General features: G+C 46.6%; 3 protein-coding genes across 3 annotated transcripts; 2 read left to right on the top strand and 1 right to left on the bottom strand.

Moving 5' to 3' along the window:
* The first annotated feature begins 10367 nt into the window (after positions 1-10367).
* On the top strand, positions 10368-12920 carry LOC119164629 (uncharacterized). The gene has a single exon (XM_075874540.1). It carries the CDS (start codon positions 10368-10370, stop codon positions 11853-11855), a length of 1488 nt encoding a protein of 495 aa, XP_075730655.1. The 3' UTR covers positions 11856-12920.
* Positions 12244-19062, bottom strand: LOC142772142 (uncharacterized). The gene is made up of 3 exons (XM_075874275.1): positions 17623-19062; positions 16026-16719; positions 12244-14842 (listed from the first exon to the last, which is right to left on the bottom strand). Exons 1-3 carry the CDS (start codon positions 17826-17828, stop codon positions 14162-14164), a joined length of 1581 nt encoding a protein of 526 aa, XP_075730390.1. The 5' UTR covers positions 17829-19062; the 3' UTR covers positions 12244-14161.
* A 26063-nt stretch (positions 19063-45125) lies between these two features.
* On the top strand, positions 45126-287147 carry LOC119163045 (glucose dehydrogenase [FAD, quinone]). The gene is made up of 11 exons (XM_037414980.2): positions 45126-45397; positions 60681-60883; positions 85724-85916; positions 147772-147906; positions 162214-162335; positions 174645-174812; positions 209073-209229; positions 210932-211089; positions 218391-218568; positions 251827-252049; positions 286810-287147. Exons 1-11 carry the CDS (start codon positions 45274-45276, stop codon positions 286997-286999), a joined length of 1851 nt encoding a protein of 616 aa, XP_037270877.2. The 5' UTR covers positions 45126-45273; the 3' UTR covers positions 287000-287147.
* The last annotated feature ends 1211 nt before the right edge of the window (positions 287148-288358 follow it).

The following is a 288358-nucleotide window of genomic DNA, read 5'->3' as shown; positions in this document are numbered from 1 at the left end:
GTCAATGCAGTATTATGCTGCAGGGACATTGTATTTAATCTCGTCAAAATTAACGCAATGTTGGAAAGCAGCCGCAAAAATATCAGGCGCGTAGCTTTGCCGCGGCTTCCATCGCGGGAAAAGCCCACGGATGGAAGGATGGATGTATCTGGCTGTGCTCTTTAGATCAGGTGGTGGCTCACGCCACGTAGCCATAAAGTTAAGTACTATCACTGTGTGTTTAAGGATTGAATTTCGCTCACGCCTCGATTGTAGCCACCAATCAATTAGCCTCCTCTTGGTTATTTCTACCCGTTTAATGTCTATTTTGCCTTTACTGTCTCTAAACCCCAATGCTTTGAAAATTTCGGTGCCATTATCTTCGACTATAGGGTGGAGCCTTTTACAGAAAATTATCAAATGTTCAGCCGTTTCTTCCTCCTCTTCACACGCACTACATACCGTGTCTGTGCCTTCGTATTTTGCTCGCTACGTCTTGGTCCGCAGTACTCCAGTTCTAGCCTCGAAGAGCAGAGAACTACCTTGAGAATCATCGTAGATCTTTTCTTTTGCAGTTTTGTGCTTGAAAGTTCGGTCCGTCTTGAGTGATGACTTCGTAACCATCACAATCTTCCACATGTCTCTCTCTGTTTCCTTCGCCTCCTTCTTAACCAATGTTTCCTTTTGGCTTGGTATTCTGCTGTTGTCTAAATACTCGCTTGACAGTTTTTGAGTTCGCTTCCTCCATTCAGTATCAACATTCTTCATGTACAGGTAGTTAAAAACTTTCCTAGCCCACTGCTCCTCTCCCATTTTTTTCAATGGCTCCTCAAATTCTATCTTGCCGCTAGCTTCCCTGCACTCAAACGATGTCAATCCCATGTGACCCTGTACCCCCTGATTTGGGGTATTCCCGTGTGCTCCCAAAGCAAGTCGACCTATGCCACCTTGTTTAATTTCCAATCTTGCTTGAACTTCTGATTTCATGCACAATATCACATCGCCGAACGTCAAACCTGGGACCATGACACCTTTCCAAATCCTTCTCACAACGGCATACCTATTGTAGCTCCACAGTGCCCCATTTTTCATTACAGCTGCAGTCCTGGTGCCATTAGTCATTTCGTATCTTTCGCGCTCCCTTAGATACTCAGCTCCGTGATTTATCCATACGCCCAAGTATTTGCATTTATCCATTATTTCTAGCGTGACTTTCTGTATCTTAGGCTCACCACTTTTGTTATCATTAAAAATCATGGTTGCCGATTTTTCCCTGCAGAACTTCAAATTTAGCCTATCTCCCTCATTACCACAGATGTCTATCAATCCCTGCAGATCTTTCTTGTTGTCGGCTATTAACACTATATCATCTGCATACATCAATGCAGGTAATGGCTGTTTAATGTGTTTTCCTTGCTTGGCAAAAGAGAGGCTGAAGCCGAGTCGACTCCCTTCTAATTTGACTTCTAGTCCCTGCAGATACAGCATAGATAACAAAGGTGACAAAGGACATCCCTGTCGAAGCCCGCGTTGTATCTCTATAGGTTCAGATATCTGCTCTACCAATTTTATAACTACCTTGTTACTTTTATAGATATTCTTTAGAAGATTAGTTACTCCATCTTCCACATCTTGTGTGTCCAGTATTTGCCACAAGTCTTCCTAAATCACGCTATTGTAAGCTCCCTTGATATCTAGAAATGCCAGCCACTGGGGCCTGTGTTCTTTTTCCGCTATTTTATTACACTCCATCAATGAAAACAGATTGTCCTCCAACCTCCTCTGTTTATGAAACCCATCATTCTCCACCCATGTCTGTAGTCCTTCCTTTACTATCTGCAACGCCAGTCTGTAAACTACTGATGTCACTGTTATAGGACGGTAGTTGTTGATATCGGCTTTGTCCCCCTTTCCTTTATAGACCATTCTCATCCTGCTTAGTTTCCACCCATTGGGAGCTTCACCATCCATTATTGCTTCGCTCGCTGCCTCTCTTAATGTTTGCTTAGAGTTCGGTCCTAGTTTCTTTATTAGCATGATTGGGATATCATCAGGGCCTGTTGATGTGCTATCAGGAACCCTTTTATCTGCCCTTTCCCACTCTCTTTGTCCCAGTGGAGCCACTGAGCTAATTGGTCCATCCTCATCTGGTATGGGGCATGCAGCATTTTCTTGGTGTTTAAATTTTTCTGTCATAATTTTTTTATATATTCCATTGCCTCATCCCCTTCTAGTCTGACCCCTTGAACTGTAGTTATAAACCTCTGTTTAATGCTTGCCTTATTACTCAGAGAATTGAGATGGTTCCAAAACTTTGCAACTGCCTTTCTATCCTTTTTTTGTTTACTTTCGCCATCGAATGAGTCCCCTTTCTCCTAATCTTGTCACTGATCAAATCGGACGATTCCCTTCTGCAGCTCAAAAAGTTATCCCATTTTCTCTTCGCATCATCTTCTGGTTCACCCGTCTGTTTAGCATACCAGTGTTCCCTGGAGACTTCCAGACGTCTTAATATGGCTCTCTTAACTTCCTCATCTCACCAGCCCTTAGGTTTGTGTCTGCTTTTCCCGGTTGATTTGACTCGTACCTTAGCAAGCTCCAACTCAATCGAGTTAGATTTGTGTACGTCCACTCTGCTTCAGTATCCTCGGTGATTATTTTCTCAATCTCTTTAGTTGCTATTTCTATTTGCCTTTCTGAATAAATATTACCGTGTAGTTGCTCGTCATGCCACCTTTTCAATTTCATCTCTCTTCCAAAACTCAGCTTGATACGTTTGTGATCACTACCTAAGCTTCTGGACCCATATTCATCTATGTTCATCACCCTTAGCCGGTCATACATCCTATGTGACATTAATGCGTAAGCGATCATCGACTGCAGCCTTCCCACCTCCCATGTTGTCTGTCCTTAGCATTTCTCGGTGCTGTTGCAAATGATTAAATCATCCCTTTCACACATATCCATTAGCATTCTGCCTGTTGGGTCAGTATATACATCCACATCTTCTATGTGCGCATTCATATCTCCTAATATAATTACCTCGCACCTTTCTCCTAGTTCCTCAATGTCAATATCTATGTATTGCACCGTTTGTTGATTTTCCTCTCTGGCTTTTGCCCCTGTCCATAAGTATACAGACCTGGAGCATCATTTGCCTTGCCACTTTCCCTTTTAGCCATAAATGTTCCTTGCATTCCTGCTTGATCCTTTCCCAGTCTGTACTTTTATGAATGAATGTCCCATTACCAACCCCCTTTCTGCTGCCTTCTGTTCTATTACAGTATTCCCATGCGTAGTCCGGATTGTTAGGTGGTTGTTCCATGTCCCTATGATGTGTTTCTAGAAAACCATATACCATCGGCCTTTCCTCCCTTAGCTGTTCTTCTATCTCTTCCCACTTCAGTCTATTTCTGCCGCCCTGCATGTTAATATACCCTACGTATGAATCGGCTCTGCCCTCGTGACTACGTAGATATCTCTCCGGACTCTACGTGTCTTAGATATTGGTGCCACTTTGGAATCGTATCTGTCTATACCTCCTGTCAAAGAGTCCCCCTAGTTGTTTTTTCTTGTTACTAGCTATCCTGGAGCCCGAAGAGCCGGCATGCCCCCCCCCCCCAAAAAAAAGCTACTGCGCATCCTGCAAGTCGCCAACCCACCTCATGTCCTAGCCTCCCATTGAAGTGGATTCGGTCTCGTTGAACCCCCCCCCCCCCCCCCCACCTATGCACCTCTGTTTATTTTCACCACCTAGTACTAGCACTACTTTTTTATTTTTTTCCTTTTTTATCTTTTTATGATTGTCAACGTCAGACAGGGAGCATCCAGGCGGTAGCAAGGTAAAAGGCAGCCAAAAGGAAACAAAAAATATATTTACAGCATATCTACACAACGTAGACAAGGAAGCCTCCGGCGCTATATGCGCCAGCCTCTTACAAGCACCGAGACGCTGAAGGAGGAGGGCGTAGCACCGCCATTGAGACGCGTCCAGCGTCCCGGTGGGACGCTGCCTGTGCCTGTGATTGACACGCTCGGTGTCTGCAAAGGGCGGCAGCACGCTCATATCACTGTGAAGCATCGGCTTCGGCTGCGTAGCGTTGGCTTCCCTGCCGTGCATTTGAACCACCTATAACCAGGTGATGGCGTGCGACCAATAGCATTGCTGGAATCATCAAAAGCCGGGTGAGCGACACCCAAAAAACAGCGGCGCAACTCTGCTACCTAAAGGTAGCATATACAGTGACTCTAGCGTTCGGCTTTCACCGGAACGATTCGGATTTAGTTACTGGGCGCACGAATCTCGCTGCAATCGATGCGCAGTCTCCGTTTGCGAAAAGAGCGCGCTTTTCAGACAGAGCGAAGTATAACAACTGAGACGCTTATTCGTGTTCATCTGTACGTGAGAGAGCGTTCCAGCGTGAGAAACAAAAGGCACGTTTCGATATGCTGGCCATTCCGGCCGTGACCTTTCAATTAGTTGTCATCGCGTCCATCGCTTCACCTTCGTGACAAAGCTGTGACTTGTTACTCGTGCCAGGATAATGCCACTTGCGTTGTGAGAGAAAATTAGACCATCTTCCGTTAATGCAAGGGGACCTAGAGGTGATGCGAAGCAGCACGGTGGTATCACTATAGGCACCGCACACTGACCAGAGGGAGCTGCGTTGCTCACACTGCTTGGATATGTGTGAAAGGCTTGATTTGATCATTTGCAACACTACCGAGAAGTGTGAAGGGCAAATAACATGGGAGGTAGGAAGGCTGCAGTCGACGATAGATTATGCACTGCTGCCACATAGGATGTATGATAAGCTCAGGGGAATGCACATAGATGAAGGTGGCTCCAGAAGTCTGGGTAGTGATCACAAACGTATCAAGGTAAGTTTTGGAAGAGCAGTGAAAGTGGGAAGGAGACAAGATGAGCAACTACGGGAAAATTTTTATCCAGAAAGGCAAATTGAAATAGCCACTAAACAAAATGAGAAAGTAATCACGGAGGATAATAAAACAGTGTGGACATACACAAATCTAATTAGACTGTTTGAGCTAGAGCTTGCTAAGACGCGTGACAAGTCACCCAGGAAAAGAAGACACAAACCCAAAAGTTGGTGGGATGAGGAAGTTAAGAGAGCCATAGCAAAACATCAGGAAACCTCTGGGGAACACAGACATGCTAAGCAGCGGGGTGAACCGACAGATGATGTTGAAAGAAAATGGGAAACCTTTCTAAGCTGCAGAAGGGATGCATCCCGTCTGACCAAAGAAAATATTTTAAGAAAGGGAGTTCAGTGGCTGGCAGAAGTACATAAAAATGATAGAAAGACAGCTGCGAAATTTTCGAACCATCTAAACTCCCTAAGAAAGGAGATGAGTCTAGAGCAGAGGTTTATAACTACAGCCCAATGTGCTAGGCTAGAAGGGGACGAAGCTATAGAATACATAAGAACAAGGGTGACAGAAAAATTTCAACAAAGAAGTGCTTTATGCACCACAATAGACAAGGATGAATTAAGTGGTGCAATGGCTCAATTTTCACAACGAGAGTGGGAAAGGGCTGAGAAAAGGGTTCCTAGTAGTACATCAACAGGCCCAGATGGCATTCCAATTATGCTCATAAAGACATTAGGTCCGAAGTCTTAGCAGGCTTTGAGAGAGGCAGTGAGCAAACTAATAATCGATGGTGAAGTTCCCGATGGATAGAACTTAGCAGGATGAGCATGATCTATAAAGGAAAGGGGGACAAAGCAACATAAACAACTACCGTCCTATAACAGTGACATCAGTGGTCTGCAGGCTGGCAATGCAGATTATAAAGGAAAGACTGCAGGCATGGATAGATGAGGGGGTGCTGGGGGAACTGCAGAATGGGTTTCGGAAAAACAGGAGGTTGGAAGACAATCTGTTCTCGCTGACGCAGTGCATCGAAATAGCAGAAAAGGAACACAGGCCCCTGTGGCTAGCATTTCTGGATATCAAGGAAGCGTACGATAGCCTGGTTCAAGAGGAGTTGTGGGGAATACTGGACACACTAGGCGTGGAACATGTAGTGACTAATCTTTTAAAGGATATCTATAAAGGTAACAAGGTAGTTATAAAGTGGGAAAAACAGGTATCCAAGCCTGCAGAGGTAAAACGGGGGCTTAGGCAGGGGTGTCCCCTGTCACCCTTATAATTCATGATGTACCTACAAGGATTAGAGGCCAAATTAGAGGGAAGTGGACTGGGCTTCAACCTGTCTTTAGTCAAACAAGGAAAACTCATTGATCAGGCTCTACGAGCTATAATGTATGCAGATGATAAAGTGCTAATGGCCGACAACAAGGAAGATTTGCAGAGATTGATGGACATCTGCGGTAATGAGGGAGATAGGTTAGATTTTAGATTCAGTAAGGAAAAATCAGCAGTCATGATTTTCAATGACAATGAAGGTAGTGAGCTTAGGTCACGCTAGAGATAACAGATAAATACAAATATCTGGGCGTATGGATAAGCAATGGGGCCGAGTACCTAAGGGAACACGAAACATACGTGACGACTAAAGGTAACAGAAATGCAGCGGTAATGAAAAACAGGGCACTGTGGAATTACAATAGGTGTGATGTTGTGAGAGGAATATGAAAAGGGGTCGTGGTTCCTGGTCTGACGTTCGCCAATGCGGTCTTGTGCATGAGATCAGAAGTTCAAGCAAGATTAGAAATTAAGCAACTTGGAATAGGTAGGCTTGCCTTAGGAGCTCACGGGAATACACCAAATCAGGGAGTACAAGGTGATATGGGATGGACATCATTTGAGGGTAGGGAAGCTAGCAGCAAGATAAAATTTGAGAAGCGATTGAGAGAAATGGGGGAGGAGCGTTCGGCTAGGAAGGTTTTCAGCTACTTGTACATGAAGAATGTCGATACAAAATGGAGGAAGCGAACCAGGAAATTGACTGGTAAATACTTAGAAAACAGCAGGTGGCCAAACCAAAAAGAGCTATCGGTTAAGAAGAAAGTGAAGGAAACGGAGACTGACATGTGGAGAATCGGCATGATTAAGAAGTCCGCACTAGAGACCTATCGAACTTTTAAGCAGGAAATTGCCAAGGAAAGGATCTATGATGATACTCGGGGTAGTTCTCTACTGTTTGAGGCCAGGACGGAAGTGTTGCGAAGCAAGACATATCGTGCCAAATACGAAGGGGTAGACACAGTATGCAGTGCGTGTGGAGAGGAAGAAGAAACTGCTGAACACTTGATAATGTTCTGTAAAGGCTTCACCCTATAGTTCAGAATGATGGTGCAGAGTTTTTCAAAGCACTGGGGTTTAGGGACAGGGAGGGCAAAATAGGCTTTAAGCGGGTAGACTTAACTAGAGGGAGGTTATCTGATTGGTGGCTAAAGTCAAGGCACGAGTGAAAATTAAACCCTTCACTGAAAAATACGAATCCTCAACCTCACTATTTAAAGGAAAAAAAATAAATATAATGATTAGTTCACTAAGTATTACGGCTTGGTGGCGTCAGCCGCCGCCCGATCTAAAGGGTACAGCCTCATCTATCCATCCGTCCATCCATCCATCCATCCATCCATCCATCCATCCGTCCGTCCATCCATGCCCCGTCTCAGTCTGTGACATTCGCCGTTAGAAGCACGCAGAAAATAGGCGCGTTTCACGCGTTTCACGCACTCCCCGTGTATCCCAGACACAATCCGCCGACAGATTCGGGGCGAGAGGCCCGCGGGTCGCGTTTCCTTTTCACTAACGCCATCTCAAGGTTGTTTTTAGGGGCGAAGCTCCTTATACCGGCACCCGTTTGTCCGTCGTAGTAGTAGTCGTAGTGTGTAACCAGTCTTACGTTTTGACCCCCAAGGTGGTGCCAGTGAGAGATTGCTTCTGTGCGTTGTTGAACAATATAAAATTCACAGCGGGCACGTTAACTAAAAGCCAAATTCTCCTGTCTCTCATTCTCCCTTAGCAGCCATTGGCATGTACATTTAGCACTATCTGACAAGAAAGGGTTGCTGCGTTATATTCGCTGGGCGTAACCTCCTTGGTTTTAGAAAGGTTTAACGAGCGTTGGGTCGCAGTGTCATAAATACAGTGAACTAGTATATACCATGAACTCAAGGTGGTTAAAGGTGGGAAGTAGACACGAAGCGCAAGCCGTAAGAAAGTGTGCATGCGCCACCTCTCATTTAGTCCTTGGAATATCCGCTGAATGTCGGTGCATATGCGGAATATGTGATGAAAAGATGCGAGATGGTGGTACTTGGAGTGTTGAATAGATGGACGAACGGACACACAGACATATGCATGGGCGGACGCACGGATGGCTGCACGGACGGATGGACGCACGCAGGAGCGGTTGCATGGACGAACGCAGGGACGGACACACAGATGGACGTGCGGACGCACGAACAGACACACGCACGGACGGGCGAATGGTCGCACGGACGGTCACACAGACGGACGCATGAACGGACGGAAGCAAGAACGAATGGACGGACGGATGCTTTGCCCCACTCTCCATCATTCACTTCGTGGATATGCTGCCATTTTTTTTTTATCCGCTAGGCCATGTATTCTGGTGCTGCAGACTGAACGGTGCCTATATAGGTGTTTCCGTTAATGTTTCCGTTAATGCTACGTACTCAGTGTTATCGCCTTATTTAGTGTTATTTAGTGACGTTGGCACTAGCGAAGCCCGGTCATTGAATAGGCAATATGCGAAATTAACAGCGCCATCTAGTGAACGCAGCAGGTACCCTATCCCCCATTTTGATGCTGGCGAGGCTCAACCACTACGCACGGGCGACCCGCATGCGAGCGTACCACGGAACGTACGCGCTTCGACGCTTCGACTGTTGCAGTCAGATTTTTTTGCTGGCGAAATGCCAGTACACTGCTGTGTACCGCTGTGCAATCAGCGCGGAGTCACAGACAGCGATGGGAGCAAGGTATGTGGCATGAATTACGTTTTTGCAGCAATCATTTAAACGCAAAACAGGGTATGGCGTGCAGAAGCTTTATGGGCACATTCTAGGTTGCATGAATCTCCGCGGTGCACGGGCTGCACGAGAGCAATGCAGGACTAACCATTTTTCTGTGTTACTCAGACAGGCCGTGTTTTTATAGGTTTGTCAGCTTTGCGGCTAGGTGTTTTCACTACGTCGGCCCTCTCCACGACAGTGGTGCTCTTCGATTTACCGTCTCGGACTCGCCGAGAAGCTGTCCGGCATTCGAATTTCCCTATGGCTTCGGGGAATCCTCGGACTACCCGCGGCGAGTCCGAGATGGTAAATCGAAGAGCCCCGGTGATTCTCTGCAGTCGAGTGGAGAGTGCGCCGCTGCTGTTGGGGTAACTAGTGTGATAGAACTGAATGATTAGGACGGGCTGTTTTGTGATGAGATTACACCATGTAGGTAGACGACGTATAAATGTTATTTTTGAAGGTGATTGCGCACAGAGACGTGTAGAGCTTCCGCTACTCCGAGTAACATGCCGTACACGCATCCTAGAAAGGCAACTCGGTTGCTTGTCCGCGTTCAGGCTCCGTTGTGTCCCCAAGTACGGTCACCGCGCAGCAATAAAACTGTCATTCGGAAGATGAGGGCTATGCCCACTTTCGAACAGAAAAGTATCTGCTCAGGCGCTTAACTTCAGTTCCCCCAACGTGCGCGGACGCAAGTTTTCCATTCGGTCCTCTCTCACCGATATTCCTTTACCAACGAAATAAAATCGAAAAGATAGCGGGGCGCGCTGCCGTAGGTTTGGAAAACTGGCACCATGAGTATCGCCAGGGCTTGACTGAATGACGTTCTGCATGAGTTCAGAGCGCGGCAGTTCCATTTATTCGTGAGACGGGATTCATTCTCTGCATATTAGTCTCTTCGGCTCAGTTGTGTTGCAGCTGTTTGGTTGTGTTGCAACTCACCTCACCTGAAAAATGTTTCATGTTGCATTATCAAACATACAGCTGTGGAGGCAGCCATAACTTAGTTGTACGGGATTCTGCCTTTTGGCTGCCTTACACTCGCAGATCATAGAAACCTTTGAAGCTACCTGGAGATAAAAAATAACTGATTTAAATTCCCCGCAGTGTCCACAAGTGACTAATGCCTCTTAAGGCTTGCTGTGAAGGGCCATATCTAGGAAAGGCTGCTAGAAAAGGGGAGTGTGCGCAGAAAAAACTGAGGGGGGTGGGTCACATTACAAGTGCATCATCAGTCCTGCAATGCACGTATTAGTGTGACCTCTATTCTTTGTGAGATGAATTTGTGATAGTGCCTGTGTTTGTAAACAACAATCAAACAGCTAAGAGAAACCTAGCTCATGACGTCGCACTGAATGTTTGTTTGCTTATATCTTGTAGGTATCCTTCCACCGCTTTCCGAAAGATGCAATGATATACAAGAAGTGGATTGTTGCGATCAAGAGGGATGAAGGCCCGGAATTTCAAGTCGGCAAGTCAACGAAGGTCTGCTCGAAGCATTTTAGGTCATCGGACTTTATACCTAGCGTTGGGAATGGCCGCAGCCTCTTTCGAGACTCGGCAGTTCCGTCAGTTTTTGCTTTTTCCAAGGAAAAGAAAGAACGGAAGCCCACAAAGCCACGTGCTTCACCACAAGTAAGAAGCCAAAACCCGGTTCTAGGCCCAGGAGTGCTAGGCGATGAGCTTATGCATAGCCCAGATGAAGTGAAGGCAGCACCGGTAGGTCTAGAGGAACCCACTAGGCTCAACAGCTCACTTGAAGGTGAAAATGCACGTTTGGCCAAAACGATAAAACAGAAAAACAACGAAATCGCGCGGCTCCGAGACAAGCTTTGCCAAATCAAGGAGCAGCTTGTTGCTGCAAAAGGAATCATCGGGCAACTGGGCTTCGAAAAGGCGTCCTTGAGTTGCCAACTTGCTGCTGAAAGAGAACGAACGGCTCCCTTCACAGTGGAACGGTTCAAGGACTGCGACGAAGACATGCTATTTTACACTGGGCTGCCAAGCTACAACCATTTCAAGAAACTTCTGGTCTACTTGAACCCCGGTGATGATGGGTGCAACGTTCTACGTTCAGAACGTGCAGAAAGCAGTGAACCCAGATCATCGCGAGGGCGGAAGAGAAAACTAAGCACGGAAAGTGAGCTGTTTTTGGTGCTAGTCCGACTGCGCCTCGGCCTGTTTGAAGATGATTTGGCTCACAGGTTCTGCATTGCCCAGTCAACTGTGTCCCGAATATGCACATCGTGGATTAACTTCCTGTATGCCAAACTAGGCCTGTTACCTCTGTGGGCTCCTAGAAGAATTGTAGATGCTACAATGCCACCCGAGTTTAAGGAAAAGTATTCATCGACTCGAGTAATCCTGGATGCCACGGAAATACAGTGCGAGGTGCCATCATCCTTGTCCCTACAGTCTACAACGTACTCCCCATACAAGTCGAGCAACACATTCAAGGGACTCATCGGCGTCCTGCCTAATGGCCTTGTCGCCTTTGTGTCAGAGCTTTTCACAGGATCCAGCTCAGACAGGGAGTGTGTGATCAGGAGTGTTTTTTTAGACTTGAAGTTTGACGACGAAGATGCTGTTATGGCAGATAAGGGCTTTCGCATCGAAGATCTCTTGGAAAAGAATGGAGTGAAATTGAACCTGCCGCCGTTCCTGAAGGGTGGCACATTCTCACCTGAGGAAGTGAAATCTACAAAGGAGATTGCTGCTTTGCGGATACACGTGGAGCGGCGGATACAGCGGATAAAGGCATTCCACATTTTTGATAGACCCATACCGTTAACCTTGGCTCCACTGATTAACCAAATTTGGACTGTGACGGCAATCCTGAGCAACTTCCAGTCTTCTCTCATTCAACAGTCAAGTGGCAAACCGCAACAAGAGCCTTAGATGTGGCAAGCTAAAAAATTACGCCCTTTCCGACGAGGGGATTCCTGCGAAAAATGCGGAGCGTAACGGGGCTCCATCTGAACAGCACTTTGCGACTTACCACAAAGTATATATTTTTGCAATGCACCAATGAAGTGCAAGAGTTTTTTTTTTTTTTCAGCGCACGCACTTGCTTTCACGAGACGAGCTCGCTTCCACTTTAAAAGCTCTGAAGCGACAGTGTTGCTGGTGTCCTCCTGGGCTGGCACGAGCCCCGACCATGAGATGGCTCCTGGAGCGACAGTGTTGCCGGCGTCTTCCTGGCCGCATGCGCAGGTGGCGTGCAGACGACGGACTATGGAGGGACAGAGCCCAAGCCTAAGATGCATTCGCAGTTACGCTCCACATCTAAAAGAACACACAGCACTTGGCACGTTTTAATGCACCGACGACTGATGATTGACTGGTTGTGAGGTGTAACGTGCCGACGCTACACAGGCGATGAAGCGCGCCGTAGTGGAGGGCTCCGGAGTAATTCTGATCACCTGGGGGTCTTTAACGTGCACTGAAATCTCAAACACGCAGGCAATTTCACTTTCCGCCTCAGTCCGAAAAGCGGCTGCTCCGGCCAGGAAACGAGCCCACAAATGGAGGATGACTGCAGGATCAAAAGGGAGATGACAGCACGGACCGTGAAACTGGTAATCTGCAGCTGTGTGACTTGAGCACTCAGGGGCGCCACGTGCGCGAACAAAAAGCCTTGAGCAAGAAGGCAATGTTGTGCGCTGTTAAGTTGTTGCTCACTGTGTGATTCGTACAAAGACGTAACCACCAAACTTGTACTCACCGTGTAAATACTTGTGCGTTTTTTTTTCCTGGTCATCTCCGGACACCATTCACGCTACCAAAAGGCTCCCGAACCTGGATTCACAGCAGTACTTTGTCAAGCTCTATTATTATTTCTTCGCTCATTTGTAATCCTTCCTTATTGTTCATATACTGTGTTGTGTTTGTTAACCTACCTCAAGTTGACTCTCATTGTAACAAATCTTGCAAAGATTGACTATAAACTGGTTTTGTTTTGTCCATGTGCAGCTCAATGGCAGAAGATGTGGTTGTGTCCAGTCATGACATGCTTTTGGTTACCACAGACTAAATTTTAAGTAATCTAGTCCAAAAAAATGCTCACAAAGGGGTTGAGTGGTGCTAGCATGTACATTATAACTTATTTGGATGAGATAAGAATTTAATTCGCAGCATTGCAATGTGGCCCACAATCATAGCTTTTCTCCCCCCCCCCCCTTTAGGCATGTTTCGTTGCCTTTTTTGCTTTTTTTGAGGCCGTAGCACTTCTGTGTATCACTGTGTATCACATGTTAAAACATGTGGAGCTGTCCACCTTGAATGGCTTGAAAGGCGCACTCGCTGCGTGCGGAGTATTTCTCTATTTCAAAAAAAAAAAAGTGCAGGAACACAAAAGTACATGTCCCTTGTGACTCTGTAGCATGTGGTTAAGAAAACTGCTACGTTGTGTTTGCGTCTCTTCCTGCAATATCACTTAAACTGATGCGTTACAAAGCATCACTATGCCTGAAAAATGGTGTTTTTCTGAACTTTCATCGGCGAGATTTTAAATTATTCAAGAATAAATCGAGCGAGTGTGAGCTCACGTACAATATCTATATTCTCTTAGACGTATCCAAAACTTTTAAGGGCTCACTAAGTTCTGTATGAATACAAGCAACTGGATGCTGCAAGTATGTACTAAGATTCATTAAACACTGCTTAAAAAACCTTGGATGGGAGTCTAATAATAATAGGTATAGCATGCAATCTTTTATCTTTACCCAAAATATGATGCACGAGATTTTTCATTTCCTTATTGTGGTCTCCACAACTTGTGCTGTGGCAATGCGAAGTCTAGTGAAAAAAGTGAATCTGAAAAAATTCTTGCACGAAATCAGCCTGTGTATGTTTGGTTCACAATAAAGCAGCCAATGTTTTTATTTCCACATGTCGGCAAAAGGAAAATTTTTTGTCTCAAGGTATTATGTTGTGTTGCCTTCTCTGCGTTGAGATTTTGGTGCACGTTAAGATGCCCAGGCAGCCAAGACAATTTGCAACCATCCATTACAGGGCACAGTATTGCCCAGATGCACAAATGGCAAGTAAAGCTCGGAGCGTTATTTTTTTAGTATTGAAAAATCCTCTAGCACGAAGGTAGCACCGAGTTACCTCTTGGCTAGGGTGTGCAGGTATTGTGCACGCCTCATAGGTTAGGTGTAGCTTTGGCGCACTAATCAGCCGAAATCTGGAAGCTTCACTGATTACCGCCTGGCAAGATGGGGCAGCATTTGCTCAAAGAAGAAGGCATCAAGCTTTTTGCGCATATCCTCCCACTCGTTCCTGTCGAACCAAATGCGCTCAATGCCAATCCACTTTTCCGAACACACGACAAAATCGCCCCACAAGCAGCCAGTGAGGGCCATCTGCCCAAGCACCTGAGCATAATACTCATGGTCTCTGTCCAGCTGCAGTTCACCATTTTCCCCGAACACCAAGGAAAACTTTCTTTTCTTCGCTTCCTCTGGCTCAGAGTCTTTCAGAGAATGGGGGCACTTGACCTCTAACACACCATATGAAAGTTCTTCCGAGTCGTACACGAGTCCGTCTGGTGTTGCACCCAACCAAGGGCACACAGGGTCTACCACAAGGCCGCAATGCTGCACTGACACATTGTGCCCGTAGCTGTTCATGACAGCTGTATACCTATTTTTGGCCATGTTCTCATTCCTTATGCCATATTGCACCGGACGGACGTGCGTGAGGTCCTTCGGCTCAATGAGGTTACGGAGGCCCTTCTCCGTCCATGCCTGCCGCCTGACGACGTGGCCAAAAGTTGACGCTGTCAGTCGATTGGCCCGTGCCTGTCGCCAGCGTTCACCGAGCCGCTGCTGCCTTGAGTTCAGCTCGAGTTCCCGAGCTGCTTCTTGTGACAGCTGGATCTCCTGCACAATGTGGAAGTAAATATAGCATGAGAAAGCGCTAGAAACTTTTAACGGCTCAGAGCTTGCATACACTGTACTTTGACTACTAGCAAGACCCAATCAGCTTTCCTGCAGCCTAGCTGGTATGCCAATGTTTGTTTTCGGTACCGTGCTGCACTAAGATTAATAGCCAGTCATCAAAAGACAGATTTAGGAGCCACTTTTAGGAGAGTCAATGGCATGAATGGCAGAACAGCAGCAGCAATGAAATTGTGCTTTTTAAATAAGAACAGGCAAGAGAGGAGCACAGTTCCCGGTTTTTTAAGCAAAGCTTGGATAGCTATATATTTTTCCATATATTTTTTGCATTTGGATATAGAAGCTCATGAGGCTGCAAATGTTTTCAAAGCGCAATACAATAAAAAGAAGTCCACACGTGTGTCCCCTCATGTTTAAAATGGCATATGCAGTGGATGGTGACCGCGCACATAAAAAAAAAAAAACAAAAAACAACGGGGTGTTTGTCGTCCTCGCAAAAGTAGCTAGAGATTTGGGCTTGAGAGTGGCACACACCCCAACCGAGGCATCGGTGTTTGCACCACAGAATGAATGCGCACCTGAGTCGGGCTCCACCACCTGCCGCCGCAGCGTTAGCGCCCGGTCATCCCTATTCTAAAACTCTATTGTTATAATGCAGGTTTGACAAAATCAGAGGACATGCAATCGACAGTGGCCCCAAGTTCGATTAAGTGTAAGTCTTGGTTTACACTACACTGATGCATTGAAATGAATCAAAATACGGATATTGGGTGGTAAAGCTAGCAAATAGCAAATGTTAGCCTGTAGAAGCACATATGAGTGAGACTGTTTAATAACCACACAGCTTAACATCCTTCAAAGCGTAGAACATAAAGCAATGATCTGCACTGATAAAATAAAGCACAGCATTAGTGCTGGGTTTGCCTGTAGTTTAAAATTGCTTAACCACTATCATCACTGGGGCCATTGTCTTGGCATTTGTAACATTTGGTGGAAGCAAATAGGCCATTCATAATTTTCTCGCTCTCTCTTTTTACAGAGGACTGCATAAGAATATTTCTAGGCTGCATGTGCTCTACATCTAGGTCCACCTAATCAGTTAAAAGCATGAATGGTACACACTCCACCAGTGCAGAGAGAAGTATCTTTTCTATACTGCACTTACAGTCAACACCCTCCATTCTTCAGCCGTGAATCTGCCGGGCAAGGGTGGCTGTGAGGCTCCGTCACTAAACAGAGTCAAAGCTGGCACTGGTGTCACGGTGGCTGCCCCTTGCGAAATGCTGGGTGACATCCACGTAGTGAAGCCTGCAGGGAGTTTTGCCTGCTGGTACGACAGTGCAGACCCCGCAGGCGCAGGCCCAAGCTTTGTGTCCACTGACGGCCCCCCAGCAGCAAGGAGAATGGCAGCAAAGTCGAAGGTCCCGAGGCTCTGGAGGTCCTCTCCCAGGCTATGGATCGCTTCAAGGTGTTGCTGCTCCTTTTGCTCCTCAGCCCGCGCATCAAAAAGTCGCACGGGCATTGGCAGGCCCATGCCACCCTCACGTGGACTCCGCCAGTCCACGTTCTGCACGGCCATAGGCCTGATGCCTTGTCGTCGGGGGCGCCTCCATTGCTGCGGCAACTCGGTGCATGAAAGCTCTGGTGGTGCCTCTTTGAAGCCCTTCTGCTTCAGCAGAACAAGGAGGCGCAGAGCCGCAAGAATGTGGCTGCAGGAACCACCAGCCCCAGCGGGGCACTCACAAGTAGAATCTTCCACTGCTCCACTGTCGCTTTTCAAAGCCAAGCTGACTTTGTACGGCCGGCCACTCTTCTTCTGGCTTCGGTAGCACGTGGCACGTGCATAGACAATCCCGAGACTGTAAGAGCAACAACAACAACAACAAAAAAAACCTTGTAAGCTGCACACAGTCAAGTTTGTCATCTTTTTACCGAGTGCCGTATCACAAGTACGAATAAAGCTGTCATGGCACTTGCCATGACAGCTTTATGCAAAGCAACAAGGTTATGCAACCTACTCTCCACAAAGTAATGACTATGTCATTCGGGAAAACCCCTGCGCAGCTGACGTTACAGTGCAATAATACAAAACCTGCATGAAGTGCTTCGATGTGAACAACCTCTAGTGTAACATAAAAAAACACTGCTTTTTATTGACGAGTTGGAAAACCACATGCCAATGCTGCTGAAAAATCTCCAAACCAACATGCACCGAATGAATCAGGTTTTTAAGGAGTCCCACTGTTAACTTACGTTGACACTTGCGGTGGATCAGTTCCGTTCTTTCTAGCTGTCCTTGTAGACCCGTTTAGTCTAAATGTTTAGTGAACAAACTAGCGTACGTCGTGTTTTATACAAAGCAGCATGCGCGCTCGTAAAGGCAGCACATTAATATTAGACCAGTAATGCATACGTGCGGACGCGAAATTTGTTTGCGCAAAAAACTGTTTTCATAGTACGAGCGCTGTCCTTCAAGGCATGCACACTGCACCACCGGAACAGCTGCGAAGTTCCTGCGCGACCACGCCTGCTGATCGGACGTGCTAAAAATAAACGCCAAACCATAGCCTCCTCTTGCCAAGCCATAATGACAAGTTATCCAAGCACGTGAGCACGCGTAGTGAAAGAAACACGCAGTGACATGACCGACCTCGCCGAGAACGCCCGCACGACGTTAACATCGGCGGCACTATTTGTACGTTGCTCCAAAAGGAAAAGCACTGCATGCTTTCAGAAGGTTACACAAAACGTCGCTTACCTACCTTGTGTCACAGGCGTTGGTCACAACCGACGACGGCAAGGTGTACGCTTCCACGGCGAAGGCATAAGATTTGGTTTGCTGCTTGGATGACGTCGGCGCCTGGTTTATTAGGTCCGCTACAGTGTCGTTCGATATATGCGGCAAGTTTTCTAAACAGTTTGTCCACATCACATGTTCGGGCACTGGGAAACGTCTTGCTGTGGCCATCGCAGTAGCTCAGCGCAGTGAAGCGGGTGTTCACAAGTCGTACGGCCGTACTAGCGAACGCGTTTCCGTCGACCGCTCGCCCACATTAAAATGGCGGCGGGGTCGAAGTGCACAGTGTTGCCAGAGCACAAAGCAATTTCGCATATGATCTATTGAAAGAGCCGTTCTTTACGGACATCGGGTTCGCGTCGTGCATCCGCTCCCGATGCGTGGGCTCGACGCTGACGCGTGGCTTCGACGACGGCGTTGTGTACGGTAGGGTTTGCTTGCCGACGTTGTCATTGCGTTTCGGAATAACGAGCTGACGTTTCATTCGTAGCAGCTTTCCGCTGACGTTGCTGTTTGTGCTGGGCTTCCCTAAACCGGACCTCGGGGTCCGCTTGCCGACGTTTACGTTGCGCTTCAGCGCGTCGAGCATTCCGCTGCTCCACCCGCTGATTCATGATGTCGCCAGGCATCTAATTGCTTAGAGAGTGCAAGGAATGGAAGCCACAACTTTTTAGATAGACACTTACGCTGGTCCGAGCAATCTAGCGCGTTCCGGCCCGTTCTGACTAGGGCCCAACACGTTGGTTCATGGTGCGTCTGCAGAATCTCGTTCTCCGACGCCACCACATGTTTGCTGAGAGACTCCAAGACGACGATGCCACATCGCCTCACCCAGCTCCTTACACCGACCAGAACGCGCTAGCGCATGAGCACCTATTGAACCGTATAGTGGACCTATTGAACCCTAGCGCGAGCACCTGTAGCATGAGCACCTTGTTGAACCCCGCTCTAAAATGCTTCGCATCTATTATGCCTCAGTGCTTTGTGACTAGCTACATCAATAGACACGAGTCAGTGCAATGTTTCTACGAGAAGCGTCATTTTTTCAGTCCGCCGAAGACTCTTACATGTCTTCGCGAATGGAGGAGCGCCATTCCGGGGCTCGGCAAAGAACTTACCAGCTTTTGTGTCTCGTGTGACCTGCACTTCCAGTCAGAAGACCTCGTTAAAGGTTTCGTCGACAACGTCAATGGTGACATGATAAGCGGATGCTAAAAGAAGGCGCTGTACGATATCTATTTTCCAATAGCCCGAAGTAATAATAATAATAATAATAATAATAATAATAATATAGGTGGTTTATTTCAGACACAGAGTGAATCTTGGATGGCAAAGCAAAAGGCACAACATTGTCTGCCTGACTGAGGCCTTGCCACCCATACACTGCTGAGCCTGCTCCAACAGTGCGCCAGCATGCGGTGGCATAGAACACAAAAAGATACGCAAAGTTTGTGCAATAGAGAAACAAACATAAATTTGGTACATATAAATGACAGAAAAAACTAACACATTTCAAGAAACGAATATTTTGTGTACGCTAACACGATTTTTATTAACAAGAAAAAAACGAATACAAGCACAGAGTGGCACTGATATTCACCAAAGCCATCAAAGAAGCGCGAGCTTCCCGTGCGGCCAGCTCTTGACCTTAAGCGCCGCAAGAAACAAAACGGAGGTGAAAATGAAAACGTGGTGCCGAAATATTGTGACTATGGTGAACGAGTGTGTAACACAGATGACGCGGTTGCCATCAAAATTTCTGCATCCGCTCTCCTACGAGCTTTCGACGGCGCCAGAGCGAGTGAAAGAGAGCAAGAGAGAAAGAAAGTGTTCGGAGACATATTCTTGAAGGTTTTAAATGATCTATAGAGGAGTGCTTGATCCCTTATCTTGGCTGCGCAGTTCATGTGTTCGAATTTACACGCAAAGTGTCGATTTTTTTCCATTCTAACGCACACGCCTTTTTTCGCGAGAGATACGAATAGACCTCTACCGGGGTACGTCACAGGTGATGTCACAGTTGCATGTGCAAAGCGGCACTTGGCAAAACACCCCCGCCGGTGGCTGAGGGGGTGCAGTCGCTCGGTGCTTCGGGCAAGGTTTTTTAAATGCGGAGCATTTCTTAGCGAACTTCAGTGACTTTGAGCGTATCTATCTATCTATCTATCTATCTATCTATCTATCTATCTATCTATCTATCTATCTATCTATCTATCTATCTATCTATCTATCTATCTATCTATCTATCTATCTATCTATCTAGCCGCCTACGACTTTTAGCTCTCCTGGCCGTTTCAATAATGGTATCGATACCAAACTTGGTATGACATAACATGACTGTATGAAGAAGATATTTGACTAGTCATGACAATAAAATCATGACATGTGTGCCATGATTGTCATGATTTACATCTCAAGGTCCTGCAGATCTTGCAATGGTTTCGTTCACGTGGCATGTTGCAAAAGTGGTATCGTATGAGATGATTGCATGGCGAACACAAAGGGCAGACCCTAACATGAAAATCATGACATGCGTGTCATGTGACAACACGACGACAGGCCACGCTTATGATGCGCTCGCGGCCGTCTCGCTAGCGTCACATATACCAAATTTGGTATTACAGTACGTGAATGGATGACGAAGGTATGTGACTGGTGCAAGCACGATAATCATGAGATGCGTGTCATGTAACAACATGACTACATGCCACGTTCATGATGCATTGGCAGCCGTTTAGCTAGCTTCACTTATACCAAATATGGCATTATACGGGACGTGAATGGATGACGAAGGTATGATACTGACGCAAACATGATAATCATGAGATGCGTCTCATGTAACAGCGTGACTACATGCTACGCTCATGATGCGCTCGTGGCAGTTTCGCTAGCTTCACATATGCCAAATTTGGTATCACGTGACGTGAATAGAAGACGAAGGTAAACGACACATCTAAACACGATAATCATGACACGGAAGTCATGTACGGCATAATTTACCTCCAGCTCGTAACGTTGTGCTGATTTTAAAGTGACATATCAACATTTCACATTCGTGCTTCGCATATCATCGATTCCTACTGTACTTGGGATCTGGCATTTTTTTTATAGCGATAGCAAATATATGTACACTCTCGGCTGGCTTTCACCGCCGGCGTCGACGTAGACGTTGGCGTCGATGTCATGCACCATATATTTATACGTATCTATATATACGAAAACGCAAGAAAGAAAAAAAATTCAGAAAGAAGACTACGGTGTGCGGAATCGAACGTGGGTCCTCTGCGTCGTGAATGCGAGGCGTTAACTACCAAAGAGAAAGTACTGAGCCACCAAGGGAACCCTTCTTCAACGTTTTATGGGCAACATATTAGTTTTTACCACTTACCGCTGTTGGCGGACCTCTCAGGGGGACAGGGGGACTACCGTGTTTTCAGCATTATCAGCAAGATGGCGCAGTGAACGCGCGGCGCCTTTCGTATCTCACGCGTACTCAATCCGCGTAGAGAACAAGGGGGTGTACGCTCGATCGCGCGCCCTTATCTTGCAGTGCGGAAAATCGTACGTCTTGGCTCGTCTTTTAGTTTCGTCGGAACGACTCTTTTGTAGTTACCGGGGGAGCAAAGGTCACTGCAATCGTTGCACAGCCTCCGTTTGCGAAAAGGGCGCGCTCTTCAGACACAGCGAAGTAACAACTGATACGCTTATTTGCATTATTCTGTACCTGTCAGTACGTTGCGTGCGTCTTTTGTGCGTGAGAAACGCGGGGCACGTTTCGATCTGCTTGTCATTCTGAGCGTGACCTTCCAATTTGTTGCTATCAGGTTCATTGCTTTGCCTTTGCGGCAAAGCTGTGACTTTTTTTTTCTGTTTGAAAGCTTAACTTTCATCTCGCAGTGGTAAGATTAGCTGTGGTATGTGTCAGAGAACATCTATGTGTGGTAAAGTGCGTGATTAAATATTAACCCCGCTGGCTGGGTGTTTATTTAAGAGAAGTGAACACACGTGGTGGCCTCTCCGAGGAACAGCGGTATCGTCTTCAAAAAAGTGCAGTGTTGACTCTGGCGTGTAGTGTGCGTTGAAAGGCATCGACAATATTGGTTCACTTTTACGGATGGTGACACTGGAAATATTGTGTGTGGTGTGTGCAATGTGAAGAACACGATGCGTCCTGTTTTCGAACACACTAGCAGTCGTTGTGGGCCGCTTGCAGTAACCAGTTGTCAATGAAACTTTACGTTATGACATTTTAGTCAAGGTAAAAATGCATTTGACGTGATCACATGTGAGTGGGTACATTTTAGCTTAGGCGCGGAATGCAGAAAAAAAAAATTCCGCCATATCCACGAAGTGAATGATGATGAGTGGGCGAAGCTCCGGAGGTAAACCTGGTAAACCATGAATCCTCTGTACATTTTGCCCACTCGATTTTATTACATCGCTCCCCCTAGCGTACGTCGCCGCACTAAATCGAACGATTGCCTTCAACCAATGACACGCGCCATATGTGACATCGTTCCTATTTTATAAGATCTCGCGTCTTTCATCAACTACAAGTACCGCTTTCTAGTTTATAACATCTTGCATCTTTTCATCATCAGCTACAAGTACCACCATCTAGTAAACACTGCAAGAACTAAACGAGAGGTGGCTACATACAGGAGACGGTACCGCCATCTAGTGAACACTGCAAAAACTAAACTAGAGGTGGCTACATACAGGCTATAGGGGACGCACAGCCCACGCCCTAAGGAGCTTCGCCCCTAAAATAAAAGTGCATGATCTGCGGGTGATACAACCCGATTATAGCTCACGCGTAGTCGTGTATGATTACGCATGAGCTATAAGCAGGTTGTAGCATCTCTAAATGTGCATATACGCTTCATCACGGCTATTACTCGTATTGTCGGATACCTGATACGCATTCATGGAAACAGCGGAGGAGCTTAGTTTCTTATCCACTTTGCACTTTTACGGCTCGATCTTTATGAAGTGACAATGTACATTATAAGTTAGTGTATCAGGCCTAAAGGAGCAATACAGGTGTGAAAACACGTTGTAGGTGTCCAATGCAGCAAAGCAACTTTGTCAGATAATATTATATATTAATAAGTTGTCGGGTTACATCAAATAAAGTTTCATTGGGTTATTGAGAAACGCAGTGGCAGAATTTCACTCTAATTTTCACGAGAACATGTTAACCTCAGTCTAACGCACGGCAAGAAGTGTTTTTTTTTTCATTCATCTCTGATCAGGCTTTTGCACAATACATGAGAATCTTACCCGTGACGTCGCGCACAGCAGCTCAACACCATACTGCCGCCAATGATGTACCTTGTTTATAGCTGCATTGCACATGCCATGATGGAAATTGAATAAGTTTACATCCGTGCCATGCAAATATTTCTCAACGTGTTGGTCACCGTGTACATTAAAAACGTTCGCTTTAGAAAAAGATTAGATTTTTTTAAGGCTGCAATCTACGTGGCTGAAGCCCACTGCGTGCTAGTCGTGTCTCTCCGTACTCTAAATAAACTTTCTCCATCCATCCATCTACGACAAGCGAATTTGCACACTATAAGCAGTGACCATTCCGTGACCCCCTTCTTTGAAAAGCTTTGACTTTAGTACATAGCAATGTAGAAATTTCTGCCGAAGGAATGCAGACACGCAGCTCTGCTCTGCAGAAAGATGTCACCGGTGGAACTTTCTTGCCAACCAGCATCTGCTACAAGAGAGAGTATGGTTGGCGGAGTGCCCACAGTGACGTCACACTGTTTACAAACAGGAAGGGGTCTATTGTCTACTAGAAAATAGTCACAAGGTAGCCGTATCAAACAATTAAGACAGGGTGTCATTTATGAATATTGCCAAACGCGCCTTTTTATGCTTGTGTAGCCAGCCCGTTATACACGTACATAAAAGATTATACATCGCAGTAAAAGTCTCAGCGTCCTATTACTTCACTCATTAGCTGATTTTTGAATAGTGTACAAAGTTTAAAGCGTATTCTTTGAAAACTTGGTGCTAAGGAGAGCAGCGCAAAGAGAATAAGGTGAAGAGAAGTGGCATTCGGTTGCCGGCGCGTTCCTGCCTTGCGAGGCTCCCGTAAAGCTTGTTTCAGATGCGAGCGATTTTGCCCCAAAAGTTGAGCGGCAGGGGTACAAAACAGTGTCCTCGAGCGGTGAGTGGACGCTGCTGTGAATATCGCCAGCGTCGAAAAAATTCGCCCGCGCGTGACGTGGTCGATGGCACGTGACGCCAGTCGAAGAGCGGGCCCTGGGAGAAACTAGCTTCGACTCCTTCGCAGACGACATCCGTGCGCTCCCCGGCTTAGATACGTCTCGCGCTGCCTCCAACGAGCTGCCCCTGGCAGACGCAGTGAAACGTCTTCTTTTAGGGGCTAAGCTCCTTAAAGCGGCACCCGTTCATACCTCGCAGTAGTAGAAAAAGTGTATAGGAGTTCTGTAGTGCCGTTGTCAGATAGGAAGGAGACGCGGCGCTTTGATCCAGAGTCACACTTAACTCATCAACCCATCATCATCCTACGTCTGTCCCGGCACTGCCTCCCCCCCAGGGTCGTGTGGGGGGGACGTTTTGTTTCGGGCTGACGGCCATGCCCTGGCAAGGGGGCCACCGTTTGGCGCCAGGCGCCAAACAGACGCGGCCTTCCTCCCGGCGTACAAGCCATGGAGGCCCGACAAAGGGACTACCCTTCGGCGAAGCAACTTCGGTCGCAACGCGCAAAGTAAACGTAGTAGTGCTTAGAAAAAGTGGGTAACGATTTAGAGTACTAGTTACTCTACTATGGGAGAGCTTGAAAACGTCCCGTGGGTATACAGTACTTCTTGTTGAGTGTTTAGAAAAAAATTATTTACAGCATGTATAGAACACAAAGGCTTCATACCATTCCAGTAACAGGGCACATACACTTCGGCACATCTATATTTCACGCTAACATCACTACGTTACAGTGAAGACATTTGCTCTAATATACATGACAACGTTCGCATATATGTACACAAGAACTCAATGCGATATCATGATACAATGGTATAACGATACAATAGATGCAATGAAACACAATATGTAACAAATGAAATCATATAAAACAACTCAACGGGCGCTGCTTAGCACCAAGTCGGTCGAAAAATTAGTTGTATCCTTTCGTGTTCCACCTTGACGAAAGGGCATGACCAATGCCGCAGAAACTCTTGCTCCCCGAGGAAGAAAAGCTCCACGGAGAGGAACGCGAGGATCTCTCGTCTCATTCTCCCCAGTATCGGCCATAAAGCACGCCGGCGGCAATTGGCAGCTACGGCCCCACATCGGTTTCTCCAAAGGCCCCGCAACTATTAACAGAGCGGAGAAGCGGCTACGCGGAAATCGGCCGTTGGACACGAAAGTTCGCACACCCTGTCCCCGAAAACCAGCATTAACCGCACGTCAGAAAAGGCGGGAAACCACACATTCAAACGTCGCATGTCGATTGGTCTCTACCATGATGCAGTTGGGGCAAGTGGAAGTGCGAACCACCCGCCATCGCTGCAACCAATCTCGCGTGGGGAGCAAGCCCCAGCCCAAACTCCAGACAAAGTCTCTGAGATGCCCTGGCAACACTGTGGCAGTTATTGGTTTCCAAGCGCGGTTCATTACAGATTGACGATGCTGGGGCACCAAAGGCCGTAGAAGGGTGGTCATTGTGTCCACCACTTTAGAATCGACCACCTCTATCTCTGGGCACGTAGCTTCCAAACGTCGGTGAAATGCCAGAAGGGCTCGATACAAAGATGGTAATTCAGTTGATTGGGGACTTTGGTATATTTGGCTATCCGGCAAAAAGACACGTAGTGATGGTTCCAGATGGTAGCGAGCCAGTGTCCGAGCGGGCATGCCATCATTGCTTAGTATTCGCAATAGAGTGCGGAGGCACAATGTAGAAGCCGTGACGGAAACGTCGGGGAATGCAAAACCGCCTTGATCTCGCGGTTGAGCTAACGCTGGACGCGATGACAATTCTGTGCCACCAGACCAAAAAAATGAACTGATGCAGCTTTGCACTTTCCTGCAGACGTGGAGCGGTGGTTTAACAGAACGGCAAAGGTACCAAAATTTTCCTAGGTACACCGTTTGAGTTAAGTATCGGTGTTCCAAGAGGGGGAATTCAAAGTACCTGGCTGCTTTGACATCACTTAGAAGAGTTTGTACAACGGAGGACCAGATGCTATCTTGTATACCAAATGCAGTGAAAGTAACTCCGAGTATTTAAATCTCAGGAGACCACTGTAAAGGCGACGTGATGTTGATACGACCGCTGGGGTTAACCCCAGCGGTCGTATTTCATTGCCAATGAAAAAATACTGGCTTTTAAAAAGTTTAACCTTGCACTGGAGACAATAGCGAAATCATGGAATGTATCAACAGCATGCTGCAGCGACTGTTCATTATGTACATATAGAGTAATATCATCTGCATATGCAGTGACCTTTACTTGAGTGTTACCGGATAGAGGTAAGCCACGAATCTGCGGGTGATGTTCAACGGCCCTTAAGAAGGGTTCTAACGCAAGGATAAATAACACTGGGGAGAGGGGACGCCCTTCATGGACGCCACGCGTGACTTTAAATGCGTGACTCTCCCGGTAATCTAAGTAAAGGGTACTTTCTGAATTAGTGTACATCGCGTGGATGAGGTCAATCAACTCATCCGGGAATCCGTATGCATGTAAAACATTTAGTACGTAGCCATGTTCTATGAAATCAAAAGCTTTCTCTTGATTTAATGAAAACAGCAGTCCTTGCGCACATCGGCTAGTGGTGTATTGAATGATGTCACGCGTTAACCACGTATGGGTGTGCATTTCTCGGCCCTGAACAGAACAGACCTGGCGGGGAGCGATTAATGTTGCAAGAAATCGGCTGATTCGGCGCACCAAAATGTGGGCCAAGAGCTTGTAATCTACATTGAGCAGGGTAATAGGGCTCCAATCTTCTGGTCGCGTGGACATTGGGTCTTTCTTGGGAACTAGTGTTATACGGCCTTTGTGAAAAGAGGTTGGAAGTGTGATATCTTGGAAACACTTGCGAATGACGCGTGACATAGTTGGACCAATGATAGGCCAGAACTGTACATTAAACTCTGCAGGGAGTCCGTCAGGCCCTGGGGCCGATCCCTTTTTCATTGCGTGTAATGCGCCCTTGATTTCGTCATCGAATGGCGGTGATAGCAGGACGTCATTTGACATGTTGGAATCATGAGGTAAATCTTTTAGCAGAGGATGCGAAGAAACGGATCCTGGGTAACAGACATTAGCACCAGATTGAGCTATTGACTGAAAGTGTTGAGTGAATTCCTGAAAGTCGCGCGTACTCGCAGCAACTGGAGTGGGAGAGTTCAGCGAGTGGGCAGGCGAGCCTGGTGGACAAAGCAGAGCTTTGCGTGCACACCTTAGCACCTCAGGGTGTGCACACGGTGCACGTCTACAGCACCAAGCTGCAGCCGAGAGCGCAGAAGCGCGCATAATACATTGGTACGTTTCAACGAGCTCCTCTTGCCATGCCCGCATGGGATCTTGATTGGTAATGCGTATCTTCTGGATTAACAATGACGCATCTTTCGACATACGGGTGCAAAGTCCTCTGCCCGACGCACTGAAAAAATGGCGCCATTGTTCTTTGAGGTGATCCCAATCAGCTACATCCGCCCCAATGAGCAATGCGCGTAACGCTTGGGATAATTTCTCCGTATCCTGAGAGTCCTGGAGGACGCGGCAATCGAGACGCCATGGTCTGTGAATCGTTGGCGTCCCCGCTGGCAGGTGGAGTGTGAACATAATCGGCCGATGGTCGCTAATGTACACTGGTGTCGGTAGAAATGATATTACCCCGGTGTCGTGAACGTAGGTAATGAGACGGGGGGATGCATACACGCGATCAATTCGGCTGCTCGACGTTGCTCGACGCCAAGTATAGGCATATTTACTGCCATGCACACTTTGATGAATGTCACTCAATGCCAATTGCCGCACTAGACGTTCGAGTTCTCTGGCATTCCAGTTTGACCGGCCGCGACCCGGACCTCGAACGTCTGCGTGTGTGTGTAAGACACAATTAAAATTCCCTAAAAGTACCACATGTTGGGAATTTAAAAGGAACGCATCAAGAGATTGGAAGAACGCGTTTGAGTTCACGCGTGCCGCTGGGGCATACACGGCAACAAATCTTATTCTTAACGAAAAAAAGGTGCAGTTGAACGCCAGCACGCGTCCGAAGGCATCGAAGGAAACATGATGGTCACGTAAAAGACCTCGGTTAAAAATAATGACTCCGACGCCAGTCAAACGCATGCTGGCGTACGAAAAGAAACTATCAATACTGAATGCGCGCTTGAAAGCGAGTACATCAGAAAACTTGAAAAAATTTGTTTCTTGCACGAACAGCAAATCACACTGCACTGAACACGCAAAAGCCAATACCTTAGCCTGTTTTTGTGGATTGCGGAAACCTTGAACGTTAAAAGTAATAACTTTTAGGCCCGTATTCAGAAACGCTCCTTCACTCAAGGGCTCCCCTCGACTTGACGAAGTCAAGGCGGAGCGTGCTCCTCCACTCAAGGAGCCGCTGGATTTCATGAAAGCTCCTCCACACTTCCTTCACCAAGGGAGGCCTCGGAAATGCTCCCTCCACTTTGGTGAACTGCATGGGCCGAGAAAAGCGCCCGATAACGAGAGTATTCGCAATAGTGGTTAAGAAATGCCTATCTCTGTATAATAGGTGAACGCTTTTCTTACTCATTCTTTTTTTATAACATTACAGCAAAATACATGCATTTAGAGTGGTAGCACCAACGTTACTAGAAAAGTATCTAGTAACGTTGGGTAGCACGGTTTCCCTAAGCCTTGAGCCAGTAGAGTTAGCGAAATCCCCGCTTTATGTCTGGCAACAGTTGCGGCCAGGCAGCTGAACGAACAGCTGATGGCGTTTCGTCTGCTGCTGAACGTTTCTACATGCTTAGTTTATTTACTCTCGTGTGCGTCTATTATTTGCAGTTTATATTTACGGTAGTGTCTGAGTGTGTGTTTGAGACCCTACTTTCGCCAGGGTGACTAATGAACTACGTGAGTGATGGCAGGAAGCAGAACATATGGTTTCTTGCTTTGTTTACTTTCGCTTTTCTGAGAGCTTTCTGATCACTAGTGTAGCCACTGAACGTGTAACGCGGTGGAGTGAGTAATTTCTACTTTATATCACATTACATTGGTGTGCTTTTAGAATTCACCTCCGACAAAGATTACTTGTACGTGAATTCGTTTTCGCTGCAGGAGTACGTGAACAGTTCCTGATTTCAGGGGATTGTGCTATGTTCATTTTTCAACGTGGCACTTTCGTAGTTTTTCCTCTGCATGTAATAGAAATTTTCGAAGACAATGCTAACAACTTCTATTCAAGGTTATACCAGGGTAGCGTTGATTTGGTTTATATGTGGGATTGAGCGTCCCATAACCCCCTTTGATTAAGAGAGACGCAGGGTAGCGTTAAAAGTATGCCTGGTACACTCGTGGCTGAGCGTTTGAATGAGATTGCTATGCAAATTAAGAAAAGCGATCGTGTGCCTTTCTTCAACTAATGGCAAAAGTAAGAGTAAGAGTAAGAGTAAGTAAGAGTAAGAGCGGCAAAGAGTAAGAGCCACGGGGAAAATGAAAACATAGTATAGGATCGCGCAAATGCAGCGGTACCTTTATCAGGTGCGAAGCCGGTGTGCCGCAAGTGGCTGAGTCATTTATTCCGGACAGGCGATCCACTGGAGGCTCGGGGCTTCCGGGATTGCGTCGAAGTCCGCAGGGGACTTCTGTCTCTGGTGAAGGCTTCTAAGTCACGAGTAGTTATCCGGTGGCGTTTGGAGTCCGGGTTCTTGAGCGAGGATGGTACAAAGGCGTCTCCACTGTCCTGGCTTATGTCACTGGGGCTGGTGTCTTCGTCAATTTGTAGGGGCGCCTCACTCGCGGTGCTGTTGGAGTCCTCGTAGATGCAGGCGTCGTCGTCTTGAGATGTAGACTCCTCGATGACACCTGAACTTGTTGTCGACAGAGCAGCAACGCGAGGAGCGTCAGATGCAATATATCCATTCGAGACGCCGTCCTCACGAGGCGCTTCGTCTGACGAGGGCTTGGCCTGCGATTCCTCAGAAATGGCCACGGGACGCGGGGAACTTAAGTTTTCAGTACCTGGACGGATTACCAGGTCCGGAATTGTTGGGGACGCAGTGGGCGTCTGGTGCAGCGTCGTGATTGGCGCACCTTGGTCGTGGTCGGTTACCGCGGCTCGCGTTGACGAATCGTCGCACTTGTTCTTAGATGGCGTTCCTGGTTGAAGTGGAGGAAAAACCTTGGATGCCACCTCGGAATACGATGGCCTGATCGTGCAGGCCACGGTGGCATGCGGGTCCCCACAACGGCGACACGGCAGTGAGCAACCTTTCCCGTCGTGGCCATAAACACCGCACCTTCCACAAAACGGAGCTGTGCAGTTTATGCGGAAGTGCCCACTGTCTCCACATCTACGGCACACTCGCTGGATGCCTTTATAGTCACAGGTTACTCGATGGCCAGCGACCTTGAGGTAGTTGGGCACCGGTGACGAAGCCTTCATTTCCATGCGGACGTATCGCGTCCCAGTGGTCATGGTTGGGCGCGATCCCATGAGTAGTTGGCACTTTCTATTTGTAGTAGTATACGTATCACAGAATACCTATACACTACCCACTACCCTTTGGTCGCAGTGTGTAACCAGTTTTACATTTTGACCTCCATGGCGGTGCCGGTGGGAGATTTCTTCTGTGCGTTGTTGAACAATCAAAAATTCGCAGCGTGCACGATATTTAAAAGCCGAATTCTCCTGTCTCTCATTGCCCCTTAGCAGCCATTGGCATGTACATTGAGCACTATCTGACAAGAAAGGGTTGCTACGTTATACTCGCTGGGTGTCACCTCCTTGGTTTTAGAAAGGTTTAGCGAGCGTTGAGCGGCAGTGCCATGAATACAATAATTTAGTTTATACCACGAACTCGAGGTGGTTGAAGGTGGGAAGTAGACACGAAACGCAAGCCGTAAGAAAGTGTGGGTATGCCTCCTCTCGTTCAGTCCTCGAAATGTCCGCTGAATGGCAGTGTTGTTCTATATGAGGAATATATGATGAAAAGATGCGAGATGGTGGTACTTGGAGTGTTGAACAGGTGGAAAAACAGACACACAGACAGATGCATGGACGGACGCACAGATGGCTGCACTGACGGATGGACGCACGCAGGAGCGGATGCATGGACGGACGCAGGGACGGACGCACAGATGGACGTGTGAACGCAGGAACAGACGCACGCACGGACGGGCGGATGGACGCACGGGCGGCCACACAGATGCACGCATGGACGGACGGAAGCAAGAACGAATGGGCGGGCGGATGCTTCACCCCACTCTCCATCATTCACTCCGTGGATATGCTGCCATTTTTTTAAAGGTCAAGATGAAGGATTTCTGCAACAAGCTTAGGAGCATTTTTTTGGGAAAAAATTGCCGAGCTCCTTAAAGAAGTCGCGTACTTCCGTAAAGTAAAGACGTTGTCGCTTGAACTGGCCATGTTCACCGGTGAAATCAAAGTGCTCTTTTCCTTTCATTGCTCTCGACGAAGCTTCCACCAGAGTGACAATCGTGTGTACGTGCCTTTATTTATTTATTTATTTATTTATTTATTTATTTATTTATTTATTTATTTATTTATTGTATTTATTGCATTTTCATCCAATGGTAACTCCCACGTAGCGGACCCTCATGGGATGCCGTACTTCTCGATTGCAGCTAATGTTGCTGGTTTAATAAAAACATGAAATTTGGTGACACGGTGCATGGCTGACAGGGTTCAGACGAACGAGAGAGCAAGGCCGGGCGGTATACGGAAGTCGAGTTGAGAAGTATTATTCCACGAAGGTCACTGAAAAGGAATTTCGTGACCTGACTCATCAAGGAGGGGGCGCGAAGCGGGCTCTCATGGTTCGGGGAAATGAAACATTCACCAGGGGTCTTTGTTTTTGCTCTACCCTTCAACAAGCGCTTCTACTTATGCCACAATCATGCTTGCCAAAGACCATCCGGTCAGGACATATAGAGTTGTGGATTGCCTCAGAGCGCACATTCTACATGCTAGCCGTGTCCCCGACCACCACTTGGCCCTTCTACCCTCCGGAAGACCACGTGCTACGTTTTCAGACGTCATAGCCAAGCACCTAAACAGTATTCCTTCAGGATATACGCCAGCTGGGAGAATGGCATGTCCTTTGTGGTGCCTCGACCAGCCGCAAGCACGTCTAGAAATTCCGAGAATCAAAAAGAAAAGCAATCACTCCAGAATAGCATTGAAGCAAGCAACACTGCTATTATTACATGAGTTGTACTTAGACCTAACGCAGATATACACTGATGGGTCCGTCTCGTCCAGCAGCTCATCAGGTGCCGCTGTAATCACATATGACTACATCTACGGCATCAGAGCTTGCTGCTATAAGGGCTGCTTTACAATATCTCGTTCAAGAACGTCCAGGAAAATGGGTCATATTCTGTGATTCAAAGGCAGCGCTTCAGAGTTTGCAGTCTGCCATGCGTAGGAGGAGTCATGACCAATTGGTACAAGAAATAAGACATTGCCATCATGAAGCTCTAGCACGAGGGCATGATATTATATATCAATGGCTGCCTGGACATATCGTTATTACCGGAAATCAATTAGCTGATGATGCAGCCCGCTCAGCCCATGAAGGAACCCGTGTAGTCCCGATGCCTCTATCGAGGAATGATGCAGGAAGACAACTTTACCTGCTGGCTCGAGATCTCACACGCACGTTCTGGTCCTCTACCAGCTTCCAAAGGTGTCAATTTTATGAACTGGATCCTTCGCTCAAGCTAAAGCTACCATCACAACTTTCCCGCTCCGATGCGACACTGTTATGCCGCCTTTGGTTGGGTGTTGCATTTACAAAGGTGTACTCCTTTCGCATTGGTATGGCAGACACTCCTACATGCGACTACTGCGGAGCTGAAGAGACCATCGAACACGTCCTGTGCAGCTGCGCTTGCTACGACACACAGCGATGCCAGCTCCGGATGGTTTTGAATCAACTTGACCCCGGAACATTTTGTGTGCAGAAGATACTAGGACCTTGGGCATCTGCCTCAGTTGCGCAGAAAGCAACTAAAGCACTGCTACTTTACCTAAAGTCAACAAACCTGAGCGACCGCTTGTAGACTGTGTGTGCTCCCCGAGTGTGCTCGTGATTGTGTGTACCTTCTCATCTCTCTGCAACCTCTTTTCTCCCTTTTATCCCTTCCCCAGCGCAGGGTAGCAAACCGGATGTGCGTCTTGTTAACCTCCCTGTCTTTCCTTGCATCTTTATCTCTCTCTCTCTCTCTACCCTTCAACAACACCTCAATCGTTCACTAACACCCAGGCTCACTCGCCTGTGTCTCCTGCTACACAGCGCTCAAATTTGCAGGCTGTTGACAGGACCTGCCTCTCCGTGGCACTCAGTACCGAAGAGAGAGAGAGAGAGAGAAATAAACTTTATTGGGCAATCCTGCGTGGGTAGGGTGGAAGCACCGCGCAGGGTTTCGCACCCTCCTGTCTCTCTAGACCTCAACGACGGCAGGCCCAGCGCGAGCTACTAGGAGTTTGCTCCGTTCGCTTTTGCCGAGCCAGGGCCGCGTCAAGGCGCTGGATGGCTTTGAGCTGCGCCTCGTGATCGGGCCAGCCTATGTGGTTCACAATGTCCAGTGGTAGTGCGTTGGTGATCGCGCCCCCCGCACACGCGTCACACCCCCACAGCACATGTGTCAGCGTTGGCAGTTCTCGCGCACAGATACTGCACTTCGCACTTTCGTAGAGTCCGGGGCACACGTGTCGGGCCAGGGCGGGCGTGAGCACCGTGCCGATCTGTAGCTACCTCAGGAGGACCCCCTCATGCCGACCCAGCCTCGGGTGAGGCCCGGGAAGCGCTCGGCGGCCCTCTCGGTACCATTGAAGGATGCTGCCGTAGTCGAGTGGCGGGTCCGAGTCCGGGGGTTCAGCTTCTTACGCGACCGAGGGGCCGGGAGTGGGGGTGCCGCACGGTGCGCGTGCTGGCGTGAGACGGCGTCCGCCCTTTTGTTGTGGTTGGCCGCTCCGCCCGGGATGGCTCACACGTGGGCCGGGAACCACCGTAGATGAGTAGTTGTCGACTTGCTTCTCGGCAGCAGGCTTGCTGCCAGGGTCCCGATGCTCCCGCGGGCGAGATTGGTGATGGCCGTGCGGGAGTCGCTCAACATGGTGGTGACTTCGGGAGTGCCATTCAGTGCCAGGGCGATGGTGACATCCTCCGCTTGCTCCACAGCCGTTGCTCTGACGCTGCAGGCGTTAAGCATTTTGCCGTTCGAGGCTCGGACAACTACCGCTACGCAGGTGTGCGGTCTGTATTGATGCTTGGCGGCGTCTACGGACACCACCGTCGCGTCACTGGCGTGAGTCTCTGCCAGTGCTCTCGCTCTTGCGACACGTCGCTCTTTGTTGCGTTCCGGGTCGATGTTGCGTGGTAGCGGCAGGACCACGAGGTGTCTCGCGATTTCTCTTCCGATCTCCGTGTGCTCCGTGGCCTCGTCTCGATAGGACTCAGCTCTGGGCGAGCGCAGGCCAACTCTTCGGAGGATTTTTCTGCCGGCAGTGGTTGTTGCGTGGTGGGCGAGCTGTGACGTGCGCTGGGCCTCGCTCACCTCTTCTAGGGTGTTGTGGACCCCCAGTCTGGCAAGCGAGTCGTTGCTCGTGCTTGCTAGGAGACCCAGGGCGGACTTGTGGGCCTTCCTGATGGCTGCGTTTATCTTGTCCCGCTCATGCTGCAGCCATCCGTGAAACGCGCCGATGTACGCTACCTGGCTCGTCACAAACGACTGCAGCAGTCGCAGGAGGTTCGCTTCTCTCATGCCGTTGCGTTTGGTGGAGATTTGCTTGACGAGGCGGGTCAACACCCCCATCTTCGTCAGGAGCCTGTTGAGGGCCGTATGGTTTCCGTTGCGGGTGTCGATGTGCATGCCGAGCACTTTGATTCCTCGGACGTCTGGGATGGTGGTGCCGTCTTTGGCCCGGAGCGCAATCTTGGCTGCCTCCGCTTCTACCGACTTGCGCCAGTGTCCGGGTGGTAGAAGTATTAGTAGTTCCGATTTCTGTGGGTAGCATTTGAGCCCCGTTCCGCGCAGACAGTCTTCGATCTGCTCGATCGCCTCTTGAAGCGATTCCTCTGTGCGTCCAGTCATGCCTCCGGTCGTCCACAGGGTGATGTCGTGGCGTAGATCGTGTGCCGTACGTGCGCTAGTCGAGCGAGGCGTTCGGCCACGGGTATCATGACTGTGTTGAACAGGAAAGGGGAAATGACGGCCCCTTGCGGTGTGGCGACGCTGCCCAACTTTCGCTCCTTTGTTTGCAAATGTCCGATGCAGAGGCACGTCGCTCAGTCCGAGAGGATAGCTCGGATGTAGTTGTACGTGTGCTCGCCCAGTCCGAGTCTCGCGATCTGGACCAAAATCGCCGAGTGTCTCACGTTATCAAAGGCGCTCTTTAAGTAGCGGCCCAGGATCGTCCTGCAGTCGGTCTTGCTGGGGGACTCAAGCAGGTCTCGTTGAATGAGCAGCATCGCGTCCTGCGTGCTCAGCCGGACCCGAAAGGGCAGCATCGTCGCCGGATACGCGTTGTTGTCTTCCATATACCGTTGCCAGCAGTTGTTGAGTACGTGCTCGAGCGCCTTGCCTGCGCACGATGTGAGGGAGATCGAGCGGGGGTTCTCGATGCCGGGCGACTTGTTCGGCTGGGGGATCAGTATCGAGCGGGCCGTGCGCCACTGCTTTGGCAGGGTGCCTGAACGCCAGCACCTGTTATAGTATCCGGTAAGGGCCGTGATAGCCGCGTCGTTGAGGTTGTGCAGGGCCTTGTTGTGTATCAGGTCCGGTCCCGCCGCAGGCTTGCAGTTGAGCGCCTGCACTGCGTAGCGGACCTCCCACTCTTCTATGTCCGCGTCGAGTGTGGGATTTTCCGGTCCCGCATAGTCCGGCTGTCGGGTCTGCACGCTGGTTGAGAGGTATTGGTCGTTGAGGCGTCGGCCCACGTCGTCTTCTCCGTGCTCCTTGATCGCTGCGTGCATGATCTGCGCCAGCCGATGTTGCTGGTACGATTTACTCTGCGTCTCGTCGCGCAGGTGTCGTAGCAGTTTCAACGTGCAGCTGGTGTGGAGTTGGCCTTCCGCCTCGTTGCAGATGGCATGCCACTGCTGCGCGCAGAGCTGTTTTCTGTACTTTTCGATTTTCCTGCCTAGGAGGGCGATGAGTTTTCCCAGCGCCCTGCTGTGACGCATTCGCTTCCACCGGAGTTGAAGGGATTGGCACGCTTCGACCAGGTGTACCAACTTGGGATCCGTGGGTGAGGTCGTGTCGTCCGTCTCTATTTCTTTGCTCGCATGTTCTGCGGCATCCACCAGAGGCTTCGCGTTCACTCTTCGAGGTCTTCGATGATGGGCGCACTCTCTTGCTGGCGGAACGCGTTCCAGTCCGTGAGCTTGTGTTTCCGAGTCGGGGGCAGTTTGCTCCGAATCTTCAGCGGGATTTTCCCTTCTGTGATATTGATATTTGCAAGATGTTTCAGCGCGCGAACAAAGGAAAAATGACAGGGTAGACAGAAAGAGCGCTGACTTCCAACTTGCAGCGCTCTTTCTGACTCTTTCTGAAAGAGCGCTGACTTCCAACTGGCAGTTGGAAGTCAGTGCTCTTTCTGTCTAGCCTGTCCTTTTCCCTTTGTTCGCGCGCTAAAACATCTTGCAAATATGACTACGCACCAACTAGCCCAAGCTTCCACTCTTGTGTGATATTGACACGTGTAATGAACTATCGCTCCGGCCCAGCTGAAATGGCACTCAAAAGGAGGAAGACTACAATGTGGTTGTAGGTTGAACTCTCGAGATTCCCCCGTTGGCCTCTCGAATAGCAGAGAACATAGCAGGTGTGAGAACCTTTTTTCAGGCGATATTGAAGTGTAGAACTCATAACAGATACTTGGGCACCAGTGTCAATTAGAGCAGTAATGGCGTGGCCATCAACGAACACTCGAAGTGAATTGCGTCTTGAATTTGTAGCCGGTTGAGGGTTTTCGTTCCGAGTCGTCGACGCAGCGCCACCTCCAGGAGCTGCACTCGTCAGTTTTCCGGTGGATGACCAGAATAAGCCGGTGACGGAGAGCAGCGGCGTTGAGGGGAGCGTGACGGCTGACCCTGAGGTGACGGCGAGCGCCTAGACCAGTTTCTTTGGGTGACGACGTCAACGTAGGACGGTTCGGAGCGTGGAAATGAACGGCGAGGTGAAGGGTCCTGAGGTCATCCGAAAAAGCGAGTTGCGAATAGTGTCCACGGTCCTCACGGCGGTCGGCACTAGGAAAGCTTGGTCGGAAATACCATCTGTTGTGGCAATGGTGGGAAATTTGCCCAACTTGAGAGCAAGAAAAGCAGATGGGTCATTCATCGTGCGTGCACCACTCAGATGGATTTCGGTAGCGTGGTGGAAACCAAGGAGTCGAAGCTGCCGCAGCGACAAGTGGAGCAGAGTGGTAGTCAGCGTTGTGGACAGGAGTGCTCATGGACTGCGGCATGAGCCTGGCGGGCTGGGGAACCTGGACGCCCAGGTTAGCAAACTCCTGACGTACCACGGCCTGAATAAGCGAGACTGTTGCCCAGGTTCTTGCACAGGGGGCTGAGAGGAAGTGGGTACCATGGCCTCCAGCTCCTGGCGAACAAACGTTGCGATATTGGCAGGAGGCGCAAGTGAACGGGGCGCTGCAGAATCTTCGCAAGACGAAGTCTCTGCGGTGTGTGGTAGCCTCGTGAAGTGGTGGGTTGTTCTCCGGCTTTTAGCTTATTCAAATCGTCGGAATTCAGATATGATGAAGTCGACCGTGGTACAGTTCTTACACATTAGTATGTTGAAAGCATAATCAGCAATGCCTTTCAACACGTTGCTGATCTTGTCCGCCTCGGACATGTTTTTATCAGATTTCCGGCGTAGTGCCAGTACGTCTTTGGTGCACGTGACGTACGACTCCGTCAATGATTGAACACGCGACGCGAGTTCCTGCCTGGCTGCCATCTGACGAGCAACTGACTGACCGAAGAAGTCGCGAAGCTTTTGCTTGCATGTGTCCCAGCTGGGTATTTCTTCTACATGCGTCCCATACCGGGCGCGTGCCGGTATGAGACTGACTTTCTGAACGTCACCGAGAAGCAGCGTCGAGATCCATCGCAGCTCATCATCATTGACCGCCTTCAATGGCATCATACTGACCCTTCTCTTAGCAAATTCCTGCTTCAAGACAACGTTTTCTACCGCCGCAACTTACACCCCGACGGCGCGGAACATTTACTCGTCGTGCCACATGACCTGCGAAAGGATGTTTTGTGACAATTCCATGACGCTCCAACTTCTGGACATCTAGGAGTCTCCAGAACTTACAACCGCGTTCGACGACGAGTATTCTGGAAGGGTCTCTACCGCTCCGTTCGCTGTTACGTCGCATCTTGCGATCTCTGCCAGCGCCGAAAAAAGCCTACGACTCCCCCTGCCGGTCTTCTTCAACCTATTGAAGTTCCAGTCGAGCCGTTTTATCGAGTGGGGTTGGACTTGCTAGGTCCCTTTCCTAGTTCTACAACTGGAAATAAATGAATTGCAGAGGTCACAGATTATGCGACTCGGTATGCAATCCCTCGAGCGCTACCAACCAGCTACGCAACTGACGTTGCCGACTTCCTGCTCTACGACATTATTCTCCAGCATGGCGCTCCGCCTCACCTGCTCACAGATCGTGGTCGCTACTTTCTATCTCGTGTAGTTGATGATCTACTCCGATCTTGTGCTACCCGTCACAACTTCACCACATCTTACCACCCTCAGACTAACGGCCTTACGCAGCGCCTAAACCGCACATTGACAGACATGCTTTTCATGAACGTATCTACCGACCACACTAATTGGGACATAGCTCTGCTGTTCATCACCTTCGCCTATAACTGGTCGCGTCATGAAACAGTGGGCTACTCCCCATTTTATCTACTCTTTGGACGTCATCCCTTACTGCCCTTCGACACGCTGCTTTCACAAGACCACCCATCCTCCATTTAGTACGCCCAGGATGCCATCACCCGTGCCTTCACGGCACGCGCGGTAGCCCGCGCTCGGTTATCGTCCTCGCAAATAGCACAGAAATCTCTTTACGACCATCGACATATAGATGCCGTTTTTTTCTGCGGGATCTCTTGTTCTCCTGTGGCTTCCATCTCGACGGGTTGGCCTCTGCGAGAAACTACTATCGCGATACGCTGGGTTCTACCGAGTCCATCTTCAGGTCACACCTGTGAACTACGAGATTGCCACAACCACAAACTCATCGACTGCTCCACCCAGAACGGAAGTAGTCCACGTTTCTCGTCTCAAGCCCTACAACGTGGACTCGCTGATCTAAGACGCACCGAGACAGTGAGTTACCGGCCGGGTTGATGATAAGTGTAAGGAACTATCGCTCCGGAACAGCTCAAATTGCACCCAAAACGAGGAAGACAACAACGTGGTTGTGGGTTGAACTCTCGAGAATCCCCCGTTGGCCTGCAAGACTGTGCGCTCTTTAGGCCGTTAGCAAGACCCGTTTTCGGTGAATAACTCGTCCCCGTAACAATATAATGGTCGCTGCCCAGGTTGTGTCCCGTGTTGCTCCAGCTCACCGGTCTGTCGTCGGGAAGGTGTGCGAAGACGAGCTCTAGGGTGGTGTCCCTAGTGATCGAGGTGCCGATCTTTGACGGCTGTTGCGGGCCCGAGAGGAGCGTGAACTCCACCTCTTCGAGCATACTTTGTCCTTTGGCAGTCGTGCGAGGGTAGCCCAGTTCCTTGTGTGTCGAGTTGAAATTTCCCGCCACGAGCACCGGTGCGTCGACAGCTTTCCGCTTGGCTTTGTGAAACAGCGTCTTGAAGCCCTGGCTGTGATGTTGCTAGTTCCTGTAGGCGTTCACCAGGAAAACGGATTCCTGCTTCTTCCTTCCGATCACGACTTCGACTGCACACAGCTCTAGGGCTGTGTCGCAGTCGAGGAAGCGGTTGAGCTTGATGAGGGTGAGACCCTTGCGGACGAAGGCGCACACCCCCGGCGCCGCACCGACGTTGCTGGTGCAAGCGCTGGAAGGCGAGAACGTGATACCCCGGGAGTTTCGGGAGCTCTTTTATGTACGTTTCTTGGACCATAACCACGTCCGCGGGCGCGTCCATGGGTTGTATGTGCTGTTGCAGTATTCTTTCAACACCGGAGGACGTTGGCGTTTCTGTGCCACACTTTGAGTTTGGCTTGATTAGTTGCTCTGACCATGGTTGGGTGAGGATCCGGGTGTGTTGCGATTACCAAGGCCGAGGGAGCTCAGCTCTTCTTTGAGTAGTTGGACCATGAAGAGTTTAATCTCTTTGAAGCCCGTGAATATGCGGGCTTCTACCCTTGCTTCGAACTTGGTCATTGCCGATGCCACGTTGTCGACCTTCTGGGAGATCTCGTTAATGCGACGGTCTTGCCTGTTTAGTCGGTTGTAGATTTTCTTGAATCTTGCTCCACAGTTAAGTCCTTCCTGGCCCTCTATGGCCCTAGAGTGCAGCGTTGAGATCGACGAGACAGATGCGGTTTCGTCTGCGTCGTTGTCCATGTTCAGGTCCTATTCTTCGTCCGACTCATTCACCGAGCTGCGACGGGCTTTCTTTCGCCTGGGGGTCTTGTCTGTCCTTTGCGGTGGCAGTGGTGGCGGCGGCATAGCCGTAGTGTCCGATAGGGTGAGCGTCGCGGTTGGTGGAGCGCTTACGTTCCACTGCGTGTCCGACCGGGGCTGTTGCGAGGTGAGTCTCGTGATCACTTCGGCTTGTTGTCTTATGATCTCTTGCTGCTGCCTCATGAATTCTTGCATCAGATTGATAGTGCTCTCGAGCTGCAACATCTTGGCTGTTAGCGGGTCGTTCTGCGGTTTCCTCGCCGGTGTGCGCGAGCATTGGCGCATTTTCGCGTTCGTTTCGCTCTTGGCTCTGCCTTTGACGATGTCAGTCCACGCGTGATCGCGTAAGAGTCTGCGCTGCCTATTGCAGTTCGCCGAGCGCTCGTGGCTGCGCGCTCTCACCCTACTCTCGCTGCGCTGCAGCTGTTACTTCTCTACCTCTGTGCGCTCTTGGGGAGCGCGGGAGGGTCGTCCTTTCTGGAAAATCTGACCTTGCTCTGGCCAGATTTGCCCGCCGTTTCGGTCACTGTCTTGCGTTCGCGCTCGCGTTTGCGCAGTAGGAAGGAATGGCGTCTTGAACTTGTTCGCACATTTTCCCGTGCCTGTGGGGTGCGATCCGCCACAAAGTTTGCAGCGGGGCTTTAACTCCTTCTCGTGGTCGTCACTGAGGTTCCTCTTCCCGCACTCGAAGCATATCTTCACGTTTGGCCGTGGGCAGACGTCTCTGCGGTACCTGAGTTGGCTGCACGTTTTACACACTTCCTTGTGTTGCCTGCAGATCCTGTACCGGATTAAGGCTCCGCAGTACTTCATGTAGGCTGGGACCTTGTTACCGTTGAATAGCACGATCCCCACGTGCGAGGTTCCAGTGCGGTGTGCTTCGAGCGCCGTGTCGTTGTAGTCGTTGACGACATTTGCTCGGATCATTTCGGGCGTCTCGCTGAGGGGGATGCTTCCAATAACGCCCTTTACCGTGTTTTCCGGTGCTGCCGCATAAGCGAACACCTCATACGCCCGCCCGCCAATTCCCAAGGGCTCGGACGCTCGCATATTGGCTGACCCGTGCCTGTTCCGGCGTGCTCACTACGATAATGTTCTGGGCCACGTTCGGACAGACCGTGTCCTTATGGATGTCCTCGCTGTTCACCTTTGCCGCGCTCGCTATGGCTCGCACGAGTTCCGGCATCATTACTTTGCCGAGTAGTCCCCCGCGGGGCCTGACCACGATCTTGTACTCGCCTCTCGGCACGAAAGGCATGCGTGCCGTCTTCGCGAAGTTCACATTGACTCTCTTGATAATCAGGGCCCGGGTTGGCTGGGCTGCCCTCTTACCGGATGTCGGCGCCGAAACTTGAAGTGGTGTTTCTGCGCTGCCCGAGGTCTTCTTGCCGCGCTGGGTGGTCACCACCCAGCTGAGGTAGACAAGGTAACAAGGTAATTATAAAGTGGGAAAAACAGGTATCCATGCCTGCAGAGGTAAAACGGAGGCTTAGGCAGGGGTGTCTCCTGTCACTCTTATTATTCAGGATGTACCTACAAGGATTAGAGGCCAAATTAGAGGGAAGTGGACTGGGCTTCAACCTCTCTTTCGTGAAACAAGGAAAACTCATTGAACAGGCACTACCAGCATTGATGTACGCAGATAATATAGTGCTAATGGCCGACAACAAGGAAGATTTCAAAGACTGGTGGACATCTGTGGTAATGAGGGAGATAGGTTAGATTTCAGATTCAGTAGGAAAAAATCAGCAGCCATGATTTTTAATGACAATGAAGGTAGTGAGCTTAGAATACAGGAGGTCACGCTAAAGATAACAGATAAATACAAATATCTGGGCGTATGAATAAGCAATGGGGCCGAGTACCTAAGGGAACACGAAACATACGCGACGACTAAAGGCAACAGGAATGCAGCGGTAATGAAAAACAGGGCATTGTGGAATTACAATAGGTATGATGTTGTGAGAGGAAATTGGAAAGGGGTCATGGTTCCTGGTCTCACGTTCGGCAATGCGGTCTTGTGCATGAAATCAGAAGTTCAAGCAAGATTAGAAATTAAGCAACGTTAAATAGGTAGGCTTGCCTTAGGAGCTCACGGGAATACACCAAATCATAGAGTACAAGGTGATATGGGATGGACATCATTTGAGGGCAGGGAAGCTAGCAGCAAGATAAAATTTGAGAAGCGATGGAGAGAAATGGGGGAGGAGCGTTGGGCTAGGAAGGTATTCAGCTACTTGTACATGAAGAATGTCGACACAAAATGGAGGAAGCGAATCAGAAAATTGACTGGTAAATACTTGGAAAGCAGCAGTGGGCCAAACCAAAAAGAATTATTGGTTTAGAAGAAGGTGAAGGAAGCTGAGACTGATATGTCGAGAATTGGCATCTTTAAAAAGTCCGCACTAGAGATCTATCGAACTTTTAAGCAGGAAATTGCCAAGGAAAGGATCTATGATAATACTCGGGGTAGTTCTCTACTGTATGAGGCCAGAACGGGAGTATTGTGAACCAAGACATATCGGGCCAAATACGAAGGGGTAGACACAGTATGCAGTGCGTGTGGAGAGGAAGACGAAACTGCCGAACACTTGATAATGTTCTGTAAAGGGCTTCACCCTATAGTTCAGAATGATGGCACAGACTTATTCAAAGCACTGAGGTTTAGGGACAGTGAGGGCAAAATAGACTTTAAGCGGGTAGACTTAACTAGAAGGAGGTTATCTGATTGGTGGCTAAAGTCTAGGCACGAGTGAAAATTAAACCCTTCACTGCTAAGTACGAATCCTCAAGCTCACTATTTAAGGAAAAAATAAATCTAGTTTTTGGTTCATTAAGTATTACGGCTTGGTGGCGCTATCCACCGCCCGATCTAAATGGTACAACCATATCCATTCATTCATCCATCCATCCATTCATCCAACGTCACCGAAAAAATCAAGCAGGGCCTCGAAGGCCTGCATGACCTTTGAGCGGTGGGCCTGGGAAAACTGGAGGTTGTCGAGGCTCACATGTGGCAGTCCCAGACGTCCGTAGGCGTTGAAGAGCCGCTGGCGTTGTTGTGTGTTTCAACGCGTACGTCACGCGCGCGTCATGTTTATTGCGCGTGAACCGATGAGTCGGTGCTGTATCAAGCGGCCGTGGCGGCAGGTGTTGAGGGAGAACGGAAGAGGCAGCAGCTGCGGGTGCCATGGCGAGCGCGTGGCAGGCGAGGGTCAGAGTGACGTCAGCGCACACTGTAAGTGGAGAATGACGTCAACACGCAGCAGCAGCGTGACCTACTTGGAACCGCGCAAACATCTGCGGTGCGCGGCGCATTCGTACAGAGGAACAGCGTACACAGGCTAGTGAAAGAGCTGCTTCGCATCTAAAAATATCTTATTTGACGCCCTCTGCACACATCACTATACTTAGTGCAGCTCTTGCGCTGCATGGAAAAACGCACTCATAAAATTCTTCTGTGATGACTCACCACCTCACGTGCTTAAGTGTTCTGCACTAGCTTGTGTCCTCTGATCATTTGAGTGGGGAAAATTTCAGTAGTGGTAAGCGCGAAGGTGTGAGGTGCGTTTTTTTTGTTGGTGATCATCTTGAGTACAACCGTGATATAATTTCAACTGGCAGCGGGATGATGCAGATAACATTTGACGCCGAGTGCTTACCTCGGTGCATGTGGAAACGATGTACTGTTCACGGATGCATCTTCAACACATGCACGCCTAGCTTCCCATGTCTTCTAGATAAGAAACCGGAGCAACGGTTCGAAGTGCTATGCTCGCTATACTTTCATGCAGCAATATTCCTGAGGTTTCTTTTTTGACTACACAGTGCCTATTCTATCATTCGTGTTATCGGTGAGCATATTGCTATGCTGTTATCGCACTATTACTCGAACGCATGCATTCGAATACGTAACTTTAATTTGTGGAAGCATAATACAAAAAGCGCATTTAGTGTTGGCATACTTTTTGTGCTTATTACCATATCTGGTGTTCATTGTGAGCAGTGTAATAAAGTATAGTTATTGTGGTCATTGACTGAAATAGAAATGTCATAATTTAGGCATGGCAAGGCGTCATTTTTTTCGGTAGATCTGAAGAACACAAGGCAATGTGCAGGCTGAACAAGCTGCGTATGTGGGAAGCAAATAAGCCACGCCGGAAATATGAAAGGTACGCTGCTGCTTGCTTTAATCCACCTGTTGAAGACGCAATGAACACTGAATAACAGTCTCAAGAATAAATTTCCCTGTGAAACTGAGGCGAATGGAAGCTAGTACACTTAAACATCACTACCTAAAGGTAGGTTGATGTTAGTTTAGCTGGCGTTAACTTGAGGCGCACTCGTGGAAATCTATCTTGCCGGCAATTGCCATAGCGCCAGTCATTAGCGATCAGGAGCGGATAGGAAAAATAGTGTGGGATCATATTTCGCGCTTGTGCAGACAAACTGACATAACTGATTTACGAGCTCTTGCGTCACATGCACTCTATTTTTGTTCCACCGCGAAGTGTTCCCTCCTCACACAGAGGGCGCTGCGTCCTATGAGAAGCCGATGAGCCGCTATTTTCTGAGTGTTTGGCTTTCTATGGAAGCTTTTCTACCTGTTATATTTGCCTTGAGGGGGTAATGCTGAGCTGTCTTTAGCAGCGTTGGTTTCGCGCTGACCGAGTCACGTGACGTTAATAGTGGGAGTTGTCGCGTGAGTGCCCAGGCAGCGCACATTTCACGTTCTTCTTTCGGGGACACTACGAGTTGAGGCCACTACACGGAGCATTCGATGGCTTCTTGGTTTCCTAAAGTTGGCACGTTGCTGCCTCTCGCAGCACTCATGTTCTACCGGCTGGGACGATACGAGAACATACACACCTTAGAACTTCAAAAGGTGTACGACTACATCATCGGTGAGTCGGTGTTCTCGCAGTGTTCCCGGCTTGGCATAGAGCACGGCAGAGATATCGTGCGTGCAGCTCATTTCAGTGTAGTTGCCCTGTGCGCTTTGGTTGGATAATGTGATTAGGTGCTAAGCAGGAGTAAGGCAGTGCCGAGGTTGAGACTTAAATATCAACAATAGCCACAGTTTTTGGAATTGACTGACGCTAACCTAATATAAGACTTGAGATGTTCGTAATGGGAAGCTCGAAATATTAGGACTTCAGCTATTGTTGTATTGGCACCTACAATGTTGCGCAGTTCATCGAAAGGTCAGGGGTCGATTGCATGCAACAGCGGTTGCAATTTTCTAGCTGCAACATGTCAGAGCATCGTTTGTCTTAGATGCAGATGCTCGTCAAAGAGCCTCTGGGAATTATAAAAAAGGAAAGCGAGTTGGCCTATAGGAACTGTAGTCACTATAACGACTTAGCAGAGAAAAAAAGAATTCAAAACGTGAAAACACAGGACGTGGCGCTAAACTTCATCTGAGCATTTAGTCACAGAAAAGACGCATGTCACGTGATGCTCAACAAAAATAAAGGCCACTCAAAAACGCCCACCAAAAGGTACAAATCTTGTCAACTGTTCTCATGCCAACCTACTCGGCCAGCCTGTAACTGTAATGTTCAATGTGGAGATTTCCTTCAGATAATATGTATTTTTATTAGTGAATATTTTAGTGAATTTATTTTATTTATTATTTTATTTATTAGGATATTTTATTTTTTTATTAATTTTATTTTTATTAGTGAATATTAGTGAATATTGTACTTTTATTAGTGAGTATTTTTATTATTTTTATTAGAAATATGTACTTTATTAGCGACAAAGCATTGACACACCCATCAGCGGCCTGTCCTACGCAAAATACCTAATTTCTTAGTCAAAATTCTTGGTAAACGTTTTTTTTTGCGAGTGAATGTTCAAAGTTCACCATGTCACTAAGTCAATCTTCACCATGTCTGTTAATTTTCTTTTTGCGTTAAGTAGTAACATTTGCAATCATGTGGGTAAGATATTTTCTCTGTCTGCCACTAGGATATGCCGCATTATCGCCCCGCCACGGTGGTCTAGTGGCTAAAGTACTCGGCACTGACCCGCAGGTCACGGGATCAAATCTCTGCTGTGGCGGCTGCATTTCCGATGGAGGCGGAAATGTTGTAGGCTCGTGTACTCAGATTGGGGTGCACGCTAAAGAACCTCAGGTGTTCGAAATTTCCGTACCCCTCCACTATGGAGTCTCTCGTAATCATATGGTGGTTTTGGAATGTTAAACCCCACAAATCGATGTGCCCCATTATCATGCCTAGTTTCGTCCCGTATACTTTAAAATTTAGCGTTGCTTTTAGCAGTCCTTGTTTGATCGGCAAGACACATCACGAGCCCCGGCAGGCGTCTATCTTGAACTGTTATGGCTCGCAGAAGTGGAGAAATATAGCTCTGGCATGTGTATAAAAAATAAAAAAACTTGGAAAGGCCTTTTGTAGCGTCCGTGTACAGAACCCCGAGGAACCATATTTCAGAGTTTGAGTCTTTTCCGAGTAATTAAAAAAAAAGACTAGCAGGCATGAAGTCTTCATAGCAGGATGCTTCAAAGCCGCATACATGAATTGACACCAAACTACCACAAATAATATTTGTTGAGGTTTGACGTCCCGAAACCATCAAATGATTATGGGAGACACCGTAGTGGAGGGCTCTTGAAATTTCGACCACCTGGGGTTCTTCAACGTGCACCGAAATCTAAGCTCATGGACCTGAAGCATTTTCGCCTCCATCAAAAATTCAGCCGAGATGTGATCTAGCCACCTTCAGGCCAGCGGCCGAGTGCCTTAGCCATTTGTACACCGTAGGGGGTAGACCAGAAAAGCAGCTCGAGCAAACGACACTGCTCAACAATAAATCCCAAACCAGGATGGTCATAGCACAAACCCAGATTTCATGTTCACGTTGACCATGCTCTCGACGACTGGAGCTGACTTTTAAAAGCCCTCGGTAGCGACCTTCACGTCCTCTATCCAACCGTGTCGGTCCCTCGCAAGTCAAGTAGAGCTCGAGTGACCCTTCTAATGGAGTGACATTTCTTCAGAGGCGAGCTGAACCTGAACCACTACTGAAAACATTGGCGGAGGCCTGAAGACACTCTTATAGAAGCGACACAACGTCATAGCAAAAAGTACAATGTATGGCGGCGCGCCAGGCTTTTACACGCACCTCATCGGCCTGTGCGGATCCGTAGTAACACTCGTCAAAAAAGAGAGGCTAAACAAACCATAAGGGAAATGACATTGTGTGACAGCGAGAAACCGTGATAAGAAAGACCACTTCGTCGCCCTTTTCAACAAGACCCAGAACGACGCTTGAGTCACCACGTCTTCCAGAAAATTTAGTGCAAACATACGGCGTGCACATTCCCGCATACACAGCCTGGCCCCAAACACGTACAGCGTTCGCACGTATGAATCGATGTATTTAAAGAATGTAAGAATGGACGTGTTGACGGTGAAACATCATGAAAACTTGTGGCGCACAAAAAAGACACGGTATAAGAAAGACGATGGGACGACACGCGCACAGGCCCACATATACGACACGCGGCACATTCGCACATTATCAGCGTGGTAAAATTATAAAGAACACCGGTTTTTTTTCTTCTTAGTCTAGACTTGCTGAATAGAAGTACACCAGCAAACAAAGATAGCGAACGTGCGCCTACACAACGGCACGTCGGTTGGATAAAAATTAGATCACCTGCTACTAAAGCGATGGTGTCTTGCGAAGAAGAGGGTGCTAAGGGTTACACTGGCAGCGACGTGCGCACTGCCGTTCATCGTGACGTTGCGCAGCAGAGGAACATGTGTAGGCGCAGAGCACGCAGGAATGGACCTTTCATTCTTACTGGAACATGCCCATCGCTGCTAATGGGCAATAAGAAAGAGACTAATTCAATTGGACACAAATACCTGCTGTCCACATTTAGTTAACACACACGCTGCGAATTTTTATTGTTGAACGGTGCACAGGAGAAACCTTCCGCCGGCACTACCTTGGTGGGCAAGATCCAGTGCCTATATGTACAGTGTCATTTTTTATGAAAGGGAACACGGGAGCGCATGGCCTGGCGCACTCCGGCGGCTGCAGGGCGTTCAAGCGGAAGCGAGAGCAACCACAGAGGGGCTTCAAACCACAGCCTCTTTTCGCGTCATCTCGCGGCGAGCGAAATTACTATTTATTGCTGATATGAAAGCAGGAGCAAGATTGCAGCCCCTTTCTTCTTCAAGGTGATCACACAAGAGGCGATAATTCCCGTGTTCCCTTTCATAAAAATTTACCCTGTACAAAGTGGCCAGTGAACTGTTCAACAACGTGAGCAATCGGATTTTTTTTCCGATCAAGAAACTGGCTAGCGGACGATGCATGCATGGGGGATGTGAAGCGAGAGGGAGAGGATAAGAAGAGAGAGAGGAGGGAACGCGCATGCGCAATGAGGATGTAAACGCTGCGGGGAGGAATGCTTAGAGGAGAGATGGGGCAGCGAGCATGACTTAGCAGACGCTCACTGCATCGGCGCTGCGAGGCGAGAGAAGGGGAGCGGACGCACATGCGCTGTAAAGGCGCACTTACACTTGAAAATTGAAGAGAGGAAACGATCTTGATGAGACAAGCGCAAAAATGCACACACTCAGAGAGGACACAGACAAGCGCTTACTAGCAACTGAAAATTTTATTTCGAAGCGAACACTAATAAATACATCACACGCATGTGCGTCATTCCCGACTTCCCCTGTCATCATCAACAACGTGATATAACAAAATATGCACGCGCCCACAACCGGAAACAAACACGTGCCAAGAACTAAGAAAAGAAAACGTAAAAAAAACAAAACAAAAAACAAGAAAAAAAAACAAAAACAAAGAAACAAAAAAAAAACAAAACGTAACACAGAGAAAAACACTGGGTTATGTGACGTCCAAGAAATCGAATTCCGCATCTGTTAGCAGAACTGACGCTTGGCTGACGCAACTGTCCCCTCCTTTCCTTATTCTATACGCCACCATTATTTCTCTCATCGTCCGCTTGTTGTGCCTGTCAATTATTCGTGTGTCGGAAAATTTCGGTTGGCAGGTGCACTCCTTGCAATGAATCGCAAAGTGTGAGTAAGGGGCCCCCTTTAGTGAACTCTCATGTTCACGAAGGCGCACATTTATGCACTGACCCGTCTGACCAACGTATTCCTTTCCACAAGTGAAAGGAGTTCCGTATACATCTTTTTTGCACTTAACGTACCTCCTGCTGTGCTTTATGCTACATCTGTTCGATTCTCTAGTTTCTTTCTTGTTGACTAGACATTCTACTGCTGGACAAATCTTTGATAATTTGTTTTCAGCTTAAAAAACAACCCGAACGCCATACCTTAATGCAACTTTTTTCAACCTATGTGAAATATTGTGCACATACGGGATCACCACTGTCCGCTCTCTTTCACCCTCAACTTGTCTCCTCTCTTCGCTTGTGCCAATGATTGCATATTTTACTTCCCGACGATTCTTCTCGCAGGCCAAAAGGATGCAATCATCTTGGTAACCAGCTCCCCTCAAGCGCTTGATCTGCGCGGAAACACTCTTTCATTGAGTGTACGCACGATTTCATGAGAGCAGCTTTGATGCAAGAAGTTGCAATCCCATTCTTTACTATATTCGAATGTGCCGAATGATAGCTCAGCAATGGTTTTTCCGATCTAGGGTGATACATTCAACACATGTGAAAAGGAGGAAAAATAATTTTTAGGTCTAGAAACTGAATGCGTTGTTCCTTTTGCGCTTCAAAGGTAAACTGTAAGCCACACCCGTTTTTCCTAAAAGATTTTAAAACAGTCACTAACGTGCTCATACCCGGATCGTTTTTTACCAAAACAAGGTAGTCATCTACAAATCTGAACAGCTCCTTACCTACTGCTGTGTCAAGTTTGCTAAAAAAATTGCATAAGATCGGGGCGACACTAGACCCAATGCAAATCCCATCCTTCGGGACGTACAATTCTTCATTTCACCCCACTAGCGTAAAACTCAGATACATGGCCAAAATCTCCATAAAACCTTCTACAGACACACCACAGGCGTTACAAAAAGCCACTTCATCATTTTTTCCCGTGATGCACTCTTATACGCTTTGTAGTAACCGACCACGTGGAACAGAATAATACAGATCGACGACACCAATACTGAAGGCATCAGAGACCCTTACATCATCTCCCTTTAAGAGGTCCACTACTTCCATAAAATTGGAAACCAAAAACGGGACACGAAACCGGAGCGTTTTCAAATGTTTTTGCGAAAATTCGGACATGAGACATAGCCAGGTACCCCTTTCTGAGACAATAGTTCGGAACGGTTCTCCTTGCGTGTTTTTACCATAAAGAACGCTTCCAACGACAAGCCTTTTTTGCCTTTTACCGCTGAAGAACAGCCTGCTCAGGTTCAAACCAGCTAGCTTCCTTACCGCCCGACGTTTTACAAGGCTGACCTTCTCATCAACTTTGCGGAAATTCTTTTCTATAGCAGCCTGGGCCTTCTCCAAATATAGCTTTTCTGGCAAAATCACAAAGTAACCCTCCTTATGTGAAACCGCTGTACGATTACCACTAGCAGACAGGAACTTAATCACAGGTCCCATTTTCTTTGCCATGTGCGGTGTTACATTGCTAGACGAAAACACATTCGCGCAATCAGTACTGCACCTCAGTTTTTCCTCGTCCTTCACCCGGCTTGCCACGGACCGGGCCACTTCCACCTTCTCGGCACGGGAGAGAACTGGTTCCACACAGAACTTGGGTCCGCGTTAAAGAAGTCTTTTATGATGGTCGGGCAAGCCACATCTTCTAGGATCATGACCTTTCCTACCGTACTTGTGCGTCTTTCCTTCTTGGGTAAACTTCTTCGTGCCTGGTTCCACAAACAGATGCGGAATTCGATTTTATGGACGTCACATAACCCAGTGTTTTACTGTGTTAAGTTTTTTTGTTTCCTTGGTTTTTTGTTAATTTTGTTTTTTGTTTCTTTGTTTTACGTTTTTTGTTTTACGTTTTCTTTTCTTAGTTCTTGGCACGTGTTTGTTTCCGGTTGTGGGCGCGTGCATATTTTGTTATATCACGTTGTTGATAATGACAGGGGAAGTCGGGAATAACGTACATGCGTGTGATGTATATATTAGCGTTCGCTTCGAAATAAAATTTTGAGTTGCTAGTAAGCGCTTGTCTGTGTCCTCTCTGAGTGTGTGTATTTTTGAGCTTGTCTCATCGTGAACCTTTACCAACACGCCCAACTGGCAGTCATACTAAAAGAAAAAAAAAACGAAAATGCCGCAACCGCGTGCTTCGAAGATGTTCACATTCGTTCGGCCCCATCCCGCCACCGCCGCTACCTTGACAATTATTTGATTTCGCCTTCTTTACGAGAGCTAAAGTTCGTACCGAATTCTAGTTTCATCAGCAGGGACAATGGGTCTAGTTGATGCACTTCCATCCTAAACGAATATTCGCGCGACAAAAACAAGGACGAGAAAAAAAAGACGAACTACAGCGCTGTAGTTTGTCTTTTCTTTCCCGTCCTTGTTTTCGTAGCGCTAATATTTGTTTAAGATCGAATTTTAGTTATTCACGCAAAGTACTGAAACGAAACAGCTCGCATCCTTTCAAACCGTTTTTTCGGTAGATCAACACCTCCTCTATTTTATCAATGCCAGCCAGATGCGCCCAATCCAGCTGTTCACCAGGTACTCCTCTAGCATTTTTGCACTCTCTCCCACCGCTTAGCCGTCGGGTGTGCTTTGCGGTCATGGGGGAGAGTAGCCCCTCATGCAATGCCTCATGGCGCAAATCATAAGAAGTAATTTATTGTTCAGTTGTGTACAGATGTGGCAGATGGCAGTTGTGGCAGATGGCAGTTGTGGCAGCGTCTGACATTGCTCGTGTTCACAATATTTGCAGTCACGCTGGCTCTGTGAAATATGCGGTGTTTTGAGATAGCGTGTCTCTGTTGGCGGCGATATGCGGACAACCAATGGGGAAGCGTCACTGCAACGCATCTATGCAGCGCGACCCCATATATAGCGCCGCATCACGACCACTACCTTAAGTCAGGCCGACGGTTCCCATTGAGAAGCGCGCGTTTGCATTGACACCGAAATAAAGAAGGCGTTGGGTAGATACGCTTGCAAAAACGACACTAGTGAATGCACCAAAAGCGGTGGCGGCGGCTTTAACAGTGTACTACACAAAAGCAAGACACGTTAGTACATGCTGAATCGCTGCTGCTACACCATCTACTTCCAGTGTTCTCAGTGATCGTAATCCAAACCAGGCTCTCGATGAACGAGTCCTCTTTGAGGCTGTCGAGCTTCGTTGTACTGCACGGCTAGTGTGCTATGTGAGCCGAAGGAAGCCAACGCCGATGCTTCCACGGCCATGTTGAATCTGCGGCCTGCTGGTTAGAATGCTTGGTTTGAGCCTAGTGCAGCCAAAGACAACCTTTATAGAACCTGTTAAACTTGGCGGTGTTGCACTGCGCCGCCGCAAGTGGTGACTGTAAGTGGCGCTGCTGTTGCAGCAGGCTTCAGCCAGTCCAGCGAAGTGTGCGAAATCGAGTGTGTGTATGGCTGCGGTTACGCTGTGTCCGCATGTTGCAGTACGCGCACTGAAGAGATTTTGCGTGCCGTTCTGTTGCATGTAGCATGAATGTTTGCTCGTCTGCAATGCTGACGTGTGCTTTCATATGCACAAGCGGCTACCGCACTAACAAGCGCCTGAGACACTTTTAGCTCTACACGATCTGGCTCTCCTTTGTGTGCGGGGTCATGCTATTACCATGTTAACAAAAGGCTGTTGGATAAATCGTGGGTTCGCGATGCGCATTTTCATGTTGAGTAAGTTTTGAAAACGAGAAGTCACGTTGTCGACTGGAAAAATGTTGCAATCGTTCGCTGTGAAGAGGAGTGTTGTGCAGGAAAGTGTGCCTAACCTCCCGTGATATCTTCGGAGCTGTAAAAGAGGTTCCAAATGAAGGGAGAATAGAAATGTTTCAAGTGGTAAATCACCACGCCAGCCTGAAAATTGTACCGATCCGGCAAGCGGAGCACCAACTTCGAGTGATATTGATAGTTCTCGTTCCCCGTCTGCGAGTTGGTGTAGCATTGACGGTTCTTTCAAGGACGGTCATTTTGTGGCCTTTTGTGAAATGAAAGTAGAAGAGCGCATACTAGTTCTTAAAGAATGCATCATCGTCGCTGAAGTTATGTCAATTCGTGCTAGTGCGCATGGATGTGTTGCAAAGAGATATAAATGTCACCGTGCTTTCACACCTGACAGAATTGCTTGCGTGCATTGACACCCTGAATGTGTGCCAGACTTCGAAAGAGTATGCGCAGAGCTGCTACCATGCCAAGGAAATAGGAGCTATTTTGAAGTATTATTGCGGAGTTTGCCTGCATACTTTTTTTTTCGCATTTTAACCTCCCGACCGCCCCGCCGTGGTGGTCTAGTGGCTAAGGTACTCGGCTGCTGACCCGCAGGACGCGGGTTCGAATCCCGGCTGCGGCGGCTGCATTTCCGATGGAGGCGGAAATGTTGTAGGCCCGTGTGCTCAGATTTGGGTGCACGTTAAAGAACGCCAGGTGGTCTAAATTTCCGGAGCCCTCCACTACGGCGTCTCTCATAATCATATGATGGTTTTGGGATGTTAAACCCCACAAATCAATCAATCAATCAATCAATCAATCAATCAATCAATTAACCTCCCGACCTCAAGGAGCTCCTTCCGCAACTCTCGCAGGTGGGCAAGCGAGAAAATTTGGTAGCGGCTTGATCACTAGCGAAGTGAGCACATGCTTGACTTAGTAGGCACATTTAGCCGACGGATTTTGTGCTCAGTTTCCCGTTCCGCTGAAACTCTCAACGTTACCTGAGTGCAAAGTGCGTTTTTGGTTTTAGCCAAGCGTTGTTCGGTCAACGCAATAGCGGCGCCACCGGATCATGAGTTGTGGTAAACGTAAATAAAAACTGTTTTTATCTTGCAGCAAGATACTCTGTTTTAAAAGGGTGTGAATTTATTTACTGTTTAACGCATGAGCGTTTAAAAAATTTTTTGCCACTATTTTTTGGAGCTGGCCTGCAATCGAAGCCTTCAAGGCAGCTCAAACGCGTTTCAAAAGCCCTTCCCTGAGGCAGCGCGTTCACCGCGTTGCCCTGTGGCAAACAAAACAAGAACTTTTCTGAATAGCTGACTGAGTGGCTGCTGTTAAAAACTAGATTGTTACTATCGTTTGCTTACTATCGAAAATTTGCGAAGTCGCTTTCACGGACGTACAGAAGCATCTCGAGACGCTTCTTTATGGTCGGAAGTGTCAGCCCTAGATCATTTCGTGGAGCCTTACCCTACAGCGCAAATTCCCCAAAAGATTGGCGGTGACGACTTCTCGGTGGAGGCACAGATCCTTGTGTGTCCTGAAGTGTCATCAGTGCGTGCGTGTTTGTCGAACAATCAGTGCGTTGCCCGAGCAGCGCAGACCAGCGGCACAAGAGGTTGCCATTTTAACGCGATAGCGTTAAACAGTTCGTGTCACAGAAAACGCCACCGCCGGCGTCGGCCCTGTTGGTTGTGAGCGAAAAATCGTCTGTGTGTCTGTGACCGAAAAATTAAATTACCGAGATAGCCGCGGCAGACCGCTACTTGTCCACGCACGTGCGCGATCACACTGAGAAAGCCGCGTATTTGAAGAAAAAAAAGGGAGGCTCAAGGTCACGAGGCGCGGTAGTTTCTTTGCCCTGGCACGCCTCCCTACTTAGCTTCCAGCGCTTTCGTCGGGACGAGAAAGAATGCAATTGCTGCATGCGACGTAACTCCACTCGCACTGGACGGATTCTTAAAATTTTTGCGGCATTGAATTCGTGAGGCAGTAAGCTCTTGTAATGCATTCATTCCATGGTTACTTGAAAAAGTGTTTCAGGGCTCCTTTAACGCAGTCTGTTCGACAGGTGTCTCGACGGAAACGAGCCCATTCGGTTATAATAGCGCGCACTGGTCCAATCTATTGTGTGCGTTTTCAGGTGCGTGCGTGCGTATGCAACAAAACATATGAATAAGTATGCACTTAGCGGTTTAAGGGTGCACTAGGGGGCGGATTTTGCTATCGCGTTCAACTCTTAAAGACGAAGCTTAAGGGTTTTTCAATGTTCGATCGTTTTTCCTCTCGTCACGTGATCCTTCGCTCGCTTCAACGGTCCGCTCACACGTTCATCGCTTGACCATCTAACGCATGCGCAGTGGTGCAGCAACCGACCTGCTGAGTGGAGCAGGAGGTAAAGTACGGTCAGCTAAAAGTACCTAGTAATGTGCATGCTTGCTAGGGTTGATTTCTGTGGACGTGCTGCGCCGAATAGCCAATCTGCATAACAACGTTAGCGATGTTATTATCTTGGCATTTTTGGGCACATAACACAAACTATAATATCTAGGGTTTCACCACGGTGATGGACTACTGAAATGTCAACCATCTGGTGTTTAACGTGCGCGGGCATTTCGCAGTACACGGGCCTCTCGTATTTTTTTTTTTTTTGCCTCCATCGAAATGCGACCCCCGTGACTGGTATTGAACTTCGATACCAAACTGGCATGTTGTATAAACACCTAGATCTGACACTACCGCCATAGTTTCACACCTAACAGAACTGCTCGCCCGTGTTGAGCCACTGAATGTGTGACTGCGAAAGAAGCAGCTGCTGTGAAGTAATAACCCGAAGTATACTTTGCAGGCTTTGTTCGAAGGTGAATATCTCAAGCCCAATTGGCTCCTTTCCGAAACTTGCGCAGATGACCCAGCGAAAAAATTCTGTTCCGACTGGGCTTGCCCGCTACCGAAGTGTGTCGCGACACGTGCATAACTCAGTTATGTGCTTGCGAGGGTCGGTTTCCGCGAACGTGCTGTGACACGTACTCAATCTGCTTGGCTATATGTTAATCGACGTTTTCTCGACTTTCTTTTCAGCATTTAACTCAAACGAGAATAAGTAACGTGAACAATGTGAGCAGATCCCACTGCACGATTCGCACGGATACAGCAAAATCCTGCCGTTACGTATTTTCACAGAACCTACAAAAACCATTGGAGTGCTCCCTGTTAGCCATAAAAAATGTTGTCACAGCTGGTCGCTTAGACAATGAACAACAATAATTACGTTACGCTCAACTTGATGAGAGCCGCACCATCCGCTGATCTCCGGGTGGCTGCTATGGTTCGCGCAACATAAAACACAACATAACGCTCTTTCAGGCACGTCTGCTAATATAATAAACCTTGACAATTGGGCATGGAGAAAAAACTAGTCGTTCTTGTCTTTGCATTTTAGAGTACTTCAACATCTGCGTGGACGACAGCTTCACGTTCCACTTTCACTCGCGCTTCGCTATCTGCTACGAGGAGCCTGTTGCGAGGAGTCTTCCAAATACGCGGTTTTGTCTGCAACGGGTTCTCATGCGCTCAATGCCAGAGGACCTGGTGATCTAGTATCGAAGGCGCATGAAAACAGACAGATGCCGCGGAATCTGTAGTCCAGTCGAGAGACGAGAAAAAGAAGGCAGTCCTGAAGTTCCTTCAAATTGAAGTCGAAAGCACAGAGGAGAGTAACGAATCACGCGAGAAACCTGCGTCGGCAAGCCTGTCACCGAACCGTAATAATACTGAGAACACCATCACGCCACCTTATCTGCCATCCGCATTAGCACTGAGAGCACGGTCATCATTGGCAGGTTCGAATTAAAGGCCTAAACAGACTGTATATCCCCTCTTTGGCATCTCGGTACACATGACGCGTTATTTTCGGGTCAAGCTATCAGCAGAAAAAAAGCGTCAACGTCTTTCCAGCAACAGCAGCTGCTTCAGGCGCGGAAAGCAAGAACATTGCTCGCAGTTGCCGTGCCGCACCCTGGATTAAGTGCGTCCTGTGCTCCAGATGCCATATTTCTGCTCTGTGTGAGATCTGGGGCCAACGAGGAACTGACAGTCCACAGTTCACTCCAACTGAGCCCCTAGAGGTGACATAAAAACGAGAAAAGCGTGTAACAACGGCTTCTGCAAGCAGCACGCGCTCGTCGTCTGTGTGGCTCTAAACAGCCACAATTTGGGCATTCAGAACCGGTGGGCGCGTATCAGTGCGACTGCTGCTTGACACCGGCAGCCAAGGAAGGTTCATCCGTCAGGACATATCGCAGCAGCTTCACATATATCTTGCACAAGAACCGAAGCGCTCGTGGTGTGGCGATTTGTGAGCACCACAAGGTACTTTCTCTTCGCCGATACATTTCGAAAATGGTTTCAAAGCTGTGTTCGGACCCACTTTTTTTTTCGACATAGAAAATGCTGTCGTGGGTCGACAGTCATCACAATGGCCCTTGTAGATTCCCAACCATTTTTATGACCTTGGTCCAGGAAGTAAAATTTGTGAAGCATACAGACGTATATTATATACTGCTCAAGAATGGGCACCCAGGACAAGAGCTTCCTGCGCTGTCCACAGGAACTGAATGTGCATCTGAATTGTCAGCTGCTGAAACAGATGAAAAGTTTTCAGACGTATATACTGGTAGCGAAGAGAAACGGGTGTAATATTGTTGAAAGAAGCTTGGATAAGGAATTAGGCCAGAAACTACAAAGAGCGTGCCTACATTGCCAGAAATTGGTCCGTCATCTACATCATGACTTTGGCCTCGTTTTCAGTGATTACGTCAACTTGACGTGAAACTTCAGAAAGAAGTTTTTGCAAGAACAAAGCAGAGGAAAACAAGCTTCAGTGCCTTACATTGGCCCCGCAGTCTTATCTCGTGAGAAAACCATGCAGTTCTCTTGGCGCATCCGCATGTTCGCGAAGCCTTGAAGATAAAGGCTTGCAATGGAATTCTGAGTACACGAGATAAAAAACAAGACCGCTCAATCAGCGAAAAAGTAAAATCATCAATGAGGGACTTCTATCAGGATGATTCGTTGTCGTATTTTTTACCAGGAAAAAAGGGCACGTTGTAAGGCAAACAGTAGCGCCTAATTTCGATGAATCTCACATAGATGCATGCCACAGGGCAAAAGGACCTTCAATTCAAAGTGTGCATCCTCCACATTCGTCTTTCTGCGTTCTGGTCACTGTGTCCTGGCTGGTCGGAGTGGCACGCGCACAGTGTGCGTGTCCACGATCCCCCCCAAAAAAAACTTTAAGTTAATGCTTTTTATGCCAGGCTCCTCAAACGAACAAGTGAAAAGCTCTTGGTTACGTTGGTATGCAGGCTTACTGATGAAGACTGCGTGTTTAGTTAACGCGCATCCAGCCTTGGCACAACTTATGATGTGAATATGCTTCAGCAAAGCCTCACCCGTATTTTTGTGCGCAGAGAAAGCATACGTGTCCAGCACTGGGTAGGCGGAGTTCACTGCTCGAGTCTTCTCACATACGACGAATTTTATGAAAGGTATGCAGACATGCGCAACCAGCTGGACACATCATTTTGTTATCAAGAATCAGTCCAGGTACTTTAGAGAAAGTAGGTCAAGATTAAGTGCTCATGAGGCGTCTGTGGTGATGTATTTCGTAGAAAATCACTTTTATACTTCAGGACGTGCCTCAGTTGTACCACTGGATGAATAAACAGGTCACAGTGCACCCTTTAGTTTTCCACCTGATTGACCAGGAGCGCACCCGTGGAGGTGTTTCTGTGTGATGTTTTGCCGTAATTTGATTGTCCAGAGCATGACACAGTCGCAGTACACGCATTTTAGTCCGAAGTACTGGAGTTAGTGAAACGAGGTCTACCAAAAGAGAAAAAGAACCATTATTTTTCTGAAGAAGCTTTCTCTCAATATAAAAACAAAAAGAACTCTCTGAAGTTTTGATACCACGAGCAGGACCACAACATTCCGACAGAGTGCCACTTTTTTGCCACTTTACATAGAAAACGTGCATGCGATGATGTCGGCGCCAGAATAAAACATCTGGCAGCAAAAGAAAGGCTACAGAGGTCATACGGTGGTCATATTAGGACACCACACGATTTATTTTTGTAAGATAAAAACAGTGTAAAGGGATTTACAGCAATTTGGGTGCCTTCAATCAAGCTCATTTCGAGATTCGCCATGGTGCTAGCTGTAAAAGAGACCCAACAACTTCACTATTTCAGACCATCTATTCTTTTGGCCCTTCACGTTGGCCTTACATCATTCTCCAAAACTCATGATATACAACTGAAGAAGCCGGCCTAATTGGCAAGGTAGCCTATTTTAACGCAAAGAAGAAAAAAAAACGTGAATGACAGAACACTGACGTTACAAAAGCCGTGTATAAAATGTCAACGATGCTTTGTAAAACCTTGCGCGTGCGTCAAAAAACTGCTTGTACTAGCATTGATTTGTGAACCGAACGGCACTCCGAAGCAATAAGTACCGAGCCTGCTTGATGGATTCGCTGAAGTAAAAGACCATCTGGTGAAAGCACCATCGCTGCTGCATGGTATGGAATGTTTACTATCGTGATGGTTAACACATATTACGCTGTCATTACTTTCGGAGATGTGAAGGAACACGGAGGTGCATTTTCAAGGAAACAGACACTGAACATCCAATTTAGTAGTGCTTGTATCACAGCCGTGCTGGGACTCTAGCCGTGCGCAGTTAACTGTACTCGGACGTTGCAAGTTCGAATAGAATACAATCGCAATATTTCCGCCACGTTGAACAACTATTCCTTTCGAAAGGTACCACTGAAGAGCCGAGAAGGGTGAATTGTGGCAGTGACTGCGCGTTTAGTTGTTAGACCATTTCGCTTAGCTGTCCGAAGCCGAGCGTGGTGGCTGCACGAGACTCTCAATAATGTACTCAATAATGGCGCTAAATGCAATGCACAAGAAAAAAACTGCGCTTTTATATTTGTTTTGCTGAATGATAATATACAATAAATACAAAAGTGACTTAGGTGTGGAAGAAAACGCTCCTGAATTCCGCTTGGTAGCGTTACAGTATTACGTTGCGACAGCTGAACGGGATCTCGTAGACGACATATGTTTTCTATGCCACATACATGGTTCTGTGAGCAATCCCACAACCATATTTTTTTCGGAAGTTTTCATTGTTAATTACCGATAAGAAATGGGACAATTTTATAGGTCTCTTACAAGATTTCAATATTCGCACTCACATTTTACATGTTTTCGTCCGAAACGCAGTGGGTGCGGGATCTGCTGGCTGTGTGCTCGCCAATAGGCTCAGCGCCAATCCCTTCGTGACCGTGCTTCTACTGGAGGCTGGTGGCTGGGAAGGCGAGCTTGCCGACATTCCCCTGATAGCGGCGACGGTGCAAGGAACTGCTCTCGACTGGAAGTACACGACACGCCCACAGGAGGCCGCTTGCTTCGGTCTTCACGAAAGAGTGAGAATTATTCCGTCTTCATCAACGCTACCTCACGCTGAAAGTTTATTTCATGAAACCGTGTCACTTGCGTGAACGCTTACTAAAAAATAACGGGAAGAAAGATAAAATAAAAGGAAACAACCAGAAAAACTACCATAGTTCTCTGCAGTGCAAACCCCTGCATACTAGGAAGCAGATCTGTCTGCCAGGGCAGCAGACTGGTTTTTTACGCACCCGCTGCTTCCAAAGGCTAGCGGTGGCCCTGCGTGTATATTTTTTGTAGTCTCCTTTTGTTCTTTTCTTTTTTTGTTATGCAAACTGCGTAAAAAAATTGGCCCCGTATCTGCATGTTTCACTGCAAATGTCTTGTGTCTGGAGTGAGAGAACAAAATGTTTATTTGAGGTTCTGTGCGAGAAAATTGGTGACTGCTTTTCTGGAGGTGCTGCGTTAAGCGTGCAGCTAAAGCCCCTAGACGTGCAGCGGAGGCGAAGGAGCGCATCGAGGCACGTCACACATGAGACATGAGCGCTATCAAGCACTTATCTTGGAAAACGAAGTGCGCGGCATCCGCACTCGTCTCGGAGGTGATGAGGTGTATAACGCAAGGCGACGGTAGAACGCAAGGCGACGGGTAGGTCCACCACCGTGTCGACTTAGCTAAAGCGTCTTACCGAAAAGTTGGAAACACCTGTCGTTGCGTGCAAGTGTTGCATTGTCACCGCAACGTAATAAACGCTACGGTCTTTAGAATTACTTATGTATGCCTTTTGCACGTAAGATGTACGTGCAGAATATTGACGGGTTGTTATTGTGCCTCATGTATGTGCAATTATTGCTTTTAAGTCGACAATCGCACAAGTATAAAACATGAAACTTGAGAATTATTGGTGGGCGCTGCGGGTGGGTTTAGATTTTGGCCTTTTAAGGTATCGTTTGAGCAAACAGACAAGACCAACGACAAACAGACGAAAATATTTGCGTCGAAGGTCCCATAAAGAGACCATCGTCTTTAAGAAAACTTTATTCTTAAGGTTCTTCATCTTAACAACAATAAACAAACCTTAAGATCTGTAATTTGAAACTAGGCGGTGGAAATGTGCTCCTCGACGTTTCGTAGAATTGGATAACGTCTGCTGAACCTAAACAGTCTGTCCCTCTCCCACCACCTTTCCCCTCCCGACTGCGAGTCCCTGATAACATATCTACATTTTGGGAAAATACTATAGCCACCTTGTCGGCAATTTTTGAGTTATTAGGCATGCCACACTAACTAGCTCAGTCATCTATTTTGTCGACGCGTTTCCACCTCACTGAGCTGTGCCACTCTTCTAGCCAAATTCATGTTTACACTTGCGCACTTTAAGAACCAAGGGTCGTTAGGAGAGCAATGGCTGTTTCGTACACAGGGCCGTCATGACCTTACACAATTCAAAAAATCATTTTCATCGGTTTCAATCGAAGTTCTGTCCGCTCCTCCTGTGTTCTGATTTTCACAGAATGCACATTGTACAGGGACTCTGCCAGTAAGGATCTTGCCGTTTTCTCACGGGAACGTTAGGTCGAAACGCGTACGCACTGCCCCAGGTGAAATGACTGTTGCGACAAAAAAAGTTACTTAACTGGAATTATTCATTTGAGGGAACTCTTTCATACTTATAAGAAGTTGGACTGCATAAAAACTTGGGACATACCTTTTTTTAATCAAGAAACTTCAATTATTTACAGATTCGTTGTCCAAATAAAAGGACGTCACCCAAATTGACGGCTTCTGGAAAGCACGCAATGCTACAACTGTTAGGTCGAACCAAAACTACCCGCTACAAACAAGTGACGAAATTTGAATGGCTGTGCGTCGTGGTCATAATATCAAGCGAAAAGCGGGAGGTTGTCTCTTGCCCCACTAGGTTGCCTTACTTTGGCTTGTGGTAATTGGTGCTGATGTAACCAGGGGTTTGCTCAGAGGACCAGAGCCAGCCAGAGTCTTGAGGAGCTGTCGAGGAGAGGAGTTCGGTGCTATTAGCAGCAACTTTTATTTACAATATTTACAGGTAGCGTCTTGCTACATGATAGGGTAAGCATCATGGAAGCCCTCGAGCATCTGTGAGCTTCTCGCTGCTTGTGAGAGCTTGTCGGGAGCGCCTCGGGGCTCGTATTTTATGTCCTGGGCTTCCCAGGTTTCCCTGCGGGAAAAAAAAATGAAGGCTAGGACCTTCTAATGAATTTCGCCATCGCCTGCACCCCCGAAAGGAGAAAATGAAATGCCGCCTCCTTCCCAGCCCACGAAATGGGGAAGAGGCACGACCAGTTCAGCCCGTGGCGAGAGAGAAAACACTGCACACCGCACACTACACAACACAGCACGAAGACGTTGAGTCCTACGTGGAAATCAACTCTGTAGCCTGTTGCAGTGATGAGTTGGCGGTTCCAAGCGGGCCGTGGTTTGTGGAGACGGTGGCATGGTGGCACCTCGGCGAACGTGGGAAGGAACTCGAATACGGATCTCAGTCACTTGATTTATCGTCCGCGGCACTCCGACGAACAGAGACGTACCGAGATAACCACCCTCTTAAAGTCGTTTCGAGTGTAAACAGCCCTTCTTAGGTCGCCAGTCTGTAGGGTAAGTTCTACGAGGGGAGACGGCTGCGCAGCGGAATTATAAGTACGGCTTGCGTGTCGTTGTCGCTTGTGGTTCACCTCTGGGAGCGCTATCTCGCAACTGTCTCACGTCCAAGCGGTGCCATATCAGGGAGGCAGATCATAGCAGCCCGTCCACCGTCACCGTATTGCTTAAGGGGTTGCAGAACTAAAGAACTCCACAGAGACCGTAGATATGCGTCCCTGTAGACGTTGACGCAGGCTGCACCAATCTGTGGACCTGAGCCATGGCCAGCAAACGCCAGAAACGAGCCATGCAAGACCCGATGCACAACAGAGAACTCAACTGACCTCGAGAAATGCCAGGTTACATTTTGTGGCCCCACCGCGGTGGTCTAGTGGCTAAGGTACTCGGCTGCTGACCCGTAGGGCACGGGTTCGAATCCAGGCTGCGGCGGCTGCATTTCCGATGGAGGCGGAAATAGTGTAGGCCCGTGTGCTGAGATTTGGGCGCACGTTAAATAACCCCAGGTGGTCAAAATTTCTGTTGCCCTCTACTACGGCATCTCTCATAATCATATGATGGTTTTGGGACGTTAAACTTCACATATCATCATCCTAATTATCATCATAATCATCATCAGGTTACATTTTCTGATAGACTCCCTCAAATTTACAATTGGTGCGCTCGCTGATGAAAATCGCCGATCAGCTAATAAAGCCAAGAAACTAAGACCTACTACGAGCGAATTAAATCAACAGCTCAACGTTTTGTATCATTTCGCAGAGATTCACAGCGTTTAAGGCACGCAGGTTCTACGGGCGACACAAAAGTGAACTGAGGTAGTAAATCAATTACACATATCACTGCATAAGTGAAACTCAAAATGCAACTCGCGCGTATAACGTAAAAGAAACATAAACAAAAGCCTACAATACAATAATGCACATCCAATAACAAGTAAACTGCGAATTACGCAAGGTTTACATACGGAGGCCATTTTTTCAGTCTACTGCTGAAATCATCTTATGCATAAAACGCACAGAGAAGCAAAACCTACACTACACTGCAATAACGTAAGGTTTAAACAGAGGCTTTCTACCTTCAGCCGACTTCTCCGTTTATATCAACTTGCGCGTAATACACGAAACAAATAGAGAAACAAAAGCTTACTCTACACTAATGCGCATACGAGCTAGTGTACTGCACAAAACCGAAGGTTTATACCGAGGCTTCTAGTCAGCCTTCCCTGTTAACTCAACTTGCACATAAAACAGAGATACAAAAAACTTTTCTACACTGAGGCGCGTACCAACAAGTATACTGTAAATTACAGGAGGTTTATGCGGAAGCCTTCAGTCAGCCTACACCAATGCTAAAATAAACTTGCGTAAAACCCTCTACTCGGGTGTTAGGTTTTGCCAAACGTTAGTAAACAAGCAGTTTACTAAATATCTCAATGTCTGCACTTAGGATAAGGAGGAAAAATAAACCTTTCAAAATGAACACTTATTGCTTATCGCCGAGAAGCAAACATTAGAAAGTAAAACAATCAAAAACTGGATACAAGTCTTACGTCCGTATTTGTAAACCAGTCTTAACTCATGGTGGTAAGGCTACTTATGAAAGCACGCGAAAAGTATAATAAAAGTACAAGGTGCGTTTCGGAAACCTCCCTTATTCTGCCATGAGGGCACCTTATGAAATGAGCCCTTTGTTTGTCAAGTATAGCCTTAGGGTGTGAGGGTAGGTAAATTTTCGCTACAAAATTATTACCTCGAGCAGCAATAAATTAGCTTTACTGCAAGAAACGAATAACAGTTTGCACAGAAGCAACCAAACACAAACCGTAGCAGTGTTTGTTTAGGCACCGGCAGCTTTTGGTAAAATACATGTTTTTCGTTTGGCCACATTTATGCAACTCCCGTCGACGCATGTCACTTTTTCTTATGTCGACAGTTTGCATGTTTTTTGCTGTGTTTGGTGATGTTGTCGTGCTCACTCCAACGTTCGCTGTTTTCTTCTACTCTTTTTGAATTTTTATTAGATTTATTTGATAGTTTCAGCCGTTTAGCAGGTTTTTTGACAAAGTTGCATTTATTGTGGAACGGTGCACTGAAGAGAACTTCAACGACGAAGTGGCTACGTCCTGATAGATTTTGTGAACAACTACCGAAACAGACGCCGTGTGCCTTCATAGAAAATGAAAAACGTGGAGGCAGCTCACGAAATAATTCAACAGCCGACCCACTGTGCATCCGTGAACGGCTGACCAAACAACTAGGTAAGTGTTTACGCCCCTTCGAGAAGTTTTACCGGTACGGAAGAAAGTGTTTTGCAAGCATAGCGAGTATCCGTTCGACTGTATATTCGTGACACAGTCGACTGCAAGACACTGACAAGGCGATCGCTCCCAAGTTAAAACGTGCCAACTCCATAAAAGTGCGATGCGATTAACAGCTGCATGAGACGGGGCATAACGTACCCACGACCATGGATGGATGTTTTCCTGCAGAAACAGCCCAACGAGCAGATTCTTCACGGCACTTATTGTGAACCGGGGTTGGCACAGAAATTCCTGCTTCTCGTAGGTCTCAACCAGGTTCCGTCGATCGTTCAGGACTCACCGCGGTGGTGATGTGCACGCGTACGCTGTGCCGTTTAATATTTCTTCTTTGCGGTCCACATAATAAACAGCATACGCAAAGTCGCCGTCCCCTGCCATGTTAAGGAAGCCTTAAGGTAGGTCATAGGCTTCTTTAACCAAGCCTTACTTAAGTACGAGGAAAGTTCCACGACAACTACAAGGTAGGTTCTTGAAACACGTTAAGGACGGGCTCATGGCTTAGGTTCACTTAAATCATAAGAATGAAGGTAGGTTCATGAATACGGGGGTCACTCTGTCCGAAACAATAAGCGTCACCCCTTGAGACGATTATACCACAGATATCGACGGCGGCACAAAGAGCCAACCTGTCTGAAGCTGCTGAAGCACTCCATGGTGGTGACCTTTGTTTCACAACCCCCAAACTCCTACAAAGAGGCACGCGGACGCTTAAGCTTCCTCGATGTGGGCCTCCCAGAACAGCGGTCACCCTTTCGCGAAGGTGGGGGACAGCTTTTGTCGTTAGAGTCGCGTACGCGCCACCTCTTTGCTCCTCCGTCTACCCGCACTGAAAGCGAGGAGATCAGGTGGCCCCTTTGGCGTCTCAATTTCTTGGCTTTCACGACACCATTCCTGCCAAATCGTTCTTTCTGCTGGACTCTCAACGTTTGACTTCCAGCTCGCTTTCTCGGGATTTCCGTCCTCCGCTCGAGGCAACTTTGACCCTTCGCGTTCCCTCACTTTCAAAGCAGGCTAACGGCAAACACACACATTGCAACATCCTTGACGTGCACACGTGCGTTCCCCTGTGGTAATCTCATTTTCCCAAGAGTAGGGATCTATATACAGAATCAAACGTTGTGGCGTTATCCACAACTGATTCCCGAATGTATGGTTTCAATTCTTCCAAATTATTTTTGCGGCTGTCCACAAAAAAGAGAACATTCCTAGGCTTACGGCAGCCGATCGCAACGTGGCCTGTCTCTTTGCAACGGTGACATACGACCGGCTTTCTAGCCTTAAACAACTTTCGAGCTGCTCGTTGCGTGTGTGGTTTCGCCAGGACAATCTTTACTTTTCTTATCGGAGGGTGCTCTATCGTTATTCGGGTTGCTTTTGGCCAGATGAATTCCTAAAGTCAATCGTCTTTGCTCATTTATCCTGTCTTCCTCAGCCCATCTTCACTTTCTTTTGGCATCCTTTTTCCCACTTCTTGGCAACTTTTCTCAATTTCGTCCTCCTCCGCACCGCACTCCTGAGTTGCTCCAATCAGCTTCGACTGTCTCTCATCTCTCACCACCTTAATTTATCAGCCCTTCACACAGTAATAATAGGTCTGGTCTCTCTAGCTTCTTTACCAACTCCACGGTCCTCACAAGTGAGGACTTTCTTACCCGCCCTGACGGTAGGAAGCCAATGACCGAAGCTTATACGCGTGGTAAAATTACTGGCAGTTCAGAATATGAAAGCTAAAATTGGGTGAATAGCTGTGACGTATGGTAGTGAAACAACGAATTCTATACGCACACAATATTACACACAGTATTATAAACCTTCAAAAGCTAAAACATTGCAAACCCAAAGAAGGTCAAGCACTTACCATATCGTAGGCCCGAGTCAAGCATGAGTCACCTCGTCCCTTCCAACCAGTTGATGTGTTCAGATTGTCAGCTGAATCCCACCGCTGCCATCCAGTTGATGTAACCAGGGGTTTGCCCAGAGGACCAGAGCCAGCCAGTCTCGGGGAGATGTCAAGGAGAGGAGCCCGGAGCTGTTTACAGTAGCATTTATTTACAATATTTACAGGTATAGTGTTGCTACTAGATGGGATTAGCATCGTGGAAGCCCTCGAGCATTTGTGAACTTGTCGCTGCTTGCGAGAGCTTGTCGGAAGCGCCTCGGCGCTCACATTTCATGTCCTGGACAACCCAGGATTACCTGCAGGAAAAACAATGAAGGCTAGGCCTGCCCAATGAATTTCCCCATGTTCACCTCCACCACCGAAAGGGGAAGGTAAAGGCAGTTTCCTTCCCAACCCAGGAATGGGAGAAGAGGCACGCCCAGTTCAGCCCATCGCGAGGGAGAAAACACAGCACACCGCACTTGACCCAGCACGGCACGAAGACGTTGAGTCCAACGTAGAAATCAACTGTGTAGCCGGTTGCAGTGATGAGTATGCGGTTCCAAGCAAGCCATGGTTTGTGGAAATGGTATCATGGTGGCACCTCGGCGAACGTGAGAAGGTACTCGAATACGGATCTAAGTCACTTGGTTTATGGTCCGTGGCACTCCGACGATCAAGGACGTACCGAGATAAGCAACCCTTTAAGTCGTCTTGACTGTAAACAGCCCTTTTTAGGTCACCAGTCGGTCGGGTAAGTTCAAAGGGTTCTACGAGGGGAGACGACTGTGCCGCGAAATTCCAAGCATGGCTTGCGTGTCTTTGTCTGTTGTGGTTCACCTCTGGGAGCGCTGTCCAGCAACAGTCTCACGTCGAAGCGGTTCCATGTCAGGGAGGCCTATTGTAACAGTGCATACATGTTTGGCTCGAGCTGAAGTAAGAAAAAAAGACAGTGCACTTTGTTTCCCTGCAAAGCATAAATATGGGGGCACCCACCATGGTTGTCGTTGGTTTGATTTTGAAAAGGAGCCAGACTTCAAGCTAAATGTAGTCAAAATAACCACGCCGTCTAGCTTAATCGTGAAGTTTGTCGCAAACTCCAATAAAAGCGATATTGTTACTACAATATAATTAGGGCGCGGTAATATCATTACTGATAAAAATAAGACAGAACCAGCATAAGTTTTTCCTTCTAGCTCGGTTTTCAAGAGAAAGCTGAGTTACAAAAAATGGAGTTGTTGATTTTTCTGCTTCCAAGTTTCATTTTGCAGCTCGAGGCCAAGATCATCGCTAAGAACAGTGGATGAAACACAAACAAAAAACATAACACACTCAGTGAAGAGCTATGAATAGACCACCAACAAACTACTTGTTGCTATGGTAGTTACTGCTTCAAAAGTCTTTATTTCCCACACCTATTTGTTCAGCAGCGAAGGCGATTTCACTACTTTGATTACTGTGAACGTTATAAAAGCTTCAATTTTACAAACTAGAACCTTGAAATCATGACTAAAGTGGTGTGGCATAGAGTGCGGTGATAAAACAAATACGTTGTGAAGGATGCTGCGGTGGTATATCATTCGAAAAAACGCGAAGCGATGAAATTGTTGATGCTCCGTTAGAGATAGAGAGTGAAGGCTGAAATTCACGGCCATTATGCTAGTGTGCTCCTAGTTCAAAATAGTATTACTTTTTATTTTAAATAACATGACATTTGAGCTTATGATTATTATTCATTAAGTGACAAGTTTAAATGCAACACGGTTTAAGAACTAAATAAGGAACTGTTAGTCTATCCGCACACATGAATACCTTATAATTTTTAACATCGGGTCTCGAGATATATTTTGCACCACGTGGCATAAAAAATATACCGAATTGGTTAGTGTTCACTCAGTGCGCTTAACGTATAAATGTGCAGCAAGGACTTCTTGCCACAGACAGATTAATTTGCAACACTCCTGCCAACAAGTCGGCGAGGACGTCACACGTTGAATGAGTGTTTACGTGGAGCCGCACAAGAAAATTTATTACAAGATGTCCCACAAATCTATGCTAGATTACTTTTGATGTATATATCAATGTATTGTTGAAGTTTCTACGAAAATGTGCACTGTTTACCAGCGTTAGAAACTGACGTCAAAATACATAGCGGGCAGCGTGCTAGCCACGTGTTTGCGCGCAACTTCACCACTCCGGGCTACGCTGTGTGGGCGCCTCGATGCGCGCTAGCCTTCTTCTGGGGCCAAGGAAGACGCGCGGGCCCATTGGCTTACACCTGACAGAATACGTTGAAAACAATGGATGGTCTGTAAGCTAGCTTCTTCTTTCTCTTGCCAATATGAAATTTGGCAACTAAATGGCCAGAACAGAAATTTGATGTAGCCAAGAAGTAGCCATGGCGCGAACCTGAACTATTATCGCAGCGCGTAAAAACTGACACAGGACAAGGGAAGGGACAAAGAGGAGCCACTCTTTTTGTCCCTTCCCTTGTCCTGACATGTGTCTTAGTTTTTACGCGCTACATCATTAGGCGTGGAAGCTTGGGAAAGTTGTAGGACACAATTGAATATAGGAACAGCCCAACTGAGAAGTAGTTGGCGCTCTTTTCTATGCTAGTTCTTCTGCTTCCATAGTTACACTGTAACTACTTCTAAGTTGCGCTGTTCGTATATTGAGGTACATTATTAGATCTGAATTATCAACACGCCCAACTTCATACTCTTGCCAGCCTGAAATTCTTATATCTAGGCATGGTCACAAAGTAGCCGCCAACAGCAACCCCGGTAGCCACTGCTGCGCATCTTGTTGAAGATGCGCGGAACTAGTTTTCATGCATGTTTGTGGTTCAAAAGAGATAGGCATAACACAAGGCCCGAAAAAAATAAGTGCTTAAGTTATGCATTTAAAATGCTTGCCAATTATCAAGGCTATATTCTGTTTCAGCGCGCACTGATTGTACTTCATCACTTCCTTGTCAGATGTAGTAGCGGTTTTAAGAGAGAAGTCACGCTTTCTGTACACTGGGAAAGGTAGAGAGAGGGAGAGAGCGTGTATAGCGCAGCCCTGCCATAGGCATCGGAATAACCGTAAAAGTAAAACACACCTTAACAGTAGCTGCGCGATTATGGTGTAGTGCCTCACAAGGGTGAGGGAATCAATGCTACAGCAACCAATTGCAATGCCACGCGAAGAACGGCAAGCAGCTCCGAACATGTAACTTTCCACTGAGTCAGGAAGGACGCACGGAAAGAACATACACAGGATGAGCGTGAACTAAACTTTTACAGCTTATCACTTAAAGCGCGCTACTAATAAATGCCATAACATGGCAAGGGTAGTTCGAAAAGATAACTGACTGGCCATTAAAAGACCCGGTCATGGAGCCATAATGGACGTTTCATTAACTTTGCATATACCAAAATTGACATGGCATGATAAACTTATGTGGGCGAAAGAGGAACTCGCTCAGACTCACTCAAAAAATAAATTGGGCTTTGGGATCATTGTGACTCAAACTCGTCGAAATTTTCCTAAGGCGAACTCGCTCAAACTCACGGCTCGATCTCCCCGCAGGGGCGCCTGTGAAAGCAGGCGTTTGGTGTGTAGCGACACCATGGACTCGAGCTAACGGGGGGGGGGGGGGAGCTTCGGCTCCTTCCCACGCCTTGGCGTGCGTGGCTTTGCCATGTCCGGGGAAAAGGGGATCCTGGGGGTTGAGCTGACGCTGGGTGATCGGTCCTTTAAGGCCCCCCGGCAGAGGCAACACACCTTTTTGTGCTCGGCTTCACGTAGACGGCACCCCTGGGCTGACCCACCCAGGAGAAATTGGCAGTAGCCTTCTCCTATCTCTCTCCCCTACGACTTCGTCTTTATCTTTCCCTTTTAGTCTGTCCTGTCTACTTATCTCTTCTGTTTACTTACAGTTTTCCTGGCAGCAAGGGTTAACCCTGTGCTAATAGCCTTCCTTGGTCTAGGCGGATTGGGTTATAGTTGCGTTGTACGGCTGGCGTGCGCAGGTTTTAACATCCGCAAACTTGTAGCGTCCCCTCGTTGGGCTCCGTGGTAGGTGGCCGCCAACGCTTCTGAAGAAAATGAAACACTCATGCATAGAGCTTTTCCTCCGTTGAATGATCGTACCGCCTTAAAGCGCGTACGCACCGAAGACGAGTTTTTTCAACCGTTCAAAAGAAAACTTCCCCCATTTTCACATCATACATAGTGAGAAAAGTGGCAAGCAAGTCAGAACCGTATCCCCCTTTGTAGCAGCCAGGTGTCTGACAGAAACACTTGGGGCCGGGTGCAAAGTTACTAAAATGGCCAGCGGAGACCTGCTCCTCAAAATTCGAGAAAAAGAACAGTTTGAGAAACTACACAATCTTTCAAATTTGGTGACACCCCAATGACTTTAACACCGCACAGATCTATGAACACAAGCCGTAAAGTGGTATCTGATGCTGATTTGCTTGACTTGACTGAAGAGGAACTTCTGGAGGGGTGGAAGAGTCAGAATGTGACCAATGTACAAAGGATCATCATCAGAAGAGACAACAAGGTAACACCAACAAAACACCTAATACTCACGTTCGCTTCCAGTAATCTGCCAGAAAGTATTCAAACAGGGTACACGAAGACCTATCTCAGACCGTACATACCGAACCCTCGTCGTTGCTTCAAATGCCAGAGGCATGGCCATGACTCTAAAACCTGTCGTGGTCGCCAGACTTGTGCACAATGTGGAGTCCTAGGCCGCGTGTCTGAGAACTACAAACAACCGCCACACTCTGTAAACTGTGAAGGAAACCATGCCGCATATTAACGTTCCTGCACATACTGGAAAAAAGAAAGAGATAATTACATTGAAGGTGAAGGAGAACATTTCATTTAAGGAAGCACGGCGAAGAGTCTCACCCTTCTATAAACGTACATATGCTGATGCGGCACGTCAGGGGGCACCGCCGCACCAGCCCTCGCCACTCCTTCGGCCCGCGCATACCGAGCCGGTGGTTGTGGCACCTGCCCCCAATGCAGCTGTAGTACAGACTACACCACCTACTCCCGAACAGAAAGTGGAGACTCGAGTCCTCAGGTCTCAAGGCCTCACCTCACCAGGCGAGGCCCAAAATGCGAACAGCTCGCACGTGCGGGCATCCAGTGCCTCCGAGGAGGCAATGGATACGTCGGTGCCCTTGGTGCCGAAAGAGCAGCGTGGCTCCTTGGAGAGCGCCAAGAAAAAAAAAAGCGGATAACAGGGCCTGGTGATGGCCCTGTTACGTGAACTCAAACTCCCTGCCTAAACAGCCAGTCGCTTTTCATACACACAGCACCCTTTTACATTCACCATGAACACTCAAATTATACAATGGAACGTCAGGAGCCTTCTGAGAAACCTTGACGACATCCAAGAGCTTCTACACGAACACTCACCAAAAGTGCTGTGTGTACAAGAAACACTCCTTAATTCAAAACACACCAACTTCCTTCGTAAATACGTTATTTTCCGAAAGGACTTTGATGATGCCATGACATCATCTGGACGTGTTGCTATTATATAGTGAATCATGGGATTGCATGCACACCTTTTCAACACCGAATATCTCTTGAAGTAGTGGCTGTTCGAGCTGTGCTTATCGACAAACTCGTAACAATTTGCACTCTTTACGTACATCCAAGCTATCACCTGCAAAAACAAGAATTCCAGTCCTTAATCGATGAACTCCTGGAACCTTTTGTTCTCCTTGGAGGCTTGAATGCGTATAGCAGGCTATAGGGTGACTCTCGTTGCGACGCGCGAGGTCGAATGATTGAACAGTTCCTTTTCTCGTCGAGCGCATGTCTCCTAAATAGAAAAGAACCAACCTATTACAATCTCACTAATAATACCTACTCCTCCATTAACCTAAGCATAGTACCTCCATCTCTTGTGCCTCTACTTCAGTGGAAAGTCGTCAGTAATCTGTAAAGAAGTGACCACTTCCCCGTAGCTTTGAGCACAACTACAGTAACTGAGTGTCCACCACGTGTTCCCAAATGGCTCATACAGAGCCGACTGGGAACAGTTTTATACCATCGCTCGTTTAGGTTGGAGTGACATATGTACTTTGGGCATAGATGTTGCTGTCAACTACTTCAGTGTTTTTGATTGATGCTGCAACAAAATGCATCCCACAAACAAATGGACACCCTGGAAAACGGCGTGTGCCATGGTGGAACTCTAAATGGGGAAACGCGCGCAAACAGCAAAACAGAGCATGGAGGTTGCTTCGGAACTCGCCGACAGCCGAAAATCTTGACACCTTCAAGAAAATAGTCTCAAGGCAGGAGAACGCGTTGGAAGGCCGGAAGAGAAAGCTGGCAGAAGTTTTTGTCAGGGATCAATTCATACACACAGGAGGCTAAAGTCTGGAACATGGTTGGTAGGATAGCAGGAAAACAAGTACACACACTTCCACTCGTAAACACTCAGGGTGATACCTTGGAAGATCAAACTTCCTCGGTGCACATTTCGAATGGGTGTCCAGCTTGTCACACTATACTGACACTTTTCTAAAATACAGAACAAGAATAGAAAAGCAGAAACTCGAACACAAATGCACTAGATACGAGGCATATAACCAAGCTTTCAGTTTATCTGAGCTCCAAACGTCTCTAAACTCCAGCAGTACTTCTGCCCCAGGTTCTGACCGTGTGGTGTATGAAATGTTAAAAAAACCTACCAATTGAAACACAAAAAACCTTACTTTGTTTGTACAATGCTATCTGGCTTTCTCGCGCTACCCCTACCTCCTGGAGAGAGGCTAATATTATTCCTTTTTTGAAAGAGGGCAAAGACCCTTCTTCAGCTTCTAGTTATAGGGCTAATGCACTTACAAGCTGCTTGTGCAAAGTCTTGAAAAAATGATAAACTGCCGACTTGTTCATTTCCTTGAAACAATTTGGCCGACCCATTTCAGTGCGGGTTTCGAGAGAGTAGATCCACCGCAGACCACCTTGTTCGTATCAAGGCACAGATCAGAGACGCTTTCGTCCATAAACAATATTTTCTCTGTGTTCCTCGATATCGAAAAGGCTTACGATACAACATGGCGCTTTAAAATACTAAGAGACCTGTCCCACCTTGGCGTGCGCGAAAGAATGTTTCACATAATCGGAAGTTACCTGTCAAACCAGACGCTCTGTGTCCGAGTGGGCAGCGTTCTTTCACAAACATTTGTCCAGGAAACAGGCGTGCCGCAAGGTGGTGTACATGGATGCACACTTTTTCTCATCAAAATGAATTCCTTGCTCTTGTTCATTCCTCGCAATATGTTTTATTGTACATATGTCGATGACGTCCATCTTGGCTTTAGATCTTGCAATCTAGCAATGTGTGAGCGGCAGGTTCAGTTTGGTTTAAACAAGGTCTCCAAATGGGCACAGGAAAACGAATTCCGACTGAACCCCCCCAAAAACACGTGTCTTGTTCTCCCGAGAAAGAGGCATGCACTCAGAACCTGACGTTGAACTGAACGGTCAACGTCTGTCTGTTAATGCGGGACATAAATTCTCAGGCTTAATCTTGGACAAGTTGACATTCGTACCGCACATCAAGTATTTAAAAAGAAAATGTTTAAAAGCCATGAATGTTTTAAAAGTGTTGTCACGTAGCACGTGGGGTAGTGACAGGCAATGCCTCATGAATCTGTGTAGCAGCCTCATTCGCACCCGCTTGATTATGGGGCTGTTTATCAGTCTGCGACTCAAAGTGCTTTGAAGATGCTGGATCCCGTGCACCATTTGGGCATCCTCCTTTCTACGGGTGCTTTTTGCACCAGCCCCGTAGAAAGCCTTTACGTTGAGTCAAATGAGTGGTCGCTTCATCTGCAGAGAACTTGCATGTCCTTTGTATATTTTCTTGAGGTGAAAGCAAACAAGAAGCACCCCTCATACTCTACTATTAGTGATTTGTCGAGCTCCATTCTGTTTCAAAACGCCTTCGATGAGGCAGCCCTTCTGATTTCGCCTGAAGGGTCTAGCTGAGGAAACTGGAGTGTCACTTGGACAGTTTAATGGCTCGTGTAGCATACCTGCCACCGTGTCAGTGGCAGACTATAGACTGCGATGTCTTTCCTAGAAGTTACGAAACATGCACCTACTGCCCATATCCGAAACCACTTCCTGGAACTTCAACACAAATACACACGTCCTGAGTTCTTTACAGATGCCTCCCAGTCTAACGCCTGTGTCCTGCGCTGCTGTCGGCTCATCCTTTTCGGATGCTGGCCCTCTACATCCAGGCACAAGTATCTCCATAGCGAGAGCTTACGCGATACTTGTGGCCGCTAAACACATCAAACAATTACAAATACAAAAAGCAGTAAGCATACGGACTCTCTCAGTGTGGTAACGGCTCGGCAAACCCTTAAAAACAAAAAAATCTCTCTTCGTCTCCCTTTACTCCATTTTATGCACTCTTCACACTCAAAAATGTTGTAGTGTGCTAGGTGCCAGGGCACCGTGAGATCCAAGGCAACGTGATGGCGGATCAGCTTGCTGCATCCGTCCACGAAAGCGCTGCCACTACACCCATATCAATCCCGGCCCTTGATCTGATAAAGTCTCTCAAATGAATGCTCAGGGACTATTGGCAGAGCAAGTGGGATAGACACACACAAAACAAACTACACATTATTAAGCCAAACCTTGGCCATTGGCCGCCAGTATCAAAATCGCGTCATAGAGAGGTAATACGAGGCTCAGGATAGGACACACATACACGACACACACATATCTTTTGTCCGGTGGCGATCCACCATTGTTTGACAGATGTAGTGAAGCATTAACAGTTCTTCACATTTTAATCCAGTACAAACAGTTAGAAACTCTGAGAAAACAATTTCCATTACCCTACCGACAACATTTAAAAGAAATTCGTAGTTTTTAAAAGAAATTCGTAGTTTTCATATCATATACCCGGGCATTCCGTAGCACGACCTCTCCAGAGAGGTTTTCGCTGCGGTGGCTACACTCAACAAAGCACTTGCCTCACGGCCCGATAGACGCAAGGGTATGAGCAAGTGAGGCACTTGTGGTAATTCCATACACGTCCACCATCGTTTTTTATTTTCACCAACTTTTGTCATCTATTCACACCACACACCTTTCACGGCATGGTCATGATTTTATTACTTGTATGTTTTTACCCGCCTTACTGCGAGGAATTTTATGGCCCTTATTCAGCCGCTTACCACAATCATTGTCCATATCTTTAGTAAGATGAACTGGCACTCTTTTGCCGTGAAATGGCCCTTGTGCCACAAAACATCAAACATCATCATTATCACGGTTCGATCCGAGTCTGAGTCGGAGCAAGTCGACTCATTAGTGCGTTCGGCAACCTTTGGTAATAACAGCGTATGATAAACCTAAATGACTGGTCATCACACGAAAATCCTGTCATGCATGGCCATAGGTTATGGCATACATTAACTGGTCATGATGCTGTAGGTGTGGTTTTATTTACTTGATTTACAAAAACGGATACAACATCAAGTCGTATGATGAATATATATGACTGTTTATGACACGAAAAATCTTCACGTATGTCATGTAGGTCACGAAATTACATACATGACCCGGTCATGGAGCTTGTCTTGCTAACTTGATGCACACCAAATTTGACATGGCATGATTATAACGTGTGACGAACATAGCTGATTTGTCATTTCATGAAAATGTTGTGCTTGTCTTGTACGCCATGGTGTACGTGACCAATGATCATAAATGACGTACTTGATCAACTTGGCTTGGTGCCGAAGAGTTTTGGCAAAACATTTTGCTGGGACTTAGTCACTTCATTAGCCTCGCGATAAATTCCCGAGTGCCGACTAGTTTTGACGGAGATGGTAAGTAGTACTTCACATGGGTTTGAGTTATTAGTTGCCCAGCCGCAGTGGTCTAGAGGCTAAGGTACTCGGCTGGTGACCCGCAGGTCGCGAGATCGAATCGTGGCTGTGGCTGCTGCATTTTCGATGAAGGTGAAAATGATGTAGGCCCATGCGCTCAGATTTGGGTGTACGTTAAAAAACCCCAGGTGGACGAATTTTCCGGAGCCCACCACTACGGCGTCTCTCATAGTCATATGGTGGCTTTGGGACGTTAAACCCTACATCAATCAATCAAACAATCAATCAGTTATGCGTGTGTAGTGTAAATCCTGATTAACGTAATTCAGGCTCACTGAAACTGGCTTACTCTAGCCACCCTCAGTCATAAAACAGGCTAGGCAATCAGAACGTTCTGAATATTGACTTCATTATTAGCTTATCCTAATGAGCTATTTCGGCTTCGCATTGTCTAAGTGCGGCCATAATCATGCAACTGTGTAGCCAATCTCAACGTACACGAAGTTCAGGTTAATTTGGGATAGCCTAATCCGGTTCAATACACATTTTCCCAACACTGGCCTACTCAGGCATGTAGCCGGCTAGGCAATCTGAAGTTACTCAAAATCGATTAGCTTAGTCCATTTTATTCTGTAATAACCTCACGTGCCAACTAACGCGACAATCTTAACGTGCTCTGTTCACTTGTATGGAATTAGCTTAGTTGCGAATAGCTTAATCTGACTTAATCCGCATAGCTTTATTGTGGCAGTACACAGTAACCTAACTGGCAAGACAATCTCAACTGTCTCGAAAAAGACTTTTCCAAAATTACCTAAATCAAGCTTGGTCCGGAATGGCTTAATCTAGCCATGCTCGGCTATCCAATTGCCCACGCACTCTCAAGTTATTGAAATGTGACATGCTCAGGAATATCCGAATCCAGCTCAATCCAGATTATAATGCAGCCACGCTCAGGCATTCGACTAGCTAGGCTATTCGGTTTTCTCAGTATTGAGTACTCCGGTTTCAGCTTGAACCAGGCTAATTCAAATTTGCTTATAGTGACCGTACGCATTTACCCGGTTCGCCTGTCGTTCTCAATTTTCTCAGCACTGACTTGTTAAGCACCAGCGTAGTCTGGCTGAATCTGAATGAACATAACCCAGTCGGCTGTATTCTACCTCATCGCTATGCCATCTCATCTTGGTCTGCATTACTGTGACTGGCAAATCCGGCCTGATGCCGCCTAATTTATATCAGCAAGCGTACGTTGGATTGCCTCTTAATTATATCTAGATGTACAGGCTTGAAGAGGTCATGGCATGGTCACACAAAAATTGACTGTTTTCAGCCGAAAACGCAAGTAGAGGGTCAAATATGCTTGCACGCGTGTGAAAACTGAACTGTAAGAGATTATTTCAGTCCAAAATAAGCCGTAGAAGTAATCGGCTGTTTACTCCGCCCACCGCCGGCAACCGCCATTTTGTCATGGCATACGTGACATCACAAGCCGAAGGAGCAGTGCTGGCCCCGCCACGGTGGTCTAGTGGCTAAGGTACTCGGCTGCTGACCCGCAAGTCGCGGGATCCCGGCTGTGGCGGTTGCATTTCCGATGGAGGCGGAAATGTTGTAGGCCCGTGTACTCAGATTTGGGTGCACGTTAAAGAACCCCAGCTGGTCGAAATTTCCGGAGCCCTCCACTACGGCGTCTCTAGTGGTTTTTGGGACGTTAAATCCCACAATTCAATCAATCATCGAAGGAGTAGTGCTGTCGTCTGCTACAAAACAGCCCTTTCCGCATGTGGTATTGTTGCCAGTGTGCTTGCCGCTTGGTCCGCACGTGTCAGTGGGTTGCAAGTGTTGCGGTGTGTTACCGGTACCATCACTATGTGGCGTTTGCGTTGTGTATACGTTGCGCATTTTGACTTTAACTCAATCGCACCCTGCTCAAGCGACGAAGAAAGCGTCGAAAATGGTGTGAAGCAAGATGCCAATGACCTCGCCTTTGTGGCAGACGGCTTTCCGCAGTAATAAGTAGCTTCATTTCAAGCGTGTCAGCTTGAAAGGCAAGCGTGGGATAGGGGGGTCCCTGGATGCTGCATTGGTGAGCAGGTGTTATTCAGCGCCCTGGAATCGGCAAAGCGTGCCGATTTTTCTTGGCTAGCACACGTGCATGCACGACTTTCGGTGCTGAATATATTTAATAAATGGCCGTAGCAACGCTTCGCGTTGGGACCGTTGTTTTTCCATCTGTTGTTGCGTGCGGCCTATGTACACAGAAGCTGAAGGGAACGGCATGTAGTGCGGTTCTCGGTTACTCACTGTATACATGCGGTTACTCACGATATACACTTTGGCCAAATTTTTGCTTCAACTGTGTAGATTGCATTCAGTTGCGGTGACAAAATGGCAAGTGTGACCCTGAACCGTGGCAGGGCCTGTAAGGAGTTTCAATAAATATTTATTCGTAGTGGCAAACGGCGTATGCATGGAACATTCACAGGCCACTTTTTTACCTCCGAGATTGCTTGCTACAAGTACTAGCGCTATATGGGTGACGCGGTGACATTGTTTCAACCTCTGGAAGTCATTTATTTTCACTAACAAGTTGAACAACGCTGAGAAAGTTCGATTGCAAGCGCAGCTGACCACGGAACACGATCATCCTCCGGAATACAAACCGTGTAGCAGCTGCCCAGCTAGTGATTCGCGACGTCACTTCTAGCGATAACGCCAGTGTTGCCCGACTCTCCGGCCCCTTGCTCGTTTATAAAAATAATCAATTATAATATAATGGCTCGATCGAATTCGCTCAAATCTCACTGGCTTGTCTGTGAACGTACAAGAATCAGCCAACACAACAGATTATGATTGAAAATTGGGTGTCATGACTCCTTTAACTAGGCTTTTTCAAAGCTTGCCGTGGTTCAATCTAGGGGCCTTTGAAATTGGTATAGATTGGAGTTAATCACTATCAAATAAATTTGTATTGATTATTTTATTTGGTTTGATTATAATTCACTTAAGCTATGACTAATGCTAGTGTTAGACAGGGATTTTTTATATAGATCGGGATCGAGACTATCGCGATCTGGCTGAAAGATCGCAATTTCGCTGTCGTCCGCATTCCCTTGTCGAGCTTGCTGAAAGCACAGTAAAGAAAATCGGGCATCGTTGAATAAAAACGCAATATATATGACACCTGGATGTTTATAAGACAACAAATTTTAACTGTTTAAATTGGAACAATATCTAAAGTACCGCATATTTTAAGATTCGTATCGACCACATGTCTAGTTATGGGAGAAGCAGACGATAAGCAGACGACTGTCGTCTTCCGCGCTAAGTGGAACTCTCGCACCGTCGGTACACCTCAAGGCAAACTGATAATGGCTGTACCCAGTCTTTCGACTTCATTGCAAGGTATTGCACTTCGTGGTTGGAAGAAGCGAACATCACAATCATTGACCGATGGCAGGAGTGACAGGAACACTCGAGGCGCCAGAAGTGACACTTTGGCACGTGGAATGAGATTCACACTTCGCCGCGACGAGCCGGGTTCATGAGAAATAAAAGCGAAAAATAATACTAGTGTGACACGGGCACTTCGTATTGCAATCAGGGTGATCCGGATCGTTTTTTTTTTCATCACGGTGAACTTCATGGCCGCTGCTACAGGGCCCAAGCTAATCCGGTTCGAGCTTGGGTCAAATTAAATGCACCAGATGGCACTTGCGTGCTGCCGTAAAGCATGTGATTGACAAAACTCAAAGTACGATATTTCAATAGAGCTATTTATCAGCAATATGTTATTCGTGCAAGAACCGCTTGAATGTCAAAAACTTTGCTGCCACGACAAAAGTAATTTCATAAATTCTTCATGCATGTGCCACAGTTTTTTGGAGTTACCTATACTTCTGTGAGAGTATATTAATCTTAATTTTTCTCTCGAATGGCAACTGCTCGAAGCGGTCCAGCAACAGCGAAACGGAAATCTAATTGTGCGCGTCAGAGTTTCACTACTGGCGCCTCAAGACTCCCAGTTGCTCCTGCCAGGTCAATTACTGTAAAGGTCTCTTCGTTGAACGTTGAAGTGCGCGTACACAGCGATGTACTCGAAATTATGATAACACTTATGATTAATTTGCTTCGAGGTACTCTAACTGCTCTGACGGTGCGAGAGTTGAATTTGTCATCTGCTTATCGTCTGCTTGTCCCATAAATACATGTGGACTGTAGGAATCTTAAAATATGCAATATTACAGATATTTTCAATTGAAACAGTTCAAAATTATTTTTATGAACATCTAGCTTTTTAATATTTTTGCGAAAGTATGCTTGATTTTCTTGTTTCTTTTGCTTTCAACAAGCTCGGTCAGGGGGTGAAGATGACATGAAATCGCGCTACTCTTCATCCTGATCACGCCTGATTGTGATTAAAAGTGACCGTGTAGCAGCACCTAATCCACATCTGGCTGATCCGGATCGGCACTTATCGCGATTTCAAATGCTCGGGTGACACCAGCATAAGGGTTGGGCAAAGCAATTTAATAAATTGTTTTTGTAGAGGCAGAGTTTTTGATGTTCGAACAGTTCTTGAACGATTAACATTGCTGATAAAGGGCTTTTTTGAATTATTGTACCCCAACTTTTGTCAATGACATGTTTTACGCCTGCAGTCGCCACCCGGTGGATTTCGTCCGGCCCAATCTTGAACCGGATTAGCTTGGGTCTTGAAGCAGCGGTCATGAAGTTTATCGCGATCAAGAAAACCAATCCAGATTACCCTGATCGCGAAGAAAAGTGCCCGTGTGACACCGGTATAACTTGCTTTAGGAAGGCTTATCTAAGCTTAAGTTTTTAAAGTTTTTAGTTTAGGCAGACATAGGCAGGCTGTCCCGAGTATCTATTCACTTTGCACGGTCTAAGAACTTAACAGCCCCTCTGAAATAGAAGCTTCACAAGAATGTGGTATGCGGTTATGGTGAATATGCATGTATACTGCAGCAAGTATTTAATTCGTGCAAGAGTTTGTTCAACAGCATGCCAGTGATAAAAATGCACGATTAAACAGTCCGGCAAGTCAGCAACTATTCTCGCATATCTCGGTTCTTTGTCAGATGGTATAGGGGTCACGTTTCACTTGTACCTCTCTTCTTTTATTTTGCTCGCTGTTATAACGGAAGCGAAATGCCCGGGGGGCTTTCGCATGTGAACTGGTACACCGTGGCACACAGCAGTCTGTCATAGGGATCAAAGAGCTGAGCTCAATAACTTCAGTAACAACGTGTTAGCGTCACCCTTTTCGCGCTGGCCACTGCTTTTTGCCTAACACTTTTAAACTGAAATAGCTGCGCGCGAAGAAACGTGACGCGGAGAGGGCCAAAAGGTGTCTCCAACCCGGATCAAAGCATCCTACGTGAGCCATGTGCTCACGTGTTCCCTCAAACAGTGAAGATGGCACGATGCCTTCATGAACGCATGCGTCAACAGTCCGGCCTTAAGGGGTAACCATCAGTGCTGAAATTATCATTGCACTATTTGCCACCGTTCAGCCCAGTTTGAGAATGTAGTAATAGACTGACAATAGTCCAAGCTGGGTTTTGTCCTTATTTTTTTCGCTGCCCGTAAAATAGCACTTTTGGCAAAGGTACGCGAGAAAACTGAAAGGAAATAATCAGGGCTTATTTTACCGGTCAATAAATGAAAACAAATGCGTAAGCCTTCCTTTGATTTCCCGTTCCGAGAAATTGCGTTCATCGGTGACCGAGTATAACGTTCTGCATATTTATGTGCCAATGGCTTCTTCTGCGTACCTTTTTTTTTTGGGGTTTTTGATGTATAAGAATTCATTTAAGGTTTTTCAGCATCTGTTAAGAAATTATTGTTGGCGTTTTTTTCCCTAGATACCCGTGTGTAGCGATTTTCGAATTGAACGCCACTATCGGCTTGTTTTTCGTATGCTGCTCTTTATTTTCGCTTTGCTTCCGTTTTGTTCAGTTTTGTTTTCTCGCCTAAAAGAACTTCGCTCATACCCACAAGGTGGATTGGCCCTGTGTACTTTCTAAACAAAATATGAATGCTTTGCCACAAAAACCATTGGAGAAGGACGAAACGAAATGTACATGAAAAATTGGAAAGGGCAAGCAAATTCGAGATTCCCGCAGGGATTAAAGATCGACAAAAAGAAGAAAAAAAAACAAATTCTATTTATCTGGCACTAACACTAGCAGTGTATTCTTCCGGTTGCCTCAAAGAATTTTTTTGGTGCAGACAAAACAACACCGTGGTGCGTACCCAACTGACTGGCTCCAAACGATAACAGATTAGATGTGTTAAATGCTAACCCCAAAATGCTGATCGGCTTTTTTAGATACATTAGGCGCAGCGGAGCGAAAACACCGGCATGAGAGAAGGAAGTGGTCTAGTGTGTTTGGTTTAATTAAAACTCTGCATAGGTTAATAATGAGAAGCTAGATTTGTGAATATCATAATTCAACCGCGAAACGTTGCAGCGAAAGCTTGTGAGACTCATTTTGAATCGACGGGCAAGGTATTTTGCGGTGTTCAATGAGAACTGCAAGAGCCAAAAGTTGCATTCAGCGTTGCTTCATTGTTCTTTTTAGGAATAACAGGCGTCTGTCTGCAGTAATAAAAGGAAAATGTAGAGCTGCTAGTAATACCGAGCCATTTGAAGAAGTCATAGCGAGCCAGTCGGCCATTTCATTCATAAAGATCCCAGGATGCCCGGGGACCAGAAAAACTAAACTTCTGATAGCCTACGTGGTACAGGACTCCGAAATGTCCTGATAAAAGGTGATTGCTTGGCGGACGTTAAATGTGTACAAACAGACGAGGCGTTTGAAAGGATGACTTTTGATTGCTGATACTTCAGTTTTCCAACAGCCAGGGCAATCGCGAGAAATTTAGCGAGAAAACTGGAAGTAATGGCTGGCTGTCAGAGCGTTAAGAACCAATTAAACTCGAGAAAAAAAAAGCCCACTTCTACGTGAATATTTTGCGTTCCGTCTGTAGAAATTACCAAGTGAGTAGGATGATGATCGAAATAATCTTGAGGAAGCCCTCCACAATACACTTTAAAAATAACTCAGCTTTTGGGGGGTAATGTCATCGGAAACTAAATTAGGTTGAAACAAACACAGGTTTTCAGGATTTGAATTCAGAAGAGAAACGTGAAGGTTCGTTAAGTCTTAACAAAAACTACTTGGAGCCTTCAGTAACGACGCCCCGCCGCGGTGGTCTAGTGGCTAAGGTACTCGGCTGCTGACCCGCAGGGTGCGGGTTCAAATCCCGGCTGCGGCGGCTGCATTTCCGATGGAGGCGGAAATGTTGTAGGCCCGTGTGCTCAGATTTGGGTGCACGTTAAAGAACCCCAGGTGGTCTAAATTTCCGGAGCCCGCCACTACGGCGTCTCTCATAATCATATAGTGGTTTTGGGACGTTAAACCCCAGATATCAAGCCTTCAGTAACGAAGGCATGGTATTTCACAAGAATGAGGAGGTGTGAATAAAACAAACTGGGGCAGAGGTGCATATTAGATCTTTAATATGTCTGCATAGTAAGCTGTCAAAATCTTGCATAAAGTGATTCATGTAGGAGGCGTTCTTGCTTATTTTTTCATTACTGTTTTCCTTTGTCCATGGTCAAAGCATTTTTTTGGGGTCATCTTAGGTGCAACAAGAAAGACAAATAATTCCTTGGGCTGTGTAGGTTGCGCACATTGCGATAGTCTAGGAAATAGTTGGCTGCGTTTCATGTTATTCTGACGCATGTTTTTTTGGTCCCACGGTGGGTACTTTGCAATGAAGGTATTGAAACATTTTGTGCGCGTAGTGCTAGCGCTTAATTGTAATGTGCATGTATATGTATTGACTTCTTTGTCATAAAATGAGCAATTGGTAGACCACGTTATACGCTCCCTTTTTTATGCTTGGGTATCATGCTTGGTTATCATGCTCGGATCCGGTGCACCGACATACGCCACTGGCGGACGACTACGCGATGAAAAATGCCTGGTCTTCGGAGCTCATAGCAACTTTGGCTGAGAAACAAAAAGCGGCAAGATAATATTTAGACAATTTGTTAAGATTTTAAGGCGTGGGCAACATGTGTCTAATTTTGTGCAATGCAATATATTTGGTATGCAGCGCAGCAAGTGGCCAAGAGGGAAAGTGCTGGGTGGTTCGAGTGTCCTCAACTACATGCTCTACGTGCGAGGCAGTCCACTTGACTATGATTACTGGCGCACCCATCATGGCTGTGATGGTTGGGGTTGGCAAGATGTGCGGCCCTACTTCTTGCGCTCGGAGCGCAACCAAGACCCAGACATCGCCTCTAACGGTGGGTGCAACCATCAATCAGCGAGGTACGCTGCGTTTCAATGCGCTCTATAGGATCACAAGTTCGGTTAGTTGGTTCATGAGAATCGTGACGAAACAGTGCAGACGACGGTCCACTACGTTTTTCCTCCTGTCGTCTGCGCTGTTTGGACACAATTTTGTCTCCTCAGCTCTGTCGTAGCCGCTGAACGGAAGCAAAAAGGTAGTATTACTTGCTAACTTTGGGCTAGTAATAGTTTGTCACATGTGTTGCAACCCTGCTAGTAAGTGCAGTTAATAAGAACGGCTATTTGGGCCAGTTGGAAGTTAGTATCAGGGAGCGTGGGAACAGTTACTACGATTGCCGCTACTACCAGCACTTAGTGACTGTTGCTATCCGAGCAGTTACCAACCATAGGTAGTAACTTTAGAAAGTGTGAAGAAAAACAGTAGTAAGCGATATTACGGTGCTCATTCTGTTATATTTCTCAATTATTAATACTCATCACTGTACAACTTCGGGCAATCTTGCGTGGTGTGTAATGAACGTGAAGAATACAAAGATCCAACAAGTTCACAACGCTACAGTGCGACTACAGTATATATATGACCGCTATTTTGTAAATGCATGCTTGGCACAAGTGAGCATTTGTGTTTCAGGATAAATTATAAAAATGTGAGCCTACAACTCTGTATATACTGACTGCTCGCGTGCGTTTGGAGACGTAGCACAAGACTTTCATACAGCCGTACTTATAAAAATGCCCCATTAATTTATTGTCAAAGTGCCACAATAAAGCATTATTTACAGCGCCCGAAACAAGGTACTGAACCCAATAGTTTGGTCTCATTTGGATGTTAAATATATTGGGGGTGAAAGGTAACAACTTTTCAGGGGGTTTTATGTTCAAAAACTACGATACTATGGTGAAACAGCCCTAGATAGGGACTCGAGAATAAGTTCGACGATTTTATTATTCTTGATCTGCCTGTCCCTTTAGCTTGTTGTAATTCACTAAATTTGCTGTAATTGTCTCTTGCAGCACGTGCAGCACTTTCTTATTTTTCATTAACTTGTACTTCTCCACTTTGACCAGAGCAGAATAGCTCTTACATATCTTGATTGCGTATTTTTAAAATAAACGTTTTTTTTTCTTGATCCATGAACATGTTCTGCTTTATTTTTTTCGTTTTATCCGTTTAAAGACGATACATCCAGACGGCTATGTTTATAAACTAATACAATTGGTATCACCTACTATGTTAGATTAGATAGTCAACGTACAGGTAGCGAGAATCTGGTAACGAGCCAAGAAAGGTAGGAACAGCTTCAGTTACTACCTGTTTCATTACAGTTACTAACAGTGTACTAACGTAGGTAGTAAAGAGGTAACAAAAAGTTGGAAATGGTTCCAGCTAGTAACTGTTTACTAACTTAGGTAGTAAACGGGAAGCAAAAAGTTATAAACGGTCCAGGAAAAGTGGTAAGTGCTGCAGTTACTACCTATTTGCTTGCAGTTGCAACCATTTTATCAATATATTTTTAAGAGTGTTAGTACTAGAGTTCACATTCAGACCAGTTGGTACATATTCAAGGAATCGGGAAACGACGCCAACCACCGGACAGAGATGACCATGATTTGCAAACAAAGCTGTATTCTGTGCGAAAAAAAAACAGCCACAATAATCATGAAAGAATGTGTGGGAGAGAACAAGATAAACAATTCTGCCAGACCATGTGAATGAAGGAAAAAAAATCCGTTACCCACAAGAAACACACGCAAGTTTCTTGGTGAAAAGTGCTGTTGACAGCAAACTCACCCGCGTCCGCCCCCCCCCCCTTTTTTTTTTCCTGTGCACCTTGGTCAGCTATTCTGCACTGATAAAACAAAGCATGACAGACACGTACAGCGCTGTGCGGCTAGGTGGCTGTCAATAGTATTCTTCCTTGGATTGACGTGATCCCTGATGTGGTAATTTACTTGTCCGGCAGTTTGAATGATGGAGAAACGACCGCATGAGAATGGATTTCGTTAATCAGCTTATGGCAACATCAAACAAAATTATTTGCGTGTTCTTTATTTCACGCATCAGGATGTGTCTTCGCTGTTCAGCTTTTGCACATACCACATAACTATGCTAAAATGACAGCCCTGATGTCTGCTTTTTGTGCTACATTCCGAAAAACATAGGCGCAACATGGCCGAATAACATGGTGAGACATGCCACAGCTTTGCCGCCAAGGCGACACAATGGCCGTGATAACAAAAAGTGTAAGGTCATTCGAGAAGTGGCAAGCATATCGAGACGTGCCTCACGTTTCTAACGCACAGAAGACGCACAATACGTACTCCCAGTCTCACGAGAACGCGAAGAAGAGCCCCAGTTGTTACTTAGCTGCGTATGAAAAGGGCGCCCTTTTCGCAAACTGAGACTGTGCAGCGAGTGCAGTAAACTTCGTGTGCCCGATGAGTACCACAGAATTGTTTCGGTGAATGCCCAAGGCATCCGACTCTCCCACCGTGAGATAAGCGCGCGCATGCGTGAGCGTCACCCCCCCCCCCTCTCCGCGGGGCAAAGTACGGGTCGGAGATGGAAGCGCGCGAAACCCCGTCGTGTTGACCTGGCGACGCACGTTGATTGAGCAATCTTTCTGGTGATGTTGAACCCATAATAGAACCTGTGATAGTCATCGCCAGTGGTAAGTGGTAGATATAAATAGCTTGCCGCTTCAACGTTGAAGGAGGTGCTCCTTCGAGGCTCAATGGTTAATGCCTCGCACTCACGAAAGCAAGAGGTCAGACGTTCAATTCCGTGCGCTATTCTTTTTCTGTATTTTAGGGGCGACGCTCCTTATGGCGTGGCTTGTGCGTCCCATTGTCGTAGTACGTAACCTGTGGCTCATACCCGCCCTCAAGCACATATGCGCACGTCCAAGGTTACGAAGAACATAGCACGGTGTCATTGTCACGCTCTCGGTGTTAACAAAGCACTGAGAGCGAAAATGTGGTATATCCTCTTGTTCAGTCCTTCGATTGTCCGCTAGATGGCGGTACTTGTGCATGAATATATGATGAAGAGCGAGACGGCGGTACTTAAATTGCTCACTAGATAGACGCTCGGACAAGAAAAGCAGACGGACAGACACATGGACGGACGCACGGACGGACGCACGAATGGCTACGCTCCTGTTCCTCGCTTCGGTTCCAATTTGCTCTTGATGCGTGTTATCCGGGCGTACTTCAAGGAATCCAAGGTATCGACTACATTTTTTTTTTACATTCTCATCTTCCACGAATAATGAGAGATCGGCCGCATTTTGCCGTGAATTTCGTTATCGAGGGTTTATTTTGATTTCCGGACGGTAGCTTGTAACGATTGGGTCGCTTGCTACAATGCGAAATCGTCATGCGGAGTGTGTCGTAGCCTTAGTAGTGTACGCTTCTGGGCACCCTGTCGGAGTGAAACCAAATATTGCGAGAAAAGGTCATGAAACGCTTTCTTGGCTTCGTTATTTCACACAACACAGCAGTAAATTTTACATGTCGTTACGAGCTACTTTTTAAAACTTTCGCAATTTATGGGTTAGCACGCAATAGTTTTAATCTAGCAGCAGTGACACTTTGTCGCCGACATGCGGTTGCAGCGGTCGCAACGCAACGGCGCGACGGGTCAAATTTGTTGCTAGCGCTTGTCGCTGTCGCTAGGAAATCGCGTGCATGCGGTTAGGGCTTTAAACAGAATCGGTAAAGTCAAAGCGACGTGGTTTTCATGAGTTCAGCACTTCTTCGGGGCTTTTTGCGCAGTCAATTCTGATTGCATCACAAATGATGCTCGTGTTCATTGGAGAGCACCCGTCGGCGACGAGGAATACCCGTCGAAGGACGTCGATAAGGCTGCGATTCGACAATCTTGGTGGTTAAGTGTTCCGAACCTCACTACATCGTCTGCATTCATACAGATTTTGCAAAAAACTGCATTGGTTACCACAGTATTTTGCTTGCCGGAGCCTTCCTTGCCTTTTGCATCTAAACTTATGAACACGCATGGCAAAGATAGGCGTAAAACGAAGCTAGGACATGAACTGGTGAGTTATTCCACAAACTAGAATGACTCTGCTTACCATCATTTATCAGGATGGTGCATATCTTTCTAATAAAAGCCAATTTGTAGAAGTCAGAAGTTCCTCAACCTTTGCGAATCCTGTTGCCTCTTGAGTACGGCAAGGCAGTGCTCTATGCTCAATGCTGTTTCTTTTGTTTATGTAAATCTATTGGTTAAAGTGGGTCCCGGTACAGCAGGGACCCTCTCAAGGAGGAAGTTTAGGGGTGACTGGGCTGTTTCCGCCGGGAACGCACTCCCTTACCGCCGCCGGTAACGCACTCCCTCACCAGAGAAGGATTGGCCACCCTGGTGCAGTATCTGCCCACTACCTCCCACATGCATACGTCAAATAACTCACGGCCCTCAGTCCCCAGCAGATGCGAAGCAACTATCTGCAACGCAGCAGAGGGTACTAAGAATCTCTGGATCCGGACAGGCCGCCATTGGAACCTGAACTTGGCCTTATCTAGTGAGAACCTTATCTAGTGACGGAAGTCTAGCTGTACTATTCGAGGAGCTAGAGGGCATTAAATTGGATATAATAGGGCTCAGTGAGGTTAGGAGGACAGATGAGACCTATACGGTGCTACAGAATGGGAACATCCTTTGCTATCGGGGCTAGGCTGACATAGGAGAACTGGCAGTGGGGTTCCTAATTCACAGAAACATAGCTGGCAACATAGAGGAATACTATAGCTATAATGAAAGGGTGGTAGGTATCGTAATTAAACTGAATAAGAGATACAAGATGAAGGTGGTACAGGCTTAGGCGCCTACATCCAGCCATAATGACGCTTCAGTGGAAAGCTTCTATGAAGACGTGGAATCAGCAATGGGTAAGTTAGAAACACAATATACAATACTGATGGGTGATTTTAATGCAAAGGTAAAGAAGAAGCAGACTGGAGACCAGGCCGTAGGCATTATGGCATCGGTACTAGAAACGCCAGAGGAGAGCTACTGGTAGAATTCGCAGAACGCAATAATTTGCGGATTTTGAATAACTTTTACCGAAAACGAGGACACCGCAAGTGGACATAGAGGAGCACTAATGGCGAAAATAAGAACGAAATAGACTTTATAATAAGTGCACACCCAGGCATCGTGCAGGATGTGGAAGCGGTTGGCAAGTTACGATGCAGTGACCATAGAATGGTACGGTCTCGAATTCGCCTAGACTTGAAAAAGGAACGACAGAAACTGATACGCAAGAAGCCAATCAATGAGCTAGAACTGAGACTGAAAGTACAGGTATTCCGAGTCTCACTTCAGAACAGGTACTCGGCTCTTAGTGAGGAAACCAATCTTAACATAGATACAATGAATGATAATCTGACGAGTATAATTACGGAGTGTGCAGTGGAAGTTGGAGGCAGGGTAGTTAGACAGGACACTGGCAAGCTTATCCAGGAAACGAAGGATCTCATTAAGAAGCGTCAAATCATGAGTCTCAAGTACAACAGACAAAAAAGAACTGGCAGAGCTTTCGAAGTTGAATAATAGGCGTAAGGTATCCGATGTAAGAAGGTATAACATGGAGAGAATTGAACACGCTCTGAAAAACAGACGAAGCGTCAAAGCAGTGAAGAAGAAACTTGGGATAGACAAAAATCGGATGTATGCACTAAGGGACAAAGAAGGCAAAATAACTACCAATATGGATAGGATAGTTAAAATAGCGGAGGAGTTTTACAGAGATCTGTACAGTAGCCGGGACAACCATGACTTTAATACTACAAGAACTATTAGTAACCCAGATGACACCCCACCAGTAATGATAGAAGTCAGAAAAGCTTTGGAGAGCATGCAAAGAGGCAAAGCTGCTGGTGAGGATCAGGTAACATCAGACCTGCTGAAAGATGGACAGATTGTGTTAGAAAAACTAGCCACCCTGTTTACGAGGTGTCTCTTGACGGGAAAAGTACCAGAGTCTTGGAAGAACGCTAACATCATCTTAATACATAAGAAAGGAGATGACAAGGACTTGAAGAATTAAAGGCCGATTAGCTTGCTCTCTGTAGTATACAAGCTATTTACAAAGGTAATTGCTAACAGAGGAAAGAAAACATTAGAATTCAATCAACCAAAGGAACAAGCAGGATTTCGAACAGCCTACTTAACAATCGACCACATTCTTACTATCAATCAGGTAATGGAGATATGCTCAGAATATAACCAACCACTATACATAGCCTTCATAGATTACGAGAAGGCGTTTGATTCAGTAGAAATATTAGCCGTTATGCAGACACTGCGTAATCAGGGCGTCGAAGAAGTATATATAAACTTCCTGGAAGGAATCTACAGGGGATCAACTGCTACCATAGTGCTTCACAAAGAAAGCAACAGAATAACAATCAAGAAGGGTGTAAGGCAGGGGGACACAATCTCCCCAATGCTATTTACCACGTGGTTACAGGAGGTTTTCAGAAGCCTAGATTGGGAACAGTTAGGTATAAGAGTTAATGGAGGGTACCTTACGATGAGATTGCATTGCTGAGTAACTCAGAGGACGAATTGAAACTCATGATTACAGAGTTAGACAAGGAGAGCAGAGAGGTGGGTCTTAAAATGAATCTGCAGAAAACGAAAGTAATGCACAACAACCTCGAAATAGAGCAGCGCTTCGAGATAGGTAATAGTGCACTTCAAGTTGTAAAAGACTGTCTACTTAAGGCAGGTAATAACAGCGGAGCCGAAGCACGAGATTGAAGTAACTAGAAGAATAAGAATGGGGTGGAGCACATTTGGCAAGCAATCTCAAATTATGACAGGTAGATTGCCACTATCCCTCAAGAGAAAGGTATATAATAGCTGTATCTTGTCGGTACTTAGCTACGGAGCAGAAACCTGGAGACTTACAAAGAGGGTTCAGTTTAAATTGAGGACGGCGCAGCAAGCAATGGAAAGAAAATGGTAGGTGTAAGCTTAAGAGACAAGAAGAGAGCAGAGTGGACTAGGGAACAAACGGGGGTTAAGTATACCATAGCTGAAATCAAGAAGAAATGGACATGGGCCAGGCATGTAGCGCGTAGAGAGGATAACCGCTGGTCGTTAAGGGTAACTAACTGGATTTCCAAAGAAGGCAAGCGGGTTAGAGGGAGACAAAAGGTTAGGTGGGCCGATGAAATTAAGAAGTTTGCGGGTATAAATTCGCAGTAGCAAGCACAGGACCAGGTTAACTGGCAGAACATGGGAGAGGCTTTGTCTTGCAGTGGACGTGGTCAGGCTGATGATGATGATGATGGACTGTGTCGCTTGTTTTCGTGCATTTCTTATATTTTGTGTGCCTCGCTGCACTTCCTGTTGAATACTGAACTTCTGAGCATTGGACATGCTCCAAGCGAGGGGTGCGGCGTCCCGGGCACCGCACTTACCGAAGCCTCCTGAGCTTCAGCCCCGTACCACGCGAAACGAAGCAACGCACATGTAAGCGGCGGCAACCAGCATCGAAACAACCTCTGGCACTTGAAGGCAGCTTACAACTGCTACAGGTCCAAGCTAAACCTTCTATTCTATGAGTATCTTGTTTGGCCAAGGCATTCTCATATATACTATCTCCTGCCGCGACATCAATGTGCCTGAATATCAGAATGATGACTTTCCTGATGTGTTAGTCCTCTGATATTCTTACATAAACGTATACTACCGCGCTTCCTTGCAATGGCTAGGCAAATACGTTGATGTACCACCCACTGAACGCTGCCACCAATCGAAGATTTCTCTCATCCAGCCTAACTTTGTGTGAGCATAAGACACACTTAATCCGAACTTAATAATCATATTCAAACAAAAAAACCCTGAGCAAGTTGTCACACGCTTCAACCCACTAGCATTTATGGAAGCCTTTAAGAAGTAGTTCCGAATAGAGCACTGCAAGTGTGGCCAAATGAACGCTTGAACTTCTGGCTGTATTTACTCCTAGTGGAGACTTTTCTGAACGTCTACTAAAAATCTGCAGCCTACGAGCCACGACCGAGCAACTGCGGAGTAGGTGTAATCAAAGCAGTTTTTGTAGACCTTGATCACGCGGACATTCTTGCTTACCTCCTTTTTCGAAGAGCTCACGTCAGACCTTAGTTGGAAAAACGTCCGCAGTGTCGATGTTTATTGCGCGGTAGAAAACATGGACGAGAAACAGAGCAGACAAAAACAAATGAGTATATATATATTTATTTATTTAATTAAAATACCTTACAGGCCCTTGTTGCAGCGCATTGTGATCTTGATAGTAAGAAGATAGTTACTGTCGTAGGGTATATATATATATATATATATATATATATATATATATATATTTATTGTGGCCATTTAGTTTACCAATCCTCTCCATCTGTACATTATCATCATTATGATGTGTTGCTCATGCATCCTCATTGTTACGTATAATCATCATCTTGGTTCGTTCATCTCAGCTGTCGGCTGCCGGTTCCTCGGGCCTAATAAAGGTCTTCTAAACCAAGACTTCATAATATATATGTTGTGTATATGTGTACGTGTATATTGTGACGACGTGGGATCGACGAGCCCACGAAAAGCGTCTTAAACAAATACGCTTTATCAATCGCACGAAAAAGACTGCAGCGACTTCTTCGTCTTTTGCACTTGGTCAAGGACACTCGCGCTGCTTCGTTCTCGCCACCACTGGCACATACGCGCGGCATTATTCTCTCCTTTAAAAAAACATGGCCCTGATGTTATACGTTCGAGAAGCAAGGCAAAACCGAAACTGCACAGTTAGTCACTGAAAATATGGTTTCATCCGAAGCACGTGGACCATTTCTGGTGAATGTCTGCGGCGCTTCGTACACTGCACACCGTCTTGAACAACCTCGTAGTTGACGTCACTGATGCGTCGCAGAACCTTGTAGCGTCCGATGTATCTTCGCAACAGCTTTTTGGATAGCCCACGTTGACAAATCGGTGTCCAGACCCATACTTTGTTGTCCACATTGTATATGATGGGTCTGTGCTGGAGGTTGTCATGTTTGGCATCGTAATCTTGTCGTTTGGTGATTCGCAACCTGGCAAGTTGCCTGGCTTCTTCTGCTAGCTGGGTTAACTCTTCGGCGTCCGTCTCATTGCCGTCATTTTCATGAGGGAGCGTTGCGTCTAACGTTGTTGTAACCTCGTGTCCGTAAAGGATAGTAAAGGGTGTCTTCCGAGAGGTCTCCTGAAGAGCCGTGTTGTACGCGAACCTGACGTAAGGCAAAATGACGTCCCAGTTCTTGTTCTCTACATCTACGTACATGCTTATCATGTCAGCCAGGGTCTTGAGGCGTTCGGTGAGCCCATTGTTCTGGGGATGACACGCCGTTGTCTTCCTGTGAGCTGCACAACATAGTCGTAAAATGGTGTCCAAAAGCTTGGCCATGAACGCAGTACCTCTTTCGGTGATGACTATTGCGGGAGCACCACGTCTTAAGACGATGGCTTCGATGAAAAATTGCACCGCTTCAGCTGACGTTGCCCGTGACAGAGCGCCTGTCTCCGCGTATCGGGTCAGGTAATCCGTGGCGACGATTATCCACCTGTTTCCAGTGGCAGACTTTGAGAAGGAACCCAGAAAATCCATGCCCATTTCTGCGAACGGTGTCGCCGGCACTCGAACAGGCTGCAGCAGGCCAGCTGGTTTGATGGATGTTGGCTTGCAACGCTGGCAATCCAGACATGCCTGCACGTAAGTTTTCACAAATTCGGCAAGTCTTGGCCAGTATTCTGCCTTATCCTCGCCAATGTTCTTGCGTAACCCAAGTGACCAGCGGTAGGTTCGTCGTGGCAGGCTTGCAGTACTTCACGGCGAAGCGAAGAAAGAACGACGAGCATGTAGCTGCTACCAGCGGGTGAAAAGTTTCTCTTATATAGAACGTCATTTCGCAAACAGTACGACAGCATCCCTCTCCCAAATATCTTCGGCACGCTATTCGTTCGCCCTTGCAGGTAATTTGAGTGGTAGCAGTTCACTATCGTCACGCTGCTGTTGAGAAAAGGCAGCAGTATCCACAATTCCCAGAAAGACCGAGTCTTCATTGTCGTTGTCCGGGGATGCCGTCTCAACAGGAGACCGAGAAAGACAGTCGGCATCGTGTCGTTTTCCCGACTTGTAGGCAACAGTGAAGGCAAATTTTTTGAGTCGACGATTCCATCGTGGAAGATGGCCAGACGGATCTTTCAAGTTGACTAACCAACAGAGAGAGTGGTGATCTCAGATAACGGTGAATGGGTGGCCGTACAAATAAGGACGAAACTTCAGGACTGTCCATACCATTGCAAGACATTCCTTCTCCGTCGTAGTGTAGTTAGCTTTCGCTCGGGACAGCGTCCTGCTGGCGTAGGCAATCGCCTTTTCGTTGTTGTCCTTCGACTGTACGAGTACTGCTCCAAGACCCATGTTACTATCGTCGGTATGAAGTATTGTTGGCGTGTCGTCATCGAAGTGGCCCACCACAGGGGTGTTAGCATGCGCTGACGAAGCTCGTGAAAGGCCTGCTGTTGGTCTTCGGCCCATCTGAAGGGCGTATCTTCCCGAGTAAGCTGTCAATGGCCATGCGATGTGCGAAAAACCACTGGTAATAGGCACAGAGTCCCAAAAAACGCCGCACTGATTTTTTGTCTGATGGCGTCGGGAAGTTCGCCACGGCGGCAATTTTATCCGGTCGGGTCGGATTTCTTGGCTGCTCATGACGTGACCAAGGAATTGAAGTTCGTGGAAGCCGAAGTGGCACTTTTCAGGTTTTAGAGTAAGACCGGCCAAACGTATTGCTTCAAAAACTGCTTCGAGCCTTCCTAAGTGTTCCTCAAAAGTCGCCGAAAAGACAATCACGTCGTCGAGGTACACCAAGCAAGTTTGCCACTTTCCCGACAAAACGTTTCCATGAGACGCTGGAATGTTGCTGGTGCCGAACACAATCCGAAAGGAAGTACCTGAAATTCTTAGTCCATCGGGCTTAACAAATTCTGTCTTCTCACCATCTATCTCATTTACTTCAATTTGCCAGTAGCCGCTTTTCAAGTCCATGGATGAAAAGTAGCCTGCGTTTCGTAGTCTATCCAATGGAATCATCAATACGCAGCAGAGGGTAGACGTCCTTCTTTGCGATCTGATTGAGCTTCCGGTAGTCGACGCAGAAACGCAAGCTGTCGTCCTTCTTTTTGACGAGTACTACAGGTGATGCTCAAGGTCTGTTAGGTGGCCGAATAACACCATTTTCTAGCATCATTTTCATCTGTTTTTGAATTACCTTATGCTCCTTTGGGGCGACTCGATAAGGATTTCGCCGGATGGGTCTGGCGTCGGAATCCGTGATGATGCGGTGTTTCGTCAGTGCCATATGACCAACTCTTGATGTGGATGAGAAGCAGTCGTGGATCTTGTTGATCAGCGTCAGAAGGCGGTCTCACTCAATGGGAGATAACGTTGGACCAACTTCGACAGGTGTCGGTGTAGTGATGGTAGACGCTGCTGCTTCCTCCACTAAATGACAATCTTCTGTTTGAGAGAGTTTGTCCAAATAAGCAATAGCCGTGCCTTTATGTGTCGGCGTTCTTTACTACAATTTATCAATAAGAGTTAAGCGCATCTGTCAATAACAGTGATGACAGCCCTGACAACAGAAATGCCGCTAGTGAATGCGAACTTCATGATGTGTTCAGCGATGCCGATACCGTTTTGCAAGATGTCACAGTGGACGAATACGAGAGAGGAACTTCGTGGCGGCAGTATGACGTCGTCATCGGCAATGCGGAAGCGACGTGGCCAGTGTTCATCTGTAGCAGTCTTTGAGCTTGTACCGAACGTTACGCTTCTGTCACGGATGTCAATCGTAGCACCGTATTCGCACAAAAAATCCATTCCCAATATGAGCTATTTACAGCACCCGTGAAGAATGACGAGGGTGGCGACAAACGTGGAACCAGCGATGAAGAGTTGGGCCGTGCACTTTCCAACCGGTGTCATCAACTGACCTGTAGTTTTTGTATTGGGTCTGTGCCATGACATCTTCACCTTCCTCAGTCTGTTGGCTGGCTACAAACTTATTATAGAAAATTGGGAGCCGGTGTCCTCAAGAGCCGTCACTTGGTGGCCGTCAATGTGAACGACGATGTCAGCGCTGATAACGTCGGTTACGTCGGCAGTTTTCTCATTCGTCGGATTAGTAGATGCTGTCGTCCTCTTTGACATCGGTGGCTTCGAGCTGTCTTATATCTACAATGGGGGCTGTTCGGAAGTTCGATTATTGGCAACCCTATCCCCCGAGGTCGCTGAGCCTAGTTTCCCCGTCGCGAGCTACGGGACCTGCCCCTGGTGACGTCGGCAAAACTGCAACGATTAGGTGAAGTATCCCTTGCAGGAGATGGAGAACGTGACCCGGGCCTCATTGGATTCTGCAGCGGTGTGTTTGTAGGAGTGTCGTTGTACGTGCGTCGATCGTCGTACGTAGGGTAATCATGGTAGCGAGGAAACATCGAGTACTGGGCATCGCGATAACGGCGAACTCTGTAAACGTGCCCAGCTTCGCCACAATGGAAGCATACCGGTCAGCGGTACGCCACAAATCTGTTTTCCGACCCTGGTAGGTAAGCGGGGACCCACTATTGAACCACGTTGTGGGCTAAACGGCATTCGTCTTGTCGGCGAGATTGGTGCGGTCGGGAAAGTCGTCGGCGCTGAGAGCGGCTGTGTTTGCAGGGTTGGCAGTGGTCCAGTCATTGAAGTCCGCTGTGCCAAAGGCGTGGCGACGGGGCGTCGGACTGCATCAGTATAAGTGAAATGTCGTCGCACATCATCATAGCCGGATGAAGAGAGAGCCTAACGGACCTCATCCCGGACAACATCAGCGACAAAGGACAAGGCCGGCGTCGGTTCGGTTACTGGAAATAAACCAAGCTGCCGAAGCTCCTCCCTCAAAATCTCCCGGATGACTTCCCGCAGAGGCCTGTCGTTGTCGCAGAGGCAGGCCGCTATTGTAACGGGACTACTCGCTCGATAGTTGACCGGGTTCTGCTGGCGGTACCGTTGGTGTAGGGCCCGTTCAATAGCTGTGGCTTCTTTAGTGAAGTCAGTTACTGTGGTTGGTGGATTTCTCACTAGCCCAGCAAACAGTTGCTCCTTCACGCCTCGCATTAGATACCTCAGCTTCCTGTCTTCCGGCATCTCGGGATCTGCCCTGCCGAAAAGACGGGTCATGTCCTCGGCGAAGATAGCAACGCTCTCATTTGGTTTCTGAGTTCGAGCTTCTAAGAGACGTTGCTCATTCTCCTTTCTAACGAGACTAGTAAAGGTGTCAATCAGCTGGTTGCGGAAGTCGTACCACGAAGCCATGCTTCTGTCCCTGTTGATGAACCAAGTTTGGGCGTTATCTTTCAGGTAGAAGTACACATTCGCGAGCTCGTCTTCTGGGGTGGCCCACTGGCTGTACTTCACGCAGCGTTCACACTGGTCCAGCCAGTCTTGTGTCTTCATAGGTCTCACCATGAAAGCAGTCAGGAATCATGGGATTATAAAGTGTGCGATGGAGCTGCAGCAGCCATGGTGGCTGAAGGCGGCAAGCGATTGCTGGCAGTTTCTGACAAGAGCTTGAGCTCGGGAGCCAGGCCTTGCAAACGGCGACTGAAACGGCGGACTGATGTGTAGACGTGTGGTGCTCGAATGTCGGGTCCACGAAGGGGTGCGAAGCATGAACACTACCCAGCACCTCCACCAGTGTGACGACGCGGGATCAACGAGCACACAAAGCGCCTCAAACAAATACGCTTTATCGACCGCAGGAAAAAAACTGCAACGACTTCTTCGTCTTTTGCACTCAGCCAAGGACACTCGCTCTGCTTCGTTCTCGCCACCACTGGCACATACCCGCAGCATTGTATATAAGAATAGATAAAATAACAAAAGTTAATATTTCAACAAACAACGAAATTTATACTCCCGAAGCACGCGGCAGAAAGCAGATTCATTACACACACGCGCCATTTGCCAGATACTGAAGCTCTCTGTCTAGGAAAGCAACCGATGGTTTGCTCACGCAGTTCTCGACTCCCGCACAATTTTCTCTGCTTCAATAAACATCGGGTTGTACTAATCTTTGTGCTTATGCAATGCAACTGTATGAACAGCCCATGACAACCACACCTGCTTACACGCCGAGCCAAAAAGCCTTCATTGCCATTACGTACACTATGTGTTCACGCAGGTGCTAACTGGGGCACCGCCCACTCTTCCCGATGTAGCACTTGCCACATGATAGCACTTGCCAATTTTTTATAGTACATTCGTGTCACGTCAGAGAAACCGGGACTTGTGCTTGACATTGCATGACATTGGTGTGACCAGTTATCGACATCTCATGGCGCCGTGTGCGGACCGGCATACGTCTTTCTGAATGCACTATCACAGTTTCGTCGAGAGGATCAGGTGTCGGCCTTTTTCTGGCTGTTCGCAGTTATTTAACTTTAAATGTTCACCATATATCAGACGACGCATCCAATGAATGTGTTCCAGTGCCAAGCAAGATAAACTTTGGTCTTTGCAGTGATTGTGGCTTACGTACTGCCTCGTACTACCCAATAACTTTTGATGTGGACAGATTGCAGGGCATGATAGATAGAACGCCTGGACCTCCCATACAATCTAGGGACTTCAGTGCATATAACCTAGCCTGAGCCGGCAGAAGGACTTCAGTTCGTGGTAGGCGCGTTTTTTTTGGTATCGCACACCGAAACTATCAGGTATATAACGATCATGGGTAGCTTAGTTTTTCCAAGATTCCGATGCAGCGCCCTTTCATCATGATCTTCATACGCGTCATGTCTGCGCCGATCTGGTTTGCAGGAATTGAAACTCACTGCAGTATCCACGTTCCCACCTGCATATCGCTAGCCTTTCCTACGCGCAGCACACAACGAATGGTGGTTTGTTGTACTAACTAGGAAGCATATATTGCTTCAGTCGAAGACTCACACCCATCTTAATTGATGTATGAGAAATCGGCGCAGAAAGCGACAGTAAACATCTCGAACCACCTCTAACTCTCTCAACAGTCAATGTTGAGTATCAGAGGCTCCGGGCAATTAGCCACATACCTGAAAGATGGTCTTGTAGGACATTGTTTGCAGATGACACTTGCGAAGCAACGCGAAGAAAAGACATTGAACGTCACCTTTACAAGCAAGAGAGTAGGCAATGACGAGTCTTTTGTTCAAAACTTGACCCGAGAAAGCGGCAGTCAAGAATATGGGTTATTGTCACTACCCTAAAAGTCCTGCCGACCCAACTGAATTCCTTGAGCTCAGTTGCTTTGTCTCGTAACAGCAGCAAGTCGCACATGGAGGAGGCTTTCAACTAATATCACCGCATTATCGGCACCAGCACTTTTCCATGTGCAGCACGGCAGGTTTTAACGCCGCCAAGCACCTCGGAAATGGATGAACCTTTTTCGATCAAGAAAGTGCGGGGGGCTTTGGCCCTAGAGAGCAAGGCATAATCTCCTTGGCCTATGTGAGCTACGCCGAATAAACTCATTTAGGCGACAAGGTGGCATGCCATAGGCAATGCCAGCTGGGAAAATTGGCGTCTTGAACTTTGCTGCAAACGAGCTCCTGTTAATCCTATCTTTGAGCCTGGCAAGTCTCTCACGTAATAAACTACTATCATCCTATTGCCCTTCTTAGCTCTCGAGGAAAGCTTGTAAAGAAGATGGTGTTGATACGTCTAAACTTATTGCTTATGAGTGCATGATATACGCACCAGAGAGACAATCTCTAAAGATGACTTTAAATCTACCACAGGACACCAACTCAGAGTTGAAGCGAAACCTAGGCCCATGGCACAACAGCTCCGATGCGTTAAATGCCAAAAAAAAAAACGTTGCAGAAATTCTTGCGGACCACAAGCCTGAACGCAACATTGTGAATAGTGCAGTTGACATGTATATCTGTATGTGTTTATCAATATATATCAGTGATCGCCCATTACCTATAGGAGCATGCAAGACGAAAATCTAAATATCTCCAGCTCTTCATCCTAATATTTCTCCATCTCCCGGTACTGCAACACGTGGGTTTGCTGGTGATTCTGTTGTGTTCAGACATACATCTACTATCGACCAAATTTTATTACAAAACGGTATATTTAAATCAAAGATATGTGCAAATTTTGAGGAGTGATTTCAAACTCTGAAATAAATAGTACTGTGTACGCCGTGTTACTAGGCAAAAGATAGCCGGTGTATTTGCGAATACAAGTATAAAAAATAGGTCTCAGAAATCAAGTTACGGAAACACCAAGGTTCCATGGCCAGAGCATATATTCAATATTTGTGCAATCTCTTTTTGGGAATATATGGTTTCTTAAAGGGGCTCTGAAATCTTTTGACGGTTCTGTACAAATATGTTGCGCCGGTACACAGTCGTAAAGGGACTCTATAGACCCAAGTACTTTTTCGTGTATTAGTAAAAGTAGAATTTCTCAATCCTGACAACACCACTCTTACCACGTTACGACACTTGGTACGTGAGGAAACTCGCGAAAAGAAACTGCGGATTGAGACACCACCTTGAGACTCCTGCACCAGACATTTTGATATCATAACGTTTTAGGCAGTCTCCTGAGTCCTACGTACCTTACGATAGAATTGAAGTACATTGTCATCTGTGTGTCGCAAAAGCTTAGCATACGAAATTTCAGGTAATTTCGTCAAGCCAATGTCGCGAAAATACGACAAATACATTGCGAAATTTTTTGCTCCACGCGCGCATATTACGGCGTGAAATTCACGAATGAAACCTCAACCTTTATTTTCTCTGCTAATAATGAACTGCTGCCAGTGAAACACATGTCATTAGAGTTCTCAGAGTGCAGTTCATTAATTTAAAACAACTCAATGTTTCTTATTATTGTCTCTTTAAGTGCCAGTTACAGACGTATTTAAGCTCTTGGCGTAAGCTGGAATTGATTACAACGCTTTAAAGCTGCGAATTGCTGCAGATCACTGCGGCTCAGCCAACCACATTGTTAACCGCCGCTTCACAGTGCGACATCCCTTCGAAGCGCTTCGTCACCCAGGCTGCTGATATGATTGGCTGAGGAATGCGCGCGAGATCAGCTCGTAGGTCTGTGACCACTGCCGGAGCAGGTATACACGACACCACGACCTTCGTCTTTGTTGCCAGACGACGTGCGTCCTGCACGGTACACTGGGCGGTGGTCTCATATTACGCACATCTTGTCAGCATGCAATCTCTGAGTTCACGACTTGGCGAAGCTCAAATCGTCGAGTGCATTCATAAGAGATCTGTGATTGCCAGTGGTGTCAGCGTGTCTCGCGAATTGAGCAGGCATGACAGGCGTGAGACGCGTATGATATAACTGTTTGTAGCAGTTTTTATACATGACTTGTCACTAAATTTGGGGTGCGATTGGTTGGGTGATGATCTCGCCTAAACGCTGACAAAATTTCAAAAGAAAAACATACCAGTGTCCGTTCAAATTGCTTCAAAATTTCAAATGTAGCGTGAAACTTGATCCTTCAAATGCCTGCATAAAAACTAAGCCTGCGCAGGCTTCGGTGATATAGTTACTATATCCTGATATAGAGTTACAGCCTTATGTACATACATGTTTTGATTTTTCTGGTTGCTCTATTGTTTGTATACTTGCATCACATGCAAACATGTACACGCATGCCGAATGCGCATGGGAGTAGGAGCTTCTGTCAGGCAATACGGCTTTTAGCTCTTACTCCTCTTTCTGTATCACAAAGAAATAAACTTCGATTCAATTCAATGCTATTAACAACAACACAATACGCAACTAGAAAACGTGCAACTGGCAGTGGTTAGATTTATATATTGAATGTACAAACATTGGGATTCCGGAAGAATATTTACCGTCTTTCATTCCATCACAACTGCCTTAGAGGTAAGATTAGTTTATTTCTCCCAACATCTCTAAAGCATCTGAGTACTAAGACAAGGCAACACAGTCATTGCCGGTTTTTCGCACCAATCCTCGCTCTCACAAAAGCCTTTCGCTGCAGTTTTTTGACTGGCTGTCAATCGGAGTTCTTCTCCATATATTATAGCTTATGCACCTATGAGTTCTTGAAGTGGTATGCCATTTTTTTTAACACTTAGCGCTATTAGTTCTTTGCTGCTTCTACCTACCTCTCTCCTACTACACCTGTTTTGGCCTTTCGTTCAAAGGCCAAGCCTGTTTAAATCTTTCACGCTTTGTTTCTATTTCTTAGCTTATGTTGTGTTTTACGTGATCATCTCTTGCGTGGTCTGTACATACACTTTCGCGTTGTACACGAAGCACACCCTGTTTCAGAAAAATTATCGGCTTGCAGTACTTCAAATAAACAAAAATCATTCGAACAGATGAGCTCCAAAGTTCGAACGCGAATAGCAAAATCACAACATATCCATGGAGTGAAGGATAAGTGGGGCGAGACGTCCATCCGTCCAACCACCTGTTCGTGCGTCTGACCGTCCGTCCATCCACCTGTTTGTGCGTCCCTCCGCCTGTGCGTCCATCCAACCGTTCTTGCGTCTGTCTGTCTGTCTGTCTGTCTGTCTGTCTGTCTGTCTGTCTGTCTGTCTGTCTGTCTGTCTGTCTGTCTGTCTGTCTGTCTGCCCACCCGCCCACACCCGCTAAGTGAATCATCGAACAAGGTGATCAGGAACCACGACGAGGTAGGAGGGACAAACCCACGGCTTAAGGAGCTTCTCCCCTAAAATGACCAAAGCGTCTTGGTGTTGCCTTCGCAGAAATATTTGGCTATGAAATGTTCGCCCGTCCTGGGTACATCTTTTCTTTGGCCTTGCTTTCACGCGCAGCCAAGCATTCTCTGTAAAGTACACACTAACTAGCTCAAACAAAAGCGTTACCGCATGCGGAAGTCGCCCGACAATTTATCATATATAGCCGGCTCGAGACATGCACAACGGTTTCGTACAGTACAATTTCTTTTTGCAATAATGAAGCTGAATCAATGACCTCATTCGTGGAGGTTTGTCTTGTGGTTTGTGCTTACTCACTACTTGTATAAAAAGACTGTTTTCTTCCCGCTTGACTGATTCCTAGGAAAAGCATGAACGTAAGACATGAACACAAAGTGATATACCTAAAAAATTAGAAAAAATATATAACCTTTTTCAAACATAACCTCATCCTGCAGCGCATCAATGACTTGTGCGGGATGACTGCTGTCTTTATCTGCCGGTCTAAATCTGCTACCATTGAGATCACTGCAATATGAACACCACCATTAATTTTTATTAACGGGATAACGTTAAAGAGTTCATTGCTCAGAAATGCCGGCATCCGTGTTGTTGGTTGTGAGCGAAAAATTACACTTTCCGTGAACAAAAATCGGAAGATACAAATGAAATAATTAAAATTTTCGGGTTTGAGTGAAAATCGAATTCAGGCCTTCCGCATAAAGAGCAAATGTTCTACTAGAAAGCCACAACAATTTTCTATTGTTATTGGAAATAATGCCATAAAATATTGTCACATATTCCAATACAATTTATAGTTTCGAAATTCTGCTCGCATGCACATATGCGCAAAACACAATTTCACACACCCCGCAGGGGCGCCTGCGCAAGTAGGCGTTTGGTGTGTAGCGACACCACGGACCCGAGCTAACGGGGGAGTTTTGACCCCCTCCCACGCCTAGCCGTGCGTGGCTTTGCCGTGTCCGGGGAAAAGGGGATCCTGGGGGTTGAGCCAATGCTGGGTGATTGGACCTTTAAGGCCCCCCGGCAGAGGCAACACACCCCTTTGGCCCCGGCTTCACGTAGACGGCACCCCTGGGCTGACCCACTCAGGAGAAATCGGCAGTCGCCTTTTCCTATCTCTCTCTTCCTACATCTTAGTCTTTTCTCATCTTTCAATCGGTCCTGTCTTCTTCCATTTACTTCCGATTTTTCCTGGCGGCAAGGGTTAACCTTGTGTAATTACTCAACCTTGAGTAGTTATGTTTGGTTATAGTGGCAATGTACGGCTGGCGTCTGCAGCCTTATGCTATTAAGTGCTTCAGCGTCCCCTGGTTGGACTCCATGGTGAGTGGTTGCCATTGCTGCCAAAAAAAAGTACACTACTATGGGAACACCTGCATTTCCCCATCTCCTAGATCGTCTTCCGCTTAAGAGAGGACGCACCGATGAAATATTAATTTTCAACCAACCCAGACAGTGTTTTCCGAAATTTCATGTAGTGCAGAGCGAAAAGCCAACAAAACAAGCCAGATCCATATCTCCATTTCTCGTTGCTAAATCTCTGACTGAGCTCTTTGGCCCAGGATACAAGGTTACAAAGATGGCTAGCGGAGACTTTCTCCTTGAGCTGCCAGAAAAACACCACTATGAAAAACTTGGCAGTCTCAAAGCACTTGGTGATATCCCAGTATCTGTTTCACCTCATAGATCAATGAACACCTCACGCGGAGTTGTTTCAGAAGCAGACCTTCTTGAAATGTCTGAACAGGAACTGCTTGAAGGGTGGAAAGAGCAAAATGTCACGGATGTGAAACGAATCGTCATCAGACGCGACAACAAAGAAATACCTACCAAACATATAATACTCACTTTTGCATCTAGCACACTGCCTTCATCTATAGACACAGGCTACATCAAACTTTCTGTCCGTACCTACATTCCCAATCCAAGACAGTGTTATAAATGTCAACGATTTGGTGATGGCTCGCAGAACTGCCGGGGTCAGGAAACTTGTGCAAGACGTGGTAGCCACGGTCACCCATCTGATAACTGTGTTACTACGCCCCACTGCGTGAATTGTGACGGGGAACACGCCGCGTATTCGCGTTCGTGTCCTAACTGGAAGAAAGAAAAAGAAATAATCACTCTTAAAGTCAAGGAAAACATCACGTTCAAAGAAGCAAGACGAAGAGTATCGCCATTTTACGGCGCAACATATGCTGATGCGGCGCGTCAGGGGGCAACGCCGCACCAGCCCTCGCCACCCCTTCGGCCTGCGCAGAGCGAGCCGTCGGCTGTGGCACCTGCCCCCAAGGCGGCTGTAGCCCAGGCTACACCGCCTACTCCCAAACGGAGACCGGAGACTCCAGAGTCTTCGGGTCTGAAGGCCTTCCCTCACCAGGCGAGGCCCAAAATCCAAACTAACAGCCCGCACGTGCGGGCATCCAGTGCGGCGTGGCTCCTTGGAGCGCGCCAAGAAAACAAAAAAGCAAATAATAGGGCCTGGTGACGGCCCTGTTAAGTGAACTCAAACTCCCCGTCTAAACAGCCACTCGCTTTTCGTACACACAGCATTATTTTGCATCCACCATGAAAACTCAGATTATACAATGGAACGTCAGGGGCCTTCTCAGAAACCTTGACGACATCCAAGAACTCCTACACGAACACTCACCAAAAGTGCTGTGTGTACAAGAAACACACCTTAATTCAAAACACACAAATTTTCTTCGCAAATACGTTATTTTTCGAAAGGACCGTGATGATGCCATGACATCATCCGGAGGTGTCGCCATCATAGTGAATCAAGGAATTGCATGCACACACTTACAACTCGAAACATCCCTTGAGGCAGTGGCTGTTCGAGCGGTTTTTTGATAAACTAATCAAAATCTGCACTATTTACATCCCTCCTAGCTATCAGCTGCAAAAAGGTGGTTTACACTCTTTAATTGATGAACTTCCGGAGCCTTATGTTCTCCTTGGAGACTTCAATGCGCATAGCAGGCTATGGGGAGACTCTCGTTGCGACGCGCGAGGTCGACTGATTGAACAATTCCTTCTCTCGTCGAACGCATGTCTCCTAAATAGAAAAGAACCAACCTATTATAATCTCGCACATAACACGTACTCCTCCATAGACCTAAGCATAGTGTCTTCATCTCTTGTGCCTCTACTCCAGTGGAAAGTCGTCAGTAATCTGTACGGAAGTGACCACTTTCTCGTAGTTTTGAGCACAACTACAGCAACTGAGTGTACACCCCGTGTTCCCAAATGGCTCATAAACAGAGCCGACTGGGAACGGTTTCATACCATCGCTCGTATAGATTGGAGTGACATATGTACTTTAAGCATTGATGTTGCTGTCGACTACTTCACAGCTTTTTTGATTGATGCTGCAACAAAATGCATCCCACAAACAAATGGGCACCCAGGAAAACGGCGTGTGCCATGGTGGAACTCTGAATGCCGAAACGCGCGCAAACAGCAAAACAGAGCTTGGAGGCTGCTTCGGAACTCACCGACAGCCGAAAATCTTGACACCTTCAAGAAAATAAAGTCTCAAGGCAGGAGAACGCGTCGGCAGGCCAGAAGAGAAAGCTGGCAGAAGTTTTTGTCAGGGATCAATTCATACACACAGGAGGCTAAAGTCTGGAACATGGTCGGTAGGATAGCAGGAAAACAAGTACACACACTTCCACTCGTGGACACTCGGGGTGATACCTTGGAAGATCAGGCAAACTTCCTCGGTGCACACTTCGAACAGGTGTCCAGCTCATCCCACTATACTGACACTTTCCAAAAATACAGAACAAGAATAGAAAAGCAGAAACTTGAACACAAATGCACTAGATCCGAGGCATATAACCAAGCTTTCAGTCTAGCTGAGCTGCAAATGTCTCTAAACTCCTGCAGTACTTCTGCCCCAGGTTCTGACCGTGTGGTGTATGAAATGTTAAAAAACCTACCATTCGAAACACGAAAAACCTTACTTTGTTTGTACAATGCTATCTGTTTTTTTGGCGCTATCTCTACCTCCTGGAAAGAGGCTAATATTATTCCCATTTTGAAAGAAGGCAAAGACCCTTCTTTACCCTCGAGTTATAGGCCTATAGCACTTACAAGCTGCTTGTGCAAAGTCTTCGAAAAAATTATAAACTGCCAACTTGTACATTTCCTTGAAACAAATAATTTGCTCAACCCATTTCAGTGCGGGTTTCGAGAAGGTAGATCCACCACAGACCACCTTGTTCGTATTGAGGCACAGATCAGAGACGCCTTCGTCCATAAACAATATTTTCTCTCTGTGTTCCTCGATATCGAAAAGGCTTATGATAAAACATGGCGTTTTGGAATTCTAAGAGACCTGTCCTACCTTGGCGTGCGCGGAAGAATGTTTCATATAATCGAAAGTTACCTGTCAAACCGGACGTTCCGTGTCCGTGTGGGCAGTGTTCTCTCCCAAACATTTGTCCAGGAAACAGGCGTGCCACAAGGTGGTGTGCTTAGTTGCACACTTTTTATTATCAAAATGAATTCTTTGCACTTGTCCATCCCCCGCAATGTGTTCTATTGTACATATGTCAACAACGTTCGGCTTGGCTTCAAGTCATGCAACTTGGCAATGTGTGAGCGGCAGGTTCAGCTGGGTTTGAACAAGGTCTCCAAATGGGCAGAGGAAAACGGATTCCGACTGAACCCACGAAAAAGCACGTGTGTTTTGTTCTCTCGAAAGAGAGCCCCGCCGCGGTGGTCTAGTGGCTAAGGTACTCGGCTGCTGACCCGCAGGTCGCGGGTTCAAATCCCGGCTGCGGCGGCTGCATTTCCGATGGAGGCGGAAATGTCGAGGCCCGTGTGCTCAGATTTGGGTGCACGTTAAAGAACCCCAGGTGGTCAAAATTTCCGGAGCCCTCCACTACGGCGTCTCTCATAATCATATGGTGGTTTTGGGACGTTAAACCCCACAAATCAATCTCTCGAAAGAGAGGCATGCACTCGGAACCTGACATTCGACTAAACGGGCAACGTCTGTTCGTCAAAGCCGAGCATGATTTCTTAGGCCTAATCTTGGACAACAAGTTGACCTTCGTGCCGTACATCAAGTATCTAAAAACAAAATGTTTAAAAGCCATGAATGTTTTAAAAGTGTTGTCACGTACTACTTGGGGTAGTGATAGGCAATGCCTCATGAACCTCTATAGAAGCCTCATTCGCACCCGCTTAGATTATGGGGCCGTTGTCTATCAGTCTGCTACTCAAAGTGCCTTGAAGATGCTGGACCCCGTGTACCATTTTGGCATCCGCCTTTCTACGGGTGCTTTTCGCACCAGCCCCGTAGAAAGCTTTTACGTTGAGTCAAATGAGTGGTCGCTTCATCTGCAAAGAACCTACATGTCCTTTGTTTACTTCCTTAAGGTGAAAGCAGACAAGGAGCACCGCTCATACTCTACAATTAATGATTTGTCGAGCTCAACTCTGTTGTAAAACAGGCCTTCGATGAGGCAGCCCTTCTCAGTTCGCCTGAAGTGTCTAGCTCAAGAAACTGCAGTGTCACCTGAACACAGTTTAATGGCTCCTGTAGCATACCCGCCACCTTGGCAGTGGCAGACTATAGAATGCGATGCGTCTTTCCTAGAAGTTACAAAACATGCACCTATTGCCCATATCCGAACATACTTTTTGGAACTTCAACACAAATACACTCGTCCTGAGTTCTTCACAGATGCCTCCAAGACTAACTCCTCTGTGTCCTACGCTGCTGTCGGCCTATCCTTTTCGGATGCTGGCCCTCTACATCCACGCACAAGTATCTTCACAGCGGAAGCTTACGCGATACTTGTGGCAGCTAAACACATCAAACAATTACAAATACAAAAAGCAGTAATTTATACAGACTCCCTCAGTGTAGTAACGGCTCTGCACACTCTTAAAAAACACAAAAACCCAGTCCTTGTCTCACTTTACTTCATTTTATGCACACTCTACACACTCAAACAACATGTTGTAGTGTGCTGGGTGCCAGGGCACCGTGAGATTCAAGGCAACGTGAGGGCGGATCAGCTTGCTGCATCCGTCCATGAGAGCACCGCCATTACATTCATATCAATTCCGGCCCTTGATCTTAAGCCGTCTCTCAAACGAAACCTCCGGGACTACTGGCAGAGCAAGTGGGATACACACACACAAAACAAACTACACGTTATTAAGCCACACCTTGGTCATCGGCTGCCTGTATCGAAATCGTGTCATACAGAGGTAATACTAACGAGACTCAGGATAGGACACACATACACGACACACACATATCTTTTGTCTGGTGGCGATCCACCATTGTGTGACAGATGTGGTGAACCATTAACCGTCCTTCACATGTTAATCCAGTGTAAACACTTAGAAACTATGAGAAAATAACATTTTACATTACCCTACCGACAACATATACCTTTACACCCTGCAATGTTCGTTGGTAGGGAACCGCTTTTTAGTCATAAATCATTGTTAGAGTTTTTAAAAGAAATAATAATTTTCATATCATACACCCGGGCATTCCATAGCACGACCTCTCTAGAGAGGTTTTTGCTGCGGCGGTTACACAAGAAAGCACTTGCCTCACGGCCCTTGGACGCAAGGGTATGAACGAGTGAGGCACTTGTGCTAATGCCATTCATATCCACCATCGTTTTTTATAATCACCAACTCTTGTCATCTATCCTCACCACACACACCTTTCACGGCACGGTCATGATTTTATTACTTGTATGTTTTTACCCGCCTTACCGCGAGGAATTTTATGGCCTTTATACAGCCGCTTATCACAATCATTGTCCATATTCTTAGTAACATGAACTGGCGTTCTTTGGCCGTGAAATGGCCCTTGCGCCACAAAACTTCAAACATCATCATCACAATTTCACACAGTCCTATGAATCATCAAAAGTCCGTAAAATAACAAGCGTGTAAAAGTCCAAGCTACTCCTGAACAAGATCGAAAGTCTGAACATTAGGCACACTGGCAGCTGCTTCTCGAAGCACAGAGCCTGTAGAGTGAGGTGGCTCGGCATATCTGTCAATCATGCGGCTCCTCTATAATGAATAAAGACACACTGGCGTAACTAATTTGTTTGTTGCATTATTGTCGACGGTCTTTTTCAATGGCAGGAACGTAACACTCGGTGAGCTTTCTTTGGGTGTTCTTTTTTTATGTTTAAAAGAGCTGAATGCAGAGCGAGTTGGTATTAAAAAAAACATCGTGAGTAGCGCGATGGAACAGGGCACACGAAAAAGAACAGACGAGCACAGATGTACCCTGCCACGCGCACAGGTCTGCCGAACTGAGTTGCGCTACTCACAATGGTTTCTCTGTTTTTTTAGATGCGGAGCATCTAATACTCGAGGCTTGTAGTGCGGCGCCGTCCGCAAGCTTCCTCCTCCTTCTTCCACCATCTGTGCATCCCTTCCTCCTCTACACACCGCGCGCGCTTCACTCCTCCACCATCTGTGCACCCTTCCTCCTCTACACACCGCGTGCGCTTCTCCTCTTCACGAACATTCGCTAGCTGTATAATGTAGCACGCATGCGCCGTCACGCTTCGAGAACATCGGCAGCTGACGCGCGCGCATGCGCCGTCGCGCTTGGAGAACATCGGCAGCTGACGCGCGTGCATGCGCCGTTGCGCTTCTCCCCCTTCTCGAACATTCGACAGCTGACAGTGCATGCGCCGTCGCGCTGTATATATACTCAAGGTCGGCGCTCGCTCGCTCAGTTGCCGCTCGTCGGTTGGTTTGTACGGCGCGTCGACGTCCAAGGTCGCGGTGAAACGAATTCCAACGAATCCACAAACACAATGATCGACGTCCCTTCGACCAGCGCCGCTCTTTCGCATACGTGTGTACGTGTTCACTCATTTCACACCCCCTCCTACAACCACGTTAACCAATTTAGCCATCGACCCAAGTAAGTCGCACTTTAACACCCCGTTAACCAATTATATGCTCCGCATCCTCCTCAGTGTTCCCCCGAGGGAAGCTGCGGGCAATTTTTTTGATGGTTTTCTTAAGAGTGTCACAGAAATGGCATGCATCACAACAATAAATCGAACAATGTTCGATTGTCTCACGCTCGTTGCATAACTTACAGATTACAGACCAGGGTGCGTGTTGGCATGGTTTTTCATGAAGCCACGTCTTACAGGTAAAGTGGATGCGCAGCTCAAAGAAAAACGTTTTCGGTGCTGGCGATAGGCACATTTTATGTACATGGCTGAACACATCATGATCAAGCTCCAGATGAACGTTGGTGTTTTAGAGGAAAGGGAGTGGCCGCCCATAGTATCGTTTTGTCCACACTGCATAGATAGTCTGAACTGAATCTGATTTTTAAAAAATGAATAGCCTGAACCACCTTTTTTAACAACAGCCTATTAGGGGTATATTATAACCCCAACTATAGCTGTTTCGGCAGCTGTTTCGGCAGCTGTTTTCATGTAAAAAGAATAGGGAGGTCTTAAGCAAAGGCGGTTGCGGATTATAACCCGATCGGCATTTAAACACCGATGAACATCCACTGGACAACTGCGTCCGGACAACTGCGTCTACTGCTCGTCCGCAAATCGCCGATCGACGTCCAGTGGAAATCTGTAGGACTGTCAAGCGTATACTAATTGGCGATCCAGTGGGAGTCCTGCGGGTTTCTAGGGCGATACGCTGATTTTAAACGGATATATAGGCCGTTTTATTGTATTGTTTTTTTCCCAACCTCCGCTAAATAAGCATTGGGTAAATCACAGACCATTAGTGGACACATAGTCAACCATTCATTTTTATTTTTAATGCTTGATTGGTACAGCCGCTCATTTATGATAAAAAAGCATGTGTGCAAAAACAATAACAAACAAAAGACATATGTTGTTTGGCTTGTCTAGTTTACTTCCATGCGTCAACGAGGCATGTCAGCACCGTCTGTGTTGGATTTGTTCCCACCTTTGTGTTACACCGCACCTCTTCTATCTCTATGACCAGCTGCACCAAGGAAGCACTGTAAATGAAATTCAACGTCAAACTATGTGCCTATAATGGTCGGTGATTTACTCAATGGATATTTGGTGGAGTTCGCACACCACTTCCTATGAGAAACTCTCAACTATAGTGAGACTTGAATCGTTCCTCACTTTTTCACATTTGTTTAATAAACAAAAGAACATGTTTATATGCACTGAAAACTGCTATATTGCAACTGCACTTAATTGAAAAGCGTCATGACTTATGGCATCACATTTTCGTTTTTGTTTAAAAGTCGACCTTTGGCGTGTACGCATGATAGTCCTCAATAGCATGGAAAGGTGGGATAGTTGGTAATGCGTAATTGTTCAGCGACATGGGAGCGTGAAGAACACAGACACGAAGCAAACAGGAGGCACACAGCACGAGTGCTCAAACACATGCTTCATTCATAAGAATTGAAAACCAGAAGTCCACCATTCGTATGAAAATGTCTTGCAAGTGCACTGTATGGTTCCCCGAGGCAGAATGAGTATGCAAGCTGTATGTCTCAAAGATGTTACGATTTGGCCACCGACTTTTTTTTCTCATAGCGTCCGTCATGTATGTGTCCTATATGTGACCGTCTTGTATGTATTTAGTTTTGTAACCGTCCGGTGTGTCTGTCAACTGTCAATATTTTGTCACCATGTTTATGCTTACTCAATTGCGTGTATTGTATGTGTCCTATAAGTAAACTACCTTCATGCAGACCAGAAGTTAGTCCAGTTGATAGCCTGTATGGTGCTACATAATGGAGGCTGTTATAAGTGGAATGTATATCAACAAGCACGTGAAACAGCAAAACTATTTATTTTAATTTACATTGCACAGGTTAGAGTATTTTGCAGAAAATATTTGAACAGGTAATGTACATCAGCTGGTGGTTGAAGAGAAATAAGATTAACAGATCAGCCTTAGTCCAATGAAGCTTGAGCATATCATTATCATTGTAGAAGTTTGTACTTTTTCAGGATTTCCCTAGGTAATTGAGAGTACATTCATTTCTCAAAAAAACACGAAAACAAATGTTTTACGTGAGAAACTCATCACGACAGTAAATTTCTGACCAGAAGGCTCTTTTCAAGGCTTTCAAAACGCTATGGAGACTTAACTTAGATAAGCTTTGCACACCCAAATTAACCATCTGTTATATAATATGTAAAGTATATCACAGTGACTTGTTGGACTTTATAGGGTAATAACACGTGTATGCAGCCTCACAGAGTATAAAACACGGAAAAATCGTAACATCAGAACCAACTCACCTAGATATAAATAAATATTACAATAAATTAGGATTGTGATATCTTAATAAATTACGAATGTGACAAACGCCATCAGTGCACTAGCAGGGATGTCTGGTTGGTACCAAGCTGCAGTACTTGGCATCCATCATTGAAAGCAACACTACAGCTCTCAACCAGCAGTACACTTAATGTAACCCTTGACAGCTGAACGGAAGGCTGCGGAATCAAACCCCGGCTGTGGTGGCCGCAATTTTCATCGAGAAAGGGTTGAGACCTGTCTGCTTAGACATGGGTGCACTTCTCAGGCTGTCAAAATTTCTAATGTCGTTCACTGTGTCATCCCTAATAATCATATATTGTGGGTTTGAACACGTGAAACCCAGCAACTAATAGTATTACATAACTTGCAAAATGAAGCAAGCGAATATCACCATGTAGTTTAAAAAATGTCACAATTTTCTTTTACCCAAGGACTAAAGTTACAATACTCCAGAGTTCCTTCTGTCAGTTATCATTAACAACGTCAAACATGGTTCAGTATCACTGTAACATATCACAAAAGGTCAGGGATTGGCAAAGCTAGGTATGATTAAGTGTGACTGTAGGAAATCACATGATTGCACTTCTGGGATTAGGTTCCAGTAGACAATGAACAGAGGCTACAAAAACATACGAAAATAAAATGTTTAGTCACTTCTAGAATGATAATAAAATCATTGATTTACTACAGCCTTATCACAATGCAAAAAGTTTAATTTCAAAAGTGACTAATTGCACGTAACACAAAAATTGAAACATGACATACAAGTCTTAAGAGCACTTAACTAAGTAGATTTTCAAAAAAAAGTATATGCTGTAAAAGCTGAAGCAGTGCTGACACATTCAGAGATATGCTTTGTATTTGCATTAAAATTCAGCTCTACGAATAGAAAATCGCCTTTGTAGATGAGTTTTGTGCCCAGCTGACACAAAGTAAGGCATTAATGCTGTCAGCTGCCTAATAACCTAAAAATAATAAGATTTCGGTGGCTACAATAATTGTGTATGTTTGCATAGGAAGGCTTGTCAGTTGTGTTTCTCCACAATCCCACTTGAAAAACTAAGCTTTATTGCAGGATATCTAAGCACAAGCATGAAAGAATTATTTGGACCTACGTAGCAATGCGAATGGCTCGAATTTTCAATAGATGCTTGGGGTCTGCTGCAGTCTTTAAGGTAATATTGAACCTCAAGCAACGGCGCGGCTGCCACTGATTAGTATTGTTGCACATTGTGTCCCTCTGAACACAGCTATCTGCAAAGGTGGCTTTTACACACATAATTTACAGCACTGACTTTTGAAAATAAAGGTAAAGAGCTTAATTTTGAACACCCTGAACATGCGAGCTACTTGAACAAAGCAACCAGGTGACTCAGTGAAGTTCCCTTTTTGTTGAAAACAGAAGCCATGCGCCACTGTTGTACATCTTCCGTCAACTTTTTCACGAGCTACCATTGGCGACAGGCTTCTCCGGAATTTTTTCACACTCAGTTTGCACAAGAAGCCTTGTTACGCCTGGGAGTCCACACTGAACGTCAATGCCTCTGCAAAGGCAATCTGTGTCAAGGCCAGCGATCAAGCCCGCCAGAAGTGATAAACTCAACGACGTCATCGAGCAGCGGCGCCGGTCTGTCGCGCAACGCACAGCGAGCTCTCTCAGCCCACGGGCCCGATGAAGCAATCGGCGCCTTCCAGTCTGGCGAGTCTTACGCAATGCGTGGCAATATCCCTCTTCCTCGGGTGCAACCACGCGCAGCGGTGGGTCCCCATTGGAGGATTCTGACATCTCGGCCAGCGGCGTTTCTGGTTGGACGTTGGTGACTCAAAAGGTCCACCTGGTGCTTATAAAAAAGAAAGCCCAGGGTCGCGTCACCTGCAGTTGATCTATGCGGCAGACAGAAGCCGACGGATTCGTGCGAGAGAAGACATCTCGTTGTTTCGAGCCCTTACGCTGTCGGCGCTGCCGATGTCCTTGCAAGCGGCGAGTTTCATGGCGCCCATCGTAACCTCGTTGGCGGTGCGCCTTCGTAACAGTGGTGGTTTTTAGAGAATGTCTGTGTGAAGCATTACAGTGAGTTTTAATCTTTTGAAGCCAGGTCAAAGCGCTTTGAAACCAAAGTTAATGCGGAGGGTGTATACACGGCAGTGTTAAAAATTGCTTGCGCGTCTTGCTAGTACACTTGTTGTGGGCACGGCAAGTAGATTCTTAACAGGGCCAAACAGCAATAGGCTAGTGTGAATGATAGAAAACCTTAAAATAAAGGAACTCATAAAAATTTGCGAGGAACTTGGCCTCACTTTGGGCCGTGCGAAACAAAAGTAAGCGATCGTTGAGATCATGAAGGATGGTCGGCTGAGGAAGTCGGTGAGGCCTGGATGGTTATCAAAGCATGTCTTGAGGATGCTGAAAGGCGAGAACTTCATGAACGTGAAGAGAGAGAGAATTAACTTTATTAAAGGTCCTGAAGGGGGCGTGGCACCCCTTACAGGGGCCAGCCCGGTGGCTCCGCCCATGTGGGGACTGAGAGTCGGAGCTCGCCAGCCACCTTTTGGGCCTCCTGGACGGCCTGGTGTTGAAGGGCCCTGTCGGGGCTCCTGAGGTGGTTGATCCAGTCGTCCTCGGTGGCAGGGGACCCGAAGCTATCGTTTAGCGCGGGACACTGCAACAGCATGTGACTTAAATCGCACCTTGGATTTCGGCATTTGTGGCATTCTTGCCTTATATCTGGGAGGTATTTACTGCAGATATGAGGGCTGCGGTAAATGTGCGTTTGCAGTAGTCGAAGCGTTAATTGTTGCGCTTTATTTAGTGTTGTGTGAGGTGAGGGGAATTTTTTTTTACATAACTTATAGGGTGAGCAAATTTCGAGATATGAGAGGAGTGGCTCCCGGTGCGTGTTGGTGTCCCCGGTCAGTGAGCCGGACCGTGACCCCTCGTGGCACGTAAGATCACGCACGAGGTTATGGGCCAGCTCATTAGCGTTGGGGACCCCTGGTTGAACGTTGAGCCCTTCATGACCCGGGAACCAGTGGATGAGCTTGTGTACAGCTATTTGAACATATGGTAGAGTTCTTAATGCCGCCTGGCAAAGTGTACCGCAGCGGTATGCCAGTGCAGCGGGTTTGGAGTCGGTAAATATTGTGTCGCGCTGAGGGAGTGCTAGAGCAAGGGCAATGGCCACTTGTAGGCCTCGCAGGCTTTGTGTTTTTACGGTAAGAGCATTAAGAGCGGTCCCGTCTGGGGCGACCGCCGCAGCTGCAAAGTAGGGTTTTGTCCACGTATTTAGCGGCGTCTACGAAAACCACGTCTGTCGCGTGTAAGTTGGCTGCTTTTAGTAGTGCTTAAGCTCGTACCCTTCTTCGAGTCTGATTGTGCACCGGGTGCATGTTCCTGGGTAAGGGTAGCACTTTGATTTGAGCGTGAAGGTGTTGCGGTAACGGTTCTGGTTCGTTGACTTGAGTTGGGATAGGAAGACTTAAGTCTGAGAGGAGTTCCCGACCCGCAGCTGTCGAAGACAGGCGTATGAGTTGGGATATCCTTTGTGCTTCTGTGATAACTTGGAACGTGTTATGTACCCCAAGGGCTAGAAGGCGCTGCGTGCTTGTGGACATGGGTAGACCAAGTACTCGTTTCGTGCATTTTCGGATGAGGTTGTCTACTTTAGTTTCATCGCCTTTGCTCCATGGGTTAGCGCAGGCAACGTAGTGAACGTGGCACATTAAGAACGCATGAAAGATGCGTAGTAAGCTCTCTTCTGAGTTCTGCGTGTCTGTGAGCGACGCGTCGGGCGAGGTGAATGACTGCCTCAGCGTTTTTTGTGAGATGTGTGATGGTTAAGTCGTTTTTGCCATTCTCCTGCAGGGTAACGCCAAGAATTCGAACCGACGACGCTATCGGGATAACCGAGCCGTCCGTTGTTGAGAGGTGTATGGAAAGTTCGCCTTTGTTGCGGCCGTACTGCGGTGGCTGAAGCAGCAACTCGGACTTAGATGCTGATAGTCTGAGGCCCATGGACTTTAAAAATGTTTGTACAGCAGTGACTGCTTCCTGAAGACTCGCTTCGATTTGTCCATCGCTTCCTCCAGTGCGCCAGATAGTAATATTGTCGGCGTAGAGCGCGTGTTCTACGCCTTCGATGTGTTTCAGCTTTTGCGACAGTTGTCTGAGGGCTAAATTGAAAAGAAACGATAAGAGCACCGACCCTTGCGGGGTGCCGTGCGGGCCTAGGTTGTAGGTGTGCGATTTGAGATACCCAACTTTAGGTGTGGCTGTTCGGGCTCTTAGGAAAGAGCGAACGTATTCGTAGAAGCGGCAGCCTAAGCCTGCCTCCTGAATCTCGTGTAGCATATGAGCGTGGCTTATGGTATCGAACGCTTTCTTTAAGGCAAGAGCTAGGATTGCTTTGAGGTTTTTGCTTCTTACTCTAAATAACGTCTCCTGCAGCATGAGAAGTACGCCCTGCGTGTCCATAGCTGGCCTGCACCCGACTTCATTGAATAAGAAGAGGTGTGTTCGCTCTGAATACTTTGTGACTCGAAGGAGAATGACGTACTCCATGACCTTACCCACAGAGGATGTGAGGGAGATGGGTCGTAGAGAGTCGAGTTCCAGGGGTTTGTTCGGCTTGGGAATTAGTATGACGGTCGCGGTCCTCCATTCTGGCGGGACGCTCTCTTGCTCCCAAGCCTCATTCATGTGGGTGGCTAGTGATTCAATGTCATGGTCAGCCAGGTTGCTAAGTAGCTTGTTGGTGACTACGTCAGGACCCGGGGCTGACTTAGTATTGAGCTCTGCTATTACCGCGCGTATTTCAGCGCTAGTTATAGCCTGCTCAAAGGGGTCATGTGTGGCCCCCACGTAAGGTGGATAGTCTGCATGTGAGGTAGGCTCTGTGCATAGATACTGAGCGGCTGTAGCATCTATAATCTGCGCGTCGGTAAGTTGCTGTCCTCGCGCTTTGTGTAATAGTCTATCTAGGGTTAGTCGTTGCTCTGACTTGGTGGGCTTGTCGCCGAGCAGATGCCTGTGAAGGTCCCATTTTGGACCCTTTCTCATGCGTGCGTCGAGCGAATTAAACATCTCATTCCACTGTTTGCGTGCTAGTGTCTGACTACTCTAGGTCAGGGGATCCCCGCAGGGGCGCCTGCGCAAGCAGGCGTTTGGTGTGTAGCGACACCACGGACCCGAGCTAACGGGGGAGTTTTGACTCCCTCCCACGCCTAGCCGTGCGTGGCCTTGCCGTGTCCGGGGAGAAGAGGATCCGGGGGGTTGAGCCGACGCTGGGTGATTGGACCTTTAAGGCCTCCCGGCAGAGGCAACACACCCCTTTGGCCCCGTCTTCACGTAGACGGCACCCCTGGGCTGACCCACCCAAGGGAAATCGGCAGTCGCCTTTTCCTATCTCTCTCTCCCTACATCTTCGTCTTTCTTACTTTTGTAGCTTTCCTGTCTACTTCTCTCTTCTGCTTACTTCCAATTTTCTCGGCGGCAAGGTTTAACCCTGTGCAAAACTCCAACCTTGGCCTAGGCGCATTGGGTTATAGCAGGGTTGTACGGCTGACGTCTGCAAACTTTCAGCATCCGCAAACTTGCAGCGTCCCCTCGTTGAGCTCCGTGGTGGGTGGCCGCCAACGCTGCTGAACAACATACAATTAGCATGCAGAAAGCATTCCCTTTACTCAGTGATCGTGGCTCCTCAAAGCGGGTACGCACTGAAGATATCAAGTTTTTCATCCGGCCAAGACAAATGTTTCCTCATTTCCACGTTATACACTGCAAAAAAACTAACAAGCAAGCCAGAACGGTATCCCCCTTCGTAGTGGCTAGATGCTTAACCGAAACTTTCGGTGCCGGGTACAAGGTTACCAGAATGGCCAGCGGAGATCTACTCCTTGAGATACGTGACAGACCAACTCGATAAACTGAACACCCTCACAACGTTTGGAGACACCCATCAGTATCACGCCACACAGGTCCATGAACTCATCTCGCGGGGTCGTATCGGACGCAGATTTGCTTGACCTGACCGAAGGTGAACTTCTGGAAGGATGAAAGAGCCATCCTTCCAGAGCCAGAACGTGACAAACGTACAGCGTATTAAGATAAGAAGAGATCAAAAAGAAATACCAACCAAACACTTAGTACTGACCTTTGCTTCGAGCGATTTGCCGGAAACCATTCAGACTGGGTATACAAAGACATCCGTGAGGCCATATATTCCCAACCCCCGCCGTTGCTTCCAATGTCAGAGGTATGGCCACGGCTCGCAAAGCTGTCGTGGCCGGAAAACTTGTGCTCTGTGTGGATTCGTGGGCCATGCGTCCGACAACTGCGAAGCACCGGCACATTGTGTGAACTGTGGTGATAATCATGCCGCGTACTCACGTTCCTGTTCTTTCTAGAAAAAAGAAAAAGAGATCATCACTTTAAAGATAAAAGAAAACATTACGTTTAAAGAAGCAAGAAAAAAAGTCTCGCCATTTTATGGCGCCACATATGCTGATGCGGCGCGCCAGGGGTCAGTGTCGCACCAGCCCTCGCCACTCCTTCGGCCTGCGCAGAGCAAGCCATTGGCTGTGGCGCCTGCCCCCAAGGCGGCAGTAGTTGAGTCTACTCCGCCTACTATTGAACAGAGACCAGAGATTCCAGGGTCCTCGAATCTCAAGGCCTCTCCTCGCCAGGCGAGGCCCAAGCTTTGAAAAACCAGCTCGCATGATCGGGCATCCAGTGCCTCCGAGGAGGCAATGGATACGGCGGCACCCCTGGTGCCAAAAGAACGGCGCGGCTCTCTGGAGCGCGCCAAGAGGACTAAAAAGCTCATAACAGGGCCTGATAATGGCCCTGTTACTTGAGCTCGACCTTTCAGCTTGAACAAGTCACTCCCTTAACGTACACACAGCACTCCTTTTACTTCCAATATGGAAACACAAATTATACATTGGAACGTCAGAGGACTGCTTAAGAACCTCGACGACGTACAAGAGCTTTTACACAAACTCACCTCAAGTGCTGTGTGTACAGGAAACACACCTAAAACCCTCCAATACAAATTTTTTACGTGCTTACGTCATATACCGAAAGGACCGAAATGATGCCGTGGCGTCATCCGGTGGCGTAGCTATTATTATTAACCAAGGAGTAGCGTGTACACATTTACCACTCCAGACATCCCTTGAGGCGGTGGCTGTTCGAGCGGTACTTTTAAACAAACTCGTCACCATCTGCTCTTTGTATGTACCTCCTCACCACCGCCTTGAAAGACGTGAATTTCAGTCTTTAATAGACGAACTGCCTGAACCTTATTTGCTTCTTGGGGACCTAAATGCAAAGTGGACTGTGGGGTGATTCTCGCTGTGATGCACGAGGTCGTCTCATTGAACAATTTCTCTTCTCTTCCGGTGCCTGTTTGTTGAATAGGAAAGAGCCGAAATACTATAACGTTGCCAACAAAACTTACTCGTCTATAGACCTCAGCATCGTATCACCTTCACTCCTACCCCTACTTAAATGGAAAATCATTGTTAATCTATATTGGGATGTTAAACCCCACATATCAATCAATCAATAGATAATCTATATGGAAGTGACCATTTTCCTGTAGTGTTGAGTTCACAAACAACACATGAATGTCCTCTACGTGTTCCCAAATGGCTGATAAACAAAGCAGACTGGGAACAGTTCCATAATACTACACGTTTGAGTTGGACAGACATATGTGGGTTAAACATAGATGAAGCTGTGCAGTACCTCACAGCTTTTCTAACTGACGCAGCAGCCAAGTGCATACCGCAAACATCTGGAATGCCCGGCAAACGACACGTCCCATGGTGGAACACAGAGTGTCGTAATGCGCGAAAGGAACAGAACAGGGCATGGAGGTTGCTTCGGAACACACCAACAGCTGAAAATCTTGATACCTTCAAGAAAATAGTCTCAAGGCAGGAGAACGCGTCGGCAGGCCAGAAGAGAAAGCTGGCAGAAGTTTTTTTCAGGGATCAATTCATACACACAGGAGGCTAAAGTCTAGAACATGGTCGGTAGGATAGCAGGAAAACAACTACACACACTTCCACTCGTAAAAACTCAGGATGATACCTTGGAAGATCAGGCAAACTTCCTCGGTGCACACTTCGAACGGGTATCCAGCTCGTCCCACTATACTGGCACTTTCCAAAAATACAGAACAAGAATAGAAAAGCAGAAACTCGAAGACAAATCCACTAGATACGAGGCATATAACCAAGCTTTCAGCCTAGCTGAGCTCCGAACATTTCTAAACTCCTGAAGGCACATTAAAGAACCCCAGGTGGTCGAAATTTTCGGAGCCCTCCACTACGGCGTGTCTCATAATCATGAAGTGATTTTGGGACGTTAAACCCCACATATCAATCAATATAAACTCCTGCAGTACTTCTGCCCCAGGTTCTGACTGTGTGGTGTATGAAATGTTAAAAACCTACCAGCACAAACACGAAAAACCTTACTTTGTTTGTACAATGCTATCTGGTTTTCTGGCACTATCCCTACCTCCTGGAAAGAGGCTATTATTATTCTCATTTTGAAAGAGGGCAAGGACCCTTCTTTAGCTTCAAGTTATAGGCCTATTGCACTTACAAGCTGCTTGTGCAAAGTCTTCAAAAATGATAAACTGCCGACTTGTACATATCCTTGAAACAAACAATTTGATTGACCCATTTCAGTGCGCGTTTCGAGAAAGTAGATCCACCACAGACCACCTTGTTCGTATTGAGGCACAGATCAGAGACGCCTTCGTCCATAAACAATATTTTCTCTCTGTGTTCCTCGATATCGAAAAGGCTTATGATAAAACATGGCGTTTTGGAATTCTAAGAGACCTGTCCTACCTTGGTGTGCGCGGAAGAATGTTTCATATAATCGAAAGTTACCTGTCAAACCGGACGTTCCGTGTCCGTGTGGGCAGTGTTCTCTCCCAAACATTTGTCCAGGAAACAGGCGTGCCACAAGGTGGTGTGCTTAGTTGCACACTTTTTATTATCAAAATGAATTCTTTGCACTTGTCCATCCCCCGCAATGTGTTCTATTGTACATATGTCAACAACGTTCGGCTTGGCTTCAAGTCATGCAACTTGGCAATGTGTGAGTGGCAGGTTCAGCTGGGTTTGAACAAGGTCTCCAAATGGGCAGATGAAAACGGATTTCGACTTAACCCACAAAAAAGCACGTGTGTCTTGTTCTCTCGAAAGAGAGGCATGCACTCTGAACCTGACATTCGACTGAACGGGCAACGTCTGTCCGTCAAAGCCGAGCATAAATTCCGAGGCTTAATCTTGGACAAGTTGACCTTCGTACCGCACATCAAGTATTTAAAAAGAAATTGTTTAAAAGCCATGAATGTTATAAAAGTGTTGTCGCGTACTACTTTGGGTAGTGATAGGCAATGCCTCATAAATCTGTATGGAAGCCTCATTCGCACCCGCTTAGATTATGGGGCCGTTGTTTATCTGTCCGGAACTCAAAGTGCTTTGAAGATGCTGGACCCCGTGCACCATTTGGACATCCGCCTTTCTACGGGTGCTTTTCGCACCAGCCCCGTAGAAAGCCTTTTTGTTGAGTCAAATGAGTGGTCGCTTCATCTGCAGAGAACTTATATGTCCTTTGTTTATTTCCTTAAGGTGAAAGCAGATAAAAAGCACCCCTCATACTCTACTACTAATGATTTGTCGAGCTCATTGCTGTTTTAAAACAGGCCTTCGATGAGGCAGCTCTTCTCAGTTCGCCTGAAAAGTCTAGCTGAGGAAACTGGAGTCTCACTTGAACACAGTTTAATGGCTCCTGTAGCATATCCACCACCATGGCAATGGCAGACTATAGACTGCGATGTGTCCTTTCTAGAAGTTACAAAACATGCGCCTATTGCCCTTATCCAAACATACTTCCTGGAACTTCAACACAAATACACACGTCCTGAGTTCTTTACAGATGCTTCCAAGTCCAACTCCTTTGTGTCCTACGCTGCTGTCGGCCCATCCTTTTTGGATGCTGGCCCTCTACATCCAGGCACAAGTATCTTCACAGCAGAAGCTTACGCGATACTTGTGGCAGCTAAACACATCAAACAATTACAAATACAAAAAGCAGTAATTTATACAGACTTCCTCAGTGTGGTAACGGCTCTGCACAGTCTTAAAAAACAAAAAAACCCCGGTCCTTGTCTCACTTTACTCCATTTTGTGCACACTCTACACACTCAAACATGTTGTAGTGTGCTGTGTGCCAGGGCACCGTGAGATCCAAGGCAACGTGAGGGCGGATCAGTCGCTGCATCCGTCCACAAAAGTACTGCTCCTACACCTTTGTTAATCCCGGCCCTTGATCTTAAGCCGTCTCTCAAACGAAACCTCAGGGACTACTGGCAGAGCAAGTGGGATACATACACACAAAATAAACTACACATTATTAAGCCACACCTTGGTCATTGGCTGCCAGTATCAAAATCGCGTCATACAGAGGTAATACTAACGAGACTCAGGATAGGACACACATACACGACACACACATATCTTTTGTCCGGTGGTGATCCACCATTGTGTGACAGATGTGGTGAAGCATTAACAGTCCTTCACATGTTAATTCAGTGCAAACACTTAGAAACTCTAAGAAAACAGCATTTTCCATTACCCTACTGACAACATACACCTTTACTGACCCGCAGGTCGCGGGATCAAATCCCGGCTGCGGCGGCTGCATTTCCGATGGAGGCGGAAATATTGCAGGTCCGTGTGCTCAGATTTGGGTGCACGTTAAAGAACCCCAGGTGGTCGAAATTTTCGGAGCCCTCCACTACGGCGTGTCTCGTAATCATATGGTGGTTTTGGGACGTTAAACCCCACATATCAATCGACATATACCTTTACACCCTGCAATGTTCGTTGGTAGGGAACCGATTTTTAGTTATAAATCATTGTTAGCGTTTTTAAAAGAAATTTATAATTTTCATATCATATACCCGGGCATTCCGTAGCATGACCTCTCCAGAGAGGTTTTCGCTGCGGTGGCTACACAACAAAGCACTTGCCTCACGGCCCTTGGACGCAAGGGTTTGAACGAGTGAGGCACTTGTGCTAATGCCATACATGTCGACCATCGTTTTATTATCACCAACTTTTGTCATCTTTTCGCACCACACACACCTTTCACGGCATGGTCATAATTTTATTACTTGTATGTTTTTACCCGCCTTACCGCGAGGAATTTTATGGCTCTTATACAGTCGCTAATCACAATCATTGTCCACATTCCTTGTCCCATGAACTGGCGCTCTTTGGCCATCGAATGGCCCTTGCGCCCAAAAACACCATATATCATCATCATAGGTCAGGGGATGAGTCTCGTAATACTGAGTTACCTATGTGTGTGAGGGTAGAGAGGTCATTAAGTAACATGAGATTGTGTTGAGCGATGCATGTTTGTAAATGGCGTCCTTTATGTGTTGTGCGATTGTAACACCATTCTACATGGGGGGCGTTGAAATCCCCCGCAATGATGGGGGGATGGTTGCCTGCTATCTACGTCACTTTAGTTAGTAGTGTGGTGAATGTTTCTGTGCTGTGTAAAGGTGAAGTGTACACGTTAAAGATAAATACCGATTGCTTAATGTGAGCGCTGGGGATGATCTCTATCAGCTGATGCTCTATTTTGAGGTCTGGGCGTACTGCATGTGTCGTGTAAGCATAAGGGTTAGCCACACAGGCGGCTATTCTTCGAGCTTTGTTCCCACAGACGGCCTCGACTATGTATCCGCGAAGAGTGAATCGGTCGATGCGCGTTTCCTGCAGGAGAATGACGGCCGGTCATCAGGGTTTTAGAGCCAATGAATTGTTGCAACGTTTCTCTCCGCGTACGGAGGGTACTTGTGTTCCGTTGCCAAATTGTGAATGATTGTGACGACGCCATTTCAAGGTCTAGGTATTAGCCCAGCGTGCTTGCTGCGTGCCAGGTCCTTCTCCAACACCTTAGTTCTCGCGTCCATTTGTGTTAGCCATGCAGCCAACTCGATAAGTTGTTTCTGCATGCTGTCTAGTTTAGCGTTAAAAGCGCTATACTCGGCCGTGGTCTTTGTGCGGTACTGATTTAGTATCGCGTATATATTTGCTGTAAACTGTTCAAAATCGGATTGATCTTCGGCTTGGAGCGTCGGGCCTGCCCGTTTCTTAGCGCCGCGTATCGAGGCGGCGCTGCTGATAACGCTACCTTCGCGAGATTCGGGGGCCTGTTGTTTTGCTAGCTCTTCTTTAAGCGATTGGATTTATCTAGCCTGCTCCGCATACATGCGTTTTAACTGTGCTAGTTCTGGGTCAGGTTGCTGTGGCGAGTGTCCATGACGTTGCGCTGCGCGGGCCTCACCTTTGCATGCCACCTTGTCGGCCCAGGTAGGCTGGTCAGTAGAAGTAGGATTTCGTGAGCCTAGGGGAGGTCCTTGGGGTTCGGTGGTCTTGGCAGGAACCGGGTTGGGTGCTGGGTGTTTGCTGCTGGGCTTACTTTTGTCCACGATGGCACTGACGACGACGGCGCACCAGGTAAGGCAGCTGGTAGCGATATCGGCATTCGCGGTCGACCGTGCGGTGTGCTTCGTCGCGTAAGGCACACACTGGTTGGTTGCACACATGTGGGTTGTCCGTTAGTAAGTGTCCGCAGTGGTCGCATACCTTGGTTGAAAGAGTGGGCCACACATCTTGACGACGGCCCACTTGGCCGCAGGTGCGGCAGGTTTCTTTATGGCGCTTGTACAACGTGCAGCGGTAGATGACCTGGCCGCAGTAGACGTAGTTGGGCACTTTGATCCCGTTGAAGATAAGAATCACAGTTGCAGTGTTTTTGATGCGATTAGCATGCGGCTGAGTGCGGCGTCGTCAAATTCAGTGTCGCCGCCGCGAATCACGCCTCGGCTTGCAATACCAGCAGGTGAGAGGTAGGTCATGACCGGGTGTCTCTGGTCTATGAGGATGATCTCGGTTACTTGACTGTACGCTGCTGCATTAGTAGCGCTGGGCGTACTGACGACAAAAATGTTTTGCACCGAGTTGGAAAAAATAGTGTTCTTCTCCGTTAACGACGGTGCTAGCTGAGCTGCCATGGTTAGTACGGCGAGAATCCTGTGCGGGCTACAGGCTTGCACGTTTAGGCCACCTCCCGGTCGCACGATGACTCGATTGTGACCACGTGAAATCGCCGGCAGCCGGCTCGCAGTTGCGACGCGTCGTAGCGTAGCGTTAGGCGTAGCTGTCGCGCCTCGTTGCGTTCCCGACTGGCGGGCTGCGTGTGACTTCTCGCGTGATTCTTGCCGTGTCTTTAGAACGGAGAACCATCCGTTTTCTTGTAGTTCATCAGGGGTGACTTCGTCCCCCTCCATGGCGATCTGCTGCGGTATATCGCAGCTGGCGTGCGAGCGCCGTAGGCAGGGAGGCTGGCCTAACCTCGCCTAGGCTTAGTTCGCCGGTGCAGCGAAAAGGCCTCTAAAATGATGAAAAACGAGCTGACCTTGGTGAACCAGGTGTAGAAATCTTCAGGTGAACTCCGCGGAAGAGGGTCCGTGCAGCTCAGGAAGATTCGAGGCCGTTGACCGGTCAGAATCAGCATTCGCAGCAGAGCGCGATGTGCGTGCGTCCGCACACCAGTCCGAGAGACGCTATCCCCCGTACGTGAAGAAGCTGAAAAGCGCGAACGTAGTGAGCGTGAGGAGGCTGAGAGACAGGAGTGCCTTGAGTTGAAACAAATAGAGTTGGCAATCCTACAGTGTTCGCAGGCGCCTAAAGTAGCTTTTGCGACGGTTCAGGTAAGCTGTTATAGAATTCGGTGCCAACTGCCACCGTTCGTAGTAAGTGAGGACATGTCGAAGTATCTAGTCCAGTTTGAACACGTCTGTGAGTGAAATGCTTTGGAGCAATCTCTCTGGGCGCAGAACCAGTTTTCTCTTCTTCCTGGTGAATTGTGTGACGTGATAATGTGTTTGTCGAGGGAGGCGTTTGAGAGCTATGACGAGGCTAAGAAAGTGCTCTCGAGACGTTATAAGTTATGGGTTCGGTAGATCTCTAGTGCGGACTTCTTAATCATGCCGATCCTCCATATATTGGTCTCCGTTTACTTCACTTTCTTCTTAACCAATAGTTTTTTGGTTTGACCTCCTGATGTTTTTTTAAGTATTTACCCGTCAATTTTCTGGTTCGCTTCCTCCATTTTGTATAGACATTCTTGATGTACAAGTAGCTGAAAACCTTCCTAGCCCAACGCTCCTCCCCCATTTCTCTTAATCGCTTCTCAAATTTTATCTCGCTGCTAGCTTCCCTGCCCTCAAATGATATCCATCCCATATCACGTTGTACTCCCTGATTTGGTGTATTCCCGTGAGCTTTGCATTTCCGATGGAGGCGGAAATGTTGTAGGCCCGTGTGCTCAGATTTGGGTGCACGTTAAAGAACCCCAGGAGGTCAAAATTTCTGGAGCCCTCCACTACGGCGTCTCTCATAATCATATGGTGGTTTTGGGACGTTAAACCCCACAAATCATCGTCATTCCCGTGAGCTTTTAAAGCAAGCCTACCGATTCTGACTTCTGATGTCATGCACAAGACCGCATCGCCGAACGTCAGACCAGGAACCATGAACCCTTTTCGTATTCCTGACACAAAATCAGACCTTTTGTAATTCCACAGTGCTCTTTTTTATCACTGCTGCATTCCTTTTACTTTTAGTCGTTACGTATACTTCGTGTTCCCTAAGGTACTCGGTCCCATTGCTTATGCATACGCCCAGATATCTGTATTTATCTGTTATATCTAGCGTGACCTCCAGTATTCTAAGCTTACTACCTTCATTATCATTAAAAATCATGACTGCTAATTTTTCTTTACTAAATCTGAAATCTAACCTATCTCCCTCATTACCGCAGATGTCCATCAATCTCTGCAAATTTTCCTTGTTGTCGGCCATTAGCACTATATCATCTGCGTACATCAATACTGGTAGGGCCTGTTCGATGCGTTTTCCTTGTTTTGACGAAAGACAGGTTGAAGCCCAGTCCACTTCCCTCTAATTTGGCCTCTTATTATTGTACGTACATCATGAATAACAAGGATGACAGAGTACACGCCTGCCTAAGCCCCTGTTTTACCTCTGTGGGCTTCGATACCCGTTTTCCTACTTTATATCTACCTTGTTACTTTTATAGATGTTCTTTAAAGATTAGTGACTCGATCTTCCACACCTAGTGTGTCCGGTATTCCCCAGAAGTCCTCTTGAACCACGCTACCGTACGCTCTCTTGGTATCCAAAAAATGCTAGCCACAGGGGCCTGTGTTCCTTTTCTGCTAATTCGATGCACTGCGTCAGTGTGAACAGATTGTCTTCCAACCTCTTGTGTTTCCGAAAACCATGCTGCAGTTCCCCCAGCACTCCCTCATCCTCTATTCATGCCTGCAGTTTCTCCTTTATAATATGCATCGCCAGCCTGTAGACCACTGATTTCACTGTTACAGGACGCTAGTTGTTTATGTCAGCATGTCCTCCTTTCCTTTTATAGATTATGCTCATCCTGCTCAGTTTACATCTATCAACAACTTCACCATCGATTGTTTTTCTCACTGCCTTTCTCAAAGCCTGCTTAGACTTCGGACGCAATGTCTTTATCAGCATAATTGGAATACCACCTGGGACCGAGCTCCTCGCACTCCCGTGCAGAGCTACGCTACGAAGATATATGAAAACAACTGCCGGAGAAGTAGGGTTCAGTGAGCTAGTGAAGCAGAGGCTCAATACTGAAATCAAGTGCCTTGGCACGGAGCAAGCCAAAGTTTGCTGCCTCATCATAGATGAAGTGAAAATAAAGCAAAGGCTTTAGTACTACAAACAACGAGATGCCTTCTCGGACGAAATAGACATGGGTGCTCTCAGTCAAGTGTTGCCAGACTCTGAAAGGAGCAAACTTGCGTGCTTGCTTTTGTGCTTTTTGATCTGTGGCCTTCACGCTAGTTTTCAGATCCCAGTGGGATACTTCTTTACCAGGTCATGCACTGGCGAACTACTTGCGGAAACGACCAAGCACGTCATTAAGAAAACTGAAGAAATGGGATTCGAGATAGCCCGAGTTGTGACGGACAAACACAAAACAAACGTCGCTGCCACAGAAATATCAGGTGGGCCATCGAAAACCCGAGTGCCTCAACCCGCCTATGCTAGCCACAGTTTTTCTGGCGTTCGATTAGTCACGTCCTCAAAAACATCCGATCGCAATATTTGGCACGAGAATTGCGAAGAAATGGTGAAATTTCTTCAACCTACACCAAGGACGTCTACAAGATGCAGCGGGGCTCGATTATCAAGCCAGTTCATTTTCTCACGAGGAAACGTGCCTATCCGTCAGATGTAGAAAAAATGGCAGTCCAGCCTGCCGTCCGGTTGTTTACACCTGCCGTGAAAGCGGCTTTGTTCTTAGTGAAAGATCATGCTGGGCACACGTGCGACACAAAGTTCGCCAGCATCGACCTAACTGTTGAGTTCATGAATAATGTGAGCAGATGGTTTACTATCACGGACGTCGGCAACTGCCAGCAGCATATTTACCCGAACCATCCAGACAGCAGGCAGTTTGATGATCCTGAGGACTCCAGACTTCATTGGCTGGAACTTGTTCTTCAGAATACATTGAAGAGCTCAAGGTGGCAAGAGCACCAATGAACTTTATAACAAAAGAAACTTACCATGCACTAGTATTCACCACAGTCGCCAACATCCAGTGTATCAGATTTCTCTGTTAGATAGAGGGTTCAAATTTGTGTTGACTAGAAATTTTCAAGCGACCCCCTCAAATCCCTGTTTGGGACGCTTCGACGCAGCGCTGGCTGCAATGACATGCTTGATGTAAGAAACGCTCTCTCAGGCCTTGAGGAAATGCTGAAGACGGGCATCGTTGTGGCTTCCCACACAATGTGCAGAGCTTAGTTTCGTTCGCTTCCTCGTGGAGCACTATTAGGAGCGGCGAGTCAAGCAGCACATTAACAACAAGCGCGGTAGCAGCAGTGAAGTCAGCGCAGCATCTACTGCTGGAACTCTGCACTTCGATGAAGCCGTTTATGCTCACGCCAGATATAGCAACGGTTTCTCTCATCGCAGAATGCATATCTCGTGTCGATAGTGAAAATACTGAGTGCGAGCGCTGCGTGTAGTTAGCCTTGAATGCAAAAGGGAGCAGCACCAGTTCTACGGACGGCTTGATTTACCACCAGGACAGAGGTGGCTTGTGCTACTCAACTGCGGAGCTCGTGCGTGTACTGCATACCCCAAAAAGATTTGTGAACGTCATGCTTCTGCACCTTGCAGCTCTCCTTAAGCCTCTACAGACGTGCGTCGTGAAGAGTGCGGATGTAATTGTTGTCCAGAACTGCTGTAATGGATGCCAGAACTGCTGTGTGACCGTTGTAATCACATCCAAACGCGGAAATTCATAGAATTTCTGTACAGAAAGTTCATGAAGCCGCTGTTCAAAAACTATGCTGTCGACTTCACCGATAAAGTCTGTGGCCAGGATTTATCAAAGGAAGCCGTTGTCACGGAAGCTTTTGAAGCTTTAAAAGCTTGTACGACACGGACGCACCTTTAACGTTGGACTGACAAGTGGTTTCAGTTTAACCGGTTGTTCCTTAACTTCTACTGACTCATTTCTTTTTTTTTGCCTTTTGTGCATATAAAAAATTGCTGCCCCGCCGCGGTGGTCAAGTGGCTAAGGTAGTCGGCTGCTGACCCGCAGGTTGTGGGATCGAATCCCGGCTGCGGCGGCTGCATTTCCGATGGAGGCGGAAATGGTGTAGGCCCGTGTGCTCAGATTTGCACGCACGTTAAAGAACCCCAGGTGGTCGAAATTTCCGGAGCCCTCCAATACGCCATCTCTTATAATCATATGTCAGTTTGGGACGTTAAACCCCACATATCAATCCATCATATAAAATTGATATGTCTTGTTTTATTATTTCAAGATGTGAATTCCATTTTTATTTCGATTGGGATCAATATTCGGCAGAGCACACCTTCGAGCGCTTCCAGAGAAGTAAGACACCTATTACGCGTTTTTTCGTAATACGTTACCAAAACAAACGCACGAATGCGAAATTACTGAATACGAAGGAAAGTAATCGCATAAAATTGAAAAAAGCCAGTGGCATTGCCGCATCCACCCATAGCAGTCAAGCAAAGAGAGACCACGCGAGATGGTAATATTCTGACGCCACCATGCGGTCGCTCGGAGAAATAGAGCGCCAGTCGTAGAGCAATGGAAAGGGCGCTACAAAGCAGGCACAGAAAAAATAGAGGAGGCGCTGGAGTAGCACGCCCAATCAAGTAAAATGATTCCCGCCGCGCAGATGCACACCGCATGTGCGCGTCTTGATTTCCTAATGCTGTGTAAAAAGCTTTGTTATGACATTGAAATATGTAAAAAATATGTACATATAAACACAAATACGTAAGGCGTATAATGATTTGATGTTTTTAAAAAAAATTAACAGAACTTTCAACGCGCGAAACTTGAAACTTCTATTCAGGGTGCACAGTGAAGGCCATTCACAACAAGTGAACAGCGGTAATAACCGCCACAAAAGATTCATATATTTGAAATAAAAATAAAAAAAACTTGCTGATGCAGACATGCACGCAAGATTTTAATGCGACTGCCATAGCATTGTATGAAACAGATGCCAAATACAAAGTATACGATGTGGGACGATATATGTATATTGTGAAGAAGAAAACGCATCGTTGGCAAGTGACATCGCCACCGCGCTTGGGTACTGGGTGCTGGGCATCTTTCGCTCGCCTCGTGCTGATCGTCGCCGGCATCTGCTTGACGGTTGCTTTGTCCCGATCATGTTTTCATCGTAGGGCCGCCATCGCAACACACCCCAATAAACCCCTTTTCAATTGGTGGAGGATGGATACATTACCCGTCGCCTGAACCTGGGTGCTGCCATTAGCCGTCGCCTAAACCTGGAGCTGCACCACCAACCGCTACCTCCCATCATGGCCACCAACAAGGCACAACCTGGCTCTTCCACTCCATCCTCCAGCAACCCCGGCGTTCTTCACTTGCGAGAGGCCAAGGCCTTCAGCGGAGCTGATGAGACCGACGTGGCAGACTGGTTCGCTAACTACGAACTGGTGAGCGCACAACAAGTGGTGTGACGCGGACAAGTTGACAAATGTCATCTTTTACCTCACTTATGTGGTCGAAATGTTGTATAACAACCACAAAAACGACATTACGACGTGGTACATCTTCAAAACGTCGTTTTCTGATGTTTTCAGCCGAACCGCTGTCCACAAGTGCAGAGCCAAACAACGCTTGCGGACTCGCGCACAGAAGCCATCTGAATCGTTCACCAGTTGCATCGAAGACATTATTGGTCTCTGCAACCGTGTGAACACCGCCATGTCCGAGTCGGAGAAGATTTAGCATATCCACAAAGGGATAAATGACGGCGTATTTCAGATGCTCCTGGCGCGCAATCCTGCCACCGTAGCGGAAATCGTCAGTTTATGTCGAAGTTTTGACGAGTTGAGGAAGCAGCGCGCCCTGACTCCGCCATTTTCCTCACACGCCGACTTGCTCTCCAGCTTTACTTCTGTTTCCTATCCCTCACCAACCCTGCAAGAGATTAAAGACTTTGTGCATGAAGAAGTAGCTCGGCAACTGTCGTTGATTCTCTTCACGCAGCAGCCGCTGTCCTATCGTCTGCCCTCACCACTCCGCGACGTTATTACCGAAGAGATAGCTCAGACTATTCCCGTAGCTGCCCAGCAGCAGCCTGTGACCGTGCCTGTTCCCCATGCGCCGGCTATGCAGCCCGTGGCCGCGCCTGTTACGTATGCCCAGGTGGTACGCAACCGACCCGCCAGCAGAATTTGCCACCCATGGCTTCAGTTGCTCCCCACTCCGCCCCTCTTTCGATACCTTGGGCCGCACCGCAAGTCAGCAATTCCTGGCGCACTCCTGACAATCGAGCTATCTGCTACGCCTGCGGTACTCTAGGACACGTGGCACAATATTGTCGCCATCGCTTCCAACCCCTCCACGACGCTACTCGGCCGTTACCGTATGACCCACCGCACATGCACCTACCTGCTCCCTATTCCTCACCGCAGTATGGCTACACTAACCTTCCCGAGTCTGTCACCTCAGCCCCCATCTCAGACTCACTCTTCTCGCTCCCCGTCTCATCGCAGGCGATCACTGTCCCCAATGCGTCCCCGACCCACTTCCTACAACCGGGAAAACTGAACGCCGCAGTTCCAGAGGCAAGAACGGCGCCTTCGTCGAAATGACCAAGTCTTCGCATTTTACCTGCTAACGTTGTCGCCATATCTGTCGATGGTGTTTCTACCTTTGCCCTCGTCGACACAGGTGCTGCTGTTTCTGTTTTAGCCACCCAGCTCTGCCGCTCCCTACGCAAAGTGACCACGCCGCTCTCTGGACTATCGCTTCGTACGGCTAGCGCACAACCAGTTCGACCTCTCGGGCCTGTACGGCCCGCATATTCATCCAAGGCTCTATTTACGTTGGCGAGTTCATCGTCCTATCGGTTTCCTCGCATGACGTTATCCTCGGGTGGGACTTTCTGTCACATCATCATGCCGTCATCGACTGCGCACGCACTGAAGTTCAATATTCGCACCTGTGTGACAAACCTTTGCACGAAGCTCTTGAGCGGTCGCCAAAACTTGTCGTGCGTGAGGACACCGAAATTCCGCCAACCTCTCCTGCCGTTGTCCCTGTTTGCTGCGATGACCATAACGATGCTACGGTAATTATTACACTTTCCGACATTTTCATGAGCCACAGAGCTGTTTCCCTGCCTTTCTACACTTGACGTGACGGCTGGCCGAAGCAATACTTTCGTCCACAACCCCTTTTCTGCACCGCTTACGCTACTTGCCCGCAAATTTCTCGGTCGAGTGATGTACCTTGATTCTTCTTTATTCTTTAATATGCCAGACGAATCGCGCAGTAGCGCCTTAACCGAACTTCATGCCCTTTCCCTACTGGAATGCTCGACGAGTGACATATTCTCGAGTTCCATCGCCGACACCTTAAGTGCTCAGGAAAACTCCGAGCTTCTTAATCTCCTCCAGCACTTCGCGAATTCATTCGACGTTTCTCAGCCGCAATTGGTTCGCACTTCCCCAGTGCACCACTACATTGACACCGGTTCGCACCAGCCATTGCGTCAACGACCGTACCATGTCTCTGCTGCAGAACGTCATTTCATCAAGAACCAGGTCAAAGAGATGCTACGCCGTCGCGTTATTCAACCATCGCACAGTCCTTGGGCATCTCCTGTCATTCCAGTTCGAAAGAAGGATGGATCATTTCTGTTTTGCGTCGACTACCGGCGATTAAACAAGGTAACGCGGAAAGATGTCTATCCATTACCACGCATCGACGACGCCCTTGACAGCCTCCAAGGAGCCGAATTCTTATCCTCCTTAGGCTTACGATCTGGATACTGGCAGGTTCCTATGGGAGAAGCTGATCGCCAGAAAACTGCGTTCATTACACCAGATGGCCTGTACGAATTTAACGTAATGCTTTTTGGGCTTTCTAATGCTCCTGTCACATTTGAACGACTCATGGACAACACACTGCGTGGGCTGAAGTCGTCTGTGTGTCTATGCTACCTCGACGACATTATCGTTCTCTCTCCCGATTTTCCTGCACATCTGCTTCGGCTCCAACTGGTTCTGACATGTTCAACCAACGCTGGGCTCCAACTGAACCTTAAAAAGTGCCGCTTCACCACGCGAGAGCTGTCCATCTTAGGACACATCGTGTCCAAGCATGGTGTTCTACCCGACCCTGCAAAACTGCGAGCAGTCGCTGAGTTCCCGAAACCTACTACACTGAAATAGTTACGCAGTTTAGTCGGACTATGCTCGTACTTCAGGCGCTTCGTTCGAAATTTCGCGTTGATGATGTCCCCACTGACCAACCTCCTACGCAGTGACGCAGACCTTTCATCCTGGTCTTCTGACTGCGACGTCGCGTTTGCCACGCTCCATAGTCTGCTAACACCTTTTCCCATTCATCGGCATTTCGACCCATCAGCTGCAACGGAAGTTCACACAGACGCTAGTGGAGTTGTTCTTGGCGCTGTCCTCGCCCAACGCAAGCGGGGCTACTCCGAATACGTCATCGGTTATGCGAATCGCCGGCTCACTAAAGCCGAGGCCAAGTACAGCGTCACTGAAAAGGAGTGCTTTGCGCTAGTGTGGGTACTTCGAAAGTTCCGCCCTTATTTGTACGGTCGCCCATTCGAACTGGTAACGGACCACCATGCACTTTGTTGGCTCGCCACATTGATAGATCCTTCTGGCCGCCTAGATCGGTGGGCACTGCAAATGCAGGAGTACGACATTCGCGTCATCTATCGCAGCTGACGCAAGATTTCTGACGCCGACGCCCTGTCTCGTTCGCCTTTACCTCCCGACTCGACCTGCGGAACCGCTGGTACCAACTTCGTCGTATCTCTCGACCTCGACTCCTTTGCCAGCGAATAACGTAAAGAGCCGTGGATGGCTTCCCCTTTTGACTGTCTCTCTGGATTGTCAACCACTGCGGTATCACGATCACCCCGAGGTGAAGCTGCTCAGTTCGCCATTCGTGATCGGCTGCTACACTGACGCAACTACGCCCCTGAAGGTGGTAAGTGGCTCTTCGTTGTCCCCCGCAGCTTGCGATCACAAATATGCTCCTCCTTTCACGACAATCCCCAGTGTGGCCCTGCCGGAGTTTTCAAAACTTCGTCATCGCATTCGCCATCGCTTCTACTCGCGCGGAATGTATAATTTTGTTCGAAAATTTATTATGGGCTGCCCTGACTGTCAACGCTGCAAATCACCGCCTTTCCACTCGCCCGGTGCGCTTCAACCGCTTCCTTGCCCTGCCAAACCTTTTGATCGGATCGGAATTGATCTATATGGCCCTCTAACGACAACATCAGATGAAAATCGGTGGATCATAGTCGCTGTCGACTATTTAACACGCTACGCTGAGACCGCAGTCCTTCCAAGTGCCACTGCGCGGGACGTAGCGTCCTTCGTCCTGCATCGCTTTATACTACGACATGGTGCACCTCGAGAACTACTAAGTGACCGAGGTCGACCCTTCCTATCAGAAGTCGTCACGGCTATGCTTTCTGAATATCATGTTGTTCATCGCAAGGCCGCGGCATACCACCCGCAGACTAGCAGGCTCCAGGAGAGATTTAACCGCACATTCGGCGATATGCTCGCCACGTATGTGACATCTAATCATACTAACTGGGATTGCATTCTTCCATTCATCACGTTCGCATACGACACCGCGGCACAGTCTACCACTGGATTTTCACCTTTATTTCATCTTTATGGACGCGAATCGTCCCACACCATCGGCACTCTCCTTCCCTACCGTCCTGACGCGTCCGAATGCCCATCTGTGTCCTAAGCTGCCCGAAAAGCGGAAGAGTGTCGTGAACTCGCACGCACCACAAGAAGAGCAGCGCCAAAAAGAAAACAACGGCGACTCTTCATGAAGCCAGTTATTCCCCGGGATCACTTGCACGGCTGGCTGTTCTTTACCAAACCCCCGGCCTTTCCTCAAGACTCGTCCCGAAGTACGAGGGCCCTTATCGCGTTTTGGAGCAAACCTCGCCGGTGATTTTTCTCAGTTTCCCCATCCGATTACATGCGCCGGCGTGGGCGTGACATCGTACGTCGCCCGCTTTAAGCCATATCCTAGCCCTCTGCATCCAGACTCTTAGGTCGCCAGGATGCCTCTTTTTCGACAGGGGGCAAATTGTGAAGAAGGAAACGTATCTTTGGCAAGCAACATCGCCACCGCGCTTGGGTACTGGGTGCTGGGCTTCTCTCGCTCACCTCGTGCTGATCGTCGCCGGCATCTGCTTTACTATTGCTCTGTCCCGATCGTGCTTTCATCGTAGGGCAACCGTCGCAACACCCCCAATAAACTCTTTTCAATATACATATATATATGTATGTATGTATGTATGTATGTATGTATGTATGTATGTATGTATGTATGTATGTATGTATATGTATGTATATGTATGTATATGTATATATGTATATGTATATATGTATGTATATATATATGTATATATATATGTATATATATATATTTATATATATATATATATATATATATATATATATATAGTCTAGTAGATCCTCCGTGAGCGGTCACAACGTGGTTTCTTTCGACGTTTCGGCCTAGAGTCTGGCCTTCATCAGGAATCTGATGAAGGCCAGACTCTAGGCCGAAACGTCGAAAGAAACCATGTTGTGACCGCTCACGGAGGATCTACTAGACTATATGCAACGCTACGGCCACTTAACCACCATGCCTGCCTATATATATATATATATATATATATATATATATATATGTGATGAACCACACGAGAACGGTGTGGTGGAATGGTAGAGAAGGAGGAAGACGAAGACAAATAAATGGTTCATCGTACAGCCATCACGCCTCCTGCGTCACACTAGTCGACAGGATCTACCGTGCCCTTCATCATGGCCACATCCAAGAAAGTCATCAACATCCCGAAGTACTCTGGAGCATCTACGGACGTCCCCTTTGACAAGTGGCTCCGACTCTTTGAGGTGAGGACTGCGGCCGCAGCATGGACGGAGCGAGACAAGCTGTGCTACTTCTCCGATTACCTTGAAGGTGAGGCTTTCCGATGGTTTCTCACCGAGGTTTTCGACACAGACGCGTCTTGGGAGAGCTTATGTGAACGCATGAAGGGACGCTTTACGAGCGGCGTCGCGGATCCTTTTCGCCAATTCATTCATTGCCGGTTGCGAACAGGCCAGAGCTTGCAGGAATACTATAATGAAAAAATGTCTCTCGGACGCCTCGCCGACTTAAAAGACACGCACCTTATATCAGGGCTCATCGACGGCCTTCCTGCGCATATGGAGATGGCGCTTGCTGGGCTTACCTCGTCTACTCCAGAGGCATGGCTTACAGCTGCACTTCGTGTAGAGTCAACCATGCAGAGAATGAAGTTACATCGCTTTCCACCAGCTCGGAATACACAGATTAACGTAACAAGTGACAGAACTAGTCAGCGTCCACGTAATTCCCCGGTACGAACACCCGTGCGTGAGTGCAAACACTGCGCGATGGATGGCTTACCCCGACAGATGCACTGGCATAATGAATGCCCACGACGCGCAAGCGTTTCCGCCCTCTTCACCAACCAGGGAAACGAGGAGGGCGACCCAGAGTTCATGTAATTCAGTTTGATGCCCTCATTAACGGGTACCCTGTCAGCGCTACACTTGATACCGGAGCTACAATTACCTGTATCAACGAAGCAGTGCTGAAGGCACTTCACCTGCAAATAATGAGGAATTCATGCATCTCAGTTCAACAAGTCACATCATCTACCAAAACTTTGGGTCGCGTTAATCTAAAGGTACAGATAGGAAAAGTGACAAGAGAAATTCAGGCTCATGTTCTACAAGGCATGAAGAGCAACTTACTTCTTGGCTTGGATAGTGCTTGCCTCTTTAACTTGTCGCTGGACCTTGACACTATGACTCTACGCCAAGGGAAAGACATCCTCCATTCTCGTACACAGAACCAAACCACGGTTAACAAGGGCGCGTCTTTGCAAGGTGTTGAAGTTTGTGATGTACTGCATCTAAATAAAACTCAACAGTTGGCATTGAAGCAGCTTATCCACAAGTATGATGACATTTTTTCCAAGTCACAGACAGACATTGGTTGCATCAACGGCGAAATGCATCGCATCCATCTCAACAACAATGTTCCCATTCGTAGAGCTCCCTATCGATGCTCCGAAACTGACAGCGTTGAAATGGACAGACAGATCAATGAGCTTCTCAAGCAAGGTGTCATACGACTATCTACCTCCCCATACGCTGCGCCAGCACTTATGGCAGAGAAAAAAGGGGAAGGACGCACGCGCTTCTGCATCGACTACCGCAAGCTGAACGAATTGACGGTGCCTGATTATCAGCCCATCCCTCGCATCGATGACGTTCTCGATTCTCTGGGGAAATCTACGTACTTTTCGACATTAGACATAACGTCAGGTTACTGGCACGTGAAGATTCACCCTGATGACATTCCTAAAACGGCGTTTGTCACACGTACCGGTCACTACGAGTGGCTCGTCATGCCTTTTGGCCTTCGGAATGCTCCGGCCACCTTCGAACGGGCTGTCAAATTCGTATTAGCAAAACACCGTTTGCAGAACGTCACGAATTACTTCGATGACATCGTTGTCTACTCTGACACGTTTCCAGACCATCTGAGGCATCTGGAGGGCGTTTTGAAAGCTTTCAAAAGCGAAGGCGTCAAGCTGAAATTAAAGAAATGTCAATTCGCTCGAACCTCCATTGAGTACCTGGGACACAAGGTTTCGCATGGCACCGTCACTCCAAAGCAAAGCAACGTGGACGCAATCTTACGGTTTCCGACACCATCACGCCCTAAAGAGTTGCAGCGTTTTCTCGGCACTGTCAATGTTTACCGGCGATACATCGACCACTTCAGTCAAATCGCACACCCACTGACGCGCCTGCTCAGCAAAGACACCACCTGGAACTGGGATGCGGAGTGTGAACTGGCTTTCACTCAGCTCAAGAAATGCGTGACGGAAGAGCCAATCCTTAACATCTACGATGCCACTAAGCCTTGTGTGCTATACTGCGATGCATCCAACAGAGGTATCGGCGCCGTCTTGAAGCAGGCTGATGATGAAGGTAGAGAGCACCCAATCGCATACCATTCACGAAAGTTACTAAAACACGAAATTAATTACGCCATCACAGAAATCGAATGTTTGGCAATTATTGACGCCATTGATAAATGGCACTGCTATCTACACGGGAAACCTTTCACTGTGATCACAGATCACGCAGCGTTGCAGTGGCTTAAAAGCATCAAGAATCCCCGAGGCCGACTTTTCCGGTGGTCCTTGAAACTCTCCATGTACGACGTGAACATCAAACACCAAAAGGGCATCGACAACATTGAAGCTGATGCACTATCCCGAAGCCCGGTAGTTCAACTCCTATCTGCTGAGCAACTGCGAGAGCATGACAACGACAAACCACCCGGAAAGCATACCATTGAGAACGGACTGAGTATAGTGACACGCAGGGGAATACGAAAAGTCTATGTGCCTTTTGCCCTCCGGTCTTATCTTCTCCAAAAAGCTCACGACGCTTTCGGTCATGTCGGGGTAAAGAAGACGCTGCGGCTTCTCTCTCCACAGTACTATTGGCCCGAAATCATCACCGACGTGAGCGAGTACATACGCCACTGCGATACCTGCCAGCGCTGCAAGAAACCGAAGAACAAACGATTTGGTTCCTTGGAGTCTTTGCCACCAGCGGAACAACCGTTTGACCTTCTGGCCATGGACACTATCGGAGGTTTTGGCAACTATGGCTCTTCCAAAAGATTCATTCACTTAGCCGTTGATCATGCCACCCGCTATGTCTGGGCTTTCGCACACAAGAATGAGACTTGCGACGCGTACATCTCTTGCCTGAAGAGTATCTTCGCTGCTGGAAAGCCGCGGAAGTTCCTTTCCGACCGCGGCACAGGATTCACTGCCGGCAAATTTAAGCAGTTCCTCAAGCACAACAATATTCATCAGCTTTTAACAAGCTCACAACGCCCGCAGTGTAATGGCCTAAACGAGCGCACTAATCAGACGATCGTTACTCGCCTCCGATGCAAGATCAACGATGAACCCCGAAAACCGTGGCCGCGTCTCCTCTCGGACGTTGTCGACGAGTACAATAGAACGCCTCACGAAGTCACAGGCTACCCACCCTGCTTTCTTATGTATGGCACACCATCGTATCCCTATCTTCTTCCAGGCATTACCGAAAATCTGCAGGAAGCTCGTACAAACGCAGTCCGCAATTCAGTAGCATATCACGAGAAAAACAAGATCATATATGACAAGAAGTTCCTTCCATTAGAGCTTCAAGTGGGAGACTTTGTTCTATATGAAACACCCTGGCACCCGAACCACGGCAAACTCAGCGCAATAATGGAAGGACCCTATAAGATCATACGCAAGATTTCGGCAGTTAACTACGAGATCGACCGCAGCGTGGCTCCACTCGGTCGCCAGACTGACATCGTTCATGTCGGGAGACTTAAACGATATCATCCGCCCCTACACCTACGTCTCTCCCGGGGGAGGGGGGAAGCGTGTGATGAACCACACGAGAACGGTGTGGTGGAATGGTAGAGAAGGAGGAAGACGAAGACAAATAAATGGTTCATCGTACAGCCATCACGCCTCCTGCGTCACATATATATATATATATGTACTCGCAATACGTTCTCCAGCGTCCGCAGGAGAAAGCCACACGAATGTAATATTTTAATTTTACCTTAGGATGTCCCATGGACACTTGCTTAGGACGTGAACGTTTGGTTTTTGTACGGATGTCTGAGGGAGTTTAAATGCCCATTGGGAAGCAATAGATAAGAATGACGCACGTTTCTACGGTAAAAAAGTCGCATGAAAAGTTGTCGTACAATAAGCTGCACAAAACTAAGCCCACCCTTTTCAAGCGAAAAAAAAAAGTCTCTTCGTTTGGCTTCCCATGAAGAACTCGAAATAAAGTAGTGAAATAACTTGTGAATGTCTGAATATGTAGACCAGCACAGTGCCATATTTGTAGAAAGTAAATAAGCGTTGTAGCAAGAAGAATGTTGAAGAGTGTAGGCCTAAAGAAAAAGTAAAGATCGCGTGCTTGCCGAGTTCATCCCTTTCGACTGATAGTGGTTATGGCAGACGTCCAGCGAGGACCACTGTTATGATGGTTATCAAGAGGTACACCAAGACGACGCACTCGAGACCCATTTCGACGAATATTTGATAACACCGAGGGAGTTAGCCCAGATGGCCAGCTAGACTCCTCTGCGTTTATTAAAATTTACATCAGGTCATGAAATTTCACACATATTCATAGTAATGTTCACTGCTTCCTGTACACTTGCTTTGTCCACAAAAAAAAGGAAATGCCATACACGTAGGCTGGAACTTTGTTTTCTCGGCTTATTATCTGTTTTTATACCAGAATTGAGCAGTACACTTAACCAAAGTGGTTGGACTTATACAGCAAAAAGTAAAAGCGAAAGCGGGCAACCCTCACGACTTCAACCTCTGTTATACTTGAAAGCGCACAAATCACAGTCGCATAGTGCCATTTTCATGAGTGATATGTCATTGTACAGTACATCTACTAACTGCGAGTTAGCAGTCGAAACGAAAATTCTTGCCGTACCTTATGAAACGCTTTAGCAAGGTCAATCTGAAGAGCGACCTGATCCGCCTACAAAACAATACACATAAATATAGCGGACTGGCCCCATCGCAGTGGTCTATAGTGGCTAAGGTACTTGGCTCCGGACCCACAGGTCGTGGTATCGAATCCCGGTGGTGGCGGCGGCTGCATTTTTAAAGGAGGCGAAAATGCTGTAGGCTCGTGTGCTCAGATTTGGGTACACGTTAAAGAACCCCAGGAGGTCGAAATTTCTGGAGCCCTCCTCTACGGAATCTCTCATAATCATATGGTGGTTTTGGGATGTGAAACCTTACAAGTCAATCAACATAGTGGACTGATCACGTTATTTGAATATTCATATGAATAAAAAGAACGGGTTCGCATTTGACGTGTTTCATAAACACCTACGCATTTAGGGATCTTTGTTTTCAACCTGTTCGTGAGGATTTTTTCACATTTCATATTCGATGTTACATAAAAAATTTCATGCAGTGGGAAGAGTGTCCTTAATATTCGCAATGCCCACAGCCTATAGAGGGCGCGCCGTGCAATCCAAGATGGCTGCGGAAGGATGATCAACCCGTGAACTCGCATAAGAAAAGATAATACCCACGAACGTACTCCCCGTGCCGCTTTCACCGGATTAACTCTTTATAGTCAAATCATTGTATATCGAACCAAAATACTTTCGCAGCCAATAGGAACTGCTGAATGTCCGCTACCTGATTTCTTACCGCAGTGCAAAGGGTGGTAGTGCCAGCTGATCGACCATGTATCAACGATGCTTTGCGTAATCCTGTGCGTGCTACAGAAAACTGCGTGAACTCGACTTCACGTATGAACCGAACGGCACTTCGAGATCATTTGTGCCGAGCCTGTCTGGTAGATTTTCCGCAGTAGGATGCCACTAGCGAGTGGCGCGTCATCGCAGCTGCATAGGACCGAAATTTCAACTTAGGGATTGGTTTGTAAACATATAACGCTATCATTACTCGTGCTGTAGGCATCATGCAGCTGCTTCTTCAACGAAACACAAGCATTTACCTTCCCATTAGGTAGCGCTTGTGTGACAGCCATGATTAGACCCTAAAAGTGTGCAAATTCCTGCACCAGGATGTTGCAGGTTCCATCAGTGCAATCGAAACAAAGATAGCTACACATGTTTGCTTTTCGCAACGTCGAAATTGCAAAAAATTGTCGAACAGCGTCGTTTGGGCGGCTCCGGTGAAGTGCAGGAGAAGTTAACGTGGACTGTAGTCGTAACTGCATGTTTCATTGGTCTATTCCGCTTCGCTGGTCGAGCTCGAGCGTGTTGGCGGTATGCAGAGCTGAGTAATATCTAGTGTAATAGGGATACATTCAATGCACAAAAAACTGTTTTTATTTTGAGTTTGCTGAAGGATATTATACAATGCAAAAAAACAATAACGCACGACGGAACGTGAAGTGCAACTCAATGCTTGTGAGCTAGCAGCTGATAGTTCATCGCCATTATCACTCTCAGGTCGTTGACAACTGTACACGTCATATACGTGAAAAATCCTCGACGTCAAGACGTTTTTTTGAACATCACTGATGAAAGTAATCTGAGGAATTCTCTCCCCTAAAACACTTCGATAGCACCAACAACACGTCATTCACCATGCACAACACCCACATGACGTCACTCATGCCATTTATCTGAGGGTTCGGAGAACATTTTGCTCCGATATCTGGCAAGAAAGGAATCGCTTTCAGCGTGCGGCCATCTATCAAAGAACGTAAGAAACAAGCAGCGCAGCGCAGGCCATGGTTTAGAAACGCAAATCGCGCGCCTGCGCTACTTTCCGCGTGCATTAATTGTTGTCAGATTCACGCGCTACAAAAGCACTGACGAATGCTATACGCACGTAAAACAAGGTGAGTTTCAACTGTAAAGGTTAGACAATAACATTTAACTAATCAAAGTGGCTGCATAAAATTTCGCGAAGCTGATACGTATACTCTGCGGGCTACAGACCCATTCCATGTTTGTAAATACAGGTAGGCCGTCGTCGACAATATGGGCAAATAATAGTGACGTCCGCACGTAACTTCTGCCATAAGAGCTGAGGGCTGCGATGTGCGCCAACAAAACGACGTTGTCAGACGCCATGAGCGTTCTGAAAGCCATAAGCGCCGAAGGCTGCGATGTGGGCTAACAAACAGAACTGATTTGTGCGACGCGACTCACATCCAACTGCCACGCAGCTCGTCGACATAGTTTTTTTTCTCGTTGCTTGATTGAGAACACCGCATGCACCATTGAAAACCCAGCAGAAACTGTGGTAGGCAGAGTGTTTTTTGCCTACCAAGAGAGCGCCACCGCATTTTCGTGACGCAAGTCTGGTGGAATTTGTCTATAATCGAAAGCATGAGTTGCCACGTATTTTCACGAAAACTTCGCGTCTCGCAAGAACGAATCAGATATATCGTGCCACAGATGGTCCGGTATATGCACTGATCCACGAAACATACAAAATGGTTTGTGTTAGTTTCTTGCTAACGCGTCAACTAGCACCGCCGAACAAGGGGTCATTGGGAGCATCTGCCTGCTGATCATCCTTGAGAAGACGCTCCTGATTTCAGCTAGGTGGCGCGACAGTCTATGTACATTGCGAATATTGTGTGGCAGAAGCGTATACGCGCACTGTGTAGGCGTCCAATAATGTGAATTGAGTAACGAGTTAGTGTTTTAAAAGTCTGCTCATTAGAAGCCACTAAGACATATTTAACGATTAGCTGCAGCAGAACCATCAACAAAATGAACAGCTGCGTTGGGTTCACGTTTTTTCTACGGACGTGTGGTGGCCCTTTGTTAAATTGCAACGGTAATGATGATGGCGTAATGGTCACTTAACTGTGCTTCCAATAGGCAGTCAATGATACTTTCATTTCCTTACGACACGGTTAAGGCATGCACTGAGAACTGCAGCAGGTTAGCAGTTCAGAAGTCAATGCGCATGAAGCCGAACCACACTATCACAACCTACTGTTGAAGGTGAACCTCAAACGCCTTCAAATAGTTTACATTTAACTCAAAAACCAAAAACAAGTTCGATGCGAAAATGTAAGAAGTAAACAGAAGTCAAAGCGCAGGCAGAAATCAGTCACGAATAACAGTGAAACCCGTGTTTACGCAACATGTATTGCAATGCAAGCTATTCGTTTGGTAACATAAACTCATGCACACACGATGCAAACTATCCTTTGGTCATTATTCAGATGATTGGCTGACAAAGTCAACAAGCTAGCATCGTTGTTGGTCATCTATGTCACCTTGGGAGGAATGTGTAGGCCGTGAGTTTTGATACACGTTTTCGTCATAGGTCATCACGGGACTGCTGGGCTCCTTTCGGTGATGCGGGCGCCATACCACACTCCTGTTGCTGCTGCGTTTGTGGAGGCTGGCCGGCAGATGGGCTATCCTGCAGGGGTAGACATCAACGGAGAGGAACTTGCAGGTGAGACGCCTAACACAATTTAAACTCTTTGTTTAGTGAACAATTGGGGCTCACTTAACCGTCCTAACAAAAGAGACTGGGTGACTAAAGAGGGTGTTGAGGAGAGCTCACTCATACAGGCCCATTAGAATATATAACGCTAAAAGTACACCAACACATCAGGCGAGAACAAGGTGTTCGTGAACAAGGGCCAGCGCACGTCCTTGTCTTTGAAGCACTGTGTATTTCTAAAGAAGACACTTCTGCGAGGATGGTGTCGTTAACATAATTTGAACCTGTTGAATAGCATGGTGAATCAGAAAGTTAATCATTCGCGCAGTGGCACATGTGTTCGGTGGCCGCTATGAGCGTCCCCTTGTCACAGGGCAATGAAATATGTGCCACCAGGCTCGACAAAAAATCTACATTATTATTTGCCAATACTTACCTTGTCTACTTTGAATAAATCAATTTTACTGTCGCTTTGAGGGGACCCTATCGTGCATGACGTCAGATAACAGTTGGGTGCCGTACGTCGCGCGCGCTCAGCGTTGCCGGCCTGCTCGAGTTATTAGGGCGCAAATTCATAAACAATTCGTATAAAAAGTCTACGTGGAATGCTCCCAAATAATAGCGGAGGCGAGGTCATGAAAACGTTCAGAGCCGATCGCTCCGGGTTTCATCGGCAAGCCATTTTTAACTCTTCGCGCATTTACGGATCAACACGTGCATCCGACAGCTCAGCAAAAAACCACGTGCTGTCGAATGTTAGAAATCCTTGCCAGAGAGCGTCACATAATTTGACAATACTGCGCTTTTTTGGTCAGATAACTGGCCAATGCCTCGCGGAACACTCCAAGGCAAAATGGTGTTAAAAGGGTGTGTGGTCCGTCCTTTTGGGGATTAATGGGGCTGCCAAAACCATTAATACCTTTAAGGACTTACGGCACCGGGTCCGACAGTTGTCCACACAGACAAACTCAAGGGGCTAACATTTAGTCCTCAAATTTACACCTTAGTGAGTAACCAATAGTGCCACAATTCACCTCAAAGGACTAACATTTAGTCCTCACATTTGCACATTATAGAGCAACTTAATCCCCACATTTACACCTTACCGGGCAATCGTTAGTCCTCACAGTTGCACCTTGTTGGACGAATGGTTGATCCACTCAAATACTCCAATCGGATGAACTTTTTGTCCCCAGTCCACACTGTTTTTGTTTATTTTACGCCAGACCTAATAATTTTTTCGCCTGTTTTTCTGCGCAGTGAGCAACAAATTGCGCAGAACAGAACACGCGAAAAACTAGTTAGCCGCCTATGTAAAACTGCTTTCGCAGTCACGGCCACAACGAACGACCAAAGTGAGATATCGAAATCTTTTATTTTTCTAGATACGCATGAAGTTTCTCCATTCTTTTAGGTGAAATCATGGTGAAGTGTACCAGTCCAGTCTCGTTGTCAATTCTTGTTCACTTCTTAAGAGATCCTCCGACGGCAGCGATAGGCAAGCATTGCAGACGCCAACGCACGCAGCTTTCTGCCTGTTGTGTTCCCACTGCTGCACGTACAAAAATATAGTAAAAATTGTTACACACGTGACAGATGAAGATGCATGCATATGAGAAGTACGTGCAAGTTAACATAAAAACAAGTGTCAATATATGACACACAAATAACTTTACCTTCACATCTCGCACAGTCCTTCTGAAGCTGGTCTGATGAAAGAGATGGATGACAGACATCGCAGACGCCAGCGAACAGTCTTCAGCACGTTGTGTGCCCACGGCTGCACAATAAGTATGTAAAATAGTGAGTCACACGTGACGGAGGATGAATACAAGTGCATATGAGAAATACGTGCAAGGTGAAATGAAAAGATACGTGAGATATGACATGCTAATAAATTCACCGTGATGTCACACATCGTCAGACTCATTTCGATCCCTGTAGCGCAACAGCTTAGGAGCGGCGGCCGCAGCCACAACTCCACGCACCTCCGTGCCACTAACAAGTCCGCGAGTCCTAAGCAAGCGACGTCGTTAAGCTCGAGCGAGTGAACGCGAGACCAAACACGGCGTTGCACGCAGAGTGTCTGCCACAGGCGTACTTCGAACAGGAGAGCGGGCGTACGCTTGGCCGCCGCCACGAACAGCGCCTAGCTGGTTTAGAGCTAGCGCCGAAGAAACCAACGGTAATGCGGCCCTTTTCCACAAACTCGAGCGAGTGCAGCGCGCAAACGCGAGTCCGCTGCCGTGGCCAGCGGACGGCACCGAGCTGCTTGCGACCGGCTGTAATGGCGACCAATTTTCAGTGGGTTCCGACGCTAGCGAAAGCCCCGCCAGCCCGTGCTGGTGCACTTACAGTGCGTGACATACTACAACCAAGCTGTTTACGAGAACCCGCAACGTGTTTTCGATGACTGCCAACACAGCGACGAGGTCTCAGCCCGTTATCGTCAGCCCGGAGCTCATTGCGGCGGCGAGACAGGCGAGTACTCGATGAGCGAGCGTACGGGAAGCCGATGGCAATGGTGGCCAATTTCCAGGCTGTCGCAAAGCACAGGTGAACTGCAGACGCCGAAGCTGACCGCGATGCATTTCGTGCGTGCGATATACAACACGACCGAGCCCGTTGCCGGCAAGCGCGATTCGTGTCGCACACGCCACAAGTAGAGTGTAATAAAGAATGATAACCTACTTGCCTTATAATCCAACGCTGTTTTCTACCCCGAGTCGGACTGAAGTGTATACCCGATAGGCTTGTTCTTCTCGGCCGCCATATTGGCATTCCCAACAGTTACTGTTGTGTGTTGGTCGTGACTATCTTGAAGCCAGAGATATACAGCGCGGCGTTGTGACATGTCGAGACTTGCTCCAGACTTCATGGGTGCAGCGAAACGCAAAAGCAGCAGCCCCCGCTCATCAAAGCGTACACACAAGCACCACGTCGTAATTCTTAGATCGTCGAATCTAGGCGGCCGTGGTCAAGCACTCCGAGTGCGACGCCGCGCGATCCGTCGCCGGCAAAATACGGTGAAAGACTGAGCCAGCAGAGGCAGAGAAGGACATGTGTTCTGCGGAGAAATAGGGCTAGTCACCTTGGCAACGCTTTTCACGCTTCCTGCAATCGCCGGGCGGTTCAACCCCTTTGGAGACTAAGTGGTTTCGCGCAGCATGCTTCCCTCTGTGGTTGCTCTTCAACGGTCCATTCGTTCATCGCGCGCGCCGATTGGGCTCCGTTACTCCTTTTTCGGGTAATTTTGCCTTAGAGTGAATGTACCAAAGCAATATGCCATTACAGCAGTACGCCCTCTGTGTGAATGTAATCGTTATTTATTGTTTTTTTAATTTATCAACCTATAGCACTATAGTCTAGATGTTTTCGGTTTTTAAAGACAAGTCTTTTTTAGGTACCTTAGAAGCAATAATTTTGATCTCTGTTTTTGTGTGTTTGTCCACCCTTAACAGTACCCTTAATGGTCACCAAAGTGACCAAACGATACTCCAAACGGCCAACCCCATCCACAGCGCCCACAAATATTGGTCAAGAATCAGCGTTTATACTTGTGCGATTGTCAATTGAAAAGCAATTATTGCGCATGTCTGAGGCACTATAACAACACGTCAATATTTTGTATGTGCATCTTTTACTAGAAAGGCATACATAAGTAATTTTAAGGATTGTAGCCACTAAAACGCTGCGCTGGCCATGCAGCACTTGCACAAAACGGCAATTGTTTCCAACGCTTTGCTAAGACTACACGGTGGTGGCACCTACCCTTCGCCTTGAATTTTTCACCTTATCACCCCAGAGAAAGGCGCGCACGGCGCCCCCCAATTTCCCGGATAACTGCCAGATAGCGCTCATGTCTCACGTGTGACATGACTTGATGCAATGGTTCACCTCCGCTGCACGCTCGAGGCACTCTAACGCAGCGCCTCCAGAATACCATTCACCGATTTTATTGCGCAGAACATCTAAAAAACATTTTATTCACTCTATCCAGACGCAAGACTATGGTCTTTCGACGACATTTGCCGTGTAACATGCGGATACCGGTCAAATTTTTTCTTGTGTGAACTCCTTTATTGTATAAAATGTCCATTTAGCGTGACTGCGTTACTTTATAGAAAATACCTACGGTCATTATTTTCCTACTATACGCTTTACTTTAGAGAGTTGTGTGACTTCATTTTTGTTACCAGAACTACTTTCCATTGCACCGCGCTTTGTTATTTGGTTCATGAATGCTCTTCGCGCATGCTGTATTTTCTGAACGGCACTGAAATGTACTTTTTGTACCAACCCCATTTAACAATGCCTCAACAGAGGCTTGTGGTGTATTTTGAAGTAAATAAATAAAACAATAAATTTATTTATTTATTTATTTATTTTATTATTTACCAACACCTAGCACACTAGCCTCTGTATGAAGTTCAGTCAAAGCATCAGGATCAAAATGCTTTAGGATAGGTCCTGAAGTCAATAAAGACTTCAGCTGTTAAATTGCAGCCTCACATTTATCATCCCACAATTACGGTGTGTCTTTATGAAGAAGGTACGCCAGTGGGGAGGCAAGTTGTGCGAAGTTCTTCATGAAGTGGCGGAAATATGAGCACAGACCCAGAAAACTTCGCAGGTCTTTCACTGTTCGTGGTGGTTCAAAGTTACGAACCACTGCGGTCTTCTCTGGGTCTGGTCGCACGCCTTCTTTATCCACGAGAAAGCCCAATACGAGGGCTTGACGTTCTCCGAAATGGCACTTCTTTGAGTTTAAAACAAAGCCAGCTTCGCGTAAGCATTCAAAAACAAGCGACAAGCGGTGGTTCTGCTCTTGAAAGGTCTTGCCGTAGATAATCGCGTCATCTAAATAGCACATGCAAATTTCCCACTTTAGTCCATGGAGTACTGTATCCATAAATCTCTCGAATGTCGCTGGAGCACTGCAGAAACCAAAGGGCGTAACGTTAAACTCAAAGAGACCGCCTAGTGTTAAGAAGGCCGTCTTCTCTTTATCTGAGGGATGCATAGGAATTTGCCATTAACCAGAACGCAAGTCAACAGAAGAAAAATAGGAGGCAGAATGTAGGCAGTCCACGGCGTCATCTATACGTGGCAAAGGGTAGACGTCTTTTTTGTGATGGCATTTAGGCGACGATAGTCTACGCAGTATCTCCATGAATTATGCTTTTCCTGACTAGAATGACAGAAGCTGTTCACGGACTACACGATTCTTGTATGACGCCCTTCTTTAGCATGTCTTCAACTTGCTCAGCGATGACTTTCCTTTCGGAAGGCGATACACGATAGGGCTTCTGGCGTATTGGTGGTGCTTGGCCTGTATAGATGCGGTGTCGCGTACGTGAAGATGGTGGCGTAACGGTAGGCGTCTCGTCTTGGGCAAAGTCAGACTGAGGCGTAGCGTGCGATCACGTCCTGCAGCAACGACCGTTCAGTTGATGGAAATGAGTTGTTGATCATACGGTCAATGCTGGCAGAATAGTCGGGGTACGAGTTGGTGTGGGGTTTCTTTACGTCCACTGGCAGTTGGAGTGACCGTATGGTAAGAGTACTTTGCTCTTGAAAGCTTGCCAATTTAAGTCCTGCAGGCAGAGATATGGGCTGCGCGGAAACGTTCACAGTCCACACATCGGCACAACCATCGACGGTGAGCACGAGGCAACGAGGCACAATAACGTTTTTCTTAAGTGCGTTACTGAAGTTCGGCTCGGCTAAACCGAAGTAAGAACCCGCACAAGAACGCGAAGAGTTTACACGCACAAACATTGCGGTATGCGGGGCCAAGCAGAGGTCTTCAGACACGGAAAACACTTCCAAGCAGTCATCAACAGTATCGTTCATCAATGGAGACGGCAACACGGGACGAAAAATAATCCCACCACTACCACGATCTAGAGTTTCACCACATTCCCGCAAAAAGTCTGCACCTAGAATGATGTCGTGGGTCGCTCGTGCAAGCACCGTTAGTTCAGCTCGAAATGTTTGATTTCCTATAGAAAGTAAAACTGAACAAACACCAACCGGGCTCAACGTTTCTCCCCCTACGCCGCGGAACGTAGCACTCCGATTCCAAGCAAACATTACTTTTCGTCCCAAGGTGATGTTTAAAAGACATGCTTATTATGGAAACGGCAGCATCAGTATCAACTAGTGCAACAGTACTCCGTCTACAAACACACTCATTTTGTTCTCAACCGTTACAACACAGGGGGGTCTTGCGAAAGATGATTTGGCGGCCTCGTCCCCATTGGTCGCACCAGTTAGTTTCCCAGTGGCGGTGGCGTCACCGAGCGGCGACGCGGAGACGGGGATCGCTGTTGGCGGGCTGGTGGTGGGGTAACGCTGCGGTCGGAGCAAAACGAGTCAGCACTTGCTGCGTGTTGCCGTTGGAAAGAGCCGTGAAGTGGTCGAGACTCGCCAGCAGGTACTCAAGGCGTGTACACGTTGAATCGTGGAGCTCGCTGCTGGCGACGGTAGCAGTACCTAGCGATGTGTCCAGGTAGCCCACAGTTGTAGCAAGCACGGGTTTCACGTCTAGTCGTCCTTGGCGAAGTATACCTTGTCGGTTGATAAAAGCCGGGCGATGGTGGCCGAGGAGTAAATCGCTGTGATGTAGTTTGCCGGTGTTCTTGGTTTTCGAGTGGTCGTTCACTCCTTCGTTCGAACCGATCAGTGTAATTCGGGTGATGCTCAAAGTAGCTCTGTCGCATCCGAGGTACCAGTGGTTCATGGTGCCATTGGTCGAATGCACACTGATGGCAGACACCGGTGGTGCCCACAGCTTGCAGTTGAGCAAGTCTTTCCTTAACCACTCGTCTTATAAGAGAAGAGATGTCCTGCGATGGAAGGTTGACACTTGCAATCGTGGGCACATTGTCAAGACGTCCAAATTTCCATAGGCCTCTCCTCCTCTTTAGCGCTTCAAACGCTCGGCAGTGTTTCCTTAAGTCGGAAGGTGTGTGTAAGTCTTATTTAGTGTTAAAAAACTGTACACGTCTTCCGTGATTCCCTTGAGCAGATGGCGTACCTTATCTTCGCCACACATGGTCGCACTCACGATTCCGCAAAGCTTCAAGACGGCCTCGATGTAGGTGGTGCATGTTTCGCCAGGCAACTGAGCTCTGCGTGAAAGCGTTTGCTCCGCCTGCTGGATCTTAGCTGTTGAGTTACCAAAACACCTCTTCAGCTTGTCCACAAAAATGTCCCATGTGGTCAATGCGCTCTCATGGTTGTGGAACCAAAGAGACGTGGTGCCGACGAGAAAAAACTTCACGTTCTCGAGCTGCTTAGCAGTGCTCCAGCGGTTGCTGCGACTCACTCTTTGGTAGTGCTTCAGTCAGTCCTCAACATCGTCATCCGGCTGCCCCGAAAAGGTCCTCGGCTGACGTTCCGGCATGCCGCAGCGAGCTTGTCCTGGCGGGTGAGCGTGTTGCTCATCAGCAACGAGGTTGTTATGGCCTGCTCCCGCGTCCTCCATGTCTGGTAGCAGCGGTGACAAGCATGCCAAGTGTCCGCTCCGTTGAAAAATCAGTAGAGCTGGGCCGTCCACATCGATGTACCCACCTTCCACTAAACTGTTACGAGTGACTGTGTTTATTTAAAGATGAGGTGAAGTGGCGTTGTGAAAGAGCAGCGTACTTCTGAGACAGGCCTAGAACGCTTCACTCAACCGCACAGTCCAAGCGCCACTCCACTACTATTCTTTTTCCGCGCCCCGTAGGATCGCGCATCTTTGTTGCAGTGTGTGTGTGTGTGTGTGTGTGTGTGTGTGTGTATCCGTCATCTATCTGTCTGTCTATTCGTCATCTGTCTGTCTATTCGTCATCTGTCTGTCTATCCGTCATTTGTCTATCTATTTATCTAGCCGCCTACGACTTTGTCTCCTGGTCGTTCCGATAACATGACTGTACGATAACATGACTGTACGATGAGCATCAGTCACTAGTCATAAGATGAAAATTATGACACGTATATCATGAATATCATGATTTACATGTCAGGATTTTGCTGCTGCTGTAATAGTTTCGTTAACATGACATATCGCGAAACTGGTATCGCATGACTGCATGGCGAACATCAGTGACAGGCCCTAACGTGGACATCGTGACCTGAATGTCATGACTATTCACGCTCATGGTGCGCTTACGGTCGTTTCGTTGGATTTGCATTACCAAAGGTGGTATTACGTGACGTGAATCGATGACGATGGTCAAGGACATGTCTAAACATAATAATCATGATATGCGTGTCATGTAAAAATGACTACATGCTACGCTCATAGCGCGCTCACGGCCGTTTGGCTTGCTTCACATATACAAATTTTGGTTTTTACGTGATGCGAAAAGATAACGAAGGTGTGTAACTGGTTCAAACATGACAATGATATGTGCGTCTTGTAAGAACATGACTACATACCACGCATATGATGCACTCGTGGCCGTTTTGTTGGCTTCACAAACACCAAATATGGTTTTACGTGATGTGAATGGATGGCGAAGGTATGTAACTGGTTCACACAGGACAATCATATCTGTGTAATGTAAGAACATGACTGCATACAGCGCACATGATGCACTTGCGGCCATTTAGCTAGCTTCACATATGTCAAATTTGGCATTACGTGACGTGAATAGACGACGAAGAAACGACACGCACAAACATGATAATCATTTTACGTGACATGCGTGTCGCGTAAAGCATGACTGCATGCGACGTTCACAGCGCACTCTTGGCCATTTCCCTAGCTTCACATGTACCAAATTTGGTATTATGTGACGTGAATGGAGGATGAACACAAATGCTTAGCGCAAATATGATATTCATGACGTGGAAGTCATGTACGGCATAATTTACGTCCGCCTCATAAAGTTGTGCTGATTTTATTGTGACAATTCAGCCTTCCTTATTCGTCCTTCGCCTATCATCGATTTCCACTCTACATGAGATCTACCAATTTTTATATGCGAATGCATTGCTTAGTCGCGCTATGTCTGGTGTCCGTCGCGATTCATCCACCGCCTTTTCCCATAGCTACAGCCTTGGGTTGTGTTGAGGAAAAACAATTATATTTACAGTGCGAAGCATGGATAAGGCAAGTCTGAAGAACCCACCTTTCATAAACACTAGCCGCTTCCCTGCAGCTGCCGCAGCGGCTCAGGTTCACCCATTATAGCCTGTGGGGCTTGGAGGTCAAAGCTGCTGAGCAGGACAACTTCCCAATCTTCTCGCGTAAGTGAGATTTGAGGCACATGGCCACATCATGTGATAAGTGTCACAAGACTCCTCCGCCCTACGCAGGGATGCACATGAGTAGGCTGAATTTAAATACTTCAGTACTTCCGGGCACGCTACAATATTGAAGAGGCGGTGAAGCTAGCGCTCCTCCTCCTTGGTAAGGGCTGTACAAAGAGTGGGGATGGATACCGTGAGAAAATTAATAAAGAGAGGGGAATTTTCTCAAGGTGATAGCCGGATTGAAATCGGGTTCCGCAGCTGGCTGCAGATTAGGCGAGTCGGGCGATTCCCGGTGAGTAAGCGCGCGCACGTCCCTAGACACGGAAGCACCCCCCCCCCCCCCCATGTAGAGCTTCGGCGTCGCCAGCTGTCAGCAACAGTTGCGGGCACCCGCGCTTATCCTCGCCCCTAGTGACCGCAGTCCCCACCTTCTTGACTTGAACGTGACTTGCCACCGCCTCATTGCAGTGCGTTGCCCCACCGCGGTGGTCTAGTGGCAAAGGTACTCGGTTGCTGACCCGCAGCTCGTGAGCTCGAATTCCGGCTGCGGCGGTTGCATTTCCGATGGAGGTGGAAATGTTGTAGGCATGCGTGCACAGATTTGGGTGCACGTTAAAGAACCCCAGGTGGTAGAAATTTCCGGAGTCCTCCAGTACGGTGTCTCTTATATTCATATCCTGGTTTTCGGACGTTAAACCACACATATCAATCCCTCAAGCTGACCTACGTTAAACGTTGCTCATCGACTGGGGCCGGCGCTCGAGCGCTCAGGTAAAAAAAGAAAAAGTGTAGCTTTATATGAAATCTTTTCTCAAGAACAAAAAAGAAAACCCATAGCTTTCTCTTTTATTTTTGAACTGTGCGGCTATTCTCCGTCGTTTCTGTAATCGTGGAGAGCTCTACGCGGTTTGGGTGAGATTTTTCCGGGATTGGATCATTCCAGCGACTATAGGCGGCGCAGCGGAAGGTCAAAATGGCGCACGAGATGGTGATGTCGCGAGCGTTTACGTCAGCACAGAGCGTGAAGACGCGTTCATTGGTTTATGAATACCGAGTGTCTGAACAGCGTTGCAGTTTTATCACCATGCGACAGCTTCGGGGCACGCCTACATGGCGCCGCCTACGTCGCTGGAATGACCGAATACTGAAAGTTCCTTCGCTTGCGTGCTGACGTTCACTGAGCATTTTAGGGGCGAAGCTCCTTAAAGCGGCACCCGTTCGTCCCTCGTAGTCGTAGCGTGTAACAAGTAATACATTTTGACCTGCAAGGTGGTGCCGGTGGGAGATTTCTCCTGTACTTTGTTGAACAATAAAAAGTTCGTGGCGTGCGCGTTAACTAAAAGCCGAATTCTCCTGTCTCTCACTTGCCATTAGCAGCCATCGCCATGTACATTGAGGTCTATCTGACAGGAAAAGGTTGCTACGTTATACTCGCTGGGCGTAACCTTCTTGGTTTAAGAAACATTTAGCGAGCGTTGGGCCGCAGGGCCATGAATACCGTGAACTAGTATATACCATGAACTCGAGGTGGTTTAAAGTGGGAAGTACACCTGAAGCGCAAGCCGTAAGAAAGTGTGCGTGTGCCACCTCTCGTTTAGTCCTTGGAATGTCCGCTGGATGGCGGTGCTTCCATATGGGGAATACATGATGAAAAGATGCGAGATGGTGGTACTTGGAGTGTTGAATAGATGGACGAACGCACAACAGACAGATGCATGGACGGACGCATGAACGGACGCAGGGGCGGATGCATGGATGAACTCAGGGACGGACGCATGAACAGACACACGCACGGACAGGCAGATGGACGCATGGACGGTCACACAGATGGACGCATGGATGGACGGAAGCAAGAACGAATGAACGCACGAATGCTTCGCCCCACTCTCCATCATTCACTCCGTAGATATGCTGCCATTTTTTTTTGCTCTCATGACTACGGGAAGGCGTTGTTTTTGTTACTGTTATTATTTAGCCCCGCAACACAAGAGCTTATTGATAAGCATGACAAGATGACCTGGGCACACGGGAGTTGAATCGACTGCTTTTTTCCCATTTCAGAGCTAGGAGGCAGTTTAACGTGCAATAAAATACCATACCTTGAAGGCACGGACGATACTGAAGGTACGGTATCGTTTTTTGCACCGAGTGAAAAACACCACTTGAATTTCGCTGCCTGAAAAGCACGAAGCAAGCAGCCACACCAGCAGAGCTCACAGAACTGCAAAAACGGTGACAGTGCCACTTTCAGAAACGTGCGCATGCGCAGATAGTCTAGTGAAATCATTCTATTACCTAGTGGGCATTTCGCAACTGTACTTGCAGTTACCCTTATTAGAAAGTTTGCTGCGGCCATTTTTTTTCTTTGAAGCTGAGTTGAAGCATCCATTGAGAACAGAAACCAGGCTAGCCATTGCAAAAGCGGTGCGCACGGGACCAAATTATTCTATTGTGTACTGCCGTTGAAGGCGTAGCTGATGGTTGGTCCACGTTTTTATCTAACCGTTGTCTGTAGCGCAAAAAGAAGGGAACTCTATGTAAAACATGGTCAGATGCTTTGCTTAAAACGTTTTCAGGCTGACCAAGTGGTTAGTAGTGCATTGCCAGCCCATATGATCAGCCCATATGATCAGCCCATATTATCCTGATTACTAACCATGCAAGCAGCCAGGCAGAAAACAGAAATGCGAGAGGCACAAAGCTACCGACCAGCCGCCAAAAATAACAGAAAAATAATCTTGTATGTATTTGAATGTTCGAAAGAAAAGGTGCGCAAGTAAGCATCTTCGGTGCTAATAATGACCACTGCAGACCCCATAACGAGAATTTCTTGAGGGGTTATTGCATAAGAAAAAACACTACAAAGCACACAAACAAGGACACAGAAAAAATTGGCAGATCCCACGTACAGTGGGATTTGATGATATGCGAAACACAAATGAGGAAATTTGTTATGTCCCTTTAAAATCAACATATTGTTAGGAGGAGGACGTAAATTATGCCGTACATGACTTCCATGTCATGATTATCATGTTTGGACGTGTCATTTACTTTCGTCGTCTATACACGTCACGTGATATCAAGCTTGGTATATGCAAAGCTAGCGAAACAAAACGACCGTGAGCTAATTATGAACGTGGCATGTAGTCATTTTCTTACAAGACACGAATGTCATGGTTGTCATATTTGCACTAGTCACATACATTCGCCATCTATTCACGTCACGTAATACTAAATCGGGTATATGTGAATCCAGCGAAATGACCACGAGCGCATCACGAGCATGGCATGTAGGAATGTTCTTACATGACACGCCTGTGATAACAAGTTTGAATAAGTCACATATTTTCGTCATCTATTCACGTCATGTAGTACCAAATGTGGTATATGTGAAGCCAGCGAAACGATCTCGAGCGCGTCATGAGCATGGCATGTAGTCATGTTTCTACATGACGCGCATGTCATGATTATCATGTTCCTACTAGTCGTATACCTTCGTCATCCATTCACGTCCCATAATACCAAACTTGGTATATGTGAAGCTAACGAAACAATCGTGAGCGCACCATGACCATGGCGTGTAGTTGTGACTTACGTGACATGCATGTCATTATTTCCACGTTTGCGTCTTTCACTTATGTTCGCCATGCAGTCATGTCATAACATACCAGTTTTGCGATGTGTCATGTGAACCAAACCACCCCAAAGCAGCATGACTATGAAATCTAAATCCTGACATTATGCCATGTCATGACTTTAATGTTATGACTAGTTAGTTATGCTTGTCATACAGTCATGTTATGCCCCACCAATTATGGTATTGATATCAATATTGAAACGACGAGGAGAGCTAAAAGTCGTAGGCGGCTGGATGGGTGGGTGGGTTGGTTGGTGGATGGATGCGCTCAAATTCATTGAAATTCGCTTATTAAGTTTCACATTTAAAAACATGGTTGATATCGTCGTCTTTGAAACCGGTATAACGCGCAAGTAAAACGGCTTCTTACAGAAATAGTTTATTTAGTGCTTACTTTGCGAAGAGCTTATACAATGGCTGTTCGCGTTGGACGGCTAAATTTAGGCGCCGTTTTTCCTAAATGCATCAACATTGCCGTATACAATACATGTCCGTCCGGACGACCAAAGTGCATGGCTGATGACTAATTAATGATGAGATATGGCCTTATGGTCATAGATGCCTGTGGTAGCTCCCTGTGAGAGCAGAACCAAAGAATGCGGTGTGACAGCCAGAAGAACGCAACTGATTGTACGCCAAACTTGGGCTGAAGTCCCTTACTCGTGGCCTGTCAGTCATTGAACGCCCGGTGACTGCCGCATTAGAAGGAAGCGCAACGCGCGTTGCGTCTTCCCTTTAGGCCAGTCACGTTGTTTCATGACGCGAGCGTAAGCGGGGAACGCGAAGTTGTATCCAAGAGTAGCAAGCGCACTGCTCTGTTTTGTACAAATATTGTTGGTATCAATAGATGGGTGGATGCTATGAGCCACGACGACGTTTTGTGTAAGGTCGCCACCTGTCAGTTTGTTAAAGCGTTGACAAAATGGCACTTCAATTGAAGCGGCATCGAATAGGGCGGACGCGTAGAAACGACGCATTGAAGGAAGTAATCGGGGATCGCACGGGCATGATGCATTATTACTTTACCAATAGAGCTGTGAGAGGGCAGTGGTAGGTGCAAAAAACGTGTTTTGACAGCGGACACGGTATATGCTCGTAGCACAGTGGATAGAGTGCCCAGCCGCTGTTGTCGCCAATCAATAGGTCATGTGTTAGACAGAACTTTTTTTTTCGCCTTCTGAAAGTAATTTTTAGACGTCATTTTCTTGACGAACTTACGGCACTGAAATCTCGGTGGACCACGGCATAAAACAGTTTCGTATTTAATAAAGCGCTGTGTGATTTGTATTCCTATGTCTCCATCCACGTGCGTCGTTACCTTTCCAAATACCTACTATAAGTTTTCATAATGCATTTATTCTTCTAAGTCCTGTTGGGCCTCCTAGGCAGAATTCAGTAGTGGCCCCTCTTTTCGTTCTTACTTCTCGCAGGCTTCATGATTCCACAGGGCACCATCCAGAATGGTCGTCGCCAGAGCACACGCCGTGCCTTCTTGGATCCTGTTTTGTACCGTGAAAATCTCCACATTGGAGTCTTCTGTCACGTCACAAAGGTGACCTAATAATGCCTAATCACATATAGCACACTGGAAATACAAGTAGTAGGGATGTACTGTAAGGCAATTGGTGTCTCGCAGAAGACGGATAACGTGCAGGTTAAGCATACTCCCAATATAAAATACTTTAAAAAATTTCTCAGTTTGCTATCTTTGTGTCCTTAACGCTTATTTGCACTGCTGTAAATCCTCCTCAGGGGATAACAACTAACGCAATGCTTTGTTCTGCTAGGCTTACTTCATATTGCTACATGCATGTATATTGATATTCTAGGGGGCGACGCTCGTGTATGCCTGACGAGGAAGACGAAGAGTTGTGTCCGCTCGATCGCTGGTGAACCGGTTACGCCATTACCGCTGGTTTTAAATATATCTAATCCCCTGCCTCGTCGTTACGGCGTCTCTTCTTTTACGTAAGACATTTGGTGGAGGTAGAACGTTCCCCGTCTTCACCACGAAGCTTCGCAGTGGCCGCACTATTCAGTCTCTGGCCATGGCTACCAATGACAACAGCCCGTCAGCGTCTCCATCTGTAGAACCAGCCAATAGATACCTGACGATGCCCACCCCCCGTGATCCCGGTTCATTCTCCGCACAACCTGGGCTTCATGTCGACTACTGGCTCCGTATGTACGAGCGTGTTAGCCAGACACACCGATGGGACCCTACCTTGACGCTCGCCAATGTCATATTTTACTTGGACGGCACTCCACGGATCTGGTTCGACGCCTGTGAGACCGAGCTCACCAGCTGGGATACCTTCAAGGAGCGACTACGTGACATTTTTGAGTACCCATCCGGTCACTAAATGGAAGCGCGAAAAGAACTCGCCACTCGTGTGCAGTCCTCAACAGAGTCGTATGTCTCGTACATACAGGACGTGCTCGCGTTGAGCTGAAAAGTCGACGAGCCAATGACAGAGTGACAAGGTGGGCCACATACTAAAGGGTATCGCGGACGACGCCTTCAATTTGCTCGTCTACAGTAACGTCACGACCGTAGATATGACTACCAAGGAATGCCGCCGTTTCGAAATTGCCAAAAGCCGCCGTGTTCTGCCTAAATTTACGCGGCTACCAAACACTGCTGTTACATCCACCTGCAACGATCTCGGTGCCGCACCACCCATGCAGGACAGCGTGACACGAATAGTTCGACGGGAGCTTGAGGCGTCAAGTCCGGCACCATTTCCTCCACATCTGCTCGACCATGGCGCCGCACAAACGCTTCCGACGGTCTTCGTTATTCAACCCGTCTTGAGGCAGGAAGCCGTCTTGAGGCACGAAATTTTGTAGGCCCGTGTGCTCAGATTTGGGTGCACGTTAAAGAACCCCAGGTGGTCTAAATTTCCGGAGTCCTCCACTACGGCGTCTCTCATAATCATATAGCAGTTTTGAGACGTTAAACCCCACATATCAATCAATTGAGGCAGGAAATCGCAAAGCTCGGTTTCTTGTGGCCTACTCTGTCTCCCGATCCGTCTCCAGACCAATGACAACAAATGCACCACGCCATGACTTACATTTTATTCCGTGATCCCGCAATCTGGCGGAACGAAGAACTGCAGATGACAAGTCGATCTGCTTCCGCTGCCACCAAGTTGGCCATAAGTCCCGCTACTGCCGCAGCACTTGGACGCTCTCAAACTGGAGCCCATTTTCCTCTACTCGACCATACGAGGACTCCCGTCGGTATTCGCTCAGTCGTGTGTACCCTTCCTCCGACGTCCCTAACAGCCACTCGACTGCTCGTTCACCGTCATCTCAACGCCACCGATCAGCATCGCCCCAACCACGCCGCTATCCGTCGCTGGACAACTACGGAAATCTTGGACGGAAAACTAGATCATGAAGCTCCGCGAGGTAGTACTGCATCACTTGCGACTGATCTAAATCCTCCGTTGACGCTCTCCACGGATATGAACTTAATTGAGGTGTATGTGGACGGCATTTCTTTGACGGTGGTAGTCGATACCGGAGGTCAAGTGTCCATATTGAGTGCTCATCTGTGTCGCCTGCTCAAAAAAGTCCTCACGCCTGCAGCAACTAAAGCCCTCCGTGTCGCTGATGGTGGAGCTGTGACCATCACTGGAATGTGTACCGCTCGTGTTAGTATTGCCAGCCGTCATGTCCCCGTTTTATTTACGGTGCTTGAAAATTGCCCGCACGACCTAATCTTCTCCATGGACTTCCTATCGACGCATTCTGCCCTGATAGATTGTGCCGCCGGTACTCTCTGCCTAGAACTTCCTCTTCTCCCGGATTCTCACCCTGAGCTCCGAACAGCCTATGCACCACTGACTTCTTCCGGATACCGCCTAAAGCTCTCACATTCGTCGAATTGGCAACACCTTCTCTCGTGCTCGACGGTGATTATATCGTGACGCCGATTACTGATGTTCTCCTGGCGCGTGACATTACTGTCCCACACTCCGTCGTAAGCATGGCCTCTAACCGAACATATTTACCTGTTATCGATTTCGGTTTTATAAAACAAGTGCTACCCCAAGGAATTTTGGTCACCACGCTAATGCCCTTAATTAACGACCACGTCACCTGTTTTACGGCAGACGTATGTCCCGAGCACCCACACCAATCGCAGGATGCCACGAGCCTCGATGCGACCTTACGCTCCACGATCGCCGCGGACCTCAAACCTGACAAGTCAACCACGCTATGCCGCCTTCTGGCTTCATACCGTGTCATACAAGACTTCGACAGCCGTCTACTTGGCCAGACTTCACTCGTCAAGCACCGCATTAACACAATTGATTCTCATCCCATTCATCGGCGACCATACCGGGTGCCTGTCACCGAGCGTAAAGTAATTCAACGAGAAGTCACCAAAATGTTAGCCAAAGGAAGTTTTGAAGCCTCTTCGGGCCTTTGGGCGTCCCCCATTGTGCTCGTTAAAAAGAAAGATGGCATGTGGCGCTTCTGTGTGGATTACAGTCTTCTAAATAGAATAACGAAAAAGGACGTTTATCCTTCACGCCGCATCGATGGCGCTCTCGATTATCTCCACAGCGCCCGATATTTTTCTACAATAGACCTACGTTACGGCTGCTGGCAGATTGTTGGCGACGAAAAAGACCAAGAGAAGACTGCATTTGTAACTCTAGACGGCCTATATCAGTCCAAGGTTATGCCATTTGGGCTATGCAACGCCCCAGCCACATTCGAGCGCTTGATGTACTCTATGCTACAAGGGTTCAAATGTTCAACATGTCATTGTTATCTTGATAATGTCGTTGTATATTCCCCAACATTTGAGACCCAACCTTCAGCGTTTGGCAGCTATTTCAGCTATTCTCGACATATTCCGCACTGCAGGCATCCAATTGAACTCATCGAAGTGCCGCTTCAAACGCCGGCAAATTAGTGTTGGGCCACCTTGTCGACGCCTCTGGTGTGCAGCCGGACCCTGAGAAAATTCGTGCAGTCACTAGTTTTCCTGTACCCCAGTCAGCCGAAGACGTCCGGAGTTTTGTAGGACTTTGCTCCTATATTAGGTTTGTGAAAGACTTCGCAACCATCGCTAAACCCCTCACAGAGCTTTGGAAGAAAGACGTCACATTTACGTGGGTTACCAACCAAGCTGCTGCTTTTCTCACCTAATCACGCTACTGACGACTTCACCCATATTGGCTCACTTTGACCCATTCACTCCGACGGAAGTTCGAACCGGAGCTAGTGGTCACGCAATTGGAGCCGTGTTAGCACAATGCCAACAGGGACATGACCGAGTTGTCGCCGACGCTAGCCGCCTCCTCACAGCTGCTGAGTGCAACTATTTTATTTCGGAGCGTGAATGTCTTGCTCTTGTTTTGGCAGTCTCAAAGTTCCGCTCATTATTATATGACACTAATTTCTCAGTGATAACTAACCATCAAGCGCTATGTGTGCCTACGTCACTGAAGGATCCTACTGGCCGGCTCGGGCGCTGGGCTCTGCGACTACAAGAGTATACCTACACGATGACGTACAAGTCCGGACGCCTACATGAAGACGCAGACTGGCTGTCCCGCTTCCCGGTCGCTGAGTCGAGCACTATGCCTGACACCTGCCCCGCCGCGGTGGTCTAGTGGCTAAGGTACTCGGCTGCTGACCCGCAGGTCGCGGGTTCAAATCCCGGCTGCGGCGGCTGCATTTCCGATGGAGGCAGAAATGTTGTAGGCCCGTGTGCTCAGATTTGGGTGCACGTTAAAGAACCTCAGGTGGTCGAAATTTCCGAAGCCCTCCACGACGGCGTCTCTCATAATCAAATGGTGGTTTTGAGACGTTAAACCCCACATATCAATCAATCAAATCTATGCCTGACACCGACACCGAGCCTTGCGTCTTTTCCCTTTCGCAAATGACATGCATCGGTGATGAGCAGTGCCATTATGCGTCCTTGCGTGCTATCATTGAGCGCCTCGACTCACCATATTCCAGTCAGTCCCATCGCTCATTCGTACTCCACGATGGTGTATTACACCACCAAAGTTTTGAGCCGGATTGACCGGCTCTGCTGCTTGTCATTCCGAAACACTTTCGCTCGGAAGTTCTACATGAACTTCATGACCTTCCGACTGCTGGTCACCTTGGTGTGTCACGCACTTATGACCGAACACGCCGACGCTTCTTTTGGCCAGGGCTTGCACGCTCAGTCAGAAGATACGTTGCGGCTTGTGAGAAATGTCAGCGCCGCAAAACACCATCGACACTTCCCGCCGGACGCCTTCAACCACTTGATATTCTGTGAGAACTGTTCTTCCGCGTGGGCTTGGACCTTTCTCCTTGTCTTCCACGGGTAACAAGTGGATAGCCGTGGCCACCGACTACGCCACGCGTTATGCCATCACACGAGCTCTCCCAACAAGCTGCGCCACAGATGTCGCCGACTTCCTCCTCAAGGACGTGATTTTGCAACACGGAGCCCCATGGCAGCTGCTTAGAGACCATGGCCGCACCTTTTTATCGAAGGTCATAGCAGACATCTTGCAGTCCTGTAAAACGAGAGACAAACGTCATACCACCCGCAAATTAATGGACTCAAGGAGCATCTAAATCAAACTCTTAGATATGCTCGCTAAGTATGTTTCTACCAACTACACTGACTGGGATCTCGCGTTGCCATACATCACATTTGCCTACAATTCATTCCGCCATGACACTGCTGGTTACTCTCCCTTTTTTTGCTGTTTGGCCGAGAACCAACATTGCCTTTAAACACCGTCATACCATCCCCTGGAGTACCAACCAGTGAATATGCCATGTACGCTATCACTCGGGCCGCTCACGCACGCGAAATCACCCGTACTCTCCTTCAGACCTCTCAAGAGAAGCAACGGCGCTTGTATGACCAATGACACCACGACGTACACTTTCCGCCGGGTTATTTGGTCCTGCTCTGGTTACGGACCCGTCAAGTTGGCTTGTCAAAAAGTTGCTTACTCGCTACACAGGTCCATACCGAGTCCTTCGTGTGGTTACTCCTGTAATTTATAAAATTGGTCCTGCCACTCTGTCGCCTTCATGTGCCCAACAGGCTACCGATATTGTACATGTTGCGCGCTTGAAACCCTACAACTCCTAGTGACGTTGACATTTAGATGCGCCGAGACGCCACTTGTGCCGCCGGGGGTTATGCTACATGCATGTATATTGATATTCTAGGGGGCGACGCGCGTGTGTGCCTGACGAGGAAGACGAAGAGTTGTGTCCGCTCGATCGCTGGTGAACCGGTTGCGCCATTACCGCTGGCTTTGAATATATCTAATCCACAGCCTCGTCGTTACGGCGTCTCTTCTTTTCCGTGACAATATAGAGCCCTTCAGCTTGACTGTGAAGCGAGACCAGGATACAGCACCGCTATGATGAGGATGCACGTGTGCCCACATGGCGTATACCTCGGCTGTTAAGGCGCATATGGCGCTCTTACGGAGCCGATTTGTATATCAGAGCGCTCTAGCAACGGGTACTTTCAAATGTTGATTTTCGTTCAATATGAACGACAGCGGGAAATGCCAAAAAGGGGAAAGTTAAAAAATCATGACCTATTAACGAAGTTATTGATGAGTGGGCGAAGCAGTGAGATCTTTCGGTGTTACCGTAAATCACCCGTGACATTGACCGCACAAGCATCTAAATGAGTGCCGAGAGATGTGCAGTCATCATCATCGTCATCTTCATCAGCCTGACTACGCCTACTGCAGGAGAAAGGCCTCTCCTATGTTCTGCCAGTCAATTCGGTCCTGTGTTTCTGCTTCCACTTAATACACACAAACTTCCCAATCTCATCTGCCCACCTAACTTTTTGTCTCCCCCTCACCCGCTTGCTTTCTTTGGAAATCCAGTCAGTTACGTGCACCGCACTACGTGCGCGGCCCATGTCTATTTCTTCTTCTTGATTTTAACTATCATAACCTTAAATCCGGTTAGTTACCTGAGCTACTCTGTGGTCTTATTGTCTCCTAAAGTTTCACCAATCATTTTCTATTCCATCTCTCGCTGCGCCGTCCTCGATTTGAGCTGAACTCTCTTTGTAAGCCTCCAGGTTTCTGCTCCATAGGTAAGTACCGGCAACATCTAGCTGTTATATACCTTCACCTTTGGGAATAGTTGCATTTTACCAGTTAATATTTCCCAATGCTTACAGAATATGATCACTCCATTTTTATTTCTATATGTATGTCAATCTCGTGGTTGGGCTCCGTGGTTACTATGTGTCCTAGGTAGATGTACTTTTTTACAATTTCAGGTGCACTGCTATCTATCTCGAGGCGCTGTTCTCTTTCGAGGTTGTACATTACTTTAGTTTTCTGCAGATTAATTTTAGGACCTTGATTTCAGCTATCCTTGCCTAATGGAGTAATTTTGAGTTGCTATTCGCCCCGTGAGTTACACAGCGGTGGACTGCCATGGCCGAAGTGCAGATTACTAAAGTAGCACACTTGAAAAAGTTCAAACCAAAACAGTTTAACACGTTCAAGGGCTACATCCCATTCACAATCAACTGAATTTAGGAAAATTTCCCTCAGAACAAGTGTATTACTCGACCCATTACAGACACCAGGCCTTTGAGTCTATAAGTTTTCTTTCCATCTGATAGTAGTTGGGGACAGTTACGCAGTCAAAAGCCCAAAAAAAAAACAAAGCGACAGATACGCCACACTTGTCCTAAAATTTTTGTTCATCATTGTGAACCTGAATGCACTCCTTTACACGCTTTAACCATCCTTCTCGTAGCAAAGAGTAGAAAAGCTCCTCTACGTCCACAACGAACGCTGACAAAGGCTAGAGGGCAGCAGGAAACGAGCGACTTCCTCAGAGTTGTTCGCCCGAAATGAGTCCACCGAACATAAGCAGTTCAAATGTTTCTGTAGGTATCTGGAAACCTCATGCTTTCACGTACAGTGAGTGCTCAACTGTCTCGTCTATAACGACGCAGCGTCGTGTGCGGAACAGCACGAGCGACATCTGCAGCCGGAAATACGCCAAAGTGAGCATGCGCGGTGCTGGTGATGTGCCTATCTTGCAGTTTCGAACCTTTCATATCCGTGGCCGCAGTGACTGCTTTGGTCGTCGAGGCACTGTAAATATTATAGAACTGAAAGAAAAGAAGAAAAAAGCCAGTGATTGTCCGGATAGGTGCCTTTTATACTGAAAACTTATTTTCGCTTTGTGATATATCACAGTGAGAGCAGTTTGCTTCGTTCTTTTGTTTGCTTCGAGCTTTTTCGCTAAATCGTTCGGACTGCTATCGACGGTCAAAGCGGACGTTGCATGCGACGTGATGAAGAGGGATCAGCATTGCAAGGCAGGCACATCACTATTGCCGCGCATAGTCAAATGTGGCGTATTTGCGACTGCAGATGTCGCTCGTGCTGTTCCGCACGCGACGCTGCATCATTATAGACATGAGAGTTGAGTACATCGCTCAAAATTTGAGGAGGAATGGTTCGTCCTGTTTGGGGAAAAAGATTTACTGGTTTTTAAGTTCACAGGGAGTACCCACATATTTCTTCATGCCGCGTTGCTTATCTCGTTATTCGGGCGCTTCGTTCATCGTGTGCTTCGACCGCAAATTTTTTAAAAGTTACAATGGTTCAAAAGTGAACAAACATACCTTCTCTCGCTGCCGCGCCGGCGTTTACAAAATGAGCACGCTGCTCACACACAATATAACTGACAGGTCCTCGCACTCCTCCTATGGATAATTGTGCGTTCTTTTCATTCTTCTTTCTTTGTAGCTGTGACGTTTGAGCGCACTAGCCCTGTGTATGCTCCTTTCACGAGTGCTTTCCGCTTTAGGTGCACACTGCAAGTTACACGCATCTTGCCGTTCTTAGCGTAACATCATGCTTTTTTGCTGTAGCATTCATTCCTTCATCTTTGTTTTGAAACCATTCACAGTAAGCTATCAAATGCCTCTGTGAACGCACGGCCCCTTCCTGTTGTACAGATTTCTAAACAGATGGATGAGCCACGTTTTCCTTCTTTCTCCGCAGTTTATCACTGGGTAGATTACCAGCTCACGAAGCGCTCATTTCTTCCTAGTTAACAATGGAGACCTGGAGCTTTCTGCTCGGGACTTTCGAACAGACCTTTACAAGGAAGGAAGGAAGACAAAAGGAAGAAAGACAGAGAGGTTGACCTGAAAAACATCCGGTTGGCTACTCTGTAGAGTAGGTAACCAGATTATAATCTGGGGGATAAGGGAAGGTGCCAAGAAGGATGAAAAAGTGGGAAGAGAAGTAAAAGAAGTAGAGGAGAGAGAGACAGTAAATTTACTGCAACGTGCGGAAGTGCACCTCAAGTCAGAGGTGTTCACACATACACAAACTCGTCTTCCTCAAAAAACACAAGAGGGCTTTCACTGCTGCGTGGGCTCTCGGGGGATGCGAACGGTGCTGTAATAGCACCTGTGCAGAAAGAGGCCGGTCATCCAGTTGCTGCAATGCATTGGCAAATACATGTCTCTCTGAGGCAAATCGAGGACAGTGGCACATCTGTTGTTCAACAGTGTCATCGGTGCCACAAACATCGCATGCCCAACTGTCAGTAATTTCGATTAACGTGGTATAAGCTTTCGTGAACCCGCACAATATGAGTGACAGAACACAAGGTAGAAAAAGCGGCATCACTTTCACATGACGTGTCACCGTGACGCATAACATGTTAACGAGCCAGTTGGTCCTTGGAGAGTGAGAAAATACTTTATTGAACATAATGGGCCCGTGATTCGGTTTCGGTGGCTTTAGGTGGTGGCTCGTAGTCCCTGGACTCGGGCGGAATTCTCGGCCTGCCGGACGGCCCAAAGCTGGTCGTTCAGCTCTGGGCTTTGGAGGGCCGCCTCCCAGTGGCGGCGACGCTTACAAAGAAGGTCCTCCACGGCTCCAGCAGCCGGGGCGGCGGCAGGAACGAGTGAGATTGAGGGTCCCTGTGATTTGGTATATTGACGGCAACTATAGGCGCATAGCGATTGGCGGCGTTTGCACGACTGTTGACGCTGGCCCATTCCCAGAGCATGTGGCTCAGCGTTGTTCTCTGCCCGCACGCTTTACACATATTGGTGGGGTATAGGTTCGGGTAGAGGTTGCGTAGAACGACCGGACTAGGGTAGAAGTGGGTTTGGAGTACGGCATCACGCCTGTTCAATTTCTTGTGCGGTATCGGGAACCTCCGGCTTTCAAGTTATAGTGTTGGGTGATGTCACGGAACATTCTTTAGCTGCGTGCCTATCAAAGTGCCTTGATCCAGTAGACGCATCGCCCCGCTCTCGGAGTCAGAGACGGTGGCCACGTAGTGGGCCGCGGCTCGGCGAGTGAGACCTCGAGCCATGGCGTGGGCTGCCTCGTTCCCCGCGAGTGGAATGCTAGTGTGTGACGGGGTCCCTTGGAGGAAAAGCGTAGGAATTAGGGGTTGTGAGCGCGACGTCGAGTCGTCGTCTCCGCACATTTGAAGGATGCGCACCGCTTCTCGCGAGACACGGCTGCGCGCAAAGCTGTGGACTGCCGCCTGCGTACACGCCTTTATCATTAGCCGCATAACGTGTGCTCTCCCGCACCAACTCACACGCAGATGGGAATAGTTGGCCAACACACTCATACGCATTGCCTACAAAACTGCATTGGGCCTCCCCGACGGCATTGACACAGAGCGTGTGGTATGCTTGGGTGTATATATAGCATATGGCGAACACGCCGCAGCCATATTGATCGCGCAGATCGAGACTGAACTCGACGATGCAAGGCAGACTATTGCTAAAGAGGCTTCACTACCCTTTGTCACCACAGTTATGTGGTGAGGAGACGCATAAAATACCCTGAGAAGACACATAACACATATACGCTGTCCCTGTCCCGAGAAACATGCACCCCAATATCAATGCCGGCCACAGACGAGCAAGGGCAGCGGAACTAGAACAGCTGCGAAATGACCCCAACACTTACTCTACAGACTCCAGTTCATATCAAACGAGGCAAAACGCATTTGCTGCAGTCGTTACAAACCAAAGCCAAGCGATCACTTCGGCGGCGATACGTACGGAAAGCACGGCTGTAGCAGAAGCTGCAGTGATAGCACTTGCCATCCGTGCAGGAGAGTGTAAGAGACAGCTTGCGCACGTTCTCAGATTCCCAAGAGGCTTGCCGACGGTTTCTCAAAGAAACGAACGGGCAGACCGCATGACTCGAGCATTAACTTTTCGAGCCGCGGACATACTTACCCGGGCGGATTACTTCACACTTGCGCTGCCTCGAGATATCCTTGAGAGCCAAAGACTGGCTCGGCAGACGATGGCACCACCCCACCGTAAACTCACTTGCTGGCGATCCAGGAATCGGAGACTAATACAGACGAACACATATCCCAACATACACACACTTAGCCGAATTCGGCCATCCCAATTTGATGACTGCTGCCCTTGGTGCAGTGACACACCGACGCTACAGCACATAACTTGAACTTGCCAACAAAGACCAGCAGAGGGCAACTTACCTCTCATCACACAAAACGAATTTAAAAGGTCGTGGGAGGTGGGACTCCCCCGACAGGACCTGGGAAGCCAGAGGGCAACCTTGGACCAGGCCGAGCGAGCCGCTCAGGCCACTTGGGCCCTGGAATAAGGGCTCCACCCAAGGAAACCTTGTTATGCCGTTTCATTAAATATCTATTCCTCTTCCTCCGCCTGGGAGCCACTTATCACATTTCCTGCATGCGGCACTGCAGCGAGTACTAAGGCCATCGCGGTTTCTTCGGCCGCCTACGTGAAAAAGCAATATACTAAAGGAAAAGCAAATTAGACACGTAGTTGCCGAGGATCACGCTTGTACACGGAAATGACACAAATAATGTTTGGGAAGTAGGCACATACAAAAAAAATATTCGGTAGCGGAAAATATACAGAGCACTCGGCATGCGCTCCTCATGATCGTGGGTGGGTGCAAACACAATACGCGGCTCTTCCCAACAAGTCCTTCGCAGCATTTTCTCCATCCAAGACCCATTCGCAACCTATGTCTCTTTTGTTATGTTGTGCTAATTAGTGGGGGAAATAGGTGCAAGGCAGTGGCTCAATGTACCTGATCGATACGTATCTGACCATGTTACACCCCAAGTGTAAAAATTGACAATACGGGAAAGGCGATATGTTGGTAGTTTAGTATAATAAATCACCGCGCTGACATAAGTGCCACAAATATTTACCATTTTTAAGGGTGAAGCTCTTTTAGGCAGAGCCTTGTTGGCGTCTGTAACGCTCCACCAAACAAAAACTTAACACTTGAACTGCGGAAAACGAACATTTCTGTGTTAAGACGGACTTTTTGTGAACATCAACGAGGTGTATGACAGCACAGCATATGATTATTTGCGCCGTCCATCTGTCCGTTCATTCATGTGTGCGTCAATTCATTTATCTGCCCGTTAGTCTATCCGTGCGTCGATCCAACTATATCCATCCACGCTTCTGTGCGTGCGTATGTCCATCCGTCCGCCCATCTTTCTGTCAATTGTACTAATCAGTCAGTGACTTCATTGTACACTTAATGCACCTCAGGACCGAAATTCTCCCACACATCGTATATATAGTGCAGATGCGTAGACTTCATTTCACTCGCAGTCATATCAATAAGTTCACTCAAATCTTCACCTAACGTGCAGGAGCGAAAGTTTTTTTTTATGTGCAGGGGTCCACACAGCATTGCTCTGATGTTTTGCCCCTGTTAGGCCTACCGAGCGACCATACTTCGCTTTCTTTTGCTGCAGAATATTATCTGTATAAAAAACAAGCGATCTTTCTTTTTCCGTGCTTATTCAGATACATGTAAATGAAGGCATGGCTCAAGGCGTCACCTTCGATCGCTTCTCGGTTCCACACCTGGCCCTGGCCCGACGAGAGGTGATCCTTTCAGCTGGTGCCATTGGTTCCCCACAGCTTCTGATGCTCTCGGGCATCGGACCAGCTAAACATCTCTCCGACGTTGGGGTGAGCACCTTCAGCGCGCTCTACCGAGCGACGTACCTTCTTGCGCTCAGTTGCATACAGTCCAAGCCATAGAAATGTCACATCACCATTCATGACATAGATTTCAAAAGTTGCGACTATAGGTAACCGCACCTATGAAAGGGGTCATCACAAGGTCACCCAAGTATTTGTTTTTTTCAGAGAAAACTACAAGTTGACTAGAGAATCTATTACACCTATACGGATATAAAAAGTGGGCCGTAAAAAAGGATTTCCAGCGCAAAACAAGCTCTAGAAGTTACCAGCAGTACACTCCGCCCACTGCCAGACGGAGTGTACGATGTCATGGGCTTGGGTTTGATTTGATTTGATTCCTTTAAACTATGGCACGTACCCACTCGGAGTGCTGCCGTCGTTTTATACCAATCCTTCAGCTAGTGCAAATCTGAGAATGCATGTGACAGAAGTCGTTTTGATGCTTACAACATTACCTGCATCATTTTTTTTTCAATTCAATAAAAGTATTTTATTCCCTTATTCCTTGAGATACATGTATTAATCGCTTCGTTCGGGTACCAGAGAACAAAGGTGTACCTCCCAATTGATATGCGGATGCACTCGCACTTACATCTCATAATGCTACTATAGTGTCTATTTCGCCGGCGTTGGCATTTGTTAGTGCAGTGCGATTTGAAAAATTTGCCTCGACAGACAACTTTGCTAAGCCCACGTTGTCAGCCTCCGAGTTCACTCACCTCTATTATCAATAAAAAATTGATGCTCTTCCTCTAGAAGAGCCGAGGTCTCTTACCAGAATACGCTACCAAGTCCCCCCACTGAAACTTTACCTGAACACGTCTGGTCTGGTGCAGTCATCTTTGAGAGTGAATGAGAGTGAATCTCTGGATCAATTCTTTTTAACGTGCGCATTATTCATCAGTCAAAGAAAAAGGCTTTTTGACGAACCGCTTCGAAAGTTGACATTAAATTTATCACTTCCGGTTCTTCCCTTTGGGGTTACCGTGCTAAGTTTTAGCCACAAGAGCGCTTGCAAGGTCGTAGGCGATTTCCTACGAGAGACGAGATGAACTGAACGCTAAGTTCATCAAATTCCAATACTATTTTTCACAAATTACTCATATTCTCCGATTTATTAGAATAAATTTACTTTGAAGGTTATCAAAATTAGATTCGTCAAAACTATAACTCCTTTTTATTGGGAAATTATCTAACAAATAATTTTAAACCTACCTATCACTTACCATTTAAAATTTAGAACAAATTTTTTTATGTAGCAAGGCACCGCTCGTTTCATGGCCGATCCTCCATGGTGAGTTGCGCCAGGATAAGGGGGCGAACAAATAAATCATTCAATGTCAATGGCAAGCTGAAGAAAAAGTTTTCGCGCGCACCTGACCACAGAAGAATATTAGTTCCGTTCGATTCGCCTGCACCACGTGAACCAGTTCATGGGGTGCTGCACTTTGCCATTCGTTTCAGTGGTGCAGCATCGACGACCTCTGAATTCTGTCGTTCGTTTCAAAAGGTGCAGAAGAGGTGCAGCACTGGTTCACGATTTTCGTGCACCACCTACTATGATGGTGCCGGCTTGGTGCAGCCGTGCATGCAGCTGAGCAGACGACGCAGCACTTGGGCGTATGCGCCGTATCTGCCTCTACCAACGCTGTGTGTTTTCTCAAGATGTTTGCGCCTCATAAATTGTCCGCATGTGCGGTTCGTCATCGTTCAGTGTTAGCTGAACGGTGTAAATTAAGCGAAAAGAAATAAGGCCTGCACCTTGTCGGCATATCGTCATTCGTTTCGGGTGTAGTGCTGCGCCTGCACCGTTGAACTCACGCTGCACAATTCCTGAACTTCGCGTGCACAGCCGTGAACCAGTTCCGACTGGTGCAGATGAATCGAACGGACCTATAGTTCGCTGGAGTCGAAGCGCTCGCACAGCTAGTTGCTTTTTAAGCCACGGCTCGTGAGTGTGCCAGTGTCTCTCGGCTGTTGCGTTTGTAAAGGTATTTTATTATCGAATTTTCGACCGATTGCGCAAAAAATGTGGCCCAGCTTGTAAGTGAATGCAGAAAACACACATGACACATTATCGTTGAAACCATTATAACGAGGTCCCGTGGTCATAGCTGTGATTTTATTTCATAAAGGCTAGTCCCGCATTTTAACTTCCTTCTTTTTCTTGGTCTCTCGCACCTCCCCCGAAGCTAATGGCCCCACATTTTCATTTGCGACATCCTCCGAGGGCGAGGGAACGCTGTTGCTTACAACATGTACGCCGTTTGTACCATCTGGCCCACCACGTGGTCAGTTGCAAAACGCACGGAGCAGGCTCTGACCACTTCGCCTGGGCCCTGATACAGCTCGTCGCTAGGAAGGTGTTCTGTGTCGAGTTATTGCGCATCTGAGATAAGTCTGAGATGAAGCCTACAGATATGACATGTGAAGGATGGCCGCACTTCCACCTCTGTCATTTGCATATCGGTGTGGCGTTGCTGGTGTACTCTGCACTCAGGTTCTCCTGTAGACGGCTTTTCCGAGCCTTCTGCATGAAGTGCGTGGATGCCTGCAGCGACGTGTGCGTGGATGCCTGCAGCGACTCCATGGGAACTTCGGTTTTATCAACTGCAGGGCCCCACCTATAAACAGAGATCGCACCAGCCTCTGCAAACATCTAAAATACCTCCGACAGAGTCGAGTCATGGTAATCTCAGCACCTCGCTCAAGCACTTTCACGCATGCCAAGTGAGAAGGGATGTATGCGCTCCCCGGGGATAGGCCGAACATGGAACACTTCAGGAGGTCTTGAACACAAAACTGGCCTGACGAGAAACAGAGGATACCATTCTTGCCGAACTGTCGGACCACTGAGATACTCTGGAAATGAGCTGTGGCTGCTCGCAGCTCCGTTTGTATTACTTTCGAACTCTTCATACGTATGGTACCATCATTGGTTCAGACCAAGGCTACAGGAACCGAGGAGATAATGTTTCGCAAGAACAGGTCCACTGGGGTCTCCTGCCATAGAAGAAAAGTGAACCATAGGAAAGCCCCTTGTCCAGGTGAGCAAAAAGGCATACCTGATCTTAAAAGTGCAAAAACACTCAATGATTATACCGCTGCAATATACTGGACAATAATGAAATTCCGCTACAGACACGCAAACTCCGGCGACCACCCCATAATCTAGATTAACGCACGGTGCGTCACGCAGCACGTATGTCTGGGCCAGCTGATGATGATGATGATGATGATGATGATGATCCTTGCATTACTGGTGCACACGCACAAAGGGGGATTGGCCAAGAACTGGCAAGCGGGATCTTTAGGTTAAAGGCTTATGGTTTAACAAACACAAAATAGGTTTTGACCTAAAGACGGTTATATATATATATATATATATATATATATATAGTGGGAGTAATAATTCAATGGGCCAGTTAGTCTTCTTCAAGGTATGGGATATGGCACAACGGGAGCGTTGTCAACAAGGATAAATATATTTATTTCCCAACAGTTTCGGGAGGGGTCCTCCCTTCACCAGGGGATGATCCCCTGATGAAGGGAGGACCCCTCCTGAAATTGTTGGGAAATATATTTATCATTGTTGACAACGCTCACGTTGTGCCATATCTCATACCTTCAATATATATATATATATATATATATATATATATATATATATATATATATATATATATATATATATATATAAAGGAAAGCCAATAATCAAAAAACGAGTATATCTGAGCAAGAATAGAGGCTATCAGATGTAATGTGAGACGGAGGTAGTGATGGGTCCAAAACGAGTGGTATAAGTAAAAAAATAAAAAATGTACACTAACAAAGCAATCCTTTTGTCTCAATATGTAGTCAAATACCACACAGCAGACGTCCCTGTGGCTACAACCTAATTTAATGGTGCCAAACAATAAAATTACCGCCACGTTTACTTCTAATCCTAATTTTTCTAGTGGAGCTACCAGGTATATTTTCCGCTGATAAGAATATCGGCGACAAAATAAAAATTATCTATTGTTTTTGTTTCCATCTCTTCGCAAACCTGACATCACGTTGACGCCTATAAACGAGGTTTATGTGAATGATATGGCTGTGGAATTCTGCAAAGCAATCAGGTATAAGCAACTTCTGATTGCCGTGTTGCGCACCACTGTCTATTCCAGCAGCATCTTGCCCCGCCACGGTGGTCTAGTGGCTAAGGTACTTGGCTGCTGACCCGCAGGTCGCGGGATCAAATCCCGGCTGTGGCGGCTGCATTTCCGATGGAGGCGGAAATGTTGTAGGCCCGTGTACTCAGATTTGGCTGCACGTTAAAGAACCCCAGGTGGTCAAAATTTTCGGAGCTCTCCACTACGGCGTCTCTCATAACCAAACATTGGTTTTGGGACGTTAAACCCCACAAATAAATCAATCTATCAATCCAGCAGCATCTTACATGTGCGAAATCTCGACATTTAACTAATGAGGAGTTTATTTCATTATGCAAATAAAGATTTCCAAACCCTATTGTTGTCGCGTAAGCTGTATCAGGCAAAATCAGGATAAGGGGACCGCTAAGAGATACTGTGGCTAGTGCATCCGCCATCTCATTGATATATATGCCACGATACTTTGGCACCCATAGCTAAAGTTTTTGCAAGTTTTTCAGTATGAGTTGTCGAAGCATATGCATAAGTGTTAAGTTGGCTCCCGAAGACAGAGCAGCACATACTGAAAAAGAACCTGTAATTACGAGTGTTTCTCATTCGCCCGAAGGAAGTTTTTGCAGTACCTCTGCATTAGCAAATATTTCTGCTATGAATGTTGGTGTGTAATCCGGAAGCCTAACCGAGAACGACCTGTCAAGGGAATGCGAGAAGATATCAATCCCCGTCTTTTCATTTCATACGGATACATCAGTCGCAATTATTTTGTTCATGTTCACGGATGTCAAGTAATCATGTAGTCAATCATTTAAGTAGTGGAATATCATTTGCTTCGCGTTAGGGGGGTAGATATTCTCAAATTCTATTTTGAAGTCTAAATTGAAGTTATTTGTTGAGGAAATATGTTTTATTCTGACGTACAGTAGTTCCAGCAGTTCCAGCAGTGCTTGAACGATTGATATGCGGGGAGTCGAATCACGACCACTGAGTTTCAAAAAATAAGTTTGGCTCTTTATTAAAAGCATAAAACGATTCGCTCAGTGGTGAACTGTATAGTTAAAGATATTTGAATGGTATTTTAATTCTATTTAGCAGTGAAGGGAGGCGCGCATCCATGTAGAGCACATTGTTAGCTACAAACTTGGGCAGTTCGAGGCACAATCGTGAAGTTTCCCTTCCTAACCGTCTTAGCGGTCCAATTTTATAAGTGGCACTCCCAGAAAATAACTCACAGTCGCATTCCATGTTAGGATGCATGTACAATTTATAGATCATTAGCAAATGTATCTCTTCGCAACCCCGTTTTTTCTATTGCTCGGCTTGCGTAACCACCCCATGGCTCGTGTGGCCTTGGATCCAATTTGGTGGATGTGACTTTTCCAATTTAGTGAGCTGTTTTATATGATGCCTAAGTATTCGAGTCAATCCACCTGCGGAATCAGCTCTGTGCCATACATCAGAGAGATGTTGACAGAATGCTTGAATGAGAACGCTAGAAGAGCGCATTTGTTTACGTTCAATGACATTTGAATCTTTTCAAGTCATTCCTCTGTCACGTTTAGGTAGCACTGTATTGTCTGATAAAGTAAGTGCAGGTCAATATTTGTCGCAAAGAAAGCAATTTCGTCGGCTTACACGTATAAATGGATATCGCTGTGTTGGAATCGAGCTTAGGAAGATGTTAAACAACAAAGGTGAGAGCACTGGCCCCTGTGGTACACCACGATATTGCTACCTGTAGGACAAACAACCCCTTTGACAGTAATAAAACTCCCCCCCTCTCTCTCTCTCTCTCTCTTAAAAACTCTGCTACCCATGCTGTCATGTAGTTTGGCAAGCGATACATTTCCATCTGCTGTATTAGTATTTTATGATCTACTTTGTCGTACGCCTTGTCCAGATCCAGAGTTACTAATGCACAATACCCTCTCCTACGCCAAGTCAACTGTATACAACTCTCCTAATCCACGTGCGCACACCAGATGAAACATCCCGATCTAAAGCCAATTTGAGTAGGGTGCAGTATTGACTTCTCAACGCAATTCATTATACGTGCATTCAAAACTCTTTCAATTAGTTAGGTCGCGGGATCAAATCCCGGCTGTGGCGGCTGCATCTCCAATGGAGGCGGAAATGTTGTAGACCCATGTACTCAGATTTGGGTGCACGTTAAAAACCCCAGGTGGTCAAAATTTCCGGAGCCCTCCACCACGGCGTCTCTCATAATCAAATAGTGGTTTTGGGACGTTAAACCCCACAAATCAATCATCTTTCAATTAGTTTAACCAAATTAGATGTAATAGAAATTTACCTTAAATGGGCACGGGTTAACCCAAGTCCCTGTTTTTTAAGTATCTGAATTAATTTGTGAAGTTCCCAATCGGCAGGTAATCAAGAATTTTCGAAAGAGTAATTTACCATATTACGCATATTATGTGAAAAACTTCGTATAGTACTTTTATCATTGCTGAGGTTACCACATCTGGCCCAGGTGCTGCAGGAGTTAAGTGCCTCTCATCTGCTAGTTACGGTAATGTCACTTCATTGAACTCCTCCCCTGCAATTGGTTTTACTATGCGTTTTAGCATTATTGCTCTGAATCTATCTTCTAATCCTTTAACAACATTTTCTAATAATTCGGTGAGTTCGCGAGGCTATATAACTGAAGAACCAATATTTGTCTGATGGCGGCATCATTTTTCTGGAGCGCAAAAAATCTAAAAAGTGCTTTTCTATTGTTTTACTTTGAACAATAGCTGAATTAGTTTGGGTCACAGTCATCTTTTGCTTTGTGTACTGCACGTTTAAAATCTTCTGCCATGTGTATATAGTCGCACCCGCTTTTTGACATTGGTTGTAAACAAGTTGCTGCAGGACTGATAGTTGGGCTAGTTTGTAATACATTATGGGCAGTAACAGCCCAAAAACTCACGAGACGAAGAGAAGAAACACAAACAAGCGCTGTTTTTACAAGTGATCTGTTTCGGCGCTGTTTTTTTTGTGTCTCTTCTCTTCGTTTCGTGAGTTTGTGCGCTGTTACTCCACATAGGTTGATTCCACACCGCTTTTTATTTTCTATACCCCCTCGTACATTCAGCGTTCCACCATGGGCTAAGCGACCCTCCTGTGCCTGAGGTTATTGTAAAAGCCGACTTTTTAATTCTGTTTTCAATACCGCACAAACACACATAGCCTGAATGTCTTCCTGCATGTCCTTGCAAAGAATAATCTAAAGATCTCCACGAAGATAACCTTACTGAAGAGCTGGAGCAAATCAGATCTATAGCCTACTTAGGTTATTTTCTAAACAAGTAACAGTGGGAAAATTCACACAAGATAATTGATTATAAACAGTCTATTCCCACAAGTGCCTTCCACTTACACCAGTCTTGAAACTCCAAGACGCGTGCCCCGCCGCGGTGGTCTAGTGGCTAAGGTACTCGGCTGCTGACCCGCAGGGCGCGGGTTCGAATCCCGGCTGCGGCGGCTGCATTTCCGATGGAGGCGGAAATGTTGTAGGCCCGTGTGCTCAGATTTGGGTGCACGTTAAAGAACCCCAGGTGGTCTAAATTTCCGGAGCCCTCCACTACGGCGTCTCTCATAATCATAGAGTGGTTTTGGGACGTTAAACCCCACATATCAATCAATCAAACTCCAAGACGCGTGGTGTGAATTGAAGTCATCAGTTAATATTACATTCTTCCTGAAGAAAGCTAACATCACATCTCAGCATCTTGTGTCCTGCACTCTTGCCGGAAAGTATGCATTAACAAAAAAAAAGGGGGGGGGGAGCAGCCTGGCAGAGAGATGTCTAATACCATTTTATATTTAGTACCCATACACAGGTAGTTAATCTTCGCTCTATGACAAAATTCAGCTGATATAAAATAGGCGAGTCCTTACCGCTGCTAGGTCTATTTAAACGAAAGAAGCGGTAATTTTTAGGTAAAATTTTGTCCATTTGTAAGCAAGGTTTCTTGTAAAGTAATGATCTCAGGAATGTTGTGAAGAAATATATCATAAATAAATGGTAGCCGACCCTATTGATCGACGATTCCACTGTAATACTTTTAGAAAGCCTATTTTGCCACTATAAACCGGTCGCAGAGAATACTTGATCCAAGAGATCTTTCTTCGAAAAGTCGTTTTTGGAGAGGTTCTTAAAGAAGTATTTCTTTGACAGGTACTTTTTAGATTTGGATTTCTGTGAAGACTTTTTCGGGAGGAAAGATCTAGTGCGCTTCAAGGAATTTTGAAATTCCGTGTCCATATCTCCGAATTCGTCTGTGAGGCATCTGATACAGATCTGCCCGCATTATCTGCGTAGAAGGTCGTGCTTGAATGAAATGCACATTAGGTAGGAGATATCGGGCTTTCTGTTGTTGAACTTCTTTGAACCACTATATCCTGGGAAGTCTGATTTTTCAAAGACACTCAAGCAAGGATTTGAGTCAACTGAGATAACATTTCTACCACGGCCCCAATAAGATTGTTGGCAAGACGCTCCATTGCCTGTTCCGTTGCCTTCTCTAGGACCTCTGCTATATATTTTGCTAATGATGCATCCGAAGCAGCGGTATGTCGCGCTTTTACGCTTGCGCGGCCTTTGGAGCGTTGTTGCATTTCCGTCAGAGCTTCCCCCCGGGAGAAACGCCTGCTTTCCTCAATTTTCAATTGTCTAACTTCTCGTTCTTTTGCCTCGCAATCTATAGAGTCTGCAGGATGCGCTTCACGACACGAACATGATATTCTCCGCTTATTCAACATCTAGCAATTGACCTACACCATTTTTTGCTGTGGCCATATGTCCAACAGTTCGAGCACTGCAGTGGCCTATAAGATAGAGGCTCTACCATATAGATCAGAGGCCAAGCCTTGATTTTAGATGGCCTTATCGTTCCCGCACAGGTTACTATAACCGACTAGGTAGGCGATTTCTTGTCAACCAGACGCATGCACCTGTGTACTGACACTACACCTGCAACCAAAAACCCCCCAAAAATTCTAGAATTTCTGCAGGGGTCAGGCTCGTATCTACACCATGAACTATGTACTGACACTACACCTGCTACCAACCCCCCCCCCCCCCCCCCCAAAAATTCTAGAATTTCTGCAGGGGGCAGGCTCGCATCTACACCATGAACTATGCCTTTCGAACATGCAAGATGCGCTGTAATAAACTGGCTCACCAGATGCGCTGCAAACCTGGAGCAATTGAAAAGCTCTCGGACGCGCTCCTGATCGGCAGAGCAGCGCAAAATACCACCACGACCGAAATTACGCTCCTCGGTGATCTTTTGAATGTGCGATGTGGTCTTCCGAAGCTCTTTTTGAATCGCCTTCGGATTTTTGATTGGTATTGTACCTCCATTGATCGGTATCAGTCATGGAGACCGTAATAACCCTAACCCCACTGCATAGAAACGAATCAATCGGCCGATTCTTGGCCGGTATAGAAGCTAGGGAGAACCCGACCGATGCGAGACCATCTTCGACTTCCATTTTCAACAGGTATCATGCCACCTTCAATAGCCATATTTGGCAAATACACGAAAATTTGCTCTCGGGCTGGTGGTCCATAATAGTGCGAAAATAGTGCCATGCGAGAAACTGGGAAAACGCGAAACACACAAATGAGTTGACACTGTGGCCATCCTCCACCACGCTTTACTTAAAAATAGAAAGCGTAAAGCAATCTATTACAATTAGTGCATGCATGACCATGTTTTGTGGTATACAATTGCCAATCTGACTTCGCTAGCAAATGGCAGATTTGTAAGTTGGCACGACGAGGAAAATGTGCTCTAAAGTTGTCGCGGTGCATGTTTACCAACTTGTTAAAACTGAGCCAGATCTAAAGCACGTTCGGAATGCCTCCAAATTCCTCACATCACGCTGGGATTACCGTTCTAACGCGATAGCGTTGAATAACTTGTTGTGCGAAAATTCGGGCATCGGTGTCGGCGTTGTTGGTTGCGAGAAAAATCACGTTGTGCGTGCCTAAAAATGCAGAAAGATGCTAATAAAGTAAATAACGAAAGTTCCGTGTCCTACATAGGATAGAACACTGGTCATTTGCGTGGAAAGCACAGTCAGTCTGCTTACGATTACGCTAAATATTTCACCGTGCTTGTAAATGCAGTGAAAGCAACTTTCATGCTTTACAAACACACACATCGTGTGTTTGTACAGCATCAAAGCAAGTCGAGCATGCTCACGTGTGTGCTGTGTTTGTAAAGCATGAAACCAGTGTGAAGCGTGAAGCAAGCTTGCGCAGCAAGTTTAGTATTGAACAGTGAACCAACTCGCCCGCAAAGAAGTAATGCTTCACCGGATGACGTCACACACAACATGGCAAAGAGGTGTTCACTGGCAAAGACCTCAGCGATTTGTTTCAGACTGAATTTTTTTCAGTACAAAAGGTGCTGGCAAAAAAACCTAGCCGAAATTAAGTGGTAGGCCACCTTCAAGTCATTGTTTTTCGCAAAATAAACCTTAGAGTTTTGTTTTCTTGCACGCCCAAGCATTCACATATATTTTGCAGCAGAATTGATCCTCCTAGCGTCATTAGTTTGCGAGTTACAGCAAGATCTCTAAACCCTATGCTCCTATAGCATAACCGAAACCACATTTCCAACTGCGGTTTCGGTTTCGAAAAATTGCTTTCGAAAACAAGTGTTGTTTTGTCTATATTATTGTTATTCAAAATACTTTATGCATTTTATTGTGACTGTCATATTAGATGATGTCATTAAATACAGTTTTGTGTTTAAAAGTTTTCGTTAATCTCTAACAACAGCCACAAGGGGACGCACGATGCTCGTCGGAATTTTTGTGTTTTGCCTTGGTCAGGCTACGTCAGGCTTCGTTCTGCATTTGTTCTACATGTCAACGCTACTAGGGCTGTATCCTTAGGCCACCTGGATCATATTGCGACCAGCATGGGGAAGTGCAGAACACAGAAGACGAGGAAGCGCAAATTTGCTGGAAATCGCTACACGACGACGAGGCAGCATCAGCAGTACTAGAAACTTTTAAATCATTAATCCCAGCAAACATGCGTCTAGGGCGAACGATATGGGTGCCAGGCCATTGTAGTATATTTATAAACGAGATGGATAACACACTTGCGCGAAGATCTCTTGATCTTCCGATTATGCCAATCATGCCTCCTACAGCTTATGTACCAGCAGCGAGGTTTAGAACTTTCCCTTCTTGAAGACTCATCAAAAATCATGATACCGAATCCAAATTTCTCGCACCTGCACTTCACATGGAATAATAAAAGGTGTCCCACGCGTACATTGGACGTCTTGATAACAAGATTACGTTGCCTTGTACCACCTCTGAATTTCTACTTAAACAGGTCTGGTCTGGTGCCATCCCCTCTGTGCTCAAGCTGTAACGAACCTGAACTTATCAACCATTTTCTTATCACATGTCACCGTTTGAAAAATCAAAGAATAAACTGCTTTGAAATTTTATTTAGAAAATTAGGAATATCACCTAATACTCCCAATATGTTGTCTTTTGGAGCCACTTCATCGGGACACAGCGACAGGAACATCTGCGGGGCTCTCTGCGAATTCATATATAAAACAAGATTACCTTGCTGAGTCAGCGATCAGCTCTCGAATTTTACTAGCCGCACTACCACTTATTATATAGCTGATACACTGCAATGATTCAACTTTCAGGAGAATTTCATATAACGATTCCACCTCAGATATTCATCAAATTCTATTATTTCTCTCCCCCTTTTCCCTTTTTTACATTGCGCCAAATTAATTTCACAGTCAAAAGACAGTAATCATAGTCCCCTAGTCTAGAAAACTTAAAGGTATTAACTTACAATAACCACCGGCTTCTTGACCAATCCCCCTTAGTGGGTGAGAGCCACAAAAGAAAGGAACAAGCAAGCAAGCAAGGCTGCCTAGTGACACAGACTCTGGTATTTCGGCGACCGCGAAGAAGCTTGGGGACATAAACAAGGCGTACCAGGCTCCACTAGAGAATGCTGCGCTCCAAGGGAACAGGATAATGGACATTGGTATTCTTTCTTCAGTGTTTTCATCGCTGGCAAGTTCCGAATGCATGAACACAACACTGAAGCTCGAGGAGCGCTCTCACCAAGGGATATTCTCGGCTTGTGCGGTCGTGTGTAACAACTGTGGGTTCAAGCGCCCATTTCATACGTCGAGAAAGGTGTATCGTGCCAATGAGAGCAATTTACGTCTGGTTTGCGCGATGCGCCAGTTAGGAAAAGGGCACGCTGGTAAGAAAACTTTTTCCGAATTGATGAACATGCCTGCTCCTCCACGTCACTCCGCCTGCGACAAATTGTCATCTCGGCTTTCTACAGCGGCAGGAGAAGTGGCGTCGAAGGCGATGACTGATGCTGCTGTGGAAGTTCGTCGTGTTGTGGGGAGTGCCGAGTGTGGTGTTTCAGGTGATGGCACGTGGCAGAAGCGGGGCCATTCATCTTTGAACGGTTGTGTGTCTGTGATTTATGTTGACACGGGAAAGGTTATTGATGTTGAGGCCCTTTCTAGTTCGTGCAAGTCTTTCAAAACCGAAAGCAAGTTGAGGCAAGATAGTGCTTCGTACCAGGAATGGAAGGCAAACCACACTTCCTGTCAAGCAAACCATGAAGGAAGTGCTGGCAGTATGGAGACCGTAGGTCCATACCGAATATTTGAAAGGTCGAAAGGCAAAAAAGATTCAAAGTACCTGCAGTACCACGGCGATGGTGATTCCAAGAGCTACGCTGCTGTAAAAGACATGTATGGAAAGGACAGTGTGCAGAAACTGAAATGTATTGGGCATGCCCAGAAGCGTGTTGGCTGCCGCCTCAGAAAACTGAAGAAGACAGTGTGTGGACTCGGTGGTAAGGGAAAGCTCACCGATGCCCTCCTTGACCGCCTATCAAACTACTATGGCATCGCCATAAGGGCTAATGTGGGCAATCATTCTGCAATGAAAAAGGCTCACCCTTGCCAGTTTTTTCATTGCAGCTCTACCGACAAGCAGCCGAGACATGGCCTGTGTCCACTTGGACCGAACAATCTGGTGCGGATACGAAAGGGTCGAAGAACTTGGCCAAGGGAAATATGTACACAAAAGAGGACTTCCAAATAATGTGCTCAACAAAGCTAAAGCTGTCTACAGTGATCTGTGCTCTGATAAACTTCTAATGAAGTGCCTTCATGGAAATACTCAAAATGCTAATGAGTGTTTGAATGGTCTAATATGGCAGCGGGCACCCAAAGAGGTTTACGTAAGCTTGCCTACAGTTATGTTTGCCTTGCATGATGCTGTGACACACTTTAATAATGACAATGTAAGCACCCTAGATATCTTGAGGGAAGCTCGCATAGAACCAGGCTACCACACGACGAAAGCTTGCATCGCCAGGGATCACCTTCGCATGCAGAATGCTAAACGCAAGTCAGCGGATGGGTCAAAAGAGGCCAGGAAGAAAAGACAAGCAGCCACCCGAACAAAAGGAGACAATGCTTCCGCAGAAGGGCCAAGCTATGAATCTGAGGCATTTTAGGCCTGCATGCGAAGATTGGGACCCTTTTTACAAGCTCAGAAATCTTTGTTTACGTTTTTCTGAAAATAACAATTTGCTCCAAATGTTGCGACGCAAACTTTCATAACGTATTTCTCAGCGTATACTTTGAACTGGAATTTTGCACGATGATTTACAACATATATATCTGTGCAGTGAACTAGAATAAAAAAACCATCGAATGTTTTTCAGTTCAGCTTAATTCTCCCACAGGTTCAGTCTAAATTGGCTCTTTTTTGCCGTTTTTTGTGTTTTTAGCATTACTTCCTTGATATTCACTGCATATTTATTCTAGTGCACTGCATAGCTCCAGCCATTAGTTACACAAATGTTAAAGCTTTACTGAATAAAGCCACCCATTAGTCACTTATCACAGCTGGCATGGCGAGCACTCTTAATGCAATTTTTGACAAAGATAACCTCCCAATAAATAAATATTCAATATTTTGCACTGTAGATAGCTGGGTAACTTAAATAAGACGTGCTGGTTTTGAGGAAAAAGTTAATTCAACGCTGCCTACCCTTAGAAAAAATTGTTTTTGAGTGGCCTACCACCTTAACTCATACAGAGTAGGCAAAGTTGGCGAAAATACCTAACCAAAATCAACTGATACAGAGATGAAAGCAATGCATGGGAAAGAGTGAGCAAAATAAAAGGAACATGCACACTGCAGGTGCCTTTACTAAAGAATAACGGGAACACCCTAGGAGGTCAGGCAAATTTTTTCGGAGCTGATTACGAACGGGTGTCTAGCTCTACTTAGTACTAGGATGCTCTTTTAAAGCATAACACACATATGAATGGACCACCACTTCACAGGAAATGCACGTATGAGGAGGAATGCCACGTTCCTTTTAGTGTAACTTAACTACACGTGCCACTGAACTTGAGGAATCTGCTGGAGGTTCTGATCGAATATCTGCTGAGTATCTGCTGGTTCTGAATATCTGCTGGAGGTCCTGATCGCATCCTGTATGAAATAAGTTTGCACACCCTCAGAATAAATCACGCTTCAACTTTACTACATAATATGGGCAGCAGGATACACTTCTTCTTCGTAAAGGGAACCAAATATATTACCAATGCTGGGGCGAAAACCCAGCCTTGACCAGTAGCTACAGGCCAATAGCCTTCACGAGTTGCTCGTGTAAGGTCTTGTTTTCCAATCCCTGCACAGGGTAGCAAGCCAGTTCTTCTGCGTTAGCCTTTCCGTCTCTTCCTTTTATTTATTTCTCCGTCTCTGTATGGTCTTCGAAAAGATATTAAAATGTCGCTTAAGGCACACCACAACCAGAAAACAACTAGACCCATTGTAATGAAGATTCAAGGGCGAGATGTCCACAACAGATCACCGTGTAGGCACGCAGTACAACATACGAGACGCTTTCACTCACAAACGGCTCTTCTCTTCAGTATTTTTAATTCTTAAAAAGCATTTAGCACCAGCTAGTGATTCACAATTCTACACGGTCTTTCTGCAATGGGTCTCGGATGAAACCGGATGAAAATCGAGAGCTACCTGGCTAACCGAACATTTCGAGTAAAAGTCGGCAGTGCACTTTCTAGACATTTCATCTGAGAGAGAAACTGCAGTTTATCGAGGAGAGGTGCTGAGTTTCACACTCTGTATTCTTTAAATGCTCTCTGAGTTCCGTTATACTGAAAGCAATCTTCTACTGTGTTTATGCACGCGATGTACTAATAGGTTTTTGTCCTGTAACCCTGAAATCTGCAAACTACAGGTTCAAGTAAGTCTCAACAAAGTGTCTAAAGCAGCAAAACAAAGTAAGTTCAAACGAAACCCCGCAAACAGCTCCTCATGCGTGCTGTTCTCAAGAAAGAGACTGTGGTCGTGGAGCCACATATAGAATTTAACAGCGAACGTCTTCCGGTGCAAAGTGAACAAAAGTTTTCATGGGTAAACTTTGATTCTATGCTGAGTTCTATTCCGTACCTAAAATATCCCGAAGAAAAGTGCTTGAAAACGCTGAATCTATTGAAAGCGCTCTTTAGTACGACTTGAGGTTTTGACAGATTGTGTATAGACACTTTAAGAAAGCCTTATACACATACGACTGGAATATGGCACTGAGATATATTAGGAAGAAGTGAATGGAAGAAGCCCGTAGCTTCATTTTGCTCTTTTAATTCAGTTATCATATTGAGTTCAGGATCTTTTTACAGTGTGTGTGGTGGGTGCACTATCTCCAGAGTGGCCGCTAAACATCGGTGAGTCTAACTACGCATCGCGATCTGAATTGCCCCTTAGCGGGCCCGTGCCTCATACCTGGCAAAGCCGGGGTATGGGGGACAACGAGAGGCCGCTAGCGCCAAGCGGATCACCACTTATCCATCCCGCTCGACTTCAAGTTGCTGCAGGCTCAGCAACAATATCGACGTCCCATACAGAGAAAAGCGAGGCCTCGCAGTGCAAGAAGAGGCGTACAAAGGAGGAAGAAGAGGTTGACAACGATGATGGTACATCGACGTACTCCCTTAATGACATAACACAGATGGATACAGAAGCACCCAAGGAAGACGAGGGGGCTTACACAGTGGTCACCCATCACAAGAACCGAGCTACGGGGATACCGGTGGTGTTCAGACCAATCGCTGCCGAGGACTCCTTCTGGAAGGTGAATCCCAATCGCATGGCATCTGAGATAATCTCTGCTATCAATGTGAAAGTGACATCATCAAGAATCAACAGAGATGGAAGTTTTTGTGTTGGAGTACGGTCTTTGTACTCGGCAAACAAGTTGCTGCTGATCCAGATTGGATTGCCTGTACAAGTCATGATACCTCAGTCTTACATGAAGACCCTAGCAAAGATAAGAGATGTTCCACTCGAATACAGTGAGTATTACCTACTGGAATATCTTAAAGATGCTGGAGTAATCTCAGTCACACGACAAAAGAGATAGGCAGGAAATGAAGATGGAAGTGCCACAATGCAGCCCATACGTAATGTAATACTCCAGTTTAGACATGACATGCGAATGCCAAAAAGAGTTGCTCTCGGCTTTATGGTTCACACTGTCGAGGGATACATTGAGCCGGCGGTAAGGTGTTACAACTGCCAGAGATATGGGCATAAGGCTAAGACTTGCAGGGGAACCAAGATATGGAAGGTATGTGCGGGTGCACATAGTTACAAAGAATGCACCTCGAAGCGTCAACCTAAGTGTGCTAACTGTGCTGGACCACATCCGGCGTCGTTCTCAGGCTGCTCTCGAAACCGTTTGGCATCAGCGGCACAAAGAGAGAGAATTGTAAAAGGGTACCATAAGATACAAAGAGGGCCAGCACCCTATTCGGATATAGGCGAAGATGTTCCTGCGGCACAAAGAAATGCAAAACAGCGGCGCCACGACTCTTACTCGGAAGTATTGAAGCGCTCAGCACCAAAACATCGCGTTGGCAAAGTCCGGGCCCAGGAACATGCTGAAGTGGAACTTTCTGCCGGGCCCGACACAGCCAAGGAGCCACTGACTACCTAAGGGAAGGGTCACAGCAGCTTGCTGAGGAAAACTTCTTCAAGAAATGCGATCTCGGCGGAGACAGCTGGAAACGAGCAAGTCATTTTGCCAATAATCTTTGCGGCTCTTAAAGCAATTCTACGATCCCTGCCACAAGCAGGTTCTTTACCAGAAGTGAAATTGCTGCTAGATGTTGAGCATCTTCTCTTGTCGTAATCATGGCTACCGGACTATCTAAGTGGTACAAAAGAAGTGCAATATTCCAGTGGAACTGCAACGGTTTGCAGAATAAGAGTGGAGATTTTCGGAAATTCGTCGCTCAGCACGGGTTTCCGATTTTGTGTATCTCCGAAACAAGAGTATCCACTAACTTTCGCTTGTCCAATCATGTGGTGTACCAAGCAGAACGTACTGCTGCAAAAAGCAGAGTGATGTTGTTTGTGAGATGCGATGTTCCGTCGACACTTGTGGCTACTTCAAAAACAGATGCTCCGGAATTTGTTAGATGCAAGGTGAAGTTTGGTAACGTTACTGTAACTGTAGTTGGTGTTTACGTGCACCCTCAAGCAAACGTTTCATACGCAGAGTTGGCTGCAGTGTGTAGATCCGACCATGATCCCATAATTATATGTGGTGATTTTAACGCACACGATGAGTAGTGGGGTAGTGAGCGTTGTAGAGTAAGGGGATCTGCTATAGTAAAAATATGCGAAGATTATGGTTACACTATACTAAATGGTGGTTCACCGACGTTTCTACGGGGGCATAACTACTGCAGCGTACTAGACATCACTGTGTGCTCCTCTGAATTAGCGGCTGGAGCAGACTGGACTGCAGACGCTGATACAAGAGGAAGTGACCACTTGCCAGTATTCATATATCACCCTAAGTTGAAGAAAACGAGAAATAACCGCACAACAAGAATTACAAATTGGGCAATCTTTCTTGAACTACAGAGACAAAATATTGAACCTTGTTCTGACGCAGAAACGTATGCATCAAAGATAAAAAATTTTCTAACAAAAGCAACTCGTGCAGCACCCGTTCCAGATGGGTATTCGGGTGTTGACGCTGAGTATGAGAGGCTTCGGGCAATACGACGCCGATCTGAAAGAAGATATCGCAGGTCGGGTAATTTAGAAGATTTCAAGGTGGCACAGAAAGTACATTCTGCAATGCATAACCAACTGCAGAAGCTTTCAACCAAAAGGTGGCAAGATTTATGTGCCTCACTTTCTCCATTTACCTCGGCGCCTCAACTGTGGAACATGGTACGCGCCCTCCGACAGCCAGTAGTCCACTCGAGACCACTACAGGCTCTAGCGCTGTCTCGAGGAGTTAGCGAACGTGTGATTGCCGAAGAATTTTGCGATCTTGTACTGAGAAATGGAGAGACCGCCCAAACTAGCGAATATAAATCCTCAGCAGAATCTGCTTCGGCGGTTGTAACAAAGTTCTCTGCGATCAGTTCATCAGATCTGGATGACAGCTTCACACCAGAGGAGCTCCAATATGTGCTGTCTTCAGTAAAACGAACAAGTTAATTCACCAGGAACAGATGGAGTTACATACGCTGCTCTTGCTAATTTGTGCAAAAAAGGAAAATTACACCTGCTGGACATCTATAATAAAAGTTGGCAAGAAGAAAAAGTTCCGGAAAGTTGCAAGATATCAAAAGTAGTACCGTTGCTGAAGCCAAGGAAGAGCCTTATGCAGTTGGGCTCGTTTAGGCCGGTTAGTTTAACAAGTTGTTTTTCAAAAGTGATGGGAAAAAGGATCAATGAACGAATTTTATGGTGGCAAGACACAAAAAAACTACTACCAGAAAGCATACCCGGCTTCAGAAGAGGTAGATGCACAATGAACTGCATTCTGGATTTGGTCACAGATGTGGAAAACCAACGAACGCAAGGAAACATCATTGTCGCTGTATTCCTTGATGTCCACCGAGCATACGACACAGTGAGTCACGTTCACGTTCTGGAAGGTCTGGCGTTACAGGGATTCAAGGGCAAGATACTGCGTTGGATCGCTGACTTCCTGAAGCACCGGAAAATTATTGTAGTTACGCAGGAGGGCCCAACGCCAGGACATGTCGTCAACCAAGGAGTGCCACAGGGCAGCGTGCTAAGCCTTACTCTCTTTAATGCAGTCATGGCGCAGCTCCCGTATAATCTTCCACCTAACATCAGATGTTCAGTATATGCTGATGATTTAAGTATATGGACGTCTGGTCCATCGTTTTTGGATGTACAACAAACTCTACAAGAATGATTGGAATATGTAAACCATTTTCTTAAAAAAAAAGAGGTATGACACTGAGTCTGGCTAAAACAGCCATACTTCCGTTTACATTAAAAAGGCTTGGAAATTTCCAGATTATTCTGCAAAATCAGCCTGTTCAAATGGTTAAAACTCATAAATTCTTGGGAGTAATTTTAGACTGGAGACTAACATGGTCGCCTCATGTCCAGTCCCTGGAACAAAAAGTGAATCGGGCCATTCGAATTCTCCGGCATCTCTGCGGGGCCAAATGGGGTGGTACTACAGAGTCGTTATTAGCCCTACATGTTACCTGGATACGCCCCATCGTAACTTACTCACTGCCTCTGCTGCACGGACTCCCAGCCTCCACCGAAAGGAGACTTCTCTTGTTATTGGCAAGGAGCATGAGGGTATGTCTGGGTTGACCACGGTCAACTTCCAGTGCTTTAGTGTATGCGGAGGCTCGAGAGCCACCTTCGGCAGTACTCCGAACTAAAGAAACACCTCGAAATTTATTTAGAATTTTCACGCAACATGAGTCATTTTTTATCTGGTGCACTAACACAAAGAACGGCAACGAGACTACAGAATACTATATCATCATTTCAAGCAGTAGTACCAGAATTTAAAAAATGGAAACCTTCAAAACCACCTTGGACGCTGCCACTTCTCAACGTTATCTGTGAAATAGACGGCATAGAGAAGAAAGCAGACATGGCACCTCTAGTAGCGGCACAGTTGATACTTCATCAGCTTCATGCAATGCATAATGAAAAAACGAAGATATATACAGACTGATCATGCACAGAAGAAGCGTCAGCCTGTGCGGTCTTTATACCCGACATTCAGAAAAAGATGTCCAAGTTATCGCACAAATATTCATCGACGACAGCAGAATCGGTGGCTATCTTTGAAGCAGTTAGGCTTATCTGCAAGAATCCTGAGCCACGAAAATGGGTGATATGCACTAATAGCAAACCTGCTCTTCAGCTAATCAGAAATTTGAGATCACTTTACAAAAATAGTGAAATAGCACAATGTATCGCAGAAACTGTGGAATATGCCTCATCGCAGGGTCCCAACATCGTATTACAATGGATACCCTGCCACATTGGAATAAAGGGAAATGAAGATGCTGATAGTCTCGCAAAGAAAGCATTGAATGAAGGACTGGATTGCGCAATCTCTGTCTGGGGCGGATATTCGGCATTTTATATCGCAAGGAGCTAACCATTGTTTGATGGAGAAGTGGTTTGAGAGCCCTAGATCAAAGGAAACGGTACTTTATGAAGTTGATCCACACAGAAAATTTTCCATAGCGACAGACTTCCCACGACACCTAAAGACATCGATCTACCGACTTAGATTGGAAGTAGCATACACAAACAGCTTCCTGCACAAGATACATCGATCCAACTCACCGGAATGCCATTGTGGTCATGCAGAAGAAAATGTTCGCCATATTCTTTTGGAGTGCGTTAAGTACGCGAATGAAAGAGAAAAAATTAAAGAACATTTTAGCAAGTTTGGACAGACGGCCCCTCACAATAAAGTAACTACTTGGACCATGGCCTGAGATGCATCTCCAGAAAAAGGCAATAATCTTCCCGACAGACTTTTTAGTGGAGACCGGACTGGGCAAGCGCCTATGACTGACAGTCAGAGATGGGTATTATGTAAAGTGTGGTCATGTATATACTGACATTAGAGTAGTAAGGTGTGCGTGTAAGTAGTTTATGACTGTGTGAACTGCGTGAAGAAAACTGTGTATTGGCATGATATTTGAACTGGTTTCAGTGTGCTATTATGTTTTTTTTCTTTTTTCTTTCTTTTCTGTATTGTTATTTTTGGGTACCGTTCTGTATTATTTTATTTTTCGCTGCAGAACTTTGTGATATGGAGTAGCCGAGGCAATTGGCTTGCAACCTCTCTACAGCAAAACAGTTAAAACAGAACAGAATACAGATATATTAGTCCGCCAGGCCCAGTTCACTGAAAATGTTGTATTCTGTTCAGCATTTAGGCATCCGGTTGGCTACGGGTGCCTTCAGAACAAGCCCTGTACAAAGCTTATAATCGGAAATGAACGAATGGTAGCTACACCTCCAAAGCATTTTTGCAACCATGAATGCTTCCTTAAAGTTCAGGCTAACACAAACACCCCTGTGACACACTCCGAAATGACCACTCAAGTGCAACGCTGTTCCACAAAAAACCATCAGTGACAATTTTTTTTCACTATGTGTGAGCGAACTTGGCAAGACGGTTCATGTTCGACTCCTGCAGTACAGCCTGATTCTCCTTGTGAAACTCCTACCTCCTTAGCTGTGGCAGGTGGTAAAATGTGACTTGTTGTTTACTGAAGTCACGAAGCATGCCCCCGAAATCAATATACAAATGCACTTTCAGGAACTGCTAGCGAAGTATTCGTGCCTTAACTTCTACACAGACACAGCAAAATCAAATCTTGGAGTGTCATACGCAGGCATGGGTCTGTTTTTCTCTCAATCTGGTGTTCGCGCTCCAGAAATGGGCAGCTGTTTTGCAAAAGCATATGCACTTCCGTTAGCAGCGAGCCATATCAAGAAATTGAAGGTGTATAAACCAGTAACCAATAAAGACTCCTAAAGTGTGGTAAGGTCACGTATGCTTCCTCCAAAAAGCAACAAACCAATAATGAAGGAACTCAATTCGATGAAATGTGGCCTGTGTGTCAACAATCACCGGGTCGTATTATGCCGGGTTTCTGGGCACAGAGGCATAAAAGGTAACGTTGCCTTTGACGAAGTGGCGACATCGATAACCAGAAAACGAAGTACTTGTTCAATAGCTGATCCTGCGAAAGACTTGAATCCAACTTCGCGAAAAACGCTAACAGGCTATTTGGCAGCACTTGTGCGATTAGTAATCTTTAAACAAATTACTGAAGCCACAGTTGGGACACTGGAAGCGAACAAGAATACGAAAAAAATGATCTCATCTTTCGTCGCCTCAGGATAGGAGACACGTATGCCGCACATTCATATCTCATAGCTAGTAAAGAGCGTCCTATTTGTGGGAGATGTGGCAACACACTGACTGTCCTCCACGTCTCAAGTGTCGGAAAGCTTAAACTGATCGCAAAGACCACTTACCTCTTATGTAGCGAGAGTATCTCACGCTACATACTTCTTTATTCTTTAGTTTGTTGCCTTTATTCAACTGTAGGGCAATAATAAACTATGTAAACATTGTTTCATTGGACATTATAATGTCAAGAAACTCGTAGCACACCCTCTCTAAAAATGGTGCTACTATGATCTTAATACTTTGTGTAGCACACGCATTCAGACCCTTCTTTAAAGGGAACTTTTAAGCCAGCAGCGCTGCTGCCACCTATCCTCAGTTGTATTATCATGACTACTTGCTATTGACGTTCACTGCACACATGTCACGTCATTGTCCTCATTACAAAACGCATCTTTATTCCACCTTCAGCACGTGTATTTTAGGCGCCGCTACAGCCAACTAACGTGACGCCGTTGCTAACATTTCATCATGTCTTGGCGCTCTTTGGTCATCAGTTTGTCCTTGTGCCACAAAAAACCAAATATCATCACCAACATAAAAGTTGTAGATCCCTGAACTACAGCGTCCTTCTTACTATAAGTTGGTGTCGGGATGTTCAACTGCCACAACTATTAGGAATCATTAATTTGATATAACTGCTCGACATTCAGGACAACCATCACCAAGGTCTTCCGTCGTCCTGACATGCACTGGCTTCGCACGGAACAGTGTCTGCGAAGTCAAATCCAGCGCAGAAAAAAGACCGCTGCAAGTGATATTGAAGATATCCTGTCCCCCTGCAGACACGTCCTCCCATCCCTGGCTTAAATCGACAAAATCAAGCACATCATGAAAGGAGTTGATGGCAAAACATTCCGCATGCTCGTCGCAAAGAATCCTCACGCTGTCGCTGACGTTATCCCTCTCTCAGTCGTACGAGTTGCAAAAGCAGCGTGTCTCGACGCGCCGCGCAGCGGAAGATACAGCTTAGTTTCCGCTCTTGTGAATGGTGTCAATCCTGATCACACGCATTCCCTCATCGCCAAGCCCCGGAGCCAGTCGTATAACAAGACCCACGTTTACACCATGTAATTTAAACAAGTCGCGCAGGCACTGCCACCGTCGCCACCTGTAACTGCACCGATGATGCAGGCTGCTGTCGCTTCTAGACCTGCAGCCCCTCCCGTTTCTGGCACCTATCATGCCACGGGCTCCTTTTACATGACAACGCCACCCGCATGCACCGTACCCGATCCTATTTCACCCACCGGACCATCCATCCTTAGCCCATGGCGTACCTTCGGCAATCGGTTCATACGTCGTGCGTGCGGGTTTCGGGACATACAGCACGTTACTGTCGCTGCTGCAGCTTCAATTCTCAGGACGGTGAGAATTCCTTAAACTATCAACGTGCCCAACATCCTCAACAACCGTCTTCTCTCACTGACTAGTTTTTCCTACGACGCCATTTCGACTCCCGCTGGTCGTGTACACCCTTCATTGATTGATATGTGGGGTTTAACGTCCCAAAACCACCATATGATTATGAGGAACGCCGTAGTGGAGGGCTCCGGAAAGTTCGACCACCTGGGGTTCTTTAACGTGCACCCAAATCTGAGGACACGGGCCTACAACATTTCCGCCTCCATCAGAAATGTAGCCGCCGCAGCTGGGATACGAACCGGTCGTGTACACCCTGTCGCCGATCAGTCTCCCCGATGCAACGACGCCGTAGCCTTGCACGAGAGGAAAACTTGCTGCCGTAGCTCTTGAGGCTAGGACTGCGTTGTCATCGAAGTCTTCAAGACCTCCTCTTTATCCACCCTACAAAATTGATTTGCAAATTAGCGTCCCCGCACGTGGGCTTGTCGACACAGGCGCCGTCATCTCTGTCATTACAGGAAAACGGTCACAATTTCAGAAAGGTCACAACGCCGCTTACAAGTCTTGCTTTACGTACTGCGACCTCGAATTGCAATACAGCTACTGCTCACGGCACAGCTCGTATTGTTACACAAGATGTTTGGTTTGCCATAAAGTTTGCCGTTCTTCCCCGCTCATCCAACGACGTCATACTATAGACGGGATATCTTTTCTACCGATCAGGCTTTCGTCGACTGTGCTCGTGCTGAACTGACATGGTTGACCTTGTGCCCTAAACTCTACGACAGCAGTCCCCCTAAAGTGTTTACAGCAGCTGGCGTCCACATCACGCTTTTGTCTGCCGTCCTAGCTGCTGTGTTTTCACGTGCAGCGGCTAAGTCGGCTCTGCTGTTTCAACAATCTATAGTTGGTACGCGTCACCAAACCTTCGTCTTCCTGTTTGCCATCAACTTTTCAAGTAGTTCCGCGGCACTTTACACTTGCAATGTCTCTGCCCGCCCGTATGTCCTACGCAGCGAGTGTCTCGGGAGCCTTGAGATCTTAGATTGTATTTTAGAAGACCCAATAATGCTTCCCGACGAAGCATCAATATCAACTTGTGCCATTACTGCTGCGACTGACACCACAGTTAGTATGGACGTATTCCGCAAATCCATCGAATCACACCTAACGCCTATGCAGCCTGAACAGCTGATCGATCCCCCCCTCCCCCAGCATTTTCGAGCTTCCTTCAACCACAAACAGGCGTCCTTAGGTCGAGCATCTGCAGTTTTTTTTCACTTTATTGATACCAGTCAACAGACACCGTTGCGACAGCGTCCATACCGTGTGTCCGGTGCCAAACGTGGCGTCAGTGAACAGGTTTTTGACATGCTCATACGTGGCATGATCCAACTGTCTCGCGGTCCTTGGGCCTGTTCAGTTCTGCCGGTGAAGCAAAATGTAGTTCGCGTATTACGAGGGTCTCAAACGAAGCTCGCGGAAAATGTGTATCCTCTGCCACACGTCGACAATGCCCTGGACTGCCTGCAGGGAGCCGAATTCTTTTGTTTCTTGGCAGGTATACATGGCGGAAGCCGATTGCGATTACACACCTTTCCCCACGCCCGAAGGGCTAAGTCATGTCCTGCGGCCTCGGCAATGCACCTCCTAATTTCAAGCGAATGATGGGCACTATCTTCCGAGGCCTGCAGTGGAATATTTGTGGTATAAAGACAACAGAAATCTTTTTCACCGATTACTCAACCATTTTAACCCAGCTCAAGCAAGTTCTCGCTTGTATCTCCACTGCGAGACTGCAACTGAACTTAGAGAAGTGCCCCTTCGCCGCACGAAAGTTTACTATGCTGGACCACGTGGTTTCGAAGGACGGTGTTTTCTCTGACCCTGCCATTTTAGAGGTGTTTCCGCGTTTATCAAACTATCATGAAACAGCTCCGACGGTTCATTGGCAGTGGGTATCCCCACAGTGGGAATGCGTCACAGTTAAAAGCCAACTGCAAGAAAACTTGGCACTCCGCAAAACGTCAATGTATAGGTAGTATAGCTAGACGTAGTGCTGCCTGCCAAATATCGCCTTCGAAATACAAGCGCTTACCTTAGAAAAAAAACTTGCAAACGACGGTGTTTTTCAGACAGAAACAAGAAAAAAATTGCAGATCCCGCGTATAGTGGGAATCGATGATATGCGAAGCCCGAATGACTGTTATGTCACTTCAAAATCAGCACACTGTTATGAAGCGGAGTTAAATTATGCCGTACATAACTTCCATGCCATGATTATCATGTTAGGACGTGTCATAATTACTTTTGTCATCTATTCACCTCCCCTGATACCAAATTTAATATATGTGGAGCTAGCGAAACGGCCGCGAGCGCATCACTAGCATGGTGTATGTTATGTTCTCACATGACACGCACGTCATGATTATCATCTTTGCACCAGTCATATACCTTCGTCATTCATTCACGTCACATACCACCAAAATTACAATATATGTGAAGCTAGAAAATCCGTGGCTAGTGCATCATGAAGGGCCCACAATTCCCTGACGTAACGTTCACGCGCGCGCGCGCTGGGCGCTGTGACACTACTCTCGCAAAACTGGAGCACTCTATAATTTGACACCAGACGCAACCGGCGCGGCCAGCGTATGTCGGCACGGCCCGGCACCAACCAGCGCGAAATGTGACATTCATTTCACACCGATGACGTTACCCAAAATGCACCGTGTCTGCCTCTCTTCGTGACGGAGGGACGCCGGTGCGCTCAAAAGCGCACGCGTCAAAGCAACGCAGCACGGCACGCGCCTACGAGTATATGCCAGGCACATCTGCGCCTGGCAGTGCGTCGCCGATGTGACGCGACCAAACGAATGCCGGTGCGCACGTGCGCCAGGTGACATCGCAGTGTATTGGCGCCTTGAGTAGGGCATGTAGTCATGTTCTTACATGACACGCATCTCATGACTATCATGTTGGCGCCAATCACATACCTTCATCATCCACTAACGTGACGTAATACCAAATTTGGCACATGTCAAGTAGCGAAACGGCTGCGAGCGCATAATAAGTGTGGCATGCAGTCATGTTCTCACATGTCACGCATCACGAGTGTGGCATGCAGTCATAAATTGGGCTGCTATCTTTCCACCCAATTAATGGAAATTGACTGAAGCAGCCTCGTGAACTGTGGGATAGCCACCATGGTAGCTCAGTTGGTAGAGCATTGGATGAGGTATTCAAAGGTCGCAGGTTTGGTCTCTGCCCACGGCAAGTTATCTTTTGGTCCAGCGGCAGTCTGCTTATCGGCGCCAGTCTCCGGAGTTCTCGCTGATAACGAGATCTGGACGTGATTCTCCGGTTTTGCAACTTCCGATAGCTCGTAGCAGACTTTGCCGGTGCGAACATCAGTCGCTTTTTGGTCACCGGTCGCAAATGGTCGCGCGACCGCTGATAGTCGCCGGTGTGCACCAGCCTTAAGTTTCAGTGTTGGTAGACTGAAACTATCGTGTACATACCCATAAACTTCAAAAATAATTTTAATGTTGCAGCTTGATGACAATATGTCAAATATATTGCTGTCTAGTGTGGAAGAAGGAAGCCGCAAAAGAATTTCATGACCTTCTTTTTTTTTCGCTATATATGGTTTCATCCCGACAGCGTGCCTAGAATCGTACGCTACAACGCACTTCGCAGGACGAATTAGCATTGCAGCAAGCGACGAAATTATCTCAAGCTATTGTCGAAACATCAGAACAAATCTTAGATAACAAGATTTACGACAAAATACGGCCGCTCTTACACACTTCGTTTGAGATAAGAATGTAAAAAAGGCAGATCCCACGTGCATTAAGAATCGATGATATGTGAAGCACGAAAGAGGAAGGTTGATATGTCACTTTAAAATCAGCACAGTGTTACGAGGGGGAGGTAAATGATTCTGTACGTGATTTACGCGTCATGATTCTCATGTTTGGATGTGTCATCTACCTTTGTCATCTATTCACGTCACGTGATACCAAACTTGTATATGTGGAGCTACCAAAACAGCCGCCAGCACGCTAATAGCGTGGTATGTTGTGATTTTCTCAAACGACACGCTTTTCAGCATTATCAGGCTTGCACCAGTCATATACTTTCGTCATCCATTAACGTCACGTAACACCAAACTTGGTTGATTGATTGATTTGTGTAGTTTAACGTCCCAAAACCATCATTTGATTATGAGAGACGCCGTAGTGGAGGGCTCCGGAAATTTCGACCACCTGGGGTTTTGCACCTGGGGTTCGTGCACCCAAATCGTGTTTCGACCACCTGGGTGGTTCGTGTTTCGACCACCTGGGGTTTGTGCACCCAAATGTGAGTACACGGGCCTACAACATTTCTGCCTCCATCGGAAATGCAGCCGCCGCAGCCGGGAATCGAACCCGCGACCTGCGGGTCAGCAGCCTAACACCAAATTTGGTATATGTGGAGTTAGCAAACGGCCGCGAGCGCATCATGAAGGGCCCAATATACTCTAATGTAGCGTTGACGCACGCGCACGCTGGGCACAGTGACACTAGGTTAGGAAATCGCGAGCAACCAATAGTCTGACACCAGGCGCGACCGGCGCAACAAGCGTCCGTGGGCGCGGTGCGACGGCAACCAGCGCGAAATGCGACATGCTGCATTTCAGACTGATGCGTTACCCAGACACCACTTTGTATATCTCATCTCGTTAAAAAGGGACGTCGGACGCGTTGAAACACTCATGCGTCAAACCAACGCAGTGCGGCGCGCGTCGGCGAGTATATGGCAGGACGAGTGCCTGGCATGGCAACGCCGGCGTGATGCGACGAAAAGAACGCCGGCGCGCACGCTCTGGGTAAAGTCGAAGTGTATTGGCGCCTTGACTGGCGCATGCAGTTATGTTTTCACTTGACAGGCATCTCATGATTATTATGATTGCACCAGCCACATACCTTCGTCATCCATTGACGTCACGTAATACCAAATTTGGCCTATGTGAAGCTAGCGAAACGGCCGCGAGCGCATCCTGAGTGTGGCATGTTGTCATGATGTTACATGACACGCATGTCATGATTTTTATGTTGAGGTTTGTCGCTTTTGTACGCCACGCAATCATGTCATACCATAAATGTTTTGCTACATGCCATGTGAGCGAAACCACCGCAAGAGCTGCCGGATCATAAAATGTAAATCATGACATTTATGACACACATATCATGATTTTCAAGTTATGACTAGTCAAGTATGTTATTCATACAGTCATGTTATGCAATACCAAGTTTGATTTTGATACCATTGTCGAAACGGCCAGGAGAGCTAAAAGTCGTAGGTGGCTAGATGAATGGATGAATGGATAGATGGATGGATACGCTCAAAGTCGTCGAAGTTCACTAAGAAATGCTTAGCATTTAAAAGGAAGCTTATACCTTGCATTTATTGAAGTGCGCATAGATAACAAGCATCGCGAGCGAATTGCAATCGAAGCTAGGACCAGGGATGGAGCCATAATGCCGGAAGTCGCCAAGCTGGCTTCCTGGCGCCAAGCCACATTTTTCTTGTTTTCCAGAAACGGGCGACGTGACAAGCGACGGCTACAAATGTGCCTCCACGACAGCAAATCATGTCTCTCATCGCTGCCGCTTGTCGCTGGCACTAGAAAATCGCGTACATGCGGTTGGGCATTAAGGCACATGACATGGATGACTTCAGTTCATGAACAACGCCATTGAGAGTTCGTGATGCCGTCGGGGACAACCTTGTAATCGAGTGTACCGAGACGAGTATACCCTGCACGGTCTGAAGTACCGCCGCAGAAGCTTTTCACCGAGTCTATGTCGGCGTATCAGCGTCAACACCCAATCACGGTAAACGGGCTGGTATTCCATGAAATGTTCTCGAAGATTGTAACAGCGGCTGTCTGTCGCCTGTTGGTTCTTGATCCGAGGCGGGCGAGTTGTCGGGCTTCTTCAGGGCACTGAAGGTAGGCAGCCACGTCTGTTTTCTTCATCCCGAGCATCGTCACTGTAGTTCGTACCAAGATGTATGGCGTCATCTGCGTCATTTCTTGTCTGGCTGTCTTGTCTGCAAAGGTCACGTATGTGAGAATGGCATTCCATGTTATCTGCTAAACATCGACATAAACGGCCAGCTTATCGGCGATGGCCTTCTCGAGACGCGGCGGTGGTAGGCGGTGGTCTGACGGTGGCTTGTTTGGCTGTATTTCGAGATCACCTGCAAAGGCGAATTTCGCGGAAGGGGGGGGGGGGAACAAGGAGGCACTGGCCTCTCCACTGAGAGTAGTAAAAATGCTGAGCCCCCCCAGTTTCAGCAGTGGTATGTGTTGGCTGCCGAAATGAGAAACAAACTGAGGGAAAGTTTTCATTCAGTGTAGCAGCTACGTAATTATATATAATATTTCGTAACATTATTTTCTCAGTTTGCTGCTCAGAAGGTTTTTTTCCGTGTGTCGCTTCCATGAACTGTACACTTTCTGCCTTTGCCGTTTATGCAACGCTTTGGTGCCATGCACTCGGACATAGCAGAGAAAGCTACCGCTCAGAAGGGGCTCTAGAACGTTATACCAATCTGCCATGCCTTTATTGGGGTTTGCTTGAACTGAAGTTTACATAACAGGTGGCGCAGCTGCAGGCGGAAACCAAATAGTACACGTTTCGTGGACCAATCCCGTGCTGTTCCCGCCTTAAAAATCATTGTTTCTTAGAAAACGAATTCAATCGAGGCTGCTCTATATCTTAGCTGCCATGAGTCAACGCAGGGTAGTAAGGTATTTGAAGGGGCCCGAGTCGGGAGAGCTAACAATGAATTGCACTTTCATCTCCAATTTACCAGCGTCGCCTCACTTGTACGATAGTAGGAAGAAAAAAATCGTCGTGGCTTGCAACAATGCTAACGGTATACGGCAGTCGACTAAAGCACAGAGGGAAACCCAGCTTTGACGTTAGCCCCATGACTTGTTCGACCTTAGTGAGAAGATAGTTCACACTTCTCTAGACTACGGAGCTTGTCCACCTGCGAAGTGTTTCATCTGTTTCTAATCCTGCTTATTTCTCCCTATCCGCAAACAGTACACTGAGAGAGCTGTACATGCGAATAAGCGGCTCAAAATGGATATATCACAGCTGAAAATATTTATTAAAGGCACATTGGATTCATATCTCCAATTGCAATAAAAGCTTGCGCCAGACTGATCGCCGGGAATCATTCCTTTTATTACGCTCCGAAAGAGACTGTTCCGATGTGTCAACAAACTTTACCACAGTAATGCACCGTTTATTGTGCACACGAAACTTTAACGCAATATGTTCATGCAGATTTGCGAGATTGCATATCACGCAGACAATTTTACGAAACACAAACTTCTTCTTGTGATTAGGAGAGAATAATCATAGTGAGACAGTGCGCAAAAGAATAACAAAAGAGAATGTAACGCGGACAAGGCGCCAACTATGAACTCAGAATTTATTAAAAAAACAAATATATGTTTAAGTGAACACGCACTAAAAAGCTCTGAATAAAGAAAAAAATAGTTCAAGGACGCTTTTGAGAAGTCCAAATTTGTGGCAAGTAGCGTGACCGAGGGTTTCGCGACGTAAGAATTTCTGGCTTCGTGAATGGGATGCACTTCTGCAATTTCCCGTGCCCTATCCCTCATGGGAGAATGGAATGCCGTGTCAGCATTTAAGCAAGTGCGAATGAGAGAGAGAAATAGAAAAAGTAGGAAGTAAAATAGAGATCAAGGAAGAGAAATAGAGATGAAGAAATAGAGAAAGACAAGAGAAAAAACGTGAAAACAGAAAAACAGACAGGGAGAAAATACAAAGGCTGCCTAGGTCGGTGATTTTTTCAGGCTTCGTACCAGTGCACCTGTGAAGTTGCTTTTTTGCTGTTGCTGCTGCATAAGAACTCTGCAAAGCCACAGTAATTGTAATTTGGGAGTTCACTCACAATCAACGTGATTCGAGACCCCTGTGTTTCAATCCGAAGTGTTTTCTGATAACGTACCTTGTGACGCTCCATCAATGCGATTGTGGATGGTGACCACGGCTTTCTAAAAGCAGTGCCGATTTCGGCTGTCCGCAAAACTTGTTTTCCTATGTTTTCGTCACGAATTCGCTTGCTTCTCGCTCGGTTTGCTCCGAGGAACGCCTTATTTAACCAGGCTTTGTACAAAGTTCACTACACCAACGAGAGTTCTGGTGCCATTAAACAATACATGCGCTTCCGGGCTAGAGACACGACCGAGTAAGTGAACTAATTTTTCGAACTAGTGTGTGTCAGATCAAGCTCTTGCTGTACTAGTGGACAATTACAGTGAGAATGAGAAATTAGCACACAGTTTATTTTACAGATTTCCCCGAAACACATAGCTAGGCCAGCTACATGATTCGTTTACAAAGCGATAATTTAAGGCTTTGTTGTATTTGGGATGTAAGAAGTTCTCCGTAGCCATCTAATTTACATAGTTCAATTGAGAGTCTATTTTGAAAGATGAAATGGTTCGTCCAAAAAGGGTGTAAATGTGGCGAACCCCGAGGAAGCGTTTTGGAAACTTTTCTTGTTATAATTAGCAAAGGTGCGATTGAAACAATGACGACGCTAAATTTACAGTGCCTGGAGATAATACCATCTTATATTTTCCGAGAACATTACACACAAACTTGACCACAAGTGCTACTGCGACCCAAATTGGTATATTTTCTGTGACTGAAAACCACCTAAAAATATCATGCTAAAATTTAGGAGGTTTTTGTCGGCTTAAATTGACTTGTGTAGTGTAAAATACAACGCGCATGGCAAACACACATACACCGTAGTTTCACAACTAAGGGTTTATTGAGCACAATAATAACGTGCACGCACACGTGTTCGCGTTCATGTAGCCTGCCAGATCCCTCGGGTATGTTGCGCTATTTATATAAGAATTAGAAGGCGTGCCCTTGTGACATTGCGAAATAACTATAGAAAATAGGAACCTAATGACTCATTATCAAACCGAAACCTAGCAGCACACATCACAAAGCATCATTGCAAGCTGCAGTTTCATACATCTTTCGGTAACACACTTTTAGACAGTTATAGTTTATAATTGTTATATAACTAGTATATAATTATATCATATTACTTGATGAAAAGATGCGAGATGGTGGCACTTGGAGTGTTGAAGAGATGAACGAACGGACACAGACAGATGCATGGATGGACGCATGAACGGACGCAGGGACGGATGCATGGACGGACGCACGAATAGACGCACGCACGGACGGGCGGATGGATGCATGGACGGTCATACAGACGGACGCATGGACGGACGGAAGCAAGAACGAATGGACGGACGAATGCTTCGCCCCACTCTCCATCATTCACTCCACGGATATGCTGTCATTTTTTTTAACCAAGCAACTACTAAGCCACTTACGTTGCCAGATCTTTCGTAGATGCCGCAGTAAATTTTGCCGTAATGGTGACATCGTAAGCAAATATGAGGCAAGCTCTAATTTTATTGGTTATTCTGGAATAGAAGTCTCGTGGTACGTCGTGACACATATATAAGCGAAAACAAAGGGACATGATGATGCGTAGAAAAACACGATTCTCTGATAAATTTTGTGATTGCTAACCAGTACGCGGTGTGCGATTCGAAATCAGGGGTATATATAACCTTCAAGCTGCTTTACAGTAGAAATCTGCTATGTACAAATCTTGAATATTTACTTGTGCATGCGGTTGCATGCCTGTTCTCATGATCCATTCATACGACATATATCATACGAGTATAGGAACTCGTATGAGCCTATAATGTGCTAATATTGGTCAATATAAGCATACGAGACTCGCATATTTATGATCATGTGAGAATTTGATTTGATCATGTCGTTGATTCTCTAAGTATGTTGCCGTGATGCGCACTCAGCGCAGTTTCATGACGTAGTTAGAAGCCATTATTATTTACGAGGGTCATGTTAATCAGTTTTTTATCCTATAATTTTGTATACAACCATTTCATATGGCAACGCACACGAACATTTATCAAAATAGGCGTCAACCTCTATTTGGGGGGGTTACGAACAATTTAGTAATAGACTAACCACTTAAGTCAGCACTATTCACCTACTAACTAGGTAGTTTTTTCGCTAACCCGCATTTTACTACTTTTCTTCACTAAGAGGCTAGTGCTTTATGTGACAAGTGAAGGGTTAGTATTTAGTTAGTGAATATGCCAACCCTTATTTTTAAGTGGTCATTCTGTGCGACATTCAACCATTTCATTCTGTGTTTACACTGTCTCGACACTGTATGTTGCGTGCCCAGGTGCCCTTGGTTCTGGATCTGCCCGGTGTGGGTGCCAACCTGCAGGACCACATCTTCCCAGGCGGGCTCAACTTTCTTCTGGACAAGCCTGTGTCCGTTCTGCAGTCACGCACTTTCACTGTGCGGGAAATCTTGCAGTACATATACTCTCGTTCGGGTCAGTGCTGCGTACGTGTATCTGCTGTTTGTAAACCGTTACGTAACGGCGGCGGGGAGGCAATGCGGACAGAAAGTTCCTCTACGTTCTCCTGACCTTAACCACCTTCGATTCGCTTGTATCAGTCTGACCAAGCGGTCTTACGTTGTGCTGCCATCTTCATCCATTTTGTTTTGTGCTGATCTTATGGGCTGTTATAGCATTTCATATTATGTGGAGTTTTGCGTCCCAAGACTAGAATATTTTGAGAGACGTCGTAGTAAATCACTCCAGAAATTTCGACCATAAGGTGGTAATGAAAGGCACACTAAGACAAATATTAAGCTGATGTGCATTGTTGAAGTAACGGTCCGGAAATATAGTAGAGCTATTTCTGTGAACGGAAGTGCTTATTTGGAAATCACGTTTCATTGGTCTGAATTGCTTTACCGTACTTCAAATCAACCGCGTGAAAGCGGTCTTTTGAACGTCACTATTTCCCTGGCTGACGTTGCCTGCTCTACTACGCGGCCGCTGACACTAGTCAGAGCGAAAGTAGTGGGAGCCACAGTGCATTAGCAACAGCCCTTGAACAAGTTGTTTGCAATCACGAACTTCATGGCTGTGCTTGCTTAGTTCAAATAGGCCCCGCTTGATGGCACTACCTATCCAGCCTAACCACCCGAAAACTGAAATTCTGAACTACTCGCGCCATTCCCCGTAGTAACTCCAGGCAAGTCTTTTTCAATAAATAAAACAGAAATTGACAAGAAGCATTTTATTACGCGTTCTTTTTTAGCACCAGCTAGCTTGATTACCGGTGAAAAATTTTATTCATGATCATGTCGCCGATGTGAAGCTTAAGGCGCACGTCTTGTGACACATTTAGCATAACTTCTTGATCAGTAGGGCATTAGTGTTGGTATTGTTGCCATTTAAGGCGCTTATACAATGAGGTGTCACTCTGCTACAAACGTGCACTGACATCGCGCTGTGCACGGGGCTCTACAATTTTGTCTTCGGCAAATACGACGGCCACGGCCGGGATCAAAAGGTTAATGCATTTATGCATGCGGCATCGAACGTTCAAGTCTTATCCTTGAAGCTCGCTTAAGGTCTCAAATGTACTTTCCTATTTGTTTCGCGGGTTATCTCAGAAGGATCTCTAACAATCGCAAACCTTCCCAAGAATTGCGGTGTAGTGGTCACTGAGTGTTGCTGTCTGGGGGAGAAGCGCGAACAGATCGAAATAAGCAATATACACGCGGGGAGATAGCACGGGAGTGCAACCACTGGTGTTAGCATTGTAACAAATCTTTATCGGCGTGTGTGAAGTAATAATCAACTGTGATTTCAAATTGTGCGGTACTATATAATGAAATACTTAAACATTCTCTTTTTGATATATAGAACATGCACTAAGGTGAGTGACAAGCTATGCGATAATTTGAAATCCTGACAAATATTCTTGCATTGCACTTGCTCCTGCGAATAGTTTTCAATGCACGCTACCAGTTTGAATCCACATCGGGCGACATTAAAAACAGCCTGGACAGCGCTTATTTTCACCCGCACTTCAATCCGTTATCGGCTGTTGATGTAAATGTCGACTACGAAATCCATCAATGTCGAATGCTGTCAGTGCGCACATGCAGGTGATATCATGATCTTCATTTCTTTGTACGTTCATTGTTAGTACTGATGTGGTTTCTTTTGTTTGCAGGGCCGTTGACACTGCTAGGTGGCGTGGAGGGGTTAGGCTTCGTGAGCACACGCTATGCCACTATGGAATGGCCGGACATAGAGATCCACATGGCATCTGGGTCTCCCGTGTCGGACGATGGTGAAACATTCCGCTCCGCTCATGGATTGAGCAATGAAGTGCGTATATTATATTATTAGTCTTTCACTTATAGTTTCAGTCGAGCACAAGTATTCCGCCTAAGAAGGCACCGAGTAAATAATGAACGCGTAACAAGATTTATAACTCATACTGTCAGGAACGTTAACTAAAAAAGCACAGGGTGCTCTGCGCCTCATTATTTACGCGAATCAAGGTTCACGCAAAGACTTTCGCTCTGCTTTGTGAAAGGTTTTTAGGATACCTTGTCAATCACTAAAAGCGGGGTGTCGGCCGTTGATAATCTGATAATCGGTAGGACAAGCAGTCTTATGTGGACCATGCATTGAAGTTTCCAGCATTACAAGCTCTGGAATAAGCTCGAACGTTCGCATCCAACACGCAATCCTTATAAAGGGTCTACTACAGTCGCGAAGATTCTCTAGCGGTGCGGTGTTCTCCGCGTTGAGCGTAGTCTTTGAGAGCCAAACCCAAATACATCAAATATAAAGGTTCGTGGCAATATAGGCTACAAGAAGAGTTAAACTGCGCGATGAAGTCAGGGAGAAAACACACACGAGCTGTCTTCATAGCGAGTTTAAGCATTAGTGAAACAATGCACTGACTAGTCCGACATATTAAGCTAGGAACAGGCGTATGAAGGAGATACTTTTTAAATGTGCGAAATTCGGTGACATTGGCCTCTAATACACTCCTTCTATTTCGCTGGCTACTTTCCTGAAAGCTACGTCATAATTGGGAGATTTAACGCCCAATGTGCCGCCTACGACGTCACTATAAAACAGAATCTCGGACCTGCTTCTCCACTAGAGTACTACAAATCCAGTCCTCATCAAATACAAAAAATCAAGCAATCTTCCCACAAAAAGTCCTGAACCAGAGAATTACCTTAGGTATCTTCTAAATGCTACTACATATTGTTAAAATATTACTCAGTAAGAAGTGGAGCCACCTTGCACCCAATAAAAATTCTTCGTATTTACCTTCCAACACCTTTCTTCGAACGATCTAACGTTGACATTAAAAACAGATTTTCTTAAAAAGCTTCAGTAGATACGCCTTAATTGGTGACAACTATTTTCGTCACTCGTTCATCAATACAGTAATTAACATATTTCAACTCTCTTCGTGCCCCAAACAGTAACAAAGATATCCCAAATTCATTCGAAAAGCTTTAAAACCACTGGGGTTCTCGTGCATGAGCATGATAACCCCAGTTCTCGAGCACTTGTGCTTGAGAATTACGTGCACGGCAGTGTTCTGAAGGACTCCTAGCACAAGCATTGCCGCAAGCAACTGGATACAAGGAAAATCACAGGGCGCCTTTCTCTGAAAAAAAAAATTGATCAAAAACTCGTTCATCTGCGTTTTTGCTTAGAAAAGCACTTAGAAGGTATGCAATTTAGCTTTCTTAACATTACGAACTATCCTCTCAAGGTGCTAATAGCAAGTTGCGTAACTACCAAAGTTCAGACTTTACCGACCATCGCGGAAGCTATGCAAGCGCCAAAATGTAAATTATCCTTCTCGTCCAAAATAACGCAGTTCGGCATCGAACTGGAAAAACTACGAGCTATACGAAGGCGCGCTGAACGACGACACATACGTACAAAATTAATTCATGGCCTTAGGGAAGCAAGACGGCTCCAGAAAAAGATTCGATGCGTTGACAAGCTGGAAAGCGAACGCTAGAAATCATTCAGCGAATCTCTAGACCCTCAGGAGCCGCTGTCATAAATCTGGAGAACAGTTCGTGGTCTTCTCTACTCTCCACAACAACGGCACCCTTTTAAAGCTTTGGCACTCCATCATAGAAAAACAGAACTCGAGGTGGCTGAAGAATTATGCACGAGAAGTGCTGGGAATATTATAAATGAAAGCATCGACGCCGTGATCGTTCAAGAGACTCAATTTCCAGAAATGGGCATTCCATTTACCATAGAAGAACTCGACGGTGCGTTAGTCGCTTCTAAGTGCACGTCATCACTTGGTCCTGATGGTATTACTTATATTGCGTTGGGACATCTTGGACAAAAAGCCACAAGAGAACTTTTAACATGCTTAAATAACGCCTGACTCAGTGGCAGTGTTCCCCGAAAATGAAAAAGTCGATTAATGTCACTTCTGAAACCAAAAAAATCACCATTGGACTTGAAAGCCTATCGCCCTATTGTCCTGGCAAGCTGCCTCGGAAAAGTGATAAAAAGAATGGTTCTTTTTTGTTTCGAGTGGTACTTGGAACAATACACCAACTACCCTTCCGGCATGGCAGGCTTCCGAGGGGGCCGCTTCTTCATTGATTGTGTCCTTGACTTATCGACATTTGTTCTGCAAGAAAAAACTAGCAAGCGTGTATCAGTGGGCCTCTTTCTTCACGTGAAGGGTGCACATGATAATGAAGCTCACGATGCTATCCTCACTTCTCTCGAAGCGATGGACATTGATGGACGAATGTTTCTTAGGATGAAAGACTGGCAGGTGCTTTTTTTGTGCGAACAGATGACGGTAAAACGACTGAACAGTACACCTATTATAGAGTACCTCAGGGAGGTGTTTTAAGGTCCACCTTGTTCAATGTTGCCCTGATTGGTCTGGTGGAGGTTCTGCCAAAGTCGGTGTGCCTATCCTTATACGCCGATTATATTTGCCTCTGGTGTACTGCAGTTACTCGCACTCATGTGCGTGCGGGAATACAGTGGGCAGCAACCCTCACAACAGCCTACCTTAAGAAACAAGGCCTGACTATATGAACTGTGAAGTGCGCGTTGATTGCGTTGACACGCAAACCAATTACGCCATAGCCTATTTACATCAATGGGCAGAGAGTCAAATATGCACGGATGCATTGTATCCTGGGCATAATAATCGACAGAAGTCTTTCTTCGAGCCCGCATTGCACGTACTTGAATAAGAGAGTGCCATCTCTTGTGCATACAATGAAATTCATGTGCGGAAAAGCATGGAGAACTTCTGTGGCTTCCATGCTAAAGTTGTACAGAGCCCTATTTCAGGGTCTATTGCGCTACCGGTGCTGCCGGTACTGACGAATGCTTGCAATTCCAATATTCATTCATTGGAGAGTCTGCAAGATCTGGCGCTGCGTATCTGTCTGGGACTGCCCCAATGTGCTTCTACCTTGGCCACAATCATGCTTGCCAAGGACCATCCGGTCAGGACATATGCAGCAGTGGATTGCCTCGGAGCGCACATTCGCCATGCCAGCCATGTCCCAGACGACCACTTGGCCCTTATACCCTCTGAAATGCGTGCTACGTTTTCAGACGTCGTAGCCAAGCACCCAAAACAGCATTCCGTCAGGATATAAGCCAGCTACGGGAATCGCATGTTCCTTGAGGTGGCTCGACCAGCCGCGTGCACGTCTAGAAATTCCGGGTATAAAAAAAAAGCAATCACTCCAGAGTAGCATTGAAGCTAGCAACACTGCTATTATTATGAGTTTTACTTGGACCGAACGCAGACATACACAAATGGGTTGGTCTCGTACAGCAGCTCATCAGGTGTCACCGTAATTCCGGTTGTAGCAATGACAATCAAATTTAAGTTGTCGCATACAACTACGTCTGCGGATCGGAGCTTTCTGCTATAAGAGCCGCTTAACAATATCTCGTTCAAGAGCGTCCAGGAAAAAGGGCCATATTCTGTGATTCGAAGGCATCATTTCAGAGTTTGCAGTTTGCCATGCTTAACAATAATCATGAGCAATTGGTACATAAAATAAGATATTTCCACCATCAAGGTCTATCACGAGGGCATGATATTACTTATCAATGGCTGCCTTGACATAACGGTATGATGGAAATCAAGATTTGGGTGCACGTTAAAGAACCCCAGGGGGTCTAAATTTCCGGAGTCCTCCACTACGGCGTCTCTCATAATCATATGCTGGTTTTGGGACGTTAAACCTCACAAATCAATCATTAATGAAAATCAATTAGCCGATGATGAAGCCCGCTCCGCCAATGAAGGACCACGTGTGGTACCGATTACTCTATCAATGACTGATGCAGCAAGACTTCCCTTGCTGGCTCGAGATCTTACACGCACGTTCTGGTCACATACCAGCTTCCAAAGGTGTCACTTATATGAACGGGATCCTTCTCTCAAGATACAGCTACCATCGCAACTTTGCCGCTCCGATGCGACACTGTTATGGCACCTTTGAATGGGTGTTGCATTCACAAAGGTGAACTCTTATCGAATCGGTATGGCAGACACCTCTACATGTGAGTTCTGCAGATCTGAAGAATTCATCGAACACGTCCTGTGCAGCTGCGACATGCAGCAATGCGAGCTCCGGATGGTTCTGAACCAAATGGACTCTAGACCATTCTCTGTGCAGAAGATTCTGCGACCTTCGGCGCGTGCCTCGATTGCGCAGAAAGCGACTAAAGTGCTCCTACATTACTTGAAGACAACAAAGCTGAGCGACCAACTTAGACTGCGTGTGCTCCCCCAAGTGTGCTCGTGATAGGTGTACCTTTATTCTCTCTTTAACACTTTACTCCCCTTCATTCCTTCCCCAGTGCAGGGTAGCAAACCGGAGGCGCGTCTGGTTAACCTCCCCGCCTTTCCTTGCATCTTTATAGCTCCCTCTCACCGACCTAGAACTGTTTTTATTGCTGTAACTATGTTCAATAAATACAGTGCCCGTCATAATTACGAAATGCGCTTCCTTATCTGCAATCACTGCTTTGAGCTTCAGAAAATAACTAGCTTAAGGTCGGATAGAACCAAGTTAGGCGTATATTAGATTCCAGTTATACCAACGCTGCCAAAAATACAATAAGAGTGCTATTCGACTAGTGTGCTGGTAGTACGCGGCATGATGAAAACGTCTCTTGGTTTGAGGCACGAAACAATATTTTGGTCCTTAAGCTAGGGTGCCAGAGATTGTAATCTAGAGTACTTAGACCGAGTATTGTAAGATATAAGATCTTTTGCGGCGCACTAGTCGAGAGAAATCTTCCTTAACATGGATGAGGCTGGCGAAGTTTCGCTTTCCACTAGAATTCGGCGCACTGATTCGGCGGACAATTGCTTCTGGTGGCGTTGGCTACGGGAGAGCAGCGAAAGGCCCTGAGGCGATCCAGGTAATATCTGACTCGTCGCCAAGATTTCGCGGTCAGTATGGCGCGAATTCTCCTGGCATGCCCGGTGGGTGGCTGCAGAAAGCCACACGAAATAAAATGTCTAAAAAGACTAAAGTAGCACCAACTGCAATCTGTCGTTTTTGCTTCATTTCCCAGCAGATGCAGCAGCGCCTCTATTTCCGAAAAACTAACGACTCAAGCGATGGCCTCTGAGATGGCGGGTGCGCGGCGAGTTTATCCGGCCGTCCCAATCGCGCGGAGAGAGTGTTTCCGCAGGTGGGCGTGGCCCACTTTTTTCTCCGCGCCGCGGCGCTTACCCCGGTGCCAACTAGGAGGCTCACCAGTAAATGTACGGCTGGCAATGTGGGCGATGTAGCAACAAGGAGCATTAGACGAAAGGTCAGAGAGGCGGACAGGCTTTAATGAAAGGCGGCGATAGAAAAAAACGCCGGCTCTCAATATCTACCGAAACAGCAAAAACGAAATAAGACGGGAGAGGTTCTAACATACTTCAAGTTTGAAGCGAGGTCGAGTTGTTTTAGAACAACTACCACCGTTTGAAGCGAGGTCGAGTTGTTTTAGAACGCGCTGTCATAAAGCGAGATTTAATAAAGAGGAACAATGTATATGCTGTGGGGAAGCTAAGGAAACGAAGGAACATGTTCTGATTGAATACGCCGATATCGACCCAAGTATACGTGCGGGTACAAGCCTACACGGGGCTTTGCGTTTTAGGAACAAACCTGGACAGTTGAGCACGTCCGTGATAGAAGCAAGCCAAACGGTTAGAGTATTGTTGGCAGAAAACTAGTCACAGAGCAGAACTATAAGAAAAATCAGGTCATTTTGCCTGAAGAGGAAGAGAGATGGAACATATATTTACACGTTTCTTCCCTACAATGATGTCAATTTCATCAAAGTAGATAAGGCATTAGGCCAAGACAAAAAAACTTTTCTTTTCATGGTGATCTGCCTGCGTCTTGTTATATTATGTCAATAAAACGAAGCATTCTTTAGGTGCAATGCCTTTTTATGTTCGATGCCCTCGTTCATTTCTTATCACATGGTACACTTCAGCTGAAACGAACGTGCAGAGAAGACAATTATTGACGCGTGTGGCACCGGTTTGCCACTGAGACAAGATATGATACCTCTTTAGTCAGGGCGCAGCGAGTCGCATACACTTCACCGCCACCATGCTCCCGCTGAACGGAGCGCGTCACATAATGAAGAAAGCGACGCCTAGCACGAAACGCTACATGTCTTCACTGGCACGCTGCAAGAGAGTAAAAAGATATGGCTGCAAAATCGAAAGGACGCGAATGCGCACTCTTCACGTCGGATGGCGCGGAAATGCAGTTTTAGTGGATTGCGGTCGTCGCTCACATGCCCTAACTCATTTTGACAATGGGTGTACATTAACCCCGACCACGCGAACTGGGATGCAGTTCAGCAGTTCATAGCGTTCGCCAATAATAAAGCTACGCAGCGCACTATTGGCTTTTCTCTCGTTTTTCTTGCCTGTGGTCGCTCAACTAGTTTAGCTCTGCACGTCTCGTTTCTTTCGGCTCCGGCAAACTCTGCAGGTCCTTTATGCGAACGACTTCTGTCTCGCATCGCACACTGCCGTTACCCCACCCGAATAAACACATCTCCCAAGAACATCGGTAGTCGCGCAACGACTCGATTAATCGTGCCGTCACCTTTTCTCGTGGAGGAGCTTTTTTTTTGTAGGACTCCAGTGCGTGTTCTCAGCTTATACAGAGTTTTTATACAGAGTTTTACACGGAGTTTTACTGGCCCTTACACGGTCCTAGAGCAAACCATTCTCGTAAATTACCACGTATCACCCATGCGGTTTTTTTTCTATCACCGTTGCCGTGGGACGGTAAACGTGAATGTCTCTCGGTTAAACCCTTGTGCACAACGCAGTTCTTAATGCTATCTCGGGGCCCGGCAGCCGTTTTCAGCGTCAGAGGGAATCGGTGTCAGCGCAGTTGCTGACTGTCACCTGGACATATCAATATCATTTGTAGAACATCCTTATCTGTAGATAACATCTCCAACAGGTGTAATTGTTAGCTCGACTCGAATAAAGCCGTGCCTCACACTACACCAAATCGCAGTAAAGAATGGGGAATATGGGATGCATGGGTACACAGCTGGACCACTGTCTCGTAATTGTGTATCGCTGGTTTGTTTAAACGCAGACGTGGGAGACGACGTTCCTCCCCTACCTTGGCCGCGAATCCATGTCTATGTATCCAGTGCTGCTGCGACCGCGATCACGGGGTCAACTGCGCCTAGTCTCTCGAAACCCGTATGATGCACCGGACATCGATCCTCGCTACCTGACACATCCGCAGGACATCAATACCCTTGTTGATGGTGAGTCCCATGCGCTGCAAATTCATTCAATCAAACAAGTGATCAGTTGAACACGGCCGAAGTGTCGAATATGCAGAATAAATGAAGCTAAAAAAAAACAAGCTTCTTTCTCTCACAACGCATCAACAAAAAAGTTATCGCTTAGTATCGTTCGCACAAATTACCTATTTAATTAGTTGTGGTAAACCCTCTCCCACTTAGTATAGGTGTCTCACAAATGTTCGGCCGCATTTGAGTTGTGCAATGAAAAGTGGCATTAAAAACCAACACCTTGTAGTGAACCCCTCAAAGTGACTTATCGGGTCTGTAAGGTCTATGAAAGTTTCAGATGTCGAATTCGATGAAAATGCCTCGCCATTTACGCCAGTTGGTGTACGTATAGTGCCAGATTTTCAAGCTTCTCACATGCATTATTTAAAAAATATGAATGCGCAAATAAACTTCATTAGGTATGCATTTAAGCAGCCGTCAAATAAAACCTTTCAGGCTTGCAGGCCATGCGCGGATCGCGTAGCAGAGTCGCTGCGGAACCTCGAAGAAGGGCCTTTCTATAGAACCTTCTTTACACACTCTCGCGTATCCGTGAGATCCTACAAGCACACTTGGATTGTAAGGAGGGGAAAATTGCGCAAAAACGGGACGAAGTTCGAATGGAGTCGTTCCACGCCAACTCTCCCAACCTTTGCGCTCGACCATCTTACAATTTACTTGAAAAAAAATTAGCGGCACCTATCTCAAACCAAAAGCACTTCTCGGAAAAAAAAACACGTAGGTGAGCAAGTTTTTCAGTACCCAAACCTCATGTAAATTTTTTCAGAACGCACAATATCAAGGCTCACAAAACACATTGTCGAAAACTTCGTTCTTCCTAAATTATGGGAAAAGAAATTTCTACCTTTTTACAACAATGGGAAGCTTTTAACAAAATACAAATAGGTTTTAAGAATCTTTACGCTTTCGTAGATTTCTTCGTGGCCTCGAATATGGAGAATATGGAGTTCATGTTGACAAATTTTCATCATAGACAGACAACATTCAGAGAAATAGAATAGTTGGTCACAGCATCTAGAAGTCTTTACTGAAGACTCAAAGTACGTTCAGATGTATATAGCTCGAAATGAATTGTACACGTTCCATCAAAGTTGCAAAAACGTTCATTTTTGCACATGTTAGGTCACAGACTCAGCATTGCGGCGGTCCTAGTAAAAATATGCTCAACAGCATATTTACTAGCAACTTCGAATGCTTACTCACTCAGAAAGTTTCATCAAGTTAATTTTTAAAATGCGCTTCTTAGAGAACAAATGGGCAAATTGAAAAGTGGGGTGGCTCAGCAGCAAAAACTCTAGGTGATATTAGAGCAACTGCCTCTTTTACCTCCTCCCGTGCCTGTCGAGGTAGACACTGTTGACGAAAGCTCGGTGGAGACAGCAGATGAACGTGAAGACCGCTCGGTATCTTCCAATAGAGCAGCGTTAGACCCTGAGAAACCCATGACCGAATCGTGTAGCACCTCCTACGAAATGCTAAAAGAGTGCATGGTGAATATTATGACAAGCCTAGATGAGCGTTTCGTGAGCCAGGCGAAACAAATTAGAAAATGTTTACAATGGTCAATAACTCGGTGGCTAAGCTCGCGGAACAAATGAGTCAGGTGATTGTGACGCTTACGGTGCGAATAGACAAAATCGAATTTAGCCCCCACCTCTTGCGGGCGGGCCGATGCGGGCAACCGGTAAACCATATGCGAGACGGCAACAGCAGCAGCAACTATCACCGCTGACAGACAGAGAAACGCAGCACCAACAAACGAGCCTATCGGGCGACGGGCTGCAATAACGTACACGCATTACGATGGCTAAGCGCGACAAACTACACCCACACACTAGACATCTACAACAGTACACGACATGGCAGCGAAACGGCCGAGGTTTCAGAAGAGGGGCAATCTTCAGCAGTTCGTTGACAACTGTGAGAAGAAGCCGGACGTGTTCCTGTTACAGGCGACCAATGACCCGGTCAAACTATCGGGCGACAAAGCCATAGATGCGGCCGCGTCTAGCGAAGAGCAAAGGAAAAGAAGACGCCGAGTTGCATCGACTAGTGTTGAGGTGATGCCGCCGGAAGCTGCGGTGCTCCTTCGTCGCAACCTCACAGTGGCGGAGCGTGAGCTTCAAGGATTGAAGATACCGCACGTGTTCGTAGAGATATTTATGAGGAGGGGTCAACGTCTATTTGTTTTGAACGTATACAGCAAGCCCTCGCTGCCGCACAGATTCGGGGAGCTGTTCCGCGAGGTATGCACAGTCACCGGCGATCGGCTGCTATTCGTTGCGGGATACTTCAACGCGTTTCACGTGGCCTAGGGATATCCATGAGAAACACCCAAGAGCAGCCTCCTGTGGGAGGACTCGGCAGACCAGTGACTAGAGCTCATCGCGAACCATGCCAATTCACGTGCACGGGCAACAGCGCCTGCACTGAAACGCTACCAGACCTTGCGTTCATGGCGAACATAACAAACGCACAGTGACACAACATGCAGGAAAATCTCGGAAGTGATCATTCCTTGATAGAGAATAAAATAGACACGGGATTGCGTGCTAGAGGGTGTCGCTTCGAGAGCAAAAGTAAGGCCAGAAGACGCATCCTCCGTCTCGTAGAATGGGATGCATTCCGTAAGACACGCAAAGAACGTGAGCAAGGCGACCTACCAATAACGAACATTCAAGAATGGATTGAGACGCTCAGGGCAGACGTGGAGGAAGCAACGCACGAGGTCCCTTCTGAAGCAAACCTTCGCGTGATAGATAGATCCTGCACATGTGGGAGGCCATGCAGTTTTTGCTAAAGAGATGGATACGTTGAAGGCATAATAGGACGTTACGCAGGCGCATAGCCACACTGGACAGGGAGACAAAAGAACACGCTTTTCACGTATGCCGCACACAATGAAAAGAGACGTGCAATGGCTTCGAGAGACAGATGCGCGGTGCGAACGCTTGGCGCTTCTTCCGGCACCTTTTGGATCCGGAGACCAAGAGCGCTCAGGGGCACAAGATTAGCAGGCTCGTACGTGACTTTGGGGTACGCCAGACTAATTTCTTGAGGCCGTGCGCGAGCGCTATTTTAGAACAGGAGAAAGAACGCAGCACGCAATGTATGACGGAGACAACAATGAGAAGCTAGACGTGGAGTTTAGTGAAGCCGAAATTAGGGCATTCTTAGGCAACCTCAACTCCAGGTCTGCTCTCTGCCCGCAATGGTAAACCAACAAGACTACACCACCTGGACGATGACTCAATTACGGGACTAACGGAATACGTTTACGACTGCTGGTGAGAGGGCTCCCTCCCCGATGCTTGGAAAAGAGCCCGCGTGGTCGTGATTCCCAAACCGGGCAAGCAGGTGACAATCGATCAGCTAAGGCCAATCTCGCTCACGTCTTGCGTGGTTAAAGTCATGGAACACGCTGTCCTGACTCGCGTTACTCAGTACTTCGAAGACGCTGACGTCTTCCCCCCACGATGGTCGCATTTCGCCGAAACCTTTCCGCACAGGACGTGATGTTCCAGCTGAAGCTTCAGATTGTAGACAGCACTTATAGTTTCACCAAGGCATTTCTCAGCCTTGATCTGAAAAAAAGCTTTTGACAGCATCGAGCATGCGGCGAATCTCGACCGTGTCTGATAGCTGATATTAGGCCAAAAAGTTTATAAATATATACGACACTTCCGCACCGGCAGGTGTGTGAGGGTCATTGTCGGCAATGCGGAATCCCCGGAATTCAGAACGGGTCCTACGGGTACACCACAGGGCTCCGTCGTGTCGCCCATGTTCTTTAGCCTTTACGCGGACATCACCTCTGGGTCCCCGGAGGAGGATGTGATGGCCACGTGGAGCGAACACTGCGGATGGGCGTGGTGGAAATATTCATGAGAGGTACGGGCCTCGAATGTTCGGTGGCTAAGTCCGAGCTTTTGATATAGAGACCCACGAGAAGCGGCCGCAAAACCGTCCTTCCCGGTGGAGGGATATCAGAAATAAGGGTAATAACGGCGGACGGCATTCCCATAGCGAGCGTAGAGAACATAAGGATATTGGGACTACATCTGCCGGCCAACGGTCACAACGGTAAGACAGTTTGAAGACTTAATCGTTTGGTAGATGACACGATTCAGCTCTTGCGCTGCATATCTAACAGATGCTGCGGTATGCGGGAAAGCGGTGCGATCCGCCTTGTACAGGCGTACGCGATCAGTCTGATAACGTTCATCGCCCCTTATCTGAAATGGCTGGCGTCCGAACAGAACAAGGTCAATTTCATGATTTGCAAGGCCTTCAAGAGGGCGGTTGGCATACCTGTCAACACGAGCACGGACATGTTCTTCGAGCTGGGCCTGCAAAACACCCTTGACGAACTGATCGAGGCACACAACATTGCACAATACGAGTGATTGTCCAAGTCCAAGACGGAAAGACGTGTCCTCGAGTCTCTCGGTATAACATACCACACGCAATGCGGGGAGAAGATGGTTCCTATCACGGTCCGCGACCGTCTCATCGTCCCACCGCTCCCCAGGAACATGCACCCGACACACCACGGCGGGCGCCGCAACAAAAAAGCGAGTGATTTCCAAATAATGTATGGCAACAGCGTCGACTGTACGTGGACGCCGAGCGATACCCAGAGAGAAGGCGCGCTCACGTTACCGCCGTTGTGAATCGCGCCGGCAAATAAAGCCCCTTCATCTTGGGAAAGTAACGACTCTCCTCCATGCGCCAGTTTCCTCCTCGATTCTCCTCGCCCGCTTGCCATAGGCGGCGGCGCACGGTGCCATTTTTTGCCGACGCTCCCACGGGGGGGGGGGGGGGGGTAATTTTCGGCAGCTTCCGCGCCACAGTAGCGCTGAATTTTTTAATGGTGATAATAAAATTAGCAACACTGAAGCAACTGTTTATTGAAGGATTAGATTCTTCCAAAGGTCGTATGGGTGAGGCATGCTAAGTGAGTAAAAGCTTTTATGGCGATTTCTACGATGCGGATGTTTTTCTGCCACAGGATACAACATGGTGTACGTTTGCGTCTGATGTAGTTCCGCTTGTGGCATGTACGCTTGTGATGTGTACGACGCGTCAATTAAGCGCTGAATTTCTCATTAAGTTTATTTGCATAACTATGCGTATAATTAGTGTCACAAGCGTGAATCTGTCCAAGCCAAATAGGAAAATACAAGCACTGCGGCAAAAAAAAAAGATCGCTAATGTAGGTCGTCATGTAGCAGTCATGGCTGTAAATATTATAGGTATCATACTTTTTCTATCGCGATAAGATCCGTTCTGGATCAGGCTCGATTCAGATGAGGTGTTGCTACGCGGTCGCTTATAATCACGATCACACCCGATCGAGATCAAGGTCATGAAAGTCTGCGCGTCGATAGCGACGAAACAATCCTACCCGCCCTGACTGATCCTGGTCAGAAGTACCCATGCGACTCTGGTTTGAAAGATAACATAGTTTATTTTGGGGTGAATGGAGGACAAGTTACTGCAGGCTTAACTAAAGCAAATGCGGCACGTACGGTCTCCTAGAAAATGACTCACTTACGGTATCACTGTGCTATAGCTTTCTTTTTTGCGTTGCGCCTCTGTATTTCGAACCTTCTTTATGGACCGCCCCTATTTTATGCTTTTTGTGTGTTAATTCGAGCCCCCAGTCCCCTGTCCCCCCAAAAGCTAGATGCCCAATATGAAAATGAGCGCCATTTACTGTCATTTCCATTCGTCCATTCATTTGCTTTCTCCAACAAACATTCTCGTAAACAAATAGTAACAGTCACATGAAGCGCGATTGAGAAGCTGTGTCATTCCACATAATTGTTTGCAGTGAAAGCAGACTACAGTTGTGCATTTTCGACGATTGCCGAGATGCGAGCGAGGTAGTGAAGTATGAGCTGAATATATTTATATGTTTCTATTTATTTATTTGCCAACCCCACATATCTATCAAATATAAATTTAAACATACTGCAGACCAGCATTTTGGCCCTGGCTGGAAGGGCATAAGTAACATCAAGTGACTCGTACCAGCAAAAAAAGAAACATGTATGTATACGCTAACGGAGGTCACATGTCTGTGAAACAGCAAGAAAATTTACAACATATTTGAACACTCTAATCACCAAGTAGGCAAGTTTCCAGCGATATAGCAAAATTCTCAGCCGAAAAAAATTCATGAGGCAGTGAATTCGTCATCAACTGTTCTGAGAAAATAATTGTATTTGTAGGCATTATTTCGTGCAAATATAGGTGCAGAGAATCGATCATGTTTTCGGTAGGTATTCTTAGTGGTGGCTGATTGAATGGAATAAGGTGCCTTTAAGTCAACTTTCCCTGCCATGATTTTTTATAAAAAATGTTAAATGAATAAACTTTCTTCTTATTTCTAACAAAAGAATTCAGCATATTCATGACAATCCAGCTTTAATTATCGAACAAATAGCCAATAAAATCACAATATTTCTGAAGTGAATGATCACGAGTGGGGCAAAGCGTGTGGACGAACGGACGGAAGGATGGATGGACGCACACACAGATGGATGAACGGACGCACGGAAGCATGGACGGACTAACTGACGCTTCGCCCCTCTCGTCATTCACTCCGTGGATATGCTGTGATGCCGTTTTTATTGACATTTATTGCAATGCAACTGGCTACTACTACAACTACAACGACACGGGACTTACAACCCACAGCGTTAGGAGCTTCGCCCCTAAAGAACACTTAAGTTGATGAGCAGGCCGAAAAAATATTTCAAATGTATGATTCGGCGATGCTCTAATACGAGCAATAAGAAAGGTGCCTTACCTCGCAAAGAACGCTATTCTTTGTTGGAACAAATTTTTTTGCTGTTTGCGCAACGGCTGCTTCCGCAGGCCATCGCGTTTACCTTGGGATATCATAAAAAAAGCAGCATATCCACGAGGTGAATGATTGAGAGTGGGGTGAAGCATCCGTCCGTCCATTCGTTCTTGCTTCAGTCCGTCCATGCATCCATCTGTGTGACCGTCAGTGATCCTGCCGCTCGTCCGTGCATGCATCTGTTCGCGCATCCGCACGTCCATCTGTGCGCCCGTCCCAGCGTTCGTCCATGCATCCACCCCTGCGTCCGTCCATGCATCCATTCGTCCGTGCAGCCATCCGTGCGTCCGTCCATGCATCTGTCTGTGTGTCCGTTCGTTCATATATTCAACACTCCAAGTACCACCAACTCGCATCTTTTCATCATACATTCCGCATATAAAAGTACCGCCATCCAGCGGACATTCCAAGGACTAAGCGAGACGTGGCACACGCACACTTTCTTACGGCTTGAGCTTCGTGTCTACTTCCTATATTTAACCACCTCGAGTTCATGGTATATACTAGTTCACTGTATCAAGGCACTGCGGCCCAACGCTTGCTAAACCTTTCTAAAACCAAGGAGGTTACGCCAGTGAGTATAACATGGCAACCGTTTCTTGTCAGATAGTGCTCAATGTACATGCTGATGGCTGCTAGCAAATGGGGAACGAGAGACAGGAGAATTCGGCTTTTAGTAACGCGTACACTGCGAATTTTTTTATTGTTCAACAACGCACAGGAGAAATCTCCCACCGGCACCACCTTGCAGGTCAAAGCTTAAGACATGCTACGTATTACGACGTGGGACAAACGGGTGCCGCTTTAAGGAGCTTCGCCCCTAAAATTGCGGTACCTTTAGCGCTGTGGTGATTGCAGTCATAGGCGCAACAGCACGGCATAGCGCCCGCACAAGGCACAGATAACAAAGCGCACGCTACGGTTGTTACGCAGAGCGTCGGCGTAAAATGGCGCGAGCGAATAAGAAAAAATGGCAGCATATCCGCGGAGTGAATGATGGAGAGTGGGGCGAAGCATCCGTCCATTCATTCTTGCTTCCGTCCGTCTATGCATGCATCTGTGTGGCCACCTGTGCGACCATCCGCCCATCCATGCGTGCGTCTGTTCCTGTGTCCGCACGTCTATCTGTGCGTCCGTCCCTGCGTTTGTCCATGCAGCCGCTGCTGCGTCCGTCCATGCGTCTATCCGTCCATGCAGCCATTCGTGTGTCCGTCCAAGCATCTGTCTGTGTGTCCGTTCGTCCACCTATACAACACTCCCAGTACCACCATCTCACATCTTTTCATCATATATTCCTCATATAAAAGCACCGCCATCCAGCGAACATTCCAAGGACTGAACGAGAGGAGGCACACGCACTTTCTTATGGCTTGCGCTTCGTGTCTACTTCCCACTTTTAATCACCTCGACTTCAAGGTATATACTAGTTCACTGTATTCATGGCACTGCGGCCCAACGCTCGCTGATACTTTATGAAACCAAGGAGGTTACGCCCAGTGAGTATAACGTGGCAACCCTTTCTTGTCAGATAGTGCTCATTCTACATACCAATGGCTGCTAAGTGGGAATGAGAGACAGGAAAATTGGGCTTTTAGTTAACGCACACTTTGCGAATTGTTTATTGTTCAACAACGCACAGAGGAAATCTCCCACCAGCACCACCTTGGAGGTCAAAATGTAAGACTGGTTACACACTTTGACTACTGCTATGACTACGAGGGATGAACGGGTGCCGCTATGAGGAGCTTCGCCCCTAAAAAACACAAGCAAAGCACAAGATCCCCGCGTCTCTAAGGGCAACTGCGAAGGAGACCAATCATCGTGCAAAAAAGTGTCACAGACAGGGAGGATACGCAGAGGGCGTGGAGGGAGAGAGGAGGTCGAGAGTGCAGTGGCGAGTAGAGTGGATAGCGGTACTTTCTCAAGATCAAGGGGCTTAAAGCCCCTTGATCTTGAGAAAATGCAAATGCATCGCGAGCGCCACGGTGCGTACGGAACACATAGAGGTGGCCGAAGAGGCCGCGATTGCTCTCGCACTAGTCGCCGCAGCACCGGAGGCTGCGGTCGTCATCAGCGACTCGAAAGCTGCCGTCCGTGGCTTCACGCGCGGTCGCATCTCGCGTCTGGTGGCCCAGATACTACAATTAAGTAATAGCAACATGGACCACGGTGAGCTTCGAGGAACGATGGCCTCGGCGTTGTCGTCCTGGTATCTCGAAACTGAAAATGCGAATGTCTTCCTTCTGTGGACCCCGGCTCACACCAGCGTCCCGCTCGCAGGTAACCAGGCGGCCCACACCGCGGCTCGAGATCTCTCACCGAGCCGTGGCCAATTCGATGGCCGCCTTCATCTCCGAGAGCGGGGTGATGGCACTATCGTCACAACAACAACTGGAGTGGTCGTGGGGTGATCGCCTGACCACAATCAAAAACATTACGCAACATTACAGACTAAACAGACGCAAATACCCACCACCACGCAACGAATTGGACAAAAGGGAGGCCGCAACTCTGCGGTTATTACAGACAAACACGTTCCCCCACCCTGTGACCCTACGCCTGTGTTATTCTTATCTATACCCGACGGAAGCGCGTAAAGCGTGCGGGGAAAGAACCACACTACGGCACATGCTTTGGGAGTGTGCTGGAAAAGTTAACGTCACTGCCACCGCTCCCTTCGCGACGTATTTTAGGCAGGGACGAACTCCGAGGCCGATCGCTGCTGCTGCTATCACCGCGCGAGGGCAGGGACCAGCCTCGGCCGCGCCTGCGGTTGCTGTTGCCGATTGGCGGCGTACGCAGCGCTGCCGCTGGGAGGCGGCACTTACAAGCTACGAGCATTCTGGCAATATGTTATGGCAAACTAAGCTATTTCGCTGAATTTTGTCTTCCTACTTCAAAAATTTCAATATGAAACCTATTTTCCCTATTTGAGGCAGCATAAGAAAAAAAACCCACGAAAGCGTTAAAGTTAGTTGAAATGGTTTCTAGTAAAAATCCTGCAGTTGTTCAAAAGGTAAACATTTGTTTTACCCGAGTACACAAAGGACGAATTTTTCGACAACGCGTTTTATGAGCCTTGTTCCAGAGATTTGCGGTAAAATTCATATGAGGCTTCCGGCACTGAAAATTTTTTTTTTCGTCACAACTCTTTTAGGGGAGCAATTTTGGCTTAAGGTAGGTAGTCCTGAATTTTTTTCAAGCAAATCGCTGATGGTCGAGCGCCAAGGTTGAGACAGTTGGCGTGGAATGACCCATTGAACACACTTAGAGGTTTACCAGCAACTGTGTGTAAGTTTGAATACACAAGAATATGTATAGCTAAAAAATAAACAAGAGTGAATTGGTCACGTGCGCATAACGATAAAATGCAAGATGAATGTGCCAGGACTCGAAATGTCCTAAGTTAGCACTTAAAACATCTCTTTGAGGAGAACAAGTGCAGTTTTAATGATGCACATGTCGCCTTTCTTCTTGATATGGAAAGCTTCGCAGATTTTGCGCTTGATGCTGCGACGATATTGTGAGAGCACCTCGCAAGTATGGAAGAACGTGGAGCAGCCGCACGAGGAACAATGGTCCGCTAATTTGCTGCTCGTTGAAATCCCGGAATCGTACGCAGGCTCTCTCAGGAGGTCGTTCAAACAGCGACCGGTCTGTCTAGTATGGGTGCAGCCACGCGACAACAGAATATCGTAAATGACATTGTTAACGCACTTTCTTGAGAGCAACTTGGGAGGTAGCCTTATGATATCGTCACACGATAGAGCGCCAAATCAGCAAAGCCTTTTACATAAAGAATGACGGGAACATGTACGTCAATGACACTTCACTCGCCCTGCTTAAAAAAGCGATTGTTTTTGAGTTCTTGACTTGTGGCATTTCGACTCGTGGCGAAATTATCTTGCATTTCGACTTTGTGCGCACAGGACGGTTGCAGACATTTCTTTTCTGCTAAATCTATTTTCAAGTGTAATAAAATTACAGTTGTTGGTGAGCGCTAGTGTTGTGTGGTCATTCTTACTTCGTCCCGTTTTCGCGCTGTTTCCTCCTCAGTATCACGCACCAACTGGCCGTTAATTCAGGACACTTCTCTTCGCATTACCCACAGCGCCATAGATAACATTATTATTGTGTAGCGGGGAAGCATCCATGTGCTACGGATTTTCAAGCACCAACGGCGTATAGCTCGTAGAGTGTCCGTGTTCGATTACCATTCTGTTCGCGATATATTTTAGTTGATTTTAAATGCGGAGCACTTCTTAGCGAACATCAGCGACTTAGAGAGTATCTATCTAGCTGCTTACGTTTGGGTGCTCTCGTGGTTAGTCCACCAACTTGTCGTGAGCCAAAATTAGCATGGAAGGGAAAGATGGTTTGACGAATATGACGCACTGGTTAAGACAAGAATAATGTCACAATCCTGTCGCATACGTCATCAAACACATCCCGCCAGACAGTGGCACATACCCACGGGGCGGGTATCTGCCGCTAGTATGTGGATATGCGCCAGAGGTGATTGAAATTAAGTATCTACCCAGGAATGACGAGAACACACTTGAACAATTTTAACGCGTGGGCGTTAAGAAATAGCCAACGTCAGTAGCGTCGACACAAAGAAGGCATAGAATAAATGTCAGAGTTCCAGGTGGAATCGAACCGGACAATTCTGCGTGGCAGTGGAACATTATATCACAGAGCTACGCCAGTTCTCGCAAATACTTTTCAAATAGACGCAAATCTTGGTGAAACGTCAATAATGGTTGCAGTGCTGCCTATCTAATTCGATAAACAATAGATATGTGCTTGTTTGATACAGCCGTCACGCCGGGTTGACGCCAATGGTGGTTATATTCCAAGTGGTATAGTTGATTTATGTTGCAGTGCCCAGAGCCAGCCTCCTCACCAGCATCAGCGCCTCATATTAGCTTCTTGTGTTGCTAATACACATGTTCCAGTTGGCATCGTCGCGCAAGTGGAAACAACTGGTTATATAAACATCTCCAACTCTTCAACATATGGCTGTGGGTGCAACATTTGTAGAAATATTTAGTGCCGTTTCATGACGTGTGGCTCAATAAAAAAAAATGCAACCCGGTCACCTTGACACCGCATGCTTCGGATAACGTCGATTCCCAGGCACGTGGGATCTGCCAAATTTCTTCCTTATTGAGCGTGATAGTGGTTACGAACATCGGTGGCGACGGCGGGCAACTACGACACGAGAATTGGCCCTTGATGTGATACCTCATAACAGCTTTTGCCAATATAGCAACTAACGTTCCAACTTGCGAAGCGAATTGCAATACTGACCCCTGCGCAATGACTGAGAGAGAGGAGGAATATAGGAAAGGTTGAACAGACTACGTCCAGTTTGCCACCCTACACGTGGCGTGAGGGGACTAAGGAAGCAAACGAAAGAGAGAGAGAAACGTTGCACATGGCCACCACACACTTAGCGCAGGTTTTCACAGGCGGTCGCTCAGTGATGTTGCCTTAAAATACAGCCAAAGTGCTGCCGTATACCTCGGCATTTCAGTAAGCAAGAGATTCGTTGCCAGCTTGATGGGGACTTGCAGTGTTTTTCTCAAATTTTGTCAGCGTTTAGGCCAGATAATTGTCACACCATTGGCCCCACAAATTTAGCGACATGCCATGCCGCTAAATATGTGGTGCCAGTGATGTGATGATGAAGGCAGCTATATGGACAATTATATCATATCCTCCTTCTCACCTTTGCCTTGCCTTCTGAACTCATAAGGCACGCTGGTGACCACCGAGCTCACATCAATGAACTGGATGGTTTGACTTTTTGCACTCTAAACCCCCAGCATCGCACGCCGACAGGTTGCGCGCAATATCAGAAATGATCACGTGGTGCGCGCGATCCTATGCACGCACGCTGTCTGAAGAAAGAGACGAAGATCTCAGCTCAATGTGTGCTGATGGCTAGTTGGTGCACCATGATATTTTGATGAAGCAGCCCACAGGAGGATACAAGAACAAACGCACATAACTTGCAGTACAGCACTTGTGTTTGCGTCCTTTGTGTGTGTGTGTGTGTTGGTATCCCTCTGTGCGCTGCTTTATTAAAAGAATACAGTGTGGTTATATTCTCCGACAGGTGGCGCCACTCTACCAGCTTATCCTACCATAAATTCTGTTTCCGCGCATTCCCGATCCAATGAGATAAGCAGCCTGGAGATGTCACGTTACCAGAGCATGTTATGTCAATGGGCGGTCGAAACCGCGTTTAGCTAAGTCGCAGCAATCTGCAGCTATTCGCCGCTTCAAAATATTGTAATAAAATGCAGATTTTACTCTGAGAGCTCAAGTCTGTTCGTAAATGACTTTTACTACCTGTACCGGCCTATTGCGTTTGAAAAAAATCTTCAAAACAGTTTCAGGGTTGCTTTAACACCCTGGCATGTCTGTACTACAGATTAACCCTTGCAAATTACGGAGTTATAGTGGGCATCTCATCTAAGATTAATTCACGCATGCGAAATAGAAATTCGATGAGCTCAATGTATATGTGCTTTAGCATCAACGTGAACATCCCATGTGATACGGGTAATATCATTTTCTTACTACTGTTTAGATGTTCAACGAATATCCTAAAGGATAGTGTTTTTAAGCCGCTCTCCCTACAAAGACAGTGAGATCCCTTTTGTTGAAAAAAAAATGCACCGGAACGAAGTAATATAGTAATTGCAACGGATGCATCTATGAGTGGCGAGAAGGCAGATGTGGGTATTTCTTTCTCTCATTATTCTGGTCATTTTCATTACGACTCCCAGATTGTACACCAATATTTGAAGCGGAATTAATGGCCGTTATACTAGCTATTCGTAAACTTCCTGCGACTCATTCGACAGCTGTGATAGTGTCTGACTCGTATTCCGTGTGTTCATTTTTATCATCGTCGTCAACATCAGCAGTACTAGAAACTTTTAATCTTTAATCCCAGCAAACATTCGTCTAGTGCGAATGATATGGGTGCCAGGCCATCGTAGTTTATTTATAAACGAGATGGCTGACACACTTACACGAACATCTTTTGATCTTCCGATTGTGCGAATCATGCCTCCTACAGCTTATGTAACAGCAGCGAGGTTTAGAAAACATTCCCTTCTTGAAGACTCATCAAAAATCATGATACCGAATCCAAATTTCTCGCACCTGCACTTCACATGGAATAATAAAAGGTGTCCCACGCGTACATTGGACGTCTTGATAACAATATACGTTGCCGTGTACCACCTCTTAATTTCTACTTAAACAGGTCTGGTCTGGCGCCATCCCCTCTGTGCTCAAGCTGTAACGAACCTGAACATATCGACCATTTTCTTATCACATGTCACAGTTTCAAAAATCAAAGAAAAAACTGCTTCGAAATTTTATTAAAAAAATAGAAATATCACTTAATACTCCCAATATTTTGTCTTTTGGGGCCACTTCATTGGGAAACAGCGACAGGCACATCTGCGGGTCTCTCTGCGAATTCATATATAACACAAAAAGATTGCCTTGCTGAGTCAGCGATCAGCTCTCGAATTTTACTAGTCACACTACCACTTATTATTTAGCTGATACAATGCAATGATTCAACTTTCAGGAGAATTTCACATAACGATTCCACCTCAGCTATTCAGCAAATTCTATTATTTCTCTCCCCCTCCTTTTTTTTCTTTTTTTACATTGCGCCAAATTAATTTCACAGTCAAAACACAGTAATCATATTCGTTTGGTCTAGAAAATCTAAAGCTATTGACTTGCATTAACCACCGGCTTCTTGGCCAATCCCCTTTAGTGGGCGAGAGCCACAAGAGAAAGGAACAAGCAAGCAAGCAAAGTAGAACGCGCGACAAAAGCAGGGAAGAAGAGAAAGCCAAGAACACAGAGCTCGCGAGGGACGGCAGGACCGATAGTTCGCCATAAGTGCAGAATAAAGTCCCATTTTCTCTAACGGTTTGTGAGCCAGTCGTTTGATAATACTTGGTGCCGCAAAACTCGGAACGTCCCCTCGAGAAACGCCTTCACGTCACGGCCATGGTGAACTCGGACCAGCTGCGGACGAAGTGAGTTGCACTCGGGGCTGGCGTCACTCGAGTCCTAACGCATCTCATGGATCTGCAGCAAACGGATCGTGACCTCTCGGAAGTTCACGTACACCTTGACTATCTCAAGGACAAGGAGCCTACATTGTCGAGACTGGAGGACGCAATTCTTCTGCTAACAGGTGAAGATGAGTTTGAACGCTGTACCAGGCGGGCCACCGCTTAATAAATCGGGATGATCCCACCTCACCTGGCCACCTTGAGAGAGGGCGCGCGCGCGGCGCGGCAGCCATCAATAAACAGTCCCTTGCTAGCTAGCGTCTCGTGTGGTTGTGTCTTGCTGAGCGCGTAAAGCAGAACATGGTGTCAGAAGTGTAACAGTCGAACCCTGCGCTGAAGATGGACTGCCTACCACCACCCGAGCCACTTGTACTGACAAATACTCCGGCCGACAACTGGAAAAAGTTCCGCCAACGAATCGAACTCTACTTCAAAGCTACTGAGACCAACAAGAAACGGACGCCAGCACAGAAGGCTGCCATCTTTCTACACGTCGCGGGCCCAGAGGCAATTGAAGTGTTTAACACCCTACCTCTATCAGCAGAACAACGAGAGGACTATGACTCGATCGTCAAAGCCTTCGAAGACTACTGCACGCCTCGGTGCAACGAGACATTCGAGAGGTACGTTCTGCGCAGTCGGCAACAACAGGATGGTGAACCTTTCGAACAGTTTTTGCGCGACATTCAGTTGAAAGCACAGACTTGTAATTTTGGCGAACTTAGGGACTCGATGGTGAGGGACCAGATAGTGTGCGGTATCGTCGACAAGAAGCTACGTGCACGCCTGCTTCAGGAGAAGGACTTAACCCTAGAATCAGCTGTAGAAATCTGCAAAGCCGCGGAACTGGCAGCAACGCAGAACCGGGCTCTTGAAAGCGAAGCGAAAGTGCAGAGAGTCGAAAAAATTGCAAACGCTGCCGGACAGTCTCGTACGAGCGGACAACGTCGACGCTGTGGCTACTGTGGCAAGATTCACGGACCAAGACGCTGCCCAGCGTTTGGAAAAACGTGCACGCTGTGCAACAAAAGAAACCATTTTGCAGCTTGCTGCAGGAGTAGACGCGGCGTTCATGAGTTAGGCGTCGCTGCAACAGAAGATGCACTGGAGGAGTCCTCGGACGCTACCGATGAAGACATTCAAGTTCTCACGGTACAAATCAGAAACGTGTCCAAAAATCAGGATTGGACGGTGGCAGGGGACCTTGCCGGGCACCCGACAGAACTGAAAGTGGATACAGGAGCGCAAGCGAACATATTGCCGTACTCGTACTTTCGCAGGATGCGTTTGCCGACCATGGTGCGGCCATCGACCACAGTACTTACTAACTACGAAGGAAGCAAAATACATCATTTGGGCGTTATCAGTCTGCCACTACGTCTAGGAGAGCAGCAAGAGAATATCAGTTTTTTTGTGGTCAAGAGAGGCAAGCAAGTCCTACTCGGATTGAATGCAGCAGAACGTTTCGGGCTGATTTCCCGCGTTCACGATGTATCTTCAAGAAGTGACGTTAGCACCGACTGGGTCACCGAGTTCCCGGAGTTATTCCATGGTCTGGGCTGCATCCGTAGACCATATTCGCTGGCAATGAAGGATGATGCGCGCCCCACGATCATGCCGCCGAGGAAAGTGCCACACGCACTGCGAGCGCCACTTAAGCAGGAGTTGGCCCGGATGGTCTCGCAGGGCATCATATGCAAAATGGAAGAGCCGTCAGACTGGGTGAGTCCACTTGTTCTTATTATGAAGAAGAATGGCCGCATGCGAATATGCCTAGACCCGCGGTACATTAATCGAAGCCTTAAACGCGAGCATTATCAGCTACCCTCACGTGAAGAAATAGAAGCAGAGCTGGCAGGAGCGGTGATGTTCACCAAGCTTGATGCCAATAGCGGGTTTCACCAGATCCCCTTAGACGAAGACACTTCAAAGATCTGCACCTTTAGCACGCCGTTCGGAAGATACCGATTTTTGCGCCTGCCATTTGGTATCGCGTCCGCCCCCGAAGTATTTCAGAAGGCAATGACGGAAGTGTTTGAAAACCTGCCGGGCACACGCGTATATGTCGATGATATTTTAATTTGGGGTGCATCAAAAGAGCAGCATGATCAACGCCTGCGTGCAGCACTGATGGCAGCGAGAAAGGCTGGCCTGACACTGAACAAAGAAAAGTGTCTGTTCGCGAAGGCCGAAGTTAAATTCCTGGGAGATTGTATCAGCAAAGAAGGAATAAAACCCGATGCTAGTCTCATTGAATGCGTTGCCAACATGCAAAAGCCGTCGAGTAAACAGGAAGTTCAAAGGTTTTTAGGTATTATGAATTACTTTGGCAAATTCATACCTAATCTCTCAAAAAGAACTGACGCCCTTAGGTCATTGATAAAGAATGATGTTGAATTCATATGGGAAGTTCACCATGACAAAGAATGGAAAGATCTTATTAAGGCTTTGACATCGGCTCCAGTGATCGCAGTTTTTGACCCATTGAAGCAAACGAAACTCTCAGCTGATGCATCAAGCTTTGCAGTAGGTGCTGCTCTTCTTCAACTCCATGACCAAGATTGGCGCCCAGTGGGTTATGCTTCAAGGGTGCTCTCAAAGGCTGAAACAAAATATGCCCAAATTGAAAAGGAAGCGCTGGCCGTGACGTTTGCTTGTGAGCGTTTCCGGGAGTTCGTACTGGGGTTATCAGTGACAGTCGAAACAGACCACCGACCTTTGCTTGCTATTTCACAAAAGAACCTGAGTGAAATGCCGCCACGATTGCAGCGCTATTTCTTGAGGCTAATGCCTTTTGATATCAAATTGCAATATGTTCCTGGGAAGCATCTGCTAGTGGCGGACACACTGTCCCGAATTCCAGGAACCCAACCGAGTGACGGAGAAAGCGAACAAGACGTATGCATCCATGCGACTCGCGTGCTAGCCAGCATCGTAAGTGAGAACACGAAGACTGAACTGACCTCTGCAATCCTGGCGGACCCATACCTCAAGCAAGTGGTGGAGGCACTCCAGGAAGGACGACCAGTCTCAGGCGAACTAGCTCCATGTTTGTCAGAACTGTCATATGTTGATGGAGTGCTTTTGCGGGGCAGCAGGGTGGTAATCCCAAAGAGTCTGAGGCGATCCATGCTGCAACGTCTTCATGAAGGCCATTTGGGAATGAGCAAGTGCAAAGCCAGAGCACGCCTTCTGATGTACTGGCCTGGGATGAATGCTGACATCAAGTCACTCATTAGCAAGTGTGCCACATGTCAGCACTTTGCCTACCGGCAACCTTCAGAGCCACTGTTATCGAGGGAAATCCCAACGCGGCCGTGGCAGCGAATTGGTGTCGACCTATTTGACCATGGGGGCAAGCGTTACCTGGTTGCGTACTGTGCCTACTCCAACTACCCAGAAGTGGAACAGTTGCCTCAGTCAACAAGTCAGGTCGTAGTGGACACACTAGGGACCATGTTTGCTCGCCACGGTATACCCATTGAAGTCTGTACCGATGGAGGACCACAGTTCACATCGCGAGAGTTTAGACAGTTTGCAGTAAAATACGATTTTACTCATACCATATCCAGTCCACACTTCCCCAGGGCCAATGGTCTAGCTGAGAAAGGGGTACAGGTCGTAAAGCGCCTCTTGAAGAAAAGTGAGTACGCTGGCGAGGAGTTCTGGGTTGCACTGCTCAATTATCGAATCTCGCCCCTGATAGACGGACGCACACCAAGTCAGCTCCTTATGGGACGGATGCTTCGGGGACGACTTCCAGACTTCTCATCGGCTTCGACATCGTCAGTGCGGAAACATCCACAGGATCACGGCAAAGGCATACCTCTCACACCTCTCTCCGAAGGGGACGTCGTCAGAATAAGAAACGACAAGGGGTGGTTTCCGAAAGCCCGAGTAGAGAAACTTGCTGGCCCTAGATCTTACATAGTCTGTACAGATGAAGGCCGGCGTTATCGAAGGAATCGTCAGCATCTAAAAAGGACGCCCGAACACTTAGACCCACTGGATGACAAGGATCTCGCACCGATAATCCCGTCGCCTATACAGCATAGACAACATTCAACATCAGATACAGCGCCCGATTTGACAACAGCATCCGCATCACGAAAGGAACGACATCCGTCACAACAGGCGCCTGCATCGGATGCTCTACTGAACCAGTCAGCTGCACGTGCACCACCCATTGCAAGTCAACCATCAAGGGACCCCGACGTGGTCCCGTCCCAGCATAAGGTCACTTGCCAGGCACAAGAAGCAGCCGACTCGAGTCTCAGAAGATCAACTAGGCCACGTAGAGCACCGACGCGCTTTGCCGACTACATCACCTAAAGAAAAAGGAGGATGTACCAGGCGGGCCACCGCTTAATAAATCGGGATGATCCCACCTCACCTGGCCACCTTGAGAGAGGGCGCGCGCGCGGCGCGGCAGCCATCAATAAACAGTCCCTTGCTAGCTAGCGTCTCGTGTGGTTGTGTCTTGCTGAGCGCGTAAAGCAGAACACGCGAAGTCGAAACGGCGCAGGAATATAGCGACGAGATCAGCTACGCCATCGCGCACGTGAAGTGCTGGTTGCAAGGTCATCAGCAAGCTACCACGACGCATGCTGAAGTTTCCGAGTCAGAATCGAGCAACGCAGACCTCCCGAGATCCATCGATGCTCCGGACCATGCGAGAGAGCCACTTCACAGATCGGTTGTACTGTCCAGGCTACAGATACCTACCTTCGACGGCAACCTGCGTGACTGGCAGGCCTTTTGGGATCAATACAATGCCATGATCCACCGAAACCCCGACCTACCATGCATCAAAAAACTCATGTATTTGGTGAAGTACTTAACTGGCAGCGCTAAACGGTCACTCGAAATGCATGCGGTCAGCCGAGCAGAATTATGGCATCGCTATTGAAACGCTCACGGATCGGTTCGGACGGCGAGATCTCCTCATCAATGAGCACATGAATCATATTTTGGCGTTGTCTCCTGTGAAGAGCTCTGCAGAAGTTGCTAAACTTCACACACTTCACGACAATGTGCTGTTCCGGGTGCGCGCTTTAAAAGGCCTCGTCCCCGGATCCCATCGTGGTACTGAATCGGGTCATGATGCGCTGCTTGCCAGATGATCTGGCTATTATGTGCCGACAAAGGATGAAAGAGAATGACTGCGCAAATAATGCGATGGAGACTTCCGAACAAAGACTGTACCAAGCGAAGAACCTGTTGAAATTTCTTCGCATCCAAGTAGAAGTGCGGGAGGAAGGTCGCCTGCAACCACGTCGCCGCTCCTACGAATGTGAAGATACAATGGCGGCAGAAAACCCAGACAGCACGGAATTCATTGCATCGAGTTCAGCTCAAACTGGTTTCACTGCTTCGATTAATCAAGCCTGCCCACTTTGCAACAGCTAAGAGCACAGCTTTGTGTCCTGTACTGCGAATCTGTCAGCGGACGGAAAGCGAGTAAGACTACGGAATAACAACTGCTGTTTTCGCTGCGTTACTCGCAACCACATCGCAAGGGCATGCAAAAGGCCACCCGTCTCACGTGTGGCTTCTGCCGTCACCGCCACCTGACCTTTCTGTGCGACCTGTCCAGACCCATCGTCCAGGACCCGGTGCCTGTTGCGGAATCTGTTGTGTTGGGAACACCCACTTCGCCAAGGCTTCGAACCATTACAAGCGCCCAAAGCACGCACGTCGGATGCATGGCTGTACTATTGCAGACGGGGCGCATATGGGCAAGGTCAAGAAATTTGCGCCTTTTGCTCCGAAAAACTGAACGTGGCAATCAGCACTGCTGCCATTGAAAGAGCTCACAGGCTAGGACGCTACACAGCGGTAAAGGCAAGGCCCATAATTCTGAGGTTTTTGTCATTTAAAGACAAAGAACGTGTGCTTGCTGTTGCCTCAAAGCTGAAAGGAACTGAGTTCGCGTTGAGTGAGGACTATTCCAGTAAAGTTCGACAGGCAAGAAAGAAACTGATTCAGTTCGCCAAAGACCGTAAAGCAGAATACAAGTTGCATTTTAATAAAATGAAAATAGGCAACCAAACCTTCGTATATAATGCTGAAACCGACACCGTGACCAGGGATACTCGATAGCCACTAACGAATGCAGCTTACCGTAAAAAGAAGCCATCCGGCAAACACGATCTCGTATGTATTGTAGTAAATTGCAGAAGCCTCAAAAATAAAACTATAGAGTTCAGTTCCTTGATAGAATCAACAAATCCGCACTTAGTCATTGGTACGGAATCATGGCTCGACAACACAATTAGCGACAGCGAAATGTTTCCGTCTGGCTATACCGTATATAGGAAAGACCGTAATTGCCATGGTGGTGGTGTATTCGTTCTCATTCAAGATAGCATAGCTAGCAATTCTATAAGCATCGAAGCCGATTCATGCGAAACTGTCTGGTGTAAAATTTTGCTACAAAACGGTTCTTCTGTTGCCATTGGCTCATTTTATAGGCCGCCCGGTATAAAAACTGCCCATCCTCTCTTTCAGTTGAGCAACGTTTTATTAAGTTTGCAAACAACGCACGTAATTCTCGGAGGCGATTTCAACTTCCCGGATGTAGAATGGAAGTCCTTTAAACCCGTGTTAAACACAACGTCTTTCCTGTATACTACCTTTAGGGAGATGATTAATGCCCACTCATTATTTCAATTTGTCGAAACGCCAACAAGAATTGGTGGTGACAGTGCAAACATTCTTGATTTATTTTTGTGCAGTGAACCGGCTCTTGTATCCTCTGTTGTCACAGTCCCTGGTATCAGCGACCATGAAGTTGTTGTCACTAAAATGTCTTGTAGTGCTAAAAACCGCCGCGCTCAGGCACCCCGCAAAGTGTTCTCATATGAAAAAGGTGACTACCCATCACTGTCGCGTGAACTGGATGCATTTTTTCCTGAGTTCCAATCGCATAGTTCATCGTTAGACATGAATGCGCAGTGGAATTTCTTCAAAACAAAGATAATGTCCTTGACCCAAACTTTCATTCCTTCGTGTATCATTTCGGCCAGGCGACGCAATGATAAACCATGGCTCAGTAGGGAACTCCGATCAAAGATAAATAGAAAGAATCGATTGTATCGAAAGTATTGCCAAGTGCCTGATCCTGCGTTGCTTTCAAAAATGAAAGAGATAGGCAAAGTGGTGACAAAAGCTATGCGCAGAGCACAAGAAATGTACCTTTGTGATCTAGGCGAGAAACTTAAAACCAACCCCAAGGAAGTGTGGAAATACGTGAAAAATAAAAGTAATTCTAGACCCACTATTCCTGACATCATGGACGGGATAAATTACGAATCTAACACGGAAGCCAAAGCTCAGGGTTTCAATACATACTTTCAGTCTGTGTTCTCGCATCCAGTTAACACATGTAGTCTATGCCAGAATGATGGCTCGCTCCCGCAAATGAACGACATAGAAATTGCCGAACGCGGTGTCGTGCTCTTGTTGGAAAAAATAAATGTTCACTCTGCTCCTGGTCCTGACTGTATATCCAACTTCGTCTTGAAAAACTGCGCAGTGTCTATCGCCCCTTTTTTAACTCTCATGTACAAAACGTCGCTTGAACAATGCGTTTTACCGGCTGATTGGAAAAATGCCAACGTAACCCCAGTATATAAAAGCGGAGATAAAACAAAAAAGTGTAACTACAGGCCCATTTCTCTGACAAGCGTATGCTGCAAGACACTCGAACATATCATTTACACAAACTTAATGAATCATCTTCAAAGTAATAACTTCTTTTCCCCATTGCAACACGGTTTCAGGGCGGGTTTCTCGTGCGATACACAACTGGTCGAGTTCACGCACGACATTGCAGCTTCTATTAACTCAGGCCTTCAGGTTGACTGTATATTTCTGGATTTCCAGAAGGCATTCGATTCCGTGTCACATGTGTTGTTGTTGCAAAAGCTTCATTGTCTAGGCATACCTAATGCCCTTCTCATGTGGATTGAGGCGTATCTTTCAGAAAGACAGCAGTGCGTGATTCTTGACGGTGTGTGCTCATCAAGCGTCGGTGTATTGTCAGGAGTGCCACAAGGGTCAGTTTTGGGGCCCCTGCTTTTTCCTATTTTTATAAATGATATCTCCGACAATCTCTCCAGCCGTGTTCGATTGTATGCTGACGATTGCTGCATTTACAGTAACATTACCTCTGAAGCGGACACCGTTCAATTGCAGAATGACTTGAACTCCATAGTTTCTTGGTGTGATTCATGGAGAATGACACTAAATCTGTCGAAGTGTAAATTGGTGAGGTTTACGAACAAAAAACAGCCTCGGATTTCAAATTACGTCATGGCCGGGGCTACCTTGCCGGTTGAAACAGAATATAAATATCTAGGGGTCATTTTTTCTGCCAACCTATCTTGGAACGCTCATATTAATTACTTAATATTAAAGGCTAGTCGAGTGCTAAATTTTTTGAGGCGCAATTTCAGACAGGCACCAACTAAGTTGAAAGAAACACTATACATATCCAATGTGCGTCCCATATTAGAATATGCCTGCAGTGCCTGGGACCCCTCAACAAAATCAAATATAGAAGCCCTGGAGCGTGTACAGGCACGCGCAGCACGCTTTGTGGCAAGCAATTATAACTTTACCATAAGATCAGCTGACATTCGTTCAGGATTGCAATGGCCTCTGTTAGCTGACCGGCGAAAATACCTACGACTGTCCCTATTTTACAGCATATTCATGAACAAAACAGGCATCGACAAGGATCAGTATATAAAGCCACCTACCTATGTGTCACCCCGTACTGACCATTCTTTAAAACTGCGTGAATACACTTCCAGGATCAACGCATTCAAATACGCTTTTTTTTCCAAGAACCACGCATGAGTGGAACGGCTTGCCAGAGGAAATTGTCTCTGCGCCTCCCTTATCTTTTGTTAAAAATTTGCACAATTTTTTGTTGAACTAATCATTACTGTATTTCTGATACGTTCCGTACTAATTATTTTTTTTGTTTTTATTGCCCTATGTTACCAATAGCACTCTTCTCTTTCAACGTTTTGCTTTGTATTTGCAATTTGATGCCTTATTTATGACAGTGTTGTTTCACTTTGTTATGACTATGTTCTTTCAAACGATACAGCCTTTTATCCGCAACCATCTTTTTCGGTATATCGACTGTACTGTATTCTTTTGCTTGTTCTCCCCCCTACAATAATGCCCGTAAGGGCGATGTAGGTACATGTATAAATAAATAAATTGAAGCCTCCTTGTTAGGGTTATGCTGAACAGCGGTAGCCAGCGCAGCTTTATTCGCGCAAACGCGGCCAGAATCATTCAGTGTTCTGTTCTTGGAAGGGAACAACTTTCAATAATGACATTTGGAAGCTCCAAGGCTCTGAAGCGACTCGGCGCCAACCGTGTCTACGTGTGACTGTGCAGTGGATTTAGCGATGCTGAAGTGGAGTTAGAAGCCTTGACAATTCCAGAGATTATCCGTAACGAGTCCACCGCTAGAGCACCATATCTTGCAGACGGTCCTCGAAAAAGAGTACCATGTGGCTGACACATGTCAATAGAATACGTGGCAAGAAGGCGACATTACCGTGATGACAGGATCTGACGCCTATTCGAAGGTGACCACCGGCAAGATTGACCACATCAACGAGACGCTAACAGTGATTGAAACAACGTTTTGATGGATGGTACAGGGACCGTTATCGTCGGACATCCAGTACCCGTCTAGCGCACTGTTTATATCGAGCCGGAATTCTTCTCCACCAGGCATAGACGTATCGTCGATGTGGCATCTTGATGCTATGGGAATCGATGGAAGCTATTCACAACCGTTGGAGACTGACGCACACCTCTCCCCATTCGAGCGCTACATAACGAAGCAAGGTAGACGTTATCAGGTGCCACTCATAGTGGAACAGCCAGGACTACCTGCCGGAAATAGTAACCGCCCACTGGCAGAACAGCGACTACAACGTCAAATCAACCGTTTCCGAGAGCAGCCAACGTTACTAGAGAAATACGACCTGGCTATTACCGCATATTTCGATGACGGACATGCTGAAAAGGTGCAAGAAGAGCAGCATGTCGGAGATAATGTATACTATATGCCTCATCACGCAGTAGTTCATTGGGACGCCGTCACAACGAAACTTCGAGTGGTGTTTGGTACGTCATCACGTGAAGCTGATCGTCCCAGCTTCAACGATGCCCTATCGAAGGGCATCGAACTCGGCATGGAGATTCTCCACCTACTGCTGAAATTTCGATGCCACCCTGTCGTTCTTGCAGCCGACATAAAGAAGGCATACCTCCAGCTGTTGATTCGGCCTGAAGATTGCCACCTTCTGAGGTTTTTGTGGCTGGAACGACGGCCAAATAAGCAAGAGCTCATGCCACCAATTACAACTTGGAGGATGACCATAGTACTGTTTCGAGCTGCATCAAGCCCGTTTCTTTTGGTGGCTACAATTCATAATCACCTGTTATCTTGTCAGCAGAACTATTCAGAAACCGTAGCCTCATTGGAGCACGCATTGTACGTAGATGATCTTATCATCTGACTACCCAGCACGCAGGCAGCAATGAAGGTATATGAAGAAACGAAACAAATATTCTACGAGGCAAGCATGGAAATTCGCAAGTGGGTCTCAAACTGTGACCAGTTGAAAGAAAGATTCTTGCGTGACAGCTGCGCCATCGAAAATGAAGCTGAAGACAATCTAATGATGAAGGTTTTAGGTATTCTCTGGGAACGTTCAGGCGATCACCTTATCCTGGTCACTGAGCACGCATGCACCATTGTGGTGCGGCTTATACGCTACGTGCAAAAGGTCTCTTTTTTTCAATAGACCTGTTGCCTTTTGGACGGACTCGCGTGTGGCACTAAACTGGATAAAGAGTTCAGTCACCAAATTGGAACCATTTGTAGCGCACCGTGTCACCAAAATCTAGCAACATACCAGACCTTCCCAATGGTTTCAGTGTAGCAGCAAGGAAAATCCCGCTGATGTCATCACTCGAGGACTATCGCTTTCATATCTTACCATATCGTCCAAGTGGTGGCATGGCCCAAGTTCGCTGTGTGACAAAACAAGGTCTTACGAAGGTTTAGACGTCAGCGAATCTAATAAAAAATTACTGTTCACCGAACCACTGCAACCGAAGAGTGATCGAGGATTTTTCACAGAAATTACATCCGTTTGGTCATCCGCCAATACTGTTTGCCACAGTATAGTGCCCCTGAAAAACTACAGCTCTTTTGCAAGACTGCTAAGAGTAACTGCATGGATCCAGCATATCAGCTGCCGCGCAAGATGCTTCCTATCAGCGTCTGGTCCTCTGACATCAGAATCATTTCAAGCTGAGCATTATTTGTTGCACATAATGCTGGAAACCTCATTCCCAACCGAGGTCCAGCACTGCCGAAAGGTCGGCCACTACCTTCAACATCTCCTGTAGTTCGTGTTTGCCCGTTTATGGATGAGGACGGCTTACTTCACGTCAGCGGGCGACTGCAAGAGCTGCTCGCTGAACACGACATTCGTCACCCATCTTATTATCAATTGACCATAAGCTCACCAGCTTGCTTGTTTCGGCAGAACATATGCGTACGATCCATGGTGGTGCTGAAGCAACCCTCACTGAGCTTCGAGAGCGTTTCTGGTTATTCAGAGGGCGTCAAACTGTGAAGAGGATCATTTTTCTGTTCGGTTCTGTTCTTTTTTAACTGTTTTGCTGTGGAGAGGTTGAGGTGCCTATTGCCTCGGCTACTCCATATCACAGAGTTCTGCAGCGAAAAATAAAATAATACAGAACGGTACCCAAAAATAACAATACAGAAAACAAAGAAAAAAAGAAAAAAAAACATAATAGCACACTGAAACCAGTTCAAATATCATGCCAATACACAGTTTTCTTCACGCAGTTCACACAGTCATAAACTACTTACACGCACACCTTACTACTCTAATGTCAGTATATACATGACCACACTTTACATAATACCCATCTCTGGCTGTCAGTCATAGGCGCTTGTCCAGTCCGGTCTCCACTAAAAAGTCTGTCAGGAAGATTATTGCCTTTTTCTGGAGATGCATCTCAGGCCATGGTCCAAGTAGTTTCTTTATTGTGAGGGGCCGTCTGTCCAAACTTGCTAAATTGTTCTTTAATTTTTCTCTTTCATTCGCGTATTTAACGCACTACAAAAGAATATGGCGAACATTTTCTTCTGCATGACCACAATGGCATTCCGGTGAGTTGGATCGATGTATCTTGTGCAGGAAGCTGTTTGTGTATGCTACTTCCAATCTAAGTTGGTGGATCAATGTCTCTAGGTGTCGTGGGAGGTCTGTCGCTATGGAAAATTTTTTGTGTGGATCGACTTCATAAAGTATCGTTTCCTTTGAATTAGGGCTCTCAAACCACTTCTCTGTCGAACAGTGGTTATCTCCTTGCGATATAAAATGTCGAATATCCGCCCCAGACATAGGGATTGTGCAATCCCGTCCTTCCTTCAATGCTTTTTTCGCAAGACTATCAGCATATTCATTTCCCTTTATTCCAATGTGGCTGGGTATCCATTAGAATACGATGTTGTGACCCTGCGATGAGGCATATTCCACAGTTTCTGCGGTACATTGTGCTATTTCACCATTTTTGTAAGGTGATCTCACATTTCTGATTAGCTGAAGAGCAGGTTTGCTATCAGTGCATATCACCCATTTTCGTGGCTCGGGATTCTCGCAGATAAGCTTAACTGCTTCAAAGATAGCCACCAATTCTGCTGTCGTCGATGAAGATTTGTGCGATAATTTGTACATCTTCCTTTTCTGAATTTCGGGTATAAAGACCGCACAGGCTGACGCTTCTTCTGTGCATGATCTGTCTGTATATATCTTCGTTTTTATATTATGCATTACATGAAGCCGATGAAGTACCAACTGTGCCGCTACTAGAGGTGCCATGTCTGCTTTCTTCTCTATGCCGTCTATTTCACGGATAACGTTGAGAAGTGGCAATGTCCAAGGTGGTTTTGAAGGTTTCAATTGTTTAAATTTTGATACTACTGCTTGAAATGATGATATAGTATCCTGTAGTCTCGTTGCCGTCCTTTGCGTTAGTGCGCCAGAAAAAAAATGACTTTCATGTTGCGTGAAAATTCTAAATTGCGAGATGTTTCTTTAGTTCAAAATACTGCCAAAGGTGGCTCTCGAGCCTCCGCATGCACTAAAGCACTGGAAGTTGACTGTGGTAAACCCAGACATACCCTCAATCTCCTTGCCAATAACAAGTGAAGTCTTTCGGTGGAGGCTAGGAGTCCGTGCAGCAGAGGCAGTGAGTAAGTTACGATGGGGCGTATCCAGGCAACATGTAGGGCTAATAACGACTCTGTAGTACCACCCCATTTGGCCCCGCAGAGATGCCGGAGGATTCGAATGGCCTGATTCACTTTTGTTCCAGGGACTGTACATGAGGCGACCATGTTAGTCTCCGGTCTAAAATTACTCCCAAGAATTTATGAGTTTTAACCATTTGAATAGGCTGATTTTGCAGGATAATCTGGAAATTTCCAGGTCTTTTTAATGTAAACGGAAGTATGGCTGTTTTAGCCAGACTCAGTGTCATACCTCTTTTTTTAGAAAATGGTCTACATAATCCAATCCTTCTTGTAGAGTTTGTTGTACATCCAAAAACGGTGGACCAGACGTCCATATACTTATATTATCAGCATATACTGAACATCTGATGTTAGGTGGAAGATTATACGGGAGCTGCGCCATGACTGCATTAAAGAGAGTAGGGCTTAGCACGCTGCCCTGTGGCACTCCTTGGTTGACGACATGTTCTGACGTTGGGCCCTCCTGCGTAACTACAAAAATTTTCCGGTGCTTCAGGAAGTCAGCGATCCAACGCAGTATCTTGCCCTTGAATCCCTATAACGCCAGGCCTTCCAGAACGTGAACGTGACTCACTGTGTCGTATGCTCGGCGGACATCAAGGAATACAGCGACAGTGATGTTTCCTTGCGTTCGTTGGTTTTCCCACATCTGTGAACAAATCCAGAATGCAGTCCATTGTGCATCTACCTCTTCTAAAGCCGGCTATGCTTTCTGGTAGTAGATTTTTTATGTCTTGCCACCATAAAATTCGTTCATGGATCGTTTTTTCCATCACTTTTGAAAAACAACTTGTCAAACTAACCGGCCTAAAAGAGTCCAACTGCATAAGGCTCTTCCCTGGCTTCAGCAACGGTACTACTTTTGATATCTTGCAACTTTCCGGAACTTTTTCTTCTTGCCAACTTTTATTATAGATGTCCAGCAGGTGTAATTTTCCTTTTTTGCACAAATTAGCAAGAGCAGCGTATGTAACTCCATCTGTTCCTGGTGAACTTGTTCGTTTTACTGAAGACAGCACATATTGGAGCTCCTCTGGTGTGAAGCTGTCATCCAGATCTGATGAACTGATCGCAGAGAACTTTGTTACAACCGCCGAAGCAGATTCTGCTGAGGATTTATATTCGCTAGTTTGGGCGGTCTCTCCATTTCTCAGTATAAGATCGCAAAATTCTTCGGCAATCACACGTTCGCTAACTCATCGAGACAGCGCTAGAGCCTGTAGTGGTCTCGAGTGGACTACTGGCTGTCGGAGGGCGCGTACCATGTTCCACAGTTGAGGCGCCGAGATAAATGGAGAAAGTGAGGCACATAAATCTTCCCACCTTTTGGTTGAAAGCTTCTGCAGTTGGTTACGCATTGCAGAATGTACTTTATGTGCCACCTTGAAATCTTCTAAATTACCCGACCTGCGATATCTTCTTTCAGATCGGCGTCGTATTGCCCGAAGCCTCTCATACTCAGCGTCAACACCCGAATACCTATCTGGAACGGGTACTGCACGAGTTGCTTTTGTTAGAAAATGTTTCATCTTCGATGCATAGGTTTCTGCGTCAGAACAAGGTTCAAGATTTTGTCTCTGTAGTTTTCGAAAGATTGCCCAATTTGTAATTCCTGTTGTGCGGTTATTTTTTGTTTTCTTCAACTTTGGGTGATATATGAATACTGGCAAGTAGTCACTGCCTCTTGTGTCAGCGTCTGCAGTCCAGTCTGCTCCAGCCGATAATTCAGAGGAGCACACAGTAATGTCTAGTACGCTGCAGTAGTTATGCCCCCGTAGAAACGTCGGAGAACCATCATTTAGTATAGTGTAACCATCATCTTCGCATATTTTTACTATAGCAGATCCCCTTACTCTACAACGCTCACTACCCCACTACTCATCGTGTGCGTTAAAATCACCACATATAATTATGGGATCATGATCGGATCTACACACTGCAGCCAACTCTGCGTATGAAACGTTTGCTTGAGGGTGCACGTAAACACCAACTACAGTTACAGTATTTTTACCAAACTTCACCTTGCATCTAACGAATTCCGGCACATCTGTTTTTGATGTAGCTACAAGTGTCGACGGAATGTCGCGTCTCACACACATCACTCTGCTTTTTGTAGCAGGACGTTCTGCTTGGTACACCACATAATTGGACAAGCGAAAGTTAGTGGATACTCTCGTTTCGGAAATACACAAAATGAAAAACCCGTGCTGAGCAACGAATTTCCGAAAATCTCCACTCTTATTCTGCAAACCGTTGCAGTTCCACTGGAATATTTTTCTCTTGTACCAGTTAGATAGTCCGGTAGCCATGATTACGACAAGAGATGCTCAACATCTAGCAGCAATTTCACTTCTGGTAAAGAACCTGCTCGTGGCAGATCTCGTAGGATCGCCTTTAGAGCCGCAAAGATTATTGGCAAAATGACTTGCTCGTTTCCGGCTGTCTCCGCCGAGATCGCATTTCTTGAAGAATTTTTTCTCAGCAAGCTGCTGTGACCGTTCCCTTTGGTAGTTAGTGGCTCCTTGGCTGTGTCTGGCCCGGCAGGAAGTTCCACTTCAGCATGTTCCTGGGCCCGGGCTTCTTTGCCAACGCGATGTTTTGGTGCTGAGCGCTTTAATACTTCCGAGTAAGAGTCGTGGCACCACAGTTTTGCATTTCTTTGTGCCGCAGGAACATCTTCGATTATATCCGCATTAGGTGCTGGACCTCTTTGTATCTTATGGTACCTTTTTACAATTCTCTCTCTTTGTGCCGCTGATTCCAAATGGTTTCGAGAGAAGCCTGAGAACGACGCCGGATGTGGTCCAGCACAGTTGGCACACTTATGTTGATGCTTCGAGGTGCATTCTTTGTAATCATGTGCACCCGCACATACGTTGCATCTCTTGGTTCCCCTGCAAGTCTTAGCCTTATGCCCATATCTCTGGCAGTTGTAACACCTTACCGCCGGCTCAATGTATTCCTCGATAGTGTGAACCATAAAGCCGAGAGCAACTCTTTTTGGCAATGGCATGTCATGTCTAAACTGGAGTATTACATTACGTATGGGCTGCATTGTGGCACTTCTATCTTCATTTCTTACCCATCTATTTTGTCGTGCGACTGAGATTACTCCAGCATCTTTAAGATATTCCATTAGGTCATAATCACTGTATTCGAGTGGAACATCTCTTATCTTTGCTAGGGTCTTCATGTAAGACTGAGGTATCATCGCATGTACAGGCAATCTAGCCAGACTCTTGATCAGCAGCAACTTGTTTGCCGAGTACAAAGACCGTACTCCACACAAAAACTTCCGTCTCTGTTGATTCTTGATGATGTCACTTTCTCATTGATATCAGAGATTATCTCAGATGCTATGCGATTGGTATTCACCTTCCAGAAGGAGTCCTCGGCAGCGATTGGTCTGAACACCACCGGTATCCCCGTAGCTAGGTTCTTGTGATGGGTGACCACCGTATAAGCTCCCTCGTCTTCCTTGGGTGCTTCTGTATCCATCTGTGTCATTTTCAATCATCATTTTTCAATGTAGTTTGTGCAAAAACCGGAATACTATAGTGGAGACAACACACATGGCCCAGCCTCCTCACGAAAGAATTACGGAAACTAGCCGTTTCACGGTCGTTGGGCTTGATTACTGCGGGCCGCTGTACACGAAGTCAGCAAGCGGTCCAAGGACTTACATATTTTCGTTTTCGTGCGTCGTCACATGCGCGATTCACCTTGAGCAAATATGAGACATGACCACCGCCACAAATTTGCTCGCCCTTCGTCGTTTCGTCACACACCGTGGCGTACTCTCAATTGTGTACTCTGACAACGCCCACACGTTTCGGAGTTGTGCTAGATGGTTTGCATCTGCGCTAACTGCTCTTCGTGAGTACGCCGTGGAAATCGGAATACATTGGAATACAATGGAAGTTTATCGCAGAACGCGCTCCATGGTGGGGTGGATGGTGAAGGCGCCTCATTTGTACGACAAAAAACTGCGCTCAAGAAGTCACTCGGACGCAGTAGTCTTAACGTGGAAGGCCTCACAACGGTGCTGTGTGAGGTTGAAGCTGCGATCAGCAACAGACCCCTCACCTATCTTGGAAGTGAGCCTCACGAGCTACAGCCCTTAGCTCTATCGCATTTCTGGCTGTGTAAATGCAGCACATCAGTGCCCATCAGAGCCTGACGTATCCGTTGATCTGTAACAAAAGGCTCGCCATCGCCTGCGTCTAACTGTGAAACTTTGGAAGAGATGGAAACGAGCGTACCTGCTATTGCTGCGGTCGGCACTCAATTGCTCGACATGTCCAACAACAAAGCTTTGAGTTGGTGATGTCGTGCTCTTGCAAGAAGACACGGTACCAGCGACGTCATGAAAAATAGGCAGAGTACTTGAGCTACTGCCAGGGAGAGATGACACTGTGCGCGCTTGCTCCATTCGTCTCGCCAACGGCTCTGTTGTGAATCGCCCTGTGCAAAAGATTTGCAAGCTCGAAGCCTCCGATTCACTTTGGCCCGCCCCGGATGATGTTGAAAAAATGAACCAGAATTGAGCAACTAGAACACGTGACACCGGCAGGGAAGAAGAGAAAGCAGAGGACACAGAGCTCGCGAGGGATGGAAGGACAGATAGTTTGCCATGAACGTAAAATAAAGTCGCGTTTTCTCTCACGGTTTGGGAGCCAGTCGTTCCTAATACATTTCACCGATTTTGTGACACTTTTCGTCATCTTTGCGTAGGCTTGACAGCTAGCGTCATGAAAATTTGGGCTAGCTGCACTCTGAGCTCCCCTTTCATTTGAATGATTCTACGAATTTTTACTATGCAGCCATGAAGTTGTGCCTCCGGCTAGCCACAATGCCCGCACTTCAAGCGCTAGGAGCACGTGTGTGGGAAAAGCCACTGCCTGGATGCGAGCTGTATCCGTTCCTAACAGATGAGTACCTGGCCTGTGTGGCTCGCTCGTACACCAGTACATTGTACCATCCAGTCGGTACCTGTCGCATGGGTGCTGTCAATGACTCACGCACTGTGGTGGACCCAAAGCTCAGGTGAGTCAGCTTTCGAGTAAACGTTTCGAAGCCCCTAGTTGTACACTTGTTCTTCCACGTGCTTAAAATCGAGCGCTCATTTTCAGTTGTCTGAATATACAAAGTCTGTAAATTCGCCCTATATCTTCATTTTGGACTGCAAATGTCATCGAAGGACGATAGTGTTCCGTCTAGAGAGAGTGAATAAAACATTTATTTGGTGCTCTGCGAGAGAACAGTGAATGAGATTCTTGAGACCATCTGTTAAAGTGCCTCGATGCGTGCAGCGAATAGGTGCCACCACCGTATAGTCTTAGCGAAGCGCAGGAACCACCCACCTTTTCGTCCTTTGCGTTGCATTGTCAGCTTAGCGTATTAAACCCTACGTTCCTTAGAATAGGTATGACATTTATGGTATGAAGAAACACGCCACCGTATATTTATGTGTTAATTTTCTGCCTCAGATATACGCAACATTCGATTTTTAGTGGACACTACGCGTAAGTATGACCATAAAAATGAGAGCAATATTGCTGGGCACTGCAGAAGTGATTGGATTTCGGAATTACAGGCGAACAGAATAAAATATCAAGGAACAAGCAGGTTCGTGCGGCAAACAGAGAAGTCATCAGACAAGTCATCAGACAAGTCAATAGACAAGTCAACAGACAGAGGCAGGCAGACCAAAATTTTCGCGTCGATGTATCCCGAAAAAGGCTACCGTCTCTAAATATTGAAATCTATCGCTCAAATTGAGTTACATCGTATGCATACATCGGAGCACACGTTTATTTCAAAAAAGGGCAATTATCTTGCGGAGCTACTAATAAAATGTGCGTGTTTTTGAAAACTTTGACAGACAATTTGTTAGAAGGTAGAGAGCTCAGCATGAGCTTGTTAGATCTAGCCTGCTGCTGTGGACAGGGGAGCAGAGACAGGGAAAAAAAGAAGTTATGAAGGGTGACGATAGGAACAGAAACAAGTTCTACGTATATACAATAACGGCGCTGAATTGTGGGTTTGCTAGGGTCTGTTTTCCAGCAGCCGGCTAGTTAGTCACTGGGTGTAACAGCAGCGTAAAATTTAAGATACACGGACACACAGACAGGACGTAGATGCGTAGCGTAGTGACAATTTTGTTTTCTGTGCGATATTTGCTTTAGCGTGATGCAGCTCATTGTTCAAAAATAAAAGTTGGCGCAGTTTGCATTGAGCTGCACAAAGCACGCCAGGGCTTCTTGGCGCTCAGCCGGTCCTGGCTTCATTAGGCAAACGTGCAATCACACGCCGATGTACGAAGCGCTCTCGGGATCACGTTGCACATCACGTGTACTGGCTAGGCGTCTATCAGGTTCAAATTGGAATATCCTGGAAACCGGAGCACCAATGCCTAATGACTTAATTACTTTCATTATTTTAATTACGTTATTAGCCAAATTTGCCAAGTTTACATATTTGACGCTTGACCTCAATTATTTTGCCTTGTTAAAGTAATCCTAATGAGCCCAATTCACAATTTAGAATCAGAGTTAACTATGTTGAGCCTAAAATATTTTCCGGAGATCGGCATGAATGGGCATGCTTGAATATACACTCCCATTGATTGGAGCTAATTAGGCTGACCTGATTAGCCTAAAAAGGAGGAATCTGCTAAATGTCATCATTTAATTAGGCTTGGCTATGATTTATTTTGGCTTTACCTAGACCCGCCTGGGCTTAACTAGGCCTGATATGGCCGAACCAACCTAAAGATATTTTGTCCACGTCGTGAGCCGAACAAACGGCAGGTATAGTAACTCTGCTGTTAGAATCCTTTTTGTGTGAGAATGCGCCACTTATAACGATCATTGTTATATGTGACCTTGCGCATCAAAAAACCTCACATGAAATTTAATGCATGTGTTGTGCGTATCATCGCTGTTTTTTGTGCTTCTTTGATTTGGTGCTGTTGTTATCAAGCCTGCTGAAAGGTTGTGGGCAGATGTGATTGTTGCGGACCCTAGCGGGCCAGGTCAGAAGCACGCGCTTCTTCCTACCTGAAAATTCACTTCCGCAGCACGTCAAATGCTAGTCAACCCAAAGAATACACCAAGGTACACGACGTGCGACTGTTGTTACACGACCTCTTTCCCAGAAGAAGCTGTAGGGTAGGGTGGGATAAAATTAGACAGGGGGCAAAGCGCGACATTTTGGCTTGGCCGGCCTCTGTAGCTGATACTAAAGGTACTTTTTTGTTTCTCTTTTTCAGCAAGAAGTGCTTGTCGTTACCGACCTTTTCATGCGTTAAAGTTGATTGCTCAGAGTGTTCTCGCGGGAAAAATTACGCGGCTGCTGTCAGTGTATTTTTGACCTGTCAAAAAGGGGTGAAATTCTGCTCGGCCAAATTTTTCAATTCCTGCTTGAAACTATTCCTGCGTCAGTACAAAAGCTTACAATACAAAAACAGTGCATAAATATTTTTGTTACTTTTAACTACGACCTAGATAACACCAAAAGTTTAGGTCATTTGGGGCCTGGTGACAACGCGGAAATGATCTTGAATTCTGGCATGTGAGAGGTACAAAACGTGATAAAAGAAATTACGACTGCTATAGAGACTCTTAATAACTGAACCATTACCTTACACTCGCTCTGTATTATATTTCTTTGTTTAGGAGGATTTGTACACACGAGCATATTATATAGAGCTTTCTGGGAGATAAATGACACCAAAAAGAACCGATTACTGTTCACGATATGACTACCTCCATTTGCGCTCCATGAGCATTTTTCCGTGTTCCCAAATAGCTTAAAAAAATGGCAAGATCTCCCAGACAAGTCATCACAAGCACATATTGGAAATGATTTTTAACGACGTTTTTCTATTATTCAAATTGAAAAAAACAAGCGCTAGAAAATCTGAATCTAGAATGTTTTCAATTCATTGCCTTACCAAGCCAGGAGGACGAAGGTAAAAGACATGAAATGCCTGAGCAGGTCCGCATCGAAACGGCAAAAATAGATGAAAAAATACGTGAAAAGTTGCCTTGCCTCAAATCGTTGAATTATTCAATGAGGTGCAAACGTTCAAAAAAAAAAAAGACAACCTTGTCATAAAGAAAGACAGATGGCATTTGATCTGCAAGGAGGTTTGTAGCCACACAACACCGCGTTCTATCTATACTCTGTTTCAGAAGCTTCCTACAGCACCACGGATGGTACAGGGATTCTCAGCCAATAGGAAGGGTGCTTAGTCCTTGCACATTTATTAATCCGGGTCATGTCGTGCGCTCACCGCGTCTTCACGGTTTTGCACATCGAATTTTCTATACACGCCTTTTGTAGATAATATGGCTGGTTCAATAGCCTAAAAATATAGTAAAACTCTCAAATAAAAACTTCAAACCTGTACTTGTCGCTCTGCTGAAGATCGATAAACTGTCAAACCGGCGGATAACTTTACTTTCTGGCTCTTTCTTCTTGACGCTGTTCGTAGCTCTCGTATGACTCCTTCTCCGTGGACGCGTTTCTTCGTCTCCCGCTGCAACACCTTTATTGATCTTTTTTTAGGATCGAAGCTCCTCTTTGTCTAACCTTGTCCTGTGTCAGGCGTAACCTAAAGAGACAAAAAAAGTGGCTGATCTCACGTGCTGTGGGAATCGACGATATAAAAAGCAGGAATCGGGAAGGTTGATATGTCACTTTAAAATCAGCACAACAATACAAGGCGCATGTAAATTAAGCCATACATGACTTCCATGCCATGTTTATCATGTTTGAATGTGTCATTTATCTTCGTCGTCAATTCAAGTTACGTAATACCAAATTTGGTATCACGTGACGTGATTGTGGAGCTAGTGAAACGGCCAAGACCCCACTATGAGCACATGTACATATGTTTTACATGACTCGTATATCAGGATTATCCTGTTTACAAGTGTAGATTACATTTTTCGTCCGCTGACGGCACGTAATACCAGATTTCGTATAAATTGAGCTAGCGAAACGGCCACGAATGCGCTATGACCGTAGCATATGTCATGCTTTACATGACACGCATATCCTGATTATCAAGTTTGTATGAGTCAGTCACCTTCGTCTATCATTTACGTCACCTGATACCAAATTTGGTATATGTTTAGCAAGCGAAATGGCCTCGAGCACGCTATGAGTGCAGCATGTAAACATGTTTAACATGAGACGCACATCATGATTTTTATGTTTAGACGTGTCATTTACCGTCGTCGTCTATTCACATAATGTCATACTAAATATGGAATATGTGGAGCAGGCAAAACGGCTACGAATGCGCTATGAGCGTAGCATGTAGTCATGTTTTGCATGACACGGATGTCATGATTATCATGTTTGGACGTGTCCTTTACCTTCGCCGTCCATTCACTTCACGTAATACCGAATTTGGCGAAGCTAGCGAAAGGGGTGCGAGCGCACCATGAGTGTGGTTTGTGGTCATGTTCTTACATGACACGCATCTCATAATTATCATGTTTGCACCAGTCGTATACCTTCGTCATTCATTGACGTCACGTTACACCAAATTTTGTGTATATGAAGCTAGCGAAACAAACCCAAGCGCACTATGAGCGTGGCGTGTAGTGATGACTAGACATAACATGAAAATTGACATGCATGTCATGATTTCAACGTTATGGTCTTTCACCTATGTTCGCCATGCAGTCATGTCATACCATACAAGGTTTGCCAAATATCATGTGAACGAAACCACCGCAAGAGCAGCGAGACCATGAAAGGTAAATCATGACATTCATTGCATACATGCTATGGTTTTCATGTTATGACTAGTCAATTATCCTTGTCACGGAATCATGTTATGTCATACAAAGTTTGGTATTCATACCGCTATCGAGGCGACCAGGAGAGCTAAAAGTCGTAGGCGGGTGGATGGAGTGATGAATGGATGGATGAATGGACTGACGGATAGACGGACAGATGTGTGGATGAACGAATGAACGGACGGATGGGCGTATGGATGGGCGGACAGATGGGTGGACGGACAGGTGGACGTTCGGATGGATGGATGGATGGATGAATAAATAGACGGATGGATGGACGTGTTCAAAGTCGCCGAAGTGCATGCGCTAAGAAATGCTTCGCATTTAAGAAGGAAGGCTGCATCTCTCGATCAGTGTAATATATACATAACGCTGTCTCACAGAAGTACTCATCAATTGCAGTTGAGTGAGAATATTCCAGATGTCGTTACCTCTTCTTTCCGATGAAAACGGAAAGGGACAAGTGGAAGATGGGAATGCTTACGAAATAATCACTGGAGAGCTACCAAACTTTTAAGCAGGAAATTGCAAGGGATAAGATCTACGATTATTCTCAGGGTAGTTCTCTGCTCTTCGAAGCTAGAATGGGAGTATTGTGGACCAAGACGTACCGAGCAAAATACGAACGCACAGACGCGGTGTGTAGTGCGTGTGGAGAGGAGGAAACGGCTGAACATTTGATAATTTTCTGTAAAGGGCTCCGCCCTATAGTCGAAGGTAATGGCGCCGAATTTTTTAAAGCATTGAGGTTTAGGGACAGTGAAGGCAAAATAGACTTTAAACGGGTAGAAATAAGCAGGAGGAGGCTAATTGATTGGTGGCTACAATCGAGGCACCAGTGAAGTTCAATCCTTAAGCACACAGTGAGAGTACTTAACTTTACGGCTAGGTGGCCCGAGCCACCACCCGATCTAAAGGGCACAATCGGATGCATGCATCCATCCATCCACCCGATTACCTGCTTCGCGGGTTGTGCCTGGATGCGCGAGGAAGGATTGCCTCTCGCAGTCTCCTGGATCGTCTCTCGACATAGCGGATCGTTAGTGGGACATGGACGAAGCGGAGTGGAGAACCTCGGCGGCTCATTCTCGTCGCCAGACAGACAAAAACAGACAGACGGACACACGGATGGAAAGACAAAAGAACTGATGGAAGAACTGACGAACGCACGGACGGACAAATGGACAGATGCGAACACAGATGGACAGACGGATGGATGCTTCACCCCACTGATCATCATTCACTCCGTAGATATGCTGTTATATTTTTCCACTGAAAGAAATTCTGACATCATGAAGCACTGTTCCAGGAATCAAGTCCGTTGAATGGGCAGTGTTCTTGGTCTGAAAACGCAGCCTAAACACTGCCTTGGTGCGTTTGGCGGTAAGCCAGCAGCATATCTCACTTATAACAGCAAAATGTGCCTGCTGCTTCATCCTAAAAGTGATATGAAACAAATCGATGGCTGATCCCCAATTTCTTTTTGTCGGCGGAGTAGGCTGTAACAAGTGTGCGGGTGAGGGAGACGGGAAATGACGTCGAAGACGGGATATGACGTTGAAGACGGCGGACGCGGCCGTGTGAAACTTGCCTCTTCAATCGTATGCTGAAGCGGAGCGGCGGCGGCTGCCAGCGTCCGACACGCCAGGCACGTGAACTCGTTCTGTTTTCTTTTCGCGCAGCTCTTGCATAGCTCGAGCTGCGCGAAACGCGCAGCGCGGTGGCTAAGAATTGATGATGATAATCAGTGACAAGGTTGATAAAGCTACAGATTCCTCCCCACAGAAATGAACCCGGAATTAAGACATTGAGAGAGTATTTACAAGCGGGCTGGGTTCAGGAAACGAAAAAGACGATGAGCATTCCAGGTAATCAACGAGAAGGTGTTCTCAGCAACAAATGGTTCCCTGGCGGGCGACACTGGGAATGGCGCAGCGGGCGAGAGTCGTAATGAAGGGACAGTTTTGGCGACATTGAGTACAACCAAAGGTGAAAAGTGGATAAGGGCCGAGAACACATGCGGGCTGTTTCGGTGCGGTTGGTTGTCGCACGCACTCTGGCACTGATGTACGAATGTGGATTGTAGCTTGCGCTTAGTAGGGCCAGTCCATTAGGTGTAGATGTACGTCCATGTTGCTGCTGGTAGTAACTTTGACAGGAAGTGAGGTCTACCTAGGTAGTGTCTTGACGGTGCTGGTACTGTCACTTGTGGTGGCACATTACTGTCTGCGGTGGCCGCATGGTCCATCGAGTAGGGTGCAGACAAGTTGGTAGTCGTGCGCTCTGAAGAGACGAAGTGCGACATGAGGGAAACGCAGCATTCACAAAGCACAGCCACGCTTAAAGCAACAAAATTCTCTTGTCTTAAAAAACTCCCTCATCCACGCAATAATGTACTTCGAAAAATGTGACTTAGAAGAATCTTGAATAACGCTGAAAATTTCACACTGTTTGGCTGGTTTGGCTGTGTTTGTGCAGCATGGTTTGGCTGTGTCTAAGGTCGCTGGAGAATCATGTTGCCTTTTTGCGAGGAAGTTGTTTGCAGCTTTTTTAATCAACGGGAGCACACCATATCGGCCGTGTTCTCTGAATTCAGTATCATTAGAGGTTATTGATTCATTTTGTGCCATACAGTATTAAGACGATTGAAACCAGGGACTGCTTCGAACTAATACGGTTTATTAGAAGTGAAGTAGCACGCGCTCGATTCAGGTTGCAGTCTTTTCTTCTTCTTCTTGCGTTTGACGATGATACTTTATAAGCTCGCGCCCGCCCTAGTTGAAATAGTATAAGGTCTCGCGGGCTATTTGAAACAACCCTCTATAGGGTATATGTGGTTCACCAATCTTCTTAGAAGTTCTTTTTTTTGCCTGTGCGAAGGAGACGAGCTCTAGTCATTCCGTCTCGCCCAGGGTAGAGTTTTTCAATCCGGCACATTTACCAAAATGTTCTTGGAGCCTTGTCCTCACCAACACCATGTCGCCCTGTGAGAGTGGTTTTGCTTGCCGCGAATTGGCTTTGACCGTAGCTCCTTTTTCCTTGATGTATTCTCAATGCCATCTTTTCGACCAAGCTCGCTTTAGTTTGCATCTGATTCGCCATGTGCCTTCAATGTTACCGTTGTACAGTCTTGTTTGTCTGTCTTGACGCTGTTGCCGTCCGCCTATGATGTCTGCCGGCGTTAGTGGCATTGCCTCGTTAGGCTCTCCATATACGTAAGTCAACGGTCGATTGTTGAGTGCTCCTTTAACTTCTGCTACAATAGTACGTAGCTCCTCTACCGACACAGTATTTTTCGATATTATTTTCCGCATCGACATCTTCAGGCTTCTTATGAGGCACTCGTAAAATCCTCCCCACCACGGCGCGCCCTCGGCTATCGTTTTCAACTGAATTTGTTGGCCACTGCAGTAATCCTTTTATTTAATGGTTTCGAGAATTATATTGATTTCCTTTTCAGCGTTTATAAATGTTTTGGCGTTGTCCGAGTACGTTACTGCTGGCAATCTCCGTCGAGCTATAAATTGGAATGTTTGCAGAAAATTTGACGATGACAAATCGTTCGTAACCTCCAAGTGTACTCCTCTCGTTACCGCGCAGGTGAATATCAGTACATATTGCTCCAAATCTGGTACTTGTGTTTTGCGTAAAGAGGTCCTGTGAAGTGAACTCCCGTAACTTTGAATGGCTCTGCTTCGGTGACTCTGTCTGCTGGGAGTGGAGACATGTTTTGAGTCGCCGGTCTGGAGTTATGCCTCTTGCAGACAACACATCTGTTCAGAACTATTCTCATTGCTTATTTACCCTGCAATATCCAGAACTTTGTTCGAAGTTGTGCTAGCGTCACCTGAACTCCCCCGTGTAATACCACTCTATGCACGTGACGTTTTAGCAGTTTCGTGAAATACCCATCCTTTGGAATTACTATAACGTGCTTGTGGAATTCTTGGATGCATTGCGATCGTCCCTTCTGTCTGATGATTCCATCGTCATCAAGGTAGACTTCGTGTCCATTAATTTCAATAGATTGAGTGTTTGAATCAGCCTCACCATTTGTTTCTCTCAGTGATAGCTAGGTCTGTTATATCCAATATTTCTCCGAATTTGTAACCTCTTTTTCTGTCAACGGCCGAATGTGTTGTCTATGAATCTGAACACCCATGCTGTCGCTCTTAAGCCGTCCGTATGACGAATATCTTTCGATTTCCAAGATTGGCTCAATTTCTGCTCTTCCCATGCATTGGTGACATTGTGTTTTATGTTGGTCTTCCACGTCTGTATTCGTGCCAATAATGCTTCAGGAGTTCTTTTCCAGTGATGTTATCCATTCGGGACCGTTCCACCAGAACTTCGATGGTATCATTGCCCTTGTGCTTATTCCTCTTGTGAGTAGGTTACAGGGTTGTCGTCACTTTGAACGAATGACCAGCTTGCTTGAAGTATTATTTCTCCAACTTCTGCCATTCTGTTGGGAACAAACAATTCCCTTTTGCTGGCTCCCTTGATCCAGTGAAGCACAATCATGGAGTCTGTCCAGTGGTATATTTCCTGAAATCATTCGTTGAAGTGACCTTTGATGTAGTCGCATATTCTTGACGCTACCACCGCTGCCATCAGTTCAAGTCGCGCCAATGTCCACTCTTTAATTAAAGCTACGTGGCTTTCCGCTGTCACCAGCCTCGATTCTCTGCTTCCATCGTGGTATACTGCTACTAAGTATGCTGCCGCTCCGTACGCTGATGGGCTCGTGTCGGCAAATACATGCAGCTTGTATTCTTTTACTGGTTGATTCTTGCTTGCGTAGCATTGGATAATTTCTAGAACTCGAAAGTCCTCCGCTTCAAACACGAGGTTCTTCCATTTGTCGCATTCTTCTTTAGGGAACTGGTCGTTCCACGTGACGTTCGTTTTCCACAGTCTCTGCAGTCCTATTTTTGCGCGTACTATGAACGGCGAAAACAAACCGAGTGAGTCAAATGTCTTCGATGTGGCTTGTAACACGGCCCTTTTTGTCAAGTATGTTGTATTTATCAGTGATTTACACTTTTAAACGGGGAAGCAAATCATGTCCTTTGAGTGTTTCCATATCAAGCCAACAAGCATTGTAAATCCTCTAGATCGAATCTTCGTGTGAGAATCGTCTCTTTCGTTTTCATCTATTATTTTTTTAATCGCTCTTCATTGGATGTACACTTTCTCCAATTTATCGCTGCCTCTCTGAACACTTGCTTTGCCTGTTTGTACTGCTTGACTGCTTCATCAAGCGTTGCTGCTCCCAGAATGACATCATCCACGTAGATCGCTTTCTGCAGTGTCCTTGTTGTATCAGAAAACCGGTCTTTCACTTCTTTCAAACGGTGTTTAATTGTAGCTGCCAGTATAAATGTGCTTGGTGTTGTTCCGAACGTGACTCTTGTCATGCACCATGCTTGCACTTCATTCATTAATCTTCCGTCAGTGTCAGGCTTCCACCACAGAAATCTCATTTCATCTCTATTTTCTTCGTGTGTAGAGATTTGAAGTGCCTTTCCAACATCTTCTACTAATGCCACCTTTTCTTTCGGAAATTAATGAGATGCAATAGCATGTTCTCATTAAAAATGGGTCCTGCCTCTAGGTTATCGTTTAAAGACATGTCTTTTAGAAAATGTGATGAGGCGTTGAACACTACTCGAGCCTTTGTTGTGACTTGGTCCCCTCGCATGATCGCATGATGTGGCATGTTATAGCAAAGTGCATTTGGCTGTTTTGATGGCTCTTGGACCTCTTCTGCAACTCCTTATGCCATACACTCTGATATAGCTTTGTCGAAGCGATTCAGCACGTCTTCATTTTTCTGCAGCATTTTAGTCAGCTGCTGTAGTCTTTTTATCGCATTTTCCTTGTAGCTTCCAAGTTTACGTCCTGTTTTCATGGCAAGCTGACTTGATAGAGACTGTTTTGTTGTACAATCTTGCGCTCGAATTCTTCGACCACTTCATTTCCTGTGTTATCCAAACTATTTCTTGTGATCCCCATTGACTCCGGGCTCCCAAACTTCTGTAGCTCTTGCTGGAGTTCTGTCTCCACAGCTTTAATCTTGAGAACCATGACTGCTTGATGGTGTGTTAGTTTTGTCTTGCTCTGCTCTGACGGCCCTTGCAGTACCCATCCCAGCATAGTTTCTAGAGCCATCAGTCTGTCCTCGATTCTTCAAGTTCTACCGGTAAAGAATTCCCATAGCAGTCTGAGCCGATCAGTAGTCCTAGCAGTCTGAGCCCATCAGTTGCGGTCGTCTGTCATGTGATCCGCCACTTGCATCTTTAGCTGCTCCATTTTCTGGCTCAGTTTCTGACTTGCAGTGGGTATACAACTGTGCGAGATAACGTCGACTTGTAACGCTTGAGGACCGCCAGGTGGCGCCAAGGAGTGCACACGCGTCCCCATCGGCTCCATCAATCATTGTGCCTAGCAGTGGTTAAATCATGTGACTACCAGTGAAACTACGGGAATAGTGCAGAAAGACGTCAGGTACACGCTGACACCACCTTTTTGGACAAGCGATTCCGGTTTCCTCTGAGAACTGAAGACCTTTGGCAGAGCATGCCAACCCGCCACGCTAAGCCTCGCGGCGAATTGGAACGCGGAGTCCTGGCAACCAGCTCTCGGCCCACGCGTCGCACTGCGCCTATCGGAACACAACGGACAATGACCCGGAACTGGCCCAGGCACTTATGGACACGGACGACCAAGACATTGAAATGCAAGTGAGCTCTGCGGTGGACGCAAACGAAGATTTTCTTTCACCTGACGAGGTGCTACAAGGGGAATCTACTAGCGACGCCGACAACGAGGAAAAAGACTATGCGGAGGAACGCTTCGGCGAAGCCAAAAATGGTCAGTAGCAGGTATCAATGTCATTGCGACAGCGAAAACGCATCAGGAAACAAGAACGCGCAGCCATTTATGACAGCGTTGCTCGAGGCGTAACTGAGAGCAACAACTCTGGCGCTAGAACGCTTGCAGAAGAGCGACGCGGAAGAGCATCTGAAAGAAGCCGACGACTAACGCGCACGGTGCCGCTGCCCAAAAACGATATGAAGGTTATCATGTGGCCCAGACCAGGGTTAGTTGTGAAGTAACTGAAAGCATACCAGGTTGCGCGAGCAATAGAACATGCGAGCGGTAACCCGGAGGCCTGTAACAAATTTGTGCTTCGCCTTCGCAACGGATCAAACATAACTATTGCAAGCACTCCGTACGAAGATGTAGCAGAAAAGATCTTGAAGATAGACACTGGAGCTCAATGGCAGCAACTATCCTGTAAATACCTACATATCTACTCTTGCTGGATACTTGAAAAGAGTGGCACACGGATTAGAACGCGAAACGCCAGAAGCTGAACTCGAGCCATCTCCGAGTGCGCACTCACGGAGTGACCATTGTTCAAGCCCGCATGCTCAGACAGTCACAAACTGCAGCGATCAAGCTCGATGGACAAATACTGCCGCGCTTCGTGTATTATTACGGTGGCGAATTGCCGTGCGTGCCTTGTCAACCTACGCGGCAGTACTGCAAACTCTGCAAGAGCCAGGGACATAAAACGGATGTTTGTCCCACACCAATGACAAAGGCGTGCAGCAACTGCCGCCTGAGAGACCCACCTGAGGACCACACTTGCGATCCAGAATGTACCCTGTGTGGCGGACGCCATCACACGGCGGCATCGAAGTGCACCAAAAACTCAAACGCGTCCCTCAAAAGGGCTGGTCGCTGCTGTCGCACTAACACAGCAGGCCACAAACCGCTGGCATACTCAAGAGACGCTGGTTCAGCATGGACCGCGAGGACTCTGCGCTGCCAGGTGGGGCCCGTTCCAGTTCCTGATCCAGGTCTCGATCCACATCCCGATCCAGGTCCGGCTCTCGAGACTGCTCCAACTCCAGGAATGGTGACCATAAGCAGGCCCAAGCAAAGCAACAACAGCACAAGGGCAGGAAGGCGCAGAAAAAGAAAGCAAAGAACGAGGTGAGCTGGGCAGCAAAATCCTCCCTACACTCACACCAAACACCACAACTCACGCGCTTAGAACGCGAATTAGAGATAATGCGGGTGAGAATAGGTGACCTAGAACGCGAAAATAGGAAACTATAAAGCAACAAACGCAGGACCCGCAACAAAACTCTATACCCGCCCAGAGTGGCAAGAAATTGCAGACACAACCGAATGCATGAGGCGACTCAATGATTAAGTCGTCGATGCTGAAGGAAACATTAAAAGAAGTTATACCGACAGATATAGAGCAAGTAATAATAAAGGTAGATAGAAAGCTAGAGATTCTGGACAAGAAAATTCAGGCAAAACACATTGAATTCACGAAAGCCTTGCGAAAGCATGCCACAGGCATCAACATCAAAGAAAAAGCTGAGAAAATTTACAACAGGCCCGGATTGTCGGTCATGAACCAGGAGACGCATAATGCCTAAATATCAAACGAAGCGGTCAGAAAAGTGTGAAATATGGCAGTCGAACTGCCGTGGTATCCAGCGGAAAAGAGGGCAACTGTTGCAGCTGGTGGCGTCGCATCAAAAGCCACCTGCTGTCATAGCAGTCCAGGAAGCCGGAACACAACCATATTTACGGGGCTATGTAACTTTACAGTACCGGGGACACAGAATGGAAAGTTGCTACATTAGTCGATAACTCAATTACAGCAATATGTCATCAGCCCATAGAAGAGGCGGATATCCCGCATATCATTACAGAAATAACCTGCAAATGGAGCCGTGCAAAGAGCGCCTTCGAACTTAATATCTATAGTCCCCGAAGACAAAAGAAAGCAACGTTCGACAAGCTCTTTCAAGAGACAGCAAAACTAGCGAAAGGAAATCCATTAATCATAGTTGGGGACTTTATCACCAGGCATGCAAGCTGGGGATATAAGATGCAAGACACCAAAGGCAAGAATATCGCAAGACAAATAGAGAAACTGGAAATGATGCCGTTGACTGACCGTGCAATACCAACGACAATAGGCAACAGCGTATCCATGGACACAAGTCCGGACTTGACGATAGTACAAAAGTGCCACGGCGTGGACTGGTACAACACCTTTGAAAACCTGGGCAGTGACCATTACATACTAAGAACCACAATCCGCACCGGCCGAATCCGCACACACATCGGCACAGCTAAAATTACAGACTGGCATGCATATAGAAAATTGCTAAAAGCGCACGTGACTGCCATAGACGACTTGGACGAGTGGTGCAAAATAATTCGAAATGAAAAAAAATGCACACCAAAACCGTCGCCAGAACAGATGACACCACTAAAGTAGACGCTCACCTTCTCCACCTGTGGGAAGCAAGAAGAAACCTCTCTAAAAGATAGAAAAGGCAAAAGCGAAATAAGAAACTCAAAGTGGAAATTAAAGAAATAACGCAGCAAACCGGACAGTACGCTAATCAACTCGTGACAGCCAACTGGGAACAATTTTGCGATTCACTAAATGGAACCCTATAGGAACAGCAAAGACGTGGAATATCTTCAGAGCGATGATTGACCCTCTGAAAACTAAACGCGAAGGACAAAATCTCTAGAAAGCTTATTGCACACGTATCTAGGCACACGAGATGACCTCCTTCAAGACATCTATATTAAGTATTTCGGCGTCTGAGCCATCACAGCCCCTTACCAGGCTAAATAAACTGGGCTCCCGAACTCGGAACTGGATGCACCTTTCACGCATGCCGAGGTCAGAGCGGGAATCGTCAGCATGAAACGCAACACAGCGCCTGGGGCGAATCAAATCACCAATGCCATGATTCGCAACATGAATGACGAAGCCACAACAGCGCTTCTAAACTTCATTAACAAACACTGGGTGAATGGCACTATACCTCAGCAATGGAAGCATGCTGTAATAATTATGATACCCAAACCAGAAAAGAAATTGGCAATAGAAAACCTCAAGCCAATCTCTCTTACCTCGTGCTTAGGCAAAGTGTTTGAGAGATTAATAAACACCAGACTTCAACGGCACCTTGAACAAAATAACTTGTTGCCAAACACCATGTTTTGGTTTCCGCTCGAACCTTTCGACACAGGACATCCTTCTGCTTTTAAAGGAGGAAGTACTAAAATGTTCCAAAAGCAGGAGAAAACATTGTCATGGCCATCGAAATTAAACGCGCTTTCAACAACGTAAGCAATAATGCCATATTAGATGGGCTAGCAGCGATAAACTGCAATCAAAGGACGTACAAATATGTACAGAACTTCCTTACTAAAAAAAAACCGCTGTTAACCGATTAGGAGAAGACTAATCCAATGTCTTCCACCCACCGAGCAAAGGCACACCACAAGACGCTGTGATCTCGCCTACGCTTTTCAACATAGCCATGATTGGTCTAGCCAAAAAACTGGAAGATATTCCCGACATCCGACACTTCTTCTATGTGGATGACATCACTATATGGACAACCAAGCGTAGCTTGGCCGAAAAAGAAGAGTGGCTTCAACTGGCAGTTAAAACCGTCGAAGAATACACTAAAAAAGGGGACTTCAGTGCTCAGTAGACAAATCAGAACTCATTCGGTTCTCCAAGAGTAAAAAACAAAGGACAGACACGAGCCTCCGCCCTGAGGTCAAGCTAGACGGCAATATTATTCCAGAAAAAACGACCGTTCGAATCTTAGAGATGTGGTTACAGCCCAATCAGCGATGTCTCCACACACTGAATATGCTTAAACGAACAGCTCAACAAATTGTTCGTATGATAGTTCGAATAACGAACAATCGTGCTGGACTGAAAGCTTCGTTCGGTAAAGAGATTATTCATCAGCAGGCTAACATACTCGCTACCCTAACACAACATGAATGAAGAGGAGAAAAAAAGCAGACAAAATAATAAAGATGGCGTGTAAGGCGGCTCTGCGACTACCACAAAGCACTTCAACTGCGAAGCTATTAGCACTCGGACTGCACAATGGATTTGATGAGTTGGCTGATGCGCAAGTAACCACTCAGATTAACCACCTGCTACAGAAACCAACCGGCAGAAAACTTCTTCAAAGGATCGGCTTCGGTGAACAAGTACAGGCGCATGGAAGAGCTAAGGACTTGTGCTCAGTCAGAGCCTGGTACAAGATATGCCCCCTACCGAAGAACATGGACCCAGTTTTACATGCTGGAAGACGTAAAGCAAGAGCCGCTTACCTAGATAAAAAGACAAAATATTTGAATACGGTGAGATTTACTGACGCTGCACCATATCAGGCAAATGCGAAGAACATGGTGGCCGTGGTCACAGACCGAAAAGGAAAGGTCACAAGTTGTGCCTCCATAGCCCAAGCCACTATCGAAGAAGCGGAGGAGGTAGCGATCGCGCTGGCAATCAAGGAGGGCAGGGAGCGAAAAGCCCCAATGACAATAATCAGATTCGAAGGCTGCATGTAGAAATTGCGATAAAGGTAGAATATGTATGAAGGCCTCCCAAATTCTAACCAAAGCTCAGAAAGACTTTCCAATTGAATATACCCAAACCATTATCTGGGCGCCAGGGCACGAGGGCTTTACCGGGAACCAGTTTGCGGATGAGGCGGCTCGAGGCTTCAAAATTACCGAGCTTCCTTGCACCCTGCAATAGAGGATCCAACGCCCCTAGACTCGAGCTTTGGTACAATTCTTCAGTATTACAGGGACAATAGAAAACTGTATCCAGCACCCCTTAAGAAACTCACAGCAATCGAATCGGTGGCATTACGCAGAATCCAAACAAACACATACACGAACTTACACAGGCTGCATATATTCTACCCCACAGCATACAGAGATATATGTCCATGGTGTGGGGCCACACCAACTCTGTTTCACATCAAGTGGGAGTGTACGCATCACAATGAACAACACCACAACATGAACAACACAGAGGAACAATGGGAGGCACTGCTGTCCAGCTCGGCCATTGTTGATCAGCGCTGGCTGGTCCAACGGGTAGAAATGATGGCTAGGGCCAGCGGAGCCCTGGAATAGGGGCCCGAACATTTGGAATGCTCCGCGTTATGCGCAAATAAGTTTTTTTTCTCTCTCTCTGTAACGCATTCAATCACTGTTGTCATCTTTGTTTCTCGTGATCCTATAGTCACTTGCAGCACGTTCATTAGCTTGACCTCTTCGTCTTCTCCAAATGAACTAATCGTCATTCTTTCCTGTCGCAACACATTCGCACCTAATTCTTTCGCTAATCCCGCTTCAATAATTGAACGTTAACTTCCGCTGTCTAATAACAAGCGGCAATGTCGGCCACATGTTTCTTCTTCGTATGCTGTAGCTGTCTGCAAAATCACAAACGTATGCTTGATATTTTTGGTTGCCTGTAGCGTACACGTCGTCGCTTCAGCTTGCACTGTTGAGACCAGCTCTGCCCTTGTTTTCTGCATTACAGTTCTACACATTGACCTGGCATGTCGTCCCTTGCATTGCTTGCATTTGACTGGGGCTTTGAAAATGCGTGCAGTGTGGTTTGGGCACGTGCATCCGAAGCATGCTCTATTTTCGGTAAGCATAGCTTTTCTTTATCTGTTGGTATGCTCCGACGACAGGTATCGGTTGCGTGGGTTTTCCGCATGCAGAATAAGCATACTTTGTCCGCTGAGCTATAAAAGTTCTAAGTTGTGCACATCTGTCGGCTGTTCTCTCTTGGTTTTGCAGTTATTCTGTCTTGTTCACGTGGTGTTTCTTCACGAAAAGCCGCTCGCTCTCTTAAGAATAACATAAGCTTTTCCTCGCACCCTTTTCCTGTTGGGTTGCTTTGCTGGCCGTCTTTTGAAGCTACGCTGTTTCTCATAGCCTCTTTTGACTTGAACTAGACTAATATTTCTGGTGGAATTGCTCTATTTATACTGGTAACAACATCAGCGCATAGCTCTCGGTTTTCACGTTTAGTGACTTGAGTGCCAATATATTACCTTGAACTCTGTGTACTAGCCTATTTAACTCATCGGTATCTCGAGCAGACCTCACTTTCTCCAAACTCAAGAGCTCAATATAGTTCATCTCAATTGAATGGTCGTGATTGCCGAATATCTTTTGCAGTATTTTGATTGCGTTGTCATAATTTTCCTCTCCCGAGTACTGAAGCCCTTCAATAGCAGCAGCCGCTTTTCAGGTTAGCGATGCTAACAAGTAATTAAACTTCTGTCCCTTGCTCGTCTTTGGTCTCAGGTGCACTGCCGACTCATACTGAGCCTAAAAGCGGTTCCACCCTAAAGCTTTTCCCCCAAACTTTACCATTTCAAGCTTTGGTAGGTTAACTAGTTCCGTTGCTTCATATCCTGTACTTGATGGCGTCACCTGCCTTGTCCTATTGTTTGAATCCGATTGTGCAGGCTGTCGAAGTCTGAATTCTATTGCAGACAAGGTCGTCGTTAATTTCATGTCATACTCTATGATTCTTTCGAATTCAGCTTCGTCATTGTCTTCTGCCAGAAACTTTTCCATTCACTCGTTTGCGCTCTTGAGACTGTCGCTTATTCCTTTAGTTTGTGCCTGCGTTGTAAGCAGCTGCTTCCGGTCAGCTCTATCATGAATTTGCTGCTCGGCTGCGTTAATCAGTCGCGTGATCTGAGAGAGAAGCGCTTTCTTTTTCTTAGTTATCACTTCCTTGCTCAGATTTAGGTGGTTAACAATTACTCCTTACTTGTCCTTCCTTCGTTCTGATGCTCGTACTATTCACTATGGTCTCGTCGCTCGATTCATGTCGATCTTCTGCTCCTTCGCCGTTTTCTTCTCTGCTGCTCAGTGGCAGGTTGACTTTTCTTGCCGGCGAAGAGGTAGCATCTTGGTTCACGGCACCAATATTAGGACGATCGAGACCAGGGACTGCTTCGAACAAATGCGGTTTATTAGAAGTGAAGTAGCACGCGCACGCTCCAGGCAGCAGTCTTCTTTATTCTTTTTTGCGCTTGATGATATTTTTTATCCAGCTTGTCAGTCTCTTATAAAGCACCCTCTCAAAAAGCTTTACCATATTAGACGTAAAAGAAATACGTTGTATGTTTGCCATGTTATAGCCTAATCTGTTTTTTTGTATCAGTAATATTTTTGCTGATTTCCAGTTATATCAGCTCAAGAAGTGTCTTAACGAATAATTTACAGTGTTCAGGAGGTCACCAGGTGATAATACAAATAAAGTTTTTGTCGTGGCAGAGGGGTCTGCCGCTAGGGGGCTGAGCCAATCGGATGTCTCTCGAATGGGCTCTGCCAGTTTTTCATTTTTGTGGCGGAATAAGGACAACCACGGGATTCAAGACCATCACAGTTGTCGCCAGACGATCACCTGATTCGTCCGATGCCAGGATATACCAGGCGGACCTACTTTTTTTTGAGCCGTGACGCTTCTTTTGAGTTCCCACAACGGCGTCGCCCTAGCTACGCCATTGCAGTGCCGACGCAGTGCCATCGACGCGCTGGCAACTAGGCGACAAGCCAGGCCCCCGGCTTGTTCTAAGCCTGCGAAATGGATGTTGTGGAAATTGAGAAGGAGACGCTGTCTCCCGAACACTACGACACTCAAGGATGGGTTGTGGCTCATGAACGACGCAAGAAGGCAAAAGACAAGAGAAACGTGGTACCAGCCACGAACTCGGGAGGTGCATCCAAACAGGCGTCTCGGAGACTGAAAGAGTTTTTGCATCGCCGGACAGTGCAAAAAGAACCGCAACTACCACAAGGCGATTACAAAGTTGTAATACACCCAGGAGGTGGTCTGGATTTGACGCGACAGAGTCTAGCGCTCATGAGAGACTGTGTTCTACGAGCGGCAAAAGTACAGCCTGACAATGCTGGGGAAGATACTCTCAGAATCAAGATGTGACAAAATACCATGATCATGAGAACACCTGGTCTGGCCAATGCGAAGGAATACAGCAACATCAAGAAAATTATGATCAATGACAAGAGCTACGCTACAGCCGCTTATGTAACAACACCAGAAAACACATCCAAAGGGGTTATCCATGGAATACCGAAATATGATAATCAAGAAGACATAGAAAAAAGCTTCGTCAATCAGAGGAACCCGAAGATTCTACATGCACGACGTATGGAACTTACGGACTCAGTGGTTATTGTTTTCGAAGGATTGTTTGTGCCGTATTTCGTATACTACTATGGTGCCGAATATAGGTGCTTCCTATACAAGAAGCAATATGAAACATGCAATACTTGTTGAAGAATTGGAATTCGGGTGGATGTCTGCCCACAGCCCGACAGTAAGAAATGTCGTGGTTGTGGGGTGCTCAATCCAACTGAAAACCACCAGTGCGACCCTAGGTGCAGCCTTGGCGGGAAAGGTCACCTTACAGGGGACAAAAAAATGCAAAGAACGGTTCAGGACCCCATACCTTTTGAAGAAAAGATCGTGGGAAAAGGAACAACAAGGTGATGAACAAAGAAAAATAAAGGTTTTGTCAAACGCTAGAGCAACACAGGCATAGAGGGAAGAGTATACACCAGAAAATCCAACGGAGGAGAATGGCAACGCCTCCCAGGACAGAGGAGGATGACGCAGAGATCGTTCCAGCTCCTTCTCGCGACTCGGCGAAGGGGAAAGAGAAGAAACTCAACACGAACCCAGATCCACATCCAGATCAAAGTCCACTCGTCAACACAGATTGAGGTCATGGGCCAAATCTTAGACAAGGGCAACGACATCACCCCAAGGACAGTCCCACGAGGGTCCTGTTGGTGGTCGGGGCAGTCGACAAATGATGAGCTGGGTGGGCGAGGTATCAGGGGAGTCTCTCCGGTCTGGCAGTTTGCCTGAGGTTGTGGCAGAAAGGTCTATCCTAGGTCAAGAGCTAAACCATATTAAGAAAATGCTAGAGCAACTCACCCATGAGAACGGGAAACAGAGAGACGAAATAAAACAACTTGAGGAAGAGAACGCTAAACTCGGGCAAAATCAGCTGCGCGAGTCAACTAGCTTCATAACATCGTGTAGTCGAATTTTAACTCCAGCGCCTGCACAGGAGTCAGGGGTGCATGCAGCGAAATGAAGAGCAGAGAAAATATCTCATGTAGAAAATGAAGACCTCTCAAAACCCCTGGAAAAGAAAGTCGAGAATATGCTCGGAGAACCTACTAAGGTAATGCAACAACAATTCGCAGGGTTGCAGCTGCAGCTCGTAGAAATAAAACAAAGAATAGATAGCATATAAAATCGACTAATGCTGGTGGAGAACACGCAAACAAATTTGAAGTCTATAGGAGCAGGCCCGGTTAAAACAACTACTAAACCCTACAACCGGCCAACTGCGACCGAAGTAACCAAAATCGCAGGAGAAGGGACCGTTCCTAGACATGGCACGACGTAATCAGTATAAAATTTGACAGTGAAACTGTCGTGCGTATCGCCGGAAACGGGGAAACTTACAACAGGTCTTCAACGGAAAGGAGGCACCAGACGTCATCGCCTTGCAGGAAACTGGAGGAATGGCTAAATTGTCGAATAACAAATCCTATGGTCCCCCTGATGAAAAAAACGTCCGTAACAACCCTCGTGCGAGAAATATCACGGTGATAGAACATGATACAGAAATCTGCGATGTCGATCATGTTCTTGTTGAGTTAGTTCCATCGCAGAAGAGTGGTGAAAATCTATTCATAATAAATGTCTATAGCAGCCCTAGACAAAAAACCAAATTTAGGTCATTTTTTAGAAAAACGATCAGCATTACTAAAAATCAAGCACTGGTTATAGTAGGAGATTTCAACGCGTTGCATGCGGCACGGGGTTATGACAAAGAAAACATTAAAAGTAGAAATCTCTGGATCGACGCCCAACAGGAGGGCCTTACGTTAATAACCGATCCCCTTTTCCCAACTAGTATTGGAAACAGCGTATCCAAAAACACGTCTCCCGACCTCACGTTTACTAAGAATATCATCAACCTTATTGGCTTAACACACAAAAAAATAGGGGCAGTGACCACTATATAATTGAGACCACGTTCAAAGCAGGTCCACGTAAAAGAGGAGGCAAAGAATTAAGGATGGTTGAATGGGAGAGGTTTAGACAAATCAGAGAGAAGGAAGCATCCGATGTCATCAAAGACTTAGATGAATGGCTAGGGAACCTTAAGCAATTTATTCAAATGGCCACTAAGACCACATGAAAAACAGAAGGACTAGAAAGCACAGACAGTAAGCTCCTACATATGTGGTAGGCAAAAAGGTGCCTAGAAAAATGGTGGAAAACGCAAAAACACAAAGAATGCCTTAGAAAAAGAATAGCCACACTCAGTAAAGATATTGAGAAGTACGCGGAGCAACTATGCAGACAACAATAGGAGAAAAAAATGTGATGCGATGGAAAAACAAATAAGTTTCTCTAAAACATGGAACCTGTTAAGATGTCTGGTAGACTCGGAAGTGTGCAAGACAGCACAATAACAAAACTTTATTATACTTGTCCGTAAATACAAAGGCACGGAGGAAGAACTGATTGAAGAAATCAGAGATACATTCGGGATACAACCAAAGAGCAATTAAGCTCGTACAGAGGTAAAGAAAATGATTCCCTAGACCGACCCATAATAGAGGCCAAGATACGATCGGAACTAATGAAACTGAGCACAACATCCACCCCGGGCCCCGATGGGATCACGAATAAAACGCTGAAAAATTTAGACAACTATATCAGAGCCTTTGCCGAATATATGAACAAGTGTTAGGAAAAAGCAATGGAAAACGGCAACAATCATAATGATTCCCAAGCGAGGCAAGAAACTAGACCTTGATAATCTTAAGCTTATTTTCCTGACATCTGGCATAAGAAAGTTATTAGAGCATGTCAGCCTAACTTGCCTGTCAAATTATATGGAAGACAATGAGCTCGTTCCTCATACTATGGTAGGCTTCAGAGCGAAACTGTCTACACAGGACATTATGCTTAAGATTAAACACCAAATAATTGATTCGGGTCTCAATACACACAACAATAACATTATTGGAATTTTAAATTTCCAAAGATTTTGTGATCTCATCAGGCGACTTGATTTGAGTGTGCAATAGTTGGGGATGGCAGAACTTTACGCGATCTGAGGAACCTAAACAGAGCACTTTTGTTCTCAAGGTTTGAAAGGTAGTCATAATGTTTTCTATCGTATTCTTCCTTAACTAAAGAAACAGGGCGCTTAAGATTCGCAGAATAAAACTTCTGATCAGGCCAATTTCGGGGACACTTATAATATAGTTTTTTTACGTGTCCTATCGTCGTCGGTAATCTCAAGCACAATCTGGATTCCACCACAGACTGATTTGTGCTCTTTGCAGATTCATACAAAACTTCTCTGTAGGTTCTTTTGAGCAACGCACATACTCTCATAACTGTTGTGTTTTGCCTCTTCAGAGTGAATGGTCAAGGTAGATTGTAGGTTTTGTTTAAAGTATTTTAATTATTTAGTTATTATTTATTTAGAATACATCACAGGGCTACCGAAAAAGCATTGAGTGAGGGAGTACAGAGTATCAGGTATCATTAACACTGAGAACACAGTATGAATACAAAAGTAAAGCACGGGTCAAACGCTGTAAAGGAGAATAAAAAAATGTGATCAATACAAAAAATTAAAATTTCCAGCAAGCCACTAATGTAAATTTAGAACAAGTGTTTCAAAATGTATGTTTAGTTGTTCACGAAAAAGTTTATGGTCGGTGATTGTGACAATAGCTTCAAGAAGATTATTCCATAGTGCAATGACACGAGGTAGAGCAGACGAATTAAAACACTGAGTCCTTCCGAAAGTACGCCTAATGCTTTGACTGTTGTGTAAACGTCGTGATATACACGTAGGAGTTTGAATCGGTAATTGCTGACATGGCAGAGCATGAACATACTTATGAAGCAGACATAGATATGTATGAAGTAGACATAAGAATGAAGTATACATAAGCAGACATTTTATCTCTACAACGAGATGCCAGAGCAACGTCGAAACATCTCGTATCTAGAATCCTTGTAGGGAAGTATGCATTGACGAGTAAGAAAAGCTGGCAACCTGCCGAAAATGTTTCTAATTCGAAAATTTCACTTTCTGGTTGGATATACCTACACGCAATTTTAGTCTTTAGACTTATTCTGTTAATAATAAAAATGGCAGACCTCCACAATTCGATGCCCCGCCGCGGTGGTCTAGTGGCTAAGGTACTCGGCTGCTGACCCGCAGGGCGCGGGTTTGAATCCCGGCGGCAGCGGCTGCATTTCCGATAGAGGCGGAAATGTAGGCCCGTGTGCTCAGATTTGGGTGCACGTTAAAGAACCCCAGGTGGTCTAAATTTCCGGAGCCCTCCACTACGGCATCTCTCATAATCATATAGTGACTTTGGGACGTTAAACTACACATATCAATCAACCTCCACATTTCGATTGATGGTCCTGACGGAAAGACTTAAATGTCTGTTCTTTATATGTCGGATGCGTTCAAAATCAAGTTTCTTGTAATGCAATCATATCTGGATTGAATTTCAATGCTAAGAACGATAAATTGGTTACTGCAGAATAAATCTATCGGCGATTCCAGTGAAGAAATTCAAGTGGCCCTATGGTTTGGCTAAACTAGATTTGGCGACTTCCTTGGTTAAGATACTCTTTTAGAAAATTGGCTTTCAATGGGCTTTATTTTTGGTGAGTCTTGGGCTTAGAGTGGCCAGATTTAGTACCTTCTTTGGCTGAAAAGGAATCTTGAGCAGTTTAGTGATTGAGGATCTGCCTCCATCTCATCTTATTCCGGTACGTCTTCCCTCGTAGCTGCACTTTGACCCAGACTGAAGTCAGCAGATGCACCCGCAAACTGTGCACCCTGAGATGAGATGTGATAACCTCTTTTGAAGGTCCTTCACTGTCACTGTTGCGAATGTGAGGGCTGAGATTTTATGCTGTGTCCAATAAGTGGGTGGGTCCTCTAGCTTGTATGTTATCTAACCAATGCCTCATAAGACTCCCAGCTAAGCGTTCTGTCGCCTTTTGTATTGCCTTGTCGATTGCTTCCGCAATGTAAAGGGGGAGCGACTCTTCAATTTCTGGTATATGACGGGTTGTAACGCTTGCATATTCGAGGTTTTATTTTATTTAGTTTTAGTTCATAATACCCCTAAAGGCCCCCAAAGGGGTATTACATAGGGGAACAGACACATGAAACAAATTTTTGTACGCCTATACAATGTGAACAAGATTATACAAAATAATGAAAGCGAGCTAAATACAAAAAACAACAACAAAAACCAGATATTTTGGAAAAAAAAGAAAAATACGTAGAGATAGAATATTGAATAGTGTAAACATAAATTAGGGGCACTAACAAATACAGTATACAAGGAAAAAAAAACTAAAACGAAGGCATGATCGTAAGATACAAAACTAAATGATACAATTCAAGCGTGTAAAATTGTCGGGAAAAACATTAACACATGATAACAAGAAAATTGAACACTGATGTACATATGAAGAAGCTTAACGAGAGTACACGCGGTGGATATCTAGTCGGAAATGTTGAGTAAAAGTTCGTGAAATGTTGTGAAATCTGCTTGAGTGGCAATGTGGGATGGCAAGTTATTCCATGCAACTATTGTTCGGGGAATGAAGGAATGAGCATAAGAAGCTGAGAGACAAGTTATACGTTTTATCTTGAAGATATGGTCTGTGCATGGAAAGATGACTGTTGGTGCTACGAAGGTATGGGTGATGATGGAGTTTGTGGTGAAGCGAAAGGCGGGCAGTTCTGTGGCGATAAAATAAGTCGTCAAGCTGAGCGCATGTTTTTAGTGCTGAAATGCTAATATAGGGTGAATAATCGGAAAAGATAAAACGGGATGCACGTTTTTGTAAAGATTCTATTTCTTGGGTTATGTAGATTTGTGAGAGATCCCAGATAGCTGATACGTATTCGATTTTAGGACGTATTAATGTGATGTATGCTTGTCTACGGAGATTATCTGGAGCATGGTCGAGGTTGCGTTTGAGTAGACCTAATGAGCGGTTAGCTGTTGCCAACATCAGGCGGATGTGATGATGCCACGTAAGGTAAGACTGCAAGGGTACACCTACGTACTTATACGAAGTTATCAGTTGAATTATGTTATTATTGATTACATAGGATGTCGGAATGCGGTGCATGCGTCTTGTAAACGATAATAACTGTCTTAGCTGTATTAAGAGTCATCAACCATGTTGAACATCATGTATTTATTGCGTTAAGATCAGCCTGCAGAATATCTTTGTCATTGTAACATGAAATTATTCGATAAATTACAGTCATCCGCGAAAAGTCTGATGTGAGAGGACACGCAGTTAGGCAAGTCCTTAATATAGATTAGGAAAAGTAAAGGGTCAAGAACGCTGCCCTGCGGGACACCGGATGTTACGTTGGTGGATGAGGAGGTGCTGTTCTTAACAGATGTGTATTGTGATCTAGATTAGAGGAAATTTTTAATCCATCCAATAACAGTTGGGTGTATATTCAGGTTCATTAGTTTTATTATTAGTCTATGGTGAGGAACACGATCGAAAGCGTTCGAGAAATCGAGGAAGATGGCATGAACTTGAAATCGTAGGTCTAGATATGAATGAATGTGATGTAAAAAGCCGGCTAACTGCGTTTCGCATGAATAATCCCGACAAAAGCCATGTTGGTATTCAAAAATATTGTTGTAGTCTTCTAAGTAGTTAATGATTTCATTGCATAATACGTGTTCAAGTAATTTGCAAATAGTACTTGTCAGAGAAATGGGGCAGTAGTTCAATGAGTGAGTGCGGTCCCCAGACATGAATATGGGTATGACTTTTGCTACTTTACAGTAGCTCGGAATAGTGTTAGTAGATAGACACTGCGAGAAAACTGCACACAGTATAGGTGATAAGCTATGAGACAAACGTTTTAACATTTTGTTATTAATGCCATTGTGAAGAGATGGGGAAGAAGTTTTAAGTTTATTTAGTAAACAAGAAATTCCTGCCTCACTAATGATTACTTCAGGCATAGATACGTTGATGAGGCTGACGAGGGAGGGTGATGATGTGGTGTCTTCCTGTGTAAATACGAATGAAAATGTGTTAGTCAATAGATTCGCACACTCGCAGTGGTGAACCATATCACCGTGCTCATTACCAAGTGTTATGTCAGGGTAGTTCGTCGGGTTTATTACACGGCAGAAACGCTGAGGATTGTTAGTGAACATGGAATACAAATCATGAGCAAAGAACTGTCGTTTCGATGATTTTAAGAGTGATTGGTATTGCTTATCGCAGACCTTGTAACGGTGCCAGGAAGCGGAGAGGCGGTCCTTATCCGCTGAACAATATAAACGCTTTGGCGTCGAAGCTTTATAGTAAACCAGGGTGTTGTCGGCGTACAGGCTATTTTTGTCAGAGTGACGAATCGATTGATTAAGTCAGTGAGAGTGGTTTTAAACATTAACCAGTTATGCTCGATGATTTGAGATTGGTAATTATTAAGGAAATCTAAAGAAAAAACATAAAGCTTAAAGTTTATGCTGTCGAAATCGGCTCTTTTATAGCATCGGATGTACTTATCAGATCACTGGCGTCTTAGAAGGGAAAGTGTAAGACTAAGGGTTATGATGTCATGATCAGAAAGCCCATGTTGATGAGTTAGGTCAGAGCAAACTTCCGGATCATTGATTAATAAAAGATCTAAAATATTGGCTGATGTAGCTGAAGATCGCGTGGGACGCGTGACAAGTTGTGTTAAAGAAAAATCGAGACATGACTGCAAAAAACCATGAGCCTCCGATAGGTAGGTTGTTGTGGAATGGTTAGCCCAATCGATATCAGGGAAACTAAAATCTCCAAAAGTTAGAAGTACAAAATTAGGAAAACAAGTAGTAATAATTTCAAGAAGTCGTTTGGATTACTGAGAAAACGTCTTGTTCACGTCAGGTGGTCGATAAATGGCACCAATGATTATGAGACCTGTTTGTTTGATTGAAACCCAATTGCACTCTAAAGAGTGTCGAGAAGAACACGTGCGGCGAAAAGATCTTTTTGCACTGTTAGCAAAACGCCACCACCTATTTGATTTGAACTGTCGCACCTAAAGAAGTTAAACGAAGTCCAACTATCCATAATGCAGTTATCGGGGGCAGTATCGGTGAGCCACGTTTCATTTAGTATCACTAAGGATGCTGAAAATGAGTCAAATTGCGGATGATAGTGGTACTGTTTTTGAGAGGACACTTCTTATGTTAGTGTACAGGAATGGAATAAGGCCTTCAGCATCATTCCTCTCCGATAAACGTCGAGTGGACGGATAGTTGGTGCGATTACATGACACTGGTCATTATGTTGCTTGTTTTAACACTCGCGTCGTGCATTTAGGATCGTTGTCCCATACATAAACGTCATCATTTACAAACAACTCGTTGAACATGAGTCGCACACAATTACCGTCTTTTCGGATTGTTTTTGAAAATCGTAGAAGATTGCGCCACTTGTTTCGCACAGTTTCAGAGTAGTCACGTGATATGATAAATGGTTTATCTTTTAGTTTGCAACCATAGCCAATTATTGCCTCAACTTTTTTGTCATTCATAAACTTTGCAATAATTGGTCGCTTTTCATCGTCAGTAATGTGGCCTAACCTGTGCGTTCTTGCTACTGAGGATGTTTTCAAACCAAGTTTGTTTTCACAAAATTCCTGAACCAGGCGCTCAGACGTTTCCCATCTCTTTCTGCTCAGAGTAAGAAAGCCCGTAAAATAGTAAGTTGAACCTGCGGGAGCGGTGCTCCAAATCATCAACCTTGTCTTCTATTTTAGAAATGCTCGCTTCATGTGTTGTCAGAGAGTGCGCATTAGCCTCTCCCGACAAAGACCCTGAAGTTATCTTAGCTCGAACTGATCGAATTGATTCTTCAGTTTAGAAAGCCGCTCTTCGCAGATAAGGGGGATTTTTTCATGAGCATCAGACAGAATTTTGGCTTCAAGTTCCAAGACACGCCGAGTTAATTGTTTGAGTTCACTTTTTAGGCCGATATGAATTTGTAGTACCTTGTTAACAGATTGTAGAATACCTATACTGCTCGAATCTAGTCTCTGAACACTATTGAATACGAAGTCAAGCTTTTCTTCTTGATATTTAGTCATGGGGCCCAGGTTTGCCTCGACATCACCCCCAAGCAGCAATGGGAACCATAGATGCGAACACAATCACAAAAACACTTCACTGAGTTGGGTGGCCACGATACCGCTAATAAAAACACATCGTTGTCACGAAAAGAATATGCATCATTTAAACTAACCCGCGGAAGCATGAAAAGCGAGCTAGGCGTCCCCACAGTCGCGGTGTCATGGCCCGAAGTGCTGTCAAAGTGGGCGTCCTACGTACTGCGCTTTCTGTAGATAAGGTTCCATGTTGCCAGCCGGGTAACGCAGTCGTATCCAGTATAGGCGGTTGACATGGTGGCGGACTCGAAGATAGGCCGCGTGTCGAGCGTAATCCTTTCAGCGTGGCGTCCTCATTGGGCCAGGTATTTTCCTATGGATAACTCAGGCACTGCGGTACGACGGCCGAATGTAGACCAAAAGTCGCCAACAACACCACCTGCGGAAGCATGAAAAGTCAGCGTGGCATCCCCACGGTTGTGGTGTCGTTCTTGAATTCCAGCCACTGCTTTTCTACGAGAGCATCGCCTTCATTCAGCTCTTTCGAAAATTTTGCAGTTCACGAGAATTTGCAGGACAGCCTGAAAAAGTCTGCAGCAATGGCTTCCTGACATAAGCAACACTTTTTATTGTTACTCTGACACTCGTTAGAATTGCGCCCTTTTCGACATATTCTGCAGCTGACAGGAGACCTGCAACGTTTTAAGATGTGTCCATGACGCCAGCCCTTTACGTATTGACGATGGCGAGGGAAGGAAGGTTTGACTTGGTAAACGAGAGGCCATGCCTTAATTTCTCATGGCCGGACTGCCCCCACAAATGCCACTATGACGGACACGGTTGGTATTTTATTCCTATCATCTACAATTGCGCTCCCATAAACTGAAATAACACCTACAATAGTTCTCGAATTTCACTTGCTGTCACGTTGACGTCGACGCCAAGCACTAAACCTATGGAGCATGCTAAATGCGGTGAAAAGAACAAGCTCACCAGATTATATGCGAATATCGAGCACTTCAGAAGATTTTGCACGCATGAATGGTCGGGGAAAAAGCAGAGTATACCCATTCTGCCGAATTGGGGGGCCTCGGTGATGGATTGGAAATGAGCTGTCACCGACCGCAATTCAGTTTGTATTGCTTTCGGGGTTTTCAACCGAATGATGCCTTAATTGGTGTGAACTAATGAACTAACCTGCGAATGAACGAATGAACTAACATGTGAACTAGCATGCGATATGCCGTTGCGCAAGATTACAACCACTGGTAACTCCTGCGCAGGAATAGAAGCAGACCAAAGAAAAGTTCCTGGTCCCACTGAATAATAGAGCGTCCTGCCTAGTCCCAACTGCAGAAATACAATTATCAACCAGTTATTGCACTCTAAGAAACTATGAGAGCTCTATAAAACAACACTACTCATTCCTTGGCCACGACTTTGAGGCCAGAGGAGTTGGCGAGTCTTCCTTTTCGTTGTCAACCTCTTCATCCTCCTCTGTACGCCTGTCCTTAAACTGTGAAACCTCGCTGTTCTTGGTATAGGACGTCGCCATAGTTTCTGAGCCTGGAGCAACTTTAAGCCAAGCGGGATGGATAAGTGGCGTTCCGATTGGCAATAGCGTCGTCTCGTTGTCCTCCATACCCGGGCTTGTGCCAGGTATGGAGGACAAAGAGAGGAGAAATTTTAAAGGGCAATTTGAGGAGCAACCGCTGAGGGCCAATTTAGAACTCGATCCGCAGTGAAACACCGACTTCCCGATGTTTAGCTGCCACTATAGAGACAGTCCACCTACCGCACACACATTAAAAAGATCCCGAACTCAATAATATAGGTGAATTAAGAGAGCTGAATGAAACTACGGGCTTCTTCTATTCAATGCAAGCGATGAGGTGCAATGCAAGTGATGACTGTTGACATGGGGAAAGATATACATAGGACAAGATGGGAAATGCTTTAATGACCAAGCGAGAAAGCGTGCATGTAGTTAAAGAATGGATATGGTGGGCACGTGGCTGTAGACTGCGCAGAATGTAAGTGCAGTCCTCCAATACACGAAACAAGGTATTTGAAAAAAAAAGTGAGAACGACGAATGAAATAAAAATTCTAAAAATATTTTTATCAGGAATGTTACAAATCAATGTATCAGTACATGATCACTTCGGCTTTACGAGAGAGAGAATTTTTCTGAGTTAAAAATGTTATGCATAGTCATGCATGAACACTGACCTTGCACACTTTACAAAAGCGGTGGTAGCAGCTTCAATAAATCAAGTTGAAAGTCGGCGCTCTTTTCTGTCCATGTTGTTTATTGTTACCGTTGTCGCGATGTAACTACGACAAAACTACTTCAAATCATGGAACGCAACCACAATCTGCGCAATGCATCCCTAAGTGACCGGAAGAAGCTGTGTTCACGTTACAGTGTCATGTACCCCCTTCCATCTTATTGCACTACTTTTTTTACTATTATATCGAACCAACTAGCCGATAAGCAAATTTTATACTTTTGACATTTGTAGCTTACCTGAACACACGTGACTTTTGGCTAATAAAGATTTTAATTCAAACTTGACACGCATCCTCATCACATCAGATGTGCAGTGAATGTCCTGCCGCGGTGGTCTAGTGGCTAAGGTACTCGGCTGCTGACCCGCAGGTCGCGGGTTCGAATCCCGGCTGCGGCGGCTGCATTTCCGATGGAGGCGGAAATGTTGTAGGCCCGTGTGCTCAGATTTGGGTGCACGTTAAAGAACCCCAGGTGGTCAAAATTTCCGGAGCCCTCCACTACGGCGTGTCTCATAATCAAATGGTGGTTTTGGGACGTTAAACCCCACATATCAATCAGATGTGCAGTGAACTTCAGCAAGTAAGAACATGTCACAAGGTGTAACACAGCTGCCCGTCAACGCAGGTGCGCCTAGTGCTAATGCATATGTGTTTGGTTATTTACCTGCTATACTCATGTTATTCAAATTGTCCTTTTAATTTTAGTTCATTGTTCGGCCAAATTTTGGTTATTTCATCGCTATATTCCTAAAATTCAAGCGGTCCCTTCAATTGTAGTTCATTGTACGGCAAAAGCTATTTTTAATGTCACTACAAAACAAAATTAGGTTCTCTTGTTGAGTGCAACACACGTTTTTAATGAAAATTTTAACAATAAAAACGCGAGAAATACTGCGCTGTTTATAGTAATTTTATGTGCCTAAAACAGTTTGATTTATTATGTAGACAGTAACATCTAGCGCTTAACGCCTCCTAGTTTGTACATTTTTTTTCTCGACATTTGGCTTCCTACATCAGCGCTGTCACTCGTTGGGTTAAACACGAAATGAATGAAAAGCTGGATGACACGTGAAAATTTAAAGATTGCAATGGTTTTGTAGCAATAATTCGGTGCATGGCGTAAAATGTAATGCGAAGCCATCTTGGCAAACCTATCGCAGCGTCCAATTAAAACCTCTTTTCGAAGGCAGAGCGACAGCTGCTTCAAGCAAGAATTTTAGATTCCAAAAACCGAATACGAAGCTTGGAAAATGACGCCTTTTTTGCCCAGCGCCGCATCGAATTCGAGTGCCCGGACGAATTCGCGAGCATTCAGCTACACTCGAATTTCAACGCCATGCTTCAGAGCCGTTGTTGTGAACAATCGCACGAAAAGAAACTGGCTAGCTTACAACAACCACATGCGAAAGGTGCGCGTGCGCCAGGCAAATGCACTGTGCATAACTTTTCGTCCTACAAGCCAAACGTCGCTGAGACTGCGGTCCTAAATCTGGGACACAATTTCAATACGGGCCCTGAAACAGACCGTGGAAAGATAATTTGCGCCATCGAGAACGCTGTGAGTCTCGCAGAACTTTCTCGTAGAGACGAAGCCCGTACGCGTGCTGTGTGTGTGCTCTCTTCACTTCGTCATATGCAGCCTACCCCTCTGACCTCAGCAGAAGCTCAGGCGGTGAAGTCACTACGCAATAATAAAGACATTGTAATACTTCATGCGGACAAGGGCAACGCTACTGTCTTGCTCGACACGAATGACTACGTGAACAAGATTAACGCCATTCTCGAGGATGCCAGCACGTACCTTCCACTACATAGCGACCCAACAGCAAAACTTCAAAGGGACCTCCAAAAGCTGCTAGCAGATGTCTTTCGCTTCGTGCCACCTACACAAAAGTCTTTATATTACTCTCTTCTTTGTAACAATGGATCAGCGCCAGCTATGTATGGACTGCCTAAGATTCACAAGACAGGTGTCCCAATCCGCCTTATTGTCGATTTTACAAGGTCGCCTCTGAACAAGCTTTCAGCTTACCTACACAGGATCCTCTTGCCGCTCGTTGGAAAAAATGAAACGCACTTAAGAAATTCCAATTTTCTCATTGATAAGGTACGCGACACGGTAATAGATGACAATGATGTTTTAGCATCTTTTGATGTCACGTTTTACAAGTGTACCTGTTGGTCTGGCAATCGACGTGTGCAAGACAGCCCTTGAGTAAGACCAATGATTGTCGGATAGAACGCCCATCGACGGTCCTGATATGTTACGGTTCCTTAAGTTCTGCTTGGAGAACACCTACTTTATATTCAGGAGCAAATACTACAAGCAGGTGCATGGCACTGCAATGGGATCTTCAGTGTCCGTCACTGTCGCAAACCTTACCATGGAGGCTGTTGAAAACCGGGCTCTCATTTCATTTGCTGCCCCGCCCAAGACTTTCCTTTGATATGTGGATGATTGTTTCTGTGTTTTGCAACGGGATGCCCAGCCAGTATTCTTGGAATAGCTAAATTCCGCGATACAGTTTACTGTGGAAGAAGAATCAAACGGCTGCCTTCCATTTCTTGACCTCCTCGTGAAACGAGACGGTAGGCGCCTGACTTTTGGCGTGTACAGAAAAGAAACAGACACCGGTCATTTTCTAAGCTTCAATTCTGTGCATCCATCCTGTCATAAACGTTCTATTGTGTCTACACTCGTAAAGCGCGCTTGGAGGATTTGTTCTAAGGAAGAAGACGCAGTAGAAGATGTTGAGTCCGTTCGACGGGAGATGGCTACTTGCGGATACCCACTTTCCTTCATGAACTCGATGCAGCGACAACTGCAGCGTCCGGCTCAGTCACGCACCATTGCTACAAGAAAACGCGCATCGGTGCCTTACGTCCCAGGCTTCAGCGAGACCCTCGCTCGGGTGTTGCGCGGCTACGACGTCCAAGTGGCTCACGTTCAGACACGAAAGCACCGAGGCCGTCTAACAAATGTCAAAGATAAGTTGGACAGACATGATTTTTCCCGGCGTGGTGTATAAAATTTCTTGCAAAGACTGTAAATGCGGATACATTGGCGAAACGGCCAATTACAAAAGGATCCGGGAACATTTTAATGACGTGAAGAACAAGAAAGTAGCTTCTAATGCCCTCGCAGAACATGTTGCGTCTACTGGGCACGCTATCGACTGGGATAAAGACTGCATCATTACCACGGAAAGAAAGTTGTTACCGCGATTGCACATGAAATCTCTGGCCATTCAAACTACTGTGCATACGTTGAACAAAAATATTGGGACACTCCCCCCTGTGTACGCGCGATGTCTGCAACACGCGATTAAACATGCATAAAAACAGCGCAATACGCCATTCACGGTCACTGTGAACAAGGTTCCCGTGTGATATGCCGAAACGTCTTTTAAGTTTTGTGTATTTCACCTTGGTCGGCGTTTTTGTTTTTGTTATTTTGCACTATGTTTGTCCCCGACCATACGGGATTCTGTCAGACTCTTGACTATATAAATCCTCCTTCTTTTTTTATTGCTGCAGGGTCAAAGGAATAGACCATCTGCGGGTTGTGGATGCTTCCATCATGCCCAGCGTCGTGTCCGGAAACACGAATGCGCCCGTCATCATGATTGCCGAGAAGGCTGCCGACATAATCCAAGAGCACTGGAAGAACAGCACCATCTTCATGAAGGCGCGAAATGCCGCAAATGTTACAATGCCCCAGCAATAATGTACTGCGCAATAACCTAAAATGACTTGAAAGGCACCCCTTGAAGTGCTCTTTCTAGAATACTAACACCACCCGCCACTTCCTCATCATACTAATAGTTTATGACCATTGTTATTTTACCGAACAATAAAAACGATGCACCTTTTTAGTCTTTTTCACGCTCCTCGAGAACTGGCGTCACTGGTTAACGTGCGCCACCCTCACTCGCCTGTCTGACCATTCTCACTAGAAAACAGTTGCTTCATTTTAGTGTCCGCCAGGCGAGGCATTGAATCGCAAGTTATGCCAATAAAGTTTATTCCATTCAACACTGAATAATATCACTTGCTTGAAGTTTTTCTGATCACTTCAACAAATATACCCGAAGGTAAAATTGGTGACATGCAAGATACGAAGACACGCGTTTCAGCTGAGCGTTTATATGAATATGCGTGTGCTCACATATCAGAACACCTGGACTATGGCGCTAAAACAGCGGGCCCCCATCACAGAAGAAATTTCTTAAAGATACCCCGTCCTTACCCAGCTCGTTCACAGAGATTGCAGCAGAGCTGCGATTTTTTGATAGCTTTAATACTGAATCTAGCATTCTTAACGTTCACGAGTCTGTCACATTTCGGTCGCTCTCTGTGTTTTGGGGGAAAATGAAAAAAAAAAAATCGGCAGATCCCATGCAAATAGGAATCGATGTTATGTGGAGCCTGCAACGGGAAGGTGACCGTGTTGCAATTTTTTTATTGAGCGACACGTCATGAAATGACGCTAAAATTATGTAGAAACGTTGTACACACACATATGTTGAAGAGTTGCAGATGTTCATATAACCGGCAGTAGTTTGCACTTACGCCACGATGCCAACTGGAACATGCGTATTAGCAATCAAGCTGATATGAAGTGCAGATGCTCGTAAAGTTGCTGGCCCTAGCCACTGCTAGATAAATCAACTTCAGCGCATGGCAAGTAACCACAATTAACGTTAACGTGACGTGACGGCTGTATCAAAGGAGTGCATAAGTAATGTTTATAAAATTGCGTAGGCAGCACTGCAACCACAATTGGCGTTTTACGAAAGTTAGCGTCTATTTCAAAAGAAGTTCCGAGACCTGGCGTAGCTCTGCGCTAAAATGCTTCATAGCCACGCAGAATGCTTGGGTTTGATTCCAGCTAAGACCTTAAGATTTATTCTTTGCATTCGTCGGGTCGACGGTGCCGATGTCTGGCGGTTCTTAACGCTCGAGCATTGAAATTGCCCATGTGTGTTTTCGTCGTTCCCGGGTAGATACTACGTGCCGATGGCCTGTGGCACATACCCGCATACCAGCGGCACATACCCGCCCATGGTTATGTGCCACTGTCTGG

The sequence above is a fragment of the Rhipicephalus microplus genome, chromosome 9, assembly GCF_043290135.1.
Source record: "Rhipicephalus microplus isolate Deutch F79 chromosome 9, USDA_Rmic, whole genome shotgun sequence".
Taxonomy (NCBI): Eukaryota; Metazoa; Arthropoda; class Arachnida; order Ixodida; family Ixodidae; genus Rhipicephalus; species Rhipicephalus microplus.
The sequence above is the reverse complement of the archived record's forward strand: the minus strand, read 5'-3'. Positions and strand labels throughout refer to the sequence as shown.

Coding starts and splice junctions, on each gene's coding strand:
- LOC119163045 (XM_037414980.2), top strand. CDS start 45,274: ATGGCTTCTTGGTTTCCTAAAGTTGGCACGTTGCTGCCTCTCGCAGCA. Junction 85,917..147,771: donor CCCAGACATCGCCTCTAACG/GTGGGTGCAACC, acceptor TTTTCGTCATAG/GTCATCACGGGACTGCTGGG. Junction 209,230..210,931: donor GTACATATACTCTCGTTCGG/GTCAGTGCTGCG, acceptor TTTTGTTTGCAG/GGCCGTTGACACTGCTAGGT.
- LOC142772142 (XM_075874275.1), bottom strand. CDS start 17,828: ATGGCCACAGCAAGACGTTTCCCAGTGCCCGAACATGTGATGTGGACA. Junction 16,720..17,622: donor ACCAACGCCTGTGACACAAG/GTAGGTAAGCGA, acceptor TTGCTCTTACAG/TCTCGGGATTGTCTATGCAC. Junction 14,843..16,025: donor AAGAATGGAGGGTGTTGACT/GTAAGTGCAGTA, acceptor CACATTGTGCAG/GAGATCCAGCTGTCACAAGA.
- LOC119164629 (XM_075874540.1), top strand. CDS start 10,368: ATGATATACAAGAAGTGGATTGTTGCGATCAAGAGGGATGAAGGCCCG.